Source organism: Sabethes cyaneus, chromosome 3 (assembly GCF_943734655.1).
Source record: "Sabethes cyaneus chromosome 3, idSabCyanKW18_F2, whole genome shotgun sequence".
In the NCBI taxonomy this organism is placed as follows: Eukaryota; Metazoa; Arthropoda; class Insecta; order Diptera; family Culicidae; genus Sabethes; species Sabethes cyaneus.
Genome location: NC_071355.1, coordinates 28,934,969 through 29,223,326, shown reverse-complemented (window position 1 = coordinate 29,223,326; position 288,358 = coordinate 28,934,969). Strand labels below are relative to the sequence as shown.

General features: G+C 38.8%; 5 protein-coding genes across 8 annotated transcripts; 4 read left to right on the top strand and 1 right to left on the bottom strand.

The window, feature by feature from the left end:
• Nucleotides 1-22,807: 22,807 nt before the first annotated feature.
• On the top strand, nucleotides 22,808-23,552 carry LOC128739422 (uncharacterized). Its single transcript, XM_053834909.1, has one exon. The coding sequence runs from the start codon at nucleotides 22,808-22,810 to the stop codon at nucleotides 23,348-23,350; it is 543 nt and encodes a 180-aa protein (XP_053690884.1). The 3' UTR covers nucleotides 23,351-23,552.
• Nucleotides 23,553-30,494: 6,942 nt separating this feature from the next.
• On the top strand, nucleotides 30,495-31,237 carry LOC128743760 (uncharacterized). Its single transcript, XM_053840421.1, has one exon. It carries the CDS (start codon nucleotides 30,496-30,498, stop codon nucleotides 31,033-31,035), a length of 540 nt encoding a protein of 179 aa, XP_053696396.1. The 5' UTR covers nucleotide 30,495; the 3' UTR covers nucleotides 31,036-31,237.
• Nucleotides 31,238-51,909: 20,672 nt separating this feature from the next.
• LOC128739421 (uncharacterized) lies at nucleotides 51,910-52,323 on the top strand. Its single transcript, XM_053834908.1, has one exon. It carries the CDS (start codon nucleotides 51,910-51,912, stop codon nucleotides 52,321-52,323), a length of 414 nt encoding a protein of 137 aa, XP_053690883.1.
• A 170-nt stretch (nucleotides 52,324-52,493) lies between these two features.
• On the bottom strand, nucleotides 52,494-287,896 carry LOC128744544 (actin-histidine N-methyltransferase). 4 transcript variants are annotated; one of them, XM_053841627.1, is made up of 4 exons: nucleotides 287,600-287,896; nucleotides 280,351-281,227; nucleotides 53,351-53,737; nucleotides 52,494-53,288 (listed from the first exon to the last, which is right to left on the bottom strand). In XM_053841627.1, exons 2-4 carry the CDS (start codon nucleotides 281,064-281,066, stop codon nucleotides 52,787-52,789), a joined length of 1,605 nt encoding a protein of 534 aa, XP_053697602.1. In that variant the 5' UTR covers nucleotides 281,067-281,227; nucleotides 287,600-287,896; the 3' UTR covers nucleotides 52,494-52,786. The 4 variants fall into 4 exon arrangements, with proteins under 4 accessions (XP_053697602.1, XP_053697600.1, XP_053697601.1 ...); XM_053841625.1 differs by having other exon boundaries at nucleotides 280,351-281,251; nucleotides 287,654-287,896; XM_053841626.1 differs by having other exon boundaries at nucleotides 280,351-281,244; nucleotides 287,654-287,896.
• LOC128744543 (uncharacterized) lies at nucleotides 175,220-279,432 on the top strand. Its single transcript, XM_053841623.1, has 3 exons — nucleotides 175,220-176,266; nucleotides 262,647-265,616; nucleotides 278,334-279,432. The coding sequence occupies exons 1-2, from the start codon at nucleotides 176,045-176,047 to the stop codon at nucleotides 265,521-265,523; spliced, it is 3,099 nt and encodes a 1,032-aa protein (XP_053697598.1). The 5' UTR covers nucleotides 175,220-176,044; the 3' UTR covers nucleotides 265,524-265,616; nucleotides 278,334-279,432.
• Nucleotides 287,897-288,358: the final 462 nt, after the last annotated feature.

Genomic DNA, 288,358 nt, shown 5'->3' with positions numbered 1-288,358 from the left:
AAGAATAAGAATAAGAATAAGAATAAGAATAAGAATAAGAATAAGAATAAGAATAAGAATAAGAATAAGAATAAGAATAAGAATAAGAATAAGAATAAGAATAAGAATAAGAATAAGAATAAGAATAAGAATAAGAATAAGAATAAGAATAAGAATAAGAATAAGAATAAGAATAAGAATAAGAATAAGAATAAGAATAAGAATAAGAATAAGAATAAGAATAAGAATAAGAATAAGAATAAGAATAAGAATAAGAATAAGAATAAGAATAAGAATAAGAATAAGAATAATCGGAAGTCTTTTTTAAATGCAAATGCAATTTATGTCCAATCGTACTTCAACAATTTCAAACTTAATTTCAAATCCATTTCCAAGTCTTATTCATTTGTCTAATTCCCAATAAAGCTTCCACTCAAAATTACTCCAAATTTAAGTCCAAATTCAAAACCAATTTCCAGTTCAATATGAATCCCAAAACCGTTCAAGTTCAAGTCTAATTCAATCATTAAGTGGTAGCTGCGAGAGAAAAAAAAAGAATAACGAAAAATCGTGACACAATGCGAGGGAAGGCGGGACGGCAAAAGAATAAAAAGTAAAAATGAAAAAGGAAGTAAATCTCATGTAATGTTAATTCGCCGAAAACGGTGACTTTTTGATGCAATCCAATATGGCGACCAAACCCAAGATAGCCGCCAAAGTTCTTCTTATCTTATTTGAAAGTCCAGTTCCTCTTAGGAGAACTATGCCATTGGTTAGTTGTTTCATTGCGAATTTAGAAAATATCACATGATATAGAACTCAAAGTTTGCTAAAAAAAATCCACATTTTTTAAACTGTCGGACCCTTGGCGAGGTGAGGTGGTAAAAGTATAATTATCATTTTTTAACCATTTCAATCAATCAAGTACAAAAATTCCAATAATTGAAGACCTTGCGTCAGTAGTGGCCCCGTTTCAACGAGAACTACCCAAGGGAAAACAAGGAAAAATAAGAGTAGACTAGACAGAAAAACAGGGAGAATGGAAAAAAGAGAGAAATGATGGAAAAACGAGAAAACGAGAGAGAAAAAATCAGAGACGGAAAAGGAGATAAAACGGGAGCAGGAAAATGGAGAAATGAGAACACGAAAATTGAAAAACGGAAGACAAACGGGATAAAACGAAAAGCAAAAGTAACAGGAAAGGAGGAAATGCAAGACATGATAAGAGGAACGAAAAACGAAACGACTTAAAAATGGAAGAAGACGAACAATAAAGTGAAAAATCGGGACTGAAAAGGGCGAAAAATGGCACAGAAAAGGAAGAAAACAGTGGGCAGAAAAACGAGATAAAAGTTGGGGCGAGACAAATAGAGCGAAAACGGAACAGAAGAGAGAAAAAACAAAACTGAAAACGTGCGAAACAAAGAAAGAAAAGAGGGGAAACGAGACAAGAAAAGGAACATGGAACAGAAATCAAGAGAAACCAAAAGGGAAGAGAAGAATAGAGCGAGAGAGAGAGAGAGAGAGAGAGAGAGAGAGAGAGAGAGAAATCGATAAAAGAAACGAGAAAAATAGAACAAAAGACGGAAAATACACGGCATGAAACGGAATCTAAAAAGAGAAAGGTGGGACAATGGAACAGAAAATGAGGGAAAGGAACAGGAAAACGAACCAATGAAAACTAGCAAAACTGAGGCAAAACTAGCACAAATAGGGCATGTAAAAAGAAACAAACGCAATAGACGAAGACGCAAAATGTGAAGGATAAGAGTTAGTAGAAGGCGAGAACTGCAAACGAAAAAGGAAAAAGAGAAGAGAAAAAAGAGAAAAGAAAACAAGCAAAAAATTACGAAAATGAGTGAAAAACAAAAGTAAAAACAGGACTGAAAAGGGGAAAATGGGACAAGAAAAACGGAACAATAAAACTTAGAATACGAGACAAAAAAAACGAGGAAAAAGGAGGAAAAACGGAAGGAAAATGAAGAACGAAAACCAAGAAGCGGTAGGGCTAAGAAAAGAAAAAACCGAACAAAAAAGGAAAAACGCTACTGGAAAAAAAGGAATAAAAAGTATATGCATACAACGAACGAGTAAGACGAAATAAGTCAATTTTAAGATTTTAAGCCCAACGTCTAGTATAATTTCATGCCAATTTTATGTCAAATTTAAATTTTGATTTCAAGTCTAACTTCAAATAAAATCTTTTTTAAGTCCAATTTCATGTCAAATTCCAAGTAAAACTTCCAGTCCAAATTACTAAAAATTTAAGTCCAATTTCCAGTTAAATATCGAAATAAAGATTGAAGCCCATATTAGTCCAAATTCTAGTCTAATTTAATACCCTTTGAATACAATTTCACTCGAAAGTCCGGACTCCGGAGTTTTTAACCCAATCAGCCGGCATTTTTATAATCAACAATATTAGATTCGCCATCCTACGATTACTCGACTGTACCGGCCAAAATATTCTTCTGAAAGGTTAGGTGCCGCACCTTTCCAAAACTTTATTGTATGCGCGAGGCAAGAATAGGAATTCGTTTAATTCTATTGTTACAACTTCTTTAATTTGAATCAAGTTAGACTCGAAAGAATCCGTTGTTTTAAAACTTGCCAAAACGTGGGACGGAAAATAACTACGATCAAGCGGTGACAAATCTTATCGAATCATTTCGAAATCGATCCGTGCTGCTTCATGAAGCAGCAGGCAATCAGATTTATGGCATACAGTTCATAAAATCGCCGAAATGTTGAACTTGAAAAAATATTGTTAGAACTGTTTCGAGCAGCACTGATCCTGGTCATGCACAACAATCTCCGAGGAGTAAGTTAGCTTTAAAGATGACAGGAACTTGTGAGTTACTGATCATTTTGTCATTTCTCTTATTATAGCTGCTTTAGTTTGGATGCGTTACTTTGATCAATTTTTCATAATAGCTTCATTACAATAGGTTGAGTTAAACACAAGAAAACCAATAGCGATTCTAGACGATTTTCCTAACCTGCTTCGGGAACGAGACAGTCACTCAGTACGGTCGCTTTTGATGATGTTTGGCAGTTGGGTGCCGCATATAGGAAAGAATACAGTTCGTGTACCAAAGCAGATCGTTATTTTGACGTAACCATGTCGTTGATTACAACTGATAAGTTAAACAGAATACTGACCGAGTGCGGGTTCAGTGCAGTTGAACCCAATGTGTCAGACATAGTTGTTGTACAGATCAACAGTATGGCAACACCAGCAGGTCGCAGGATGGCATCTATAGCAAACCGTTCGGTGACGACTACAGCAGATATAAAGCAGACAACTATAGCAGATCACAGGGAGGCAGCGATGTTTCTCGCTCAATTGATTTATGAGAGTGATGGTTTCCAGCGCCGGGAAGACCCCGATGCTGTTCAAGGACTATACTATTATAGTTACCATGGCCGAGGATATATTCAGCTAAAGGGAAGAGAAAAATATCGAGACGCATCGTACGAGTTGTTCAATAACGACATCCTGGTCAGAACTCCGGACATAGCATCGGCCGCCCCGTGGATGGCCATGCGTGTGTCGGTGTGGTTCTGGAAGACGTTTGTACGCCCGGAAGCTGGTTCCTTTGACGATTTCTATGCCACAACTAAAGTTCTGAACGGTGAAGTGGAAACGAGTCCCGACCATCCCGAGGCAAGGAAACGGTATGAGTACTATCTGAAGGCCGCTAATGTCTTGCGTCCTAAGCCTAATCCTGCCTGGATCCTGCCTGAATGAAACTAGCGAAAATGTAGCGAAAAGCTTGATCGAAATCGTTCGTTCGTATAACATTCTTTGAAATACAGTTTAAAGATAATAAGTGTAAAAAAGTATAAGTAAATAATAATAAATGTAAATAAAGTAAATTAATTTGTTTAATATTTTTTGCTTTTCTACGTCCTCGTGGTGTCAATTGCAATGGCAAATTTTAACAAATCAAGAATTCATAAGTGAATTGTAAATTGGATTTAAAATTGGAGTAATTTGGACTGAACTTTTTACTCGAAATTCGACATGAAATCAAACTTAAAAGAAAGTTTGAAGTTTCAAATGAAATTGGACTTGAAATTTTACTTGAAAATGGAATTGAATTAGACTTGAAATTAGATTTGAAGTTACGTTCGAAGTTGAACTTATAATAAATTGATTATAATTGAATTGGATTTAAATTAGATTTGAGATTAAACTTGTTATATTATATTTAAAATTACACTTGAAATCGGAACTCTAGTTTTACTAGAAATTGGGTTTGAAAGCAGTATTTAAATTAGACTTAAACATTCATTTTAAATAAATGACATTGGGCTTAAAACTTAAAAGATATTTCGTCTGACTCTCTCCCAGGTTGTATCTCTTTTCTATTCCTTTTTTTCAGTCTTATTTCTTCCTCTTTTTGTTCGGTTGTTTCTTTTCTTTGCAGTACCGCTTTCTTATTATTTTTCCACTTTTCTACATTTTCCTTCCATTTTTCCTCCTTTTCTTTTTTGTGCCCCGTGCTCTCTGTTTCATTGTTTCGTTTTTCTTCGCTTCCTGTTCCATTTTTTTTCTTATTTTTAATTCCGTTTTTCCTCTGGTTTTTCACTCGATATTTTTTGTTATTTTCTGACCCGTTGCCAGTCTGTTTCCTATATTAATTAATTTTCTCTTTTTTTTGTCACCTCGCGTTTATATTTTTCGCATCGACAGTTGAAATGTTTTGTTTACACCAGGCAGTCACCGTGATGTTTTTGTTTTTCAGTAGCGAACTGCAATGCGTTTCAGTATACAGAGTGCAGGACTAAAACGAAAGAGAAGCAGACGAAAAACGGAAGATAAAAAGCAAAACCAGAGAGGAAAGATAAATAAAAGAATCAAAACTGAATAAACGTGACGAAAGACGAAAAACAGAGGTATCGAGTAGGAAAAACGGAACATCATAGAGATGAAAACGAGAAGGAAAGAAGTAAAAAATACAAAACTTCGTGTCTATTTTCGTGTCCATGGCCGGTTTAAAGTCAAATTCAAGTTGGTATTAGCCCATATTCAAGTCTAATTTAATTTACAAAGTCAAGTTCAATTTCATGTTCAATTGCATGCCCGTTTTTAGGTCCAATGCAAGTCTAATTTAATGTTGATTTAGGTTTAATTATAAGTTTAATTCGGATTCTGATTTCAACTTGATGCCAGTTTTGCGGAAGAAAAAACCGTAGTTTTACCATTTGTATTTTTATTACAGAGGAAAGGGTCATAGGCCGTAAAACTTAATCTAATTTCAAATCAAACTTTAGATTTGATCTTTCACCGACATTTGTTCTTCATTTAGAGTTTTTTTTAGTATAAAGTCTTTCTCAATTTTACTGAAAGGTGATAAAAGTGACATTTTTTATCGTATACAGTATTGTTCTTGATTGAATTTGAAAGAAATTAATACTTTTTTAAATTAAATTAGTTCATGATACATTTCAAATTTTCACTATATTATTCAAGAACGCAGATTCTTGAATTTCGTAATTCGCCTTTTGCCTTTATTTTCCGGATTGCATCTTTCATTTTTCATCGATTTTTGTTTGTTTGTTTTGCCTTCTCCTGTCATCTTCTTGTCTTGTTTTTTTTTTTTGTTTAAATTGGATTATAGTCACTTTAGCAGCTTGGGTCAGTCGTGACTTCCGCAGGGCTGGAATTTGAATCCGAGTCCTCAGCGTGAAAGGTGTCACCGTATCGTTGTCTGTTCGTCATATTATCGCTGTTTTTTCGGAACCTTTTCGTCGTCTTTTTGCCATCTGCTGCCTTTTCTCCGCATTCATTGTCGTATTCATTATTCATAAATGTTGTCTTTTTCTTGTCTTTCCATTCCATTCTTTCATCGTCTTTTCAACGACGTATATTCGCCACCTGTTCGTTGTCTTTTTTGTATTCTTTTTCGCCTGTTTAATAGTTTTTAAATATCTCTTTCCCATTTTTTGTTGTGTTTTATGTCGCAGTTTCGGCAGTCTTTTCGTCGACTTTTTACCGTATTTTTGGCATCTTTTTCTCACTGTTACAGTGGTACAGTACCATTGACTTTGAACCGCATTTTCGTCAACGTTTCTTCGTTGTATTTTCTATGTATTTTAGTCACCTTTTCATCGCTTCCTGAAGACTTAAATGTCCAACAGTTTTTATTTATCGCGTAAAAAGAGCATATTGAACATTAATACATACAACCTGATTCGCTCGATTTTGAAGTTCTTTCGCACTACAGAAATCATATTAAGGAACTGCCAAAATGTTGGAAAAAGTGTAAATGGAAACATTTTGCCATTTTGCCGTACTCAAACCAGCAAAATATCAGTATTACCATCAATGTAAATATAGCTACGATCAGAAAGCGAAAGCAGAGTAGTGAAGAATTTTATGCCATTAACGCATATAATGATGAGAATTTCTATCTGCCGTCAAAGTGAACAATGCTAATTCTTATTGAAAATATGATAGAATTAAAGCAAATCTTTCATTTTCATTACACTTCTCATAAAAGTAAGCTATTCTGTTCGCTTCTTTTTTCTCAGAAGGAATAAAGTTATGCATTTCGGGATATTATTCACTGCACGTAGCGTACTCGTGCTTTTTGTCACTAAATGGAACTTTCAATCTTTTCTGTAAAGTTTATCCGTAGATTTGAGCACTTGAACCGTAGGTCCGTAGAAAATTCCTAAATCCGTAGACCTGGAATCACTATCAAGTCCAACTTCAAGTATAATTTGAATTGAGATTTCAAGTCTAATTTCAAATGTAATTCTATGTTTAATCTCAAGTCTCATTTAAATCCAATTTATGTCCAATTTTAAGTCCAATTTCAAACTTAATTTCAAATCCAATTTTATGCTGTAGTCTAACTTTAATTTCAAATTCAAATAAAAACTTCAAATGTCAAAAACTTCTATCAAAAAACAATTTGCTGCGAATTATTATTTCACTCAAAACTATTCTAAATTTAAGTTCAATTTGAAAACCAATTTTCAGTTCAATATAAAGTAAAAGATCAAACCATACACCATAACCATAACCATAACCATATCAAACCAGATCAAATAGTCCAAAATCAAGTCTAATTCAATCATCAAATGGTAGTCCGTTTGTTCCAGGAGAGAAAAAAAAACGGAAATAAGCACATCGGAAACCGTGACACAAACTGAACAAACGGGAAGACAAACACGTGAGTCAGACAGAAAAATGAAATACGAAAGAAAAATCGTGACACAATGCACAATGGGCAAAAACGAGCTCGTAATCCCAAGAATTAGAAGCCGCTGGTTTGGAATCTTACAAGATAGGGTAAGTTGCTGCTTCGTCGTTATTGCCAATTCCCGTCCTATCCAACACAAATTATTGAAAATATCAGCATTTTTATGACACACAATGCAAAACTAGTTATTCCCTAATATTTTAGTTTGTTGTCTATCATACACGATCAATCAAAGTGAGCTGAGATTTATTTTTTAAATGCTTTTTATCATTAAAGAAGTCCTACCAGCCAAATTTCCTAAGTTTTTTCGTGCGACGAAGAAGAAAATGTCGACTACCTAATCGTTTTAATTTCCGTCGTTCACAAATGAAAATAACTCACGCAAGGCATTGTTGTTATTCTACAGCCAGGAAAACTTGCCTGACCTGCAGAAATTTTGCAGAATAACATTTGTCATGCCGTCCTACACAAATACATGCGCGTTAGCTTCGTAAACATTGTTTTGATTTTTAGTTCGGACGATGAAAAATTTTGATGGACGGATTTTAAAACGGTACGACGAATTTAAGAAATAAAGTCAGTTGCGTAATTTCAATAATATGCTTTAAAAATCGCTTTTCAGTGATTTCAAAGTTCACGGAACGGAAGCTAAGTGTAGTTTAGTCAAATCAGCACAAGAATTTCTGAAGTATTCATTAAATCCATCCAACAAATGATGAAAATTGGAATTACTTTACTTACTACGACAGGAATTAGAAATAAACCCTAACTGTTCCTATATAAAAATGCAGGAAATCGATTGGTGATGGTTTAATCCTGCGCAGACTTCAGGAAGTGGTCTATTTTGCCCTATTTTCTACAAAAATCATTATAAAAGCTAATCAAATAGTATAAAAACTTATTTGCCGCCCGTGAAACGAACCCAAATAGCTTCCAAATGGTGTCAAAACATCAGAAGAAACAAATTCTAACTATTCCATACTGTGCGAAATGCAAGAATAATCCGCAAATAAGTTTTTATACTGTTAATTAGCTCTTAACATGATTTTTGAGGAAAATAGGGTAAAACGGACCACTTCCCGAAGTCTGCGCGGAATGAAACTATCACCATTCGATTTCCTGCATTTTTTACATAGAAATAAATATCCTGTAAGATTCCAAACCAGCGGCTTCTAATTCTTAGGATTACGAACTCCTTTTTGCCCATTGTGCACCGGTGGGGAAAAGTTTTTCTGTTTGGTCTGAAAATTTGGAAAACTCATTATCATTAGTTCATTTAGGACTCTTCGGTATCACACCACTGTGACACCGTTGTCCCACAAAACCTTTCTTCACTGTAGACACCATTGAAACGTATCTAATTATCACTCTGTATCTTAATAGCTCCTTTTTTCAACATCCACTCAGCACAAAGTGACAACTTTTTCCAAAACGAACACATTTTAAGATATAAATACTTTTCTTTCTGAAAAAAACTAGAAAAATTCAGACATGAAAATTTTAAACGTCCCTTCGCGTCCGCAGGTTGCTACGATCTTTCTTTCAAAATTCAAATTCAAATAAAAAACTTCAAATGTCAACACCTTCTGTCTAACCAAACTATTCTAAACTTAATTTTTATTTCAAAACTAATTTTCAGTTCAATATGAGGTAAAGCTTCAAGCCTAAAATAGTCCAAAATCAAGTCTAACTCAATCATCAAATGGTAGTCTGTCTACGTCGGTTCCTGGCAGGGCTGTCCTGCACTCAGTGCACCTATTTTGCATTTTGAGCTGTAGGGTAGATGCTCCATTAATTGCGCAGCTAAGCACATTGTAACTTTTTTTTCTTGTTAATTGAGGTATACGCTTCAATTAATGCTTGTGGGATATAAATTTATTAAACACAAGGTATTTTTTACAAGCAAGACAATTGCATTCGTTGTACGAGAAGCTTTATTAAGAAGAAATGAATTTTGCGATTCAATTATATTGTACCAATAGTTGTGCTAATGTTTCCTTAACCGTTATGTGTTCGGCTGGGTACCCGGGTACCTTTTGAGACTTTATAGCCTCGAAAAACAAGGTTTACGACAACTCAGCCAGCTAAAACTCGTAGAATGCTATTAACTAGTGGGAATAAACCATTTGTCATCAACAGATTGCCTGTAGCAGCAGGGGGGGTTGAAGGGGGGGCCTTCGAATTTTTTTACCCCATAAGTGTTCGGATGGGTACCCGGGTACCCACCGAAATGAAATGCTTCTAACTTTATCAATTCTTGACCGATTTTGGATCTTGAACCGTCAAAAGATTGGAAAATTTGTCTATTTTTTTAGCATGAGACTTACCAAGCCTGGGACCACGTCTGGTTCCCGTAAATCCGGATCTCCGGGACCATGTTCCGGATCCAAAACAAATGTGTACAATTGTCAATAAAACCACACAACATTGGTATCAAAATTCATGAAATCACTCCAGGAGTTGATGTTTATCCATTTTGAGTCCATTCAACTTATAGTCTTCGGAATGGCCACTCCGGAGCAGGTTCCTGTGGGGCCTTACGAGACCGCTAACATATTTGGATAGAAAACCCTAGCAATATGTATATCAAAATTCACGAAATCACTCCAGGTGTTGAGTTTTATCCATTTTAAGTTCATTTGATAAGCTGTCCCTGGAATGGCCATTCCGAAGCAGGTTCCTGTGGGGCTCTATGAGACCAGTAACATGTTTGAATGAAACCCTAGCAATATGTATATCAAAATTCGTGAAATCACTCCAGGAATTGAAATTTATCCTTTTTTGAGTTCAGTTGATGACATGTCCTTGGAATGGCCATTCCGTGGCAGGTTCCTGTGGAGCCAACTGAACTCAAAAAGGATAAATTTCAATTCCTGGAGTGATTCCACGAATTTTGATATACATATTGCTAGGGTTTCTATCCAAACATGTTACTGGTCTCATAGAGCCCCACAGCAAGCTCTAGAGTGGCCATTCCGGGGACAAATCATCAGATGGACTCAAAATGGATAAAACTCAACTCCTAGAGTGATTTCGTGAATTTTGATATACATATTGCTAGGGTTTCAGTCCAAACAGGTTAATGGTCTCATAAGGCCCCACAGGAACCTGCTCCGGAATGGCCATTCCGAAGACAACTCGTTAAATGGACTCAAAATGGATAAACATCAACTCCTGGAGTGATTTCATGAATTTTGATACCAATATTGTGTGGTTTTATTGACAATTGTACACATTTGTTTTGGATCCGGAACATGGTCCTGGAGATCCGGATTTACGGGAACCAGACGTGGTCCCAGGCTTGGTAACTCTCATGCTCTAAAATTAGACAAATTTTCCAATCTTTTGACGGTTCAAGATCTAAAATCGGTCAAGTATTGATAAAGTTAGAAGCATTTCATTTCGGTGGGTACCCGGGTACCCATCCGAACACTTATGGGTGTTAAATTTCCCGTACACATAACGGTTAATTAAGTTTAGTGGTCCTTTAATTGTGTTATTTCGTATACATTAGCAATGTATACGGTTGCTAGGTGAAAAAACATCGTAGCGCAACTAAAGAAATGAGCGCCTTTAGTTGTGCGCTCCAACTGCGCCTTCAGTTGTGTTAGATTATAGAAAATCGGCATTTTAGCAAATAAAGCTTTTATTTTAAATGGTGTAAACTAACAAGCAACACCCCTAAGAATTTGTTTTATATAATGAACGTAATTGTTTCATTTAAAACGCTACGGTGACGAAAATATGCATTAATAGTGAATAGTAGCGCAACTATTGGTACTACCACAACTATTGGATCAACTACCCTAATGCCTCAGCCAAACAAAATTCAAAAATGTTATGTATGGGGCATTTATAGAGCCGATTATTATCCATAAGATTGCTGAACTAAGTACACTGAAGTCGCTTTTTACGTGATTATTTTTACGCGAATTTCGGAATTTACGCGGTTTTTTACGCGAATTTCGCAATTTACGTGGATGAGCTCAAAACGTCTATTTTTTCGCGTAGTGTTGAAATCCACAAAGCTTTTTTTACGCGAAATTTTGGTTTTTTTTTACGCAAATTTGGGAATTTACGGGGTTTTTTTACGCGAATTTCGGAATTTACGGGGTTTTTTACGCGGTTTTAATTTATGCGGAACGTATCCTTTGCGTAAAAAGCGACTTGAGTGTATTGCTCTATCTTAAGTAGGGTAATGCCGTTATCGTCGGGCCACTGTTATGGTCGGGCCACCACGATTTTTTCAGTTTTAGTAACTCGTGATACGTACATACAAGCCATGTAAAACTTCTTACTGTGACAGCTAACTTTTCACAATATTGTGAGTTTCAATCGTGTATTCAAAACACGCGTACTGAATTCACTGATTGAATCAATACAAAAAAAGTTTTGCAGGTGCAGTTAACTTTTCTTCAAGAAGTGATTCATGAAATGCAATTATCGGGATAAATATTGAAAATTTATTAAGTGTGTTGTGCTCTATTCGAATGATATTGAAAAATCCCGTCCAGTTAGGACAGTTAGAAGTTAGGGGGTAAGGGGGTAAATACCACAAAAGCGCTTATTGTAAAGGTCGGGCCATTTGTGTAGTCATGTTTGGGCCACCATAATTTTAAGCACACAAGCGCAATTTTCGCTAGAGAACGTCAGTCGCGGGAAATGTGGTGAAATAAAGCAAAATTAGTATAATAAAAGCCTAGATTGTTGTTGATTTTTCATTGCAGTAGTACACTTCGGGAAACGCGATTGTAATAATATTGATTTTACAAGATCACCAAAAATTTCGCAAAGATGTTATTAAAAATAGGATATTTATACTTATAAGGGCCTTTGCTCACGAAATCCATTCTTTTGGTGTCTCTACATAGAGACCCAACCACGACGACATTCCCCTATTTACGGCGCACTCTCACTTCACACTGGGTGGTGCGCAGAGAGCGCTCTGGGTGCATTGCCCAGTGTGAACTGTGCGTGCGCCGTAAATACTTAAGACAGAGCAATACTTAGTTCAGCAATCTTATAGATAATGATTGACTCTATAAATGCCCAATACATGACATTTTCGAATTTTATTTGGCTGAGGTATTACAGTTAAAAAGCAAAATAGGTGCACTGAGTGCAGGACAGACCTGGTTCCTGGAGTAATAAAAAACGGAAATAAGCACGCGGGAAAACGCGACACAAACTGACCAAACGGGAAGAGGAAAATGCGATAGTGAGAAAAATGAAATACGAAAAACAAACGGAATAGACGAGAAAGAAAACCGGCAAGCAGGAGAGTTGTATGAGACGAGATCTGGAAAAGAAAAAGGAAAAGGGGACGAGAAAAGACGGAAAACGGGGAAAAAATTACAAAAGTCAGTGAAAAACAAGACACAAGACAAGAATCAACGTAAAACGGAAGGATGAAACATAGAATACGGGACAGAAAAAATAGGCAAACGAGGGAAAAGGAGGAAAAATGGAAGGAAAATGAAGAAAAGTGAAAACAAAAACCAGGAAAGCGGTACAGCAAAGAAAAGAAAAAACCAAACAAAAAAAGTCAATGCGAATGAAAAAAAGTAATAAAAAATATATACCACAAACGAGTAAGACGGACTAAGTCCATTTTGGGATTTTAAGCCTTGTGTCAAGCATAATTTAATTCCAATCCAATTTCAAAAACTCTCTTATGTCCGATTTTATGTCAAATTCCGAGCGAAATTTCCAGTTAAATATCGAAATAAAGCTTCAAGCCCAGATTAGTCTGAATTCTAGTCTAATTTAATGCCCTTTAAATCCAGTTTTACCCGAAAGTTCGGAGTTTTTAACCTAATCAGTCGGCCTTTTCATAATCAGTTATCCTAGTTTCCAGGCCAAAACGTTCTTCTGAAAGGTCAGGTGCTCCACCTTTTCAAAACTGTATGTATGGAGAGAAGAATAGGAAATCTGGAAGGTCGAAAAATAATGGATTTTCGTGGTTTATTTTCGGATGTTGGAATTCTAGTTAAGATATTTTGGCGATTGCATGAACTACAACTAAAATGCGAGACAATTCTCTTATTACAACTTCTTTAATTTGAACCACGTGGGACTCGAAAGTTTCCGAATCCGTTGCTTTAAAACTTGCCGCATGTTAAAGGCAAAACGTGGGAAAAAAATAACTACGATCAAGCAGCGACAAATCTTATCGAATCATTTCGAAATCGATTCGTGCTGCTTCATGAGAGCAGCAGACAATCAGATTTATGGCATACAGTTCATAAAATCGCCGGAATGTTGAACTCGAAAAAAAATTGTTAGAACTGTTTCGAGCAGCACTGATCCTGGTCACGCACAACAATCTCCAAGCAGTAAGTTAGCTTTAAGGATGACAGGAACTTGTGGGTTACTGATTATTTTGTCATTTCTATTATTGCAGCTGCTTTAGTTTGAATGCGTTACTTTGGCTATTCTTACATTATAGCATCGTTACAATAGGTTGAGTTGAACAAAGGAAAAGCAATAGCGATCTTAGAAGATTTTCCTAACCTGCTTCGAGAATGAGTCAGTCACTCAGTACAGTCGCTTAAGTTAAGGTTTAGCGGTTGTGCGCCGTATATAGGAAAGAATAGTCCGTGTACCAAAGCAGATAGTTATTTGGGCGCAACCATGGAGGTGCTTACAGCTGAAAAGATGAACAGAGTACTGATCGAGTGCGGATTCAGCAAATCTGCATGGCATGTGTCAAACCAAGTCGTTGATCAGATGAACACGATGACCGACAGTCGCAGGGAGGCAGCGATGTTTCTCGCTCAATTGATCTATGAGAGTGATGGTTTCCAGAACCTGGAAGAACCCAAGAGCAAATATCATCCGGAATACGTGAACTCTTTCCATGGCCGAGGATATATTAAGCTACGAGGGCAACAAAATTATCAGGACGCATCGCTCGAGATATTCAAGGACGATACCCTGCTCAGACATCCGGATAGGGTATCGAGTGCCCCGTGGATGGCCATGCGTGTGTCGGTGTTTTACTGGAAGAAGTTTGTACGACCGGAAGCTGGTTCCTTTGACGATTTCTATGCCACAACTAAAGTTCTAAACGGTGAAGTGGAAACGAGCCCCGACCATCCCGATGCAATGAAACGGCATGAGTTCTACGTGAAGGCCGCTAATGTCTTGGATCCTAGTCCTAATCCACCTGTATGAAAGGAATTATGTAGTGAGAAGATTTATCGTAATCGTTCGTTCGTGTAACATTCTGTGAAATACAGTAAAAAGATTTTAAGTATAAAAAAGTATAAGTAAAGCATAATGTTAAAGTAAGTTAAATTGTTGGATAATTTTTTTGCCTCCTCGTGGTGCGAATTACCATGAAAAACCTTAACAAATCAGGAACTCATCAGCGAATTGCAAATGCAGTTAGGAAAAATTTAAACACATGGTGAAAACGAACAACTTTGTTCAGTTATCAACCGTTAAACAAACCGACAAACTGCATTTCTGATGGAACTTTCTCCGCGGCGTTACACTGTGGATTTTCGACGAACGCTTACAGGTTGTCCTTTTACACGTGCTTAGAAGTTTTTCGCTGAATTTTCAGTTGATTTCTAAATTGGAATAAAATTTTCCAACAATTTGGACTGAGATTCTTGCAGTATTTATGAATTTTCCTTCAACTACTGTGAAACAAAATCATCTTTTTGTGTTACCTGGGAATTTGAAATTAGTTGTAGGTTTGACTAGCATCGGTTAACTCGCCAGTGACATCGAGTTCAATTTCCCGATTATAACGAGAATCTTTCGGGACTGACAATCTTCCCGACTTCTGATCATTACTGCTCATTTGCTTACTACCCAAGCAACATTGACAACATCTTCTATGTTGTTATGAAATCGGCTTTAAATTGCAAAAAACAGTGTTGAAACACAGAACAAAGGAGCAACTTTAGTACTTTTTTGAATTAAACCACCAAGCAATTTGATTGGCTTCTTACCGTTGTGGTCGTCTTTTTAGCTGTTTTGGCACCTTCATTTTGGCATTGTTTTTTGTCATCTTTCCGTTGGTTGCAGTTGTAGTTTCCATCACCTTTTCCGGTCGTCCTGTTTGTTGTCAAGACAACCAAAATTGCCGCAAAAGCAAAAGTCGATCATTAAATCTGTCGCAGTAGCCTATTTACTCAATGCTCTTTTGGAATATAACCCTTTCCGAACGGCACGTTTCCGACGTAGGACGACGCTTTACTTTAAACCCTTTAAAAGGCCGTGGCAATTATTTTGCCCCCAACGAAAAATATTTGTTTTGCGTCTATAATGACATCAATATAATTATAGAAGCAAAATAAAAAAAAATTTTGTTGGTGGCAATATAGTTGCCACTGCCTTATAAAGGGTTAATAGAGTGGCATGGTACTGAGGTATACTGAGGCACATGCCCCACCTTCTGTAAATCCATTTTCATGTGCAATCACATGAGTTAAATTTCATGTCCAATTTAATCTTTAATTTTAATTTCACCTCCGATTTCATGTCCAATTCAAGTGCAATTTGATGTCCGATTTTACAGCCTGAGATCTAATTTTAGTTGCTTTATTATCATTACAATTGAGGTCCAATTTTAATGTCCCGTTTTAAAGCTAATTTCGTGTTAATTTTGCCTCCAAACTCAGGTCCAATTTAATGTCCCATTTTACGTTCAATTTCAAGTTAAATTTAATTCCAATTTCATCTCCGATTCCAGATCCGATTTTGATTTAGGGCCAATTTTAAGTCTAACTCAAAGTTTCTTTTGAGGTTCAATTACAATGTTCCCGATTAAAAGCCAATTTTTAGACTAATTTAATTTAAATGTTACCAGCGATTTCAAATCTAATTTCAAGTCTCAATAAGGTCCAATTTCCTGTTTAATTCCAAGTTTAATTTTAAATCAAACTTCAAGTTCAATTTTAAAGTCCAATTTAGGTCCAATTTCATCTCCCATTAAATGTCCCATTTTAAGTATAATTCCGAATCTAATTCAGTTCCAATTTCTCCACTGATTCAGGTTAAATTTCAGATGCAATTTGAAGTCCGCTTTTAAGGCCAATTGTACTTCCAATTCCAAGTGCGATATGAAATCGCATTGGGGTCTAACTGCAATGTCCCACTTTAATAAAGCCAATTTTTAGTCTACGAAATTTTTTTTATTTCACCACCGATTTCAAGTCCCAATTGGAACTACAATTCACCTCCGATCTCAACTTCAATTTTAGTCGAATTTTAAGCCTATTATAATGTCCCATTCTTGGTCCAATTTCATATCTAATTTAATTCCACTTCTAAAGTGCAATGTTACGGGTAGTTTGAAGTGGAATGTCAAACTATTTGGCAGTTCCAAAGAGATTCAACTTCACGATCGTTTCAAATTTCACGAGTGGGCCTAGTAAAACAGCCCTAATGAATGGTGAAACTCCAAATGATCGGATCCCAGACGGTCAAATATATTTTCAGCAGTGCTTTTGTGGCAGCTAAAACTAAATTTCCATTTTTTAAATCTCAAATTGGGTAGAAAATATCACATCCTTCCTTTATAGTTTCCCTTCCACGCTAATGCTTTTGATCTACATTTCCTCAGCCGTTTTTTTTGCATTCCACTTTACTCCTTCTATTTAATAAACAATATTAATTAGCCGGGCAGCATGCGCCGCCGCACAAAGCAGACAACGTACAAGAATGTACTAGCCGTATTTGAACGAAAGGTGTTGCGGATTATTTTTGGCGGAGTACAAACGGAAAGCGAAGAGTGGCGGAGGCGTATGGATCACGAGCTACAGGCACTGCTTGGAGAGATTCCCACTTGGCGAAAGTTGGGAGACTATGGTGGGCCGGCCACGTCGCAAGGATGCCGGACGACTGTGTGAGAAATCCGTACGCTTCAAGAACCCCACCGGCACCAGGAATAGAGAAGCCTAACGTGCTAAATCGTTAAAGCAGGTTAAAGCCGACTTGCGTGAGTCGAGACGCGCAACGAATTGGCGACGAGTAGCTCAGAACCGAATACAATGGAGAGGAATTCTTGATACGGCAAGAGCCACTCCGGCTCTCGGCTGCTATAGTAAGTAACTAGTAATTAGCCTAGGGATAGCGATTTACATATGAATGGTTTACACGGTAGTAAATAATAAATGCAGGCTTCATCAGTGTCTGTTTTCGAACTCAGACAAGTTACAATGTCAATCTCAATTCCATGTTCAAATGCATGTCCGTTTTAGGCCCAATTGCAAGTCTAATTTAATTCCAATGTTAGGTTCAATTTTAGGTCAAATTTTAAACTTAATTCCAAATCCATTTCCAACTTAAATTCTTTTCCAATTTCAAACAAAAACTTCAAGTTTAGTCCAATTCGCAGTGAAATTTTCACTCCAAAGTACTCTAAATTTAAGTCCAAATTCAAAATCAATTCCAAACCCAATTTTTCGGTTCATTATAAAGAAAAGTTTCAAGTCCAAAATAGTCCAAAACCAAGTCTATAATTTAATCATCAAGTGGCAGTCCGTCTCCTTCTGTTCCTGGAGAAAAGAAAACGAAAAACGTGACTCAAACTGGACACACGGGAAGAGGAAAATGCGAGAGAGTGGGGGAAAAGAAAAACAAAAGCAAATTTGTGTCACAATGGAAGGGAAAACGGGACGTGAAAAGAATAATCAGTAAAGCAAAAAATGGACAAAAAGCGAAACGAGCCAAAATAAGGGAAGTCTCTACAGAAAAAGACGGAGGACGGAAGAAAAAAGAGATAAAAGAAGGAAAACGCTAACGGAAATGAACACAAATTGGACAGAAAAGGAGAAAATACGAACAGGAAAATTGAGAAACGGGAACGTAAAAAATCGAAAACAGAAGACACATAGGATAAAGAGAAAAACAGAACATTACAGAAAAGAAGGAAAGAATAGAAATGAATTTAACGGGACCGAAAATAATGAAACGAAACTGGAAATGAGGAAAAATAGGCTTGAAAGAAGACGGAAGAAGACGAACTGAACGACGATGAACGGAACAGAAACGAAAAAAAAACAAGAGGAAACACAGGTTGAAAAAGGAGAATAACAGGACATAAAAGGAATAGGAAAGTGAAGGAAACAGGAGGAAGAGGAAGTGGGCAGAAAACTGAAAAAGGAGGGACGTGACAGAATATGTGGAAAACCAGGAAAGAAAAAAAGGGTAAACGAGACAAGAAAGGGAATATCGAACTGAAAACAAGAGAAGCCAAATGAGAAAAGAAGGGATGGGAATGGGATGATACAATGGGATAGAAAAAGAGGGAAAATAACAGGAAAAACGACCCAAAGAAAACCGGGACGAAAAACGGAAAATAAAAAAAAAACCAGAAAACCGAAGAGTAAAGGGAAAAAGTAAAACCAAAATCAGAATAAACGCGACTGACAGAAAAATGGGCATCTTAAAGAGAAACAAACGCAATAGACAAAGACGAAAAAGTGAAAAAGGGAAATGGGAACAGAATAGAGAACGAGAAATCGGCTTTAAAGAAATTATATGACAACAAAAGAAAAAACAGAACTGAAAATTAAAAAAAATGGATGGAACAGGAATCGAAAACCAAGAAGACAGTGCAGCAAAGAAAAGAAAAAATCGAACAAAAAGTGGAATCATAGTAAAAAAGTGACACGTTTATTGTCAGGACAAAATTGACGAAAAATTAACAAAAAAAGTGACGAAGAGACTAAAAAACGGCGAAATGACGACAAAAGACAACGAAAAGACGCCAAAACAGCAACAAAAATGTTGATAAGAACGACACAATGCAAAAACAAAACTACGACAGAGAAATCACAAAAAGATGACGAGTACGAACGAAGATAACAGAACAGCGACAAATATAACAAAAAAATACGATAAAAAGACGTTTAAAAGTGTCAAAAAGGCGTTAAAACAAAAAAAGTTTTAAACATATGGGTAAATCCGACGAAAAATTAACAAAAAATGTCAAAAAACTTCAAAGAATGAACGATGAACAGACGACGAAAACATTTGTCAAAGGATCATGAAAAAATGACAGAAATATGGCATATAAATGACAAAAAGACAGCGAAAAGTACCGAAAAGACAACAATAAGATGACGAAAAGACGACGAAGAGGTGACGAAAAGACACCCGCTGTTTTTATTTTCTGTCTTTCGTGTTTATTCTGATTTTGGTTCTATCTTTTCCCTTTGCTCTTTATTTTTCCTTTGTTTATTTTCCGTTGTACGTCTCTTTATCCCCAGTTTTGCCTAATTTTCTTTGATCCCATTGTCCCATTCTGTTCCCATTTTGTCCTATCTTTCTCCTTTTATTTCCCGTTTGACCCGTTTTCCTCGTCTCCTCCAACGATTTTTTTCGCTATTCTTTTCTCATTTTGGTTTCTCTTATTTTCTATTCCATGTTCCCTTTCTTGTCTCGCTTCTCCTTTTTGCCTTTCACGGTTTCTCACGTTTTCTGTCATGCTTTTTCTGTACCGTCTTGGCTCTATTTGTCTCATCCCTCCTTTTCTTTCTCATTCTTTCTATTTTTCTGCCCGCGTTTTCTTCTTTCCTATTCCTTTTCTGTCCTATTTTTCTCTCTGATCTTTCATTTGTTTTTCTTTTTTCGGTTCCGTTCGTCGTCGTTCTATTCGACTTCTTCCGTTTTTCCTCTTCTCCAGATTCGTTCTTTTATTTTCAGCTCCGTTCTATTCTTTTCTATTTTTTGCTCCTTTTCTGTTACGTTCTGTTTTTCGCGTTATCCTGTGTATCTTCCGTTTTCGATTTTTTCTCCGTTTTAGTTTCTCAATTTTCCTACTCCCATATTTTCTTCTTTTCAGTCCAACTTCTTTCTATTTCTTCAGTTTCCGATCGCTGTTCTTCGTTTCCTGCTCACTCTTGTTTGTTTTCAGTCCTGTTTCGCTCTCGAAGTCGTGGTCCTCTTTTTCTTCATTTATTTTTTTAATGTCTTTTCCCGTATTCCGTCTTCTCTCTTCCCTTTTTCCTTTCGGTTTCGTCTTTTTCTGACTCCTCGTTCTTGTTTTTTCTCTACTTCTTTTTTCTTTTTTTTTCTTTCTTTGATGCCCCTGGTTTTCTTATTTTCTGTCCCGTTTTCCCTTTACCCTCCGATTTTCTTTTTTTATCCCCGGTTTTTGTCCTTTTCTCTTCAGTTTTACCTTTTACTTTGGTTCGATTATGTTTTTCTTTTCTTCTTTTTCTGTCCCATTTTCGCATCCCATTCCCATTTTACTTTTACTTCTTTGCCCGCTTATCTCGTTGCCTCCTTTGATTTTGTTTCTCTCTTTCGCTATTCTTCTTTTCCCTTTTGGTTTCTCTTGTTTTTCGTTCCGTTTGCCTCTCTTGTCCCGTTTTCTCGTTTTACTTTCCCATTTTCCCAGCTTTTCTGTTTTCCTCTATTAATTTTGTTTTTTCTTTCTACCTGCTGTTTTCTATGCCTCCTTTTTTCCTGCCCCGTTTATTATCATTTCCTTTTTTTCCTGATCCGGATTTCCTGTTGTTTCTCGTTTTGCTGTTCCATTTTTTGACTTTTCTCCCATTTTTTGACTTTTCCCTTTTACAGTCTCAATTTTTTATTGTTTTCTGTTCTGTCAACTCGTTTTTTATTTTATTTTGTTTTCGTCTGTTCAGCTCTTCTCCTTATTAATTCCTACTTATTTTTCTTTTCAATCACATTTTGCTTTTTGATTTTATCCCGTTTGTCTTTCGTTTTTATTTTTTTTATTTTCTCTCCAATTTCCGCTTTTCCTGTTCAAATTTCTCAATTTTCCTGCATCCCGTATACTCTACTTTTCTTTTCCACCTATTGTTCCAACTCATTTTCCTTTCAAGTCCTTACCAGAAAAAATGGTATTTGAGTAGTTCTGAAAATTATAGCACTTACAAAAAATGATTAGTATAAAAATGTTGAAAAAAAAATAAAACTTATTTGCTACACTGAACAAAAAGCATTTTGAAAACTAAAAATCGATTTCCCAAAAAATGTCATTTCAGAAATTGATAAAAAAATTTCTGGAGAAAAAAGTTTTTGTAGCAAAAGCTTTTTCATATACACACTGAAAAAAAAAGATATAAATACCTAGCTATGAGTTTTTGTTATTAAAACTTTGTTCTCCCCAGTAAACATTTGCATATGCATATCAGAGTAATAAATGAGTTATATGTACCTATATATATCCTGAAAAATCGTATCTGATGCACAAAACTAGCAGATAAGTACTAATTTGGAGGCCATATACGTACTACAAAATATACGTTAACAGTTCAACTTTATAAGTCTTTGTATGTGACAGGATCCGACTCAAAGCGATTAGTTTTATACTGCTATACAATTCTGTACTGAAAGTCGCAGATCAACCACTTGCTATCGTCAAATACGACAGAATATAATTTTGTGTGCATTTCATTAGGCTATATTTACGAACCTGAATTTATTAAAAGTCAATAACGATAATTTTCATACATTGATCATACGAGTTGGTGTTTGCTGGGTCTTAGACATGACCATTTTGCAACGTATAGAAGACTTGCAGGTCACATAATTAACTGGTCAATTTTTAGTTTTTAAAATCCTTTCTTTTTCACTGTAGAAAATAATTTTTTTAACAGAATTTTTCTATGAAAATTTAGAATATTTTCTAAAAGTCACTCAAAGAACAGTTTGTAGGTCCTGCAGTTTTCGAGTTACATTTTTTATTGAAAAAAAGGAAAACATAAACTCTTTCCAAAAGTTAATCTAAACCAATTTTGGAAAAAACACAAAAAGGTTCATTGAATTCTGAGACGGTCGTGCCAACCTTTGGTCGAGTTAGCGTGAATTCCGTCCGAAGGCAAAGCGTGTGAGAAAATAAGACGCATTATGACAATCTTAATTTCAAGTAAAACTTCGTGGCTAATTTCGTGTCCAGGTCCAAATTCAAGGCCAATTGCATGTCTGATTTGCAGCCCAATTTAATTTCAATTTTAAATCAAATCTAAACTCCGATATCAAGTCCAATTTTAAGTCTAATGTTGAGACTAATCTCAAGTCCAATTTGAACCCAATTTTAGGTTCATATTAATAATATAATAATAATTTTAAATCCAAATTCATCTTTATTTATTTATTTATTTGCAGTCAATCGTGTGTAGACCTTTAATGTCAAATCCAATTTTAAGTCCAGTTCCAAGCTTTATCCAATTCTAATTTCTAGTAAAATTTAAAGTTCTAATTTAATGTCCTGTGTAAAGTCCGATTTGTAATCCACAATTACCATTTTGATTTTAAATCCAATTGCACCCGAAAATCCGAAGTTTTTAGCCTAATCGGCCGGTATTTTTTTTTTTGACAAGTAGTAATAGATTCGCCATCGCCATGATTAGGTTCTTGTTTTTTTTTCTTCTACTTAGGCATGCTAGTGTTTGGAACTCACAGTAACTGAAACTAGTACCAAATTTATGCATGCACAAACAGCTTCACATCACATCATGGGATCGCTCACTACCAGTGTCTTGCTCAGATAGCAGCGTCATGCTGTTTCATTTACGCAAATGCTTGGATATTGGCTGCTTGGATATGATCCTGCTTCTAGCATGATTTAGTACAGTTTCTCCTGGCAAAGTGAGCAGACCAGCACCCGTGACTTAACCATGGTAGTGATTACTGAAAGTCAGTTGTTTAACATAGTTAACAACTGCGACAATCTTCCAGCTGATGGTGAAACACAAGAGGCAGTCGTTAACCACATCAACGAGATGACCGAAGATCGCAACGAGGCAGCGATGTTTGTCGCTCATATGATCTATGAGAGTACTGGTTTCAGAGTCATGCGAGATTATAACCGAGGAGCTGGTCAACCATGCGGTAAAATTTACTATAGCCGAGGATACCTCCCGCTGATGTGGGAAAACAATTACCGGGCAGCATCGCAAGCTCTTTTCAACGACAATAGGCTATTTGATAATCCGGATTTGGCAGCGGAGAGCCCGGAGATGTGCATGCGTGTGTCGGTGTGGGTCTGGAAGGAGCGAGTACGCCCGCAAGCTGCTCCGTTTGATAATTTCTACGCCACGACTAAGGCTATAAACGGTGACGAGGAAACGAGTTCCAGCCATCCAGCAGCAAAGGAACGCTATCGGTTTTATGAGACAGCCGCTAGATATTTGGAGGTGACCCCAATACCTGAAGGATAATCAACCATTGTGCCAACCATTGAGAGACCAAATAACAATAGATAATAGCAGGTGAAAAGTTTGCATTCCTTCGTGTGTGTCTTTGTCTCCTCATAATGGTTGGAATACCCTTACAAATCAGGAATTGGCTTTGAATAAAGGAAACTTCAGCGAATTGCAAATACAGTTAGAGAATAAGAATAGCGAGAGCATTTCTAGTGAAACAACCTTCAATACATTATACTTTTGATTTACAACTGCGCTTTTTTTTAGTTTTCCGAAATTTTATCCGATTTTAATAGGTACTAAAATAACGTAGGTTTTTTTGTAGCAAGAACACTCGTTCCGTAATATTGATGGATATTCTTTTGATTACCGTTACCATGGAAAAGAATCATTTTCTATGCTTTCCGATAGATAATGGTGTAAAGTAGTTGAAGACATCTTGCAAAGTGCACTGTTACATATAAATGGAGCAACCTTCTTTGAGCTTGGATTTTAAAAACGATGTAACGACGACGTTGCTAGGCGACGGCGTTGTAATTATAGAAGTTTATTTATTAGTTTACGTTAAGCTTCTAGTAGTTTGAGTTTGCTCGAAAGTACTTATTTTTCACAAAGCCCGAAAAAGTTATAAATTATCTGATAACTGTTTCTTCGATCCGTAGTATTCTATATTTAAACGCTAAAGTGGGAACTATTGATCAGTGAAATAAAGTGAAGTGTAAACTACGTGACAAGATTTGAAAAAAAAACCAACAATCATCGGAGATACACAATTGATTATCGAGAGTAGAAATCAGGCTAAGGAAGAGCTAAAATCTTATACTATAGGTAGTCTTATAGGTAGTCTATAGGAACAGAAACGGGAAAAACAAGAGGAAACACAGGTTGAAAAAGGAGAATAACAGGACATAAAAGGAATAGGAAAGTGAAGGAAACAGGAGGAACAGAAAGTGGGCAGAAAACTGAAAAAGGAGGAACGTGACAGAATACGTGGAAAACCAGGAAAGAAAAAGAGGGTAAACGAGACAAGAAAGGGAACATGGAACTGAAAACAAGAGAAGCCAAATGAGAAAAGAAGGGATGGGAATGGGATGATACAATGGGATAGAAATAGAGGGAAAATAACAGGAAAAACGACCCAAAGAAAACCGGGACGAAAAACGGAAAATAAAAAAAAACCAGAAAACCGAAGAGTAAAGGGAAAAAGTAAAACCAAAATCAGAATAAACGCGACTGACAGAAAAATGGCATCTTAAAGAGAAACAAACGCAATAGACAAAGACGAAAAAGGTGAAGGAGATAGAAAAAGACTGGAACAGGAATCGAAAAAAACAGAAAAAATAATACAATGAAAGAGAATAATAAGAATAAAAGAATAAAGAACAAGAAAATAGTACAGCAAAATAAAAGAAAAAACCGAACAAAAAGTGGAATCATAGTAAAAACGTAACACGTTTGTTGTCAGGACAAAATTGACGAAAAATTGACAAAAAAGTGACGAAGAGACTATAAAAACGGCGAAATGACGACAAAAAACGACGAAAAGACGTCAAAACAGCAACAAAAACGTCGATAAGAACGACACAATTAATATTTTTTGAAACGATGGTTCTACAATTGATGTAGGGGAAAGAAATATATATATGTATGACCGCATTTCAAGGTCAAGAATAAAAAACTTGAGATTAGTCTAACGACACAATGCAAAAACAAAACTACGACAGAGAAATCACAAAAAGATGACGAGTATGAAAGAAGATAACAAAAAAATGACAAAAACACGGCAAAAAGGCGTCGAAAGGAAAACATAAAGAAAACGAAAAGAAGCTAAGACAGCGACAAATATAACAAAAACAAGATAAAAAGACGTTTAAAAGTGTCAAAACGGCGCTAAAACAAAAAAGTTTAAAAAATGGCAAAATCCTTCGAAAAATTAACAAAAAATGTCAAAAGCAGACTTCAAAGAATGAACGATGAACAGACGACGAAAACATTTGTCAAAGGATCATGAAAAAATGACAGAAATATGACATATAAATGACAAAAAGACAGCGAAAAGTACCGAAAAGACAACAATAAGATGACGAAAAGACGACGAATAGGTTGCAAAAAGAAACCCGCTGTTTTTATTTTCTGCCTTTCGCGTTTATTCTGATTTTGGTTCTATCTTTTCCCTTTGCTCTTCAATTTTCCTTTGTTTATTTTCCGTTTTACGTCTCTTTATCCCCAGTTTTGCCTAATTTTCTTTGGTTTCATTGTCCCATTCTGTTCCTATTTAGTCCTATCTTTCTCCTTTTATATCCCGTTTGACCCGTTTGATTTTTTTCACTATTTTTTCCCGTTTTGGTTTCTCTTATTTTCTATTCCATGTTCCCTTTCTTGTCTCGCTTCTCCTTTTTGCCTTTCCCGGTTTCTCACGTTTGCTGTCATGCTTTTTCTGTACCGTCTTGCCCCTATTTGTCTCATCCCTCCTTTTCTTTCTCATTCTTTCTATTTTTCTGCCCGCTTTTTCTTGTTTCCTATTCCTTTTCTGTCCTGTTTTTTCTCCCTGATCTTTCACTTGTTTTTCTTTTTTCGGTTCCGTTCGTCGTCGTTCTATTCGACTTCTTCCGTTTTTCCTCTACTCCAGATTCGTTTTTTATTTTTAGCTCCTTTTCTATTTTTTGCTCCTTTTCGTTTTATCCTGTGTATCTTCCGTTTTCGATTTTTCCTCCGTTTTCCTCTTTTTCCGTTACAGTTTCTCAATTTTCCTACTCCCATATTTTCTTCTTTTCAGTCCAACTTCTTTCTATTTCTTCAGTTTCCGATCGCTGTTCTTCGTTTCCTGCTCACTCTTGTTTGTTTTCAGTCCTGTTTCGCTCTCGAAGTCGTGGTCCTCTTTTTCTTCATTTATTTTTTCTAATGTCTTTTCCCGTATTCCGTCTTCTCTCTTCCCTTTTTCCTTTCGGTTTCGTCTTTTTCTGACTCCTCCTTCTTGTTTTTTCTCTACTTCTTTTTTCTTTTTTTTTCTTTCTTTGATGCCCCTGGTTTTCTTATTTTCTGTCCCGTTTTCCCTTTACCCTCCGATTTTCTTTTTTTATCCCCGGTTTTTGTCCTTTTCTCTTCAGTTTTACCTTTTACTTTGGTTCGATTATGTTTTTCTTTTCTTCTTTTTCTGTCCCATTTTCGCATCCCATTCCCATTCCCATTTTGACCCACCTCACTATTTTGTCTTTTACTGCTTTTTTCGCTTATCTCGTTGCCTCCTTTGATTTTTTGCTCTCTCGCTATTCTTCTTTTTCCTTTTGGTTTCTCTTGTTTATCGTTCCGTTTGCCTCTCTTGTCCCGTTTTCTCGTTTAAATTCTTAAAATCCATGTTTTTTTTTGCTCGATTAAAAAATTCACTTTGTTTTTTGTTTCGCTCCCCCCCCCCCCCTTCAGTGGCCGAACACCGGAAGGACAAAAACTTTATAAAATATTTGTAATTACCTAATTACAAAACAAAATTTTTTATAGACAAAGAATAACCAGTTAATCGATCTTCGTTTTTGTCGTTTATTTCTGGGTATGAACGATGATATTTTTACTCGGTTTTCCTGAGTAGTATTGGCTTAAATCGCAAATTGAGTTCTCATTAACCAAAATGATAAGCCTGCGCTGAAGCGCGAGCAAACAGTTAGTCGCAGATGGACGGCCAATGGATCTAGAGAAGGTCCGTCTGTTACTGCTTCTGGATAAAAAACGCACAGGGGCAATCGTGATAAAAACGCTGACAAACGAAATAGAAAAAGTAGAGAACGCGAGACTGTAAAAGAAGAAAAGCTTTCATGAAACAAGCACAATGAAAGAAAAAAGTGGTAAAGAAAAAAATGGGAAAATACAGGGGTAGACGAAAGAAAAACAACAGGAGACTGGATACAACACAAAGAGAGAACAGAAAAGAAAAGAAGAAAAATGAGACGAGGAAGAAAAACCGATAAAGAAAATGAGAACAAATTGGAAAGTGGTCAGAAATAGAAAAATACGGAGCAAATAAGAAAAAAAACGGAATAGAGAAGGTGGAAAAAAGTAGAGTATACGGGATGCAGGAAAAGTGAGAAATTTGAACAGAAAAAAAGGAAATTGGAGAGAAAAAAAATAAAAACGAAAGACAGACGAAATAAAATTAAAAAGCAAAATGTGATAGAAAAGGAAAACAAGTAGGAATTAATAAGGAGAAGAGCTGAACAGACGAAAACAAAATAAAATAGAAAAAGAGTTGACAGAACAGAAAACAATAAAAAATTGAGACTGTAAAAGCCTCAAACTGTTTTTCGGTCTGAAAAGACGAAAAATGGAACAGCAAAACGAGAAACAACAGGAAAATCAGGATCAGGGAAAATAGGTAATGACAATAAACGGGGCAGGAAAAAAGAGACATAGAGAACAGCAGGCAGAAAGAAAAAACAAAATTTGCTAGAGGAAAACAGAAAAGCTGGGAAAACGGGAAAGTAAAACGAGAAAACGGGACAAGAGAGGTAAACGGAACGAAAAACAAGAGAAACCAAAAGGGAAAAGAAGAATAGCGAGAGAGAGAAAAATCAAAGGAGGCAACGAGATAAGCGGGAAAAGAAGTAAAAGACAATATGGTGAGGTGGGACAAAATGGGAATGGGAATGGGATGCGAAAATGGGACAGAAAAAGAAGAAAAGAAAAACAGGAAATCGGACCAAAGTAAAACTGTAGAGGAAAGGACAAAAACCGGGGATAAAAAAGGAAAATCGAAGGGTAAAGGGAAAACGGGAGCCAAAAATAGAATATACGTGACAGAAAATAAGAAAACCACAGGCATCACAGAGAGAAAAAAGGAAAATGATGAAGAGGAAAAACAAGAAGGAGGAGAAGAGGTCAGAAAGACGAAACCGAAAAAAGGAAAAAGGGAAGAGAGAAGACGGAATACGGAAAAAACATTACAAGAAATTAAATGAAGAAAAAGTGGACCTCGACTTCGACAGAAAAACCAGGACTGAAAACAAACTAAAGTGAGCAGGAAACGAAGAAAAACGATAGGAAACTGAAAAAAACTGAACTGAAGGAAAAAGAAGAAAAGCAAAAACCAAGCAAACAGTATAGAAAAGAAAACGAAGGAAAAACGGAACGAAAAGCGGAAAAATGCACTGAAAAGAGAATAAAAATAGAAAAAAATGAGACGGATTTTACGCCAACTCGTCTATGGAGTTGGCAGCACTCTCTCAAAATTCAATTAAACTTTCTATGTGTAAAGAGTTCATGTGAATAAGCAATGCATACTTAGTTTATTCAAAATTGGTCTAGACTAACTTTTAGAAAAGGCTTAATTTGTTTTACTCGTTTTTTAAATAAAAATTGTAACTATACTATAGGACCTACAAAAAAATGGCCGATATATTCCGAATTTTCATAAAAAAATACAGAAAAATATGAAAATTATTTCTTACACTTAAAAAAAAAACATTTTAAAAACAAAAAATCGATTTCCCAAAAAACGCCATCACAGGAATTGATGAAATTTTTTCTAGAGATAGATAATTCTGTGGCCTACAATTACAACATACAACGGAAAAAAGTTTTTCTAACAAAAACTTTTTCAAGTCCTTACCAGAAAAAATGGTATTTCAGTAGTTCTGAAAATTATAGCACTTATAAAAAATGATTAATATAAAAATGTTGAAAACAAATAAAGATTATTTTCTACACAGAACAAAAAGCATTTTGATAACTAAAAATCGATTTCCCAAAAAATGTCATTTCAGAAATCGATGAAATTTTTTCTGGAGAAACAAGTTTTTGTAACAAAAGCTTTTTCATATACACACTGAAAAAAAAGATATAAATACCTAGCTATGAGTTTTTGTTATTAAAACTTTGTTCTCCCCAGTAAACATTTTCATATGCATATCAGAGTAATAAATGAGTTATATGTACCTATATATATCCTGAAAAATCGTATCTGATGCACAAAACTAGCATAAAGTGCTAATTTGGAGGCCATATACGTACTACAAAATATACGTTAACAGTTCAACTTTATAAGCCTTAGTATGCGACAGGATCCGACTCAAAGCGATTAGTTCTATACTGCTATACAATTCTGTACTGGAAGTCGCAGATCAATCACTTGCTATCGTCAAATACGACAGAATATAATTTTGTGTGCATTTCATTAGGCTATATTTACGAACCTGAATTTATTAAAAGTCAATAACGATAATTTTCATACATTGATCATACGAGTTGGTGTTTGCTGGGTCTTAGACATGACCATTTTGCAACGTATAGAAGACTTGAAGGTCACATAATTAACTGGTCAATTTTTAGTTTTTAAAATCCTTTTTTTTTTCACTGTAGAAAATAATTTTTTTAACAGAATTTTTCTATGAAAATTTAGAATATTTTCTAAAAGTCACTCAAAGAACAGTTTGTAGGTCCTGCAGTTTTCAAGTTACATTTTTTATTAAAAAACATAAACTCTTTCCAAAAGTTAATCTAAACCAATTTTGGAAAAACACAAAAAGGTTTATTGAATTCTGAGACGGTCGTGCCAACCTTTGGTCGAGTTAGCGTGAATTCCGTCCGAAGGCAAAGCGTGTGAGAAAATAAGACGCATTATGACAATTTTAATTTCAAGTAAAACTTCGTGGCTAATTTCGTGTCCAGGTCCAAATTCAAGGCCAATTGCATGTCTGATTTGCAGCCCAATTTAATTTCAATTTTAAATCAAATCTAAACTCCGATATCTAGTCCAATTTTAAGTCTAATGTTGAGACTAATCTCAAGTTCAATTTGAACCAATTTGAAGTTCATATTAATAATATAATAATAATTTTAAATCCAAGTCTTATCCAATTCCAATTTCTCGTAAAATTTAAAGTTCTAATTTAATGTCCTGTGTAAAGTCCGAGTTTTTTTTCTACTTGGGCACGCTAGTGTCTGGAACTCACAGTAACTGAAACTAGTACCAAATTTATGCATGCACAAACAGCTTCACATCACATCATGGGATCGCTCACTACCAGTGTCTTGCTCAGATAGCAGCGTCATGCTGTTTCATTTACGCAAATGCTTGGATATTGGCTGCCAAGCACTGCCTTGATCCTGCCTCTAGCATGATTCAGTACAGTTTCTCCTGGCAAAGTGAGCAGACCAGCATCCGTGACTTAACCATGGTAGTAATTACTGAAAATCAGTTGTTTAGCATAGTTAACCAAGAGCATGTTGAACTTGATGTGGAGATACTAGAGGAAGTCGCTAAGCAGATCAACGAGATGACCGAAGATCCCAACGAGGCAGCGATGTTTATCGCTCATATGCTCTATTGGAGTCCTGGTTTCAGAATAATGAAAGATTATAAACAAGGAGCTGGTCAACCATGCGGTGAAAAATACTATAGCCGGGGATACCTCTCGCTAATGTGGGACTACAATTACCGGGCAGCATCGCAAGCTCTTTTCAACGACAATAGGCTATTTGAAAATCCGGATTTGGCAACGGAGAGCCCGGAGATGTGCATGCGTGTGTCGGTGTGGATCTGGACGGCGCAAGTACGCCCGCAAGCTGCTCCGTTTGATAATTTCTACGCCACGACTAAGGCTATAAACGGTGACGAGGAAACGAGTTCCAGCCATCCAGAAGCAAAGCAACGCTATTTTAAGTATGAGAGGGCCGCTAGATATTTGGGGGTGACCCCAGTACCTGAAGGATAATCAACCATTGTGCCAACCATTGAGAGACCAAATAACAATAGATAATAGCAGGTGAAAAGTTTGCATTCCTTCGTGTGTGTCTTTGTCTCCTCATAATGGTTGGAATACCCTTACAAATCAGGAATTGGCTTTGAATAAAGGAAACTTCAGCGAATTGCAAATACAGTTAGAGAATAAGAATAGCGAGAGCATTTCTAGTGAAACAACCTTCAATACATTATACTTTTGATTTACAACTGCGCTTTTTTTAGTTTTCCGAAATTTTATCCGATTTTAATAGGTACTAAAATAACATAGATTTTTTTGTAGCAAGAACACTCGTTCCGTAATATTGGTGGATATTCTTTTGATCACCGTTACCATGGAAAAGAATTATTTTCTATGATTTGCGATAGATAATGGGGTAAAGTAGTTGAAGACATCTTGCATAATGAAGGCGATTTTCTGTTGATTGAATGCACTATTACCTACATATAAATGGAGCAACCTTCTTTGAGCTTGGATTTTAAAAACGATGTAACGACGACGTTGCTAGGCGACGGCGTTGTAATTATAGAAGTTTATTTATTAGTTTACGTTAAGCTTCTAGTAGTTTGAGTTTGCTCGAAAGTACTTATTTTTCACAAAGCCCGAAAAAGTACTTAATTTGAGAAACTGTTGGGTGCTTCATAAATTATCTGATAACTGTTTCTTCGATCCGTAGTATTCTATATTTATACGCTCAAGTTGGAACTATTGATCAGTGAAATAAAGTGAAGTGTAAACTACGTGACAAGATATAAAAAAAAACCAACAATCATCGGAGATACACAGTTGATTATCGAGAGTAGAAATCAGGCTAAGGAAGAGCTAAAATCTTATAATAGAGGTAGGTAGTCTTTTGTTTTTCATAATGCTGCTTTATAGTAAAATGCCCAAACCAAAAAAAAGGTGAGGCACGATCGGGAAAGGATTTGTGTTTCAGTCTGGGCCCACCCGTAAAATTTCAATTCAGATTACACATTAGATGAGCAATGTGTGAGCTTTTTGGTGGTTTTTACGTTTGGATTAATAAATCTTTTTGACTGGTTACAACCTCTGACAGCCATCCAATTGGCCGTCACCTTTTGTTCTTCCCAGCGTTTTGGTTCCATTTTGATTGTGCATTTTGAAACATCGCAAAAAGGCTCCGGGACCGGTGAATTCCGAATTGGAGCCCGCTTTTGCTAACTCGTTTGATATTTCATTGCCTTCCATGCCACAATGCCCTGGAACCCAGTATAGACTTTTTTCGATGTGCATTTGCAAACACTTAGAGAAAATGCAGATATTTGCCATGTTTGAATCTTCTTCTCAAGCAAACATTCACACATTCAATTATTGCAAGGATCTTCGCCTGAAACATGGTCCCATAGCTACTGATATTTTTGTTCCAGAGCCATAGATTTCAGCAGTAGGTTTTGAATCAATTTTTGAGCCATCAGTGAGAAATATCATTGAGCCCTGACGAACCATAGAAGCTCCCCTCTCCCAGTCAGAGTGTGAAGTTTCACACACCTTATAGGAAGTATCATAGTTATCCTCCGGATTCATCCAATCTCCGTTAATATATATACCGAAATATACGCATATATTCGCATATAAACAAGCACACATATGTGTATGTTTTCATCTATTTACTGCTCCTAATCGTATGACAGTTACAATTTCTATAGTATTTCCATAAAAATGTCTCGGTCACATAAGTAGGTCTGTTTATCACTTTTGAGCATACGCTCTGGCTAACGATGGTTTACGCTTAGCCTTAAGCGACTAGATAATTCAATTTCAAGTTTTGGCATCATTCTCCATAATTTGCTCGACACAATTCCTCTTAATTACTTACGTGCTATGCAGTGGATTAAGCTCCGCAGGTCTCGAAAGTCAGTATGCAGGATAACTGCATCTTTTCGTGAGCGAAAAAATGAAACTCATGAATTGCTACGAAAGGTAAAAGGTGGGTAGGATGTGGTTTCCGTTTCCAGTAAAACCACTGGCCATACTTGTGTTGTGAGAGACTCTAGAAAGGCCAGCACATTGGGCTATTAGGTTAGATTGCATTCTACACATAAAACTAAACTACAAGCGGTTGTTGAAAACTCGACAAATCACCTGCCCATGAGAGGAGTGTTTAAATTTGACTTTAAAGTGCATTTAAAATTGAAATTAAATTATGATTGAAATTGAACATAAACACGAAATTAGATACGAAGTTAAAATTAGGATTGTAATTTTTTGTCTTATTCTCTCACAAGTTTCACCTCTATTCTGTTCTAATTTTTTGGCATTTTCCAGTCCCGCTTTTCCACTTTTTCTTCGGTTTTTTTCTTTCACCTCTTCATTTTCTGTAACATATTTTTATTTGGTTTTTGCCGTCTATTTTCTTCCTTTTTCTGCCGTTTCATGCTTTTGCTGACCCATATTTCCTGTATCATTGTTCCGTTTTTCCTCGTTTCGTGTCCCATTTTTTCTTATTTTCAATCCTGCTTTTGCTCTTTGTTTTCATTCTTATTTTTTGTTATTTAATTTGCTGTTTTCCGTGTTTTCACTTCTCACCTTCCTCTGTTCGTTTCCAGTTTTCATCTCCATCCTAACTCTTTCTATCTCCTTCCTTTCTTGTTTTTTGTCTTCGTCTGTTCCGTTTTGCTCTTTTAGATGTCTCGTCTTTTCCTTCTTTTATGTCACGTTTAATCTGTTTCTGATTCCCTTTTTTTCCCTTTACTCTTTGATTTTCCTTTTTCATCTCCAGTTTTTCGTCTTCCGTTTTAACTTTGTATTTGATTCTTTGGAAAATTACAGTTTTTATTCTTTTTTTCTAGATTTTTGTTTCACCTTTTTTCCTTTCATGTCCATTTTGACGTGTTTTCCCCTGGAAATTAAATAAAAAGAAAACTTATCCAATTCAATTCTACGAACAGACCTCATAGAGGTATGAGGTCTGTTATTCTACTATATATATTTTATTGCAGGCTTGCTCAGTGTCTGTTTTCGTACAAACCCAGTGTTCGTTTAGTTCGAAAACAGACACTGAGGAAGCCTGCAAGGCAAAATACGCGTCTGTCAAGAATAAAATATACATAGTAGAATTAAATTGGATAAGTTTTCTTTTTATTTAATTTCGAGGGTTTCGTATTCTACTAAGACGCTCCAAAAACTTCAGTGTTTTCCCCGTTTTCTTCGTTTCCTGCATCGAGTTTCTTTTTTCTCATTCTTGTCCTGTTTTCCTTCTTTTTCACTCCCCCTTTTCCACCTGTTCTGTCACGTTTTTCACTCGTTTTTCTGTCCGTTGTTTCCTCTTACTTTCTCTTTTTCTATCCAGATTTTTCCCTCGTTTTCCCTCTCTTCTATTTTTTGTTATCCGTTTTTTGTTCATATTTAGACTTGTTTCGTCTTTTTTTTCTTTTCCTATTCCTTTTGTTTTCCATATTCATTATTCTCCCAGTTTTCTTCTTTTCTATTCTCGTTTCTCTTGTTCCTCTCTTTCTTTTCTTTCTTTTCCATCCACTTATCTTCCTTTTTCCCCATTTTCTTTCTTGTTTCCACGTTTTTTTTTATCGTTTTCTTTCTCTTCTCTCATTTTTCTTTTTTCTCTTTGCTTTTTTTGTCCAGTCTTTTCTTTTTTCGCCTAGTTTTCATCTTTTTACTCCTCTACTTTTTTCCGCTTTTTTTATTATCTTGTTTTAACTCCCATTCAGTCACATATTTTCTTTCGTTTTTCTTTTCTTTTTATCCCAGTTTTGCAACCTTTCTCTCTCTCTCTCTCTCGCTTTTTCCTCTATTTTTATCCCTTTTGTCTAGTTTTTGACACGTTTTTCTTCTTGAACTTTTCCGTTTTTTCTCCTTCGGTCTTATTTTTCCTTTCTTGCGTCTTTTTCTTGAGAACAGCAGGAGATGAACAGCTTCTACCCTGAACCCCCGCTAATTCGGACGATTCCTCACGCAAACTATCGGAGATAGTTTTTAATTTAAACAGCTGGCAACCCTAAATGTGTGGAGGGGTTGTAGTAAAAATAGATCGAAAAAATCGGGTTTTTTTCTTATTTGTCACGTTTATATCACGAAATTCTTAGCACCTAGGCTAATGCTTCCTTCCCCAAAAATATACCCGAACACGCACACTTAAAATTTTTTACCGAACAGCCAAATTTTGACGAAATTAGAACTGCTGAACGTTCGGTAAAAATTTCGGTGATGGATATCAACGTTTTCGGACATTTAGTAACGTTTGGCATCACCGAAATTTTTACCAAACATTCAGCAGTTCTAATTTCGTCAAAAAATTGCGTTGCTCGATAAAAAAATTTTAGTTTGCTAGATCTTCAAAGTTAAAATTTTTTAAACTGAATTCAAATTCCTTTTATTTCTACTAGAGACCATAACCACTAGGTATACCAGCATTTTAAATATAGCTATTTATACCAAAACCAGTCAAAATGACAGGTGGATAAGAAACGGTTAGTGAAGGACTGAATAATGTGCAACACAGACCCCATAGTGGCCCTTAGCCTCGTATCCAGCAATTTCTATCTCCACCTTCTCGTGGTAGGGCAACCAACCTGTTTTGGACCTCATCTGCAGCTGTACGTAATTTGAGTGTACCCCATTAGGCATACTGAAGATAGGCATACGGACGCCAGGCATACGGACGATAGGCATAATAGACGTTAGGCATAAATACGTTAGGCATAATGGACGTTAGGCATAATGGACGGTAGGCATAATGGACGATAGGCACAATGTACGATAGGCATAACGGACAATTTTTTTGTTCATAGGATACGAGACCCCTGGACTCTGCACATAGGAAATGGACGTGCGGAAGGCGTAACGGACGTTACGCAATCAGCCGTTTGCTTGTAAGCGGTCTAATCAACTCAGTTTAAAAGTGCATTGCATATTGTATGAGTCAAATTGCATACGAGTGACTGAAACACAAATGGCCGTAACACGAATGGATGAAACTCGACTAAACGGAATAACAAATGATGTATATTTATAGGCAGAATTAAAATGGCCGATAGACGAATGGCCGAGTCACAAATTGCCGAAACACATATGGTCGAGTCACGAAGGGACGAATGTCATCGAAAATATTCGCGGCTCTCGACCTTCTGAAATATTGGGTATAGGGCTTTTGCCTAAGTGCAAGTCTATTAGTGATCTGGATACACAAAGTTACTAAGCCAGGCAAAAATCAATGCAGAATATGCTTGACTAACATTTATTTTGAACTGTGTTCCATTAGTGGTACTCAGAAGCATTTTAGTGATAAGTTTGCATTATAAATAATGTTGTTTGCCTTTATCGTTAAAAAGTTAAGACAGGATTGACTTAATTTATAAATTAAAAAATTGTATGCGACGAATTCAGCAAGCGGACTGCATTTATAATTTAATAACAAAAGAATTGTACATTCTAGTTAAGTCTGCTAATGTTAAGAATCTGGCCTTCATGAAAGGTTAATGCCACATGCAGAAACCTATTTATTAAACTGAAGGAAACTTGTAGGGTGCATCCCAGTTTTGTATTCCCATTTGAATGCTCCTTATTCAAGTGACTTGCACTTCGTCCTGGAATAGGCAGCAATTATCTAAATATATTGTGATATATCAATTGAGCCTTATCTCTTTTAAATAACGGTGGGAAACGCAGCGTGTTCCACACGTCAAAAGCACCATGAAAACCGTAGTTAAACTATATTTTCTGTAGTAACTGCTATTGAATCCCAGCTGATTTGATGCAATGTGTGCCCCCAGAAGACGCGAATGTGTTAGTGCGCAAAGCCCTATATACTGTACTCAACTAAGAGATAACCCCTACTAGTCAGTAAACCTAGGAAAAGCCCCTAAATAGAGGTGATTTCTGCAGGGGGGCTGTCACACCCCCCCCCCCCCCCGTAGTGGCCGGCGCTTCCAACGGCGGGTCGCCGGCGAACACTCGCGGCCTTCGGCCGTCTCGCCCTGAATCATCGAGGAAATGTTTGCTACTGACACGGTAAATAGGTCTCGCGCCTTAACCCATCTCCTCCCAGCGTTGCGAAAACGCTTATAATAGGAGTAACTTTCGATTAAGTCTAAGAAAATATCGATTTATGTTACAAATCTCTATATTTTACACATTTTTTAAAACAGATTTGAATGTCCGTTTTCCTTTTATGGACCTTGTGGTTTACAACAGGATAACGACCGGGTCCATTAAAGGAATTCTAGTGTATTTTGCATGAAGAGGGTCCACTAGTGGCGACATTTCGCATTGTCAACCATAAAACGGACCCTAGCTTGCTGACAATGTCGATTTTAAGGCATTAATCATTAAATTCAGCAGAAATTTTATAAACTGAACTGTGTGGTATGTTTAATACTTTCTGTTTCATGTCATATATCCTCGGAAATAAGAAGCACAAGCTAATAAACGCCGAAACTGTACCCGAGGTCCATTATAGGTAAAGGGTCCAGGTTAACTTACCCTATTATCAATTTCCCACCCTTTCGTACGCGATGAATTATAACCGTCGCCAGAATCGTCGCGGGGGCAAAAATCGTTAATTTTGTCAAGTAAATCAATAGCTTACGTGCTAGACAAGCATAATATAAACTTATAACTTACATACAGCCATGCAGATTCTTTCTGCGATGATTTCAAGCTATCAAAAAAGTGAGCAGCGCGTTTTGTTACCAAAGAAACGGGCAATATTAGGGCTTAATGGGTTAAAATGAGCGTTACTCATTTGCGTCTAAGAGAAAGAAACTGTACTACCAATAATTACCAAAATAAAACATAAGGTACAGAGTGTGTTGGTATTGTTGTTCTTAGACTAAGGTGCCAGTGTTTTACGAAATGCTATTTTTCCTTCATTTGATATTTTTCTAAATAAAAGTTTTCGACGAGATTTAGTCAAGTAGGGGTTTGGCCTTCATGTTCCGACCTTTTATGATTCGGTCAAGTAAGGGTTTGGCCCTTCATAATACGGCCAAATACAATACCTTCGGTGGCAGTTGTTAAAATTCGAACATTTCGATTATTTGTTATTCGACCATTCGATACCAACTCGGTGAGTCGATGCGAGGGGCAGGGCAAACTAATAAAGTCAGTAGATCTAGGAAAGCCAATAACTCTAGACCTAGATTTCTATGGCGGCCGCCTCCGCAGTGGTCGTCACTTTCGATGGTGGCTCGCCGGTAACCTTTGCGGCTTGCGCCCATCTCGTTTGAATCGTATGTGAAGTGAAACATTTTTCACGGAATATCACCAAAACCCGTTATGCTATATGTTTTTCTGCCAAATGGTCCCACGGATTTTTATGGCAAACGACGTAATACCAAGCAGCATTATGCTAATTGACTTTATGTTGAATGGGTGGTTCCGGTTCTTATTATATTGTGACGCACTATTGTGTTATATTGGGATGATTGACTCAAGTGCGTATTCGCAGGAAAGCGATTTTTTTTAAATTATGCTTGTGGTCCATTATGCCTATCATCCATTATGCCTATCATCCATTATGCCTATCGTCCATTATGCCTATCGTCCATTATGCCTATCATCCATTATGCCTATCGTCCATAATGCCTATCATCCATTATGCCTATCGACCATTATGCCTATCGTCCATTATGCCTATCGTCCATTATGCCTATCATCCATTATGCCTATCGACCATTATGCCTATCGTCCTTTATGCCTAACGTCCATTATGCCTAACGTCCATTATGCCTAACGTCCGTATGCCTATCGTACGTATGCCTATCGTCCGTATGCCTAACGTCGCGCACCCACATAATTTGGACACTTTTGATTTTGCTGTAAGTGTCCAAATTATGTACAGCTACAGATGGGGTCCAAGATAGGTTGATTACCCTACCAGCCGGAATACGAGCAATCTTAGCGGAGATGTGGAAACCAACCCTGGTGGTAACTAAGGCCGTTTACCGACAGGCAAGGAGGCACTGTCTTGTCTCGGCGCTATACGATGGCAGCCCCATCATGAGACTCGGCAGCATAGCCCCAGTAAGGCAAGCTTTTTATATCTAAAATATTACGAAAAATCAAGAAAACTCGAAACATTTAGCATGGACAGGCAATAAAACAAGGATTTAGAATGGATGCTTCCTACCTGGAACTGTAAAACCAAATTTCGTGGATGGCGACAGAATGTTGCTCGTTCAGTTAGAACCGCAGAAGTTCGACATTGTGGCACTACAGGAGATCTGTCGCGAAGGCGGGAAGGTGTGGGGGATCCGTGGCGGCAAGGCCCAATTTTACCAGAACGGTGGAGCAACCAACGAGCTGGGAACGGGCTCGTAGTGATGGGCAGAATGCAGGATCGGGAGAGGATTTGTGTATTGAGGATAACAGGCCGCTTCTTCAACTACACCATCATAAACGTGCGCTGGCCACGCGAAGGTAGACCCGACGACGAGAAAAAAGCGTTCTATGTCCAGCTGGAGGCAACATACTATAGCTGCTCGAGTGCTCGCCACGGGATATCATCGTCATTGGGGACATGAACGACCAGATCGACAGGGAAGCAATGTATAGTGATAACGGCCAGCGATGCATCAACTTTGCAGCTTCCCGAGGCCAGGGGAATCAGAAACACATTCTTTCCCCACTTAGATCTACAAAACCACCAGGAGATCACCTGACCAACTAACATTGAACCTAATCGACCATATTCTCATCGAAGGTCGGGTTTTCTCGAACATCACCAACGTCCTAGCAAACATTTTCGTACGTATATCAAAGTAACAAATATGATATATGAACCGATATATATCTAGAAAAATCGCATTCGATGCACGAAACCAGCATATGCGTACTGTTTTGGAGGCGATATACGTACTGCAAATTATATGAAAACAATTCACATTCATAAGTATTTGTATACGATGACACATACGTATTATTTGTATTTGTATAGTATTTGTATACGATCACATACGATCGTATGTGAATCAGTTACTATCATTTTGTACGAATAAATGTAAACTAGAGTGCGCTTTATTAAGCTTTATGTACGATTTCGAGTTTGTTTAGCGATATTTAAGATGATTTTCACACATTATTATACGATTTGGGTTTGCTGGGGTACGCTCCCTTACTTACTTACTTAATTGGCCTAACGTCTTATGACAAGGCCTGCGCAGTACAATTTCTCCATCTGTTTCGGCCCATGGCAACTGATCTCCAGTTCCGCGGGCACCCAGTGCTCGCCAGATCTCGCTCCACCTGGTCTTGCCACCTCGCTCGCTGTGCCCCTCTTCGTCTTGTTTCTACCGGATTTGATGCGAAAACCATTTTTGCAGGATAGTTGTCCGGCATTCTAGCAACATGTCCTGCCCAACGTATCCGTCCAGCTTTAACCACTTTCTGAATACTTGGTTCGCCTCCATACACTGTTCTCTTGCACTCCGCTAAAGATGGTTCTTAGCACCCGCCGTTCGAAAACTCCGAGTGCTCGTAGGTCCTCTTCTAGCAATGTCCACGTTTCGTGCCCGTAGAGGACAACCGGTCTAATTAGCGTTTTGTACAGTGTGCACTTTGTACGGGGGCTCAAATTGTTCGACCGCAAGTGTTTGTGGAGTCCGTAGTAGGCCCGACTTCCGCTGATAATACGTCTTTTAATCTCACGGCTGGTATTGTTGTCCTCTGTTGCCAGCGAGCCAAGGTATACGAACTCGTCGACTACCTCGAACTCATCCCCGTCGATTACCACGGTACTGCCCAAGCGAGCCCTGTCGCGCTCGGTCCCGCCCGCCAGCATATACTTCGTTTTAGACGTATTTATCTGCAATCCAATCTTCTCTGCTTCGCGTTTCAGTCTGGTGTACTGATCTTTTACCGCCTCAAATGTTCTGCCGACAGCATCCACGTCGTCAGCAAAGCAGATAAATTGACTGGATTTATTGAAAATCGTGCCCCGCATTTCGATCGCCGCTCGCCTTATAACACCTTCAAGCGCAATGTTGAATAGCAGGCAGGAAAGACCATCTCCTTGTCGAAGTCCCCTGCGAGATTCGAATGGGCCCGACAATCCACCCGATATTCTCACACAGCACTGGATCCCATCCATCGTAGCCATGATAAGTCTAGTAAGCTTACCCGGAAAGCCGTTTTCGTCCAAAATTTTCCATAGCTCTTGTCGGTTTACGCTATCATATGCGGCTTTGAAATCGATGAACAGGTGGTGCGTGGGGACTCGGAATTCGCGGCACTTCTGGAGGACCTGCCGCAGGGTGAAGATTTGGTCTGTTGTAGACCGACCCTCCATGAAGCCGGCCTGGTAACTTCCCACAAATCTATCGGCTATTGGCGATAGTCGATGAAAGAGGACTTGGGACAGCACTTTGTAGGCGGCATTCAGGATAGTGATGGCTCGGTAGTTCTCACAATCCAGCTTATCACCTTTCTTGTAGATAGGGCAGATAACCCCGTCTTTCCACTCCTCCGGTAGTCGTTCCGTATCCCAAATCTTGACAATCAATTGATGCAGACAGCCGGCCAACTTGTCCGGGCCCATTTTAATAAGTTCCGCTCCAATGCCATCCTTTCCCGCTGCTTTGTTGTTCTTCAGCCGCTGGATGGCTTCTTTAACTTCCCTTATCGATGGGGGTGGCACATCTTCGTCGCTTGCTGCACCAATGTGGTCACTTCCTCCGCTATCATGGTCTTCCGCCTGCACGCCATTCAGGTGTTCATCGTAGTGCTGCTTCCACCTTTCGATCACCGCACGGTCATCAGTCAAGATACCTCCATCTTTATCTCTGCACATTTCGGCCCGCGGCACGAAGCCTTTGCGAGATCCGTTGAGTCTCTGATAGAACTTCCGTATGTCGGGAAAGCGGTACAGCTGTTCGAGTTCTTCGCACTCCTTCTCCTCTTGGTGGCGCTTCTTTTCCTTGAAGAGTCGGGTTTGCTGCCTCCGCTTCTGTTTGTATCGCTCCACATTCTGACGGGTGGCTCTACGCAGCATTTGTACCCGCGCTGCGTTCTTCTCATCCAATATCTGCTGGCATTCCTCGTCAAACCATTCGTTACGTCGATTCGGTGCCACACTGCCTAGGACGTTCTCCGCTACGCTATTAATGGCTGTTTTCACGGCATTCCAACAGTCTTCAAGAGGTGCTTCATCCAGCTCTCCCTCTTCCGGCAGCGCGGTTTCGAGAGATAACGCGTAGCTTTCGGCGACCTCCGGTTGCTTCAGTCGCGCTAGATTATACCGTGGCGGGCGACGGTATCGTATGTTGTTCACAACAGATAGTTTTTGACGTATCCTTACCATCACTAGGTAGTGATCCGAATCAATGTTAGCGCCCGGATAGGTTCTGACGTCGATAATGTCTGAAAAGTGCCGACCATCTATCAGAACGTGGTCGATTTGTGATTCTGTCTGGTTGGGTGATCTCCAGGTGTAGCGATGGTAGAGGTTATGCTGGAAGAAGGTACTACGTATGGCCATGTTCTTGGAGGCGGCGAAGTCGACAAGTGTTGGGGTACGCTCCCTCGGGGTACGGATATCGACTCAGATCAATACCTAGTAGCAGTACACGTGCGCTCAAAATTATCGACGGTATATACCTCACGACAAAGCCACCCTCGGTTAAACAATCGATAATTAGACAACCCAGAATGTGATGAGAACTACGCGCATACTATGCGCCTTCCTCTGTGTACGGAAAGAAATTTGATTCCGATGCCATGAATGAAATCATGAAATCATGAAATGCGAATTCCTGTCAAATCATGACTGAACTGCCATTGAGATTAGGGATGGCAAACATATCGATACTTATCGATAATATCGATATTTCTGAGTCATCGTCGATCATCGATAAAATTTTCGGATTAACGATAATTATCGATATTTTTAAACTCTTGGTTATATGACATACTCCCCCTATTAAACACCCGCATTCACTTCTTCACCATGCGATTCACCCTTAAGGTAGGCTGACCGGACCTCCCGGATTATGCGGACTGTCCCGGATTCGGATGGTACCTCGAATTCCTCATCTGACCAATGTCGCTGGTGACTGTTCTCTTCATCTTCAGCTTTTGCTGTCATCTTCAGTATTGCAGAACTGGACGAACCCGGGGACAATTTGGTGCACTCAGCTCTTTTGAGATGAACTGAAGTCCAGTGTCCATTGTAGCATGCATGCTGAAACTGCGACAGGCTTCATGGGACTTAATGAAGGGCAAAATCCGCCTGGTAAGGTAGGGTAACCAACCTATTTTGGACCCCATCAGCAGCTGTACATAATTTGGACACTTGCATTTGATTTTGCTGTAAGTGTCCAAATTATATACAGCTGCTGAGGGGGTCCAAAATACGTTGGTTACCCTACCTACCCCAGTGTATCAATGTACAGATCCCTTGCCAAGTCATGACCTTTTATCATGAACCCATCCCCAAAACCAATCTCGAATCTGCTAAAAATCCTACCGCGAGCCAGAGCATGAAGAATTTAACCCGTGGGTTTGGCTGAAATCGGCCTTATTCGTCATCGAGTCAGACACATGCATCGCGTTTCGTCATCACTCGGCCGCACAGCTCACGAGACCGGATTTTAGCCTTTGTTTATTGTTTGATGTTTCTGTTATTCTTGCTCGGTAACTCCAACGTCTGGCCTGCGCCTTACCGCCTGCCTTGAGGGTTTACTTGCACCCCTCAATTACTCACACTATAGCTCTTTTAGGATAATCCGTCTGTCCCGCCAACTCCCGACCCGACGCTGGATTCTGCACATGACCGCACACAATGGCTTTCATTTCTTCTCCTGCATGATGAATATCTCGAAACCACGGTACCTTTAAACTGCGAAAAAATATACAGAGCAGAACTGTTTACAAATAACTCAACATTACCAACCGCTTTAGCAAATAAGCCAATCAATATGTCCCGCATTCATCAAAAAAAAAATCCGGTCACTTTACCTTAAGGCCACCATTCGTGTACAAACTTAGAAAATTTTGTCTAGAATGTCGACGAGTTTAGACTTTGCCAACATGTTTAACATGGCTGACAAAAATCAAACAAAAATTCGGCAGAAAAATCTGAGCAAAACCGCGTAAGGCAAAGTTTCTGCTAGAAACGGTTGTTGCCTTGCTGCTTGATTTCACGGGAACAGCGGGAAGATATTTGTCAGAAAGTCTGGAAGAAAAAAGTTTTCGCTGCTAGACATTTGGGTGGATTTCGCATAAGCGGGGTTCAGCGCTCAACTAGAATAACCTAACCAATCAAGCTCAACATATTCATGTTGGTTACTGCCACACACATAGAATATAAGGAACGCTGCCAGTGCCTTGGTTGGCCTCGCCTGTCAATATATGGTTTGTATTGAAAATTATCGATACTTATCGATAATATCGATAAAATGACGGGAAATATCGATTGTTATCGATAACCATTTTTGGCGATAATTGCCATCCCTAATTGAGATTGCTGACGTTTGCCGCACGCACACATCGACGCGCGATTTGTTGTTGCTGTTGTTAGATTTTGCATTGATTTTACACGTTTGTTTTTGTTTTCCCCCAGTTATACCCCGGTAAAAAAACATACGTTTGAGTGATAAACGATAAGTTTTTGTAGCCTTTTGCACTGGTTTTAGCAAGCTCTATATCAGACAGCACAAAATCATGAATAATAGTTCATGATTTTGCGTTGTGTTGTACTGCAAGAAGCTCGTGATATCATGACTATTATTTATGGTGTATTTTCATAAATCATAAGCTAGAAACCTGGAATCATGAGTCATTTTGCTCGTTTTGGAAATCAAATTGCTATCCGTGTGGCCAGGTGCTTCGACCCTCGAAGATAAATGTAGCAGGATACGCTCGGCCATCAGTAAGGCCGCAAAACGCCAGAAGGAAAGCTAGCACCTCTATTTCAGGCTAGTGAGATGCGCAAGTTCTATGAGAAGGTGAACCTATCTCGTAAAGGATACACACTGAGGCCTACCATGTGTAGGAACGAGCAGGGAAACCTGGCCACAAACGAGCTCATAGTGGTTGGTGAGTGGAAGCAGTTCTTTGATAGGGATCTCAATTGCTGATATAGCAAAAGGAAATGGAACAAAAGTCAACGTATGAGAGCCTAAAGGGCGTTTCGACTTCCGATCTCAAAGAGATCCGGCGAGAAATCGGTCAGCTGAAGAATAGAACCGCCGAAAAGGACCGACTCTCGACAAAACTCTACAAAAATGGCCAAGAACCATTAGGAACGGCATTTCACAGAAAAATTTGATGCTTCGGACTCACCGTTCTCCCGAAATGCTACATTTCTTCATAAAATCTTGCACCAGTCATTTTGACTGGTCTAAATGGCAAAAACAAAAATTATATACCCATCTTCTTACAAAAAACGGACGGTGTCATAATGTCTGAGCTCATCAACCTCTTTCGAGCTAGTTTCACTTTAGGATATATCCCGCAGTGCTGGTGGAAAGTAAGGGTGGTGTTCATAGCTAAGGTTGGTAAAAAAGACAAAACCATGTCTAAGGCTTTCAGACCGATAGGTCTGACTGATGGAGAAAATCACAGATAACTATATCCGCGATGAGTTTAAAAAACAACTCTCCGTTGCATATAAATCAACATGCAACACCAACACGGCAAATCTGCGGAAACCGCACGGCACTGCTGAGTGACGTTAATTGAGAAATCGCTCAAGGGACAGCACTTTGTGCTTTTCTTGATATTGAAGGCGCTTTCGATAACACGTCCTTCGCGTCAATTAATACGGATCTCTGTCAAAAGAGAATAGACCAGACTACAATGAGCTCGATTCAAGCAATGCTCTCGAGCAAAGAAATTACAGCATCATTGGGAGATACGTCAGTCACGATTTCGGTGAGCAAAGGATGTCTACAGGAAGGAGTTCTCTCCTCCCTGCTCTGGTACTGGTCATTGGTGGCCGACGCACTCCTTGACAAGCTATCACAGCTTGGTTATGGGACCATTGCTTACGCCGACGACGTTGTACTTATCGTCTTGAGGATTGAAAAAATTCTGCACAAGTACATCGAAAATACCAATCTAGCACGTCGTGCCATAGGTAAAATGTTGGTAATCTCGAATTCTACGGTTTCTTGGGTTATAAAACGGTTCGAAGAACATTTGACTGTCGATCGTAAATTGAGACACGAAGAAAAAAGGTGTCCGCATATGGATAAGGATTACACCCGCGAAGTTGGGGTCTTCGACGGGAAGCCAAACTCCTGCGTTCAAGAGGTAGAAAAAACAACTGAATCTGAGCAAAAGTTTCATGCGGTAAGCCAAAAATAACTATTTCGTGCCGAAAGATCATTACCTCTCAAATACACCTTTGCCGCGACCAAGCGAGTAATACTAGTCTTGTGAAACATCCTAAAGTAGTCAAAACAGTTGATGAAGTGAAGAAAGCATCGGTAAATATGCAAAACATGTCGATTTTGAGGTTGTGCAAAATTTCATGGATGGGGTTAAGGCCAAAGTACGGGTATTCGGATACAGAGGCGAAATTTAATAAAATAAAGACGCTAAAACTAAGTTTAATTGTTTCATTTTATGCCCTGAAAGTTTGATATTAATCGCCGACAATCGGCTAAAAACTCGAATTATGCGAATAGATTTTGTGTGTCAGAATTTGGAGAACGTGGACACCCTTTAAGGGCAAAAATAGTGGTAGATTAAATTACAAACTGCGGACTTTTGCGGATTACTGAATGGGGCGTTCACTGGGCACGCCAGTGAAAATGATTATTAAGACAAACAGGGGTTATTAAGATTTAAACTGATACAATATTTGGTACGGTTTAAAAAAAATGGAAAAATACTGAAAATTTTAAGAAATGAATCTAATTTTACACAAAACCATTTTTGATTTTAAATCGAAACAAAACCAATAGTACACCAAACAGCATTGTGTGAAGCTCGTTCCTAATTGATACAAAATTGTTCGAATTGTCCGACTTCAAATTCAGTTTCAAATTTCAAGTGCAATTTAAAACCAATACCATTACCAATATTCATTCTGAAGTTTAAATCCAATTTTAGATGGTGGAAAACTTCAAAAAAAGTCGGAAAATTAAGTTCTTCCCCATGGAAATTTCTAATCTTTGAATGATAAAATTTTCGTGATAACATTTTAGTCTCACTACAAAAACTATTTTTATGCCAACGTAAGAACCGATAACTCAATATTTAGTGAACGGGACATAACACTAATAGTTCTTACAAACGGATAGTTTACCTTTTAAACCGACCGGTTTCGGGAAATATGTTTCCCATCAACGGGGTGATGTCCAACTGATTATCTTGAAGAGATGGAGCATTTACATCCTTAACTTAGTCAAACTGAAGAGCGGCGATATTATTGGAGCATCGTCCTCATTCATTAGCGGTTACTCAGTTGTAGATATTTGCATAGACTCCCAGGCATTTAAGTGTGACGATTTTCTCACATTTTTTAACATTTTTGCACTGTTCCAGTCTATTTGATGTTGAAGACTAATGGCATGCATCGCCACACTGGAGTCGTTTATGCGTTTGTTCTCTGTTGCATTCCTATGCTCCTTTATCCTGGCTTGGATTTTACGACGAGTTTGGCCGATGTATATTGACGGGCAGTCTTTACAGTTCATTTGGTAGATTCCTGACCTATCTTTGGTATAGGAACCTTATCCTTCGCGTTGCACAGTGAATCACGTATGGTAGTATTACTTTTGTAAACTGCGTGATAGCCATGTCGTTTTAAAATATTTTTTATCGAGTTTGTGATTTTGGGATAAAACGGTATGCTGATTCTTTCGATGTTCTCCCTCTCTGGCTGTAGTGTGGTTACATTTTGTTTATGTTTCTTGCGTTCATGTACCCGGATGATTCTGTCGACAAACTGTTTGTCGTTTCCATTAATTTTGGCAGCTTCATATATATTTTCTTTTTCTGCTATGAAGTCTTCTTCTTTCATAGGGATATGGACAAGACGGTGTGCCATGGAATGGAAGGCCGCTTGTTTTTGGGCGCCAAAATGATTGGAATCAGATGTGATGTATCGATCTGTGGACGTTGGTTTTCTATAAATTCCGAATTTCAGAGTGTTGTCCTGTTTCTTTGTTTATTAACAGGTCCAAGAAAGGTAATTTTCCATCCGCTTCTTTTTCCACTGTAAATTTTATGGTGGGGTATCGAGAATTTAGTTAATCTAGAGTTTGCGGCAGGTGCCTTTCTTTTACGATCGCGAAAACATCATCGACATACCGTTTCCAGACTCTGGGGAAAAGCTTTTCCTTTCCCAATTCGACTTCAAAGTCACTCATGAACGCTTCAGCCAGGAGGGGTGAGAGTTTACTCCCCATACTAAGGCCAAATTCTTGTTTGAAGATTTTTTCCCTAAATGTGAAGAAGTTCTGGCTCATACATTCTTTCACCACCGTTATGTAAGCTTCGATGTGAATGGGGGGAGCCCGATTTCTCTCTAAATGTTCCCGTAAGCTTTTTATAGCAGCGGGGACTGGCACACTCGGAAATAGAGCACTAACATCGAACGAAACCAGAATTTCTCCCCGTCGTACAACTGTATCTTGGATTTGTGCTACTAATAGAGGTTTTCCGTCAAAATTTTTTTTTCCACTAAATGTTCGGTTTTGACTCTTAGAAATTATTCCCATATAAAACTTTCTTTATTAAAACCTCTAACTACTGTAAAAATGAAAAACTAAAATACGTATATTTCAACCCGTCACTTCTCGGATGTATTACATGCCTTTTTGTACCAGTGTCCTCTATTTTCACCACTTCGAAACCATTTATGCCACTCTTTACTCTTGTGGCAAGCAACGCACGAAACGAAAAAGAAGGTAATCATTAGCTTCATTCGTTTTGTCCTTTTCACTCAACCGCTGATACACATATGTCAATATCTGTTGTGCAATGCTGCCAGAAAATCTGAAAATTTTAATAAACAGTGCAGCCGAAACGAATTTTTTAAAACTCAACATTCGTGATTTGGTGAAAAGAAACTCACCATTCTTGCAATTTACATTGTTTGAAAAATCGTAGTAAATTCTAGAGTCAACGAAAAAAATATATTTTTGCACCATTATCACTCGTATTGGGAGTACTTTCGAGAAAAAATAAGAAAAGAAGGGGTATGATCTGACGGAAAACCTCTATTCTAGCGAATTCTTCACACTTGATCCGTGCCTAATGGGATATTTTCTCATCTCGTCTACTAACCAAGCGGCTATTTTTTCAGTAGGTGTGCAGACATTAGACGAGATGGGTCTCATAGCCAATGGGTTTTTTTGTATCTTGGGGAGGCAGTAAAGGGAGGCAACTTTTGGATTCGAAATCAGGAGCCGTTTTTCTAGCTTTATTTCCCCCATGAAGTGAGCAACTTTCTGGCGGGTGTTATTTGCCCCCTCAATCATTCCATTGAGAGGATTTTTTGGTTTGCCGTTTTTGTAGGTACATTCTACGTACGGACCTGAACTAATCATATCAAAAACCCGAGAGTCATAGTCTCCTTTATCCATTATTACATTGGGGGAACATTTTAGTCGCTTCTGCATTTTGAGCGAAAAAAAATTTGTATGATATACGTTATTTTTTTTTATAAAATCAATTGCCTGTAATGGCCCAATATAAAAAGGTTTAATATTAGGAGAGGTAAAATGGTAGGAAAAGAACTGAAAGGGCGAAAAACGGGGCAGGAAAACTAGAGAAAGAGGAAACAGCTGGCAAAAAAGAGGAAAACGAGAGGAGATAATTACCAAATAGAAAAGCTAGGAAAACGAAAAATAAAAAGCTGAGTAAACGAGACAGAAAAGAGCACGTGGAACAGAAAACTAGAGAAAGCCAAAGGGAAAACAGAATAGAGAGAAAGAAAAAGGAAAACCGATAAAGCAAACGATTTCCTCGGGAAGGAAAAAAGAGAAAAAGAGATCAAACAGAATGTAAAAGAATAAAGATTGAAACAAATTGAAATAAAAAAGGGAACAGAAAAAGAAGAAAACAAAACCAGAAAAAAAAACAATCTAAAGAAAAAGGTAAAATTAGAGAGAAAAAGTGGGAGATAAAAAAGGAAAATAGAAGAACAAAATTAAAACCAGGAGCCAAAAACGGAGGAAAAAACGTGACAGAATGAAGAAAATCGAAAGAAAAAAAGGAAAAACGGTAGGAATAAGCAAAAAGTTAGGAGCAAAAACTAACAAACGGAAACAAAAAGTGGTAAACGGGACTGGAAAGAGAAAATTTTATGTCAAATTTAAACACTGATCACAACTCCAATTTCTAGTGAAATTTGAATTCACGTCCAATTTCAAATATGATTTGAAGTTAAATTTCAAGCATAATTTCGAATTAAAATTCATGGGCAATTTTCCAATTCAATTCCTAATACAATTTCAAATCAAATTGTAAATCAAATTTCCAATTCATTTTTTAATAACGTTCCAAGCCTAAAGTAGTCCAAATTCAAGTCTAATTTAATGCCCTATGTCATATGTCAAGTCCGATTTCAACCGTAAATTCTTGTTCAGTTTCAAATCTAATTACTAACCCAATTTTAACTTTGATTTTAAATCGAATTACACCCGAAAGTTTGAAGTTTTCAACCTTATCGGACGGTATATCTGTGATAAGTAATAACAGATCGAATAATGTTAAAAAGTTCCGGAAGAGAAATGCAGCACCAAGGCTTTGCTTTGCTTTCCGAACGAAAACAAAATTATTACAGACTGATAGCTCCTGTTATAAAAGCCATACACAAACTGTTTTGCAGAAATTCTATCTCGTTCTGTTACTTATAACGCGCTTTATTACATTTCGGTAATAAAATACGGCAGAATGCTGATTTTTGTAACTTGTCAGGATAGAAACTAGATCAAATCGTATATGATAATATGATGCATTTGCTTTTGTTACAATTTTCATGATATTAGCAACTAACAAAACGCAACAAAAATTGTCATAAAAAATTTGTTACTCAGAATTCTGTTATTGTGTCTGTTATCAACTTAATATTTTCATTTTTACCGGTTTGTTTTAAAGGTAACTCATACACTCAATCGAGAAAATATTGATTTTTTATTAAAATAATATTGAGATAAATAGCTTAAACAATAAAATATATTGCGATATCATAACGGTTTAGAGAACAGAATCGATAGACACTTGAGAATATGTTTAAATAGATCAGAAATAAACCCAAATTGGAGCTATATTGTATTAATACAATTAGAAACATAGGAATACTGCGTATTGAAATAAGATTCAATGATTTACCATATATTGTATTTATGTTTGACAAGAGCCGTCTAGTGACTAACACATGATTACTGAGCATGATTCAACGGCTTCTACAAACAACACCAAATCTAATGCAAACAAATCTGTTTACTTGATTTTCCAAATATCGAAACCAACAGATTGATACTTGGGTTATGCGTCACAGTCAGAATACCCAAAAAATAATTAGTTTTAAATTTTGGCAGATAAAATTGAGATGTATATCTTTATCCTATCTTCAGATATGTTGTGTTCCTTATTCGGATTCTACGAGCAATTTTACCCAAATGACACCTCTAACATATTGAAGCTGGGCTTTTCTCTTGAATTTGTGCTAAACGAACAGTGATTTCAAAGAAATTTTAGGGACATCCTCTGGTGATAACGTATGGTAACTGAGCTCATCGTATAAAAACAAGCCTTCCGTCGAAATGTACCATTCGCAGTTTAACCATGGCAGTGATTACTATCGAGCAACTAAACGAAATACTGACCAGGTGCGGATACAGTCCAGTCGGGTACGATGTATCATCCGAAGTTGTTGGACAGACCAACGCGTCCATCGTGGATTGCAACGAGGCTGCGATGTTCGTCGCTCATCTAATCCACGAGAGTGGTGGCTTCCAGCACCGGGAGGAAATCGGTCGTGGGCGAGGTCAACCGTACGGTACAACTTTCTATGGCCGTGGATACATTCAGCTTACCTGGGAAGGCAATTACCAGGCGGCGTCGTACGATATTTTCGGGGACAGCAGACTGGTCACCAATCCGGATTGCGTGTCCGCAAGTCCGCGCCTCAGCATGCGTGTGTCAGTGTGGTACTGGGAGGAGCGAGTTCGCCCCCAAGCTGGTTCCTTTAGGAATTTCTATGCCACAACTAAAGCAATCAATGGCGGACTGGAAACATCCCCGTGCCATCCGGCTGCAAAGAAGCGGTATAGTTTCTATCGGAAGGCAGCTGATGTTCTGGGTGTTGCCAATCTAGCATTCGAAGGATAATCGAAAAGGTATCATTTTTTTAAAAACACATATAAATAAAATAAATACTTCTACCTTGTGGGAAAACAATTAAATTATGTAAAAGCACTTTTTCATCAATTGTTTAACTTACTAATAAAATCGTTCAATGAAAGTCTTCGGATTACAGAATAAGGCCATTACTTAGCTAATTGATTGATTGAAATGTATTTTGGCTTGTACGTAACTGAATTCTGTAACTGCTAAGGCAAAAATTAGCAAACTAAAATGCTGAAGCAATAGGGCAAAAACAATACTGTGGTTATAATGAACTGTAGATAGCATGGAAATTGTTTTCACAAGGAATGGGAAGCTTCTACTAATAGGTTAGGAAAGTTTTCAACTAGTTCCGAGCAGCTTTCGGTTGCGGAGAGGGTTGTACACTTGAGGAATAGCAAGCAAATAATAATCTATATAGGTAGCATTAGGGCGCAAAGCGTCTGCTTTAGGTGCACTGTTTCCGCTGGCAGTGCTCGTGCACCTCGGTAAGCACTTTTTTCTCCGCCACTCGATACTGAACCAACATGGTACGGATGTGTCCCAGCTTCGGGGTTCCCTTTTGACCTTGACTGGCCAGCAGAGTTTCGTCCTGCTCGAGGGTAGTTCCGCTCATTCGTAGCATCAGCTGCAACCGTATCGAAAGGAATTTCCAAACTTTTTGTTCCAGTTCCTTTTCGAGGGTAAAATCCAAGTCAAGCAGACGAACGATATCCTCCGCCTTCTGCTCGACCCAGTGGGCGAGCTGATCTTTGGTCATGTTGAAAACACGGGCGAAGCCAAGTAGCTCCGATGAAACGTAACTTGGACCTCGATTGATTGTGAACTCGCCGGTCGTGGGTAACTTCAGTAGTTCGAGCAGTTGCTTGCGCTGCTCGAACAGCTCGTCCGATGTGTTCAAGCTCAACTGCAGCGACACGTTGCTATTAGCGTTGTCCGGATAAACGAAACTGAAAAGAATGGTATTGCTGAATTGACGTTCGACTGATAGACTTTTCGCAGCCACACTTACCCATTGTGCACGAGAAAATCCGCATTAGTCCTGTTGCCATAGTGAATAAATATCTGTTCCCCCTTACGGAAGTCCTTCAGGGCAAGACTTTCTACCTGCTGCAGCAGTTCATTGTAGCCGGTGGTAATTTCGCCATTAACGTGATTAGCCATATCCCAGAATGGAATCAGCATCGGACTCGTACCGAACTCACCGCCGCCGACGTTACCCTCGGTGGTGGTGGTTGTATTTGCAGTGCTTTCCTCCTCCTTAGCAGAGCCGGTAGCGGAATCTGCGGTGCCATTTGTCGCGCTCGTGGCGTTATCTGGTGCAGCGGGTGCGTCGCCATCCGGCCCTAGGTTGACCGGTATCAGATTCTGGCGGGTCATTACTGTCGATGCAGCCCAACTGTGGAAAGAATGGAAAACAAAAATGGACGTTTGTAACTCAGTTTTAAGCAACACTTCAAGAGATTTTTAGAACTTAACCGATCATAAAACTTATAACTCAACAAAACTGCGATAAAACGACCCGAGAACTCTTATAAAATTAAAGGCCTAAAGAAGGTTCTCAAGAATATTTCCGAAAGGTCTCTTAAAAATTAAAATAGATGCTCTTAAAACTTTGTCCTTTTGTTTTCTTTGTTCGGGTTATCCAGCTGGTCACTGCCGGATCCTTTTCTGATATCTTCATCCAACTATCAGGAAAACTTCAAACGCCAGTTCTACCTAACGAGACAGGCAATATCGCCCACTAAAACACAATAAGCCCTAAGCATAGCCGACACGCCTATGACCGCAGCGGTGGCGTTCCGGCCTTGCGCGGACTCCACGAACTGACTCTAAGATCCCTCTGGGAAGAACCGGGATGTCAAATTTTAAATATGATGATGATGATGATGATGATGATGAGAGAAAAAACCATCAGTGGTTAACAAGTTATCAGGGCTCGACCCATGGAATAATCTTAATTTTCCATTCCCCTAGCATTTATGCATTGTCCCAAGATAGGTCTACAGAGTAAATTAAGCGCAACACTGCCTGAGCGTTCGCGGTAGTCGACAGAAGCTTTAAACCATAGAGTCGCACCTGCCTCCCAAAGACCAAAAAGCTAGTACGCAATGCGCAAATCCCAAAAACCGACCAATACCGAGCCCATATGTTCGCAAATGCGTAATATTAACTAAAATTAGGCCTATTAGGCATGACCTAAATAGGAACATCATTAGAATGAAACATTAGAACATCAATTCAATCAGTAAGATTTTTCTTCGATATCCAAGCGGATATCCAGCAATTTTTCTCATTACCCTTAGAAATATTAACCTCCTAGTCGCATTCTCCATATAAAGGATTTTTGGAAGATTTTTATGAGAATTCCGGATATACAAGTGTCCGATTAATTTAGAACTATTAGTTATCACGGATCCACATACTGGCCTTATTCTTATTCAGAATGAAAGCACACACCGAATACAGAATTTCAACGAATGCAGAATTCAACGTGATCGTTGTTAAAAAGCCCTATACCACGTTTAATCGTTTTTTTTTTGTTAAATTATAGTCACTAACCAGCTTTGGGCCATTCATGGCTTCTGTGGGGTTGGGAAACCGCCATCCGAGGTTGCCGCTCTCGTGCGGTACTGCAGAGCCATTAACGTGCCGTTCCTCATCGGCTGTGATGCCAGCGCCCACCACACGATTTGGGGCAGTATCTACTTAAATACTTAACTGCTAACAATGTCAATGTATGCAATGTAGGGAATGTCCCCACTTTTGTTAATGCTATCAGGGATGAGGTCCTAGACCTCACTCAGTGCAGCACTTCTATAGCTGAGAAGGTCAAAATCTGGCATGTCTCTGACGAACCAAGTTTATCAGACCACAGGTATATCGTTTTTGATATTATGGCAAACTCTCTCAGGAGAGAACAATACAGAAATCCGAAGAAAACCAACTGGAGTTCATTCAGAGAACATCTAGGAAGCTCTCGAAATTCCTGTCATATTAATATACGCACACCAGCTGAGCTGGACGCTGCAGCCAATGACCTACAGAGTAGGATTATTGATGCTTATACTGCAAACTGTCCGTTAAAACCCGCGGACAGTCTGCCGTGACGTGCCCTGGTGGAATGAATCGCTCAGCAACCTTCGTCGGAAGGCTAGGCGTTTATTCAACAGGGCTAAGATCACGTCTAATTGGGAGGCCTACAGAGCATCTCTCACCAAATACAACGCAGAGCTTCGCAAGGCCAAAAGAAAGTCCAGAGTCAAGTTTTGTGAAAGCATCCAGACTCTGCCTGAAGAAGATGGCAGTCTCACTGTTACTACTAGGGAAACGTTGGAGATTCATATGAATACGCATTTCCCCGGTTCGACAGTGTCCACTGGAAGCGACGTCGGCGCGCAACAGCAAGTTGAGTCGTCGCGCAATGTGTCAAGCGACTCGGTTCTACTTGCTCGCCGACTGCTTATGGAGGCTTCAATCAATTGGGCACTCAGCCCCTTTGAACCAATGAAGTCTCCGGGTCCGGATGGCATACTTCCCATCTTCTTAAAGCGGACGAGATTATAATGTCCGAGCTCACCAACCTCTTTCGTGCCAGCTTTACGTTGGGACATGTCCCGGCAAACTGGCGGGAGGTCAGGATGGTGTTCATACCTAAGGCAGGCAAAAAAGATAAAACTATGCCAAAAGCTTTCAGACCAATTAGTCTGACATCAACGCTTCTCAAGTTGATGGAAAAATCACGGATAATCACATCCGTAGCGAGTTTCTAAAGAACTCTGCTTTACGTGGCAATCAACATGCTTATCAATGCGGGAAATCTACGGAAACCGCACTTCACTACCTAGTGACGCTAATTGAGAAGTCGCTTCAATACCAAGAAACGGCACTTTGTGCTTTTCTTGACATTGAAGGTACCTTCGATAACACGTGATTCGCCTCAACTAGCACGGCTCTCCTTAATAAAGGAACTGATAAGCCAACAATGAGCTGGATTCAAGCAATGCTGTCAAGCAGGGAAATCACAGCCTCATTGGGAGATACGTCGATCACAATCTCACCGATCAAAGGATGTCCTCAAGGAGGAGTTCTCTCCCCCTTGCTCTGGTCACTGGTGGTCGACGCAATCTTGCACAAGCTATCACAGCATGGCTATGAGGTCATTGCGTACGCCGTGGTATTTATTGTCAGAGGTAAATTTGATGCAGTGCTGTCCAGTCATATGCAAGGAGCTCTAAACTCCACTATTTTATGGTGTCTACGAAAGGGGCTTAATATAAACCCCTCCAAAACAGTCGTGATACCATTTACTAGACGGAGGAGACATACTCTTACTCCCCCTACACTGAATGGAATCAGACTAAGCTTCAGCAATGAAGTTAAACATCTGGGTATTATTCTGGATCATAAACTGAACTGGACCGCTGGTTTTATTAACCATGTAATACCTAATTGGGGCACAGTCTTACAACCTAGCTCAACTCCATCAATGGGTATGAGCAATCCGTAAACTGTGTACAGCAATCGGGGCCAGCTACAAAAGACAATCTTCGTGACTGTCGCAGTGGCATTTTTTAACCCAGTGCCCTTCTGGCATACAAAAAAACCCTTTTACTTATTTTGACCTCCCCGTTTGATAGGAAGCGCCCGCTCCTTTTTAATTCCACCAGTGCTGATTTTCTTATGTCAAGGAACATGTGTTGCAAGTTTGGTGGAGAATGGTCGAGGCGTTCTGGAGTTATGGCGGATACAAACATACGTTCACATATATAGATAAGGCCATTGCAAATTATTTTAAAGCTTTGGTCATTCAACGCACCTCGCCTCACCGCTACCTCTTAATAAGCTTGGGTTCAAAAATCAGGGGGCAAATGAATTAAAATTTTTTATTTAAAATCAATTATCTGTGGACTATATAATCTAAACCACTCGAAAAATGAGTGTACGAAGTATTGACACTTCTAGTACGAAATAAAATTGGAAATTTGAAGAATGCGATGGCAGAAAAGCAGTAAAGAATTTTACTTTCGATTCTGTCTTCCTTTTAGCAGGTTTTTGCGCATACATTTTGAGGCTTTTTAAACAATCTCATTGCTTTTTTAAAATAATGAGCACCACTGGAACCTTCTGATGACCGCTATAAAACTTCCTATCGACCAAGAGGCTCACCCTTCAGAAGGTTTTCATACCCTCAGTCAGGCCATAAGCTCAAGGTAGTTTGTACGCTATGCTGAAAGCAGCATTAAAATCGATTGTGCTTTTCGCTTTGTTCGACAAAGTTATAAAGCATAAAGCTTGCTACGTAAGAAGCCAAATCACCCAAACAGCTTTATTACTCTTGATATATTTTCATATATACAGCCGTGAGCAGAAAAGAGAAAACTTTTCTGTCAGATCATTCTGATTAATTTGATTTACAGCGACCATAATAAAACATCCGAAAGAATATACAATAGATTTTAGAGGTCTCCGTAATTGTGCAGCATACGCGCATTAAATTATATCATGCATATTGGAACGATAAGTGGCTAAATTAACGTGCCATTAAAATGTTGCGTCAAACTTGCGTTTTTGTCTTGACCTTATATGAGATCAGGCATATAATTAAATTTCAATAACGGTAGTTTTTTACAATTAACGTACGGGACGATAGAAGAAAGTAATGCAACAAAGATATTGATAGAGTTCCAAGCAGAACGGGAACAAGGCGTGAAGGGGAAAGAGCGGAAGATGAAAGAAGGGAGGGTCATTGAAGTACACTCAAGTTGCTTTTTACGCGAAGGATACGTCCCGCGGAAATCAAAACCGCGTAAATTCCGAAAACCGCGTAAAAAAACGCGTAAATTTCGAAAACCGCGTAAGAAAACCGCGTAAAAAAACGAGCAAATTCCGAAAACCGCGTAAAAAAGCCGCGCAAGTTCCGAAAACCGCGTAAATTCCAAAATTCGCGTAAAAACAACCAAAATTTCGCGTAAAAAAACTTTGTGGATTTCAAAACTATGCGAAAAAATAGACGTTTTGAGCACATCCGCGTAAATTCCGACAATCGCGTAAAAAACCGCGTAAATTCCGAAAACCGCGTAAAACCGCGGCCCCGCACTACCGGCCAGCAACCATGATAAACTTGCTCTGTCCTTCTAGTATAAACAAAGAAAATGGTAACGAAGTATCGAGTCCATAGGAATATTCGTTGCTGATTTTGTACAACGAAATAAAATGTTGTTTGGTTGGAATTTGTACAGTGGATCCCCGTTCGTTTGAACGATTCCTCATGCAAACTAACGGGGTTACTTCTTTAATTTGAACAACTGGTCACCTGAAATATGTTGAAACCTGTGTGAATCGCCCTGCTCTTTGCTATTGTTTTGATGGTTTGTTTTAGTTGGCAGTTGCAAGTGCGAATATTGCATTTTCCGATCGGATTTCTATCTTAATCGTTAGGAAAACGAAATGTGAAATCGATTAAACACGCTAGGTCAGTACAAACAAATCCTGTTTATGTGCATTGTCTGCATAAACAAATGATGTCATGTTGAGAATGACATTTGAACCATTTTTAATTTGCACGTCATGCAAACCAGCGGGGTTCAAATTAAAAAGTGTTCAGATTAAGAATAGTCAAACGAACGCGGGTCCACGGTACTTGTGATACAGTGCATCATTATCCTCGTACATCTTCGTTGCTTTGAGATTTCACTAACTACTGGGAAGATCGAGCATTGAAAACATTGTACAGATTTTTGCTTAATTTTCGTTTAAAAGGGCGACTTTTTTAGTTTTTCAAAGGTTATGGCTTCCATTTTGACGGATTAATTATTTATGCTACATTATTCTTTCTTAGGAGCATAATTTTCTTTTGAAGAATATTCGATTTTAAGAGAATTTTATGGCAGTTTTGTTGAGATAAATCGTGCAATATCAATCAGCATCAGCCTTGGCTTATAAACGTCTTTAAGATTTGATTCTTTATCGACAGCCAGTCATTAGAGTACAGGACAATTACGGGTTTAGTGCAGCGATGCTACTGACTCTAAACAGTACCGCCCAGCCAAGATTCGAACATACAACGACTGGCGTGTTAGATCAACATCGTTTTTCGATGCTAACTGGGCAGTTGCTTCCCATCAATCTTGCAGAAAAGTGCAATAAAAAAAACTTTGTTGAAACTATTGTACTTTTGAAATTAAATTAAATAAACTGTTATTTTATTTTTTGCACGGCAATCCCTGCAATATGCACTGCCTTAGAATCAGGGAGGCTTTTAGAAATCAAAAATCGATTATTTTTGCGATGATGATGATGATGATTAACCAGTAACCACCCAATTAACGTTGAAGTACGATATTGGTCTAACCAAACCAGTTTTAAACCAGTCGTCGTATGTTCAAATCTCGACTAGGCGGTGCTTACTAGAGTCAATAGGACCATTGCACAGTAGTCCATAAGGGGCGAAAAGTGGAACTTTTTTCCTAGTGTCTTTTGTTTTCATTTTATCATTTATGGTCTTCAACACTTTTGTTCGAATAAATATCCCCCTTAATCTGAAACCGTCGAAAGTTAGTCATCGCGTACTATAATGAAAATAAAAAAAATAACTTTTTTGTATTAAGAAATATAGACATAGTTTCTTCGGATATGTTGTAAATAATGTAAAAACAAGCAACTTTGCTGAAGAAATAAAATTTCTATCTTTATCGAGTGTTGAATTAAAGGGCATATTCTTAAAACTTCTTTAAAAATTGGTTTTTCATGCTTAGCTTTTCTTAGTTGCATTTTACAAGAATATAATGTTCTAGGCAATTATCGAAGCACTCAAAACACACGTTTTTGTAGAAGACCACAAATCTTTTGGACCTTTACTTGCTAAATTATCGCATATCCAAGCTTTAAATTTCCATAGCTTCACGAGCCCATGGTAAAATAGGGCAAGCGGATTTTTTAAATCAACGCTTTATCTTAAAGCTTAAGTCGAGTACTATAAACTTGTATAGGTTCCGCTTGTCCCCAACCACCCAAATGAGAGTACGGCAAGCATACGTTTTATGTGTTTCACGTTAGCTATAGGCTCAATACGCGTTCATTCTTTTGTATTAATAGATAGACACATGGTTTTCTCGGCAAAGTTATAGAAAATATAAAGGCAAACAACTTTGCTAAAGAAATGATATTTCTATCTCTGTCTTGTGCAGAGCTATAGAGCATTTTCTCTAGAAATTCTTTAAAAATAAGTTTTTCATACTTGGCTTATGTCGGTTGCATTTTACAAGAGTATATGGTTCTAGGAGACTATTGAAGAACCCAAAATACATGTTTTTGCAGAAGGTTGCAAATCTCTAGGACCTTTCCTTACAAAGTTATCGCTTATTTAAGCTTTATTTTTCCTTACCTTCACGAGTCAAAAGCGATAACTTTGTAAGAAAAGGTCCTAGAGATTTGCAATCTTCTTAAAAACGTGTATTTTGAGTCCTTCAATAATCGCCTAGAAACATATGTTCTTGTAAAATGCAACCAACATAAGCTAAGTATGAAAAACTAGTTTTTAAAGAATTTCTAAAGAAAATGCTCTATAGCTCTGCACTCGATTGAGATAGAAATGACATTTCTTTAGCAAACTTGTTTGCATTTATATTTTCTACAACTTTGCCGAAGAAACCATGTGTCTATCTACTAACACAAAAAATGGCGTGTATCGAGCCTTTCGCGAACGCGAAACATATAGAACGCATGCTTGCCGTACTTTCATTTGGATTGTTGGGGACAAGCGAAACTCATACGAGTTTATAGTGCTCGACTTAAGCTTTAATATGAAGTACTGATTTCAGAAATCCGCTTGCCCCGTTTTACCCCATGGGCTCGTTAATCTATGGAAATTTAAAGCTTGAATATGCGATAACTCAGCAAGTAAGAGTCCAAGAGATTTGCGGTCTTCTGCGAAAACGTGTATTTCGAGAGCTTCGATAATTGCCTAGAACATTGTATTCTTGTAAAATGCAACTAACAAAAGCTAAGTATGAAAAACCAACTTTTAAATAAGTTTTAAAGAATATGCCCTATAGTTCAGCACTCGGTAAAGATAGAAATTTCATTTCTTCAGCAAAGTTGCTTGTTTTTATATTGTTTATAACTTTGCCAAAGAAGCTATCTCTATATTTCTTAATACAAAAAAGTTATTAAAAAGTTTGTATTTTCATTATAGTCAGCATTGACGAACTTTTGACAGTTTTCACATTGCATTGACGAACTTTTGACAGGGATATTCATACGAACAAAAGTGCTGAAGACTATAAATGATAAAATGAAAGCAAAAGACACTAGGAAAAAAGTTCCGCTTTTCGCCCTTTTGGACCACTGTGCAGTGGTCCAAACAGCGAAATACGTGATCGTGTGATATTGCGCCGAAACGTGAAGTTTTTCACATGTAGTGTCTTTAAGAACATTTCTAGGTATAACAAGCCCCTTCTTATGAGAGAAATCTTTGGGTGATTAATTCCCTTAAGAGTGAGGTACGAAATTTATTTTCTCGTATATTCGAGATACAGGTTTGGTACTTCCGGCAAAGTTGTAGTAAATATCAATACAAACAACTTTGTCAAAGATACCATACTTGTATATTTTCATGGAACTTGTCTATGAAGCGTTATTCGTTGACAAACCATTTCAAACAGTTTTTAAACCCTGACTTATTCTGGTCAACTTTTGCGTGTTCATAGTGTTCTAGAACGTTGTTTATCTTGCTAAAATCAACGTTTTTGTAGAACATTATTATACGTTATTTTCTGAAGTTTCGGAGATTTTGAGCTTTTTTAGTGAAAAACAGTATTTTTTTGAGCTCAACTATTTCCCAAGGTGGCACATGGTGGCAGATCAAACAACTCCTACTTAAAAGTACAACAAAAAACCTGTCAAAGCAAGTATCAGTTGTCTGTATCTGTTTGTATCCTCAAAAGTTAGAGTTGTTTTAAAAATCCATCTCAGTCATTCAACGCCATTTTGTTTACGTTGACAATCTATTTCTAACAAGATAGGTAACCGGCAATTTTTTCGTCAATTTTCGAGTCGAAAATGAATGTAGACTTAATACCTTCGATTGGTGTCTTTTCAAAAAAGATCACACTCATAATGGACTGCCCAAGTAACCAGTAAGCACTAAACACTAGTCCTTGGACAACATTGTATAAGCATACAGAACTATGATTAAAAGCATATTTTTCTATATATACTTCTATAGATCTCACATAATGCTAAATAGGCGAAATAGCGGGTTGTTAAAATGCTACGCCACAAGCATCCAATAAGCATTATCAGTGTTTGTTTGAGGCTTAAACGAAACGTCATTTTGTCTACATTATCGACGTATCGAAAAAGTATCGATGGCATATCGTTTGCTTGTTATGGTAAATAAAAATAGATTCGGTCGGGATTTAAAAAACTAATAAAAGCAAGCGATTTTTTTTTGCTGCATCTCAAGGGGAGCAGGATAAACAGAACCATTTTTTGAAATGCTGAATAATCTTACCACCTAGACAGGGCTCGAACCGGGAGTTAGTCATGCAACCTCATTCGTTTCCTTGCACCTTTGCTATCTAAACCATGGCGGATGTGATTGAGTGAGGTGAAATTAGTCGTATTTAAATCTTGGTGATATTCCCTCTCATATCATAGCTACTTGTTCTGCATTACCAATAGGGTAGAAAAAGACGGCAACCGTCAGATGGAAGAGGGCACAAATAGTGGCCGCAGAATAGCAAAATAAGAAGTCAAGTACAAGCCGTTCATCAACACTTACGGCTCGTTTTAATGCAATTGACTAAATGCATTATATTGTTACGTTATATGCGCATATATTGCTTTCTTTAATGCTGATTTACGTTAATGCTTCTATGCATCAACAATGTTAATATACGTTTTATAAGCATTAAGATTGCTAATATACAAAAGTTTGGCACTTGGGATGCAGAATTATTTCCAATATACGGTTTTAGATTAATGCTTATGGTTACTTGGGTGGAACCGAATGGCCGAAACACACTGTGGCATTGCCGGAGTTAAATTGTTCTTATTGTGTAGAAAGTAATACTTCCTTGGATTTGGGTCTGACGACTATGGCGGGTGATGAAAAAGAACTTCCAATGGTTCGAAAAATATACGACAAAGAATGTTGACTTGTTCATCGCTTTAGTTAACAATTGAATAAGGTTTATTTCAACAGAAACTATCCTGACCGCTTGACATGTTTTTATTGACATCTGAATATGCATAATCTCTTAAGGCGTAACATTCAGCTCGTATTGTTAGTACTCCAACTCGATTTATTAGCGCATCACACGTTAGTGCCAAACCAAACAATCTTGTGTGTGTATCTTCTTAAGGCATACTGAAGAGCCTTTCAGAAGCGTATTGCAACTAAATGGGCAATTGAGCTCGAATTGAACCATCTAGTCTAGTGCCGTCAGAAAATCGGTTCATTGTCATTACACGATGCCGTTCGCGATGAATTAAGTGGCGTACCTGATTTTCAGCCGTTTCACGCTTGATCAAGTGATTTTCCACTGATCTTAGGCAGCAAAACAATGAACACAACAAGTGCGAGCTTTCGACGAGAAGCCCACTCCAGAAGCCACCCAACCCCACGGCTGTTGAACCAGAAAAATATTGTTTTAAGCCGATCGTAGTAGTAATGTTGTACCGTTGATGTTGCGTTTAAGCCAGTCGATAGGTTTCGCTGTTTTGAAGCGATGAAGCGAAAGGAAAATAAAGGTTACCTAATCGATTGGTGGCTCATTGACATCGTAACGGTTTTGTTTACGCTGGAATTGCAAACCGATATTCGCACAACCATCCAGCAGCGCAGAGCTCATCTGCCGCCGCGCCGTGCCACGAGGATGGAAATCGAAAACTTTTTTGTTTTTACTGTACGGAACAGCCGCCGCCACGTGAGAGGAGATGCTGGAGATGGGTGCGGGATGAAAGCGTGAGTGACTCTGCCGCTGCCTCTGCCAATGTGTTCATAATTGGATTCCAACGATAGGAAAATAAATAAAACTGTGTAGCCTCAGCCAGCGCGATGCGGTGCAGAACAACAGTAAACAAAATGTTGCGCTAATCCTTTCCGTTTGTTGAAACTGGTCCCGGTGAAGTGCCATCCCACCATGTGGCTACCCATCACCACCACCGCATCTAATGAGCAAATAAGGGCGACACGAATGCAACTCTGCAATTGAATAACAATTACCCAACGGTTGCTGGAAAATCTTGGTTAGGTTTGCAAATTTTTTCCATCATTCAGAACAAAAACATTAAAACAGTGTTTATTGATAATTCAGTGTGAGCAATTGAACATTCAATAAATCTTTCTATTGAATGGTGTGATTTTCATAGCCAAATAAAATCTAAACTGTCATTTGCCTTTTCATTTGCTAAACGATGTGCGAAGAAACTTTCTTCTGGTTTTTTCAAACGCTGAATTTATTGATCCGGCATTTACTGCCTGCCTAATTGGCAAGCGAATGAAAGTAACCAGTTGGTGCGATGCGCGATGTCTTTATTGGGCCTTCGTTTTGTTAGATGAAATCGATGATCAACGCATCCAGCTGACGGTATCCTCGCTCGCTAGCTACTGGTTGTTGAGGCACTGAAACCGAAACCAGTTCGTATAAAGCAATCGATTGGTATAAATTCAAATGAACGACTTAATTGGCTGCTTGTGTTGCCAACTGCATTCGAACGAAAATCACTGATTTTTGGCTGGTTTTGTTGCACAACCAGCGGTCGAGGGTTTTTAAAATGGAGCGCGAGTTTTCAATCACAGAACCTCATTTAGGCTAGTAAGTGAACAAACAATTTTTATCATTACAAATGCTGTGTTGCAGCAATTAGGAACCATAGTACGCGCCATCCATCCGGATCCGGGGGACACAGATCCGGAACCGGTTCCCATAAAGCTACATTTCCACATCAACATTGTTTTGTTTTCCGTTCCGATTCCTCTCTCTCTCTCTCTCTCTCTCTCTCTCTCTCTCTCTCTCTCTCTCTCTCTCTCTCTCTCTTTCCGACTTTTATCGGTCCCAGTTTTCAAACTTTTTCGCGTTTATGTCTCGTTTGATCTCTTTTTTCTGGTTTCTCTCGTTTTCTCTCAAGGTTTTTTTTTCTCACGCTATTGTTCTTTTTTCTTTTGGTTTCTCTTGTTTTCTGTTCCATATCTCCTCTTTTTCCCTCTCGTTTTTATTTTTTCTGCGCGCTGTCCTCTCATTTTATGTTTTTCCCTTGCTTTTTCTGTCCCATTTTAAGTCCTTTTCCTGAATTTTCACTACTTTTTTCTTCCTCCGTTTTTCCCGTTTTCAGCCTCGTTTATCCTCTTTACCTGTCTCGTTTTTTGCCATTTTCGGTCCCGTTTCGACTCTTATCTTTCATTTTGTCTCTCCTTTATATTTTCTTGTCTGTCCCGTTCCTTCTTTTTCTGTTATTGTTCCCCCATCTTCATACTCCCGTATTTTCTCCTCTTCTTTTCCTCCTTTTCTATCCCACTTCCGTCTCATGTTCCATGTTTTCTCTATGTTTGTCCAGTTTACCTTCATTTTTTCTTATTTTCTTTAAAGTTCTTACTTCTTTTCTCCCATATTTCTTCTTTTCTCTTCCGTTTTTCAACTTTTTCTATCAAATATCTTCGGTTTTTGCCACAATTTCTCCCTTTTCTCTTCAATTTTCTTCTTTTATACCTTTTGACTACGTCTTTAAGGAAGGTAGCTGGTATAGTGGAAGATTTTGAGCGCTAATAGCTCAGCGGTTTCCAAATCAATTTTCAATATTTTTGCGTCGATCTTCTACGCATCAATCACGCTTCGTGATTGGTTGAAAAAGACGCCATCATAGTTTTAACGTGTTTTTAGAAACAAAGTAACAAAATCTCCCCATCCCAGCAGGTCGAAGATTCTTTGCAATGGTTGAACGAGACCAATTTGGAATCTATGCTTGGGAAATAAGCCAAAACTAATTACAAAGTGCCGTCTTCTAAGCCGGATTTCTTAGCACCGCGATTAAACCTAGACAAATTTGATGCCTTTGCTTGGGAAGTGCGCCAGAAAGAGTGACAAGGTCTTCTCGTCACAACACAACAGAATTTCTTACGAACGCGATTAAACCTAATCCAATTTAATGTCTGTGTATGGGAAGTGTGCCAGAAATAATGACAAAAGTTCAGCATCAGCATATTTGGCTCGAGCAGCACGTTCCTCACAATAATGTGGAAGATTTGTGCCTAACGTCAGCAACCGTTACATGATAAACAGATACATTCAATTACATTTGCATCAGCGAGAAAGGCGTACGCGAGGAGACACGAAGAGAATCTCCCATTTGCACATTGGGCCTTTTGACACGGTGCTCGAGATTTGTAATAACCAGATTTTATCAGCTCCATGTTGAATTTAGTAAATTAACAAAGCCGGTAAATTCTAACAAAAAAATCAGGAAAATGAATAAAACTTCAAAATTATAATCTTCTACAGCATTACAGGGCACGGCAGCGTATTTTCAGCCAGCCCTTTTAAGCGATTGCATCTATTTTTTCGGCCTACGGCCGAGTTTTAATAGCAAAACAGGTGGTTTTGACGTTCTTTGAATAAAAAATAGTAGATTACTTACAGTCTTGAGAAAATAATTATAACGTAGTAAAATTGCATGTCTGCAAAGTATCCTTATTGGCAAAAGAATAGGCTGTTCGTCCGTTGTGGAAGGCCCTACGTTGTGTTTTCTAATTTTCCTTCCTGGCCTCTGCCAATTGTAGTAAACTGTACCGGGCAATTAAGGCCTGGTGAGTTTGGATCACTGAATCAGGGAATCACGGGTTTCTTTATGTTCGGTTACTGAATAGTACACTGGTTTACTATACGAATTATATTCACTTATATCACCAACAGGGTAACAATTTGGAATACTGGCGGCTGCTGGTAAGCAGGCCGGCAGTGGCACTAAGTCAACTACATTTCGTACTAATCTAGCCACGTAACAGTGGTGGCAACAGAGACAAGTAGCAACTGGGCTACTGCATGTACTGAACAATACTAAGAATGATAATGAGAATGATAGATGTGAATGCTGACCAGCATCTGAGCTGGTTTATATAGATTTTGGTAACAATAACGTGAGGCGCAACAAAGACTTATTCTTATACTGGAAGCGGGAATACATAGCGTGGCTTTCATGTAGGTCACTCACGAGTGACGACAGTGATACCGACCGCAGTACGGGCGGCGTGTCCAAACATAGGCAAATATGCTGAATTTAGAAACATGCTGAAAATACCCTCCCATACCTTACTATCGAAGACTTCTGTTAAAAATGAAATTTATGCGATGAGTAAAGTATTCGTCTCCCAAGTAAAAATTCTAAAACTTGGCTTTACTTATAAGGTTCCGGTTTTCCTGTTACAGGAAGCAAATTGCAAAATTTCAATGGCGCGTAGATTTTATCTACCTATTATAATCCACGATAAAATTTAATGCGCATATGCTGCAAACGAACTAAGATTGCCCAAAGTTTTATTAATGGGTTATTTTGTTATGGTCGCTATAAACCAAATCGATCGTAATGATCTGACAGTAAATCTTTAACTTTTCTGCTCACGGTTGTATTTTCAAGTTGACAAAGCTGGTGAACTGATTTATCTCTTACTAGAGCGAAAAGCGAAAAGCTTTATTAAATAATGGCAGTGGCTGTCAAGCAGCGAAAGGTTAATCGGTTTTGTTGCTGCTTTCAACAGACCGTCATAAGACTTTTTAAGCTTATAACCTGATTCTTATAGACGTTATAAAAATATTCTGAGGAGTGGGCCACTTAGTCAGAAGGCTGCTTTATAGCGGTCATCATACATAAAGTTCTGGTGGAGCGGTTTTATGAAATTGGTCAGGAAGGCCCCTATAGGAACTAGTTTTATTTAAAGGTGGAGGAGCGTCGGGAATGATCGAAACTAGATGTGAAACTATCTAATATAGGTTGCCCGATCAGATGATTCTAACAAAAATATTACACAATTGTAGCTCCAGTTGAGACTTCTATCAAAGTTTATTATAAATGTGATAGAAAAACTTGCGGCGCCCAAAATGTCTTACACATGTTTTATCTCGTTTTGTTACTTATAACATGGTTTGTGTCATTTTGGTTATAAAGCAGGACAAAGTTCTGGTTTTTGTGACACATCTTGATATAAACTAGGTCAAATTATATAATAATTTGATATATATGTGATATGCCTAGAGCGGATTTTGTTTCAATTTTTGTTATTTCAACTACTAACAAGACTAAGTTTATAACAAAACGCGAAAGAGATTTTGTTATAAAAAATTTGATATATTTATAACTCATCCAGTTATAAATTTGTTATTTTCATTTGATTGGGTGTCGTGTGCTGGTAGTTTAACTGTCAAAACACTTGGGCGCCAACCGAGAGAGTGTGGGTTAGAGTCCCGCTCAGCAATTAAAATACGCAATATATTTTTGGCCCCATATCGAAGTTTCGCAGTTTCATCCAGAGTCTAGTGTTCTTCCCACCAAACGCTCCTCCATCTTTAAATAAAAATAGTTTACGTTGGACCGCGGCAGAGTCAGAGGCAAGTAAAACAGGAAAAAACACACTATAGGAATTTTGAAATAGGTAAATGTTCAGGAAAATCGATTAAGGGGGACCCTACTCTGGAAGACCGAAAAATAATATATTTTTTTTGAAACGATGATTCTACAATTGATGAAGGTAAGGGAAAGTAATGAAGGATTTTTTTCCGGGAATGAAGGGAAAGGGTGGAAAGGAAGGGGGGGGGGGTAATAGGTAGCTATGCTTAACAAGTTGTCGTTGTGACTCCTATCTTTTGTCCAATGCTGGAAGGTGCATGGGTCGAACCAAGCTGTAATCAGAGATTATAACCGGATTTGAACCCACAACACCTGCCAGGGCGTGTCGCTCACTGGTACCCGAGTACCTTTGAACCACAGAGGTTCATTACTTCATTACTTTCCCTTACCGTCCCTTCATCAATTGTAGAATCATCGTTTCAAAAAAAATATTAATATATGCCTGACCTCATTTCAAGGTCATGACTAAAGTCACGAGTTTGGTCAATTGTCATAGGAATGGAGCCTTTCTCCAAAGAACCGCGCTGAGAAACGCGGACTAACACGCTTTCGGACGAACAGCGTCACACGCAGTACTTTGCAAGTCGTAAGGGCCTGCATAGTGTCGTCGTCCTGAAAGTAAAAACACGTTAGATTAAAACTTCTCGGTCGGTGGTTTCTACAGTAGGTGGAGGAAGAGGCACAATTTGTGTCTAAAAATAGACCAACCCATGTCGCTATGGTTAATAAGGGAGGTTGTGCAGACTTCTTTTGTCCAGCGCCTCTGTGGTTCAAAGGTACACGGGTACCAGTGAGCGACACGCCCTGGCAGGTGTTGTGGGCACGGTTGCCAGTATGCCAGATAAATCTGGATTTTGCCAGATTTTTGACTGCGCGCCAGACAAACAGACAAAGCTCGAAATCTTCCAGATATTTGGCAATGTGCCAGATTTTTGCCAGATTTCCGATCCACTGTCTTGCAAAAAGGTCATCACTTCTAATTTTGGACGAAATTTTGCATCTACGGTGAGCAAAACGAGCGAGATTTTTTGAGGAAAACGCCTCCCCATCGTACTAATTAACCACCAGATTTTTGCCAGACACTTTTATTCGTGTTCTCCAGATTTTCGGGAAAACCTGTTGGCAACCTTGGTTGTGGGTTCAAATCCGGTTATAATCTCTGATTACAGCTTGGTTCGACCCATGCACCTTCCAGCATTGGACAAAAGATAGGAGTCACAACGACAACTTGTTAAGCATAGCTACCTATTACCCCCCCCCCCCCTTCCTTTCCACCCTTCCCCTTCATTCCCGGAAAAAATCCTTCTTCATTACTTTCCCTTACCGTCCCTTCATCAATTGTAGAATCATCGTGTCAAAAAAAATATTAATATATGCCTTTGATTAAGCTTGAGGTTAATACCTAAATTGTTACGTAGCGGTTTTTGAAAATTCAAAAAATTATCAAAATGGCGGCAATTTTTCCAAAAGAAAGGTGTTTTTTCATCAAAAATCGCCAATTAAAAGCACATAAAAATTGAAAAATTGAGATATCAAAAAACGGTTACGTAACAATTTAGATAATTCATTTTTATATGCTGAAAACAAATTTCAGCCGAATCGGTCCACTAGATTCTGAGATACACGTACCGCCAGCTAAAGAAACATGGTTTTGGGGTGACTCGCTTGAGGTGACTCCACAATATTTGCCGTAAGTTTTCAACGAGATCAGATATTAAAAAATCCTTTTGGCATGACATTTCGGAAGGTGTAAGCATCTCGAAAATGCAAAAAAAAAATAAAATTCGACTTTTTCGACTTTCCAGAGTAGGCTCCCCCCTCAATTCGTCATAACTCAGGAATAACAAAAACGCTATTAAGAATTTTTTGCATAAAGTAGAACATGGATGTAAATCTGTTTTGTCGACTGTTAAATTTAATATTTTCGATTTATTGACTGTCAGTATATTAAAATTCGAACAGATTTTATAATTTTTCTAACGTCTCGACTCTATGGTTTTAATCTTCTTGTGGGATTGAATTCTGTCTATACTTTGTCGAATATCTGTGTCTCGGAAACAAAGAGCAGACAGTATTCCATCCTTCAAGAAGACTAAAATTGTAGAGTCGAAACGTTTCTATTCTAATAAACTGACAGCCAATACAACAAAAATATCTTATTAGGATAATTAAGATCGCTTATTTTTATTCCAGTGTTCGTTAATTAGGCATTGAAAATTGGACGACTAAATATCCCATTCAATTGCGCATAGTAAGAAAATACAAGTTTAATAAATTAGTTGCTCTCGTTCCTGCCATGATCTCAGTTGATGACAGAACAGCAGACCGACCTACCACAGCCTAAACCGCCAATCATCAAAGGCTAAAATGTGATCTATTTTAGTGCACAAGGAATTAAATTACATAATTGATAGCGTCAGCACGTCCCCAAGTTAGACTGGTAGACTGGCGGTCTGGTGAGGCGTGCATCGAGCGAGATAGCAAAATCAATAACTGGAATGAGCCAGAATCGGATCACTCGAGAGTAGCGAATATCTGCTGGTTCAGTGATGCACTTCAATCGGATCTTCCGCCCATATCACACCCAACGGCGCGCCGCGCCGCAGTGCAATTTAAATCTCATTTTGTAATTGCCGTTCACTTTGGCTTAATTATTTCTTTCCAACTGATTGAGTTAAGTGGCGCTAACTTTTTCTCCGCTCGACTCCTACTCTACCTCTCCCACCTCCCAGGGTTTGTGCCACAAGCCGGGCAACCTTCGCAATCAGCCAACCAACCAAGCAAACTATAGCAAATTATAGCTAGGTACAAGCCTGTTTGAGACCATCAATGGAACTCCGGCCGTACGGTCGGATAAACGAGAGAGAATAAGAAAATTGTTTGCTGAAGAAAAACTGGTTGGTAGGTGGTATATTCATGGAGGCCGGTTTCTCGGTATCAACGCGCGGCTCGGAAGCTGCGTGAACCGGTCGCCCCGGCCGAAAGGAAGCACATTGAAATGCGCTCTCTTTGTGACTATCGTTTTCTTTGAACGAAACTTTCGGATAGTGTTTTTTCTTCTCGTTTTTTTTGTTTCCAGCATTTTTTTTTTTCATTGCTTGCACCGTTGTTGTTGTTGTTGTTGCCGTGGTGGGTCGAGACGTTTCCGGCCTTGGGGCTCCCCACACTCCACACTCGTCGGCCGACCGGGAGGGGGGATTGCTTTTGTTGTATTAACGAGAAATTAGCCCTCATCATGTATTCATGACTACCCTGATTGCTTTGAGTGTGTTGGTAAATAGGTCTTAATGACTCTTTAGTTGCAATTTTTTAAATGTAGTACAGTAGATTCGCTAGGATAAATGTTTATTTGTCTCACATTATCGATAATCTTTAATATGCAACTCAGTTCCATCGACAAAAATGCTTTTCTGATTAAAAAACTGCTTATGAGCACATGCCCTTCAACATCATCTCAGCATAAAACATAAAGCATAAAACACACACACAACACTAGCCTCATCGCGTATCGCATTTTCCTTGCATATTTTAAACAAAACCGGTTCTTCACTTCACTTGAAAAGCAGTAGTTGGAAACATTTAATTGTAGCACATCAATATCTGGCTCACTTTCTGTCAATATATCTCCGCAGCTGGCAAAAATTTACAAAATATAAAAGCACACGAGCAGCTAATCTACATTTGCGCATGCAAAAGACACTCTGCATGCACTATGAAAAATATGTGTGTACAACTGGCGTAAAAACTTGCGCAGTTTTCATCCACCGAACTTTTCACCAAAAATTTGCATTTTAACGACTTTTACTCATATAAGCCATTCCATATAAAAATCTGGCAGGTTTTATTTACTTTATTCTTAAACATAAGACGAAATGCATGCCGACTGCAAACCAGATGATTCCAAAATCATTCCGGTAAATGAGCGTATCGATTTTTCAGCGTGCATCTATTTCATGCGGCAGGGGGATTCTTGTATTCTTTCTTTTGTCTCTTGCTCGTAGTAACACAGTGGTGCCATACAAAATACTAAGATTGTGGCTTTTTCGACATGTAGTAAAGAAATCTAACGGAAGATATGGCAACATTACGTTGGGTAAAGAATACAGGCGAATTTTGTGTTAAGCTCTCGCGTGACTTTAGCTGAAATGTTCATCATATGTTATACAATACTCCCGTTTTTTAATAACATTTCTCATCAAACTGCATGTACACACACAATGCGTTTGGTTATTTGTCGCTTACAGTTTCTATTCTATTCGCAAAACAATACAAATATAAAATGATGATATCTTAATGATCACTAATTTCACCTTAAGTAATTTCTTTCCGGAGAAATTAGATTTGTTGTGCGAAAGAGAATGTTTATTGTTTTAATTGGTGGTCCGGAAATTTGATCATCGCTGCAGGAGGGGCATGGCCGAAATCTGACCGGATGAGGGCTCGGTGATGTCCCATGAGGCGATTATTATGCTTTCGATTATCTAATATATTGAGCGTGAAACAAGATTGCGGAGCATAGAGATAGGTGTGTAACGGATTATATTTTAGTGAATGGATTGGAAGTATGAAAGAAACAATCGATTCGTTTTACATAATGTTCAGCTATTGTAACTTCACAATTTGGATAAAAATTTACATACCTGTCATTGAGACTATAAAAATATAATGATGATGACGACTTAATTTCAAAAATATTTCCAACATAAGTAATCCAAAAGTTGTTTTTGGGAAAAAAAAGCTATAAGCTTTTATTTTTTATAAGCTTTTTAAAGAAATTAAAATAAAAACGGTAAAGATCAGTATCCAATAAATTGAGATGAAGCACCAGATGAAAAAACAAAGGTCCTAATGGAAGCTTCAATTTTATCTAAATGGTTTGACAATTTTGTAATATTCTAGATTTAGTCTTGTTTTACGTATTTGGTTGTGATATTTTATTACAACTTTCCATGATTGACTTTATTTATTTTCTCTAAATTTACTCATTTCAACTCAGTTTTTGTTTTTTTTTTTGTATTTTGTTTAGATTATAGCCACTTTAACCAGATTTGGGTCATTCGTGACTTCTGCGGGGTTGGGATTTGAGCCCGGTTCCCCGGCGTGAGAGGCGTGAATGCTAACAACCACTACGCCGGGACTGACCCGAACTCAGTATTGTTTGTTGCACGTTAGCATATTTCCGATTGCTACCTTATATCTCATCAGTCTAATTTCAGTGTAAAGCTTTTCTCAGTTAATTTTAGTCATATTGTGAGTCATAACTTTGAATAAATTTAATACAACGTGCTTAGGGAGTTAATCATTATCTACAATATTGTTGAAGAAAGTATAGTTTTATCTTTTGTATTTACGGCTCTGAGGCTGCTATCCTGTTGGTAGCAAAAAGAGCGCTCATTTGGCTACCAACGGGGTAGCAGCTTCATAGCGCCGTAAATATTTACAAAAGATAAAACTATACTTTCTTCAAAAATATTGTAGATAATTATCAACTCTACAATTGCCCTTTACACTACTTTTTCGAATTTTGTTTCGCTGAGGCGTGTAGTCAAATAGTAGAGTATCTACTGAGCAAAAAAACCTTAAATGAAGCCTGATTTTAAGTCCAATTAGGGTACGGGAGGGTATTTTCAGCCCATTAAGCGGTAGCCTGAACAATATTCAGGAATTATGTTGAAACTATATTTTTCCGAGACAAGATTTTTATACCAGTTGATAGAATATTATTTACTGAATATCGGTGTGTATTTTGGTCTTAATGAAACGCTACTGAATTTGAGTTATAGTCGCGAGAAATGAAGAAGTCGCTGCGGCTAAATTGGGCTCATTTTCTATAGTGGTGTCTGTGTTTTTTCAGTCCGACCGGCTGAAATAGCCTGCACAGGGATTAGATGCTTTGCAAAAATAGATCAAAAGAGAGACCGATAGATAACGTGTCGCTATTGCCTACATTCCGGGCTCATTAAAGATAATTAGTTTTGCAGTGACAACAGCTTGCTGCTGGCGCTAGTGTATCATTGAATCATTTATATACATTAGCACCAGAAGCAAATGGTTGTCACTCAAATACTAGCTATGTCAACACAATAGAAGCGTTTCAGGCTTCACATATTGGTAGTAGTGTAAATAACGCATCATATGCTGGAATTAAAAACAAAATACTGCTAATGGCTAGTGAATGAAAATTAATTTATATTTTCATATCAGAGGGGAATTTTTGTGTTCTTCCGTGATAAAAAGAAGTAGAATTGTTCTGTGACATCATATTCACAGCTGTTTAGTTGCTAGAATAAGTAAACGTGATCATAATTGTGTGTTTTCCAAATCATCATCAAGAGCGGATTGGCGTAAGCGATTGCTGCTGGTTTTTTTTTCAGCCTGGTTACGTGCTAGTGGAAAAACAGTGGCTTTGATGTTTATTGAATAAAATTTAGCAAATTACTTACATTTTATGAAAATAGTTATAATACATTAAAGCCTATGAGTGCTACATTCGTTTCAGTATTGTTATATAGCGGCAAAGTTTTTATTTGGGAAAGTGTAGCCAAAAAAGGTAATGTATGCCGAAATTAGTAGCGTGCTGGGAATACCCTCCCGTACCCTACAAGATCAATTTCATGTCCCATTCCTAGTCTCATTCTAAGCTCTATTTTATGTCCCGTGTTGTTTGAACTTCAATTTTAGTTTCAATTTCGTGACCCCATTCAAATCAAACTACAACGTGCTCGAGTGTGTAGGTAGCAGAATATCTGCACACAGTACCGGCGACTGTTTGTTGTACGCTTGCATCAATGGTATAAGCGTAGTCTCCCAACTTTCGCCAGGCGTACGAATGGAATCTCTACAACTAGTGCCTGCAGCTCGTGGTTCATTCGCCTACGCCACTCTCCGCCATTCGCGTGTACTCCGCTAGAAATAGTCCGAAACACCTTTTGCTCAAATAAGGCAAGTGCACGTATGTCTTCCGTAAGCAAAGTTACAATCGCAAGTCTGTAGAGGACTACTGTTCTAATTAGCGTTCTGCACATCGTCAAATTTATGCGGCGGCGTATGTTACTTTGTCGAAGCAGAGGGAAAAGTAGGCCCAACTTCCAGCTTGAATGCGTCGTTAAATCTCTTTACTCATATTATTGTCGGTGGAGACCAGAGATCCCAAATATAGGAACTCATCAACCACTTACAATTCACCGCCGTCTATAGTCGCTGTCCATGGAAGGCAAGCGTTATATTCTGTGGAACCTCTTATTACCATATATTTGGCTTTCAATGAATTGATTTGATTTGTAACGCAAGCCTCCTAACCTCTGTTTTTAGTCCGGTGTAGATTGCCTCCGTCGCCCCAAAGTTTTTAGTAATGATTTCAAAGCCATTATTTGCGAAGGTTAGCAGTTGGCTACTTTTGTCGAAGAACGTTCCGCTCGTTTCAATGCCCGCTCGTCAGATCAAACCTTCGATAACGTTGTTGAAGAACTTACAGGACAGTCCACCCACTTGCTGCAACCCTCTGCGTGATTCGAAGGGACACGAGTGCCCCTGAAACATGTACATAGCGATAACATATCATACGCTCCAGGGTAGCTTAGATCCGCCGCGTTGATTTGTCTGGAAAGGCGTTCGCGTGCATTATTTGCCATAGCTGCTTGCGCTCGACTGTATCGTTTACTGCCTTGAAATCCATCCAATAAACCTTCAACTTTCCCTCTGTAACTGTTTTACTGTTGTTACACTCCTCTTACTTACTTTACTTTAGTGGCAACGGTCCGTCACCGATCCTGCGCCGAACGAATTATGATCCTCCAGTACCGTCGGGGGCTGCCGTTCTCCAATCCCCACGAACACCAGCTGAACGAGCTTCGACTTCGATAGCACACACCCGCCGGGTGCGGGGTCTGCCTCGGAGTCTACGACCTCTTCCTGGTTCTCTGCCGAAAATAGTTTTGGCTACTCTTTCGTCGGGCATTCTGGCCACGTGTCCAGCCCACCGTAGCCTGCCACATTGCACTACCTTCACTATATCAGCATATTTGTATACTTGGTACAGCTCGTGATTCATGCGTCTGCGCCACACTTCATTTTCCATTTTGTCGTCAAGTACAGATCGTAGAATTTTACGCTCAAAAACCCCAAGCACACGCCGATCAGCTTCCTTTAGCGTTCATGATTCATGTCCGTAAATGGCCACCGGGTGGATTAGTGTTCTGTAGAGCGCCAGTTTTGTGCGAATTTGCAAACTACGGGACTTCAGCTGGCTACGTAATCCGTAGAAAGCCCGATTCGCAGTTGCAACTCGTCGTTTCACTTCGCGGCTTACATCGTTGTCACATGTCACGAGTATACCAAGGTATATAAATTCCTCTACTACTTCATATCGTTCCCCATCTAACTCCACCTCGGAACCAACACCACTTGGGCTCCCACGTTCCCTACCTGCAACCATGTACTTCGTTTTGGCGGTGTTAATGGTCCCAATCTCGCCGCTTCCCTTTTAAAAAGCCTGAAGGTTTCTTGCAATACTCTACGGTTGATTCCGATGACGTCGATATCCGCAAAACCAAGAAGCATGTGAGATTTCGTGATAATAGTTCCATTCCTTTCCACGTTTGCCCTTCGTAATACACCTTCCAAGGCAATGTTGAATAGCAGGTTGGAGAGTGCATCCCCTTGCTTCAGTCCATCCAACGTCACGAAAGCAGCTGAGGTCTCACCCGCTATTCTAACGCATGATTTGGATCCGTCCAGCGTCGGATGAATCAGCGGAACTAATTTCGTCGGAAAACCATGTTCTTTCATTATCAGCCACAGCTCATTTCGTTTAACTGAATCGTACGCCGCTTTAAAGTCCACAAACAGATGGTGTGTCTGCAAGTTGTACCCCCGCAACTTGCACTACTCTATTTTTCCCAATTCTCTATCTATCTCACTTATTTAAAACTCCTCGCCCGGTATACTGGTGGAGCGAGACCATCGCTCTCCTTCGTTACAGATGCCACAGTACGAGAAGGCTAGTGCAGAAGGCTCGAACCTAGGCAGATGTCAAAGCGCGTGGGGTTGAGCTTAGAGCGGCCAGGTTGGCGCTCAACAAAGAGGTTAGGAGTAGCAAAAAAGTTCTGTTTTTCAGGAGTTTTGCCGCGATGCGGATTCGAACCCCTGATATGTTTAGAGAGACGCTTCAGAACTGCCTGTACCCTAGAAGTAGGCGAATTTCCAGACAACTGGAAAATTCAGAGATTGGTACTGCCACCAAAGCCGGAGAAACCACCAGGGGGTCCTTCGTCGTACAGGCCAATTTGCCTATTGGACTGTTAGACAGATTATTAGAGCGGGTAATCCTAAACAGGCTGACGCCTGTGGTGGAGGGTAATGTCGAGCTGGCAAGGACGCAGTTGGGTTTCCGTAAGGGGAAGTCCACTGTAGACGAAATCAAGTCCGCCATAAAGAGGGCCGAGAAGCCTATTAGACAGAAGAGACGTGGCGACAGGTATTGTGTCATAGCCACGATCGATGTCAAAAATGCCGTTAACAGCGCTAGCTGGGGTGCAACTGCGCTAGCGCTGCATAGGCTGAGAGTAGCAAACCATCTATGCAAGTTGTTTGAAAGTTACTTTGAGAACCGGGCGCTAGTGTACGACACGGCTGATGGGGCGAAGAAGTACAAAGTGATAGCGGGCTCAATTCTCGGTCCCACGCTCTGATATGCCATGTGCGATGCCATGTACTTGGGTCGAGTTCACAGGCTTCGCCAATGATATCATCCTAACAGTGGTAGGCGAGTTTCTAGAACAGGTGGAAATGCTGGCATCAGACGCTACAAGCATAATATTTTGAAACAAAACGGAGAGTACCATCATAAATAAAGGTAACTCTCCGCTTTCGTCCAAAATTTAGCGGTTTTCGAGTGTCGCGGCGCCTCTGTAATCTATAGTCTCTGTAGCTGAACTTTATCAGTCACTTGGATTATGCTTAGTAAAGCATAAAGGATTATGCTGGTAAAGCGTCAACAGCGGTTACTGCGCTGTCCAAGATTATGCCGAACGGCTATGGACCTAACAGCAGAAAGAGATGCCTGATGGCCAGCGTTGCCATGTCGATGCTGAGGTACGGTACACCGGCATGAGCCCCGGTTTTGGGTAGTAAACGCAATCAGGCATGTCTGAACAAAGTCTGAACAAAGCGGCTATCGTACCATTTCGTTGAATGCGACCGGGGTCATTGCAGCCATGATTCTATGCATACTTCTAGGTGAGGACAGTGAGTGCCATATGCAGAGGAACGTAAGAGGCGCTCGAGACAGAGTTAGGTTGAACTCTATTAGGCGGTGGTAGGCGGAATGAGACCATGCTGAACACGGCAGGTGGACCCATAGGCTGATCCAGAACATCTCGTCCTGGATCGGTAGAAGACATGGTGAGGCAAAGCATGTGGTGTTTCATTGCCCGCGTTTCGAGGTCACTCGGCGTGTGATGCTTGCGGTCGTTGGAGAAAACACCAACGGCGACAACATCATGCAGAGAATGTGCGCGCGCATAGAGCGCCGTCGATAGGGTTGGTGATGGACGTTATAGCGGAGTTGCAACGGTTAGAACCTTTGCAACCACAGGGCCTGACATAGCTAATCTATAGGGTCAGTAAAGGGCTAAGTGAGCAGCCTGCGCCCTAGGTGGCCCTAGGGGGTAGTGGCGATACGATGCGACAAGGGGTGTTGTTTGAACCTACATCAAGCAACGGATACGACGGAGTGCATATGCACGTCCTCCCTCTTGAAGTAAAACCTAACGGTAGTTCTACGAGGGGATCAGAAAAGTTTTAAGCAGGTAGGCGCAAGTTGGCACCTTGCGAAACCTATTCGGCACCGTGGAGGTGTTGTCTATGAAGATTTTCTCAAACCTGCATAAAAATATAAAAAAATGGTAGCTTAGATCAGCCGCTTTGATTTGTCCGGAAAAGCGTTCACGTGCATCATTTTCCATAGCTGTTTGCGCATGAATATTGTTTTTGTTTTATTCGTCAAGCATTTGTAGACTACATACAATAATATTATTACAATGTTTACTTATATACTATACATTATTCCTATGGCTAAGTCGTAGTTTAATTTGGATTCTGGACATAGTGATGTCAATTCTTTCGCAATTTTGATTATAAAGGCGCATCATGTTATTGACTGGTCCATTTTTCGCATAATTGGTTTTATATGATTTTTCCATAAATATTTTTCTAGTTCTAAGGTTACGACTCGGCGCATAAAAGTTTAATTGAGCAAGCAAATCTGCGGACTGGATGCGTTGAGAAATAATGTCATTGATAAAGTAAAGCATTGCTTGTTCGCGACGTTCTTTAAGTGTTTGTATATGGATAAGCATGCAGCGCGCTTCATAAGATGGTAATGGAAATACTGTCCAGTTAAGTTTTCGAAGCGCGTATAGTAGAAATTGTTTCTGAACAGATTCAATGCGTCCTTCGTGTAACGCAGTCTGTGGGTGCCATACAATATTGCAATATTCCAGAATAGGTCTTACATATGTAATGTATAAAAGTTTTATTGTGTATGGGTCTTTGAAATTATGACTGAAGCGTTTGATAAAGCCCAGCATTCTATTTGCTTTGTTAATAATGGTATTGTAATGTTCTGTAAATGTTAGTTTTGAGTCTAAGATTACTCCTAGATCCCTTACAATTTTACATTTTGGTACAATATTGTTTCCTAAGTATATGTCAATAGAGGGAGTTTGAATTTTCCTGCTAAATGCTATTGAGTTACATTTTTTTACATTGAGGTTTAGTAAAGATTTGTTGCACCAAGTGTTGAATACATTGACTTCATTCTGAAATACTGCGACGTCATGGGCATTTTTTATTTCCATATATATTTTCATGTCGTCTGCATATACAAGTACTTTTGAGTGGTTAAGTATGTAGGAAATGTCATTTACGTGCAAAATGAAAAGAAGTGGCCCTAAGTGGGAACCTTGGGGAACCCCAGAGGTGACTTGAATAGGGTCCGAGAGGGCATTTTGAAAGCGAACAATTTGTTTACGTTCCGTTAAATATGATTGAAGCCATTTCAAGAGCTTCGGTTCTATTCCAATTTTGCCTAATTTGAAGATTAATAATGGTATGTCTATTCTGTCAAATGCCTTACTAAAGTCCGTGTAAATAGCTTCTACGTGGTTGCCACTGTCCATTGCATTAAGAGTAAAAGCTACAAATTCCAGAAGATTTGAGGCAGTAGAGCGGCCTTTAAAAAAGCCGTGTTGCTGACTTGTAATTTTGTGTTTTACTTGTTGAAAAATTTTTTCATTTATAATTGATTCAAATAGTTTAGGAATCCAAGAGATAATGGCAATTCCACGGTAGTTTCGGATGTCTGATTTTGTTCCTGATTTGAAGATAGGGACTAAATACGAAGATTTCCATATTTTCGGGAATTTTCCATTTTTCAGAGACATGTTAAATAGGCGTTGTAATGGTGTAGCAAGTTCTTCGGCCAGGTTTTTGAGAAATATAGGTGCTATTCCGTCAGGCCCCGGCCCTTTTGACGCATTCAAGCCTTTGAGTGCTTCAAATACGTCAATTTCTGATAGTTGAGAGACAGATATGTCGCTAGAAAATTCGGGGATAAATGAGAAATATTCTTGGTCGCGGTCTTCTTCAGTAAATGTTGTATATACTTCTTGAAAGAAATTTGCGAAAAGGTTGCAGATTTCATTAGTATTATTTCCAATAAGCCCGTCAAGTTTCATTTGGGATGGGAAATTACTGCTTTTCAATTTAGTATCTACATAGTTAAAGAAATTTTTTGGGCATGATTTGACTTCATTTTCGACTTTACTATTATATTCTTCATACGCGATTTTAGTGGCCGAGTTGAGTTCTTCGCTAATATTGAGATAATTATTCAAGTTAATGGTATTGTTTTCATTTTTGAATTTTTTGTGTGCTTTTTGTTTTCTATTTTTAAGATTTTTTAGATGTGGGTTGAACCACACAGGCCATTTACTATGTTTACTTCGTCTTCTTCTTTTCATTGGTACAGTTTCGTGTAAAAGGCACTTCAAGAAAAGGATGAATTTTTCTGTTTCATAGTCGACATTTCCTTCAGTACAAAACACATGTTGCCATTCTGTTGTACATAGTCTACGCTTAATTTCTATAAAATTTGCTTTGTTATATTCCGGCACTTCTTCATATTCCAAGTCAGTAGGGTAAGAGCTATTGTGTGTGAAAATTGAATATTCGATTGCTGTGTGAAATGCTTCATTCTTCCATAAGGGAGACAGTGAAGCATTTACAGCAAAGTCGTCTGTGCAGTTTGTAAAAAGTAAGTCCAAATAAACATTTTGACTATTTTTGACTGAATTTATTTGATGCAAGCCAAATTGTGAAATTTTGTCAAAAATGTAATGCAATGTTTCATTTTCGCCTACTACTGGAAGCAAAATGGATTCATTGTCAATGTCTACAATGAAGTCCACATTGCGCTGATTGAAGTCGCCGTAAATATGTAGTTTTACTTCGGGTTCCATATTTGAAATAATGTCTTCTACTGCTTCGAAAAAGAGTTCATAAGACTGTTTATTAGCATGTTCGGGAGGAAAGTACACGGCTGAAAAAATGTGTACTTCGCCGTATATGGTTGCTTTGGCCCATATATTTTCAAATTCGATGTGCTTTCTAGTAATTATTTCTTCCGAAGTAAAGTCAGAGTTTATAGCTATGAGGACACCTCCTCCAGATTTTTTCTGACTTAAAGACAAATTACGGTCGTGCCGGAATACGTTAAATAGATTTCCAAAAATTTCTTCGCTTTTGACGCTTTCGTCCCAGCTACTTTCGGTTCCAAGAATGACTTTGAAAGAAGATGATATTACATTTTGATGAATTTCCTTCATTTTGGCTGGACTTTTCATGCGGTTGAAATTCTGGCAATACACAAGAATTTCAGCCGCATTCTGTTTTAGTGCAGAAGAAGTTTTTGGAAAATTATTACTACTTACATTTACGTTTACTAGCTCCAAAGAGCGCGTCGATAAAATTTCTTCTTCATTAGACTGGGCGTCGTCGTTTGGTGATTCAAATTCTTCCGTGTTGTGCGTCAATGGTAGAGAAAATTCGCGTTGTAAGATTTACGTGACGGTACAACGCTTGTCGAAAATTTATTGCTACTTTCGCGCAATTGCTGAAGGCGGTGAGTTCGTTCGCTTACTAAAAATTGTCTGTACGACTGCAAGTCAGCTTCTGCTTCCGGCGGTAAAAGTCCATATTCCTGGTAGACTTCTAGAAAGATGCGCTTTAGATGTTCGGGAGACGTCGGGAGTCCTTCGGATGCCAAAAGCATTCGAATGCTGGTTGATGTTAGTCCTTCTATACAGACTGACGGCTGCTGGTCTTTCATATATGCCAAGTACAGGCGGACGATTTTCATTATTTTTGGGTCGCGCAGTCTAGCTTTCAGAAAGCGTCCGTCGCCGTTTGTTGACTGCTGAGTGAGCCGGACTATAGGTGGACGCATTGGGTCGCATTCAAATAGACTGTCTTGAGGAGGTGCTGGAGCTGGGTGTGAGGTATTGTTATTGCTGGCGTTGTTATTTCCGTTTTCGTTCAGGGTGGTGTTGGTCTGGTTTTCGGTTCTATATGGATTAATTGTTTCGCCTTTTTGGAAATTTATGAATTTGGATGTTATGTCCGTTGTTGGTGGTCCAGAAAATTGAAGTTTTGCAGCTGCCAGCAGGTCCTTGTCCAGAAGTAATGCATAATTTTTTGGAAGCATTGGCTGATTGCTTTCGACAGTTCTATGGATATTGTTGTTGGTGTTGTCATAGTCGTTGCTGCTGTAGATATTATTACTGACCTTGCGGTGTTCGCTATTGTACTGAGTATAGTCGTTATTATTGTGATGATTGTGACGTGTGTTATTATTGATGTTGTCCGAATTTTTACGCTGTCGTCTACGTTGTTGTCTGCGTCTTCGCGCTGCAATTTCTGCCTGTTTTTCTTGAAAGCGGCGGGTTCGTTGCCTGGAGTCAAAAGAACTCCAGTCAGCTTTCCAGATTTTTTTGCTGCCTACTATACGCCAGCCGGAATTTTGTGAAGGGTCATTTTTCGCGTCATTTACAGGTGCGGACGGATGCAGTGATCGTTCCATCTCTTCAGAAAGATTAAGGTGATTGACGGACACTGATGTTGTATGCATTTTGGAGGTTTCAGCAGAAAGTACTTTTAGTTCGTCTAGTACTTCTTTTGCTGCAATACTACAATTGAGCTTACTAATTGACGAGGCTTCAATTGATGATTCAATTGCGTCAATTTTTGATTCAAGTGTAGCGAAAGCGTTTCCAAAATGCTTTTCCAAGAGTTTATTTGTGTGTCTTTGGATTTCTGCTACAATTGTGTCATTCACGTTTTCTGATATTTTTTCTTCGATACGATGGAATGATTCTGCCATTTTCGCGTTAAGCGGCTTAAAAAATTCGCTGTTAGCATTTCGTACGACGACCGAGAGGTGGTCGCTTACGTTTGCTGACAAAGAATGTTTTGATATACTGGCTAATGTGGTGGCTATTTGCTTATTTCCCACATGCCAATGTTGTTCAATGGCAGCCATTCGTTTTTCGATTTGTTCCACGGCGTCCTGCATATGCGTGATATTCTGCAATTGTGTGATGATTCGATGTTGGCTTTCTGTCTGCTTGCTGATTATTTGCTTCAGCGAGTATTTTTCCGTGAAGTCTGGTGTGCATTCTGTACATAGTGGCAGGACGAAATTCCGTAAATCGTCCTCCCACTCACGTTTAGCACCAATACAAGCAGCATGAAAGCTGCGTCCGCATGTTCCATGACACTTTCAAAGATGACGTAGACTTGTCATTCCACATTCAGGAGCGTTGCACTTCATTACGGCTGGAGTTCACTGCGCGGCGGACAAGATAAATTATTTACACACGGTTACGCGACGGTTAAAAATTGTTTATAAATACTAGTTACTCGCGGTTGCGCGACGGTCAAAATTGTTTATAAATATTCGCGAGGCTTTCGCAAGTCGGTAAAAAAAAAAAAAATTATTGTACTTATGTTACTGCGCAGTAAAAATGCGCGTCCAAACTCTTCGACGGTCAGCGGACGAAAAAAAAAATATATCGTATGCTGCCTTGAAATCCATCCAATAAACCTTCAACTTTCCTCTGCAACTGTTTTTATTTTTCTACGCTTCTCTATTTTCCCACTTCTCTATATCTCTCACTTATTTACAATTCTCCCCTCGTTCTCTCATTTCTCTTTCGCATCCTACATCTCACTTTGTCACATTATCTATCGTTTCTGCGCATTCATCATCTCTCTTTCGTGCTCTCCATCTCTCTTTCACATTCTCTATTCCTCACTCGCATTCATTATCTGTCTTCTGCATTCCCTATCTCTATTTCATATATCCAATTCTCCATCACATTTTCTATTTCGCACCTTCGCGTTTTCTATCTTTCATTTTTACATTTCCTATCTCTCTCCGATTGCATTTTACTCTCTTCCTCGTATTGAAATGTCTCACTCTCTTTCTCTCTAGCATTTTCTACCTTTTTCTCTCGCATGTTCTATCAGTCTTCATTGTCTCTCTCTCTTGTGTTTTCCAACTCTTTCTTACATTTTCTACCTCGTTCTCCGGTATTTTCTATTTCTATCGCTTTTCAATATATCTCATCTCTCAACTTTCTCGATCCTTCTCCATAGCTGTTTCCTTTTCGCTCCCCGTTTCTCTCCCTATCTCGTTCTTACTATACCATACCTTACTGAGACCTGATACCTCGTTCTTACCAGTTTTCTAGCTCTCTGCTTCTTTCCCCTCTCTCTCTCTCTCTCTCTCTCTCTCTTCTCTGTTTTTCAGTTTTAGTGATTTTTTTCTTTCCCTTTTTTCCTTTTTTTCTCTTTGTTGCTTGCAACCATTTGAAAAATCGGAAGCGTTATGGTCCAAGCAAAATTGCACGATTGACGTAGAACTACAGCAGATTTTTTCCTCAAAAATTTTGAAATTACCTCTTTTTAATAATATGGTGGCCTTGAAAAGAACAGCTTGACCTAAATTTAGTCGTGTTTTTGGGTTGAATTTTGTACACAGAAGAGGTTTCTCTTCTATTAATTCCTAATCGATTAGCTCTGTGGAAAGGAGGATTACGAGAAAATTTCTATTTTCATAACCAAATATTAGATGCAGTAAAAAAAATTAGTTGGATTCTTCACAAATCTAGGGCATTCTTTCAAATATGCGTTTCTGCAAAAATAGAAATTTGCTCACGTTTACAGATACTCCGGATTGGGAAATGTACCGGGAAACTGTTCGTGAAGTTTTGCGGTTCAGGTGGTGGGGTTTCCACCCGCTTGTCTGCTGCTACTATATGAAGAATTGAAATCAGCCAATTGTTCGTTGAACAGAATGATTGCAATTACCGTCCGTTGAACATACCCGAGAAAATTTTAAATTTCAAAATAATTTACTAGTGGCAATGCTAAAGCCCGTTACTTGATTTGCTATTGCTGGTTGCTGGACGCTACCCGTTAGAGCAAACGTCAGTTTAATGAATCGATTGCAAGCTGCAAGGGCTCTTTTATAGATTCGTTGGTGATGATATGCCATTAGCCATACATACGTTTGCCACACAGATGACTGCCATAAGTACGAATACTATAAAAAAGAATGCCATAATGAACGGTAGCCATAATGTACGATCTCAAGATATGTTTCATGACCTCTATTGTTCAAAACACCTTAGTGGTCCCACGTGGTTCCCATTTAGGGTCTGTTCTTTCTATTATCCATTTGAACGTCAGCAGCTTTATACTTATAGAAATAGCTTTAACACTACAGTGTTCCAGAATGAATTCGATCATTCAACACAAGTTATAGCAAATCTGCTATTAAGAATGTAGAAAGTATTATGACCAGAAACCCAATTATATTGCCACCTACTCATAGGAATAATGTATAGAATTAAATGAATGCTATCCTGCATGCTCTGATTGCATTTAATCATTGCTAAAACTTTTAAATTTTATACTTTGGCCCATACTTTGGTTCCTTTATCCATTTGAAAAAGAATTCAATATGCCTGTTCTTCGTATTGCCACTCCTTAAAGATAGTTTTAAAAGACTGAAAATCTCAAATTGAATAAGTTTTCCGAGTGGTAATCAACAAGATCCCAGTTCTACCGAATCACAAAAAACCGTATCAGATCGATTCCGGCATTCACGTGGAATGTCATGAAATGAAAATAATCAACCGCTTGCAAACTATCAATAGCTAAGTGGTAAAAAAAATAAAAAAATACTGCTCTATTGTGGATGCGTATATCCAACTCAATTTAAGTTGCTCCACGAAGCGCATTCAGTTTGGGTTTGGGTTAGAATTTTCCTCTGAATGTTGGCTAAGCCTGCAGAATCGCTTGAGCTTGCACAGTATCGTTTATTCATCGTGCGGTTATTGGCGTGGCGTCATGGCGAAAAACAACAAGTCGAAAGTGTCAACTGGATTGTTATATGCCATTCAGTGTCGAAGCCAGACAGGATGAAATGGAAAAACTCCTCCTACGTTGCCGTTGGTTTGGTAGTTACCGGCTGTTGACACTTGTGGCTCTTTCTCTTGTGGCGCTGATGTTTATTGCCCCGAGAGTAACTTTCGCTATCGATCACTTGTTCCCGATAAGTGCATCGGAGCACGGCAGGGCACGTTTGGCTTTTGCTGCTGCTGCTGCTGCAGCAACAGCAGCTGAGTATGATTAAGCCGAAAGAGGAATGGTTGGAAAATGTGTCGCAAATAACCGGCTTGGATGTGTCAAGGCGTTGTATCGTACAGAAAGGTATTGATGTGTGTCTGGCGACTTGTTTTTCCATTCAAGCGAGCGATTGACTTGGACGAAAAAAAAAGCAGAAGAAAATTTTTCGACTTGCGTCAATCATTGCTTCGGGATGCTTTCTCGTTTCCTTGGTGTTGGTGTCCCCCTGAAAGCCCCCGAAGTCATTGAAAAAAATTTCCTACAATTCTCATCCAGCAACACTCTAATCACTCCGCGGGCCGTACAGTCAAGTTCGAAGCCAGATACGCTTCAGCTCGGCCATGACTACCTTAGACTAGGGAACCATCTGAATATCTTTTAAACTTCACATTAGTAGTAGTGTATAATCACTGCCCGTTCCCGCCAGTAAGCACGTGAGGAAGCTAATAATGGTTGGCTATCGGCAATCAATCGAAGGCGAGTGATCGGATGGTTGCACAAAGAAAGTTGGTTGCATAATGATTAAAAATGAATCTTCGATTCGAAAATCGAAAAAATGTTTTAGGGCTACAAGAAACAATCAACCCCCAGTTAAACACGCTGATTCATCCCAATTATCCTCGATTTGATTCGCCAACGTCGCCGGGAGGTGGGAAAATTCTCACCCAAACCTCGAAGTTCATATCTGCCATTGCAATCAACCGTAATTGTCATGGCGGTTATGTGCCCGGTTGCATGCCCGGGCCAATTGAGGCTAGCGAACGATTTCGCTTAATTTGGTGAACCAATTTACAAACCAACCATCGTACAGGCCTAGGCCTGTAGTAGGTCCGAGGTCCGACAGCCCCAACGCATCGCCGAGTGCGTTCCAACATGGGTTTGGTGCGCGCGAAATTTGGCAAACCGCACTGCGTGTCATGTTATTGTACGCAAAACGATGCTGTCGGGTGCGTGTTTTGCGTGTTTACACGCGGTACCTGCGGGGATCGATTGCAATTATAATTATGATAGTCAATTATTTTATGATACATCGTTTCATTTCCACGGAAAGGTAACGCATTTATCGTTGATTCTCAATCTATTTCCACCCAATTTACAATATTCAATGTCCATCCAAATTATTGATATTGATCTGAATGCTACGAAAAAATTAACGCACATATTTTTTTCATTTCATTACTCGAACATACTAACGATCACCTTAGGATTTCACCCGCTACGTTGCAGAGCGAAGCTTAACGATGTCTTAAATCTTAATTTGTCAATAAACCTTTTACAACACAGCATAGTAGGTACTACGAGGAAAGCAAGTGTAGCGAACAACTGGCCCAGGCTTCGGAATTAACTCCCCCATCGCTTCCCAGCAGGCGGCGGCGCGGTACTGCATGGGGACTTTGCATCGACTTTAGCCGGTTCCTCCGATTATCGTAAACCAGTTGAAAGCGAAAGTCGTTCGCCGCCTGCCAGCCAGTAAACCTGCTAGCCACTAACGGTGTAAGTTGTAAATTGGCGATCTCTCCTTATACAATGTTTATTTACTTGGGAACTTCTTTGCCTCGTGCAATCGCAGCAAGAAAAAAAAACGAAACAAAATGAGCCCCCAGGGGTACTTGCCCTGGGGCTGTAATGAACAGTGCGCTGTAGGATGATCACGAAATGATGATCGGTAAATAATTTTTAAATAACCTAATGTGTTGTTAAATATTAAACGAAACCCCATTCGGGACCCAATTGAAGAGCTTTGGTAACTTCAGCCAAAGAATATTATTTAACATAGATAGATCACCCTAATGTGGGAGTCTAACAAAATCCGAGATTAGCTGGGAACCAACAGCATCACCACATCGATGGGCTTTGTTTTGACTGGCCGGGTACTTAATTGTTATCGCTGTTTTTCTTTTAACGCTCTATCACTTACTGCTAGTTATTTATTTGCTTTCTTGGTTTTACAATTTTTTTTCGATGACTAATGGCTAACAGGTAAGGAAGTAAACGCGCTGATTATCGACGCACATATCTTTACTTCGTTTCACTTTAGCCGGGGGCTTGCATTTGCATTTACGTTTGCCAATTCAATTGTTCGATTTGTATGCATTCGAATTAAACTTCCAGCAGGATAAACCTGTTTGTAAATGCACATGTTTAAGAGGAACTAATGAGCTCGTTTAAATTGCATTTGTAATAATATTTACCCACTACAATGTACAGTTGCAGCGTTACAGAGAGCAAACTTTCGAACAAAAAAATATTGTCGTAACCATTGTGAATGATATAAAAAGTTGTCTTGCTTGGGAAAGGTCTCCATTTTCAGTTGATGAAGATTGGTTACAATTCATTCGTTTTTAATAAAAACTTGTGACAGAAGCTGAAAGGAGAAAGTTACCTTTGGACACCCACGTTGAAAATCCAACATGGTCAGGTTTTGAAGAGTGGCGAAATCATTAGATTTGGCCAAATCTACCGTGCGCAATGTTCTCAAATATCCGTGAAAGGAAAACTATCGTTCGGATGAATCACAGTAAAAGTTGTAGTGCAACTTTCTAAATTCCAAAATGCTAAATTCCGTAAAAAACTGCGTAAATCGCAAAGATAGCGTAAAAAACAAACCGCGTAAAAAGCGACTCTAGTGTACCAGCTGATTGCCCGATCTTGCTCGAGGCCTCTTAGTCTCTCAGCCACTTGTACTGTTATTGTAGCGAAAATTCTTATAATGCAAGAAACAAAACTCTTTTTCTTCATTTGAATATGTCTACTTCCTTGGTCAGCTCCCCCTCTGTTGTCTCACATCCACTTGTAAATTTATATTCTTTTCGCTAATCCCTACAGGACGAGACAAAGGTTATTTTACGTCTTTGAAGATCCCCCTTGTCAATGGCCACTCTCTCGCCCCCTTTCAAAAACCTTCTCTTGTCATCCACTTCTCTTGTCATGTCACTGGTATAACTGATGTTGGTCCAAATGCAAGATAAACACACCGCTTTACCCATTTAAACTTTCCTCCTTCCTTGGCAGAACATAGATTCAAACTCACATTCCTCGTTCCCTCTATGTTAACTCCCCCCAGTCAGCACCACCATCTGTCACGTAGCCAAGTATGAATCAATTTGCTTTCGGAAAATGCCTATAACGGAAGAAAAACAAAGCCTTTTTCCCATATATATCCCTCCTTGGTGGACCCTCCACAATTTACATAATCTCCATAACTCTGGTACTTATTTGGACCTCCAACCCCTTATTAGGGACCACCCCCCTTTAGTTACCCCCCAGCGCATATTTCCTTATTTCAAAGAATATGAGTGTCAAGTTTGGTGGAAAACAGTCGAAGCGTTCTGGAGTTTTGCCGGAATATACAAACATACTCACGCTCACTTTTATATATAAAAATAGACAGTATAGAGCTATACCTAGTAACCTCGAGTTGAATTTGGACTTGAAATCGGATGTGACAGAGGACATCAAATTAGACTTGAATCAGGACTAATTTGAGCTTGAAGCTTTGCTTTAAATTAGACTGGAAATTGGAACTAACGTTGGATTTGAAATTGGACTTAAATTTGGACTGGAAACTTTACTTTGAATTAGTTTCATGTCAGAACTAAACAGAATTTAAAGTTTTTATTTTAAATTGGACTTGAAAACGATTAGGAATTGAATATTAAATTGGATTTGAAACTAATCTTGAAAATGAACTTAACATTAAATTTGAGATTAGACTTGAAAATGGACCTGAAATTGGAATTCAATTTGTACCAGCAATTAATTGTACTTTAAATCGGAGTTTAATTTGGATTTAAAATTGAATTCAAAATTAAATTAAAATTAAATTAGACTTGAAATTGGCCATGGACGCGAGTAAGAAATGGGGAAGGTAACTGAGAAGAAGTGTCAAACATAGCTCTAGCCATCCTATCTAAGTCCCTACCTATCGCCTCCATGTGGTCATACCCGGTAATGCTCGAAACTGAGCAGCTAAGCTAGGAGGTGCGATGCCAAGGTAAGTGATTCCGGAAGCTATAAATATAAAGTATTAAGATTTTAATCTAAATTCACTATACATATATCTTTTATCTCATGGCTAATTATATACGGGTCGACTCCTTTGGTAAGAACATGTCAAATGGGTTGAAAGTCCGAAAGTAAAAGTAAAATCCATATGATTCTAGTGTTACTTTTTGGCGGGACTTTCTGACAGGAAAATGATCCCGGGATGCGCTGCAAGTACTCAGTCACTCTTACTTAATGAGTCTTTGGACTGTCAGTTTTTTTTTGTTCATAATATCACTACGAGACAGTGGGAGATAGATAGGGTCTACACACACGTTTCCGGTTTTCGTCTTTTCTAACTCTTTTTGTCTTCTTTTTCCAATTTCGTTTCCAGTTTTCGTCTTTTTCTAACTCTTTTTTTCTTCTTTTTTCTCGTTTTTCGGCATCGCCTGTTACGCTTTTCCTTTTTTTAGACGCCCCGTTTTTCCTCTTTTCTGTCACGTTCTATCACTGCCCTCTTTTCTCATTTTCTTCGTTTCCTCTATCGGGTTTTCTCTCACTATTGCTTTCTTTGATTTGACTTGCTTTTTGTTTCGTTTTACCTTTCTTATCTCATTTTCTATTTTATTCTCTTCCGTTCGCCCATTTTTTCTGTCATGTTTTTTTCTTTTTCTGTACCGTCTTTCCTCTATTTATCTGATTTTCCCTAAACTTTCACTTGTTTTTCTTTTTTTCTGCCAGAATCAAAGTATAAATTTGGCTTAAAATTGAATTTAAAATTGGAATTAAATTAGACTTGAAACCAATTTAGATACGAAGTTTATATTAGGATTATGATTCTTCATCTTATTCTCTCACACCTCACGCCTTTTATGTTCCATTTTTTCTCTTTTCCAGTCGCGTTTTTTTACTGTTTCTTCCGTTTTTTTCCTTTTCTGTATCGTATTTAGTTGGTTCTTCCCTTCACTTTTCTCTCTATTCCTTCCGTATTTCCACTTTTTCAATCGTTTATTCTTTTGCTCCTTCACATTTCCTGTTTCCTTCGTTTTTTTCGTTTTGTCCCATTTTTTTTAAGTCGTTCCTGTTTTTCACACTTTTTTATTTTCTTTCCGTCTTTTCATTTTCTTTTCCCCTTTTTTCGTTTCCAATTTTCATCTTCTTTTCTCGTTTTTCGTCCTCATCTGTTGCGTTTTTTTATTTTTTCAGATTTCTTTTTTGTCACATTTATTCTGTTTTTGGCTCCCTTTTTCCCTTTGCTCTTTGGTTTTTCTTTTTTATCTCCTGGTTTCCGTCTTTTTCTCTTCCGTTTTACCATTTTCTTTGTTCGTTGGAGAAGTACAATTTTTTTCTACTTATATCTCGTTTGACCACTGCTTGTTTCTCTCTTGGTTTCACTTGTTATGTTTCGTTAGCTCTTTCTTATCTTGTTTTCCAATTTTCCCTCTTGTTTCACTCGTTCCTTTTCTGCCAACTATTATCGCCGCCTCCTCTTCTCCCGATTTTTCTCTCGTTCTCCTCTTCTCCTTTTCGGTTAATTTTTTTTATTATTTTCGTTTTCGTCTGTTCTGTTCTACCTCTTATTAGGCCGTATGAATAAAAGAGTTGGAACACCCATAAAATTTATACGGTAAAAGCAAAGCAAATTGTTTTATTCATACGGTCTATTATGTCCTCCTTTTTGCCATTTTTTGTTTTTCTTTTCTAATTTCTTTTGACCTCCGTTTTGCTTCCTTTTATATTCTCGTCCCTCCTGCTCCGCATTTTTTCTTTTTCTTTCGTCCTTTTCTATACCATTTTTTCTCATTTAAACATTTCTTTTTCCGTTGTTACGTCTAGTTTCTTCTTCTTCTCCTTCTTTCCTTCTTTTTCTTCTATTTTTTCTACTTTTTCATTAAACGTTTTAGCTGCCAAATTAGATTTTAATTTAGACTAATTTGTGCTTGAAGCTTTACTTCAAATTAGACTAGAAATAGTGACTACAACTGGATTTGAAATTGGACTAGAAATTAAAATTAAATTAGATTTTGAATTGAAAATGAAACTTTTCTGCTTTGGCTTTAATTTCAGTCTCTTTTTTAGTTATTTTCCTTCCTGTTTTCCGTCTTTTCACTTCCCTTTTTTGTTTCCAGTTTTCAGCTTTTCTAATTCGGTTGGAGAAGAATAAAAGTTTAATGCGAAAAATGTAGGTTCCGGCAAACTGAAAATTCTTGATATTAGGCCAAAAATATAGACTTAGCGAAGGTGAGAGTCGAACTCACAGCTCTCAGCCTCTAGTCGAGTGTGTGGTTTAACCAATTACACCACTAAACTATCTTTTCTAATTCAATTCTTCAATTCAATTTTTTCTCGTCTTCCCCTATTCCGTTTTTCCTGTCACTTTTATTCTGTATTTGGCCCACTTTTTCCCTTAGCTCTTTTCCGTTTTATCTTTTTCTTATATTTCTTTGGAAAACTACAGTTTTGCTACTTTTTCTGTTCCATTTCTCCGGTTTGTGTCCCAACTTTTTCCATTTATAACCCGTTTAACCTCTTTCTCCCATTTTCATTGTTTCTTCTGTTGGGTTTTTTCTCTCGCTATTAATAAATAGCCTCCCATTTGGTTTCACTTGTTTCTCTTTCGTCTTTCCTTTCTTGTCTCGTTTTCCTTCTTTTTCACACCCGTTTTCCCACCTTTTCTGTCACATTTTTTCTTTCTCTGTAATGTCATAGCTCTATTTGTCTGTTTTCTCTCTTTTAACTAGTTTTTGGTTTTTTCTACTCGTTATTTCCTCTTTTTTCTACCTCGATTTTCTCCTCGTTTTCAATAAATACATCGTTTTTCGGTTTGTTTTTGGTCATTTTCAGTCTTGTTTCGTTGTGGGTATGAAATGGGGAAGGCAAATGAGGAGCGTCCAATATAGCTCTAGCCATCCCAAGCCCCTACCTAGCGCCTCCACGTGGCCATACCCGGTAATGCTCTATTGAGTAGCCAAGCTAGGAGGTGCGATACCGTGTGGTTCCCGGCTGCCTGATCTCATAATCGAGGTTTTGGGCAGACGGTGGAGCCACACGACCTTGTTAAGTTATTTAATTATTATTATTAAGTTATTTTAATTATTTTTTTCGTTTTAGCTTATGTAGCAGCTCTTGCTATATAGTGAAAACTTTGGCCTATACGACTGTTAATATTGCACATGGATATTGGATACCAGAAGAAAAAATTAAATTAATTATCAGAAGCACTTATGAAAACCAAAAGGCCGCAACTCTATTCCATTCCAAGGACTGCTGGTGAGATTGTTCTATTTTTACTCATATATACCACATTTCATAAATAAACTAGAATCGGGAAGAGGGAGGGACCATCAGAGCACTTGTTTGAAGCGGTGGGCCTAGGGAGAGTGAAACAGTCAACTTTCTAGGGTTAATCTTGGCCCGATTAACAACACATCGTGGATAATGAGCAGGCTCTTCTCCCCACCTGCTGGAGTCATTCTGCATTAAGACGGTTTATTCAACGATTGACTCAGGCGACTTAGCCCCTGGAAGGAGATTCTCTAAATCCCTGGTACGTGTAAGTGATGTTGCTTATCGACCAATTCCCTTTTGGCCCTTCATACAAGAGTTGGGAAGCATGACCAATCGTTGAATATGTTCAACTCTTTTTGACATGATAGGCTCATTGCTATGAACGGATGTTCTGCTAAGGCAGGTGGTAGAACCATATATTCATATTCATATTCATTTTCAGTCTTGTTTCGTTGTTTTTCCCTTTTTCACTCCTTTTCTATTTTTTCGTTTTCGTCCGTTCCATTCTACCTCTTATTATGTCCTCATTTTTTGCCATTGTTTTCCTTTTTTTTATTTATTGACTTTTTATTTGTTGACCCTTTTAAATTACTACAACCCGATTTGGAAATAACGTTAAACTAACTAAACTACATATTCAATTTTAGACTAACTCCAAATTTGATTTAATTTCCTTTTTCTATTTCTATTATTTTCTGTTTCCAGTTTTCTCTCAATTTTCCGTTCTTGTTTCTCCTGCTCCGCAATTGCTCTTTTTGTTTCCTTCTTTTCCATCCAATTTTCGCCCAGTGTTTCTGTCCATTTTATTTCTAGTTTCCGTCTTTTTTATCGTTGTTCAATCTTTTCTCTCATTTTCCTTCCCTTTTTTCTGTCCAGCATCTTCGTTTTGTCTCTTTTTTTCTCCCATTTACTTTTTTCTACATTTTTTTAAATATCGTTTCAACTCCCATTCTGGTACGTTTTTACTTTCTTTTTTCTTTCCTTTTTACTCAAGTTCCTCTCTCTCTCGTACGAGCGCGCGTTTCTTCTTTTTATATTCCGTTTCACCAGTATTTTCGTTTCGATAACAAATTTCAATTCCAATTCAAGTCGGGTTTCATTTCTGATGTCAAATTAAAATTAAAAATTTAAATTTTTTCCAAGTCCTTTTTCAAATCCAACTTTATATCTAATTTTAAGTTCAATTTAATTCCAATTAAAAGTTTGAAAATTCAAATCCAATTTAAAGCATAATTATATATTTTTGGAGGGCTCCGTAGTCTACCGTAGGATACCGAGTCTGCTTTGACAAGCGAGTGGTCATAAGTTCGAATCTTAGTAAGATCAGACCACTCCATGTCAAGTGACTTTAGCATGGGTTTATTCTCAGGCCCCTCATTACCCTTCCTTCATGCTAAATTCTATATGACCCCCATAAAATCACTCTTGACAGTGCAAAAAGTTACTTTTATAATTAAATGTACTGGTAAGCCTCGCCAGGGATGTCAGTAATTGGAGACAGCACTGGCAATTGGCATTGAGAAGCAAGGTGGGAAAAGTAGATCTAGCATTGAAGGAAGGGTAAACCCCACTACACGCAAGAACGCATAAAATTTAATAAGCATATCGCTCATTCAATAGCGATTATAACAAAAAATGCAGTGCATGTTATACAGCAAACATCCGGGCGACATGACAATAAATCAACGATACTGGTCGCAGTGATGAGTCCATACAGGAAAAAAGTATAATCTATACCTGTAAAGAAGGATTTCTGTCTGTCTGTCTGTCCGTATGTTCCTTATAGAATCGAAAACTACTGAACCAATCGGCATGAAAATATGCATGTAGAGGTTTTTTGGGGCCAGGAAAGGTTTTAGTGATGGTTAGAAACCCCTCCCCCCACTAAGAGGGGGGGCTCCCATACAAATGAAACACAAATTTCTGCATAACTCGAAAACTAATCAAGCAAATAGAACAAAATTTGGCATCTGGGTGTTTTCGGTGACAAGAATTTATTCTATGGTAAATTGAGACCCCTCCCCTCTTTATAAGGGGAATTATAACTCCTCTCCTCTTTAAAAGGGGGGGCTTCCATACAAATTTCCTCATAACTCGAGAACTAATCAAGCAAATGGAACAAAGCTGGGCATGTGAGAGTTTTCGAGGGCAAGAATATTTTCTATGGTAAATAAAGACCCCTCCCCACTTTAAGAGGGGGGGCTCCTATACAAACGAAATACAAATTTTCTCATAACTCGAGAACTAATCAAGCAAATGGAACAAAATTTGGCACGTGGGTGTTTTTGGAGACAAAATTTTTTTCTATGATGAATTGGGACCCCTCCCCACTTTGGGAAGGGGGGATCCTATACACATGAAATACAAATTTCCTCATAACTGAAGAACTAATCAAGCAAATGGAACAAAATTGGGCATGTGAGAGTTTTCGAGGGCAAGAATATTTTCTATGGTAAATAAAGACCCCTCCCCACTTTAAGAGGGGGGGCTCCTATACAAACGAAATACAAATTTCCTCATAACTCGAGAACTAATCAAGCAAATGGAACAAAATTTGGCACGTGGGTGTTTTTGGAGACAAAATTTTTTTCTATGATGAATTGGGACCCCTCCCCACTTTAGGAAGGGGGGATCCTATACACATGAAATACAAATTTGCTCATAACTGAAGAACTAATCAAGCAAATGGAACAAAATTGGGCATGTGAGAGTTTTCGAGGGCAAGAATATTTTCTATGGTAAATAAAGACCCCTCCCCACTTTAAGAGGGGGGGCTCCTATACAAACGAAATACAAATTTCCTCATAACTCGAGAGCTAATCAAGCAAATGGAACCAAATTTGACACGTGGGTGTTTTTGTAGACAAAAATTTTTTCTATGATGAACTGGGAGCCCTCCTCACTTTAGGAGGGGGGTTCCTATACAAATGAAATGCAAATTTCCTCATAACTCGTTGTTTCGTTTCGTTGTTTCGTTGTTTCGATGAGTTGAGTAAACGGTTTTGATTTTTCGCTGCATAATTTTGTCGCTTTTCAAAGTGATATAGTCAGTTAAATCGTTTTCTTTCCGCGCAACCAGTTAATCGTATTAGTCTCACGGACGATCGTAGTGAAGTTTAATCGAATTACTTGTTTTTACCTGCACACGGACGATTTGGATTTTGTGACTCTTCAGTTGTGTTTTGCTGCTAGCTATTGTTGACGATTATTTATCTTTCGTTAAGTTCAACTGCCACTCGCGCGCGCGCCAATTGTTGGAACAAAACAAAATGGATAAAGAACAGTGCGGAGAATGTAAACAAACCGTCAACGATCTAGAGCCGATCCGTTGCGGATTTTGTGAAACTAGCTTCCACATCAATCAACAATGCTGTGGTTTTAACAGCCGAGTGTGCAAAGATCTGCTCACACAAGGCAAAATGATGTTCTTTTGCCCAAAGTGTAGGGAAATGCTAAATGGTCGTTCCATTTCCTCGTACGTAGCAGATTTGCAATTGAACAATACAACACAACCGCCACCGCTCGCCGAACTACCTGCCCAGGTTCAAAAATTATTCGAGGTGGTCGATGGTTTGAGCAAAAAAATTGAAAATTTGCCCTACAAGCCGATGAATATTGATCCAGCAACTCCAGTGAACACAAATGCCACTCCTGTCTGGCCAAGCAAAAGCTTGAAACGTCGTCGAACTGAGCGGGTTCCAATACCAATTCAATCTGATCGTGGCGAAAGTAATATCGACCTTAGTGACTTATCCGTTCCAACTGTCGCTGCTGCCGTAACACAAAAGCGCTTCTGGCTGTACTTGTCCGGGCTGAACCCACAAGTAAATGATACCGATGTACAAAAAATAGTCTCTCGCTGCCTAAATTCTGCTGAGCCTGCTGTTGCTATCCGGCTTGTTAAAAAAGGAACCGACACATCCAACCTCTCGTATGTATCCTACAAACTCGGGTTGGACCCGGAACTAAAAAATGCTGCTTTGGATCCTGCTTCGTGGCCGTCTGGTCTGCTGTTCCGCGAATTTATGGATTTACCAAAAAACTAATTCATAACGTCGAGCCTGCTATCAACAGTGATCACGAGCCAACTACTAATGTATCTTTGCGACTTATTGTGGACGGTGGGGGCCTACGGGCTTCTGCCAGAGGCGAGTATTCTGTGAATTCTTCGGCGCAACCCGTACTGTGTGATCATGCATTTCAGCACACCGCAGGGAGCCCAAATTGTGTCTGGTACTACTATCAGAACGTCCGCGGATTACGTACCAAAATCGACGAGTTCTATCTAGCGACAATTGACTGCAATCTCGACGTGATCCTGCTGACGGAGACCGGACTGGACGATCGTATCAATTCGCAACAACTGTTTGGCGACTCATTCAACGTTTTCCGATGTGACCGTAGCTCTCTTAACAGTGACAAAAAATCTTTTGGTGGCGTATTGATCGCCGTCTCGAAACAATATCCATGTGCTCTACTGCAAACCTCACACGGCATCCATCTCGAACAGGTATGCGTGAGTACCGTCATTCACGGTTTGAGAATTCTGCTTTGTGCTCTGTACGTTCCTCCAAATTTGAGTTCCGACGTGGCTGTTATCGATAGGCATATTGCTTCCATTGCGGAGCTGTGTGACAAAAAGTCAGCAGGTGATATTGTTCTAGTTTGCGGCGACTTCAACCAACCACGTATTATATGGGCAAACGGTAGACCATTGTACACATGTTCATTACAACTGCCCGCTGCTAGTGCTGCTCTGATAGACGGCTTCGATTTTTTGAATTTGCTGCAAGTGAATAACCAATCTAATCATCTCGATCGAATGCTTGACTTAATTTTTTGTTCTGCTGAGCAAAACTGTGTGGTCGATCTGTGCGCTGCTCCTCTCGTTCCTGTTGATACGCATCACCCCCCGCTTGTCTTTTCGATGTTGGTTGAATGTAGAAGTAACATTGCTAACGTTTTGCCTGCAAATAGTGCGGGTGCTTTGAATTATCGCAAAATTGATTTCATTGCATTCACCGAGTTTGTACGTGGTATCGAATGGGATGCTCTATTTGCAGTTAATGATGTCGACGATCTCGCTAGTTTATTTAGTGAGACACTGCACCAGTGGTTAAGAGCAAACCTACCGCTTGTAAAGAAGCCCGCTTCTCCTCCGTGGACTACCCCTCGCCTACAGGCATTAAAACGAGTACGTAATGTCTGGCAGCGTAAGCACCGAAATTTGCGTACAGACGAGACAAAATGCAATTTCAAACGAACGGCTACTGACTATCGACGGCTAAATGCTAGTTTGTACAAAAATTATGTTATGCGGGTGCAAACTGACCTCCGGCGAAACCCCAAGCTATTTTGGAACTTCGTGAATTCTAAGCGCAAAAACTCTACTATTCCATCGAATGTTTGCCTCGATGGCATTGAAGCAACGTCTACATTAGATTCGTGTGAATTGTTTGCAAAGTTTTTTGCTTCGGTTTTCGCCAATAGCACTGCTACTGAATTAGACGCCGAGGCAGCTACCGAGTCGGTACCGCTTGATCTGATTGATTTGAGCACCTTTGAAATTACTCCCGAAATGATTATGCAGGCCGCTAAAAAACTGAAAGCTTCTTTTTCTGCGGGTCCGGATGGGATTCCTGCCATTGTTTATACCCGCTGTGCGAACGTTCTGGCTGAACCTTTATGCCGTGTTTTTAACCGGTCGTTTGAGCAAAGAAAATTTCCGGCAATTTGGAAGCAGTCCTACATGTTTCCGGTTTTCAAAAGCGGCGATCGACATAATATAAGGAATTACCGTGGGATAACTAGTCTATCAGCGTCATGCAAGCTATTCGAAATAATTGTAAGCTCTGTTATTCTCTCTCATACGAAAAGTTATATCTCGGTCGATCAACATGGATTTATGCCAGGACGATCCGTTTGCACTAACCTTATGGATTTTACGTCGACTTGTATCTCGCACATGGAACAGAAGGCCCAAGTCGATGTAGTGTACACCGATTTAAAGGCAGCTTTTGACCGTATTGACCATCGAATACTTTTACGAAAACTTTCTCGACTTGGTGCATCACAAAACTTTACTGAGTGGTTAAGTTCCTACTTATGCGGACGAACTCTACGTGTACAGCTCAATTCCTGTTTATCCACCCCATTTTCAAATAAATCGGGCGTACCACAAGGCAGCTATATGGGCCCATTGCTTTTCTCGCTGTACTTTAATGACATCGCTTTGCTTCTGGGTGACGGTTGTAAGTTAGTGTACGCAGACGATCTGAAATTGTATCTTGTTGTACGGTCAATTGAAGATTGTCGTAATTTGCAAAAGCTGCTGGATATTTTCGTGAATTGGTGTTGCAAGAACTGGCTGATCGTTAGTATTTCAAAATGTCAGGTTATGACCTTCCATCGCATTGCCAACCCTGTTATTTTCGAATACAACATTGATGGTCAAGCACTTGAAAGGGTTGAACATGTCAATGATCTTGGCGTTATTCTCGATGCCAAGCTTAATTTTAACCTAAATCGCTCGGCTATTATCTCCAAAGCAACTCGGCAGCTCGGCTTTATTTCGAAAATTGGACGAGATTTTAAGGAACCATACTGCTTGAAGGCTTTGTACTGTTCCCTGGTGCGACCTCTATTGGAAAACGCGTGTCCTATATGGACTCCATATCAACTAACCTGGAATTTACGAATTGAACGAGTGCAGAAGAGGTTCATTCGTCTTGCATTACGTAATCTTTCCTGGCGAGATCCCGTGAACCTGCCTCCGTATCCTGATCGCTGTCGCCTTATTGGGCTTGACACCTTAGAACGCCGTAGGAAAATTCAGCAAGCTTTGTTTATTGCCAAAATATTGAATGGAGAAATTGATTCAACGAACATTCTTTCAACGTTGAACTTCCGTGCTCCTCAGCGTTCTCTCCGCTCTGCTGGACTGCTACAACCTCTATCGCACCGTACAACTTTCGGATTCAATGAACCTATGTCAGCGTGTATTCGAACGTTTTCTTTTGTGGAGCACATGTATGAATTCGGAGAACCATCGCACAAATTCTTCCAAAAGATTTCTAATTCTAGTATTTTATAAGTGACCATGATTTTTTGTATTTAGTTTAAGTTAGTTACTCACTTGACAATTAATGTTTATTTATTATGTAGTATGTGATGTGAATTGTAATTATGTATTTTTGTGAAGATGATGGGGTTTTTATGCCTACGTGAGGATGGCCTCAGCTTGGCTTTTCCCCATCCAACCATTGCTCCATGTAGACCTATTAGGTCGGATGGATAGAAAATTAATAAATAAATAAATAAATTAATAAATAACTCAAGAGCTAATCAAGCAAATGAAACCAAATTTGGCATGTGAAAGTTTTCGAGGGCAAGAATATTTTCTATGGTGAATTAGGACCCCTCCCATCTTTAAGAGGGGGGGCTCCTATACAAACGAAATACAAATTTCCTCATAACTCGAGAACTAATCAAGCAAATGGAACCAAATTTGGCACGTGGGTGTTTTTGGAGACAATTTTTTTTTCTATGATGAATTGGGACCCCTACCCACTTTAGGAGGGGGGGCTCCTATCAAATGAAATTCAAATTTCCTCATAATTCGAGAACTAATCAAGCAAATGGAACCATATTTGGCATGTGGGTGTTTTTGGAGGCTACCAATTTTTTCTATGATGAATTAGGACCCCTTACCTTTTTAAGAGGGGGGCTCTCATACAAACGAAATACAAATTTCCTCATAACTCTAGAACTAATCAAGCAAATGGAACTAAATTTATCATGTGGGTGTTTTTGTAGGCAAGAATATTTTCTATGGTATATTTTCTATGGATTTCCCCACTTTAAAAAGGGGGGGGGGCTCCTATACAAATGAAATGCAAATTTCCTCTTATCTCGAGAACTAATCAATCAAATGGAACCAAATTTGGCATGTGGGAGTTTTAGATGGCAGAAATTTTTTCTATGGTGAATTACTACCCCTTCCCCTTTTAAGAGGGGAGCTCCCATACAAATGAAATTCAAATTTCCTTATAACTTGAGAACTAATCAAGCAAATGGAACGAAATTTGGCATGTGGGAGATTTTGGAGTCTTGAATTTATTTTACGATAGTTAAAGACCTCTCACCCCTGTGGTAGGGGGATATGGACTCTCATACAAATAAAACAGAAATTTTTGCGAAACTCAAAAACTAATCGAACTCGAGAAATTCGAGACTCTTCCATAAAACATTAGTCAATACAAGACCACAAAAACTATCTATAGTAACACTAGATCATCCAGGACGAGACGGTCGCGAGTGTTGCCGGTGACCCGCCGTCGGAAGCGCCGCCCACTGGGGGGCTTGCAAAACTCGAGATTGTGACAAAGATCATCCGAGAGTCATGATTTATGTACAACACAGGTTAATTTGTGTCAATACGAAGTTTGTCGGGTCAGCTAGTTTAAAATAAGATAAAAAAAATAAGATAAAAAGTATAATAAGTCTAGTTTTAAGCGAAATTTAAGCGAAACCCAACTAGAAGTCTCAGTTCAAATCCAGTTTCTATTTTAATTTTAAGTTCAATTTCAATTTCAATTTATAGCCCAACTTAAACTAGAAGCTGTTAAAGCTTCTAGTGTGAGTTAGTCCCAACTTAAATCCAATTTCAAATCAATTTCAATTTGAGTCCAATATTAAGTCAAACTTTAAATTACATTTTTAATAAAATTTTGTATCTAATTTCGCATCAGCGCAGCTTCGATTTTAAAATTATCTTTAATTGCAAGTTCAAATCTAATTTCAAGTGTCACTTGAAGTCTTATTTCATGTTTAACTTCAATTCGATTTGCAAGTCTTAATCCAGGTCCAATTTCGAGTTCAATTTCCAATTTAATTTGAGGTCAGGCTTCTCGTCTAAATTCTAGTCAAATTTCAGATCAATTTTAATCCGAAATTCTAGTTCTATTTTGAGTTCAATGTCAATTTTAGGTGGGGCACGTGTCCCGGCTTCTCTACGAAATTTAATTTAAAATTCCTCATGGAGCAAACTGGAATTGCGGAGTTTTTCACTCAATTTTTTCTATTAAATTTTAAAGATAAGGTGGGAGTGGGATACGTCTTCCAGCGAGAATTTTTTCCGCTGAATTCTGACGATAAATAAAAATAATAAAAACAATATTATTAATAAGAATTTGTCAATTTAGTTAGACGTAGGTATCTGGCATCCACGAGTAAAGTATTTTATTTCAAATTAACGAAACGAGAAAAAAAATCCACTGGAAAAGCACCATTTCCGCCGATTAAACGAGTTTACTTCAAAACTGGTGCAATCGTGTCGTCTCCCGCTGCTGTCGGAAAAACCTCATAAGACCGATTGCAGTTTTTCCTCTCGGACGGAAATGGGAAAAGGCACGACAAAAAAAACACAATTCCCGTCAATTATGGTGATGATGATAACGATGTCTGTGAATAATACCACCGCTAATGATGAAGAGCGCCATTATTTGCAGTAGCAGAACAAACGAATAAACGGATCACGCTCGAGCTCGGGCTCGGGCTCGGGCCGGGAAAACCGTGTGAATGTTCGCCCATAAAGGGCAGGGCTGCTGCGGAAAATAAATGTTAATTCGATAACGGTGGAATATGGAGAAAAAAAATTTAAATACTCGCGACTGTGATGCTGATTCACGCTTCTACAGTGACGTTTAAAACTTTAATATTTACAAACCGGAGCACGTTTCGGCGATGCCCTGGTATTGGTCTGCGCTGCCAGACGCACGGAATGTCACGTGTGAGAGTCTGTGAATTGAAACTGCTGATTTGAGCGGCAAATTATCGAATGATAACATACGAACGTAGGGAACGTGATCTTTGTTCGAATTGGCTCGAATAGAATGTTTCGCATTGCGTATTTTAATTCGCGGAAAAATATTTTTACCAGAATGGAAATTATCTTATTATTTCTTTCATAACTCCGAAATGCCATACGAGCCGACTCAGTCGGCTATTCACAGCATAATTTACGGTACTAGTAAATTCTCTGCTTTGCTAAATCTCTACTAATTGGCAAAAAGTCAGCTGACAGCGGTGCTGAATTCATGCAAAAATTAATCACATCTAGCCGGCCGAAGATTACCGGCTAAGGAAGTAGCAGTTTGATAATAATTGCGATGACGTAATTTTAATTTGTTCATTCGTTTTTTTTTCGCAACCGTCTTGAACGTCATTTCCAAACAAACCGTTAAATTACATAGCAGTTTTTCGGACGTCCGGTGTCGGTTACATCACGAAACACGATACACTAGCAGCCGTCAAACAGATGACAAGTTAGGAACAATTTTCCCAACTGCCATCCGTTTTGTGTGAAACCAAACTAGGGGCATTCCGATCTCAGTTGGTAGGTATCGGACGATGTGGTGTGGTTTACCCCGCTTCAGCCCCACAGTTGCTGCTCCGCACACGTCGAGGAAAGTGATAAATCAATTATTCAAATTTAAGCGCCATTAAATTCGGTATCCGACCTCGTCAAGTCGTTGTTTGTATACTGTTTCAATTTTTTTTTGCTATCCGGTCAGGTAGCAAAGCCACATTTATTTCGGATTCAACAGCATGTTAGATTATTTACAAGTAAATTGAGTTGAGACGACTTGAGCAATTTTCAAGTAGGTAGTCGAGAGATAATGTGGAACGTGGAAAGCCACCGGATGAAAAAATCGATATGCTAATCAAGTTAGCAGTAAGTTTTAATGGAAATTTATGGGGCACGAAATGAAGCCGTTTACATTTTGGATGCTGTTGATTTGACGTCGTAGGGGAGGACGGATAAATATATCATTTTATTCCAGCTTCGGTATATTTGAAAAACTAAATGGTTGGTACAACTGTAATTGGCAGATTGTATGATTTGTTCCAGAAAAACACCGTTTCATTATTGGAAAAGTTGGTCTTTTCTGGAAAATAACTTCTTCAGCCTCCGCATGACTATGGCCCAATATTTCCCGATTGGGTAAAGCCCTAGAAAATTGGGAGGGTTCTTGTCTTTGACCGTAACCTGCGTGGCTTTGTTGGCGGCATACCGTACTCCGTGGATTTTGCTCCGTTTGCAGTATCAAATTCAGCTCTAGAGCAGCACGGAACGATCGTGTTACTTCAGAAATAGGATAGTAGACGTTTTTCCAGTCAGTTCTCGCAAATTTCCTGGTTAATAGTCCCAGTTGCAATGAAAATGTCGCTTCTCAAGCCACAGACACATATAGCCTGTTAAACCAGATATTTACTACCTCAATTTGACTTTTTCATATGGTTGAAAATGTCTGCCACTGTTCCCCTTCCGGTTTCCGAATAAAAGTCCAGCCGACAAAGCTCCTTAAAGCCTGCCTTGATATAGGTTTCGTCATCTATCACCACACAATCGAACTTCGACAGTGCATGTGTCCCAGTTTCGCCTTCACCGGACGAGGAAAATCACATCTAAATCGTCAAAATTATTTAGAAAGTTGATTTACAAAAGAAGCTTTGACCGAATGTTAACTCCTGTTAACCGAATGAAACTTCTCTTGGTTTCGTAGGACTGATAGAAACCAACTATACTCAATAAATGAAAAAGATTGGGTCTTTTAACACAAAATGCCGATAAATTCGTAAGTTCAATAATTGAAACAACGATCGACACTCATTCCAATTTTGTTGCACACCTCCAAACCACTTTATTTCTGCATTGCGAATGTGTTGCTTTTTGTTCATCAACGCAAGCAAGCAGAAGCCGGAGTTTTGCACGTCGCAATTTTTCCCGTTTTTCACCGTTGTTGCGCGGTTTTCAGGTCCATAATGGATGTGAAGGTAATCCAGAAGTGTATGTAAGTGATTTGGTCCACAGACAAATCAACAGATAAAATCAACTTGGCAATTGGAATAATGAGGAAAAAGTTAAACAAAGGCTACGCAACAATTGGGCGTGCGGTGCGTAATAATAAGATTTGTAGATTATTTTGGTGTGCAATAATTGGGTACAGAGTTGGTATACAAAAGGCGTATTATACACGGTTTTCGTAAGGAATTCCATACAGATGGATATGGAAATTAATCGTTTAGACTGCTTAACTCGGCATCAATTAACTCTGCTTGATGGAGACCGCGAACCGAAAACTAATTTTAGAAACCCATTTTGAAGATCGGAAAAACGAGAGCTTGTTGAAATTGGTTAAATTGACCGTGTATAGCAGTCCCCCGGATAAGTCGGTTTCGATTCAAAACGTTTCCAATAAGGACGGTCTCGAATGATTCCATTCCATTTTCGTCACCGTAGCATCTATTTATATAAGAGGCTTATGTCTGTACCGAAAACCAGGTCTCTGACTGCTGCTGCGACTGCTGGACTGCTCGATTGTTCAACTGGTTGACTAGACTGCTCGACTGAACTGTTCGATTCGACTGCTCGACTGCAAGATATAACTGCTTGATTGGACGATCGACTTGACTGCTTGACTGAACAGCTCGATTTAATTGCTCGAGTGGACTACTCGACTTAACTACTCGATTCGACTGTTTGACACATTTGCTTGACTCACTACTCGACCCGACTGCTCGACTTAACTGCACGATTGAACTGCTCGACTGGACTGTTCGATTCGACTGCTCGACTGGACAGCATGATTCATTCGACTACTCGACTGGATTACTCGACTCAACTGCTCGACTCGACTGCTTGAATCAACTACTCGATTGGACTATTCGAATCGGCTGCTCGACTAACGGCTCAACCCGATTGCTCGATTCAACTGCTCGACTAGACTACTCGATTTGATTGATCGACTAGACTGCTCGACTTAGCCACTCAACCCAACTGCTCGACTCAACTGCTTGACCTAACTGTTTGATTCGACAACTCGATTTAACTACTCGATTCAATTGCTCGACTGGGCTACTCGACTGAACTGCTTGACTCAACTATTCGATTAAATTGCTCGACTCAACTGCTTCATTACTGTTTGATTCGACAGCTCAATTTAACTGCTCGGTTTAACTGCTCGACTGGACTACTCCACTCGGCTACTCGACTCAACTACTCGAATAAACTGTTCGACTGGACTACTTAACTCATCTGCTCGAATGAACTGCTCTACTAAACTACTCGACTTAACCACTAGACCCGACTGCTTGACTAAACCATTCGATTCGACTGCTCGACTCAACTGCTCGACTAGACTTCTCGATTCAACTGCTCGACTGGACTGTTTTTATTCAGTGAGGCCATTGCAAATCATCTTTAAAGTTTTTGTCACCCTCCCCTTGGAAATTGGCTTGAAAAATCGGGGGGGCAAAAAAATAATTTGTAGGATATGAGTCAAATTTCTTTTTATAAAATCAATTGTCTGTGGGCTCTAGTCTGAAAAACTCGAAAAATGAGTCTCCGAGTTAAATTAACGCTTCTAGCACGAAACAGAAATGGAAATTCGAGCAATGGAATTTCCAAAAATCGTCCAAAAAAATTTTCCTTCGTTTTTGTCTTTTTTCGTATTTTTTGCATAGAAAATAATAACGTATATATTATAAGCAAGAATAGATTCGGTTTTCACGTTTAAACCTAAAATAAAAATTCCTAAAATCCATGTTTTTTTTTGCTCGATTAAAAAATTCACTTTGCTTTTTTTTTGTCCCCCCCCCCCTTCAGTGGCCGAACTCCGGAAGGACAAAAACTTTATAAAATATTTGTAATGGCCTTAAATAAAATCCAATACGACCATAAAAAAATGGTTTCAGTTTCCGGCTATAACTCTTATGTACAATATTTTAGAGCTATATTATGCAATATAAGAACTCAAAGAACTAATACCAGTGGCGACTCGTGGGGGTTTAGCTTACCTGTTCAACCAGTGAAAAATACAAATTAATACGCAGCTTTTTTTATTATCGCATTTCTATATTTTCATCATAAAACAAACATTACGGGTTTTCACCGTTCACTGGACTACTCGACTGAGCTGCTCGATTCAACTGTTCGACTTAATTGCTCGACGGAACCGCTTGACCCGACTGCTTGACTAAACTGTTCGATTCGAGTGCTCGACTCAACTGCTTGACTAGACTACTAGATTCAACTGCTCGACTGGACTACTCGACTTAACTGCTCGATTGAACTGTTTGACTCGACTGCTCGGTTCAACTGCCCAACTCGACTAGACTGCTCAATTTGACTGCTCGACTCAACTGCTTGACTTCTGTTTGATCGACAGCTCGACTTAACTGCTCGATTCAACTACTCGACTGAACTACTCGACTCGACTGCTCGACTCAGCTGCTCAACAGGACTACTCGACTCAACTGCTCGAATAAACTGTTAGACTTGACTACTCGACTCAATTGCTCGACTCGACTACTCGTATGAACTGCTCGACTTAACTGTTCGACTTAACTGCTTGACTAAACCATTCGATTCGACTGCTCGACTGGACTGCTTGACTGAACAGCTTGATTTAACTGCTCGACTAGACTGCTCGATTTGACTGCTCGACTTGACTGCTTGACCCGACCTTTCGACCCAACTACTTGACTCGATTGCTTGATTCGACTGCTCGACTCGCCTGCTCAACTCGATTGCTTGTCGCGATATCATATGGTGGGTGTTAAACCAGACCGGACCAAGTCTCAAAATTTTAAAAATGAGTTAATGATAGCAAACGATCACGAATTTTCTAAGCAACCTTTTACTCTAATCAGACTGCATAAATGTTGCAAACAGCCAGAGTTAGTAGATGATTTCGCCAGTGGCGACTCGTGGGGGTTTAGCTTACCTGTTCAACCAGCGAAAAATACAAATTAATACGCAACTTTTTTTATTATCGCATTTCTATATTTTAATCATGAAACAAACATTAGGGGTTTTCACCGTAGCGCTTGCCATGTTGCGTAAACGGTGTATTTCGTGTATATACTGCCGCAATTCGCATTGCAGTTCCAGTTTCTATGGAGATGGAACTGTTATGCGAGTAGCGGCAGTATAAGTATGCAATACTCCGTATGCGCAACATAGCAAGCGCTACGTGAATATCCCTATTTATTTAAATAGCAACGGAATACGACGGTTTACTTTACCAGCAAACTCGTCTCTGAATTTTAATGACGAACCGAAAACTTTTCGTTCAATTTACCTATTGAACCAAATTCAAGAATTACCACCTTACTGCAATGCGCGCACATCACACGCACCACAAGCAATATGCGTAAGTTGTTCAATGCTAAAAATGAACGAGTTAATGAGAAAATTTTGCGAATAATGCATGCCAAATCGCCAACCGCGCTCTATTTTCAAATCCCCTTCGTACCAACTCATTATTCCTGGTGCTAATCTCTAAAGCAACGTTCAAACGTCGTGTTGAACGTTTTATTCATTAGCTTCCTAACTAAATAAAATATGGAATCAAAGCGCGTGGCATGGGGATATGTGGTAGTAAGTTGTTCAATGCTGAAGATGAACGAGACAATAAAGCGCCCGCGCTTTCGAGTAAAAGCTGTGTCACATTCTCTTTTTATCTCCTTCGTACCAACACATTGTTCATGGTACTAATTCAGTATCAAGAATCAATATCAGGAATAATGCGTTGGTATGCTTGTGCATTGAGATCTCGAAAGAAACGTTCAAATGTCGTGTTGAACGGTTTGCTCATCAGCTTCGTAACTAAACTAAATTCGTATTGCATTGCATATGCGTCGGTGCAAACGAAATTTTGTCGGGCTGAATTTTGTTTGCCTGTCCTATGAACAGGTTGAACATGCGGACAGGTCGCCACTGACTAATACAAAGATTAGAAATTTTCGCAAACACTGGCCAATGGAATGTAGGTATCTGCAGTTTTCTGAATTCTGAACAGGCATTTATATTTTCCGGATCGTAAGATTCGGGCTCAACTAGTTTTAAATAAAACAATTACGTTCATTATAAAAAACAAGTTCTTAGAAGTATTGGTAGTTAGACTACACCATTTAAAATTAAAGCATTATTTGCTAAAATGCCGATTTTCTAAAATCTAACACAACTATAGGCGCTCATTTCTATAGTTGCGCTACAATGTTTTTTCACTTAGGAACCTAGCAATGTATACGGAATAACACAATTAAAGGAACACCAAACTTAGTTAAGGGAACATTAGCGCAACTATTGGTACAATATAATAGAATCGAAAAATTCATTTTTTTTTTCTTTATAAAGCTTCTCGTACAAAGAATGCAATTGTCTTGCCTTGTGACAAATAGGTACCTTGTGTTTGATAAATTAATAGCCCACAATCATTAATTGAAACATATAGGGTAGATGCTCCAGCCAAGCCCGAGTAAATGATTATAACAAACATATAACAAAAAAATATCTCAATTAGATAGAAATAACAGAATTTGTTGTATTTTTGATCAGACAAAATAATTACGCTAGCAGAATTATTACAAGTTTTGTTCTTATATCAAAATTTGTAATAATTTTGTCACAGAGTAATTTCAGCTTGTTTCAGCTTGCAGACGGTTTGTGTCGACCACGGGTGTAGCCAGAAATGTTCCCTAGGGGGAACATAGCCCAACCGTAAGGAATTTATTCAGGAAATAGGGAATTATTTCCAGTTAAAATCTATTTGGGTTGAAATTAAATGTTCCTCATTCAACCAAAATATCAAATTGAAATAATAGAAGACAAGTGTTAAAATGTTGTCTCCCAGTTGGCATCAAGGTAGGTTGTAGGTACGAATCTCGACTGGAAGGGGCAGTTAGAGTCCATAGAATCGAGTCTTTTCGAAAAACAGCCGGGGTGCTGCTGACAACTTATCCAGCATGATTTTCAACATCGCTCTTAAGGTGATCTGACGAGCAGATATCGAAACGACAGGTTTGGTTTTCAGTTTCAATAAAGGTAGAAAACTTCTTGGCTATGCAGGTGACATTGATATTAAAGCCAGAAAATTTGCCACGGCGAAGGTCATCTGCGCGAGACGGAAAGCACAGTCTAGGAGGATTGGGCTTAAAATAAACGCGGCGAAGTCCTAATACATGAATGGCAGAGCCCCAAACGAAACGAACGTGCCTTTTTTGCGGACGGTCATCGTTGACGTGACGGTGACGAACCAAAAGTGGTAAATAAGTTCGTGTATGTGGGATCGCTGGAAGTCACGGACAACAACACAAATAAGGAGCTCCAGCAGCGTATTCAAGCAGGGCACTGAGCTTACTTTGTCCTACGAGAAACGCTGCGATTAAAAGGCATAAGCCGCCGTACGAACCTGACAATGTAAAAAACCTCTATTAGACCGATTGACCATGCTCACGGAGGACACAAGCGCCTTTGCGGATGACATTTGACGGAGTACAAGCAGAAACCGAAGAGTAGCGGAGGTGTATGAATCAAGAACAACAAACACTACTTGGGGAGATTACCAACGTACATTTGGCAAAAGTTGGTGAACTACAGTGAACCGGACACGTCGTAAGGAAAACAGTTCTATACAACAACCCCACCGACACCGACACAGAGGGACTCAACATGCGAGAGGGTTTTCCCAGGTCTAAAGCGACATTTTTTTATTTTTTGAGTAAAAAACTGCGACTTCAGAGACGCCAGGGAAATGGGCGACGAGTAACCCAAGATCGAGTTGAATCACTCCGGCTCTAAGCTGCTAACGACTGCGACGTAAAACCAACCTCGTAAATTTTTCTGTGCTCCAAACAGCTGGTTGTGAAATTTCAGGCTAGAAAGTGCAGAACAAATTTTCCTCTGGGAGGGGTTTGAACCCCCAAATGCACCTTAAGAAACGTACTCGATGCAGTAACAAGCCGCTCCTGTCAAGTCACGCTTGGGGAACCTCATGCAGTTTATTACTAGAAATTAAAGTTATTTTTGAATATCATTGTAGAATTTCATACATGAGAGAACCAATTTTTTTTTTAGTAAATGGCATGTAGTTGGAGGTTTACTCACACTCATATTTTATTGCTAGATGCTTGGAACTGAACATAACTGAGCAAAACAACATATAAAATATGGAGAAAAACGCGTTCAAAGTTTGTTGCTCTGTATGGTTAATACCTATCAATCGTTCGAAATCATCTGATAGCTATGGCTGTTTGCAACATTTATGATAGTCTGATTAAAGTAAAATGCAGCTTAGAAAATTGTTGATCGCTAGCTGTCATTAACTCATTTTTTGAATTTGCGACTTGGTCCAGTCTGATTTAACACCGAACATATTTGATGGCAATTCGTGCAACATTCTTAAAGTGGCGCAACACTGATAAGACGGATTCGATTTCTTCTTCTTCTTGATATCGGCTTTGAATTGAACGCTTACTATCTATTTATAGACATCTCGAAGCAAAAACTGACAACCCCGAATGAGCCATCGGCTAAATCACATAAGCATTTAATCTACCTTCATTCAAGAGTAGTTCTGGCACAGAGGTAAGACTGTTGCATTCTATGCGATGTGTCGTGAGTTCAATCCCGGTCGAGGCCGGAACGATTTTTGAAAATGTATGAAAGTTTTTTTCTGTGCTATTTGTGAATGTTCCTGATAAAATAGTTGTACTATTTTTGGCAATTTAGCCGAAATAAAATGTCGATATAGCAGATGAAGGCAAAGAAGTTTTTGTTATATTTTAACAAAATTATAACAAAACCTGTTACAAATATCATAACCAATTTTGAAATAATTTTGTTTGAAACATAACAAATTTTGTTACATTTTTGCTACTGCTGCTAAGAAGTTCTGACAGAATTTTTGATATTTTAACTACTAACGAGACCAAAATTATAGCAAATCATGTTAGAAATACCGTCATAACAGAATATCATGATTTGTTATAATTTTGTTATGTTTGTCTGATCGGGAGCACAATGTACCTTTTTTTCTTGTTTATTGAGGTATATGCTAATGGAGCGTCTACCCTATCTATATTTATTCGCGACAGATAAATACGTATTTCGCCTGCGATCTGCAGGCTTCGTCACTGTCTGTTTTCGAACTACAGACACTGATGAAGCCTGCAAGTCGTAGGCGAAATACATATCTGTCACAAATAAATATAGACAGTAGAATTTAATTGGAATAGTTTTCTTTTGATTTAATTTCAGGTTTAATATTCTACTAAGACGCTCCAAAAACTTCAGTCAATATGGGATTTGACTGAATTGGTTCCAACATGGAATACCTTGTGATCCTGAACGCATAGAACGTTGCCACTCACTACGTGGCGCTGGTGTAAATGTAATTTCTGTATCTCGCGCTGCTGACTATCTAGCAAGTTGCGGTCTTCGGGAAGGTTATTCATATGATTGCCACCTTCGAGAAGGGATGGAACATAGCGCAGAATTGTCTCACTAAGTGGCGCTATCGCCTATGTAATCTGTTTATGTAGGCTGTATCTACGCTTTAGATTTTTTTCCCTGCTCGCATTAAACTTGCAAGACCTTGCAAGAATATACTGCATTATGAGATAGCTGAATTAAGGCAATTTGCGATAAAAATGCAACAATTTTCTATGATTAGGGCATTTCAATTTTTTTATGAAGTTTTGGGCATCTGAAGTATTGGAGGTGAAAAAAGAACAAGGGTATTTTTTTAATAGAGGAAAAAAATGTATATTAAGCATTTTTACTTAAACTTTCAACTGGCAACCAAATCCGTTCTTGCTTTTTATATATCCGTTATTAAGGCCATTGCAAATTATTTTTAAAGTTGTTGTCTCCCTGCCCTTCAAAATTGGCTCTAAAAATCGGGGGGCCTGTTAAGCCTGAGTAAAAATTGTTTGTATAAAATCAATTATCCGTGGGTTTTACAGCCTAAAGAAGTCGAAAAAAGAGTGTACGAGAGTGTTAACGCTTCTAGCACGAAACAAAACTGGAAGTACAAATAATGTAGCTTCCGAGAACCGGAAAATTTTTTTTCGATGTTGACTTTATTTTGGAAGGTTTTTGCATAGAAAATAACAACGTATACCGTGAACGTACCATATTCTGCGCAGCTCCTAATTCTGCGCATTTTTCTTTATATATGTACTAGCTGACCCGACAAACTTCGTATTGCCACAAATTAACCTGTGTTGTACATAAATCATGAATCTCGGATGATCTTTGTCACAATCTAGAGTTTTGCAAGCCCCCCAGTGGGCGGCGCTTCCGACGGCGGGTCACCGGCAACACTCGCGACCGTCTCGTCCTGAATGATCTAGTGTTACTATAGATAGTTTTTGTGGTCTTGTATTGACTAATGTTTTATGGAAGAGTCTCGAATTTCTCGAGTTCGATTAGTTTTTGAGTTTCGCAAAAATTTCTGTTTTATTTGTATGAGAGTCCATATCCCCCTACCACAGGGGTGAGAGGTCTCTAACTATCGTAAAATAAATTCAAGACTCCAAAATCTCCCTCATGCCAAATTTGGTTCCATTTGCTTGATTAGTTCTCAAGTTATAAGGAAATTTGAATTTCATTTGTATGGAAGCTCCCCTCTTAAAAGGGGAAGGGGTCGTAATTCACCATAGAAAAAATTTCTGCCATCTAAAACTCCCACATACCAAATTTGGTTCCATTCGATTGATTAGTTCTCGAGATAAGAGGAAATTTGCATTTCATTTGTATGGAAGCCCACTCTCTTAAAGGGGAGATGGGCCATAACTCGCTTTCTAAAGAAGAGAGGGGTCTCAATTCACCATAGAAAAAAATCTTGCGTCCAAAACCACTTACATGTCAAATTTGGTTCCATTTGCTTGATTAGTTCTCGAGTTATGAGGAAATTTGTTTTTCATTTGTATAGGAGCCCCCCCCTCTTAAAGTGGGGAAATCCATACAAAATATACCATAGAAAATATTCTTGCCTACAAAAACACTCACATGATAAATTTGGTTCCATTTGCTTGATTAGTTCTAGAGTTATGAGGAAATTTGTATTTCGATTGTATGAGAGCCCCCCCTCTTAAAAAAGGTTAGGGGTCCTAATTCATCATAGATAAAATGGTTGCCTCCGAAAACACCCACGTGCCAAATTTGGTTCCATTTGCTTGATTAGTTCTCGAGTTATGAGGAAATTTGTATTTCGTTTGTATAGGAGCCCCCCCTCTTAAAATTGGGAGGGGTCTTAATTCACCATAGAAAATATTCTTGCCCTCGAAAACTTTTACATGCCAAATTTGGTTTCATTTGCTTGATTAGCTCTCGAGTTATGAGGAAATTTGTATTTCATTTGTATAGGAGCCCCCCCTCCTAAAGTGAGGAGGGGTCCCAGTTCATCATAGAAAAAAAAATTTGTCTCCAAAAACACCCACGTGTCAAATTTGGTTCCATTTGCTTGATTAGTTCTCGAGTTATGAGGAAATTTGTATTTCGTTTGTATAGGAGCCCCCCCTCTTAAAGTGGGAAGGGGTCCTTATTTGCCATAGAAAATATTCTTGCCCTCGAAAACTTTCACATGCCAAATTTTGTTCCATTTGCTTGATTAGTTCTTCAGTTATGAGGAAATTTGTATTTCATGTGTATAGGATCCCCCCATCCTAAAACGGGGAAGGGTTCCAATTCATCATAGAAAAAATTTTTGTCTCCAAAAACACCCACATGCCAAATTTGGTTCCATTTGCTTAATTACTTCTCGAGTTATGAGGAAAATTGTGTTTCTTTGGTACAGGAGCCCCCCCTCTTAAAGTGGGGAGGGGTCCTAATTTACTATAGAAAATAATTTTGCCCTCGAAAACCTTCACATGCCAAATTTGGTTCCATTTGCTTGATTAGTTCTCGAGTTATGAGGAAATTTGTTTGGAAGCCCCCCCTTTTAAAGAGGAGAGGAGTTATAATTCCCCTTATAAAGAGGGGAGGGGTCTCAATTTACCATAGAATAAATTCTTGTCACCGAAAACACCCACATGCCAAATTTTGTTCTATTTGCTTGATTAGTTGTCGAGTTATGCAGAAATTTGTGTTTCATTTGTATGGGAGCCCCCCCTCTTAGTGGGGGGAGGGGTTTCTAACCATCACTAAAACCTTTCCTGGCCCCAAAAAACCTCTACATGCATATTTTCATGTCGATTGGTTCAGTAGTTTTCGATTCTATAAGGAACATACGGACAGACAGACAGACAGACAGACAGACAGACAGACAGAAATCCTTCTTTATAGGTATAGATTTTTCAACATTGTGCATAACTATGGCCATTGTGTTATTTTTTTATAAATCTCTGTTGAATAATACGCCATTACTCACAAAAGGGCCATAATATTTGACAGCGAAATAAATTAAAGTGAAACTGAAAGTATTTTATATGTCAGAAAACAACGTCGTTAGCGCCAACGCTAAAACTGTCCTTCTAGAAAATTAACAAAATTATGATCGAAATTCTTTGCAATGATCAAATTACCCAGCATAATTAGAAAGAATAATTAGTTTTAGTCATGTTTTAGGCAAAAAGAGTGATTGCATGCCTTGTTTTCGTTGGAAAAATGCGATGCAGTAGTGCGCAGATTTAGGCACAGATTTTTTATTCATGTTCCAAATCCTGCGCAGTAATGTATCCTATGAAGAAATCGCGAAAAAATACGCAACTTCTCCCAAATGGCTGAGGTATAGAGGCATAGAAATTCAAGTAGAACCTTTAACTTGCATTGATTGGAATCCTGTGTTACGGCTCGGGGTCCGAACCTACGAACGCCAATTCATGGAACCATGTCTTCTGATTTTTTTTGACAGTCGAACTTCATTGAGCTGTCAGGGAGTGGGGAAGTGGTTTCTATATGAAAACACAATTGTTAATATTAGTCTAAAGTATAATGTTCAGTATAGAGAAAACCCGAATGAACTCGCCCTTCACGTTATCGACAATAAAATATTTAAAATAAGCCAATCCAAATGATAATAATGTTCCTGTGCCACCTGGACAGCACAAGAAGGCCAGATTATGGATTTAATCATGGTAATGGCTAATGTCAGATTTTTGAAGTGCTTTCAGCGTATAAAGACATAAACTACATGGTATGCATGTTTATTGTTACTTTTTAGGTGCGCAGAATTAGGAACAAACATGCGCAGAATTAGGAACATGGGCAAGAGAGTGCGCAGAATTAGGCACCGTGAATAAGTTTACAAAACGAAAGATATACTCAATTGTTGGTCGACTTTTAATTCCCATGTTTTTTACCATATATTATAGACCGTAGCACTACATGTTGCTGCTATCAACGTTATCAATTTAACTCTAGAATACTTATAATAGCGGAGGAACCATAAAAATGTCTTAACTGCGCAGAATATGGTACGTTCACGGTATATCAAAAGCAATAATAATTTCGGGTTTCACGATTAAACTTCAAGCAAAAATTCCTAAAAATTTTAATTTTTTTTGTGTGATTAAAAAAATCTGTTTGTTCAACAAAAAGCCATTGATATTCTGAACAACTTTGTCGAAGACACGGTCAGGATCACGAGTTATTCCATGTTGAAACCAATTACGTCAATTCTCATATGCTACGTAGACTCCATTAAGAGGGTTTCCACTAAGACGGTCCCTATTAGCGTTCTTTTTGGGAGGTACTATCAATCAGGAGATTCATAGCAAACTTCGTAGTAGAACTAAGTGGATTTAATTTTGGCAGAGCTGTCGGATCATACCAGCCAAAACGTCGTCAGAAGGATCTACCTTTCTAGCCCCTTGATGAACATGGGGTCCACTGTTTCGGGGTATTGATAGTGTAATTCTCGTTTTTTACCCAGTTTCAACCATACAAGTACAAAAATTTCAATATTTGCAGACCTCGTGTCAGAGAATTATTCCATATGTTCTGCCGTTTTTCTGTTTGTGATTTATTATAATCACTTTAACAGCTTAGGTCATTTGGGACTGCTGCGTGATTGGGATTTGAGCTCGGGTCCTGACTGATGTGACGATTGACCACATATTGCTTACTGTACTTTCATTTCTCATCTCTGTTCAGGTACTCTCGACAGGGACCAAAATTATCAACTGAAAGTCCAAAAGATTCGTTTGAAGACGATAGTCTTATCCCGTGGAGACTTGAGCACCAGAACCTACCGACATTTTGTTTGCTTTGTTCATGCTGTGAAGATAGTGAGAATAGTCACTGAATAACGTTATCGGTAAACAAATTGTATTCTTCTATCTTGTAAGCAAATTCTTCTATCAAAAATAGATGGCAAAACGGCTGATTCTGAGTCATGAATGTGAATCACAGGTCGAAAATAAGAAACTGACACTTTGAAGTACTAGCAGATTAATGGTACATTAGCCTGTACAATACAAATACAACAACAATCGCAGCAAACATTGACTTACGTCACAAAGTTTGTTTCGTCCTTATTCTCCGGTTGTTTGCATCAGATCCGACCACGGAATGTGGTTACTATGACTACCGTGACCGCTGCTAATTCTGCGCATTGTTCTTTATATAAGTATTTTTTAACATTGTGCATAACTATGATCATTCCGGTATTTTTTTTATAAATGTCTGTTGAATATTACGCCATTATTCACAAACGGACCATAATATTTGAGAGCGAAATAATTTAACGTGAAACTGAAAGTATTTTATATGGAAGAAAACATCGTCGTTAGTACCAACGCTAAGATTGTACTTCTAGAAAATTGACAAATTTATAATCGAAACTCTTTGCAATGATCAAATTACCCAGCATAATCAGAAAGAATAATTAGTTTTAGTCATGCTTTAGATAAAAAGAGTGATTGCATGCATTGCTTTCCTTAGAAAAATGCGATGCAATAATGCGCAGATTTAGGCACAGATTTTTTATTCATGTTCCAAATTCTGCGCAGTAATGTATCCTACGAAGAAATCGCGGAAGAATACGCAACCTCACTCAAATGGCTGAGGTATAAAGGCATGAAAATTCAAGTAGAACCTTTAACTTGCATTTATTGGAAATTTACGCTGTGTCTCGGGGTCCAAACCTACGAGCCCCAATTCATGAAACCATGTGTTCTATTTTTTTGTTAATGTCCAACCTCATGGGGCTGTCAGAGAGTGGGGAAATGGTTTCTATATGAAAACACAATTTTTAGTATTAGTCTAAAGTGTAATGTTCAGTATGCAGAAAACCCGAATCAATTCGCCCTTCACGTTATCGAGATTAAAATATTTAAAATGAGGCAATCAAAAAGATAACAATATTCCTTTGCCACCCGGACAGCACAAGAAGGCCGGATCATAGATTTAATTATGGTAATGGCTAATGCCGAATTTTTTGGTGTGCTTTCAGCGTATAAACATAAACAGCATGGCAGGAGTATTTATTTTCACTTTTTGAGTGCGCAGAATTAGGAGAAAACATGCGTAGAATTAGAAACATGAGCAAGAAAGTGTGCAGAGTTAGGCACCGTGAGTAAGTTTACAAAACGAATAATATACTCAATTGTTGGTCGACTTATAATTCCCATATTTTTTACCAGATATTATAGACCGTAGCACTACACGTTGCTGCTATCCACGTTGTTACTTTAAATCTAGAATACTTAGAATAGCGGAAGAATCATGAAATGTCTGCGCAGAATATGGTACGTTCACGGTACATAGAATGCTTATACAACACTCGTTCGCTAATTGCACGAATCAGGCAATGCGATTAGCGAATTTCGTTTTTTAATTGCACGATGGTTGCCAATATTTATTGTAAAACGTGATGCGTTATCACTGTAAAGAACTCTTCACATACATTCACACGTACGCTAAATTTTGAGAAAAACATTGAAATTTTTACAAACGAACCAAAAGCTTGATGAATATGTGTTCAATTAGCCAAAGTTTAGCAAAATTTGCATGAATTTGTTTATAAGGTATCTACGTATTGCAGAGATAGAGAGTTTGCATTCGGCAACGCTGTATTTTTGTTTATAGCAACCACCTGAGAAACCACGTGTAGTTCGACAGATAACTGCTTTTTAATTGCACGATCGTGCAACTAGCAGACGGGCAATTAAAAGACGGTGCGACTAGAGGACGTGCAATTAGCGCACGAGTGCTGTACACTGTTTTCGTTACTGATACAACCAAAATTTTCTTTCTTCGTGCATTAACCAACCAGTTAATCCCCTATTCTCCTTCCTTAAAGTGTCTAAAACTATATTACTGCTACATACGAGAGGTAAAAATGAAACAACATACATTATCAAATGCTGAATTTATTACGCTAAAATAAAAACACATTTCTGAACTTTTTACCATCAAAACAAGAAAAAATTATAATAATTTGTTTTTGAAAAAAGAGCCATCGGCTCGACTGCTGCAACTAACGCGGCATAACGCTGCTAAACGCCGTTTACAAGGTACCTTCACTCCCAGATCCTGTTGCGCCGGTTGTCACCGACCGCACAAGGTTTCGTAGGAAATTACCAGGCGGGTTCCATGGGGACTCGCGCAGCTGCGGACCAAATTTCTACCATCCGACAGATCTTGCAGAAATGCCCACATTTTTGTTGATTTCAAAGCAGCATACGATACAATCGATCGCGTCCAGCTATGGCAGATAAGGCACGAACACGGTTATCCGGAAAAACTCTTGAGGAGGTGATCCGACGAGCGGGTACCGAAACGAGAGGCACCATTTTCACCAAGGATTGCCAACACCTAGGCTTTGCACCAAGATAACTTCGATACCATAGCCAAGAACTTTGCGATGGCGGAGGCGATCTACGATCCAGACTGAAAGCTGAGTTAGGAGGATTTGGCTAAACATAAATTCATCGAATACCAAATACTAAAAGCGCATGAACCATGAATCTGGTGAAAGTCGGTAGACTTTGGTGATGTTTAGAGTAAGATGCCTCAACTGTTTACATTCCTTTGAAAATTTCCGAATTTTCTCATTCTGCAGCTAGTCACAACCTGCAGCAAGTTCCCCTACAGTGTACATTATACACATATTTTAAGTATGCCCACTATTGAAAATCAGAGAGGTTGTGTACAAGACACGACCGCATAGGTGACGTAGGACTACGCAAGTCGTTTGGTAGCGATAGTAGCATGTATCCATGCATGTAATAATACGATTGTTCATGGAAATATACTCGCTGTGTTCAGATTGGCAAGAAAAATGCAGTGAATACATTTTTCTAAACAGAACCTGGCTTTTGGGCTCAAAAACTGCTTCCGAAAACGGGCTCTCCGACGAAAAGTTAATGACTGCTAGTCTCAAAGTCTAGTCAAAGGCAAGTCAATCAAAGAGAAAGAGTAAAATCCCATTTAATTCTCTTGTAACTTTGTTACAGTAGAATTAATTGGAATTTTCCTTCAATTTTCTCTTTGATTCCTGAAATGTACCAAGAATTGTTCGAAAATAATAAGAAATTATTCCAATCAATCGCGAAGCGAGCGATAGTGCAACCTCAAAAATTAATATTTTTCTTCATATGGTCGGTCGTTCAAAACCGGACCACTTTTCGCGAAAGATTTTTTGGAATGATACCCTATCACAAACCTTGCCGTAAGACGTAATTCTATGTCAAAAAGGCTATTCTCTTGATCGTTGGGATATATATATAAACGCAAAGGTGGTCCGTTCACCTTAATTTTAGCTGACTTTATTATTGTTCCGTCATAAATAACCGTAATTTTTACAACTGTAGTTTTGATTTTTGCTGTAATTTGCAATATTTCTAACCATGTTTAATAATCGATTCTCTTAGCTTGCAAATTATGCGGCCTCTTCGATTTCTAGGACTAGGAGGCGGGTCTCTAAACCGACCAATATCATAATCGTCATCATCTTCAACCCAAAACGTATTACTTAAACCAAAATCCAATCGATTAGGAGAACAAGATCTCAGGCGAACTTCCTGGATACGCGCTTGTGCGTTACTACTACAGATTGAACAATCGCTATTATTAGGATTTCTCTTGCAACGTTTACAAAAAAAAATTCTTCTACTATCTCTAGCTGTATCAAAACCTGCAGGCATCGCACGATTCGCATGCTCGGAACAAACGTTCAGCAGGATATCTAATTTTTCCTGCTCAGTCAAAAGATTAGTGCCCGAAAGCACGGGGGTAATTTCAGATGGCTGCAGAGTCAGCCAACGAATGCGTTTAACAGCATCGCGAATCGTAGGTAACCTTCGGTCAGGTGTCGTATCAACATCCTCCGTCGATTTCTCAGTGTCAACAGTTTCAGATCCAACCTTTATTTCAGCACCTGAAATATTCTCTTCGCACTTATAGTTTGCAGCATATCTTTCCATAGCTCGAACAAGATCTAATTCCGAATCAATAGCCAAACGCTTTTGATCGAAGAGTGCAATCACCGAGTTTAGGTCGCTGTTAACGAACGATTCAGCTTGAAGACAATCCTTGGTATGAGATATCATTAAATTCATGCATAAAGTCTTTAGCGAAGTTTTGTCGCAAAACTTGGCGAAATCATATGCCTTTAAAGCATCTGCCGGAGTGACAACGGAAGTTACGAATTTGATACATCGCTCTGCAAGACTATCTAGCATGTACTTCTTCGCACCGTAAAATACGGAAATTGCTTCATCCAGTGACGTTATAGTACACTCATCGGTGTAAATAAATCTGCAAGACAAAACAGTGTCATTAAATCCTATTAACTGTCCTCAGTTGTCGTGATAATCTTACATACCTTAGAAGTTTTTCGAATTCCGGCATGGTTATATCTGGTATAGGAATCAAAGCATCGTTACTCTCGATAAAATTGCCGTTAAACATGGTCTCAAAAACCGGAGATGATGCGCACAGAATTAATTTGTGTGCTCCAATTTTGCCTGCATTCGGTTTCTGTCCAACAAAAAATTCGACGTCCGTCCATAGTTTTGCCTCGTACAAATACGCCACGCGAGCTTTGATATCAGGGCAGATTTTTTGCCAGTCTGCCGGCAATGCCATTCTGCTTTGAATGTTGATTATTACTTCGTTGAAAAAGTAGTTTTCTCTCAATCGTTGCCTGCTCCTTTAGGTAAACGGTGGGTTTTAATGACGAACTAAAAATATTAGGGGAATGCCGTCCAGGCTGGGTCACATTTTGGCGATTTGGCCGTATCTTCCGATTTAAAACGATTTTTTTGCGGATTTTGCGCAAGAACAAAACAAGGAAACAAACTAAATATGAATAATGAAAAAAATCTAGTTTACTCCTATAGTCCCATCTGATTTTTCTAAAACGACTCAAATATCTAATTTTAAGTTAATTTTCTTTTGAATCTTAACGACATTCACTACACTTTTCGTAATTATTTTGATTCATTTCGCCATGTTTAACGTGACTGACGATCTTTATTGAATATTTTACTTCTGCGCTCAAAATTATGGTGGCCCGACCTTTACTACACAAGTGCCCAACCTGTACGGCAAACGCTTTTGTAGAATATTATCTTACCCTATCCTAACAGATTAAAGGATGAAACCTTTCGTTGGTTTTCTTAACAAGCACAACGCACTAAGCCCATTTCCAAAGTTTTGATAATTACGACTTTCAAGTCGCTGCTTGAAAAAAAATTCACTATGTCTAGTATAGTGTTTTGTATAGACGATCGAAACTCACAAAGCTCTAAAAAGTTGGCTACACAGAACGAAGTTCTATCAGTTACTAACAGTCTCGACCTGTACGACATTCCCTTACTCATTTAGTTTTAACAAAACTTTGACTTAGTAAAAATGCTTCTTAGCATATAGTTAAAATACCAATACATGTATTTTCTTATCTCCAATCTAGTGCGTTACATTCTACAAATCCTTACCATAGGTCAGTCTGACAGAGATAAACATAAATTAACAACGACGAATTATTATTCAGTCTAACGTATGTTTAGGTCTCACTTACGATTCTTATCAGCATTTGTCAACGAGAAATCTTTCACGGGGCCCCAGTGTAGGTAAAAAAGAAGTAACAATTGTGGTTGTGTGCAGAATAATAGATGCATTTCGACCTGCTTGTGGGCGTAACCGACCAATACCGAAAAGTTTTTTCTTCGTGCTTTTCATTTCATTTTCGCTCTTATGGGACCTCCATTTAGCCTATATTTCATCTACTGCAATCCCGAAAAAAAATTTACACTAAACTTTGTAGTAGAAACAATGCGCCTACAACAGTTTTTATCGTGAACATTGAAACTTATGGTAAAGTGTCTGAAATTCAAATTTTATTCATATTTTTGTTTCTTATTTTAAGCAATAGAATTGGCCATGTTTCATCACAAATTAACTGCTTTTTTTAATTATATTTGGTTTTTTCGCTCAAAACCAAATTAAAACCATTAAAGGACGATAACTTTCACTGTAAATGAACATTTTTGTTCGCGAAAAAAAATAGATTTTTTTATAGATTAGATTTTTAAAAACCCATCCTTTTTATGGTAGAATCTCTAAAAACCATGAAAGTCATGGTGGATTACAATAAGTTTGATGGTTTGGTTATTTTTTCTAACGATAAGTTTTATTATTTTACTATATTTTTTATCCTACTGTTACAATAATTTTTATCTTCGTGCTATGGTTATTTTTTTCCGGGATACTTTAACCCTTTCAAATTTTATTTCAGCTTAAAAAAATAAATTGCTTCTTTCTTTTGTGATTCCATACATGTATATTGCTAATAACAAGCTACTGTTGAGGCATTCCATGATATTCTATGACGAAAAAAAAATTCTTTTGTTTTGTCATTTCCAATTTAACTGAAAGTTTTCATAGATGTTTTCTTAAAAAAAATCTGTTTAAAAAATGACATAATAAATAAAAATCCATTTTCAATTTGAAGTGCAGTGCTAAACTTTAGCCCAAGCCCAAGTTCTAGTCCAAATCCAATTTCAATCTGTTCGCGACAGCCCGTATGAAACACGTGCTTTCGAAGATTCGAGAAGCATCTCCAAGTTGCCTGCATCTGTTCTTTACTTTAGCAACGTTCTTTACTATACCAACAATACATTTCGTCGAACCTTCCCGAAGTTGCTTGAGACGACCAGAATGCTGCGCCATGTAGTGTAAGTACAGGCGTTTAACGAAATGAAGAATGAGAAGTAAATCGACCGTCTTAGAGTCAGTATCGATTTAACCACCGATATAGTAACAACTAGTGACAAGAACTAAGTGAAAGTGCCACATTGTGAAAAATATAGTTGAATAAAACTAGTGTTAAGTAAAAGTGATTTTTTCCCGAAATCTGAAAGAATTCCAGTTTGGCGTCGTCCCCAATCGGTAAACCGTTCCAGATAGGATTCAATGTTTTTCGTGACCCTTCCACTCTCTCCGTCGTCGCATCTGGCCTCTAGATCAAAGTCCAAATTCAAGTCCAAATCCAAGTCCAAGCTCAAGTTCAGGTCCAAGTCCAAGTTCAAGTCCGAGAATCCTAAACCAAATCCAAGTTCAAGTTTTAGTGTGGGTCCAAATGAAAATTAAAGTCCTAATGCAAGTCCAAGTCTTAGTCTAAGTTCAAGTTCAAGTCTTAGTGGTGGTACAAATCCAAGTCCAAATTTAAGTCCTAGTCCATGTCCAAGTCCAAAACCTAGTTCAAGTCCTAGTCCAGATACAAGTCAAAGTTTAAGTTCAGATCCAAGTCCAAATTCAAGTCCAAGTCCTAATCCAAGCCCTAGTTCCAAGCCTAAGTCATAATCCAAGTCCAAGAGTTCTAGACCAAATCCAAGTCCAAGTTCAAATATAGATCCAAGTCCAAATTTAAATCCTAATGCAAGTCCCAGTTTTAATCCAAGTCCTAGTCCTAGTTCAAGACCAAGTCATAGTCCGAGTCCAAGTTCAAGTCCTAATCCACGCCTAAATTCAAGTCCGAGTGGTGGTCCAAATCCAAGTCCAAATTCAAGTCCTACACACTTAAGAAACTCGGGGAATTTTGCCGAGATTTGGACAGCCGAGCACTCGGTAAAAATTTCCATGGTGCATATCGACGTTTAAGGATCTTTACTAACGTTTGGTATCATAACAAATTTTGCCGTAAACTCGGTTGTCCAAATCTCGTCAAAATTTTGCCGACTTCAGTGCTTTTATTTGAGTGTGTAGTCCAAGTCCAAGTCCTAGTCCAAATACAAGTCAAAGTTCAAGTTAAGGTACAAGTCCAAATTCAAGTTCAAGTCTAAGCCGTAATCCAAGTTCAACTCCATGTTCAAGTCCAACTTCAAGTCCAAGTCTTAAATAAATCGTCCAAATCGTCATAAAATCACTTGAATGTACATAACCGAATACTTCTACAAGCAATTTGTTCATAAGTCACTTAAAATTTGTTCCAAAACTTGCGTTTATTTGTGCTTGAATAAGCTAGAATAAATGCATATCAGTCACAGCATGCCTTGATCCTTGCGTTGTCGGTGACTCGGCAGTATTTTCAAAACCACATGTCGTTGTTGTTTTAATAATTCACGTGCTCGTTTAATTCAACTGTTCAAAATGTCCAATTTGGACTCAAATCTCATCCTGGCGTTTTCTTCTTTTCGTTGCAATACGTTATCTCGAGTTTATAGTGAGGTCGCATGATGGGGATTGTTTGGCTCAGAAGCTGGTCACTTTCCTGTCTGTCCGGAACACACCCAGAACGTGTTCGAGTATGACCAATGTGACCCTGGACAGTATATATGACAACAAATGAACTATTTCAAACTAGTTTTGCAATTTCGAGTACCGACTTAGAGATGTCTCATGTTGTATTTTAGTTAAATTCAAAAACTGATCCCCGTAGAGGTATACGGAACATTCACGGACATGTCTAGATGTGGCCAATGACGTCTTAAACACTTTATACGACTACCAATAGTCTAGATTTGCAAATCCGTGTACTTATAGGTGTCACATGATGGATTTGTCGTGATTCAAGGTGCTTCTATGTTCAAGTCCATATATTCCAGAACTTGTTCCCACTGTAACTTCGGAACCGTACATTCGATCCAAATTCTACTCAATAGTGTTTTTTTTTTTTTTTTTTTCCTGTATGGACTCATCACTGCGACCAGTAAGTTAGATCTATTGTGATATCGCCCGGGTGTTTGTTGTATAACCCGCACTGCATTTATTTTAGCTATAGTCGCTATTGAGTGAGCGATATGCTTATTGAATTTCTTTTTTTTTTTATGCGTGCTTGTGTGTAATTGGGTACCCTTCTTTCAATGCTTTACTCTACTTTATCCACCTCGTTCCACATGACAGCGCACAGTCCCCAATTATAGTCATCCCTGGCGTAGCAAACCAGTGCATTTTTACTACAAGGGTCTCATTTTTGCACTGTCAATAGGCCATATCGGGATAATATAGAACTCAGCATGAAGGAAGGGCGATGAGGGGCCTGAGAATAAACCCATGCTAAAGTCACTTTGACATCGAATGGCCTGATTCTACTAAGATTCGAACCCATGACCATTCGCTTGTCAAAGCAGACTCGGTAACCTTGCGGCTACAGAGCCCCCCTACTCAATAGTGTTCTTCTAGGTCATAAAATCTTCCGTTGGGTAGTTGTTGCAGTCGAATCGGTCCAGGCATTTCCAAAAAACAGATGCTTTTTGATAGATTTTTACTACTGTGACTGTTACGCGTTTATTTGTAATATGGGACTGACATAGTTTCATATATTTTTTCAACATTTTGGGAACAAACATAACAGTTTTGTTTGAAATATTGAAAGAATAGTTAATTTAAAGATGATTTCCAGGTTTATTTTAAAATTGGTGAAAAGTCAGATGGGACTGTTTTATGCGTTTATGGGCAGTATAGATCCAAGTCCAAATTTAAATCCTAATGCAAGTCCAAGTCTTAGTCCAAATCCTAGTGCAAGTACAAGTCCTAGTCCAAGTCCAAATTCAAGGCCTAGTTCCGGTCCAAATCCAAGTCTAAATTCAAATCCTAGTTCTAAGTCCAAGCCCAAGTCTGAGCCCAAGCCCAAGTCCTAGTCCAAATCCAAGTCCAAGCTCAAGTTCAGGTCCAAGTCCAAGTTCAAATCCGAGAATCCTAGACCAAATCCAGATTCAAGTTTAAGTGTGGGTCCAAATGCAAATTTAAGTCCTAATGCAAGTCCAAGTCTTAGTCCAAGTCCTAGCCCTAGTCCAAGACCAAGTCATAGTCCAAGTTCAAGTTTAAGTCTTAGTGGTGGTACAAATCCAAGTCCAAATTTAAGTCCTAGTCCATATCCAGGTCCAAAACCTAGTCCAAGTCCTAGTCCAGATGCAAGTCAAAGTTTAAGCTCAGGTCCAAATCCAAATTCAAGTTCAAATTCAAGTCCAAGTCCACGTTCAAGTTGAAGTCCACGTTCAAGTTGAAGTCCAAGCCCAAGTTAACCCCCCATAAGTATATTTTCTGGCTACGCTCCTGACATATTATAACCTAATTCAACCCGTAACGAACTACGAACCTGTTAGTGCATCTCCACCCGCGGTTCTCCCACCATCGGTTTCTAAATCAGTTTCTACTTTTCGACCACTGAACGCTAACGCTTCGTTTTCTTTCCGTTTTTTGACGGTTTTGAACAGATCCCATGTCGATAAATCTTTTTACTGTATAGGATACAAATCCTCTTTTTATGTCGAAATGTGTGCAAAGTTATTGACTGAACTTATTTGGAGCGCCTTGCGCAGTCTGTCTTCGAAAACAGACACTAATGAATCCTGCAAGTCGTTTGTATCACCCTAATAGATTAATACACGGACACTCTAATAGCGTAGAAAGATGCGCCATATTTTAATAATAAACTTCTCCGAAGATACCATCCTTGAAAAATTACGTATTTTTTACCCAATTGCTATTATCCGCGAAAAATGGAGCACAGAAATGGCGAAGACTGGGTCTAGGGGTCGAAAACTGGTGCCTCAACATGTATCACCAATTTTTCATTTACAACGATTTTTAAAATAATTGTTGTTAATTTTTATGCTGAAAACCTAGCATAAATATTTCTGATTAATGAAGGCTAAACAATGCTGCAATGATATGGAACTGTATGGCAATGAATCTCGGTTTTTTTATTTGCTGTTTGAAAAAGTGGCAATTTCTGGTGTCGCTACCCTACTATTGGTTCGAAAAGTCCTATCATGCACAAAGGAGAAGCAAATAAGTTATAACGGTTTCTAAATTCAGCCTATTTGCATTTTCTTTCGCCAATAAATATACTTTGCCGACATACAATTTTAATATATTATAACTATTTTCTCAAGACTGTAAGTAATCTACTATTTTTTATTCAAAGAACGTCAAAACCACCTGATCTTCCACTAGAACTAGGCCATAGGCCGAAAAAATAAATGCCATCGCTTAATGGGCTGGAAATACCCTCCCGTATCCCATCTGCAAATGAGAGATTCTCGACGTGTCTCCTCTCTTCCGCTTTTTACGGCGATACTAATGCATTGAAAAAAAATTTTCAAAACATTTTGCTAGCTAGTGCCTCCGCCAACCGATTCATGCAAAGCTGTTTCTTCAAAATGCCTTAGTTTCGCCGTAAACGTCGAAATGAAAAAGTACCCGAGAATTAAATTGCATTAGTTTTCTTTTTATTTAATTCCAGGTTTCGTTTTCTACTAAGACGCTCCAAAAACTTCAGTAATTTTTTTGTTAGATGCGCATTACAATACTGTACAACATATTTTTGGGAAATGAGGAATGTTTGATACCAAAAATGATTAATTGCGTAAACTGGAAAATTTCGATATAGACTAAAAATATATCGGGTTGTGCGATGCCAGGTGGCGTTTGAACCAACGCTCTTTCGGTTGGTACTCGACTTTTTTACTAACTAAACTACCGGCGCCCGTTGTAACCGTTAGTCTAATCCCTAATTTGGTTACTATTCTCTCAATTCTATCATCCCGCATACGCACCGCACATTTCTCTGCGACGGTATTATTTTTGTATGACTGCTCTTTGTTTTTGCCACCGAGAACATAAACTGCTATCTACTCTTTTAGTACGATAGAAACTGTCAGTGCTGTTGCCGACGTCGCCCGGAAAGTCCAGTGTTTAACCACCACGGGGTGTTTTTATTTGTTACTAGCCGTCCCGGCAAACTTTGAATTGCCACAAATTAAACTGTGCTGAACATAAATCGTAAATGTCGGATGACCTTGGTCACGATATCGAGTTGTAAGAGTTGCAACGATGCAAGTTTCTGAGGAGTTCAACCTTAGACGAGTCATTTTGGCAATTACGTAACTATGATACCACAGACTAACAGACGTAGCACTTCGAACAAATTTTCTAACAAAACATCGTTTCAATTACACCCCTAAAACATGGAAAAAATACTAGCTTCACCTGGTGCATTCTTCGCGCTACGCCAAAGTAGGTTGCTACAAATTTAGCAATGCTATAAATTTACCTATATATTATCTGACAACAACACCAGCGCAGGCGAGCGGCGTTCTCGTGCAGCGACTGTTGTTTGAGTCTTGGCTTAAACGAAAAATTGAAATGATCGTTTTTATTGACGATAGAATGAGGCTGTAGTGTTACGTTTGTTAGTCTGTGATGATACCATAGCTAGTATAGGAGCCCCGCCCTCTTAGAGGGGGAGGGGTTTCTAACCGTCATAAGAACCTTCCCTGGCCTCAAAAACCTCTGCATACAAATTTTCACGCTGATCGGTTCAGTAGTTTCCGAGTCTATAAGGAACATACAGACAGGCAGATATAAATTAGATAGATTAGTTCACGAAAAATGCAAGCAAACACATCGGATACCAAAAGTGATTTATTTAATATTAAAAGAACTAGTTTCGATTACATCATACAACATCAAACAAGTCATTACTAACTTTCTTGGAGTACCGCCTAACCACACATTTTCGCGGCAGCTTTTCGGTGGTGGTGCATTTCGCTTTGCCGAATAAATTTAACGACTGCAATTTTGGAACCATTTTGTCCAACTCGTTGGTTACTTTGAGTGCACTATCTATCAATGTTAACCGTTGTAGATTCGGTAGCGGGAGGTCGCTGTCCGATAATAATGATATACGCATAGTCAGGTCACACAGATTGGATAGCCCTTCCAGCACATCAAATAGTTTTGTGCGACATCTGTAGTTGGTAATTTCAAGCGTTCTAAGATGAGGAAAACCATCGTTGACCCTTCCTATTGTTGTCCTCGTATAATAAAGTTTCAAATGGCGAACATTGGGAAAGATACGCTGCATCGAAATATTGAAATGCCAAAACTTCGAGGAATTTAGTTCGACTATTTCAACGTTAGGCAAACGAACGTCTCCAGATAACCAGTAAAACTCGTGTAAAGAAAGAACCTGTTAAAGAAAGAATTGTTATGAAAAATTCTAAATAGCAGCTATCGATGGTCTTACCCTAAGATTCGTTAGACCAGCCAAGCATTGCAGTGATGCAGCTGGAGTGACACATATCCTTAGTTTGGTCAACAAGGGACAAAATTTACACAGTTGTTTAAGGCTGTTTTGATCAATACAGCTCGCGAGCAGTTCCACAGTTGTAAGCTTAGTTACGTTTGTACAGTGTTGGAATACATCAAAGCTTCCGTTATAAAAATGTACTCGTAAATGCTCCAGTGGCAATTTCTGTATTGCGATTTGTAGATCATGAAGTTCACTCGATGCCTCAAGTCTACGTAGATTTGGAGCTAGGCGAATTATGTCTATATGTCTTTCTATATATCTGATTTTTAACTCCTCCAAACTATGTAAAATCGGTAATTGGTCATCCGGCATACACACGCCAGAGTGAAATTGAATCTTTCGAACTCTCGGACATATGGAGAGAAGTTTTAGCATCAAGAAACCTTCTCGTGGAGAGCAACTTAGAAAACAACATTCGAACTCCTCCAGTGTCGAGAGAGGTTCAAACCATGTCAGTAATTTTTGGATTGCACTTCTGTTCAAATTAACATTGAACGAGCACACCGGCATAACGTGACGGTAGAGTCGTGAAGTTTTCTTCGGTTTATTCTGAACGCCGATCATCACTTTCAGTTTAACATGGGCCAAATAGCTGTAGTCAAAAGCGAGAGGACCCCATCGTCGACATACCAAAGAAAGCGCTTTTCGGTCCTTCAGACGTGGTAGAAAACCGAAGATACACTGCAGCATTTCGTTTGGCAGGTCGTTGATATGCACCCCGCGAGAGTTCTTGGTTTCGTCGATCTGTTGCTGCAATCTCTTAATTACAACGTTGTAAAAGTTTAGCATTTTTCGATATTAAATTGATGAAATTGTTGCAAAAAAAATTCACTTATCACTTTCACAGTTTATTACTTTTGTGTTGTGTCTTCTTACTTGTCTGATTCCAAATGAACCAAGGATTTTCTATCGCTTTTAGGTGAGAAGCTGTTACCTACCGTAACTGTGTACCTCCATTTCAGGTAAGCAAATGGAAGAGCAACTGAGAATGGGCACTTTAATTGTCATTTAAAGCCCCTATCATAATTTTAGGTAGCTGTGTGGTTCCGCCAGGTACTAGCGCAGGAAGTATATCAATCACACATCTTACGTCGCTGGAGATCCAGCAGGAAAAGAGCCCAATTCTATAAAGGAATTTCCGACCATGCTTCGTTAGAAAGGAATTTCCGAACAAACCTCGCTGAGGAATATTTTCACCGAAGATCAATATCGAATGAATCGAAATTTATTAAAATTTTAGTTTAAATAAAAGTTTAACAAGTATTTGTGTTTCATTTGTAGATTGGCTAGTATTGTTTGTTAATTTTGCTGAAAAATTAATTTCGTCTGTTTTTAACACTGATGAATTCAGCTTCATTCCGCCCAAATGTTTGATCACTCTTTATCACATTCGGTTTATAGGTTGTCCTTTATTGTATTTGTAGAGAATTAGTTCTTTTTTGCATTAAACGATTTCATGTACATTTAAGATTCGACTTAAATCAATTAAGGACGCTTACTCTCAACTTTTGTTATTATCTTTCTTCATTCTCCTTTCAACTATGTTTTTCCGTCTTTCATCTTTTATTTGTCTTCGTGTGATTTTTCGATTATAGAATCGGGAAACCATAGGGTTTGGTCTTTTATTTTCATCAGCTTTTCGCTTACTTGTCATCACTCTTTCGTCATGCTTTTCACTGTCTTTTTGCCGCCTCTCCACCATCGTTTCAGCGTCTTTTTCTCATCTCTCTGTCTATACTTTTATCACCTTTTCATTCGTCTTTTCGTCACATTTCTGTCGTCTGTCACCTTTTTTCAACCGTTTTTACCGTTATTGTTGTACCGCTTTTTTGTTGCTGTTTTGGCACCTTCATTTTGGCATCGTCATTTTGTCGCTACCCATCGTTTTTTTTTTGTTGTCTTTTTATCACCTTTTCCCGCTACCCTGTTTGTTTTGTAGACAACCAAAACTGCCGCAAAAGACTACCTTTGAGACTGTCGCACTGTCCTTCTGACGCATAAAAAAGCAACCAAAATGTTTTCTTTACTGTCGGTTCGTCGTTCTTTGTCATCTTTTTGACGCTTTCTACATGATTTTTTGTCTTGTTTTCTGTTTTCGTTCTTTTTTATGGCGTTTTGCCATTTTTGTCGCCGTTTTAGCATCTTTTCGTCGTCTTCACAATATTTTTATGTTATTTCCGTCGTCTGTACACCCGTCGCTTTCTCGTGCTACGTTTTCGGCATTTTTCGTTGATTTTTCGGTGACTTTTTGGCATTTTTGTCGGTATGTTTGTTGTTATTTTAGCATCTTGTTATTGTCTTCTCTTCGTTTTGTCATCTTTTTGTTGTCTCTTGTCATCGTAACGCCGTTTTTTTTTGTTGGTTTTTCGTCTATTTCTGCAATTTAATTGTCATTCTGTTTGCTGGCAAGACATTAAAAAGTTGTCTATTTACTGTCTTTACGTCGTTCTTTCATCATTTTTCTGCCGTATATTCGCCATTTTTTCGTCATCTGTTTCGCGTATTTTGTCACCTTTTTGTACCTTATTAATTGTTTTTGTCATGCTGTGTTTTGCCCCTGTTTTACCGTTTTTATCGTCTCTTTGTCGACTTTTTTACATCTACTTACAGTCATTTCGTCCTTTAATTGTTAACTTTCCGATACTTTCTCAACATCTTTTAGTCATCTTTTTGTTTTCTTCTATTTGTATGCGTTGTCTTTTTATCATCTCTCTGTCATTTCTGTTCGCTTTTGATGGTCTTCGATGTTTTTTCATCGTTTTTCGTAGTCTGCTCTTGTGATTTTCGTCACTTTTTCATCGGATTTTAGTGTTTACATCGTCTTTATTTGAAATTAAATAAAAAGAAAACTTTTCAATAAAATTCTACTATGTATAATTATTCGCGACAGATACGTATTTCGCGTACGACTTGCAGCCCTCATCAGTGTCTGTTTTCGAAAACATATATAAATAGTAGATTAAATTGGAAAGTGTTTTTTATTATTTAATATCAGGTTTCGTATTCTACTAAGACGCTCCAAATATTTCAACAGTGTTTATTATTTTTTACGTTTTTTTCGTGTTTTTTTGGTTGCCTTGTCGTATTTAGTCATGTTTTTTGACGCTGCTTTAGCTTCTTTTCGTCATCGTATTGGTTTTTCGATGCCTTTTCGTCGTCTTGTTGTCATTTTTTGTTGGCTTTTTTTTGTACTAGTCATTTTTTTGTTATCTCTCTGTTGTATTTTTGTTCTTGCTCTCGGCACTTTTTGTCGACTTTTTTGTTGCAGTTTTGGCGTCTTTTAGTCGTTTGTTTGTCGTTTTTTCTTCGTTATTGTCATCTTTTTATCGACTTTTGTCGACGTTTCGCCGTTTTTTTTTGTTTTGTTATTTCTTCATCGCTTTTTTGTCAATTTTTCGTCATTCTGTTGGTTGTCAAGACAACAAAAATATTACCTTTTTATTATCATTTCATCGTTCTTTCATTGTCGTTTTAAGTTTGTTTCGTCGCCCTTTTGACGCTCTTTATACCGCTTTTGGTTATGTTTTTGTTCTTTTTGTCGCTATTAAGCATGTAGGGTGCTATATTTCTACATATTTGCGTTGGTAAGAGGGAATGCTTATCAATTTAGCGACCAATTGCTTCAAAAAATGCTTTATAGGTAAGTTTCACTGTTCCTGGTTTTTGCTGTCAGGTATTGTGAGCCAGTTAGCAACGTGTGATTATCTACGTCTTCATTAAAATCGCCAACAATTTGAAATTGTTTCGCAATGGTCAATGTTCTTAATTTAATTCTAATCATTTACGAAGCAAATTATTATTCTCAGTTTTCGTTAATAGTGCTGAGGTGTTCAGGTTCAGGATTTTATTGCTATGGATCAGTATCACTTGCTTCCGTGTCTCGTTCGTTGCAAAAATTTTGACAACAAAATTTTTCCGTTGCCATGACAATTACGTAGTTTTAAATTCGAGTCAGTAGTTTCGAACAGTAGGGTAGAGGATCCATATTTCGCCAGGAGCCATATTTCGCCAGTTTGATAAATCCAAAGCTTTTTTGCATGTTTTTGGTACACTTAAAAGAAATTATCTGACAAATTGGTAAAATATAGGAACTGTTCTTGCAAAAATCATTAATACCTTTGACTTTTTACTAATTTATCAGGTAGTACTCACAATTTGAAAACACCATCTCGTACTAGGGGTATATTTTTTTACAAAATCAAAACATATATTGATATCGTTATCTTGATTTTGCAAGACGGATGCAATATTATCCGCTCATTAGTTTATGTTTTACTTACAGAGATAAAATGTCCATAGCATAAGAAATGTAATCGCTGACGCGCGCGTTGTTTTGTTGAATCATATCATCTACCAAGATGAACCCTGATCTGTACCTACCCCTACTAACACAAATCCTATCCCGTGATACTTATGGAGATGTACCACTGCATCTGCACTGCACCCGCCGTCTCTAACAACAACAAGTATCGGACTAATATTCCTTCCTTTTCCCATGTAGTACAGCCTTTTGGTAGTGGCCGGCATCGTTATTGGTCAATTTTCAAAGTATTGAATCAGTAGAAGTTGCACAATGAGAATGTCATGCTACTCACAAGCACCATTTAACTGGTTTCTTGTGCAATCTTACTGGTTCGGACAATCACGGAGTGCAACTACGGGCAGTCTACCTAAGCAAAGTTTTTGTTCTTTTTGTCGCTATGCAAAGACGTCAACTTTGCATTGCATTTTCGTGATGTTTCCGTCGTATTTTTGTTGTTTTTCGTTGTCTTTTTGTCAACTTTTCATCGTATTTTTGCCGATTGCCTTATTGTTATGTTTTCTAAAGGTTTAAATATTCAACAGTTTTCGATTGTCGCGTAAAAAGACCGAAGCTAATAGAACAAGAACTTTGCAACTGAAAGAAATTTTATTGAATTTCCTGGTTTATGAAAATCGGTAGATACGGGCAATTGATTCGTAGATCCGTAGAAAATTCCTAAATCCGTAGATCTGGCATCACTGGCTTTGATCCGTCGAGTTAGCAGCGCATGCTGTGATCCGCGCATTGTCGTGTCGGAGTTGCTGTTAAACGATAACCGCGCGTATATAGGGTAAGGAACGAGTTAAGCAGTGTCACCTATTTTAATCAGTTGAACATAAATGAGCCGAAAATGCACTTTTTATTCATATTTTCAAAATTTTTTGATAGGACCATCTTCATAAATCACTTAACCATACATTTAATTCGCACAAACACAATTTACTGGGTTTACGACAAGAAACATGATGAATTAAAAATTGTTGTCCAAAAACGTACATTTTTCAGCTGCTGAAGGCATTCACCACATCGCTACTAACCAATGCATCATATTTTTCAGCACTGATTACAACCACTCTAAAAGTCAAGCACTCGATTGTCACATACCATATTATTCACTATCTTTTTACCTTTGTTATACTATATAGCAAAGGTTTAGAAATTGGTCGAAAAACGCGAAATAGAACCAAGGCCCGGAGGGCCAAGTGTCATATACCAATCGATAGGGTTCGACGAATTGAGCAATGTCTGTATATATATATGTGTGTGTGTGTGTGTGTGTGTGTGTGTGTGTGTGTGTGTGTGTGTGTGTGTGTGTGTGTGTGTGTGTGTGTGTGTGTGTGTGTGTGTGTGTGTGTGTGTGTGTGTGTGTGTGTGTGTGTGTGTGTGTGTGTGTGTGTGTGTGTGTGTGTGTGTGTGTGTGTGTGTGTGTGTGTGTGTGTGTGTGTGTGTGTGTGTGTGTGTGTGTGTGTGTGTGTGTGTGTGTGTGTGTGTGTGTGTGTGTGTGTGTGTGTGTGTGTGTGTGTGTGTGTGTGTGTGTGTGTGTGTGTGTGTGTGTGTGTGTGTGTGTGTGTGTGTGTGTGTGTGTGTGTGTGTGTGTGTGTGTGCAGCTCATTTTCTATCGCCTGTTTCTCAGAGATGGCTGAACCGATTCATCCGCTATTACTTTTGTTTGAAAGGTATTTATGCCTAGTATGTCACCATTGAGTTGTTTCGTGGTACGACGTTTCGTTTAAAAGCTATAGGCAAAAATGTGAAAACTACGTGACACGGTTTTTTCCGGAACTACACAACCAATTTTGATGATCTTAGTACCAAATGAAAGCTCTTGCTATCTCTAAACTTTTTACCAAGTTTCATCGAAAACAAATATGTAGTTTAAAAGTTATGCTTAAAAAAGCAGTTTTGACAATGTCCAAATGATCGCCTGTTTCTCAGAGATGGCCAAACCGATTTATGCGCTATTAGTCTCATTTGAGAGGTAATATAGCCGGATAGATCGCTATTGAATTGTTTTTTGATTGGACGTTTAGTTTGAAAGTTATAAGCAACCGTATACACCACACCAAAATTAACTATAATTTATAATGATTTTAACCAAGTTAATTTGCCTAATTTCAATTATTTTAATGTCAAACGAGAGGTTTTGACACTACGAATATATATGCAAAATTTCACAAGAATTGGTTTTTCCGGTCAAAAGATATTAACCCTCGAACACTCGCGCTAACTTTTGTAACACAGTTACTTGCGCGCACAATAGCCCAAAACCAAAGAAAACGTGCGAGCTAGATTTTTGACTAGGAAAACTTGGTTTTAAGTTTATCAAACCTTTGGAAGAGATTTTTAAAATTGAATGCTCTATCGTCTGGTAGCATTTAAATTTTGACTAATCCCCCTAAAAGTAAAATAAAAAAAATATTTTTCTTCAGTTTCTATATAACACATTGATGTGTTCTGCAAAGTTTTAGAGCATATTATTACAAGAAATTTTGCTGAAGACAGTAACCTTCTATCTCTTCAGCGAAGATAGAGAAATCTCATTTATTGTAAATGCACTTGTAAAATCAGTTTTTCTATTTCGGCTCTTTTTGTAATTGTTGTATGACTTTTTCATGTATTACAAAGTTGTACAAATAGTAAAAATACACAACTTTACTGAATCTAGTATACCTCTATGTCTGCTTGTTTAGGGTCTGTAGAACTTTGGTTATAAAAAACACCCTAATTTTGGCTCCGAATTATTCGACTACCAACAGACGGCTACATTTTAAACATTTTACATTTGCTGATAGTTTTGCTGCATACAGACACCATTTTCTATATCAAGAATCAAGATAAAATGCCAGTTGAGGCCAACTGCGGTACACCTCACATGCTGCTTGCTTCGTTTCTGTGATTTTCTGTCGGTTTATGCTGATCTGTTTTCCTAACAATTTAAAGTATTAATGCATCGAATAATTCTGACATTTTGCTCACAATAAGTTTATTGAAGAATATAAGTTAGTTGAACAATGATTTGTAACTATATAACAATATGGCATTCAAAAACCTACACATGTTGTACAAAATACAGCAGCGTGAGTAACCGAAGGTTCCCGTGTAGGAGCGAATAGCAAAATAATATCAAAATGTGTTATTGGAAGTCGAATAACTCATATCAAAATTTGGTCTTGTTTTGGCTGACATAGTTGGTAAAATAACAAAAAATAATATCAAAATTTTACTCCTTTAAGGCCAAAAGAATAACTACTTGTGTTATTTGGATAACAAAGCAATAACATGACTGTATTCAGAGTTTAGAATAACATATTTTAGTATTATTAAGGTATTGAATAACAAATGCAGTAGTATATGAGATATTAAAAAATCCTTTTATAAAATATTTATTATCTAAAATTTCTTTAATCAATAAAAAAATTGTATGAAATATATCGAATGTCATTTTAAGGCCAAAATAAGATATGATAACAAAATCAGTTATTATACTCATCTTACAACCACCGTTTTAAATATCTACTCAATAACAAAATGTGTTATCAATGTATCTCCATATCGATTCAAAAACAAAATATACCATTATAACACAGTTTGATATTGTTTTTGTATTATTTTGCTCTTCGCTCCTGCTCGTGTTAATAAAAATTGATGAAATTTATTGAAGAAAACTTTATTGATGTGAATCAAACAGAATGGCATTACAGGAAATTATGCATAGTTCAAAAACCTATAAACTAGAACTTTGCTACGCAATGTATATGTTAAAGAATAATATTTCTTCTTACAACTTAATTTTACTTGCACTTACCCACAGTAGTAACAACTTACTCAGCAATTTCATGAGAAAAGGAACTATCAAAATTTATAAGTGCTGCCAATAGATGAATTCTTTTCCGAAGACGGGTCGATTTCTATCTCAAATAGCAAGTAAGACCGTATAACAAAGGTTCCTTTCACCATTAGGTGGATTAAATCAGGTTTTTTCTATTATCTAAGGCTTTGTCACTAGCCGAAAGTTTTATCATTTTATAACAAAACTGAAAACAAATTCTGAATTGACGGAACCTGTTCACCAGTAGCAGCAGCTGCAGCATAACCGATGAACTATCGTGTTGCCAAGACACTGTTTCGGTTCTGGTAATAACAATTATAGGTTTGAAATTAACTGAAACCTCTAATGGTGAAAACGTGGTTCAATACCTTCAAGAGAAATGTATGTTCATAATTAATTTTTCTTTATTAAAAACAACAGAAAAGACAGCTTGTTCAATAATTTTCGAAGATTTTCTCAGTTATTTAATGAAGCAACGATGTGTTTCAATGTTATTTGCTTTGACAACACTGTTCTGAGTCGGACCATGTGTACTGCTCTGTTTGCCTCTTTTGTTCTCCCACCATCCTTATGAACAGCGAGTGAGACGTCAAACTCGCAGTTTCCCATAAGAACACTAGAGAATAAAAGAGACGACGAATACCATTTGCCGAACGGTGCAGTGAGTATATGCCCCGATAAACAATTTAGACAGATGGCATTTTACGCATCTACGCCGATACGCCATGCCGATTACGCATCAGATGCCGATTAGTAGGTCGCTGATAGGAACGCGAACTTACTGAATAGGGGGAAAAGTTCAAGGGATTTTTTATGTAGACGTAAAAAAATTCAGATTTCAGGATTACTTAAAAAAGCACCTTGAGGGTGAAAATACGTTCAGTCAGATCAAAATTAGTTCCACCGCTCCAACTTTTAAAGCGAAAAATCAAAAGTTTAGCTCAACAATAGTGTCTTCCAATGGTAACAGCTTGAAGAACTAAAGATAGCAAGAAGATTGGTATGCTGATATCCCCCTAGTAGGCACCCCTTTGTTGGCGCATTTATTGTTCGCAGATATTCTTCACCTACCACACACTGAGGATATTCCCCTATTTACGTTTTTTGTTTATTTGTTACCGTCATCCGGGGATACTTGCAACAACGGGGTTATTTGCAACACTTTTGCGCATCGCGCTTTTGACAGCTCTAACGCATTTGTTTGTTAACATAACCATTTGTAGTCAATGGGGTTTTAAAGAAGGGACGTTTACCTATTGTTTAGTTAAATTTAATCGATTATATCATTGATTTGCTTGTTTTTATACGACTGGAAAGTAATTTCATTTTCAGAGTAGGAAAAATGGATGCGCAAAGTTGCGTCAGTGCATTGACATGAAATTATTTTTTATCGTTTGGTTCCTGTACACAATTTGTACATCATATAAGCTAACAAATAGCAACTTTGAGCTTTATTTATATTTTGAACGTGAGGAAGTAACGACGAATTCGTGTTGTTACTTCCAATAAGGCGCGGCTTGCAGCACTTGTAGGATAGATAATTAGAGTAATAGACAGTATGTAAACAGTATGTTTGCATCTGTACGATGTTATTTTGTCTACTTGTTACTACGGCAATTTGAAGTTCACCTACATGCTGCATTTTCACCGAATACCTTTAAAAAAGCGATAGACAAAATTGGGAAACAAAACATGCCTCCAGTATCACTTGTTTTATTAGAAACATACTCAAAATATCTAAAAATGCACATTCGCGGTTTGAAATCAAATTTAAAATCATAAGAAACGCAAAATCAGAAAAGTGTTGCAAGTAACCCCGTTTACTGGGTAACTTGCAACACCCCTATTTTCGGTTCATTCTACAGGCTCATATAGTTGATAATTTTTCTCATAATCATAAATCAAAAGTACTGACCACTATACAAGTTTTGGCTACTTACACTTGGATCTAAACGGTACACTTCGAAAGTTATACCAAGTCAAAGTTCAAAAGTGTTGCAAGTATCCCCGGATGACGGTATGTTATCATTTATTAACATTTTCTCTCAACTATCTTCCCAGTCATATTTAAAATGGAGCTGAATTTTTTTCAACGATTTCGACGAAAACTGAAGTTTTGAAATGACACATTAAAAGCAACTGTCTAATGCCACGCTCCTATTTAGAATGTTTGCTACGCAGGTTATAAACATAAAACCAACTTCTTCGATAGTGCATCGCTACGACAGATCTAAACTATGGCAATCAATGAAGATGAGTGTGAAATCGATTATGACTAATTGTTCGATCACCCAATTAGCGTTCTGGATATTGAATTGTGAATTATTCTCAAACAATTAAAGCCCTCGTAAATCTTACCGCCAACCGATATTCGAACATGTGCTTCATAAACTTCGAGTGCCGCTACGGACAGTTTCGGTGCGATGCGACGCGACGGTAAAGTATGGAACACATTAAACTTGAATTATGGCGACCAATTTGAGGCCACCGTAAATCAGCCCAATTGCTGTCGCTTGCCGCACGACGACCGGTAATAGTTTTTCCAATCAACACTCTGGAATTCTGTGAAAGAAAATAAGCGCAACCGGAGCAAAAAGCAGCGCACCTTTCTGCCAGTGACTAGTTTCTATAGAAATAAATTTTACCAGTTCCGCACGCTGTCATCGTTTAATTTTTACTATTCTTTTCGGCAACACGTTTTAATAATAAAAAAAAAGAAACTGAATTCTTGAAGTCATAATTTCCCAGCTAATCTCCCGGGCACGACGTGACATAATGGGAAGCTTTCGTCCGGATGGCTAAAACAACATGATAAAGTTTTTCGCCGTCGCAACGCAACGCAACGCAATGCTCCGAGAACGAATGTGGAAACCCGGAAATGGAAGCGAGCGTTCAGAGTTAAATTTGCACACCTCATCCGATTAACCCCCGCCCGCCCTGGCTGGAAAATGCAGGTATGCAGGCGGGGCTGCTACCAACATGAGCGCATCTTTGTGCACACTTTCGTCGTCGTCGTCGTCGTCGTTTCGCTACCGCACGAGAGTGTGAAGCTCATTTATGTTTGATGGTAAAGTTAGCTTGTATTCAAATTTTTTATCGCTCCGTGTACTCGACTACGGACGGATGCTTTCGGGATCACACGACCAGGGGCAAGCCTCGCAGCAAAGGGAATATTGAAACAAAATGCGCATTATTTGCTGTTACTCAAGAGGATACGACGATTTCCGGGATGGTTCTGAGAACAAAACGGATGTGATTGCAGAATTATTGTATGATTTATGATGATGATTTTGTAGGAAATTGTGTGACGATGTACAGAAAAAATGTTAATACTTTGTCACAAGAGCGCATATTAGCCCCAGAGAACAGCGGACAGGATCTCTACAGTCCCGAAGCAGGTGTTTACTGGGTTTAGACCGCTGATGCCAAACATCACAAGTTATTCCACACCGCAGCGAAGCTTTTTGCCGCTTTGTTGCAGAGCACCATGGTTGTGGGAAGCTTTTTAGTCTAAAATATCTTGTGGGTTAGTTGCAAAACCCTCCTTCCTTTTTCTATGTGTTCAGGTAACACTTGGTTTATAAACAAAACCTGAATGGTTTGTGGAATGTATATTGCACCACTCTCAGAAAAGGGCTCAACCGAAATTAAGTACAGCAACAATAGATTTGGAGAAGCCAAAAAATTTTTTGGTAAGTCTGTCCCAAACTTAGTCTACGTTCCGTGTCGTAACAAATGCTCCGCTCGACTTTGCCACTTACTTGAGCTCACGTGCGCTGGTGGTCGCATATCAACTACCGACCACCAGCACCAGCGGGTGGTGGGCGGTGGATGAAAATAGTGCACCACAGCCACACTGTGACGGCAGGGTACATATACTAAAATGCAATTTGTCCGTGATTCAAAAGTGAACGGCAACAGCAGCACGTAGCAGCAGCATCCGGCTCAAGGAAGAAGCCGGGAAAACTTTTCAACAACCATCAACAACAACAAAAAAATAACGCCTCATAGCTTATTATAGGCAAAACGTAACTCAGCTTACAATTCTGGCTGCTAATCCAGGCGTGGCGAAATCTTTGATTTATGGTGCGGAAATCCGAGATGCCGTATAAAGTGGCCGCAAGTAGCTTGCACACAATTTGTTCATGTTGCCCTGCCCTGCCGGTCGGAGCCTGTTGTTTTCGGACTGCCTGGCTGGCTGTTCCTGAGTGACGGAGCAGAAGCGTTCTTTCTCCTTGCGTGCTGCTGCTGCTGGCGTTGTTTTACTTGGCTTCTGGGGGTAGCTTCTATAGCGGGGCATCCTGGGCTTTTCAAAGGAAATTAGCAAAATGTTGTTTTCGGTCGATGGCATCGTAATATGCGGGAAAATAATTTGACCGAAAGATGTGCGAGCAAGCGGGTTTGATCATGGCATAGTCAGTGTTCAGAATGTTAGTTGCAAAGTATTATTCAATTACGTAAAAATTTAATCAAAGCGTTGAGAAATTTGATGCAGAATCGACCGAAAAATTGCTGGTTCTATTTTCATTAGTCAGTTAGTTTTTCGATAAAAATCCTATTCTTATCCGATGCTTATGCTCAAACATTAGTGGGGAGGATCAGTGTCACCCCAGTGCCCTACCTTCTCTGAAAAATTTAAAGTAAAACAAAATAATTTCGGTAACCATCTGTGGTTTTTTAATTCAATCGACCACTAGTTATGTGAAAAGTAAATGCTGCATATAGCTCATTCAATAGCGATTATAGCAAAAAAAATGCAGTGCATGTTATACAGCTAACACCCGGGCGGTATCACAATAGATCAACAATATTGGTCGCAGTGATAAGTCCATACAGAAAAAAAAGATAGTCTCACATCCAGTTTCCGTCCCCCCGGTCTTACCATTCGTATGCAAACACATATCTCATATAGGATGTCATGTGGTGATAGTTTAATTGTCAAAACACTCGGGCACCAAACGAGAGAGTGTGGGTCATTAGAGTCCCACTTGCCGATTGAACTACGCAATATATTTTTGGCCTCATATCGAAGTTTCGCAGCTTCATCCAGTCTACCATTCTTCTTACCAAACGTTCCGCCACTTTAATAAAAATCGTTTACGTTGGACCACGACAGAGTCAGAGACAAGTAAAACAGAAAAAAAAAATCAATTGCGCAAAAATAGTGCCAGTTTGAGGTTGAATTTCAATTCCAGTTTTAAATCTAATTTAAAGTTTTGTTACAAGCCTATTTTAATCTCAGTTTCAAGTTCAATTCTTATTTCATACCCCTTATTTCAACATCGCTTTTTTGTCTCATTTCAAGTCCAATTTAAAACCAATTCGTTTTCCATCTTTAAGTCCAATTGTAGGTTAAGTATAGGTGGAAAACTCCTAAGAAGGTCGGGAAATCATGTTCTGTCACCCGGATTTTTTTTGAAATATGTGCACTCCAGACAAAGAAACAAAAGAGGAAAAATGAGACAGAAGGTAAACAAATGGAAAAGAGCACTCAGGAAATGTGACAAAAACTGCACAAACAGGACAATGAAAAAGGAAAAATGCACAAGAGAATAGAATAAAAATGTATGAAAAGCAGACAAACGAAAAAAAAAAACGTGCCAGAATGGGAGGGTAAATGGGACATGGAAAGGGAAAAAAGTGATAACAAGAAAACGGGAGAGAACAAGAGGGAAACAGAAAAAGAGAAAAAATTGGACAAGAAAGACAAAAAGGAGAAAAAACGGCACAGAAAAGGAGAAAATAAGGGAGCAGAAAAATAGAGAACCGATAACAGATTAAATAAAACACAACAGAGGCGGGAACGAGACAGAAAAAGAAGAAAATGAAGAGCAAAAAAAGAAAACAATACAAAAGAAATAAAATGGACAAGAAAAACAGAATGTGACAGAAAACAGAGGAAGAACAGGAGGAAAAGCGAAAACGAAAAAAGAGATGAAAGTAAAAAAAGAAGACAACCCGGACCGAAAAGAAAAATGAATTGAAATAAAAACGGGAAAGAAAATGACAAAAATGAGACAGAAAAAACGGGCCTGAAGACGAGGAAAAACTAAAGAAAGAATACGACAAACTGCATTGAAAAATAAGAGGAAAGAGGAAAATTAGAGGAGACGACTGCAAAGGGGAAAGAACGGAACGGGAAGAACGGAACAGAGAAAGAGGAAACAACCAAGGTAACCAATAAGCATTTCTAATGCAATTTAAAAGCAAGCCAATAAGCATTTAAGTTGCCTTAAATGCTACTTGAATTTTGGCAAAATATGCGGCTACTTTACTGCTAGCCCTCTTATAGTGCTGACAATGCTTATTTGCAGCTAGTTACTAACAAGAAGAATTTAAACAGAATTGTGGATGCCAATTTACAACAGTTATGCAGTCAAAAAGCTGATAAACAACAATCTGCAGTATAAAACGCCAGGCACGCTAATAAACGACTGATTTACTGCTTATTTTAATGCTTATTGGTTACCTGGGAATACGCAGAAAAAGAAAAAACGAGAGAGAAAATGTTATACAAACTAGACACATAGAGACTAGACTGGACTAGAGCAGACAGAAAAAGAATAAAAATGTGACAAAGAAGGCGGAGAAACGATAGAGAATGAGAGGGAAAACGAGAGGGAAAACGAGACAAGACAAGCCCACAATCAACAGCGGAAATTAAGGAAAACGGGTTAAAAAGGTCCAACTAGATATAAAAGGAGAAAGATGGGACATGAAACGGGAAAATGGGATAAGAATAGAAAAACTGGGAAAGTGGACCAAAGAAAAAGGTAAGAAAAAGAAACGGAAGAGAAAATAATCCCTAACACAGACATCAAATTGCTCTAGCCACTGGGACACGTGTAAAATTTTATGTAAAACAAAATAATTTTTGAAACTGAAGTTATTCGCCAAACAATTTCATTGTCTATAGAGTTTCCTGTATAAATGGGACTGTTAGGCGTGTAGCGGCAATAAATTAACTGCCCAAAAATAGCACCAGTTTCGAGTCCAATCTCAAGTCAGAGTGTCGATTTCCTGGAAAAACCTGGAAAATCAGGGAATATCAGGGAATTCATTTTTGGATCAGGGAAATCAGGGAATATCAGGGAATTTAGAAATTCAATCAGGGAAATTTTGTTTACCCGGCAATACTTTGGAATCAAATCAATTTTCGTGTAAAATATACGCAGATTGATCGGTTGAATTAAAAATTATTACATATCTAGTAGCGATTGGATTATCTTTCAGTTTGCCGTAAATTTTTTCTTGTTTTGCGCCATACAATTGTCAGACTTCACTCGCTGTAGCGCTCGAAATCGGCAATGGCAGGCCTCACGCACTTCACGGTGCAGACATGAAGAGCACAAAGCGGGATACAGACTGTTATTTACACGCGATCTACAACGTTTTCACCAACTGCAGAATTTTACACTCAGAAGCCCCAAGCATTGATCATCTTCCTTCAGTGTCCATGATTCATGTCCGTTAAGGGTTACCGGGAGCATTAACGTTCTGTAGAATTAGCGTTTATGCGAGGTGGCAACCTTCGGGACTGGTTCAGCTGGTTACGTAATACGCAGAAAGCTTACATTTTTCTCTGTTCTGACGTGATCCGCAGTGAGCATGCGACTCTTGACCTGGTTCTTCTCATCTGTCATTTTCTGGCATTCGACATCAAACAAGCTGTTACACTCACCCTTAGTCTGCGAGGCGAGTGACGTAACTAATTTGGAGTCATCGCGAATGAGGTGACAATTGTCAATTGTCACTCGCTTTGTCACCTAGGTGACACGGTTTGTCACTTAGGTGACACGGTTGTCACCTAGGTGACAGCACTCAATTCGACTCGCCGTGGCGAGTCACGGCGAGTGACATTTGTCGTATTGAGTCACGTAACTCAGGTGAATAAGGGTGATTGTCTTCCACACGTCGTGCCTATCACTTCCCTCGTAGTTGTCGGCGCCATGGCGGATCCTCCACGGCCTACTTACGTCTTATTCCCTTTCTTCCTGCTGTTCTGCGATTCGTTGATCAAGCTTTCTGGTGTACTCCACTGCAACGTCATATGTCGTAAACCGCTAGATGTTGAAATGCAACAACCTCTCAGTGCGAGTCTTCGCCGATTTCGATAACCTTGCGTGCATCTTACGACGAGATAGCGGTCAAAGTCGCTAAGAAAAGACTGTATATTGATGACTTTCAAAAAGTATTGACCGTTAAACAGGATCGATCTGGGAGCTAGAGTCTTGAATTTTCAAGTCGGGCGCACCCCATAAATCCTTTCGAACCTGTCATAGAATTCGTCCCTAGCAAAGTAAAGTCTTGAGCATTAACTGTCACTAGACATTATCCTTCTTTATCGACAGACTTCGCAGCCGGCTGTTAGAGTACAGGAAAATTACGGGGTTAGTGCAACGATCCTACTGATTCTATCTAACAAAAACCGGCTAGCCGAGATTCGAACACAACTGGCTTGTTAGATCAGCATCGTACCTCGAAGCTAACTGGGCGGTTCAATACGTCCCTAGTATCATCGAATTTATGATTTGTTGGTGACTATACGTTGATTAAGCTGTAGTTGAAGAATTTGCCTTAATTCTCAACAAACATATACGGTCATCGGACCGAACGGCCGGCCACCGAACTACCTTCGAGTCAATGTTGCTTTCAAGTCTCGATAGTTGCAATCCGAAATCATGACACACAGCTTTAGTCTTAACTTCGCATACTATCCACCATTGCATTGACGGGTAAAATATTTGCCATTTGGACATTTTCTAACAATATATCTAGCTAAAATTTTGCCTTACCTCGAAGCCAGCAAAACGCACATTTTTGTACCAAAAATCTTTGGGGAATCATCTCCTTAACCCCATACTTTTTGCAGCAAAGATAACAATCTGAAACTTCCAGGAAAGTTTTGTTTTAGTTTAACCACTGACGAACTGACATGACACTTAGAAGAAAATCCTTTAAAAACCATCGTCCTGCACATTTTGCTTGCACACTAGCACCCTCTGTTTTGCATGTTGCGGAGTAGCTTGCATTTGCAGGGTTTTATGCTGTAAGGTTTTGTACATTTGAATGGTTTTATACTGAAAACTCAAAGCAACACTCGCGCGCCGCGGTGTGGCCATGTTGCGAAACATACTTTTTTGAAAAATGAGTAGTTTTTGATTGGACGATGGAATTATCGCGAGTGTTTCGTCTGTTTGTCTGTGTGGTGTGTGTGGTTTAACTGAAAAACCGCAGACATGTGTCCGCCTTCCAGCGGCAAAGTTACTAGTTTGAGCTGACTGAAAATTAGCAAGATTTGTTATGTTTACACGGCTGTAATTTTGTTGTATGTAACATCTAAGCTTTGTGCAAAAACAGGTCGATTAGATTATTTCTCAATCTTTGTTTGTTTGGATTCAAGTTGATACCTCAAACATAACTGTCCCTAGGCTCGATAGAAGAGGGCTTTTTCGAAACGCTGGTAAGAAACAGGTAAGAATCTTTGATATGTGTTCTTAAAACATGAAGAAATCTAGCTTTAGTTTTCAGCAGCTCGCATAAGCCATGCTAAAGGGTAAAAAACTTAAGCCAGAAATCGCCCAAATAAGCTTGATATTCGAGTTTTGAGGGTCAGGGAAAAATATTTGAAGCATCAGGGAAAATCAGGGAAAGTCAGGGAATTTTATTTTTGGATTTGAGTCGACACCCTGTACAAGTCTAATTTCATTCCTAAATTCATTTTTTTTATTCTCAAGCGCAATTTAAAACCAATTCATTCTCATTTTAAGTCGAATTTAAGTGTGGAAAACTCCGAAGAAAAGACGGAAAATTATGTTCTGTCACTGTCTTTTATTTTTTTTTAATTTTTTTTCTACTAAATAAAAATTACTCAATTCAAAAATTCACGTTTCATAAACCAAAAGCCGTAGGGCAAAAACCGCTTCTTTTTGAAAATGGCAGTAAAGTTTAGCTGAATTACTAATGTATCTAGACGTAATCCGTCTCCAGCTGCTCTCCAGAAAAAGGCTAAAAAGAAATAATGGGACAGAAGGAGATAAAACCGAAAGAGACACGAGCACGGAAAACGTGACAGCAACTGGACAAACGGGATAGCAAAAGAAGAAAAACGTGTGTGTGTGAGAGAGAGAGAAAGACAGAAAGGAAGGAAAAACGGGACATAAAAAGAGAAAAAATAGCAAAAAACGGGAAAACGAGGTATAAAGCAAAGAGACTGAAAAGGAACAGAAAACAAGGAAAATTATAGAAAAGAAAGAAAAACCATTAAGAAAACAAAGAAAAGCAGAACTAACGGGACCAAGAGCAGGAAAGACCTGAATCGAAAAGGAGGAAAAGGAAATTTTTCTACGGCGAAACGGGAACAGAAAAAGAAGAATAACAGGACAGAAAAAGAAACAAAATGGAGAGAAAAACTGGAAACGTAAGTACAAGGGAATAAAACGGAAAAGGAAAACAAAACGCGACGGGAATTGAAGAAAAGCAAGACATAATAAGAACGGAACAGACGATAACAAAACAGACGAAAAATGGAAAGGTGTTAAAAAGCGAAAAAAAACGAAAATTGGAACCGACAAAAAGACCGAAACAGAAAGGGGCAAAAAACGAAAGGAGGAAAAACATGCAAAAAATAGGACAGGAAAAGAAAAGAAACAAAATTTGAAAAAGAAGAGGAAGAAAATAAAGCAAAAACTGGCGTGAATAAAAGAAAAACGAATGAAAAAACATGACACAAAGGGACAAATGGGAATTAAGATAACAAATGAGAAGAGAAAAAAATGAGGGGAAAATTAAACAAGAAAGGATATACGGCACGAAAAACGAGAGAAATCAAAAAAGAAAAGAAAAATAACCAGAAGAAATTTGATAAAATAAACGATGAAAACGGCAAAAAAGAGGTCAAACTAGATATAATGGAGAAAGGTGGGACGAAACACCGGAAATAATAGGGAAAAGAGGTAGTCAAAAACAGAATAAAGAGATTGAAAAGACGGAAAACAAAATAGAGAAACGGACCAGATGAACACAGAATACGAGAAGGAAAGGTGATAAAGAGTTAGAAGAAGACGAAAACTGGAAACGAATAAAGGAGAAAGGGGAAGAGAAAACACAGAAAACGAGAAAGAAAATAAAAAACGAGTGAAAAAATGGGAAAAACATGGCTGAAAATAAGTAAAAACGGGACAGCAAATGAAAAAAAAGATCAATGAAACACGGGACACAAAAAAGGAAAACGACAGCAAAAGTGGAAAAAATGGAAAAAGTAAGAGCAAAAATAAAAAAACGGTACAGGAAAGGTGAAAAACGAAGCAAAATGTGCAAACTCTTTTTTGCAACCGACTGGGAACTCTTTTTTGCAACCAACGACACTGGTGCCTTATAGCTTCATAAATACAAAAGATAAAACTATACTTTCTTCAACAATATTGTGTATGATAATTAACTCTACAATGACTCTAAATACCACCTTTTTGAATTTCTTCACTGAAGCACTGTAATCAAAGTGACATTTTACTGAGCAAAAACAGACAAATGCGGCCTGCCTGCCAATAATAATTAGAAATACCAATTCAAGAAATTATCAAATTTGTTTGGTATAGAAAATTTTGCTCGTGGAATTAGATATAAATTGTTGTGCTTGTTTTTGGAGTAATCTACCAGTTTCACGATGTGTCACTGTTTTAAACAGATTTGTGTTCGAATAGATCGAATCGAGAATCTCCACCAGTCTGAAGTGTAAAGCTTAGAAAATAAGGGGTAAGCTGTTTTACGATGGCGTGCACTTTTTGCTTTTAATTATATGGTAGATCTATAAATTACAACGTTCATTGAAGTATGGATTGCATACACACTCATTTGGTTTTTAACATGATATAGATATACAAGCTGAAATTCACTTATTAAAAATGCAAAAAATAAAGCTGAGTAAAAATCGAACACAATTTGCTTACTGCTTGTGCTTTTAAACTTGCCACTGATCGTTACACTGCCGTTCAGGATGACTAGCGATCGATAATAGTGTAATGCAGCAGCTGGGCGGTCGCTGTGAACCATTTGATTACAACATTTTTCTCATGAAATCCGCGGCAGATAGAGACCATGCAGCAAAACATCGATTAAAGGTGCACATGCATAAGCGAACAACATAAAATCGACTGTTCAATGGAAAATGTTACAGCCCGTAGCCTACAGTTACAGTTTTGGCTGAGACTCTCAAACCGTTAAGTGCAATGCAACTTCGATCGTTGATGTAAGGCGCAGTATCTTCGAGCTCGCAGCAATCCGAAGGAAAGGTAATCAACATTTCGTGCAACTGAATCTTACGTATAATGGGACGAACCACTCACTACCATTGGTGATCTTTGCACGAAAGACAACATACATTTCGATGCAATTTTTCCCACGCCCTTGCGCACGAAACGTGATGCATTTTCTTGCTGGCAACAAAATAAACAAGGATGCAGCAGCAGCAAGGATCCTCTCCCATCGAAATTAGACTCACAAAAGAGGCGAAGCGTGCAAGCACTTAACATCGCGGGGTAGCATTTTAATTGCTACCCCCCAACCGACGATGCTCATTCCGAATACTACTGTTGAATTACCGAAGAATATATCCCGCCAAGAGAGGCGAGTATGTTGCACTGCACTGCAGTGCATGTTTGTATACTTCCGATGTTAAAAAATGCATCAGAAGTACTACGGTTTTCCATTTTCGCTAAAAGAGATTGCAATGGTATTATTATCTAGCGCGAAATGGCATCATTAACCGGTGCATATATTTCTAATAGTGACCTGAATTATGCACAGTAATGACCCTTTTTTCACGAATTCCCGAAGCTGAATTAATTTCGACTTGACACGGGGGATCCATTTGTTGTGATATAATTAGCAATATTCAGTTTTAATTCGCCCACATGCATTTGTGAGTTGCCATTCGATGTTCGTGAAAAAAAACAAAAACTTTAACAGGCTTTAAAGGCAATCTTTAACGGCACTCGACATGACAAACACTGCAAGGTTAGAAGGCTATCGGACAAGTTCTTGCGTATTTGTGTACTATGCGACAATCCGTCGCACAAACAATATCCTATTAACCCACTGTGCAGTGCGGTGTGAAGCATAGGAAGTTTCATCGACAGGAAAAGTTAAGCAAAGTCAACTTCTTCGGCAACAGTTTATGATACTGGTTATCGTCAGACAACCAGACAACAACGTAAAGTTCGAAGCCGTTCCGCAGTGAGGCGTAAAAGAAAATAAATTGGCCACAAAACATTCCCTTTATCGCTCAAGCATACAGTGTACAGTACAGTAGAGTACAGTACAGCGTCAACTACTGCCGACGATGAACGGGAAAAAGGATGAACATCATCATGATATCCCCCAGTAGAAGCAGAAAGGAAGGCAGTTTTATTCTACAATGCAAGTATGCAAATGTATGATGCTTACGGAGAAGTAAGTCGGAACTAATGGGGTTACAAGTCTAGGATGTAATTTATATTGCTTACCGTCAAATGGGAAACCATGAGTGGCAGAGGAACTCACCTGAAAGGAAAAAGATAGCAACGAAATGGTTGGTTATTATACATGTGATTTCAGTGGATGTATATAAAGATTGGCATTAATACAGAGTTAAAATACAGAAGGTAAAACTAATAACTAAAAAAACTAAGAACTGAAGCCTAAAACGGAATAAAATGATCTAAAACCAAAAACCAAATGTCATTGTTGGCAATTCATCTCAAAGAATTATGTTCTGAATACAGTCAGTCCACAATCATGGGTCACCCACAATTATGGGTCATTTTAACTTTAACTACCAATTAATGCATGATTGTTATACTAATTGTTTGACAAAATTGTTACTCACAAATAGCACTAATAATTTCATCAATTATTAGGTGATATTTAAGCGGAAATTAGCAACTAGAGCTAAAATGGCCCACAATTGTGTGTGACCCATGATTGTGGACTGACTGTAAATATGATGCAAAAAAAATTCATCATATTTTTTAATATTATTTGTGACACAAATTTGAATACACACAACAATTGCGTTTCTCGTCGCTGGGTAATTATGGTCGAGAGGAACCTGTGGCTCAGAATCACACCAAGACGACAATCGTTGCTTTTAATCACATGGTTAATTTGAGATAGATTATGTAAGTTGAAACCAACCATCCAGCAATTTGGAACTGATGGCTCTGAAGACATGCCTCTACCGCTCCGATAGTAAATGTCTCACTTTTAGCTTATTTCCTGTGTTCACCACACCGAAAGCTCCGGAATGGTATGAACTTCGATTACCCTCCTATTTTTTGCCATCAGGCATTACCTCGTTTGCTACGGCTGGGCTGACTAGGGAACTCAGTGAGCTGCAGTTGGAAACTTGACACTACGTCTCGACAGAAGATGGCCTACTGCTTTTTTGTTCGACAAACTTCCCAGCCAACTATAAGTGTACATGACAACTGCGGAGCTACTGTTTCGATTTTATTGATTCTAACAGTCTCTCCCAGTTGGAATTCTTGTATCTCATTCTCGTATCTAGTATCGTATCTCGAAGCCCTCTGCGGTCCATTTCTGTAATAACATATGTTGCATTCCTATGGATTCTGTTGAAGCTTGTGGAAGAAATATTAGACAAAATCAGGGATGGGATCGATAACTTTGACTCAATTTTGATTCATTCGACAGTGTCATCTCAGCCGAGCAAAATTTGACAAAGTTATGTATGGGACATTTGCAGAAACAGTTATTATCTACAATTTTGCTGCATAATGATTTGCTGAATGTTTTGTATTTACGGTACTACGGCTCATAAGTAACTCAATGAACGTTCAAAGAACAATATAACGCTTTCAGACAATGCGTCTTTGTTTACTATACTGGTACTGGGTAGCACTTTGTGAAAACGAAAATAGAAGTGTAACGTTTGAATGAAACCCGATCAGACAAACATAGCAAAATTATAACAAATCATGATATTTTGATATGACAGTATTTCTAACATGATTTGCTATAATTTTGGTCTCGTTAGTAGTTAAAATATCAAAAATTCTATCAGAACTTCTTAGCAGCAGTAGCAAAAATGTAACAAAATTTGTTATGTTTTGAACAAAATTATATCAAAATTTGTTATGATATTTGTAACAGGTTTTGTTATAATTTTGTTAAAATATAACAAAAACTTCTTTGCCTTCATCTGCTATATCGACATTTTATTTTGGCTGAATTGCCAAAAATAGTACAACTATTATTAGGAACATTCACAAATAGCACAGAAAAAAACTTTCATACATTTACAAAAATCGTTCCGGCCTCAACCGGGATTGAACTCACGACACATCGCACAGAACGCAACACTCTTGACCTCTGTGCCAGAACTACTCTTGAATGAAGGAAGATTAAATGCTTATATGATTTAGCCGATAGCTCATTCGGGGTTGTCAGTTTTTGCTTCGAGCTGTCTATAAATAGAAAATAAGCATTCAATCCAAAGCCGATACAGTTCCCCCACAATTATGGACCATTTAAGCAGAAGTATGATTTTAAAACAATCAATTGTAGCGCATACTATTATTTAAAAGCAGTTTATAAATGTTTTTAGTTACAGAAATATGTAATCTTTCAGTTGATTCAGTTCTTAAACCCATTTAGTGCAAGTTTTCCACGGAAATTAAGCTTATATTATGACTGATCAAAAACACAATTATGGATCACTTTTGGAAGCGGTCACAATTATGAAACAATTTTCGCCATATTATGGATCAAAATAAAAATACACTTTTTGCAGCAAATTCTCTCAATGAACTTTATTCAAATCATGTAATAACATAAAAATAACATGTTTCAAATCGTATGAAAGACCTTGTGTGGCTTTTGGTCTGTCTTTAGAATCCTGCCGTCCTTCTTCGAAGACACCTACCGATCAGCCGTTGGGAATGCTTTTCGCGATTTCACGACTGATTTTTTGTCCTGAAAAAAAGTCTTAGGCTCACCAGCTGCGTTGGCTCCGAAAAGACTAGTACAAGTTTTTTTCCGAATTGTTATTACCGATGTACACACTTAAAAGACTCAGCAAAATTTGCTGAGATTTGGACAGCCGAGCGTTCGGTAAAAATTTCAGTTTTGCAAATCGACGTTTACGGATCTTTACTAACGTTTGGCATTATTAAAAAATTTTACCGAACGCTCGGCTGTCCAAATCTCGGCAAAATTTTGCTGACTTCGGCACTTTCTTTTAAGTGTATAGGTACAGTGGATCTCAGAAAAGTTAATCGATGCAAGAGTTTAATTTCATCTCTGCTATGATGCGATGTATGAAACAGTGGAAAGGCGACAATAAACCGAAAAAATGAAATATAAATATAGAAGGAAATTTTTGACCGAAAGCTCGAAGAACCAGTAAATTCAAACTCTTAAAAAAGTTAAGGAAAAAATTAAAGTTTTAGATTGTTGCATGAGAGCTAACATTCGCTTAACTTTTACGATGAACCGTTGCATATGTACCATCATAGCGTTTTACTGCCTTACGTAACTTCCTGTCCTGCGTAATTCAGAAACAGCATTTTCCAAAAACTCAGCTCTGTGCAACTTTCGATTCTGCTTTAAAAATGTTTGTAATAGGTGCTAAACTGACTGAATTTGTGAAAATTACATTGGAATCAAAGTGATCCATAATTGTGAAAAATTACCTTGTTTTGGTCACTATTATGGATCACTTTGAAAATTACTTATTTTTACAGGAAAATCATTGGCAACCACCAATATTTCGCTGAATCGTAAAGAACTTAGCTTGATCTTTATGTACGAGTCATTTTTTGCTCGAAAATTGGTGATTATGCCACATAGCAACCTTAAGAATGAGGAACGTACTGCTTATGCTGATTTAAAAAACGACAGACATTTTGATAGATTCTCGATAACAACTTTTTTACACTCATTGAAAAAGCATCAATGTCGGGATTTAAAGGATGTTTTATGTGTTAAAAGCTAGTTAATAGGGTATATTTTGTTGCAAAAATGCTTCATTCCTTCAAACAGTTTGTTTAACTGAGTTATTTAACTTGAAATACAAAAGTGATCCATAATTGTGGGTGATCCATAATTGTGGAGGGAGTGTATCAAGAAGACGAAGAAATCGAATCCGTTTTATCAGTGTTGCGCCACTTTAAAAATGCTGCACGAATTGCTATCAAATATGGTCGGTATTAAATCAGACTGGACCAAATCGCAAATTCAAAAAAATGAGTTAATGACAGCTAGCGATCAACAATTTTCTAAGCTGCTTTTTACTTTAATCAGACTATCATAAATGTTGCAAACAGCCATAGTTATCAGATGATTTCGAACGATTGATAGGTATTAACTTAAATAGGTTTGACTTAAAAACGACCATATATGATAAATGTCTGACTCAACAGGCAGAACCAACTGACAAAACTCCGATTTCGAGAAAAACGCGTTCAAATTTTGCTGCTGGTATGTAGTTTAAAGCTATCAATCATTCGAAATAATTTAATATCTTTGGCTATTTGCCACATTTATGTAATCTGATTAGAGTAATTCTCATGTAGAATGCGACATGTTGCTAGTTGTTGCTCGCATTAACCGTGGGGAGGACCAACCAGCACCAAATTTAGGATTTTTACTTTCTGACCTAAAACAAACAATCTGACAAAATTTGGTTCAAATCCGTGAAGGTCGATTAGATTTCAGACACTTCGCGTAGAATTACCCTAATACGTAATTTTTAGATTTTAAATTTGCAATTGAGAACGACCTAAGAAAAAAGTTTATATGACATAATTTGTTCAATTTTATGCGTAGAATTTGATTTTATTTTAGTTTTATAAAAAAAATTTCAAATATTATAAAAAATCCGAGCTCTTTACCAGAGTTTAGAGCATTATTTGCGCTTAAAAGACATGTTTTGAGATAATTCTCAATTGATGATTTTTATCACGTATTTGCAAAGCTTTTTCTTTCAGCGTAATTGTTTACTGAAAATACACTTAATTTACTACAATTTTTCCTTTGACGTCATTTTCATAAAATAAATACCTAGTTTTAGACACAGTATTTTTTGAAAAAAAATTTCATTTCTAAATACGCTCTTTTTAAAAGTTACTCTTGACGAAAACATATATTTCATGGAAAATGATTCGGTGCGTGATTGTAATGTGTTAGCAATCAAAAATAGTCAAGACAAACCGTTTGCAAGCTGGAACAAGCTGAGATTGCTCTGTAACAAAATTATAACAAATTTTGATATAAGAACAAAACTTGTAATAATTCTGTTAGCCTCATTATTTTGTCTGATCAAAAATATAACAAATTCTGTTATTTCTATCTAATTGAGATACTTTTTTGTTACATGTTTGTTATAATCATTTACTCGGGAAGATTTCAAATGCTAATAACTACTAAACTACTGTACGAAACTGAACAATTTATATGTCGTTGGATAGATAAAATGATCAGCAATTTTATGGGGGGCCAGAGAGCAATTTTAAGGAGGGCGTAAGAGGGGGGGGGGGCTCCTATACAAATGAAAGACAAATTTCCTTAAAACTCGTGAACTAATCAAGCAAATTGAACCAAATTTGGCATGTGGAGGTTTCAGAAGGCAGGATTTTTTTCTATAGTGTACTGAGACCGTTTTCCTTTCTAAGAGGGTTTCCCATGCAAATGAAATACAAATTTCCTCATAACTCTAGAACTAATCGAGCAAATGGAACCAAATTTGGCATGTGGTGATTTCAGAAGGCAAGAATTTTTTCTATGGTGAATTAAGACCCCTCCCCTCTTTAAGAGGGGGGCTCCCATAGAAATTATATACAAATTTCCTCATAACTCGAGAATTAATCAAGCAAAAGGAACCAAATTTGACATGTGACAGGTTTTTGGAGGTAAGGCTTTTTTCTGTGGTGTATTGAGACCCCTTCTTCTTCTAAGAGTGGGGGCTCCCATACAAATAAAACACAAATTTCCTCATAAATCGAGAACTAATCAAGCAAATGGAACCAAATTTGGCATTGGGGGGGTTATTGTAGACATGAATTTATTTTTTGATGTTTTGAAGATAAGGACTCTCATACAAATAAAACAGAAATTTTTGCATCTGAGCCATATTTTCTGCTATGTAACAAGCGGTAAGCTGTGAAAGTAAACTAGTAAAATTTTCTCGGAGCAAAAGACAGTGAATCGACGTCCTTAACTTACGTGCCTGTTGCCATTCATGTCAAAAGAGAAGGCCATTCGAATGACACGTCATATTTGCGATGAACGTGCTTTGGCTTTAATGTTATTTGTAACCAATGACCCTTTTAAAGGCCACAAGGAAATTAAAGTAAGATTATTGAAACATGCCAAGCTACGCATATCATATACAATCAAATAATCTATAGGCTGGTCATTCATTGCTATTCCAACCTTATGATGCACACAAGTGATTTTTAAAAGAAATCTTCCATGTCTCATTGGTTGCAGGCCTTGTACTTACGAACCCCTGTCCACGTATTTTCAAAGCGACCATGGCATTCAATAAAGAATTGAATTTGAATATTTCGCTCTACTCTTTTAAAAATGCAATTAAACAATGGTACTAACAGATTCTTATAAACATACATGTGCCAGAAATGCAGTTTACATTAGTCCTTGATCTAATGATCTGATATAGTCCTACGTCACCCTTTCGTACAACCCTTAGGGCTGTATACCTTGTAGTTTTTAACATTGTGCATAACTATGATCATTGTTAATATTTATTTTGAAACGATGATTCTACAATTGATGAAGGGACGGTAAGGGAAAGTAATGAAGAAGGATTTTTTTTTTTTTTTTTTTTTTTTTTTTCGGGAATGAAGGGGAAGGGTGGAAAGGAAGGGGGGGGGGGGGGTAATAGGTAGCTATGGTTAACAAGTTGTCGTTGTGACTCCTATCTTTTGTCTTGAGTCACAACGACAACTTGTTAACCATAGCTACCTATTACCCCCCCCCCCTTCCTTTCCACCCTTCCCCTTCATTCCCGAAAAAAAAAAAAAAAAAAAAAAAAAAAAAATCCTTCTTCATTACTTTCCCTTACCGTCCCTTCATCAATTGTAGAATCATCGTTTCAAAATAAATATTAATATATGCCTGACCGCATTTCAAGGTCATGACTAAAGTCACGAGTTTGGTCAATTATGATCATTGTGTTATTTTTTTATAAATTTCTGTTGAATATTACGCCATTATTCGCAAATGGGTCATAATATTTGACAGCGAAATAATTTCAAGTGAAACTGAAAGTATTTTATATGTCAGAAAACACCGTCGTTAGCACCAACGCTAAGACTGTCCTTATAGAAAATTAACAAATTTGCATTGATTGGCATCTTGCTCGGCATCGGCGTCTTGGGGTTCAAACCCACGAGCACCAATTCACGAAACCATGTCTTCTGATTTTTTTAATCTCCGACCTCATGGAGCTGACAGGGAGTGGCCAAGTGGTTTGTATATGAAAACACAATTGTTATTGTTAGTCTAAAGTATGATGTTCAGTATGTAGAAAACCCGAATCTATTCGCCCTTCATGTTAACGAGAAGAAAATATTTAAAATGAGCCACTCAAAATGTGAACTATATTCCTGTGCAACCTTGGACAGCACAAGAAGGCCGGATCATAAATTTAATTATGGTAATGGTTAATGCCAGATTTTTGGTATGCTTTTTGGGTGTGTAGAATTGGGAACAAGCATGAGCAGAATTAGGAACATGGGCAAGAAAGTGCGCTGAATTCCCTAACAAGCGAGTAAGGTTCAAATACACTCCCTCCACAATTATGGATCACCCACAATTATGGATCACTTTTGTATTTCAAGTTAAATAACTCAGTTAAACAAACTGTTTGAAGGAATGAAGCATTTTTGCAACAAAATATACCCTATTAACTAGCTTTTAACACATAAAACATCCTTTAAATCCCGACATTGATGCTTTTTCAATGAGTGTAAAAAAGTTGTTATCGAGAATCTATCAAAATGTCTGTCGTTTTTTAAATCAGCATAAGCAGTACGTTCCTCATTCTTAAGGTTGCTATGTGGCATAATCACCAATTTTCGAGCAAAAAATGACTCGTACATAAAGATCAAGCTAAGTTCTTTACGATTCAGCGAAATATTGGTGGTTGCCAATGATTTTCCTGTAAAAATAAGTAATTTTCAAAGTGATCCATAATAGTGACCAAAACAAGGTAATTTTTCACAATTATGGATCACTTTGATTCCAATGTAATTTTCACAAATTCAGTCAGTTTAGCACCTATTACAAACATTTTTAAAGCAGAATCGAAAGTTGCACAGAGCTGAGTTTTTGGAAAATGCTGTTTCTGAATTACGCAGGACAGGAAGTTACGTAAGGCAGTAAAACGCTATGATGGTACATATGCAACGGTTCATCGTAAAAGTTAAGCGAATGTTAGCTCTCATGCAACAATCTAAAACTTTAATTTTTTCCTTAACTTTTTTAAGAGTTTGAATTTACTGGTTCTTCGAGCTTTCGGTCAAAAATTTCCTTCTATATTTATATTTCATTTTTTCGGTTTATTGTCGCCTTTCCACTGTTTCATACATCGCATCATAGCAGAGATGAAATTAAACTCTTGCATCGATTAACTTTTCTGAGATCCACTGTACCTATACACTTAAAAGAAAGTGCCGAAGTCAGCAAAATTTTGCCGAGATTTGGACAGCCGAGCGTTCGGTAAAATTTTTTAATAATGCCAAACGTTAGTAAAGATCCGTAAACGTCGATTTGCAAAACTGAAATTTTTACCGAACGCTCGGCTGTCCAAATCTCAGCAAATTTTGCTGAGTCTTTTAAGTGTGTACATCGGTAATAACAATTCGGAAAAAAACTTGTACTAGTCTTTTCGGAGCCAACGCAGCTGGTGAGCCTAAGACTTTTTTTCAGGACAAAAAATCAGTCGTGAAATCGCGAAAAGCATTCCCAACGGCTGATCGGTAGGTGTCTTCGAAGAAGGACGGCAGGATTCTAAAGACAGACCAAAAGCCACACAAGGTCTTTCATACGATTTGAAACATGTTATTTTTATGTTATTACATGATTTGAATAAAGTTCATTGAGAGAATTTGCTGCAAAAAGTGTATTTTTATTTTGATCCATAATATGGCGAAAATTGTTTCATAATTGTGACCGCTTCCAAAAGTGATCCATAATTGTGTTTTTGATCAGTCATAATATAAGCTTAATTTCCGTGGAAAACTTGCACTAAATGGGTTTAAGAACTGAATCAACTGAAAGATTACATATTTCTGTAACTAAAAACATTTATAAACTGCTTTTAAATAATAGTATGCGCTACAATTGATTGTTTTAAAATCATACTTCTGCTTAAATGGTCCATAATTGTGGGGGAACTGTAAGTTAATAGCGATGCGTTTCTCACGCATTTGGGTCGGTAACAGTTTATTTATTTATTATAATTTATCTTACAATTTTGTCTTAATGCATAGTGCTGGGAATATACTGCGATTAAACTCCATGGTACATGCACTGGTGTCCATATTACGGAAGCGTTTTCAAGGGTCCATCTAACTACAATATAACAATGCGAAAGTGCTTGGCAATTTTGAAGATGAAACCAAGCTGTCGTTTTGCCTTGGATATAATCGACATGCAAAGCGCATGAAAGGTAAGCATAGGACCCAGTTGAATACCAAAATCTGTTGCTTGGTCAACTCGGTTAACCATAGTACCATGGATATTGTAATCAAACAAAATCGGACTACTGTTACTATCATTGCATGTATCTTCCAATGGAAATCGCTATCTTTTGTCTACAAAATACGAAAGCTTTTATTTCATTCAGCGGAGCGTCGGAAAAAGGCGATGCTGCCGAAACTGCTGCTTCTGATTGCCGACGGGATCATGTCATAAAATGATGGAGATGTTTTCATCAATAAGACCATAAAACAGGTCAGTGTCAGCATTTGAGTCAGCCAGCGAAATCAACAGTAGAACAGCATAACAGCTACAAAAGTTAGTCAGAGTACCGTGAACCAGATGTTTTTTTTTTATTGACAGCTCCCACCACAAGACGATTTATGTGACAATTGGTTGGATTGAAAATTGGCGTGATTGATATAGTGACTTCTCTCTTAATGGATTGAAAACAGATGATTGAGTTGCAGTGCACTTAATGCTTTTACTGTGCCCTGTCAATCACAATTTGGAAACAGGTACTGTGTGCCCAAAACAGTGGAGATATTATGCATAAGTGGAAGATGAAATTTAGAAAAGCAATAATGTTTTAGCTAATTAGCTAATTAACTTTTGAAATATAATTTTAAAACTTGAAAGAAAACTGAAACGTTAGTATCATGCATCGAGGAATTTTTATTGAATTTCCTGTCCATAAAACAGAACATTTTGGACCTTAGACGTTACAGCTCAGGTCAATAATTGCTCCAATAAAACGGACCACTCAACACATGCGAAACTCTCTATCGCAGCCAAACTGCATCGCACGTTTCGACATGAAGCGTTCGCTAGCAAAACTTTTGTTAAGCCACGACCACTTTCACGTTCGTCTACATGTCCAACAATGGCCATTTTCTAATTTCTCGACAGTTCACAATGATGCAATCAAGAATGCAGCCACCGTTCAGAAATAAGTTGCATCGTTTGGTTGATCCCTCCAACACCAGCATCACCAGAAACAGGAAATTTTCTCTGACGTTACCCATTAAGCTCCACCGTCGAAAAAAAAGAAGAAGTTAGCACTTGCTTTCTTCTACCGTAACACCCCTCCCCAGTCCCCAATTGACCACCGCGTGCAGTGCAGCAGCGGTGTTCTCTCTCACTTTGTCTCGTCGCATCGCCCCGGCAGTCGGGCGGGAAGCTCGTCTCAACTTTTCACCAAATTTCCCACATACTTACCGGAGCTGTAGCCAAAGAAAACCCATTAAGCGTCACGTTTCTCCACTTTCCGTTTCCTACGGCTCTGCAACATTCTGCCATCCGGCTCTGGCTATGGCTCTGGCGGCGGCACTGGCAGCGGACTGTGCTCGGATGTAAAAGCTTCCACGGAACAAACACAAACCTCTAGCTCTCCGCTGATTTTCCTCCCGCCACACCATTATTTCGACGACTTAAAATGCATTCTCTTCGTATATGCAAAAAGGGGATTACCTCGTAGAAAACGGAAAATAAAGAAAGGAAAATCCGACGAGCTTGGAATGCTTCTTTCTGTTTCTGAAATTTTCTTTTCCCTCTCGCGTCCGGTTGTTTGGTCACAGAAGCGACCAACCGAAGGCTATACATTATTGTATGCGAATGCGAAGTACGCGAAACCCATTGGACCGTGCAGCGACATCGTGATAGTGCTACCGTCGTGCCGCGCCCGTGAAGTTGGCACGGATGAGTAGCGAGCGCGGAGGAAAGGTGTCGACTAGTCACGGACTAGTGTTACTTTTATTGCATTATTTTCTTCGTTTCGCGCTTCGATACCATTTCTTCCCAATGATGATGATGATGATGATGATCGCTTCGCTCGGATGATCGACTTTGAAGCGAAGCGTGTCGCTATGCTTGCCAGGCTCAGCTACCTTTAGGCTTAGTATGTATGGTACCTAGTGTATATGCAGTTTGATATGCTGTACTTTGATAGTGAACGCGATTAGAAAAGGCTGAACGAGAGGCAATAAAAATAACGAAAACGTGAGCTCTGGTAAAAACCATCCTTTAGCTGACAGGTGAAACATGCTTTTGCCTAGGAAACAATCTCCAGGGGTTGGAAAAGGATACGGAGGCAGGGAGCCGGGAGGGAGAAAAAAGTGCATAAACACCATTTGGTAGCAGCTTCCGAACAGAACCGAACCGGCCATTGATGTGTTTATTTGGTGTTGGAAGGATTGGTATGATGAAAGTACATACATAGGTATATGCCAAACATACCCTTTGCCGACGGCCATACGAACAACGGCGGGAAACTGTGTAGCGCGAGGGTTATGCGCAAATTGTTTTATGTCCAGTTTGGCAGTTTTCTGTTTTGATTCTCGCTTTGCTGGACATGGCGATATCCCCGGGAAGCGGACAAACTGAAACTGCTATAACCCAAAACGGGCGAGTTTAATTAAGGAAAACATTCCTCCGGCATGCTGGTTGTTTTCAACGGATAAATTGCATATTTTGACAAAACTTTTTTGTCGATTATTACTTTTAACCATGAGCTGATTAGCCATAGAACATTTGCATATGTAAAACGCTAAGGAAGCACTTTGAAGGTTAGCCTTACTACTTAGTGTTTTTTATATACACTAAACATAAAAAACATTTCGAGATCCAAGAAAAATTCGGCATTCATATTGATTAGTTTCCGAGAAAAAGGTACATGAAATTTGAAAATTGTTTTTTTTTTACAGGAGTGGCATTTTATTGCGTGGCGTTTGTTCCGCGTGGCACTAGAATTGGTGCGTTGGCTCTTGCGATGCACAAATTTGTCAGTCGTTTTGTACAATCTGACTGGTAATCTGTTAAATCTACGCAACGCAAACGTACCAATACTGCCCGGGCCTTTAGTTCTATTACAGACTGTGAACCATTTTGACGTAGTACTACGTCTTACGGCAAATTTTGAGATAGGATGTCATTCGAAAAAATCGAAAAATGCGAGCGTCACGAAAAATGATAGGTTTTGAGCGCTAATAGCTCAGCGGTTTTCCGATCGATTTTCAATATTCTTACACCAATCGATTGGGAAAGCCTCTAAGAATTGGCCCATTGAAGAAAAGTATAGATTCTTGATCTATTTTGCGATAATTCAATGTATTATTTTCGGTCAATGTACATTGCCGGACCGAAATAGGATTGATATTGCAATCCGCAAACAAAGCAATGTTTAAAGGAGGATGATGAGGATCGACGGGCGAAACCAGCGGAGCGACGCAAACGTCTGTCGCACATCGTAGATCGGCAGAACAAAAAACCAAGTCCAATATACGGCCAAGACGATTGTGTTGATTATTTGCCTGACGGAGATTTAAAAAGTTCACACCATCGACAAGCGCCGCGGCAGCAGCAGATAGATGCGATGAATTGGTGTACTGCAAACCATCGTTGCTATTGCTCCAAACAATGCGTGGCTGGTTGTAGTCACCGCAAATCAGCAAATTTTCTTCTCTTGTCAACCCGTTGCTCCACAATTCCGAAATCGAAGCAATGTGGCTATCAGCAACACCAACTTGTGAGCGCCTATCTGGTGGAACATATATGCCACAAATTAACAGTTTTGTTCCACGCACTGTAGCACGGACACACACTTGCTCCAAACAACGACCATTCACAGTTTCAACAGCGATGCTGCTATGTTCGTCCGCAACAGCAATTAAAACACCCCCAAAGCTCGTCTTGTGACTGTTATGTCGATTGCGATCACAACGAAAAACATTGTATGCTGATCCGAAAAGCTGCTGGGAATTTATACGATCATCAAGTCCGGTCTCAGTTAATATGATAACATCATAGCTGCATTCACACGTTGTCAAGAATAAATCGTCGATTTTCGTTCTTAGGCCCCTTGCATTTTGATAGTAGCAGGAAATTTCATTCACATTGTCGTTACGGTTACAAGTATTCAAAGTATCAAACACGGGAGCACTAAAATTTTGCCCATTTGGCACGTAACGTACTGCGCTCACTCCATTCTCTCGAGCGGGGGAGCCACGGTTAAACGATTTAAGTTTTTTGGACGATCAAAAAATTCACGGAACAGCATTCCGACCGGCCACGACGAAGGGTTCAGTGCCTGAGGTTTCATATCAGGGTCCAATCCGATTTTGTATGATATAAAAGACATATCGGCAACGTCTTTCCCTTTAGGGACAAGCCGTACTAGATCAACCGGATCGCTAACGTTCAAACAGCGAGACACAATTTTCTGTACATCACTATCGGTCAACACTGGATTTAATCGTGAAAGATACAGCCAAAATTTGTTTGCCTTAGGTGCAATAGAGGGAACCGGAAGGTCACTTAGGTCAATAATGTTTGTTCCAACATCAGAAGGGGCATCAACGATCGTTTTTTCATCGGTGCGCCGGCGTTTAACCGAACGATTGGCCCAAGCCGGTGTTTTAGGAGTAGGCACGGGCCAGTCGAGTTGCTGTTGAGTGGGTAAAGACAAATTGTCTATTTTTTTGCTCAGCGCATCCACGACGTCAGCAAGTTGTTGAACTTTGACCGGCAGTTCAGGCGAGTAAGGCACATTTGGAGATCCATGTTGAATGTCCGCTATATATAAACGAATGCTGCGACCATTTAATTCGTTTATGCAGGCAGTACACAACAGTATGAGCTTCCCCTGGGCAAACGATTCCTTTAACCCGCGTGAGTTAATGCCACAGCAGGTTTGGCTAATATGCATAAAGCCATCACAAAATCCGCAGCGAAGCGGTTCAATATCGTTGATATCGTTCTTGCATTCCAAGCATTGTTTTTTCTCCATTGCGCTTCACACTTGATTTGTCGCACACGGGTGACGAACACAGGCAAGGCAGAAAACTTAACGAAGATGATGATGGAAGAATGCTTATTGTTCGAAGCGGCCGGCACTGGACAATAATCGTAGGCGAAATATCACAAATCAAAACTCGATAGACGCTTAATTCACTCTAAGTAGCTAAATAGACGATTGCGAAAAGCGGAGCACCAACTTTCGGTTTAAACTAACGCTTTTACAACGCAAATTTCGCGACGATTTAGGAGCGATTAAAACGGTGTATACACGATCCGATTTAACGAACGAACAAATTTGTCATTTGTTGGAAATGACGTCATCAAAGTGTAAATGCGTTTTCACGCATCGACTTATAATTTAGTCTATTTTTAATAGATTTCCAAGATATTTACACCAATTGATCGGAAAATCGATTTGGAAAATATTGAAAATATAGAAAACTAGTGATTTTCAATGCGCGTCATTGGAAAATTGAATTATTTTCATTTTTTTGCCTTCTCACATCAGTGCGTCCCTAGCACGGATGACAGAAATATATACGATAAAAGCTATGGGTTAAGCTTCCTTATGATTGTATTTAATTTACGCTCTATAGACTTCGATCGAAAATTGTTGAGCTTCAGCTGTTGCTGCTTCCCCGGATAAGGCAACGAAGGCATCCACATTCACCAAGCGAGACGCCAACAAACCGAAGAATCCATCGACTCATCCGCAGGTGAACGATATGGTTTTGGCTGCTATGCCTTTTACTGCGCATCGTCAGTCGGTCAGCGGCTTTCGTTGGCGACACATCAGACAGGCAGCTTTCGAGTCACATCCGTGGCATAATTTTGAAGGTTGTATTTGAAACATTGTATGCCTTACGGTGCACATCGTCGTCAGTTGGTCGTGTTCATCGGCTGCTGAGGAAAGGAAAATATACTGAACGTGTTGGAGCTGGAGCACTCGTCTCGCTGCCGTGATGGAATATCTGGCTGCTGAAGTTCTGGAATTGGCAGGAAATATGCTGCACGCGACAACAAAACGACCACAAGCATCCCACGTCACTTGCAGCTGGCCACTTGGAGTGGTATTTCATCGTGACTCAAGAACATACACGAACGGCTTAGTCGATCGCATAGCTGCTGAGGCTTTCCGGTTGGTCCGTTGCAACAAGCTGTGCCTGGTTTGCGGTTATCGCTACTCCAATTTACCGAAAAGAGAGTTACGTTAAGTGCGTTAGTGCAAGTTTATTGCAAACTGGAGTTATGACAATCAAACAATCGGTCCTTTTAAGGGCCACACAACGATTGAAGAGTTTATTATATTTTCTTGCTCAGTTAATACCATAATAACAGGCAACGAGGGAAAAGCTTTATTTTTCGCCGTTGCGGACGACGAACAAATGACGGAAATAAGTTTTCTGCTCACTGGCGATATTTTCTGCGGCTTCCAAAACGTCTGCAGTTTGTAAATCAGTGTTCTTCTTTTGCAAGCCGCAGAATAGTTTTGCGTGAAATTTTTAGCTTTTTGAAAATTAGCGCCTACCGTGTACCGATTACCAGAGGAAAAGCACTATTCAACGTAGAAAGAGATCATGAAAATTGATTTACTGTTTGGTTTAATGTGACTGATTCGTCTTTATTAAAACTATTAAAACTTTATTAGATTCAATCAATTCATAGAAATAACTCCAAAATCTGTTGAGGATTGTACGTAAAATGTTCCTACTTTGATAAACGTTACGTACAACGTATGTAGCATGTATACATGAAGAATCGTATTATTACATACATGGATACATCCTACTATCGCTACAAAGAGACTTACGTATTCCTACGTCACCTATGCGGTCGTGGCTTGTGCACAACACCTCTGATTTTTAATGTTTGAAAGTTAATTCAAATTCATAGGATGTTTCCATGCACCATTTCCAGAACATTTCTAGAAAATTTCTAGTTTGAATAATAGACTTATTTAACAAATACGTGGATAGTACAAACATCTGCCGCGCACTTGTGTGTGATAACCAAAGTTGTAAACCGAGCGAGAAGCAAATGATGCCGACCCATACGTGAGCGGGTGTGCGAAGCAAAGCATCCAACGCTTACTTCTCTAACGCAAGCGTATGGCAAACAACCGTGAGCACACAGCCTCGTAACGTCGTTCTGCGCAGCCTGCTCACGAAACCAACAACTCGTGCGCTGTCAACGGCCCGCGTGCGTGAGTAGGATGTATGAATGCAGATTATGCTTTACTTCTTCTTTTCTACTTCATCTTACACTCCCGCTTCGCACGCGGGGAAAAGCACGGACCCTCGTGAGCGTTCGATATCAACTGCATGGGTTGCAATGACGAGTAAGAGCGATGGCCGTGGCTGATAGCTAAATACACACTCACAAAAACTCGTCGCACGACATGAAAAAATAAGAATGGGAGTCCGAGTGTGACGCAAGCTACTAAAATTATGTTTTGCATTTGGTAGAGTACTACCGTGAAGATTCTACTGCTTCTCATCGGTCAAAAACAACTCAAGATTTCCACGTTTCATATCATCACAAGAATGATCTACTTCATCAACAGATTTCAATCCCGTGGATTATATCGTATCGAAATACAGTACGGAATGCGTCTCAAAATAGTTTTAGCAGCATAGAACCGGGGTGGCTCTTCACGTATCAAGAATCCCTCTCCACTGTACTCGGTCCTGGGCTGCTTATCGCCAATTCTTCAAGCGTCTTGGCACACGCAAGTCGGTTTCAACCTGGTCGATCCATCTTGCACGTTGGGCCCTTCGTTGGGCCGCCTCCTGGTGCCGATGAGGTAATTGAGGAGAAAGGACTTCACAGCAAAGTCGTCCGGCATTCTTATGTCGTGGCCGGTCCATCGTAGTCGCCCAACTTTGGTCAAGTGTACGATGGGAACCTCTCCAAGTGGTGCCTGCAGCTCATACGTCTACGCCACTCTCCGCTTTCCGTTCGTACTCCCCCAAAAATAATCCGCAACACCCTTTGCTCAAATACGGCAAGTGCACGTATGTTAGTGTATCAAGTCCTAGAGAACTACCCGTCTGATTAGCGTTTTGTACGTCGACAGCTTTGTGCGGTGTCATATATATGAAAAATTAACGTCATTATTTTGTTTGTTCAGGGAAATATCAGAGAGAAAAAAGTTTCCGTTCGACCACACCAATAAGCATTTCTGTTGGTAGTACGATAAGGCTTACCTTGTAATGCATACGCGTCATTTTGAAATATTTCAAACATGTTATATTGATCCATTTCTTGCGCTTTTTCAATCGTAAACAGGTTGTAAATGAGAGTGGTGAACAAAAGCTCAGCAATTAGATTTGTTTTAAATCTGTTGTCAATTCTTATTTTTAATTAAGAATTGTCTTACTTGGGTTACTTTGGTCTATCATCTACTTCGTCTATTGTAAAGATTTAATAAAAAATTATTCAAATGTCTGATGTTCATTATACTAAGTCAACATAAAAATACGAGGTTGAGTCTGGACCAGAATGATTCAACGGAGAAAGCTGTGCTGCGACGGCACGACGATGGCGAAGGACTTTGCCGACCGCTGAAAAAACGTAACAAGATACAGCGAGCAAAGTTGCGCTTTTTCAGTCGTAAACAGGTTGTAAATGAGCTTACTGACATTCACCAGTACAAGCGGGTTGTCCAGCGGTTTCATGTGTCGAGAGTTATGGCGCAACGCGAAACTTTCGAAACTTTTCATCAAAACAGATACAAAAACTAACTCCAGTATAGAATATGCTTTGAAGAGTTTTCTCTAATTCATGCTACAAAATTATCCAGTTGTAAATGACTACCTTCAACCAGACTCTGTTACTTTTCATCAGTCCAAAACAACACAGAAGTGGTGTTGTGAGAATTTACCACATTTCATATTTTCACAAGAATGTCCTATCGGCTCTCATATCGGATTTCAAGTTCGTAGATTATTTCGCATAGAGATGCATACTATGGTAAATTGGAAGCGCAAACGGTCATACTATAAAATTATTCAAGTAATTTCTGGTTAATATTTATTACGGTATGCTTCAAGAACTAATTCTCACCTATTTTTTGAATAGGTTCTAACTGCAAATAAGAGATTCTCTTTATGAAATATGAAAACATTTCAATGCAATTTTTCTTAACGATTAGGTAGCATATGATGCCAGCAACCATATCGTGCGAAAAAAAACGTCGTCAAGTGTATTTACAGCGTCGTGGTGGACGTAAGAGAGGAGACACAAAAAGAATCTCTCATTTGCAGTTAGGACCTATTCAAAAATCAGGCCAGAATTATTCTTCAACGGATCAGATGTTTACCCTGCGTCAGTAACTAGACAAGTTCCGGGAGTACAAACTGCAGACTCATCATCTGTTTGTGGACTTTAAGGCGGCGTACGATTCAGTCAAACCAAATGATCCGAGGCAAATAATGCTAGAACATGTTTCTCCGACGGAACTAATAACGCTGATTCGTGCGACGCTGGTTGAATGGGGCAACATCATGCGTCAGAAAAGCGGATGAAACCTCAGCCGCTTTCGTGATGTTGGATGGACGTTGGAAGCAAATGGATGCACTTTCTGACCTGCTATTCAACATCGCCTCTGAACGTGCAATACGAAGAGCAAATGTGGAAAGGTTAATTTTGCGGATGACGTGAATATCATCGGAATCAAACGTAGAGCAGTGGAAGCAGTGAGATTGGGACTTACCATTACCATTAAGTAGTGGAGAAATTCATATACCTTGGTACGCTCGTAACATGTGACAACAGAACACTACAAAACACTAATTTTGTCGGTGGCCCTTTACGGACAGGAATCATGGACGCTAGAGGAGGCTGACCGACGAGTAATCGGGGCTTTTGAGCGCAAAATGGAAAATGGAGGGTGGTGCAGACGAATGAACCACGCGCTGCATCAAATATACAAATATGCTGATACGGTGAGGGTAGTACAATGTGCCAAGCTGCGGTAGACAGGACTATTTTCAGCAGAGAACCAGCTAGAAGCCGTAGACTTCGGGGCAGATCACGCACTGGGTGGATCTGCGCTGTCGAGGACGACACATGAACAGCTGGTGTTCGCGGGGATTAGAGAACGGCAGCCCAGGACCGACAGTACCAGGGATACCTCGATATAAGACAATTTATAATTTCAAAAAGTTGTCTTATATCGAAATTGTCTTATATCGAAACATGATTTAAAAAAAATGCACAGCCACAGATAATAACAGGTTTTAATAACAGGAGGGGGGGAGGGGCGAAAAAAACAGATTTTTTTAATCGAGCAAAAAAAATATTGATTTCAGGCATTTTTACTTAAAGTTTAAACATGAAAACTAAATCTGTTCTTGCTTTTAATAAATACGTTATTATTTTCCATGCAAAAATCTACGAAAAAAGACAAAAACGAAAGAAAATTTTTTTGGCCGAAATTCCGTTGTTCGAATTTTCATTTCTGTTTCGTGCTAGACGCGTTAGCTCAACTGGTACACTCATTTTTCGAGGTTTTCAGGCTGTAGAGCCCACAGACAATTGATTTTATAAGAAAAAATAGCTCATATCCTGCAAATTATTTTTTTGCCCCCCGATTTTTCAAGCCAATTTCCAAGGCGGGGGTGACAAAAACTTTTGAAATTATTTGCAACGGCCTTATTGTGTGAAAAATTTAAATTACACTGTTAGGTGGATTTAAAGACACAGTGTTTAGAAAAAGCATATAATTTCACTCATTTAAGTTAAAGGACACTAAGAACATTAATACTCATCAAAGTAATACAAGTGTTCGATGTCTGAGACTGAAATTTTGCGAACTTTGAATGTCGACCATGAAAGTGTTCGAAGTTTGAATCAAAACCGAACTGTAACTTTTTAGTGTTTTTAATGTAAAATGACATTTTATCCTCATTTTTAAAATTTTCCCACGAAAATAAATAAATTAGCTAATGTCGAAGTTTGAATCAGAACGGTATTATGGTTTTATAACTATGCTATAAAATTGTTTTGATTCGTATCATCTTGATATTGCGTAATACCATAATAAAACCATAAGTAATGATTAATTCTGCAATGAAACCTTTATATAAATCAAATAAAACCAAGTGGCTTTAGAATCGCTACTTGGGTTTAGCATTACCAGCTAAAAATAATTCATAGAAGAAGACAACTCAAGCGCTTGAGGGTCTACTACTGGTTAATGTACCCTAATTTTTAGCCAAAACCATTTCATGTTTTGCTTTTGCTGGTCTGATTGTTTAGTCCATCACTATATGCACCAATGATTGCTTCATATTGTAGCCTTCTTCTGGCAGTTTAGCAGAACCTGCGGTCCTTTTTATGAGGACGAAACCATACCGAGAGCGTTGATATCGTTGTTTAGTCTTCGCTGGGACAATTATGAACCTACGAAACACCAATCACAATCATTTTTCGACACTTCCAGCAGAGAACAAAGCCGGATCAGTAGTGTTAACATGTGTCCTACCGCACCTGTTTTGGGCAAAGGTACGCTGTGCACTTCCCGGAACTGATGTAATTCGGCAATACAAACAGTAGGATAATCCGCTTCGAAGCCCATTCCAATCCCGACACAAAAACACAACACATACTTTTGCCGTCTGCAGTTTTCACCCCCAGCCCCAACCAAGCGAACCCTTACCCGTTCGCCCACCCACCCTCAAAAATTTCAGTGAATTTGAAAAGCATGAAAGCGACAGTATTTTCCTCGCCTGACCGGTCGGACTTGCCCGCTGTGCAACGCGCCAAGTAACGAAAAAGCAAAACAAACATGCTTCGTGTACAGCATCTTTGCATGCATGCTTCAGTCAGTCGAGCTTCGGTCCGAACATGTGCGCGGTGAGCGCGAGAAGCTTTCTCCCGCTCCGTGTCGAGTCGATGTTTCGGCTCGAACGTATTATGGTGCTTATTTTTCCGGCCAGTGTAGCCAGCACCAATTCCATTGGACAGCGTTGCTTTCTGTTTTATTTTTTCTATTTTACATTTCTAAAAGGGATTTTTTTAAACTTTAAAACGTAAATATAAACATTAAAACTGGCACCACTGGCTCCCAAGCTCCGGTTGGTATCTCTGGCTGTAGCCAGGATCGGCATCATATACGAACATGATGCAAACAAACGCGTCACTGAGCCACTATGCCACCAGCTGTAGAGCTGTAGTCCATCCGCAGCATCCACCTGTGGGCATCCCCCACGAATCTCCGCTGTACGTACATAGGATAGGTACGCTGGCTGGTTCGAGCGTCGCTGCCTGACGCCTTTGGCGGGCGATGAATGGAGCCACCGTAACCAGTCTTTCGGTAGGCTTTGGACCATCAACAGCGGATCAGCGGATAGGCGCGGACTTTCGAGGCATGTGTTGAAAACGGATTCAGAATCGTTTTTCTCAGTGATGACGAAACACTACTGTTTTATTTGACACCAGTTTTAGAAAGTCAGATTCGGGGATCGTTATCTTTACCAGTCAGTAAAACAGTTGGAAAATTCGCGTGTTATTGATTTAGCGGTAACAAGAACCGGCACCGGGGTGGTTAATTTTAACCCGCACAAAGGCGGAAAAGTTGATTAGAAAAATTGGCGCACCATTTGAAGCTGTCGGTTTTGCATGCGGCGTGAATACGGTTATGCTTGACAAAGAACAATGCCGAAGGAAAGTGAATATGGCATCATGTTACACTGGCAGCAGCTATTAATTATTACAGCAACTGGACTGTGAGTGGTTTTTAACACCGTGTGGAATAAGTGTTAATAAAAAAAGAAGTGAATACTAGCACAAACAGTTTTGCGAGGCAGCTTTGTGAGCAATCGACGACGGTGTCTTGCTGTGCACGTGAGCATAGAAGAAAATCACCAAAAAAACCGCGTCGAGCTATGCTGGGAATGCAATTTCTCCACAGCCTTGTGTGAACGACGACGGAGTGGAAAAGGATCCGTTCAGTGTTTGTTATTGTATTCTTTTTTTATCATATTCGGTCAGAGCTGTTGAGTGGTGAAATTCTACCTTTTTTTTTTGTTTCATCCCAAAACGACAACGAGTCGGTAGTTTGCACAAACCAAAATGAAGATGCGAGTGTTTAACAGGATGAAACTGGTACCGCTGCTGGCGGTGCTGCTGTGCTCCGTGATGAATAAATGTTCTTTTGCCGAACCGGAACTGACGGCTTCGTCGGTGGTGTCAACGGCCGATTCGACATCGTTACCGCAGGCACAGCTGGAAGCTGACGAGCAGGATGAGGATTCGACGGATATTGCTACGGCGGAAAGCGCTCACCAACCGCAGGTAAGGCAAGCAACGTCGGAAGAAACCGTGTGTTCGGAAGGTTTTCTGACGATTTATTTCGAGTGGTGTGCTAAATAAACTCGGTCGAATGCATTCGTTCTGTTTGCCCGTATTTTTGGAACATCTGATACGGAATGGGAATGTTTTCGAGCGAAATTATTCAACATTGTTTTACGATTTGAATTTTAATGAATTGTTTGCTAATGAGCGCGGTTCATGCTGTCTGCCTTTGTTTGGTGTTATCTTGATACAGCGTGCCGCTGAGAAAGATCTTCTATCGGATAGCTTGCACCAGCAAGAGATGAAATGAAAATTTTCGCATGCCGAAATAAATTTCATCACTCGAATTTTATTTTCATAGCATTCCGCGCTGAAACAAAGTTTCGTGCCTCGTTTCGCGTTTCATTGGTTGCGTTCTGTTCTGTTCTGCTGCTGCTAAACAGCTGCTGGCGATTAAAGAAATATTGATTTTAAATTTAATACTGCTCGACTGTTTTTGTGCAATGAAGATTACCATGAGCTGACACATTAAAAAGAGATTGAAATACCTCGTTTCGATTGCTTGACTAGGAAAGATATAAATTGAATTGTCTATTGTTTGCTATTTTATGTCCTACAGTGGTAAGAATTAGTTATTGCAATACAGAACAACCAGACCCCTAGAAAATTTAAACACAGTTTTAACCATCACAACCAAAATGTAACTCATTGTCTACATTTATTCTATACTAGCTGACCCGACAAACTTCGTATTGCCACAAATTAACCTGTGTTGTACATAAATCATGAATCTCGGATGATCTTTGTCACAATTTCGAGTTTTGCAAGCCCCCCAGTGGGCGGCGCTTCCGACGGCGGGTCACCGGCAACACTCGCAACCGTCTCGTCCTGAATGATCTAATGTTACTATAGATAGTTTTTGTGGTCTTGTATTGACTAATGTTTTATGGAAGAGTCTCGAATTTCTCGAGTTCGATTAGTTTTTGAGTTTCGCAAAAATTTCTGTTTTATGATATGATACATCTGTATGATATGATATATCATACATCTGTTCTGTATGAGAGTCCATATCCCCCTACCACAGGGGTGAGAGGTCTCTAACTATCGTAAAATAAATTCAAGACTCCAAAATCTCCCACATGCCAAATTTAGTTCCATTTGCTTGATTAGTTCTCAAGTTATAAGGAAATTTGAATTTCATTTGTATGGGAGCTCCCCTCTTAAAAGGGGAAGGGGTCGTAATTCACCATAGAAAAAATTTCTGCCATCTAAAACTCCCACATGCTAAATTTGGTTCCATTTGCTTGATTAGTTCTAGAGTTATGAGGAAATTTGAATTTCGTTTGTATGACAGCCCCCCCTCTTAAAAAGGTAAGGGGTCCTAATTCATCATAGAAAAAATGGTTGCCTCCAAAAACACCCACATGCCAAATATGGTTCCATTTGTTTGATTAGTTCTCGAATTATGAGGAAATTAGTATTTCATTTGTGTAGAAGCACCCCCTCTTAAAGTTGGGAGGGGTCCCAATTCATCATAGAAAATATTTTTGCCTCCAGAAACCTCCACATGCCAAGTTTGGTTCTATTTGCTTGATTAGTTCTCGAGTTATGAGGAAATTTGAATTTCATGTGTATGGGAGCCCCCCCTCCTAAAGTGGGTAGGGGTCCCAATTCATCATAGAAAAAAATTTTGTCTCCAAAAACACCCACGTGCCAAATTTGGTTCCATTTGCTTGATTAGTTCTCGAGTTACGAGGCAATTTGTATTTCGTTTGTATAGGAGCCCCCCCTCTTAAAGTTGGGAGGGGTCCTAATTCACCATAGAAAATATTGCCCTCGAAAACTTTCACATGCCAAATTTGGTTTCATTTGCTTGATTAGCTCTCGAGTTATGAGGAAATTTGTATTTCATTTGTATAGGAGCCCCCCCCTCCTAAAGTGAGGAGGGATCCCAATTCATCATAGAAAAAAATTTTGTCTCCAAAAACACCCACGTGCCAAATTTTGTTCCATTTGCTTGATTAGTTCTCGAGTTTTGAGGAAATTTGTATTTCGTTTGTATAGGAGCCCCCCCTCTTAAAGTGGGAAGGGGTCCTTATTCACCATAGAAAATATTCTTGCCCTCGAAAACTTTCACATGCCAAATTTTGTTCCATTTGCTTGATTAGTTCTTCAGTTATGAGGAAATCTGTATTTCATGTGTATAGGATCCCCGCCTCCTAAAACGGGGAGGGGTCCCAATTCATCATAGAAAAAATTTTTGTCTCCAAAAACAACCACATGCCAAATTTGGTTCCATTTGCTTAATTACTTCTTGAGTTATGAGGAAAATTGTGTTTCTTTGGTACAGGAGCCCCCCCTCTTAAAGTGGGGAGGGGTCCTAATTTACTATAGAAAATATTCTTGCCCTCGAAAACCTTCACTTGCCAAATTTGGTTCCATTTGCTTGATTAGTTCTCGAGTTATGAGGAAATTTGTATGGAAGCCCCCCCTTTTAAAGAGGAGAGGAGTTGTAATTCCCCTTAAAAAAAAGGGGAGGGGTCTCAATTTACCATAGAATAAATTCTTGTCACCGAAAACACCCACATGCCAAATTTTGTTCTATTTGCTTGATTAGTTGTCGAGTTATGCAGAAATTTGTGTTTCATTTGTATGGGAGCCCCCGCTCTTAGTGGGGGGAGGGGTTTCTAACCATCACTTAAACCTTTCCTGGCCCCAAAAACCCTCTACATGCATATTTTCATACCGATTGGTTCAGTAGTTTTCGATTCTATAAGGAACATACAGACAGACAGACAGACAGAAATCCTTCTTTATAGGTATAGATTACTCGGCTGATTAACGTGATCTTAAAACTTGTAGGAATTTCACATAAGTGCTTACTGGAGATTATCCGAACTGCATAACTACCGCCAAAAAAAGAACTTATAAAAATGTGTGTGTTTTTTTAAATAATTTCTACTAAGACGCTCGAAATTATTTCAAACTATTTCCTTACTTACCAAAGATTCACTCAAAGATATACGCGAATATTCCCTGTGACTAGTAAATGCGCATTTTTGCATCACACGTTATTTCTGATGCTTAGGCCACTGTAAATTATTTTCAAAGTTTATGTCACTTATTCTCCCCCACACTCTTAAAAATTTGCTTCAAAAATGCGGGGGGAGGGTGGTGCAAAAAAAATTGTTGAACAAAAGTAAAAATCTTTTGTATAAAATGAATTTCCTGTTAGCTCTATCGCCTTAAGAAATCCGAAAAACGGTAAAAACGGTGAATGATTTAATGAAACTAACACACACTTATGTTAGGTAGTCTAATATTAGGTAGTCAATTATGAATGAATTTTCATAGTTTAGAGACTCATAATAGATGTAGCAAATATGTGATTTCTATTATAACTTTCTTTTACAATCACGGATGAGTGAAAATTAACGGATAGCTTCAAGGTCAAATATCCCCATACATTTTCTTCGTGTTCGTCTTGCTTCCCAGGCAGGGACGTCAATTAAACACACCATCTGTTTATTGTGATATCGATTATTTTATTTTTGTAAAAAATAGCGACGAAGCCCCCTCGTCCCAACAAGTCGGAGATTTTTTACGGTTCAGACTTATATGAATCAATACCTGTGCTTGGGAAGTACGCCAGAAAAATTGTTAAAGGCGTCTCAACCTAACAAAATTTATTAGGACCCCTACAAACCTAGACCAATTTGATGTCTGTGTTAGGGAAGGGCGCCAGAAAAAGTTATAAGTCTTTTCATCTCAACAAAATATCTTACGACCGCGATAAACCTAGTCCAATTCGATGTCCTGAAAGTGAACAATTATAAAAAAGTGAGCAACCAACCCTATCCATGCATACGACGTGATGCAATTTTGGGCGTTTAATTTGTTGCTTTACAATTAGTTGCATGCAATTGTTTACATACTTTCGATTGTATTGCTGTCAAGGGTGAAGCAACTGATAAACAGAGTGTCAAAAAGAACTATTCATGTACGGAGGACGTTAGATAATTGATGACATTTTAACTGTCATAATTTTAACTTACATACGATAGTTGAAAGGTAATATTTCAAATCAACATGTCACAATAAGTGGTACTATATATCAACTATTTGCAAGGAAATTGACGAACGTGAATGAGTGGTAAATGACAGCCCAGTTTATATATTTATTTTTTCCGTCGGGGAAGAATAAATACTGAATGCGAAAAATATAGATTCAGGCAAACTGAATATATAAATATAAACTTAGCGAAGGTGAGAGTCGAACTCACAGCTCTCAATCTCTAGTCGAGTGTGTTGTCTAACCAATTACACCACTAAGCTGTCTATACTCTGTGGTCTAATATCAAGATTTTGTTGACGCTTGCCTGATTCTATCATTCATATTCATATTTTTTGGCCTAATATCAAGAACTTTTCAGTTTGCCTGAATGTACATTTTTCGCATTAAGCATTTATTCTTCCCCAACAGAAAAAGTAAGCCTTTATTTTTTCCGTTCAACCATGAGTCCAGTGACAAATATTTTATGTTTTAGGCAAGATCCTCAAACCAGTTAACATTCGTTTCAAGCCCGTTACCTAAAGTTGAGTTTGCTATAAAAAATTTGCGACAAAAAAATGCAATATCGCCGCCAAGTGCCAATCACCAGAAGAAGTATGATTGTGGCCTGCTGAAACTCTTAGTGGAACAACAAACTCGAACAAATGGATTGCCTTTTGTTTCTGCCGTCGAGAAGATAAACTGTTATCTACTGGATCAGTGCGGTGAAAAAAGGCAGTCTTGTTACCAACGTTACACCGGCAAGTCTAGTGGTAATCACTAATTTTACATTGTGGTAAGCACTGTAATTTTACACAGTTTGTCATAAAAATCGAGGATATTTTTAATAAATTATATTGGATAGAACGGGAAAAGGCAATTACTACGACGCAGCACCAGACCGTAATCATTCATAGATAATTTTTTTGTAGATCCTATAGTTTTCAAGTAATTTTTTTATTACAAAAAGAGAAAAAAATTGAGCCCGTTTCAAAAGTTAGTCTAGACCAATTTTGGAAAAACTAAGTATGTGAAGTTGCTTATTTACATGAACTCTTTACACAAACACACAAAGTTTCATTGAATTCTGAGAGGGTCATGCTCTCTGGTCAAGTTGGCGTGAAATCCATCTGGGGGTAATCAGATTAACGTGGAGTGACGGTACTAGAAGGATGAATTTACGGGTTTCTCGCAAAAAACTTAGTTACCTTAACTAAATTCAAATAAGTTTTATTCCAGCGCAAATTGTCTTCTTCAGGTATAGATTTATCGCGCTCTTAGGAAAATCTTCTTTGACTTGTGCAAGAAATATTAGCTTGGTTAGCGCTTTATGGTGGATTACGATAAAACCATTGAAAAAATGTCAAACAGCTGATTTGACTGCTTTCAAAATGGTAGCCAATTATATGCATATTATTTTCTGTATAGACATTATCAATACGACCGGTATTTTTGATCTTTTGTGATACCGTCCATGTGTTTTTTGTACGTGTTTGCAGTATCGCTAAAGAGTAAGCGAACTGCTTATTATCCCTGCTCAAATGTTGGTGTTTTTACTAGTATTCGACATCGGAACGAAAATTGAAGTCCGGGTTCCGGTCCGGTCCGGTTAAAAGTCGGCACGAACTTTGTTATTCCGACAATAAAGACTAATAATCCGGTCCGATTTGGCTCTGTTCAGGTTCCGAAATCGGAACCTAGTTTTCACCCCCTTTTTACCTTTTCTAATACTTTTCAACCAATTTCGTTCTCTAGAACCAAGAAATGCGGAGACTAGTGATAATTTGCTTCCTGATCGTAGCGTTTTACGAAGGGCAAAGTAGGCCCGATTTCCCGCTTGGATACGCCGCCGCACGAAGCTAACAATGTACAAAACCATTATTAGACCGGTAGTTCTTTATGGACTTGAAGCCGTGACGCTGCTTACGGAGGACATACGCGCCCTTGCCGTGTTTGAGCGGAAAGTGCTGCGGACGATATTTGGCGGAGTACAAACTGAAAGCGGAGAGTGGCGGAGGCGTATGAATCACGAGCTACAGGCACTGCTTGGGGAGACTCCCATCGTACATCTAGCGAAAGTTAGCAGGCTACGGTGGGCCGGACACGTCGTAAGGATGCCGGACGACAGTGCGACGAAAACGGTCCTCTTCAACAACCTCACCGGCACCAGGAACAGGGGGGCCCAACGTGCACGATGGCTCGACCAGGTCGAAAGCGATTTGCGACTTCTGAGACGACTAGGAAATTGGCGACGAGTGGCCCAAGACCGAGTTGAATGGAGACGAGTGCTTGAAACAGCACGAGCCACCCCAGCTCTATGCTGCTGAAGAAGAAGAAGAAGTGATAATTTGCCCTTGGTCAAGAGGCTTCATACGCACCTCGAGCAAATACCATCCTTATAACCCGGCTACAGACTTCAGCACAAAGTGAGGATGTTGTCAAGGCAGATCTTGCGGCTACAGGGCCTCCATAGGGGCGTTTACAAATAAGATGATTTCCAATATCATCACTTTATTCTTGTCTCTGGTCGTATTCTGCATTCGTACGAATAGCTGGTTTCGAACGAATCGGGAAACACTATTCTCATATTCGAATGAACAAAAGGAAGGGGCGTTCGAACGTTCGAATTGATTCGAACGAAAACAAGAATACGAATCGGCTTAACTTTCGAACGAAAACAAGAAACAGGAAACTAACCGTTTTTAATAAATGTTTAAACATAGTAAAGGCTTCTTATTACAATTTGCTTAAAATTTGTTAACTATCAGCTTCTTCCTAAAATTATAGAATTTTTTTTATTAATTAAATTATTTAACAATCCAGCAAAAATAACCCGCATGTTGACATGTTTCTAACTTTTATGTCACAAAACATCGACAAATTTAGCGTGGCATGAAAAGTTACTCATTTACTTAGACCTGAATGACCAAATATGGTTAAAAGGTCTCAAACATAAACAAACTCATTTATGTTGTTGCACAGTGGATGCTTTTATAACCATTTTTATTAATTTTTCTTTATATTCATTTTAGAATAGCACCATCTGCAGATCCTTTTTCTCGTATGGTTTTGCAACTGCGCGTGTTCTTTAACATTCAAACACGCCTCATTAATTTTTGGGATTTCAAAAGCAGTTTTTATGCTCATAATGAACGATATGTTCCCGAAAATTTGTGATTTTGTTCCGACAGACGCAAAGAATTAAGTAAGAATAGTTTGACGAATATAAACGGGAAACGCCAAATAATTATTTAGAATTGTTTCTGTCATCGAGCCAAGATTCGACTAGCATGATGACGTCATTATCCTGATCGGTACACGCTAGCTAAAACTAATCGATTTTAGTGTTCAATCCTCTGACACTCTGAACATAAAACTGCAGGTGCATATGAACCATTTAATCCCGGATGAGTGATGAAATCTTCCTGGAGTTTCTAAGCAAGGTTGAGCATCAATTATAGTGTGCAACGAACGTGTGGATATGTAGAGAGTGTTCGTATCACTATCAGTTTCCTACGGATGTAACGGAGTCCAACTTGAGAACCTGTAGAAGGAAACTGGGAGTCTCGATCATAAGACCGGAACGACTCGATTGGTGACATACAATTTCTATCATACATTCATGAAAGTGGAACATTCCTGTATGATACACGATATTAAATCTCACTAGTGAGTCTGCGAAAACGAAAACAAAATGGTATAAAAAACCCTAATAAGGTTAATTTCTATTCAAACTGATGGCAGAAGCACGCGTTACATAACGGCAGCAGCACAATGAAGGCACGAAGAAGAAGATTCATCACTAGCGATAAGAAAAATCCAACAGAAAAGTAATTGCGAAAGGGTTTAGTAAGAAGAAGAAAAACAATGACGTCCGTCGGTACCAGCATAACTAAAACCATCCTTTTTAGGCCCACAAGATATAACTCAAATGGCCCTTTTCAGAGCCATCGCCGTTTATTTGAAACCAATTTTTATACCTAAAAACCTAATGAGATCTGATCATCTATTTGATATGATTAAGACAAATGAATCGTTTGTTTGAGAAACCCCACAAGTCCACTCGACACTATTGTTGGAAAACAACACAAAACTGATTTTCTCAAAATTTTGAACCAATCCTTATATTTTTTGGTATGAGGTTCTATGATAGTATCTAAAATACATTACGTAAACTTATCTTTTTATCAAAATAATGATTCTAGCTAAAATTACAAGGCTTTAAAGTTGATGGATATTTGGGGTTTCTCAAACTAACGAGAAATTGACGGTGTACTTAAGTAGTTTTAGGCCGTTTTTATTCAAAATTGTGATCTATCCATGTTCATAGTATGCAATTTGCTACCATATATCACTGGAGATGTTAATTTAGTACGTACCGCTAAGAAGAAGAAGAAGAGGAGAGGGGCGCTAAATATTATTTATTAAAAATTTTGAAGTAGAATAATACAAGTTTCAGAAAAAGTTTTGTACTTTTTAAATCGAAATTTTTATCATAGTTTGCATTTACCTATTAAAAAATAAAAGGTAAATGGAATAACGGCGGTTTTCGAATTTCATAAATGGACCAGAGTAACACGAATTCACATCGAATAGAATACCTTGATACTTTGCTAGAAGTAATGAAAGATATTATAACCAGAGAATCTGAGAATAAGGGTATGTTCTCAAATTACGTTATACCAAAAAGAAATGGAGATACGTAAACAACACCTTAAATATTTCGAACGGATAAACTATTGATTTTACAGTAGGGGTGCTCGATGTTTTACTCACATTAGGAAAAGCAACGAGTTAACAAAAAAGATGATTAGAATATTTCCGAAACGAGATTGCTACAGTTTTTACTGTATCTAAATTACAAGAATAGTTTATTTACGTTTATCTTGTTTATCTTGTCGACCAACTAATCCAAGCTTATTTACATATGCAATCAGCTCTCACTTTTTTAGCTGAAACATCCTTTTCTTTTCGACTTTATACGCCGTTCTTTTACTTTTAATAATGCCTTGTATTCTGTGGTCCGCCGAACACTATGTTTCTTCTCTTTGACTGTGTCCAAGTCGTAATTTTTCAATTTTGAAGACATTTTTATACTATTGAATTGTGTTGCGAATACTGGTTACAACACAGCACGTAAATATTGAATGATAATTTTGTACCTATCGCAGCGCCGCTCTAGGTGATTATCGGAAACATAGATATTTGGGGTTTCTCAAACAAACGGATATTTGCAACCCCAATTAAAAGGGGTTCGTGGAACTAACTTTGTCTGAAATTTTGAGGAAAGGTGTAGATACCCTCAAAGATTCGAAAACTGTTAAAAAGTCAATTTTCGTAAAAACGATTCAAATATATACTAAGGCCGCACGCAGTTTTTGACGCGAATTTCGAAATTTACGCGAGTTTTGAAATTTACATGGGTTTTTACGCGAATTTCGGAATTTACACGGTTTTTTACGCAAATTTTAGAATTTACGTGGTTTGTACCCTTCGCGTAAAAAGCGACTTGAGTGTACATGGCTCCCATGCGTCATTGCAAATAAACTCAAGTAGGACTACGTCTTACTTTAATAGGGTGCCATGCTAGAAAAACAAAGATGACCGTGACACGAAAAAGTGATAGATTTTGAACGCTTATAGCTCAGCCAATTCTGAATATATTTTTATGGTTCGTATACCATTCGAATCACAAAATATGTGCCTTTAGTATAGTTTTTATTAAAAGATTGTATTTTGCAAGCAACTTCTGGAATTTCCACGTAAAGTTGAACTATTTTTCCAAATTCACTACAGTATTCGTTCAGTTGTCGCCATAGTTACCATATGAAATTGTTATTAATAACATACACACTTGAAAAATTCGGCAAAATTTCCCGACATTTGAACAGCCGAGGGACATTTGAACAGCCGAATTACCGCGTTTTTAAACGCTTTTCTTTTACGCACCACGTATCCCCCGTATAAATACTAGAGTGCACTAACTTTCCTAAGGCACAGACATTTGTACTTTATTATCTCAACTATCAATGTTCCCAAAAGCCTGTACAATATTGGTTGTACAAAATTCTGCGAAGCTGATATTAAACCCGGCCTTTCAAAGCTGAAATCATCATACAATGTGGTCCCAGATGAAATACCATCTATGATTTTTAAAAAAATGTGCTGGTGCCTTATATAAACCTTTACTGAAAATTAGCACCTGGAGTCCTGGAAACGGCCTTATTTTTCGCAGTGTTTGAATCATCTTTTTAAAATGCCGCGTCGAAAATTATTGTGTAATAACATCTTTATGTGCTGGCTGAAAGTTGTTGGAGATCCTCGTAAGTAAGCTACTGCTTAGTAAAGTTAAATCATATATCTCGATGGAGCAACATGACTTATTTCCGAAGCATTCTGTAAGTACTAACCTATCACAGTTTACTTCCTTCTGTCTTAACGTTATGGAGAGCGCTGCTCAGATTGACACAGTGCACACTGACCAGCTTAAAGTTGCTTTCGATCGAATTGATCACCGAATTCTGCTGAGGAAACTTTACCGACTGAGAGCTTCTGAATACTGTAACCTCTCAGCAAAACTGGACGCTACCGAGTGCTTCCATTTCTGCAATAAGACTGGTGTTCCACAGAGAAGTAATTTACGACCGTTACTAGTCCTCATTTATTTCAATGACGTGCGCTTTGATAATGCCAACGGGACGCTAACTGTTATATGTGGATGACTTTAAAATTTTCCTAGCCGTGAGATCCACAGAGGACTGCAAGCTGCCACAAAATTACGTTGATCGATTTGCTATCATACGACACGTATGAAAAATATCTCTCTAAGTGTCTTTAAATGCTCTGTCATCACGGTTACTAGAAACAAAACTTCAATCGTATACGAATATACAGTCATAGGGTTACTTGTTTTTTCACAATAAAACATAATTTTGTTCAAAACATAACAAATTTAGTTACATTATTCTAATAAAATTAGTAAACTGCATTTCTGATATTCTAACTATTGACAAGACCTAACAAATGTTGTTAGCAAAACTTACACACATACACCCATAAGAGCAAACATATTTTAACATCTCTTAACGATTAGACCTGAGCTAAGAATATTCTGAACGAGACATGAATGGCAATATAGTGAAATTTGTTGAGTAATCCGATAACTTCATCACAAAGCAACTTGAGCCACAAGGCAAACATTTGTGCTGGAATGCTGTTGCTTTATCTCGCTACGATAGGCACTACGTTGCAACAGATCCGTCCCATATTATTTTTGTTACACGATAAAACTATATCGCATGAGGCTTCGGCTCGGATGCTGACAGAATGCAGTGCATCCTGAATCCCGCTGCACTACTGGTATCCTTGCACACCGCCCAACGAACGGGCAAACAAAAACATGTTGAAAACTTCTGTTGGATGGCCGTCGATGATGGTGACCAGTCAGTGTACGGGCAGCAGCGCCGGTGAAGCAAATAAATCAACTTTCAATACATTTTTCCCAAAATTTTCGCTCACTGTAACCAGCAGATTTTTATTCCGTTCGCTTTTGCTTTTGGTTTATCACAGGATTAGAGGCTCCGTAACCAGGCCTTGTGCAAACCAAACACACAATGTGGCAGATCAATGCTAACAACGTTTATTTTTACTTTTCCGCGAGTACTCTCGCTCACTCGGGCTCATGGAACACAACACAGTGTCAGCGAATATCGAATGACATCCACGCCGATTGCCACCACTTTTCCCAGTGGTTGGCCGTTGTGTGGCTTTCAAATAAAATATTTATAGTCGTTCCTGTTGTGGTTGGATATTTTGGGTTGTATAATAAAGTATCCTTTTTTTTTGGCTGCTTTCTGAATATTTTTCACATTTGTTTGGTGAAACAAGTGTGTAGTTTGCATGTAGCGAATTTCATTCAACATTAGCATTCGTTTGGTTTTGTTTTGTTTTGTTCATAATTCTACTGGGATGTAATATATATTCGGTATTTTACAACGATTCATTCAAGTAAGTCCCAAATTAGGCAAATTTATTGATAAAAATTTCTATCTGCGAAGCAGATAACGTTATTTTGCTAGCACCAAATTCGTTTCACATACCACGCAGTATTAGCATCCCGATATGAGCTAATAATTGCGATTAAAATCTTTTGTGCTGCTCCAGGAAATGCATTCCCATCGCAATAAATTCATATCGCTTCCGTCGTCGGGTCGGGTGGTCGGGGGCCACCAACCATTCACTCGTAAACGAGTGTCCTGCGGATGGGGATTCTAACCGGCGCAGACACAAACAGCTTTTATCGGCACTTGCTCAGCCGGCGTTCGTCGCCCGTCGAGATTTATGGTCTTGAGCAGAAAAGCTAGTCCGACCCCCACCATAAATTCGGTACGAGCGGATACGCGTATTCGGACGGGATCGCTTTTGGCCAAGTTTTCGTGCCTAACAATGCCATGCCATGCCATGCATGAATGGGGCGATGTTTCTGAACCTTGCGGTGCTGGCTGCTGGTGTGTCCATATTGCGCGTGCCGGATATTGGTTATGTGAAGTTCGTGTTCACGTGACCACACCGGTGTGTGGCGCCGCACCGGTCGCCGCCGTTGCTGAAACGGGCGCTGCCATGGTTTGAAATATTTGCTGCAGTTTGCTGCACTTTGTGCTACGCATTCAATGGAGTGTGCCTTGGCAGTGGGGATTGCATTGTTTTCCAGGACAAATACAATCTGGCGAAATACGCAGATTATTGACTAAAAACATAAAAAAATCAGGTCCAAGGAAGATTCCGATAAAGCTGTGTACAATTATTTACACGAACGCGGGTTTGGCGTAGGGCTACGAAAGTAGGTCATTTTAACGTGATTTTTGTATTAATTCCGTATCATTTTTGTATTTTACGGCGGGGTCATGCAGAGTTAAGTTATTTTTGCTTTATTTCGTGTCAGTTTTTTATACCTATTTTTGTATCATTTTTGTATTTCTTTTATATATTTTGCTATTTTCTGTATTCTTTTTTGTTTTTTACTTTTGTGCTATTTTTTTCATGTTGGATATTTTTATCACTGCGACCATTTGTTTGATCTATTGTGATATATTCCCCGTTTTATTATAGCTATGTAGTCAAGACGACGCACCACTATCAGAAGTGATTGCCATTGTTTGACTAATGGCATTTGTCCAGCCCGGGGATGCACTTCGGATGAAATGCACTACTGCGCTGGGAGTTGTTCTCCAAATATCAGAGGGTTCTAACAGCCTTCTTTCGAAGAACCTTAATCTTTTATTGGGAATTGCCGGACATCGGCATAATAGGTGTTCCGAGTCTTCTTTTTGTATGCCACAAAAGCGACATATATCATCATGAAGCTTTCCCATTAGCTTCAGATGAAAGCGGCTCGGACAATGTTCTGTTATTTGTTTATTTATTTGTTTACTAGCGGACCCGACAAACTTCGTATTGCCACAAATTAACCTGTGTTGTACATAAATCATGTAACTCGGATGATCTTTGTCACTTCTCGAGTTTTGCAAGCCCCCCAGTGGGCGGCGCTTCCGACGGCGGGTCACCGGCAACACTCGCGACCGGCTCGTCCTGAATGATCTAGTGTTACTATAGATAGTTTTTGTGGTCTTGTTATTGATTAATGTTTTATGGAAGAGTCTCGAATTTCTCGAGTTGGATTAGTTTTTGAGTTTCGCAAAAATTTCTGTTTTATTTGTATGAGAGTCCATATCCCCCTACCACAGGGGTGAGAGGTCTCTAACTATCATAAAATAAATTCAAGACTCAAAAATCTCCTACATGCTAAATTTGGTTCCATTTGCTTGATTAGTACTCAAATTATAAGGAAATTTGTATTTCATTTGTATGGGAGCCCACCCTCTTAAAAGGGAAAGGGGTCGTAATACACCACAGAAAAAAAATTCTGCCATCTAAAACTCTCACATGCCAAATTTGGTTCCATTTGCTTGATTAGTTCTAAAGTTATGAGCAAATTTGTATTTCGTTTGAATGGGAGCCCCCCCCCTCCTAAAAAGGTAAGAAGTCCTAATTCATCATGGGAAAAATGGTTGCCTCCAAAAACACCCACATGCCAAATATGGTTCCATTTGCTTGATTAGTTCTCGAATTATGAGGAAATTTGTATTTCATTTGTGTAGAAGCCCCCCCTCTTGAAGTGTGGAAGGATCCTAATTCACCGTAGAAAATATTTTTGCCTCCAAAAACCTCCACATGCCGAATTTGGTTCTATTTGCTTGATTAGTTCTCGAGTTATGGGGAAATTTGTATTTCATTTGTATTGGAGCCCCCCCTCCTAATGTGGGAAGAGGTCCTAATTCATCACAGAAAAAATTCTTGCCTCCAAAAACACCTACACGCCAAATTTGGTTCCATTTGCTGGATTAGTTCTCGAGTTATGAGGAAATTTGTATTTCGTTTGTATAGGACCCCCCCTCCTAAAGTGGGGAGGGGTCCCAATTCATCATTGAAAAAAAAATTGTCTCCAAAAACACACACATGCCAAATTTGGTTCAATTCGCTTGATTAGTTCTCGAGTTATGAGGAAATTTGTATTTCATTTGTACAGGAGCCCCTCCTCTTAAAGTTGGGAGGGGTCCTAATTCACCATAGAAAATTTTCTTGCTCTCGAAAACCTTCACATGCCAAATTTGGTTGCATTTGCTTGATTAGTTCTCGAGTTATGAGGAAATTTGTATGGAAGTCCCCCCTCTTAAAGGGGAGAGGAGTTATAATTCCTCTTATAAAGAGGGGAGGGGTCTCAATTCACCATAGAATAAATTCTTGTCACCAAAAAAAACACCCACATGCCAAATGTTGTTCTATTTGCTTGATTAGTTCTCGAGTTAGGAGGAAATTTGTATTTCATTTGTACAGGAGCCCCCCCTCTTAGAGTGGGGAGGGGTCCTAATTCACCGTAGAAAATTTTCTTGCCCTCGAAAACCTTCACATGCCAAAGTTGGTTCCATTTGCTTGATTAGTTCTCGAGTTATGAGGAAATTTGTATGGAAGCCCCCCCTCTTAAAGGGGAGAGGAGTTACAATTCCCCTTATAAAGAGGGAGGGGTCTCAATTTACCATAAAATAAATTCTTATCACCGAAAACACCCACATGCCAAATTTGGTTCTATTTGCTTGATTAGTTCTCGAGTTATGAGGAAATTTGTATTTCATTTGTATAGGAGCCCCCCCTCCTAAAGTGGGGAGAGGTTCTTATTCATCATAGAAAACATTCTTGCCTCCAAAAACACCTACATGCCAAATTTGGTTCCATTTGCTGGATTAGCCCTCGAGTTATAAGGAAATTTGTATTTCGTTTGTATAGGAGCCCCCCCCCTCTTAAAGTGGAGAGGGGTCCCAATTCATCATAGAAAAAAATTTTGTCTTCAAAAACACACACATGCTAAATTTGGTTCCATTTGCTTGATTAGTTCTCGAGTTATGAGGAAATTGGTATTTTATTTGTACAGGAGCCCCCCCTCTTAAAGTGAGGAGGGGTTCTAATTCAACATAGAAAATTTTCTTGCCCTCGAAAACCTTCACATGCCAAATTTGGTTCCATTTGCTTGATTAGTTCTCGAGTTATGAGGAAATTTGTATGGAAACCCCCCCTCTTAAAGGGGAGAGGAGTTATAATTCCCCTTATAAAGAGGGGAGGGGTCTCAAATTACCCTAGAATAAATTATTGTCACCGAAAACACCCACATGCCAAATTTGGTTCTATTTGCTTGATTAGTTCTCGAGTTATGCAGAAATTTGTGTTTCATTTGTATGGGAGCCCCTCCTCTTAGTGGGGGGAGGGGTCTCTAACCATCACTAAAACCTTTCCTGGCCCCAAAAACCTCTACATGCAAATTTTCACGCCGATTGGTTCAGTAGTTTTTGATTCTATAAGGAACACAGGACAGACAGACAGACAGACAGACAGACAGACAGACAGAAATCCTTCTTTATAGGTATAGATTTATTTATAATCCATCTGACAATTTGTCTTAATGAAGTGTATGATGGGATTATATATTATTTAATCTTTTCACTCGGTTAACAAATTGGGATGCAGACATTCCAAACTCGAACACAGATTCCACCGAAGTAAACAGGCGCACCATTGCAGCGATAGGCTGGTTGTAACCATAGCGTGTTCGATAAAATCCTGGCTGCATTAATGATCGCTGTCGCAAGGTTCTTCCTGATGCCCGGAAATCAAGCAGGGATAAAAGATGTGGACAATCGATGTCGCCAGCGAGCAGTTTAACAACGAAAGCGGCTTGCTGGATTTTTCGTCTCCGAGCGAGCGTTTCGAGACTAAGCAGTTGACATCTATCTGGATACGCTGGAAGGTTCCAGGGATAACGCCACGGAAGATTCCTGAGAGCGAGCCGTATGAATCTTTTTGGACTCGCTCGATCCTTAAGTTCCACGTTACGTCGTTCGGTGTCCATATAATGGAAGTGTTTTCGGCCTAACAAGAGAACAATATAATGCCTTTAAGCAATGCGGATCCGTAAAGTCCTTGGCAATTTTGGAGATGAAGCCAAGCTGTCGGTTTGCCTTGGAAATGATCAACTTGTAGTGCGCATGAAAGGTAAGCTTAGGATCCAGTAGAATACCAAGGTCCGTTACATGGTTCACTCGATTCAAAATAATACCGTCGATATGGTAATCAAACATAATCGGATCTGAAGAACGATGAAAGGTCATGACGTTGCATTTTGCGATACTGATAACAAGTTTGTTCAGCTGACACCAATTGACGAACACGTTTGGCAACATTTGCAGATGGAGGCAGTCTTCTGCCTTCAACGAGAATGCAACATCGTTGAACAAAAGTGGTCCTAAATTGCTCCCTTGCGGAACTCCAGATTTATTAACAAACGGTAACGAGATGCTTAGACCGTGTTTGACATGAAGCGTTCTATCAATCAGATAGGATGAAAGCCACGATACCAATCTGCTCGAGGCTCCCATTCGCAACAATTTACGCAGTAACACTTTGTGGTCAATTTTATCGAAAGCCGCTTTCAGATCCGTATAGATGACATCTACTTGCGCTCTGCCTTCCATAGCCGTCGAACAAGTGGTAACGAAGTCTAACAAGTTTGTAGTTACTGATCTGCCGGGAATGAAACCATGTTGGTCAGAGGAGATGTAAGACTTCGTTGCTTGTAGAATTCGGTCGCTGACGATAATCTCGAACAGCTTCGAGGCGGCGCACTATGGGCCAGAAATTAAAATTTCGGGACAAAAATATTTGCGGTTAAACAGCATGTCTCAGCTCAATGTGGTCTTCGGCAACTTTTTGAATAAAAAATTGATGCATATTTTGAAGGGGTCGTCCAAAATTTAAGCGTTATTTAAACAACAATTTAAGTAATAACTTTTTGAGTAAACTTTTTTTTACCTTTTTCGCTTCAAAATATTAAAGATAAACCAATTTCAAGTAATTTTTGTGAAGATATGAAACTTCTACCTTTTACCCATTTTCAGCAATAGACCTTTGTTTATAAACGACCCCTCAAAACACATTTCTTCTTGTAACATGTTTATTTTAACAGACAGCTCAATGTGATGTTCTAGAAAATATTTTGCACATAAAAGAGGAATATTTTTGTTGAGGACTGTTTTGCTTTATATGCATTAATTAATAAGATATAACTAATTTTAGGTTAAAAACCGTCTGATGAAAAATCCGAATATCTTAACCATCTGCAAGTATCTGCAATTAGTTTGCATACCAGTTTGTAGGGAATTATTAATGCTATCTAACCAAATGTGTATTTCAGAGAATACCTGAGAATACCATGGCTGGGAATACCTGGGAATAGTGCGGATTTCTTTTTCATACATTTTATAACTTAATAAATATGCGTCCTAGCATCAAACAGTCTTCACAGAAAATATATATTTCAACATACTAAATAACTTTGTAGAACATTTTAAAGCAATAAAATAATCGTGTGCAAAGTTATTGAGTGTAATTGATTTTAAATGCTCTTTTTTAACACATCATTATATTTCGTAACCGGTAAGAGATAGATAGTTACTTTATTCAGCAAAGTTGCTTATTTTAGTGTTTTCTGCAACTTTTGGAGAAAACACCTTTTTTTTAAATTATTTATGAAAACAAAAAATTTGTATCACCCTAATAAGTGAATTCATGGTCACCCTAATAGTGCAGGAAGATACGCTATATTTTATTATTTTACTTCTCCGAAGACACCACCCTTGAAAAAAATACACATTTTTTATCAAACGGTTTTTAGCCTAAAAACAGTTATATCGTATTAATTAATGCAGAAAAAGCAAAACGGTCTCTAGCAAAAATATTCCTCTTTTATGTGCAAAATGTTGTCTAGAACATCACATTGAGCTGTCTGTTGAAATAAACATGTTTCAAGAAGAAATGTGATTTGAGGGGTCGTTTATAAACAAAGGTCTATTGCTAAAAATGTGTAAAAGGTAGAAGTTTGATATCTTCAGAAAAAATACTTGAAATTGGTTTATCTTTAATATTCTGAAACCAAAAAGGTGAAAAAAAATTTACTCAAAAAGTTATTACTTAAATTGTTGTTAAAGTAACACGGAAATATTGGACGACCCCTTCAAAAGATGCATCATTTTTTCATTCAAAAAGTTGCTGAAGACTACATTGAGCTGAGACACGCCGTTTAACCGCAAATATATTTGTCCCGAAATTTCAATTTCTGGCCCATAGTGCGGCGAAAAGGCTAGTAATCCCACGGTAATTTCTGACGTCACGACGATCACCACATTTATACACGGGAAACATGTATGACAGCTTCCAGCTCGCAGGAAATTCTCCCCCGACGAATGATCGGTTAAAAATGGCGGCTAACGGCTCAGCAAAAGAACTAGCACAGCGACAGAAAACAACAGCCGGGATTCCATCCGGTCCAGGAACGAGCTTTTTAACTTTTTTGAGGCAGCAACAATCATGGTGGGCGAAATTTCAAACGTATCCAGGTCTACAGAATCCAGTGAGACATTAGACGCGGCAAGATCGGCGTCTGCATCGGACGATTGGCTTGAAAGACTGAGGCAAAATGTATCGCAAAGAAATCACATGCTTCGGCTTCACTCGTAGATTCTCTGCCATCGTAAACCATGTTAGATGGGATTGACTGATTTTTCCTCTTCGTATTCACAAAACTCCAAAAGGATTTTGGATTCCGTCGCAAACCAAACTGCACCCTTAGAACGTATGACTTATAAAGTGCAGCATTTAACTTTTTGTAGATGTCACTCGCAATCTTGAAATTGTTCTTTAACACTACTGATCTATTAGTCCTCAAACGACGCAGCCAACGATTGCGGTCCCTTTTCGCTTTACGAAGAAGTGGAGTACTCCATGGAGGTGAAATTGGTTTTCTTTTCACTGGAATGTTTGAGTTTAGCCATTGACGGATAACATCGCCAAACAGGGAAGCCATACCATGAACATCCACGCAATTGTGGATACAGTGCCAATCTACAGCTGATAGGTAAGCAGAAAGTCTGTCGAAGTCGATTTTCCGGAAGTTAAGTTCTCTCCTGCGTTCATCAGTTGTTGGTAGCGACCCCGAAAGTTCGCTACAAACATTAATGCGAATATCCAGTGGAGGATGATGAAGATCTACTGGTAGTAGGGGATCCTCTGAAGTGGTAACCACAGTACGGCTGGCCTCAGACACGAAAACTAAATCTAGAGAGCGGCCGTTGTTATTCAGTTGTAGATTTACTTGATTCATGGTCAAGAAGTCCATGCCATCGACCAATGCTATATTCGTTGGAGTTAAATATGATAAGTTAGGAAGAGTACCGCTCTCGTCTTTGCGCCATGCAAGGCGGGGTTGATTATAATCGCCGCACACAATGACAGTGTCACCTTGAGAGGCCTTGTTGCAGAGTTCACGGACGGTGCTAATGTGCTCTTCAATTAAATTAACTGATCAGCTTTTGTCGGGAGGAATGTAAATATTGCACATCAGTAAATGATGACCCCGTATCGTAGCAGAGACACACACTTGCTCCAGCCTATCGCCGTTACATGTGTTAATGCGGGAACAACCATGCCACTCGGCAAGAGCAATTAACACACCGCCAAAACTATGCTTGTCGCTGTTAATACTGGATCGGTCGCAACGGAAAACATTGAATGAGGTACCGAAAATCTGCAGTGAATTCATGCTGTTATTTAACCCAGTCTCCGTTAGCATAATTACGTCGTAGCTACAATCGAAAGATGCCAGAAAGATGTCGTCAAGTTTGGTCCTCAATCCTCTTACATTCTGATAATAAAACCAGAGGGCATCATCGGTAGCGGTAAGAGCAAGCTTCGGGTTCTTATCGTCTAAATTAACACGCGCGAAGTCACTATTTATTGGTGCATCATTTCCGGTGAAGTATCGAGCGGATTATCGAGCGTTGGCGCCAAGTTCACAGCTGGGGATCTCCGAAATTTTTTGGCAGAATAATCCTCAAACTCGCGGAACACAATACTTTCCGGCCAAGTCGAAGGGTCAAGTGCATCCGACTTTAGAGCAGGATCCAGACCGACTTTGAAGGAAATGAACGTCATACTACTAATGTCCGCCGCTTTTCCCACCAGCCTTACAACTTCAGGTTCTTGAGATATCTCGAAATTTGCTCGTACCATAGCATAGACTGGTTCATTTGTCACATCCGGGCGAATGCGCGATAAGTAGAGCCAAAATTTGTTTGCCGAATTGTCAACTACGGGAACGGACACAACGTTTTTCCCTGCTTGCATAGAACCGGATTGGCATTCGGATACTTTATAAGCCAGGTCAGGTACACGGGGACGTTTTGCAGCACGAACGGGTTCATCTGACGGCCAACGTTTGACCACTGACGACAAAACTGAAGGAACCGTTTTTGAAGACATCTGCTTAATTTCCGACTGAAGATTGTTGATTGCAGCCGAAAGCCGTAAGTTATAAGACCAGTATAAATGCCTAGATCTTTCTTCGAAAGCTACAGGATTTTGCGAGTCATTGAAACGTTTGGAGAGATAAAACGTTTCGACTGCCTAGCATTGAAAGTGTTATTCCAATTTAATTCCACTTTCGTACATTCCCCTGCTTTTAGCTCCATTTTTAAAGCAGAAGCAGATAAGCAACAGACGGGCTCAGGTCCTACAAATTGATGAGATGATCCGAGTCTTGCTAGTGCATCAGCTCTTTCATTTCCATCAATTCCACAGTGACCTGGGACGCAGTACAAGTTGACTTGGTTACGACAAGACAATTTTTGGAGTGATTGAATACATTCCCAGACAAGTTTTGATGTGCATGCCGCCGACTTTAGAGCGTTTAGAACTGCTTGGCTGTCGGACATGATGCATATATTTGAATGTCTATAGTTCCTGCGCAAGCACACAGTCGTACATTCTAGAATTGCTTGTATTTTAGCTTGGAATATAGTTGACCATCTGCCCATAGAAATTGACAGTCTATGAAAGTTTTAAAAGTGTTCCTTTCAATTTTATGTTATTTAATGTAAATTTTTTCCTTCTCGTAAATGGTATGATAGCAGTTTTATTGGCATTTATGCTGAGGCCCTGCCTATCACACCATGTGACCATCAGAGCACTTGTTTGAAGCGGTGGGCCTAGGGAAACAGTCAACTTTCTAGGGTTAATCTTGGCCCGATTAACAACACATAGTGGATAATGAGCGGGCTCTTCTCCCCACCTACTGGAGTCATTCTGCATTAAGACGGTTTATTCAACGATTGACTCAGGTGACTTAGCCCTTGGAAGGAGATTCTCTAAATCCCTGGTATGTGTAAGTGATGTTGCTTATCGACCAATTCCCTTTTGGCCCTTCATACAAGAGTTGGGAAGCATGACCAATCGTTGAATATGTTCAACTCTTTTTGACATGATAGGCTCATTGCTATGAACGGATGTTCTGCTAAGGCAGGTGGTAGTACCATATATTCATATTCATAGGCTCTGCCTATCACACCATGATGAAATCAAATTTAAAGCCATTTGCATTCGGTCATCGATAATAGAATCAAATTTTCCTCGAACAATTATGACTATATCATCTGCGAAGCCAATTATTTCGAAGCCTAGCGCCGTCAACTTTTGAAGAAGATCATCAACTATTAAAGACCACAATAGAGGTGATATTACGCCTCCTTGTGGGCAACCTTTTACTACTGTAATGCTTATAGGTGAGCTTCCAAGGCTTGCTGATAACTCTCTTTTTGATAACATTTCACTAATCCAGTCGATAATGGATATATCGAAACCACGTTTCGTCATAGCCGTAATCATTGAATTGTGAAATGAATTATCAAATGCGCCTTCTATGTCAAGGAAGGCACCTAGTGAAATTTCTTTCGCTTTAAAAGACTTTTCTAGTTGTTTTACAACAGTTTGTACTGCTGTTATTGAAGATTTGCCTTCTTGATATGCCAATTGATATTCGCTTAAAGGATCTTTGGCTAAATATGATGTCTTTATATGCTCATCAGTTATTTTTTCCATTGTTTTTAACACAACGGACGATAAGCTTATCGGCTTGAAGGATTTTGGTGAAGTCTTATCCTTCTTATTAGCCTTCGGAATGAACGTGACCCGTACTTGTCGCCATACTGCTGGTATAGGACCTAGTATCAGGCTTGATTGAAAAAGGTTTGTTAGAATATGTGTTAAAAACGCCTTGCCCTTCTGTAGTAGTACAGGAAAAATTCCATCCCTTCCCGATGATTTGAAGGGTTCAAGTGTCAATCGCCCATTCAACCTTGCTTCTTGTAAAAAATTTTTTGGCCAAAGTACAAGCATCATTCCGGTTTCTATCTAACCCAGTCATTTCACTCGCTATTTCGTGAATGTCTGTCCTGGTTTCAAGATTTATAGTTCTCAATGCCTGTGCACTTTGGTCTCCGCATGTATTAATGATTGAACAAGGAAAATGTGTTCTCATCATTAACTCTAATGTTTCCTTAGTAGAGTTAGTAAAAGAGCCATCCTCTTTTTTCAAAGTACCTAACCCATTAGAATGATCTTTAGCGCGGATTTTCTGCAATCTAGCAGTTGCTGGAGTATTTGCGATGTTTTCACATGTGTGTCTCCAGTGAATCCTCTATTAGGTAGGCTATTACGTAACTGTTTGCTCTCTGAAAATCCCTATAACGGAATAAAGCCTACATGTTTCTTGACATAAGTGAATCAGCACAGGGAGTCGACAAAAGAGGGGTGGTCGCTAAAACGAGGAGCAGGTCCAAATAAATAACAGTGGCTGCGATTATCTTGCATTTAGACCGACAGAAGTTTTACAATTGGCTGGGAGATAAGAGGAAGAGGGTGTAAATGATGAGAGGGTCACAATTACGGGGGCAGCACAATATAAGGAATTGAGGCTTTGTTTCCCTTTCATTATAAGGATCTTCGGAGAGCAATTAGACGTATAAGTAGCTGTGGACCAAAGGGGTACTGTCCGAGGACAACTAATCAAGGGCAGGAATAGATACGTCCAAATGAGAAAAAAAACTTCGGTTTTTGAATTATAAGAATTTCCAAACTGAAAATCGTCGTGAGTCCGCCTTGGTGTGGTCCAATTTTTTCCACGCACAATTTCGTTCAGATCCTTTTCCTATTTTCCCATGCACTGCGACAAGTTTTTGCCAGTATTCAAATTTAATTGTATTTAATAATTGGATTTAGTTGTGCCATTTAGTTATGTCATTGCAAGCTAGCAGTTGATACCTATCATCGCTCGCAAAGGTCCGCACTTTTACCCTCGGGTGGAAGTGAGGGCGTAATATAGAGAAGAAAAGAAGTAAAACAAAATCTGTATCCATGCATCCTAGTATGCCACTCGCGCTCACGACCTGGGGACAGCTCATGACCTTTGACTTCGTGGGCAGGTTGTGCAGAAAGATGCTATGAAGCTGTACACTCGCGAGTGTGTAGGTAGCAGAATGTATGCACTGCACACAGTACCAGCAGTAGTTTGTCGTAGGCTTGCGTCAGTGGAGTAAGCGTTGGATGCTATTATGCTTCTCACACTCGCTCGCGTAAGGTTTTCAACCTTCTCGAAAACAGCTGTACAAGAGGCTGAAAGACAAAAGGATGGTGGTTTCTAATAAAAGGGGAGGTCCGAATCGCGGCAATCCTCGTCGCGTGTAGAAACTACTCAATGACTTAACAACAACACTTCGTTTTGTTGCGAGTGTCGCTGAAACGGTCACTGTTACTGATGCTGAAGTTACTGAAACCGTTAATAAAATGAAACAGAGTCATTGCCCCGGGTTAGATGACATCATTCTGCTGTGCTATTAAAGCATTGCTGTGAAATTTGAAAATCGCCAAGCGCATCGCGACAAATGAAATGTAGAACACTACCGAGGGATTACTACTATCTGTTTAACAGGAAACCAGCACTACATATCTTCGACACAATATGGTTTTTTCCTGGAAGATCCATTTCATCTAATCTGCTGGAGTTTACTTTCCATTTGCTTGCGAGCAATGGACCAGCGAAATCAGGTTGATACAGTCTACACTGACCAAAAGCAGCATTTGATCGCGTGGAGCATGCAATTCTGCTTGCTAAACTTGATAAAATGACTGTGTCCGCTGGTTTATTAAAAGCCTGGCTTGATTCCTCTCTACGAGACCGCAGGATGGCTGTAAAACTTGGTGCGTCCCTATCTTGTTGATTGCAAAATAATTCGAGAGTACCTCAGGGTAGTACGTTAAGACCACTACTGTTTGCTTATCCCGACTATTAGCATCCGACACAGGATTACTTTATGCGGATGATGCTAAGATCCAAATGATCGTTCGCAATTCCGAAGATTGTCTGAGACTTCAAGAACTGACTGATCGGTTTTCTGAATGGTGTACTTGCAACTGTATGACTATAAGCAATCCCAAAATGTACCATCATCAGTTTCTCCCGAAAAAAACACACCCCACTGTATAACTACCGCATCAATGATCAAATTTTGCAACGTAGTGATAGGGTTACTGATCCCGGAGTTGTATTGGAAGAGCAAATAACATTTAGACAACATCATGAATTGATCACCAATAAAGCAACTCGACAACTGAAGATCGGTAAAGAATTTCGAGCCCCGGAATATTGCGCACTTTGTACTGCTTGCTAGTTCGTTTAAGGAACAAACTGCGTCGTCTGGGGCGCCCACTGTGACTACTGGTGTCTTCGAATTGAAAGAATTCAGAAACGCTTCGTCCGGAACAATTTGCTATATGCTACGATGAATGAATCCCGAAAATCTACCATCAAATGAAGACCTGTGTTCTCTATAGGGTGAGTAGTAATAACTGCCAGTAAAGTAAATGGTCACAAAAATAAGACTCTTACATGATTTTATTTTTTAGTGTATTTCATGTAAAGTCTCATTCAGTGACATTTGTCTTCACTGAATCCAATTCCAATCTTTCTCCCTATGCTTTAATTACTAATCGCCATCCATTTTGTTGTTGAAAAGCATTAGAGCTGGCACGCACGATATCCTGAGGCACTTCTTCTCAAATCTTCTCCGAACGTTGCCGAAACGGCCAAACTAAGTGATTGCTCTTAAAATAAATAAAATTTAATAATGTGTTAGAGTTAAAAAGATTAAGGTTGATATTCTAAATTAAAATTATGAAGCACTAAAAATTACCTTATAGAAAATACGGTACTTGGAAACTGCCTCTTATAATTATATCGCATTAAAATTATCCTATTATAACCTAATTATAACCTAAACTAACAGTTTAGTCTACAGTTGAAACCACGTTATCGCGAAGAGACAATTTGATTAAAGCTGCACAATAACCACAGCCAACAAGATTAAAACTTACTACCTAGGGAACTAAACGTAAGTGATTTGTATATCATGCTAAATATCTGATATGTGTAACAGAAACGTAGTATATAAGCTAAGATTTACTTCTTAATATTAATTCATTTGTACATTTATTTACCCTAGGAAAATTATATTCTCTCACGCATTTGGCGCTATTTCCCCTACGACTTGGGATCCTCATAAACAGCGTTTTATTTGTTGAGAATATCGTTTCGGAAACCTTTCCCCCGTTGACTAAAGTCAACAATGTAGGCCACTCTTGCGTGGAAATAAAATCCGAATAATTGTCCACACACCAAGCCTGTGTAGCTTTTGCCTGGTGAGACGGTGCAGAATCTTCTTGGAAGCAGCATGATGCATTCTTGTAGTGTTTTTGGCGATAGGAAGCAAATGGTACTTTAAAACAGTATCGGTATTGTGCAGAGACTAAATTACAGCCACAAAGAATCGCCCACGTCTTTATTGTTTAGTCAACTGAATACGACTAGCTGTGCTTACCAGCCAGGTCTTTGAACGCGGTCGGAATCTAGACGACTCCGATGATTGCCGACACGACGATTTGCCATTTATTATATTTATTTGGAGATAAAAGGCGACTTGTCATGCATTCAACTGGTCCCAAGGAAACGAAATTCTGAAATTAACTCTTTTCAATGAAATTGTAAGTGAGTTTGTGGCAGAGGGTAATTTCTGTATTTGATCATTGAAAAGGTGCAACAGTTCGGCATCACTACCACCACTTGTATTATTCAAATACTTCGCAATTCAACAATCAACACCATTAAGAACACTATTTACTGGTATCTGGTTAAGTTACCTGGTGAGAACAGATAGATATCCTAGCACATCCCCCTCCATATCATTGACTTTTCTCTGAGAGGAAACACAAGTTTCCGATTCTTTCAGCATTGAAGATGATTCGACTCGTAGGGTAAGTCTAGCAGCAACTTTGCCTTCACGTAATTGCTGTTTTTGTCTTTTCAGAAATGTGAAAAACTACCCTCCCTTTTCTAATCTGTCAAGTAAATTTTTCATCACCCGCTTTGTTGTGTCCTTCTGGACTCGTAGAATTCTCAGCCTCGTAATTTTTTTCGAGACGATACTATCGAGTTTTCCAGCCGAAGTACCTCTACTTCTTGTTCATTTCACTTAACTTTCATAACATATCATGAGACTATTTTTCTGAGTCGCTCTTTTTAACAAACAGTTTCCATTGACCTCATGGGATCAACCATTTTAGCTGCCAAAAATCCAAATAAATCAATAGCTCAAACCTGTATAACAACTTACGCATATAATCTGGTACTTGATTCATACTAAGTAAAGCCATCTTTTCGACAATGATCATTTAAAACTATTTTATTTGTCTCTTGTCGTATCAAGCAGTTTGATCCGTCTATGGTCTTACCGGTGCATATCTCTTTCTTTTACTTCTTTTACTTCTCATATCTTTTTCAACAATGATCGTACCAAATCATTTAGTTCATTTATGGTCGTACCGAACCTTATGCATCATTCAACAATGATCGTACCAAATCGTTTAGTTCATTTATGGTCGTACCGAACCATATACATCATCCAAAATGATCGTACCAAATCATTTAACACATCTATGGTCGTACCGAACCATATACATCCTTCAACAATGATCGTACCATTTCATTTAGTTCATTTATGGTCGTACCGAACCATATACATCATTCAACTATGATCGTACCAAATCATTTAGTTCATTTACGGTCGTACCGAACCATATACATCATTCAAAAATAATCGTACCAAATCATTTAACACATCTATGGTCGTACCGAACCATATACATCATGCAACAATGATCGTACCATTTCATTTAGTTCATTTATGGTCGTACCGAATCATAAATTTCATTCAACAATAATCGTATCGAATTATTTCACTTATTGATGATTGTACCGAACCATGTACTTCACACAACAATGATCGTACTGAATCATTTTCTAAAACTTGTTCTGAACCCTAATTTTTTTGTATTAGCCGCCGAACCACTTCATAAAACGGCTGTACTAAGCCGTTTGAAATCAATATTGTCTCCAGGTAATTTGTTCAACGGTCCTACCGAGCCGTTCCATAGAAATGGTCATACCGAGCCATTTTCCAACAATTCATTATCGAATTCATCAACGATCTTGTTCACCAAATCATTTTATTTACTAGTAGTACCAAGCAGTTTTGATAAAATGGGTAAACCAGACAATTGGATTTTATACTCATTTTCTCCCAATACTATTAACGCTATTATTAACAAAAACTGAAACAGATAATACTCTGTTCATACACCCTGGTTTCATCGAACAAGTGTTTTAATGCATGAAGTAACTTCATTGTATCAAACTGCTCTATGATGAAATAAAAGAAAAATATTCTAAAACTAAAAATGGGAAAATCATTCGATAAATCTCACAGCGGTGAGAAAGAAATAGGCTAAAATACACTTTATATTACCCTGATGGCGAACAGCGGAGAGAGAAAAAAATTAAGCTGCCAAAATAATCTGTGTTTTTTACTTATGCATGAAACATCACCATGCATAAGATATTGCTTACGAACTTCTATAACACAATGTCAAAACTGCATTGAGCTATTTGGTTAGCATATTCCACCACAGAAGAAACACCACGAGTAGAAACAAAATGTATTTGTTAGAAATTTTGAGTAACCAATCGAGTGCTGAATCATGCTCCTTTGTATAACATATGTGCCTAAAACAAATAGAAATAGGGCCGGCAGAACGCCAACAGATTTATGCTATCAACATTGGCCAGCTCTGACTGCCACCGCTGTTGTTATCGTCCAACACAGCCAGTGAGAATTCACGAAATTCACTCGTGTTCCGAACAATTTCCCATTTGAGTAAGTTATCGTCGTTGGGAACGTGACAGCACAGCGGCCTTGATATTGTGTAAATCTCTACAACTCCTGCCAAAAGACACTGTTTTTTTAAATCAAAAATATAGTACTAAATGGCGTAACCACACCGCGAAACGCAAAATAGCATTATTCATATATATTCATGTGTATTCAAATCATTTTACCTTGTTCAGGAAAAAAGTTAAATTCTAAAAAGCTTACCTTACAAGTCCAGCCGTACTACCTAAGTAACATTTTTGTTGTATAATAGCTTATCAAGCACTTGTTCCACGGGCATTAACTGTACAATACTTGAATAAGCTATTCTTAAACAAAATGTTTTTTGGGTATGCAGCAATGTGATGACCAGTGCAACACAACCCCTCTCCATTACAGGGAACAGCGCGGCACAATCACACAAACACAAGAAAGAAAAAAAATGCTCTGACCTGCTTCTGTTCACTGTCTGAATTGTACGCGCATCTAACTTAATTGTAAGCTTAAAAAAGCAAAAGAAAAACCACCGACAGAAGTAAAATGAAATATCCATCATATCTTTTTTGCTTTTAGCGTTTCACAATCACTAGTCGATTTATCCAAGAAAAGAATTCATAAACTGTATTTCACACGGTTATCGAAATTACTTTATTCGGTTATCTTAGGCGATTCTGCACTGGAACACGAACCGAAAAAAAAACTAGCATGGCATAATTGTTCGATTAGAACAACCTGCACGGTCGCCATTGTGCAGAGTCTAAATTACAGCCACAAAGAATCGCCCACGTCTATATTGTTTAGTCAACTGAATACGACTGGCTGTGCTTATCAACCAGGTCTTTGAACGCGGTCGGAATCTAGACGACTCCGATGATTGCCGACACGACGATGCACCGAACTGCTCGTCGCATCGGTGGCACATTCTAGCGCTGCCGAGATGGTATACAGCGCGATGCATGTTCTGATGCTGGGATAAGCGATATTCTGTACCAAGGGTATTCAACCCCCACAGGTATAATATTTAGTGTTGATTTTAACAACAGATTCAATGAACCTCAATGGAACCTTCAAATTTTGGAGAAACATCCCCATACCATCACTCTGAAAACATTCAGAAACCAACCAAGTTCCCTTTTTGCGTCCGTGATTACCACGCTCTCTGTTAGTACTCCGCCAAAAATGTTCTACAACAGCCTTTGTACAAATACGGCAAATGCACGTATGTCTTCTAGATAATGAAAATTGAAGGACCTTCTTCTTGACTTATAAAGGCTACTGGAATGACACGAAAAGAAAAGCAGAGTCATTATCGTCAGTTGATCAGATCAGGCTCAAGATCAGCTCTTCGGCCTAGTGCGTAGTTTATTTTACAGTTACAAAGAATCTCCCAAGCCTTGCTTGTTAACCAACTGCATATGACTGGCTGTGATCAGCAGTCAGATCATTGAACGCGGCCGAAATCTAGACGATACCGATGATTGCCGATACGATGATGCACCGAACTGTTCATACCGTTCATTGCGTGTATTGCGTGAAACATGTCCTGATGCTGGGATAAGCGATATTCTGTATTAGGGGTATTTATCCTCCACAAGTCTTAGCTTGGACCCTACCAGTGGTAATCCGACATAGATATCGTCGTTTGGAAATTTATTATACAACGTACTAAACGTACAACGTACTACGTACTAAACAATTGACGTGTGGAAAAACATAATTTCTTTTACCTAAAACATGTTGAAAGTGTTTTTCAAATCAAAGAAGGTCAAATTGAACCGTTTACTCAAAAATATGTCTCCCACTTGAGAGAAAAACAGTGAGATTCAAACAAGATTTTGTTCCTTAATTTACTATTTTTAAATAATCTTGACCATAGCTATATTTTCTTTCGTTAGACAGAACTACTCGAAAAGCATCACCGTACTTGTCGTTTTGATGTCTGTAATCATTAGTTTGCTGCAGCACTAGCTCCCTTCACTATGAACTTTCCCAACTACAACAGCAGCACAAGTACCTTTCAAGTACGTCAAACTACTAAGGCCTCTGGGAGAGTTGATATTTTCCAGAACTTTGCTCCAGCGAAAAAACTAAAAGTCGAACAATTCTACTTCAAACTGACATAAGTCTAATTTAAGCTGCAATAAAATGCATAGTTCGATCAAGTTCCACCGTTCTTCTGCTAACCACCGGTCGCGTTGCACCAAGCTGCAGCTGCTGTCCGGAAAGGAAGCCACCCAGCATGAAAGAAAATTTCCATAATTATGTGACTCAATGATTACAATTTGTGCGAGGAGATAATTCACCCGGCTTCTCGCGAACGCGTCCGCGTCCACGGCGGCACGTGAATTCCACTGGAATTGTTCCCCACGGCCTCTCTTCAGGCTTCAGGTCGCTCTGCCACTGCGTGCGATTGCAACGGCAGCGGTAATAAACGGATCACGGCGGAAAAGCAAAAATAAAAGGTGAATGGAAAGGCCAAAAGGTGAGATAAAAACAAAACGAAAAACTAGTAATACACTACCAGGCGGCTCAGGCGGGCGGGCGCTTTGTGGAAGTGAGCTTGCTCAGATAGAGGTAAAAATGTTAAGACCTGGGAAAATTGTGATGAATATTATGACATTTTCATTGCGCGTGGCTCCGCGAACAAACCGAATCGCGTGGAATCGTGAGAGATCCGGAAGCTTTACAGCTGGATCGTCGTTGTGTGTGTCTTTTGTTGGTTTTGTTTGTTTTTGCAAGTAAATCGTGAGAAATAAAACAGAGAAACGGGTCGAATGTCACCGAGCGGGGCAGGCGAAGTTTATCAGTAGTTTTAATTGATGGAAACTGCTGAATCGTGAAAAATTGCATCCGCGGAGAAGCAATGGTAATCTAACAAATTGGAAGAGTTTGGCTAGCCCAAGAGAATCGAGAAGCCGTAGAACTTCCGCGTAGGTTGAATTTATAACTGAAAGAATGCAATCAATGTTGCCAACTTCCAGAAAGATCAGTCCATTTCACCTCCCAAACATTAATTTATTGAACATATGTACGTGGGATCTTCAGTCTTCAACCTTTGATAATTTTGTAGGCCTCGCTAGAAAATGAATATTTGAAACCTGCCAACAATTTCATTGATCCTACAAATGTAACGAACATCGACTTTCAAGCTTCTTTTGTTTGTACTACTTCAAAAACTATCTCAACCTGCTACTCACGGAAACTGGAGCGAACCGTAACAAATCACCGTTCTCACGAAAACCCAAACTACTGACAGGGGAAATCACCGAGCCGATTTTCTATCAAAGACAAATGAGCTGTATAGATACGGAGGCATACCTACCGGTCTCGGCTGTCGGGCGGAAAACCGTTCCCCTAAGGGAAACCGTCAAACTTCCCTCCCGTCGTCACCGTTGGCCGGGTGGGCTGATGGAGCACTCTGACTGAGGCACCGTGCATGGTGTATAATATAATATTTGACGGATGATTGGTGGAACGAAAGGACCATTCTACTACATTCACTCACCGACTCGAGTGTGTCATATTTCAAACCGAAGAGGCATACTGCTGCTACATACCTGTCGTCAAGATGGAATTCCTTTCACACTAAATTGAAGTGTGCAGATTCACGGACGTCGGTTTGGAAGCCAGCCGGCAGGTTCTTTGGTTGGGTAGAATAGCAGTATCTACCAGTTGTGCAGTTGCCTCGTAAATCAGTTGCAATTTATTTATTTTTTTAAAGTTCCATCAAGATATATCAAAAAATAAAAAAAATGGATGTCACACTAACTACCTTCCTACTAAGAGATGTCGACAGGTGGTTTTGATTGCTGAAATGAACTTCGCACGCTCAAAAAACTCTTTTTTGTAGTTTTTTCTACGGTGGTATTTTACCTGTGATCCACAGAACCTGGACGGCGAAGTGGGTTCGAATCCGGTTATAATTGGCACCGATTATGGCTTGATTTGATCCACGGATCCCCAGCTTGGACAAAAAGAAGCAGTACATAACTTGTTAAGTGTTGCTTCAATGACCTCCCTTTACCTAATTTAATGCTCTTTACTCTTCACGCCAGATCCCATTCTGTTTGAATCCTATCAATATCTTTGTTTCACTACTTTCTTCTGCCGGTCCCTCCGTTGCACTCCGTGGAACTTTTTGTTGTCGCTGTTTATAAGGGATAGAAACTGACTTTTCTAATGTGAAAAATCACGAGAACGATGGTCTCAACACGCGAAAACCGCGAGAAGTTGCTCGTTTTGCACCCTTAACCCCTATTAGGGAGGAGACATTTACAAACGCTCTCGTTTACTCAAAACTAGCTGATTATCCGATTTTACTCGGAAACTTTGCCTCTCAGCCACTTATACATCTGTTATTGTAACGAAAATTCTCATAATCCAAAAAACAAAACCCTTTTTTCATTGTGTCTACTCTCTTTGTCAGTTTTCCTCATGTTGTCCCCCAGCCACTTGTAAATCGGACTTCTTTACGGTAATCCCTATAAATGGACAAAAACCCGTTTTGGAACCTTCCCTTTGTTAGTGGCCACCCTATCCGCCCTTTCAGAACTCCAGCAACTGCTATCGTTCCAATTGCAAAAGAAATGCACCCCTTTACCCATTTGAACCTTTCTTTTCCCTTGTAAGAGACCGTCTCCCTCTTTCGTCAACCCCCCTGCGCTGATTCTTTTATGCCAAAATACATGTGTTTGACAAACGACGTTTAATAAAGAACAGTCCAGAAGTTCCGGAGCTATGGCGAAACATACATTCATCCTCACGTTTATCGTCCCCTTACTTGTCGATTCTGTCCCAGTCAGCTTCCTCTTCTGTTACTAAACAAAGGTCTTTTTTACCATATACTCCTCTTCGGTGGAACCCCCTCTTTTCTCAAAGTTATTTGCACAACTGCAATCGGTTTAAATGCAAGAGAAATGCATCTCCTTTTACCTAACCCCTTGTTAGGGTCTCCCCTTTTGGCAACCTCCCAGTGCTGATTCCCTTAGGTCAAGTGTGCCAAGTTTGATGAAGAACCATCCAGGCGTTTCGGAGTTAGGGCCTCCCCCACTGTTATGAACCTCCTTCCCCCCTTTTGTCAACCCCTTCAATTCTGATTCCTTTATGTCAAGGAACAAGTGTGCCAAGTTTGATAAAGAACCGCTCAGGCGTTTCGGAGTAAGGGCCTCCCCCACTGTTATGAACCCCCCCCCCCTTATGTGAACCCCCTAAGTTCTGAGTCCTTTATGTCACCCCCAGTTACGACCGCCCCCCCCGCCTTCCCCATGTTGTCAACCCCTTCAATTCTGATTTCCTTATATCAAAGAATATGTGTGCCAAGTTTGGTGAAGATCGGTCAAGGCGTTCTGGAGTTATGGTGGAACATACGAACATACAAACAAACTCACGCTCACTTTTATATATATAAATTCTGTAGTAAGAAAAGTAAAAGAATGTTAGAAAAACCTGGTTTAATCCACCTAGTGGTGAAAGGAACCTTTGTTATACGATCTTACTTGCTATTTGAGATAGAAATCGACACGTTTGGCTTACATGAAATTTTTGGAAATTGAATAAGTTTCCAAGATTTGAACTAAATAGAAGCACTTATAAATTTTGATAGTTCCTTTTCTCAGGGTAAGTCCAAGTAAAAGTAAGTTGTAAGATGAAATATTATTCTTTAACATATGCATTGCGTAGTACAGGTCTAGTTTATAAGTTTTTGAACTATGCATAATTTCCTGTAATGCCATTCTATTTGATTCACAACAATAAAGTTTTCTTGAATAAATTTCATCAATTTTTATTAACTTTCGGTTACTCACGCTGTTGTATTTTGTACAACATGTGTAGGTTTTTGAATGCCATATTGTTATAAAGTTACAAATCGTATATTACGTATATACTAACGTATATTCTTCAGTAAACTTGTTATGAGCAAAATGTCAGAATTATTCAATGCATTAATACTTTAAATTGTTAGAAAACAAGATTAGCATAAACCGACATCACAGAACGAAGCAAGTAGCATGTGAGGTGTACCGCAATTGACCCCAACTGGAATTTTCTCTCGTTTCTTCATATGGAAAAATGCTGTTTGTATGCAGCAAAACTACCAGCAAATGTAAAATGTTTAAGATGTATCCGTCTGTTGGTAATCGAGTAATTCGGGGTCAAAATCAGATTGTAAATTATTTTTTACAATTAAAGTTCTACAGTTCCTAAACAAGCAATCATAGAGGTACACTAAATTCAACAAAGTTGTGTATTTTTATTATTTGTACAACTTTGATCGTTTGATATTAAAATTATTGAAATTAGGTAAATTATCTTAGTTAAAATCATTATAAATTATTGTTAATTTTGGTGTGGTGTATTCAATATGTGGTGTTATTAAAATGTCTTCTGCAATGTTAATAACAATAAAATTCTCTAGCCTGCCTAGCTGTATCAAAGCCCGCAGGCATCGCTCATAACTTTCAAATTAAACGTCCAATCAGAAAACCATTCAATAGTGATCTATCCGGCTATATTACCTGCCAAATGAAACTAATAGCGTGTAAATTGGTTTGGCCATCTCTGAGAAACAGGCGTTCATTTGTACCTAGTCAAAACAAGTTTTTCAAGGCTAACTTTTAAACTGCTTGTCCGTTTTCAATAAAACTTAGCAAAATGTTTAGTAATAGTAAGAGCTTTCGTTTGGTACTAATATCGTTAAAATTGGTTGCGTGGTTCCGGAGAAAACCGTGTCACGTAGTTTTCACATTTTTGCTTATAACTTTCAAACGAAAAGTCAGGCCACGAAACCATTTAATAGTGATATACTAGGCAATAATACCTTTCAAACAAACGTAATAGCGGTCGAATCGGTTCAGCCATCTCCGAGTAACAGGCGATAGAAAATTCGGAGCGAACACACATACACACAGACATTGCGCAGTTCGTCGAACCCTATCGATTGGTACATGTGACTCGGCCCTCCGGGCCTTGGATCAATTTCGTGTTTTTCGACCAATTTCTAAACCTTTGTTATATAGTATAACAAAGGTAAAAAGGAATATGAAAAATTCAATTCCAATACAATGTAATCTAGGGGTCTGATTGGCCCCGGTTTAGTCAAGATTTTTGTTAGACAGTCAAAATGCCAATTTGCCAAAGATTTTTAGGAAAGCATGTCAGTTCTTCAGGTGAAATGGTCAGTAGATCGAATAACGAACTAATTATTATAGGAAAACATGACGATTTTTATGACCACCTTCATTCAGAAAGGAGCACCCTAAACGCAAAAGAAAACAGTATGAGTCTAAAATGTTTCGAAAAGAAGCAAATACTCGAAATTTGAATAACATTAGAGCACTTTTAAAGAACTTGTTTCTGAGATTTCCATACAAGTTGTAAGGTAAAACAAGGCAATACATTCCACAATGGCCAAAAACTAGCTGGCCATCATTACAAACCATTTCGCCGAATACCATTTTGTGGAACACCAATTCTCGGTTGACCATCACGCGGAATATAGAGTTTTGCAGAATACCATTTCGCGAAAAACCTTTCGCGGGATGTACGATTTTACGGAAAATCTTCTCATAGAAACTACTATTCCGCAGGGGTGACCCAACTGAAGGAAAGTAATAGAGGTCAGTAGATCTAGGAAAATAAAAAAAACCTAGATAAAGGTGATCTCTACGGGGGGCTGCCCCCCGCAGTGGCCGGTACTTCCAACGGCAGGTCGCTGGCAACACTCGCGGCCTGTGGCCGTCTCGCACTGAATTATCTAATGTTACTATTGATAGTTTTTGGTGGTCTTGTTATTGACTAATGTTTTATGAAAGAGTTTAAAATTTCTCGAGTTCGATTAGTTTTTGAGTTACGCAAAAATTTCTGTTTTATTTGTATGAGCCCTTATTCCCCTACCACAAGGGTGAGAGGTCTCAAACCATCATTTAAAAAAATTCCTGCCTCCAAAACCCCCCACATGCCAAATTTGGTTCCATTTGCTTGATTAGTTCTCGAGTTATGAGGAAATTTGTATTTTATTTGTATGGTAGCCCCCCCTCTTAGTGGGGGGAGGGGTCTCTAACCACCATAAGAACCTTCCCTGACCCCAAAAACTCCTATATGCAAATTTTCACGCCGATCGGTTCAGTAGTTTTCGGTTCTATAAGGAACATACGGGCAGACAGACAGAATCCATTTTTATAGGTATAGATTTGTTATGGGAGCCCTCCTCTTAGTGGGGGGAGGGATCTCTAACCATCATAAAAACCTTCCCTTGCACCAAAAATCCCTACATGCAAATTTTCACTCCGATCGGTTCAGTAGTTTTCGATTCTATAAGGAACATAGGGCAGACCGAAATTCATTTTTATAGGCATAGATTTGTATGGGAGCCCCCCTCTTAGTGAGGGGAGGGGTCTTTTGCCATCGAGAGAACCTTCCCTGACCACAAAAACCCCTATATGCAAATTTTCACGCCGATCGGTTCAGTAGTTTTCGATTCTATAAGGAACATAGGGCAGACAGAAATCCCTTTTTTAGGCATAGGTTTGTATGGGAGCCCTCCCTCTTAGTGGGGGGAGCGGTCTTTTGCCATCTAGAGAACCTTTCCTGGCCCCAAAAAGCCCTACATGCAAATTTTTGCGCCGATCGGTTCAGTAGTTTTCGGTTCTATAAGGAACATACGGACAGACAGACAGAAATCCATTTTTAAAGGTATAGATTAAATATGCGTCCTAGCAACAAACAGTCTTCAGTGAAAATGTGTATTTTAGCATACTGAATAACTTTGTAGAACACTCGAAATCAGTAAAAAAAAATCGTGTGCAAAGTTATTGAGCATAATTGATTTTTAGGCGCACCTTTTTTACATATCATTATATTTCGCAACCGGTTAGAGACAGATAGTTACTATATTCACAGCAAACCATTGCTTGTTTTAGTATGTTCTGCAACTTTTTGAAGAAAAATAATTTTTTTTTTGATTATAGGTGAATTCACGGTCACCCTAATGGGGCAGAAAGATGCCCTATATTTTATTATTAAACTTCTCCGAAGACACCACTCTTGAGAAATCACGCATTTTTTACCCAATTGCTAATGTCCGCGTTTTTACAAAATTCAAAACCACTGATGCCCGTGTGCTGTTACTCCGTTATTGACCAGGATCCCTGCATGCTGATCAATACCGCCGCCGGCTACGTACGAATGCACGTCCTGATGGGATGGGAAGGAATGTTAGTCCAATACTTGTTGCTACTAAAGACCAGGGAATCCTCTGCAGCTCCACAAGTATTGTTGTTAGTAGATGGAGAGAGCTACATGGATAATGTCAGTGTGTATGTGGTAATGGTACTCACAAACAACCATAATTTGTTAATTTATATCGAAAAATACTATGTACATGCGAGATTTACGACTCGAAAACCGTATGACAACTTGAACCTGAAAACAAAAATCAGGCATAATGAAACGAGCCAATATAGTCCCTAAGTTGATAAGGATTTTCTCTTACCAACGCTAAAATACCCTACACGCTTAGTTTCTTAATTCTTAAAAATTATCGAAAAAGTGTTATCGATGTTGTTTGAAAGTAGGTAAATGCAAATGGTATTTGTTAATCTTTTTTGCGCTATATACCTTAGATTATGAAGTTTGCTTCATTTAGAATTGGAGCAAACTTTTGCTCATATTGTGGCACTCTTGGTGGATGGATTTGGAAGTTCTTGGCGCCCACGTGTCGGAAATTTTGTTAGCTTCAATCTCTTTGGTGTTCCTCTCTTCTGATTATTGCGGCAAAGTCGTTCAAGAATGGTATGCAGAGAAAGGGGTCCAGTTTGTTCCGAACGACCTTAACCCACCCAATTGCCCCCAGTTTCGCCCTATTGAGAAATTCTAGGCAATCATGAAGAGGAGACTCAAGGGAAAAGTTGTCAAAGACATTAATCAGATGAAGATCTGGTGGAATAAGATAGCCAAAACGAACGAAGAAAGTGTGCGCCGCCTAATGAGCCATATTGCAGGAAAAGTTCGAGAATTCCTTCGAAACCGTAACGAATAATTTTATCCGTATTTTTTCTCAAAAGTTTGAAGCAAATGCTACATTTGTGCAAGAAAAGATCTTGATTTCAATAATGAATAACTAAAATACACGCAATGGTTTTTGTTCCAATACTATCTGAAGCAAGCTTTATTAAGGCAAATAGGTTTATCATAACGTAGACTTAGTACTCATACGAAACGTACGTACCATAGTTTATACAATATGTGGTGTTATTAAAATGTCTTCTGCAATGTTAATAACAATAAAATTCTCTAGCCTGCCTAGCTGTATCAAAGCCCGCAGGCATCGCGCGTTTCACATCTATTGAACAAACATTTAGTAAAATGTCTAATTTTTCCTGTCTTTGTCTCCGATAATAAGGGAGCAATTTCATCTGGCTCGAAAGTCAACCAACGAATGCGTTTGACAGCATCACGAATCGTAGGTAATTTCTGGTTAGTCGTATTGGCAGCCTTTGCCGATTTCGCAGTGCAAGCAGCATTGGCATCGTCGATGCCCACGGGTCCATTTCCAATCTTTGGTCCAGCGCATTGAACTTCATTTTTATTATTTGCAGCATATTTTTCTATAGCTTGAACCAGATCTAATTCCGAACCAATATTCAAATCCGTTCGGCTAAAGAGAGCTATCACCGAGTTTAAATCGCTATTTACAAATGATTCTGCTTGGATACCTGCATACCTGTAGGTATAAAATACACCCCACAGTCTAGCAACTTCTATCCCCACTGCGGAGGGCGGCCAGCCAACCTCGGTGGAAACTAAGATTCCATACCGAATGGGAAGCAGGCATGCGAATGTTGAATGAAGTAACGGGGACGTGTTCCCCGTGACTCTGTTCCTATTAGGGATCAGGCTTGACGATTCCTCAACCAAGTGAGCAATTGTACTCCAGGCAAGGAGCGGCTTACAACAGTGTTTGATTCGGAGCGGGTGGTTGAATTAAGAAATGTGTTGCCTCGCCACTAAAGTAGCGTTGCTCTTGAAGGCAACTTACTTGAGCCTACTTTACTAAGAAACAATCAAGAAAATTCGACTCGGAACATTCGCGATGGAGAAAGGCACCGAAATGAGGACACAGAATGGAACAGCTAGAACCCCGAAAAGTCGGCATCGTGGCAGGAGATCGGTCACAAAGGCGAGAAAGTGTAGAGGATCCGTGACGGCAAGGCCCACGGACACGGATTTTGTAGTGACGATTGGAATGCAGGATCGTGTGATGAACCGGAAGGCGTTCAACGAGATATTGTGTCTGTTAAGCACAGAAGACCGGTTTTTTTTTTCAACTAAAGCATCATAAACGTGCACTATATCCACACGAAGGTATTATACCAGATGACGAAAAGTCAGCTTGAGGGATCGCATGACATCAAGGTCGTCATCGGGGATATGGACGCCCAGGTCGGTAGTGAAGAAATGTATAAACCGGTGCCAGAGCCTCATAGTGTGCACATCGATACGAACGATAACGGCCAACGATGTATAAACTTCGCAGCTTCCCGAGGCCTGGTGATCCGAAGCACTTTTTTCCCGCGCAAGGATATTCACAAAGCCACTTAGAGAACACCTGACCAATGTACATTTAAGATTTAACCAAATCGACCAAACTTATCCAATTTAATTCTACTATGTATATTTTATTCTTGACAGATACGTATTTCGCCTACGACTTGCAGGCTTCCTCAGTGTCTGTTTTCGAACTGAGACAATTAGTACTCAGACTCAGACTCAGCATAACATTAATGTTATACCAGTAAAAAATCGCTTAAAAAATTCAACCAGCATGTTTACCCAACCCACCATATTCATCAGACTTTGCACTATCGAATTATAACTAACTCTGATCGATGCTGAACGCTGAAATACAGTTCACATAATTGCATGAAATTCGGACATCCTTTTGCCCTAAACTGTATGACAATTTTGAAAAATGCCGTTACATTTCTTGAAAACTCCTAAACTCAGAAGCAAACAGCATTCGGTAAGAATCAATTCCCGTTTGTATAAACGTGGCCTTTCATTGCCACAACAATCTGATCAACAGAAGTGCCCTCCCGATTATAGCCCGCGTCACGTATAAGCAGCTCGTTAGCGTTATAATGAACACTCGGCTTCATACCCACATACACTCACAAGTTCCACACCCGCACCCGCATTTTCCAGCTGGGCGAAAGTGACGCAAACAGTATGATGTGGCATAACGCGATTAGCATTCACGTAACCCAACGCATTTCGCCATGAGGCGCTGCTCCTATCCTGGGATGCTGCCAAAGCAAAAAAAAATCAAAAGATGATTCTCAGCACTCAGCGGCACACTCCCAAAAGGCCCAAGTGGAACGGGTCTGCCTCTTCGGTACCAACATCGGGAGGGAAGCACAATTTCTGCCCACCCGATGATCAGATCGCGTGGAAATTCGATAGCTCGACCATGCTGCTGTCGGAATAAAAACACGAAGCACTTGCACGGCACCGCGGCCGGCAGTGCAAAACCACTTTCACCCGTGTTCGGTGTCTGGTCAAGTCTGGCAGTTACATCGGAAAAGGATTTTCTTGGGATTTTAAGACATGTTTAAAGATTAACGTTTTAAAAAAAGAGTCACGAAGGACACCAGGTTAGAAGCAAAGGACAAATTTTCAAAATTATCGTACATATTTTGGCTGTTGGGTCTCAGAATGACATAAAATTTTGTATAAAAGCGAAGTTTATTGACTTATTAATAACCACAAAATTTAAGAAATTCCCATTTTCCAAGAACTGTCATCTCGTATCTAGAGCAGAAAGCTAGAATTGATGTAATTTACACCGATTTAAAAGCAACGTTTGATCGAATAGACCATCTGTTACGATGACTTTCTCGAGTTGGTGAATCATAATATTTTATAGAATGCCTGAGTTCCTATTTAAGCGACCGAACACTTCGTGTACAGTTCAATGTATGCCTTTCCGCGCCATTCTAAAACAAATTGGGTGTACCACTAGGCAGCAATATAGGCCCATTGCTTTTGTCGCTGTATTTTAACCACGCCGCATTACTTGAGGGTGATTGATGTAAATAAGAGGATGTAGGCGGACGATCTGAAATTATTCCTGGCTGTATGGTCCATTGCAGACTGTCGCAATCTGCAAAAGCTAGTGGATATTTTTGTTAACTGGTGACACAAAAACTGGCTTATCGCTAGCACTGCAAAATGTCACATTATGACCCAATACTGTTTGAATACAAACAATAAACTTTGTAAGAAAAGGTCCTAGAGAATTGCAACCTTCTGCAAAAACATGTATTTTGAGTCCTTCAGTAATCGCCTACAGCCATATACTCTTGTAAAATGCAACCAACATAAGCTATAAGTATGAAAAACTAATTTTTAAAGATTTTCTAAAGAAAATGCTCTATAGCTCTGCACTCGTTAGAGATAGAAACGTCATTTCTTTAGCAAAGCTGTTTGCCTTTATATTCTCTATAACTTTGCCGAAGAAACCATGAGTCTATCTACTAACGAACAAGAATGAACGTGTATCGAGCCTATAGCGAACGCGAAACACATGAAACGTATGCTTGCCGTACTCTCATTCGGGTGGTTGGGGACACGCGGAACCCACATAAGTTTATAGTATTCGACTTAAGCTTTAAGATGAAGCGCTGATTTCGTAAATCCGCTTGCCCCATTTTACCCCACGGGCTCGTGGAGCTATGGAAGGTTAAAGCTTAAATATGCGATAACTTAGCAAGTAAAGGGCCAAGAGATTTGCGGTTTTCCGCAAAAACGTGTATTTTGAGTGCATCGATAATTGCCTAGAACATTGTATTCTTGTAAAATGCAACTAAGAAAAGCTAAGTATGAAAAACCAATTTTTAAAGTAATTTTAAAGAATATGCCCTATAATTCAACACTCGATAAAGATAGAAATTTTATTTCTTCAGCAAAGTTGCTTGTTTTTAAATTATTTACAACTTTGCCGAAGAAACTAAGTCTACATCTCCTAATACAAAAAAGTTACTTTTTATTTTCATTATAGTAAGCTACGACTAACTTTTGACAGTTTTAGATTAAGGGAGATACATATTCATAAAAACGAAAATGCTGAAGACCATAAATGATAAAATGAAAACAAAACACACTAGGAAAAAAGTTCAATTTTTCGCCCTTTTGGAATCCACAGTAGATTGGGGTCAATTTAACCCTAAAGTTCAAACTACTATATCTCAGCGAAAACGAAAGCGAAATATAGATGTTTGAGAAAGATTATTTTATGGAATTGATGATAAAATTATGAATGGCGTCTTGGCGGGACAGACAAGAAGGGATTTCAGTAAAAATAAATCGAAAAAACCGGATTATTTCATAGTTGTGACGTCTATATCACAAAATCCTCACCACCTAGAATGGTGCTTCTTTCTACAGAAATATAAGCGAACACGAGAACTCTTTGCCATAGGTTTTATCGGTTACAAGACCATGTTCACTGCGGATCTTGTTTATTGAACAGACTTTTCCGTGAGTAAGAACGATTTACACAAGGAGATTTCATAAATTTAAGACAAAAAAAAGTAACTAGTCCTCGCATTAACACCACCTAGCGAGCAAACCCTGTAAAATGCCACAAGTAACTTTGAAGATCTCATGTTCGTGTATATTTTTGTAACAGGAAGCATAGTTTTAGGTGGTACGGATTTTGTGATATATAAGACACAAGTCTGAAAAAATACGATATTTCCGATCTATTTTTATTACAGCCCCACCCTGTAAAATGTTCCCAATCTATACCTATAAATAAGGATTTCTGTCTGTCTGTCTGTCTGTCTGTCCGTATGTTCCTTATAGAATCGAAAACTACTGAACCAAGCGGCATGAAAATATGCATGTAGAGGTTTTTTGGGGCCAGGAAAGGTTTTAGTGATGGTTAGAAACCCCTCCCCCCATTAAGAGGGGGGGCTCCCATACAAATGAAACACAAATTTCTGCATAACTCGACAACTAATCAAGCAAATAGAACAAAATTTGGCATGTGGGTGTTTTCGGTGAAAAGAATTTATTCTATGGTAAATTGAGACCCCTCCCCTCTTTATAAGGGGAATTATAACTCCTCTCCTCTTTAAAAGGGGGGGCTTCCATACAAATTTCCTCATAACTCGAGAATTAATCACGCAAATGGAACCAAATTTGGCATGTGAAGGTTTTCGAGGGCAAGAATATTTTCTATAGTAAATTAGGACCCCTCCCCACTTTAAGAGGGGGGGCTCCTGTACCAAAGAACCACAATTTTCCTCATAACTCGAGAAGTAATTAAGCAAATGGAACTAAATTTGGCATGTGGGTGTTTTTGGAGACAAAAATTTTTTCTATGATGAATTGGGACCCCTACCCGTTTTAGGAGGGGGGGATCCTATACACATGAAATACAAATTTCCTCATAACTGAAGAACTAATCAAGCAAATGGAACAAAATTTGGCAAATGAGAGTTTTCGAGGGCAAGAATATTTTCTATGGTGAATTAGGACCCCTCCCAACTTTAAGAGGGGGGGCTCCTATACAAACGAAATACAAATTTCCTCATAACTCGAGAACTAATCAAGCAAATGGAACAAAATTTGGCACGTGGGTGTTTTTGGAGACAAAATTTTTTTCTATGATGAATTGGGACCCCTCCCCACTTTGGGAAGGGGGGCTCCTATACAAATGAAATGCAAATTTCCTCATAACTCGAGAATTAATCAAGCAAATGGAAACAAATTTGGCATGTGAAAATTTTCTAGGGCATGAATATACTCTATGTTGAATTAGAACCCCTCCCCACTTTAAGAGGGGGGGGGGCTCCTATACAAACGAAATACAAATTTCCTCATAACTCGAGAACTAATCAAGCAAATGGAACCAAATTTGGCATGTGGAAGTTTTCGAGGGCAAGAATATTTTCTATAGTAAATTAGGACCCCTCCCAACTATAAGAGGGGAGGCTCCTATACAAATGAAATTCAAATTTCCTCATAACTCGAGAACTAATCAAGCAAATAGAACCAAATTTGGCATTTGGAGGTTTTTGGAGGCAAAAATATTTTCTATGGTGAATTAGGACCCCTCCCAACTTTAAGAGGGGGTGCTTCTACACAAATGAAACACAAATTTCCTCATAATTCGAGAACTAATCAAGCAAATGGAACCATATTTGGCATGTGGGTGTTTTTGGAGGCAACCATTTTTTCTATGATGAATTAGGACCCCTTACCTTTTTAAGAGGGGGGGCTCTCATACAAACGAAATACAAATTTCCTCATAACTCTAGAACTAATCAAGCAAATGGAACCAAATTTATCATGTGGGTGTTTTTGTAGGCAAGAATATTTTCTATGGATTTCCCCACTTTAAGAGGGGGGGGGGGCTCCTACACAAATGAAAAACAAATTTCCTCATAACTCGACAACTTATCAAGCAAATGGAACCAAATTTGACATGTAAGTGGTTTTGGACGCAAGATTTTTTTCTATGGTGAATTGAGACCCCTCTCTTCTTTAGAAAGCGAGTTATGGCCCATCTCCCCTTTAAGAGGGTGGGCTTCCATACAAATGAAATGCAAATTTCCTCTTATCTCGAGAACTAATCAATCAAATGGAACCAAATTTAGCATGTGGGGGGTTTTGAAGGCAGGAATTTTTTTATGGTGGTTTTAGTCGCCTTTGGTAAGGGGATAAGGACTCTCATACAAATAAAACAGAAATTTTTGCGTAACTTAAAACTAATCGAACTCGAGAAATTTTAGACTCTTCCATAAAACATTAGTCAACAACAAGATTACGAAAAACTATGAATTAGGTTTATTTATTTTCCTAGGTCTACTGACCTCTATTACTTTCTTTCAGTTGGGTCCGAACGAGCGACAGCGAGTAAGAAGAGAATAACTGCGAAATGGTACTTTCCACGAAAACATTTTCCATGAAATGGTACATCCCGCGTAAGGTTTTTTGCGTAATAGTATTCCGCGAAACTCTATATTCCGCGTTATGAACAACCGAGAAGTGGTGTTCCGCAAAACGGTATGCGGCAAAATGTTATATAATCATGGCGAATATTTTAATGCTAGCCGCTTTATTTTATCAGGCTAAGCAATGGGGGGAGATGTTTTCTACTTTACTGTGAGGAAAATTTGTATATAAAACCACCTATGAACTCCTCAGAAACTTGCAAAACTCTTCTGATATATAAAAATGGATTTCTTTCTGTCTGTCGGTATGTTCCTTATAGAATCGAAAACTACTGAACCGATCGGCGTGAAAATTTGCATGCAGGGGTTTTTGGGGCCAGGGAAGGTTCTTATGATGGTTAGAGAGCCCTCCCTTCACTAAGAGAGGGGGCTCCCATACAAATGAAACACAAATTTCTGCATAACTCGAGAACTAATCAAGCAAATGGAACCAAATTTGGCATGTGAAGGTTTATGAAGGCAAGAATTTTTTTTATGGTGAATTAGGACCCCTCCCCACTTTAGAAGGGGGTGGGCTCATATACACATGAAAAACAAATTTCCTCATAACTACAGAACTAATCAAGCAAACGGAACCAAATTGAGCATGTGGGTGTTTTTGTAGGCAAATTTCTTTTTCTATGGTGAATTGAGACCCCTCCCCCTTTAATAGTGGGTTTCCGGAGACCCGCCGTCGGGTCACATTTGTGGCAATACAAGGTTTGTCGGGTCAGCTGGTTAAGTATAAATGTTAAAACAATTGGAATTTTCAATCATACCCAACAATAATGTATGCTTTATAATCACAATAAACAGCAAGACGTCGAAACTATTCTTTATTACCAAAAAAATGTGGTTTAAATTGATTTTAAATAGGTGTCTCAGTACGCAATTCTCGTTATCTCACTATTGGTTAACAGTGAGATAAACTTACACCTTCACATTTGTGATAATTTAGCTTATAACCAAAACAACTGGAACTTTTTTTCAGACAACTAGAAGGATATACCTTTCAAATAGATTGAAGAACTCGTTGGTAGTTATTATCAAAAGTTTTGACGTAGAACTACGTCTTACCGCAGGGTGTCAATCCAAAATTTGGATTCAACCCCGCGTCACGAAAGAATGAAAGATTTTGAACGCTAATAGCTCTGCCAATTATGAATGGATTTTCATGGTTTAGATACCGATCGACTCATAAAAGATGTAGCAATTATGTGATTTCTATAGTAACATTATTTTTCAATCACTAATTAGTAAAAATTACCGAACAGTTTCAAGGTCAAATCATCCCATACATTTTCTTTGTGATCACCTTGCTCCACAGGCAGGGACGACAGTTAAATACACCATCTGTTTACTGTGATTTCGATTACTTTACGTTCAGAAAAAAAACAACAAAACCCCCTCGTCCCAAAAGGTCGGAGATTCTTTACGACGTTTTGACTTATACAAATTTGATATCTGTGCTTGGGAAGTATGCCAGGAAGAGCGATAAAGTCCTCCCGTCCCAACAAGATTTCTTAGGACTGCGACAAACCTAGTCCAGTTTGATGTCCTGAAAGTAAACAATTTTGTTAAAGCATAAAACCACCCCTTCCTTTCAACCTGGTTCATTTTTAAACATTGAATCTAGTTCAAATTGATGTCCTGAAGGTAAAACGTCACAGAAAAGTGAGCAGCAATCCTTTCCTTTTGCCAGATTGTATCCACATTCGCGACTGCAAAGTTGCTAATATTTGTTTGGTTTTTGCGTGAGAGAAAAGTGAAGGAAGTATTTTGGCTTTGGTTTTCACGCAAGTTTTGATAATGGGTTTTCGTGTAAGTGCGAACAGGATGAAAAATCTCTAGCTTTCGCAGTCGGGAATAGGTACTGCAAAAAATTTTTCGGAACTGTTGCCTTACAAGGAAACACGGCTGAAGGGATATTTGTGCAAGTGAAGTAACGCAGCAATTCTCAAAGTGAGGAAAATCAGCGACTCTTTTATCCGAGAGTAGTTTTGAGTGCTTCATTTGCTGCTTTGCGTCAGTTAGTTGCCTGCAATTCTTTACTATTCAATAGTCAAGCATTAATTTCTTTCAAAAATGATGGACAAGACAAGGCAGAAGGGATCCGTGGTGGTGGCAATGTTTATTTGACCGTCAACTCAGTATAAGGCAGTAAGGTACAAAACATTTTGCAGACAACTTTAACTTATTTAGTAGCCTTCAATCATTAAAATGAATAAAACGACCTGAAAAATTATCGACTTGCAAAAATTTGGATTTCTCAACCTGTAGCACAGTCAAGCCATTTTAACATAACAATTTTTTGATATCATCAAAATACATATATATGTGAATAGTGTTTGATATTAACGAGAGAATTTTGTTAATAGTGTGACCCAATTAGACACATTCCAGCGTTACGGGACATTATCCCTACTATGCAGATCGGTTCCTGTTTTATCAAATCCCTGGTATTTTAGTAGAAGATAAAGTACTCTTTAAACAACTACTTTACAAGGTATTTGCCAAAAAATCGGTGAAACAGAAGGCGATTACAATGGTAACAATGGGTGCTGATTGTGTCCCGTAAGGCTGGAATGTGTCATTAACGGATTCAGGCTGCAAAATATTTGTTTTTGGCATCACAAATTACACAAAATACAGACCAAAAATACGATACAATTATTTAGCACTATTATTTACTTAACACTATTTTACACCACACATATGTCAATATGGTGTGAAAGACAAGTCAAGGTTTCTTCGCAAAAACCCGCTTAACGTAGTTCTACGCCAAATACGCGGTTGTGTCTGGAATACAACCTTTCTGATTTTTTAACATTTTTCATGTTAATGTTCTTGCTGAGATATAGCAGTATGAACTTTGGGGTCGAATTGACCACAAACTAGAGACAACGTAAGTATTTTTTGTACAGACAGGTTAAAAGGTTAAAAATTGCGATCGACAGAAATGACGTGACACACCCTATCGAACTTTTCGTTGATTGAATGATTTGTTATGCCAATATCGGAAAAGAAATTACCTCGAGAAAGGACAACAAGATGAGAACTATAGATGACTCCACTGCAAAAAACTTTCTCAATAAGACACGTGCAAAGACAATTACTTTTTAATATTTCTTTATTAATTGCATAGAAAGCAAATTATGTTCAAAACAAGGCTGGATTTTTTCCAGCCGGTTATTTTCAACAAGTTTTTAATGTGCAAGGGTATGACAAAAAATAAACGAAGCTGGTTGCATTCTAACTAAAGATTGAAATAACAAGTAGTTCGTGTATTCACTGAATTCGATTTCAGTATTATTTATAGAAAAATAAAACATTAAAAATTATCAAAAAGGGTTATTGATGTTATTGTTTGAATATAAAAGCAAATGTTATCTGTTTACTTTACTCTACTTTACGTTGCATATAAGGTTATATTAAGGCAAATTGGTTTATCATAACGCAATGAATGGCTACATAGTACCCATACGAAATGTGCGAACCGGGCATTCTATGCCGGACCAACTAACTATAGTTACTAGTTACAGGATACTATTGAATGTACCGACCACACCTTGAACAATATGTAGTGTTGGTAAGATTCCTCTTGCAATAATAACAATAAATTAGTATCCTAGTCTTCCTAGTTGTATCAAAGCCCGCTGGCATCGCGCGTTTCACATCTATTGAGCAAACATTTAGTAAAATGTCTAATTTTTCCTGCTCAGTCAAGAGGTTTGTCTCCGACAGTAAGGGAGCAATTTCAGATGGCTGGAAAGTTAACCAACGAATGCGTTTAACAGCACCGCGAATCGTTGGTAATTTCTCAGTGCCAACTGCATCGGCAGCATCGATGCCCACGGGTCCGTTGCCAATCTTTAGTCCAGCGCATAGAACTTCATTTTTGTCATTTGCAGCATATTTTTCCAAAGCTTGAACAAGATCTAATTCCGAACTAATAGCCAAACGCGTTTGGCTAAAGAGAGCTATGACCGAGTGTAAATCGCTATTTACGAACGATTCTGCTTGAATACAATCCGTTGTTTGAGTTGTCATTAAATTTATGCACGCATCAATCAGTGCAGTTTTTTCATAAAACGTAGCGAATTCATGTGCCTTCAGAACATTTTCTGGACTGAGAATTGAAGTTACAAATTCAACGCACCGCTCTGCAAGACTATCTAGCAAGTACTTCTTCGCACCATAAAACACGAGAATTACTTCATCCACCGTTTTCATGTTATGCTCGTCCGTGTAAATAAATCTGCAAAACAAGACAGTAACATTCAATCCTAATCTAACAACTGTCGCCAGTTGTATTACAGAATCTTATCGTACCTTAGAATTTTTTCGAACTCCTGCGGGTTCAGATCCGGTATACGAATCAAGGCGTCATTACTCTCCGTGTACCCGCCGTTGAACATGGCCTCGAAAACCGGAGACGATGCGGAAAGCACAAACTTGTGCGCGGTAATCTTCGCGGCATTCGGCTCCACTCCAACCAGGAATTCGACGTCTGTCCATATTTTCGTTTCATACAAATGCGCCATACGTGCTCGAATATCGGGACAGGATATTTGCCAATCAACCTGTGATGCCATTCTAGCTCGAGTGTTGATTGATGAGCGCTAGATTAAAATGGTTGCTCCTCGCACGTTGCCTGTTTCCGTGTAAAATAAACCATTTGTCAATTATGTAGGTTTGTAAACACTACCCACCCATCAATAAATATTTAGTGATTTATTTTATCGAAAAATTTTTAATTGAGTCAGTTAGACAAAATTGATAAGATCATGAACAATAAAAGCTGGGATGTGATTTTTCAAATTTTTATTTGAAATGAAATGGAATATTTAAATGAGCATTTTACAAGTGAACAGTTTAGACACAATATAGAATTTTAGCATTTCATGAATCAACTGTAGGTATAAAATACACCCTACAGTTGCCCTTAGCCTCTTATCTAGCTACTTCAAACCCCACCGCGGAGAGCGGGCAACCAACCCCGGTGGAAACTAAGATTGTATACCGACAGGGAAGCAGACATTCTTGCAAATGATGAGTGTAGTAACGAGGAAAAGCTTCTGTTTCCATATCAGGGACGGCAACCCAAGGCTTGGTGATCCCTCAACCAAGTGAGCGATTGTACTACAGATTAAGAGCGGATCACGACAGCGTTTGACCCGGAGTGGGTGGTGAAATTCATAAAAGTGTTGCCTCGGCTCTAAAGTACCATCACGAGATTCGGCAGTATGGCCCTTGTAAGGCAACGCATTTATTTATTTATGTATTTATTTACTTTTTAATGGGGCTTTCAAGGTTCCGGTGGTTGGCTCGCCCCAAAAAGGCAACGTACTCAAACCTACTTTACTATGAATGGCATGGACAAAGGCGACGAAATAAGGACATGCAATGGATGGTTGACAATTCATTGGAGGCGACTGGGTGCTGCTCGAACAGCTAAAACCCCGAAAGTTCGCTATCGTAGCAGGAAATCCCTCATAAAGGCGAGAAAGTGAGGAGTACCCGTGTCGGTAAGACCCAATTTTGCGGTGGAGCGACCAACAAGCTGGCGACGGACTTTGTAGTGATGATTGGAATGCAGGATCGTGTGATGAACCGGAAGGCGATCAACAAGCATTCAAGCGGGAAATCGGACTTTCTTTGTATTTTTTATTTTTTTATGTATTTTCAATGTTGTTCAATGTGTCAATGTTGTTTTGAAAAATGATTTCCTGAGGCATTTCATCCCAAATCTTCACCAAACATATCCGCCGTCAATCCTTTCGGGCTCCCTGGCAGGGATGGTTCGATCACTTTGACTCAATTTAGATTCATTTGACACTACCGTCTCAGCCGAGCAAAATTTGACAAAGTTATGCATGAGACATTTGTAAAGCTCGTTATTATTTACAATTTTGCAGAATAAAGTGTTGCTGTAACTTTGGTAGTTACGGCGCTGCAATGCTAGTACCTCTTTAGTAACTAAACGAACGTTCGAACGAACGTTAGCACCGTAACTACAGAAGATACAGCAACACTTTATTCAGCAAAATTGTAGATCTAGTTATTATCTACAAATGTCCCATACATCAATTTGTCAGATTTTGCTCGGTTAGGACGCTACTGTCAAATGAATCAAAATTGAGTCAAAGTGATCGAACCATCCCTGCTCCCTGGTTTGCCTAGCATGTAACCCCATGCATAGAAGTCGAGAGGATCAGGCAAAGATGCAGGCCACTCTATCGAAGAATAAAATCCGGAAAATTGTCCTCACCTCAAGCCTGTGATAGCTTTCGCCTGATGAGACGGTGCAGAATCTTGTTGGAAACAGTATGGTGCATTCTTATAAACAGTGTATAAATAGTGGGAATCAAACGGTTCTTCAATACATTATCGATGTAATATTTAGTGTTGATTTTAACACCAGGTTCAATGAATAGCAGTGGAAGCTTTGAATTTTTGGAGAAACATCATCATACCATCACCCAGGAAACATTCTGGAACCTTTTACCAGCTAGCTTGTCTCGAAGAATATCAGAAAAATGCGCTGCATATACTTATCCGATCATTTTATGTTGGCTCTGGTGCTCCTGTAGCAGAAACATCACCGTCCTGCTTGAACAACCGCCGACATCTTTCGACTCTTGCACCCTTCTGCTTTTCAGAATACAATTTTCCAAGCACCGGTATCCTTGTATCGCTTGATGGTACAACAGTTATAATTATAACAGTTATAGTTATAAGTTTTTTATAATTAGGGTTTGACAGTAAAAAGAAATAATATAAAAACAACTTATTTACCACTAACTTTATTTAATGTTGTAAGTTTAAATCTATACCTATAAAAGAGGATTTCTGTCTGTCTAACTGTCTGTCTGTCTGGCTGTCTGTCCGTATATTCCTTATAGAATCGAAAACTACTGAACCGATCGGCGTGAAAATTTGCATGTAGAGGTTTTTGGGGCTAGGGAAGGTTCTTATGATGGTTAGAGACCCCTCCCCCCACTAAGAGGGGGGCTCCCATACAAATGAAACACAAATTTCTGCATAACTCGAGAACTAATCAAGCAAATAGAACAAAATTTGGCATGTGGGTGTTTTTGGAAGAATTTATTCTATGGTAGGGGTCTCAATTACCCCTCCCCTCTTTAGGAGGGGAATAATGACCTCTCTCCTTTTTAAGAGGGGGGGGGCATCTATACAAATGAAATACAAATTTCCTCATAACTGGAAAACTAATCCAGCAAATGGAACCAAATTTGGCATGTGGGGGGCTTTGGAGGCAGGAATTTTTTTAATGATAGTTTGAGACCCCTCACCCCTGTGGTAGAGGGATAAGGACTCTCATACAAATAAAACAGAAAGTTTTGCGTAACTCAAAAACTAATCAAACTCGAGAGATTTTAGACTCATAAAACATTAATCAATAACAAGACCCCCAAAAACTATCAATAGTAACATTAGATAATTCAGCACGAGTCGGCCATAGACCGCGAGTGTTGCCGGCGACCTGCCGTCGCAAGCGCCGGCCACCGCAGGGAGCAGCCCCCCGTAGAGATCACCTCGATCTTGATTTATTTATTTTCCTAGATCCTCTGACCTCTATTACTTTCCTTCAGTTGGGTCACCCTGCGAAATGGTACTTTCTACGAAAAGATTTTCCGTGAAATGGTACATCCCGCGTAAGGTTTTTCGCGAAATGGTATTCTGCGAAACTCTATATTCCGCGTTATGGTCAACCGAGAATTGGTGTTCCGAAAAATAAAATTCGGCGAAATTTTATATAATCATGGTGAATATTTAAATGCTTTCCGCTTTGTTTTATCAGGCTAAGCAATGGGGGGGGGAGTTGTTTTCTACTTTACTGTGAGGAACATTTGTGAGGAAACACCCATGAACTCCTCAGAAACTTGCAAAACTCGAGATTGTGATAAAGGTCATCCGAGATTCAGGATTTATGTACAACACAGTTTAATTTGTGGCAATACGAAGTTTGTCGGGTCAGCTAGTATTATATAAAAATGAATTTCTGTCTGTATGTTCCTTATAGACTCGGAAACAACTGGACCGATCGGCGTGAAAATTTGTATGCAGGGGCTTTTCGGGCCAAAAAATGTTTTAATGATGGTTCGAGACCCCTCCCACTCTAGAGTATGAGAAGCATAACATTCAACGCTTTACGCCGCACACGCTGCTGTGTGCAGACATTTTGCTACCTACACACTCGCGCACGCACATCCTCATATCGGCTCCCTGCATAGCTCATTCCCGAGTCAAATAACTCCTGGAGTCCGGGGCAATCCGCTGCCCGTGAGGCATAGAGGCGCACTGGGATACAGGTTTGTTTTGCATTACTTTTTCGATTCTTCTTCATCTTCGCTTCCGATTCTACTCACGGGCGGGAATGCAAGCGCCCGCGAGTAATCGGCTTCACCAGCTCGGGCAGCAACGTAGAACAAGAGCGACGATCATAGCGTTACCGTTCTAGTTACGAATTCTGTATTAGTATTGATACAAACACGAACATTATGTTACACTAAAAATCTTAATAGTTTTCCATACTTTAGTGACAGAGCAGCAAACCATTTAAAACTGGCCTGAACATTTTCATGAAATGAAATCGTAATGAACAGGTCTAATAGTTTCTGCTTTTAAAAACAAACTAGTAAATTATTAAAAAAGTACATACCACCAAGTGAATATTGATGTTTAGGGCAACGGATGTTTAATTCTCGGTAGAATTGGCCTTTGCTGTAGTACTTTAGATATCGGAATGCAGTCAACATAAATAACAAAACATGAAAGAAAATCATACAGTTGAATTAAAACAAAATTTTAAAGCACACTGTGTCAACAAATAAGTACACGGTAACGTTTCAACAAGGGACAAACCACGCAAGTTAGGATCATCGTTCATGCTTTAACGTAGCGAAAAATAACCTATTCTGGTCGAATTCCGCTAAACAAGTCGACATATCCCGTAGTGCCCCCAAAAGCCCCAAAAAAAATCGACGATTCTCTCATATCGAACCAAATTGATTTGGCACCGATAAATGATGCGCTGGATGTTTTACCTCAGAGCCCACAATTTGCGTTTATATAAGCTCGGCAATTTGTTTAACCGCATCACAGACTGGTCACTTTCGACACCGTATGCCAGAAAGAACAACATCCCTCCACTATGGGCCAGAAATTAAAATTTCGGGACAAAAATATTTGCGGTTAAATAGCATGTCTCAGCTCAATGTGGTCTTCGGCAACTTTTTGAATAAAAAATTGATGCATATTTTGAAGGAGTAGTCCAATATTTAAGCGTTACTTAAACAACAATTTAAGTAATAACTTTTTGAGTAAACTTTTTTTTACCTTTTTGGTTTCAAAATATTAAAGATAAACCAATTTCAAGTAATTTTTTTGAAGATATCAAACTTCTACCTTTTACCAATTTTTAGCAATAGACCTTTGTTTATAAACGACCCCTCAAATCACATTTCTTCTTGTAACATATTCATTTCAACAGGCAGCTCAATGCGATGTTCTAGAAAATATTTTGCACATAAAAGAGGAATATTTTTGCTGAAGTCTGTTTTGCTTTATATGCATTAATTAATAAGATATAACTGATTTTAGGTTAAAAACCGTCTGATGAAAAATCCGAATATCTTAGCCATCTGCAAGTATCTGCAATTAGTTTGCATACCAATTTGTAGGGAATTATTAAATCTATCGGCCCAAATGTGTATTTCAGAGAATATCTGGGAATACCATGGCTGGGAATAGTGCGGATTTTTTTCATATATTTTATAACTTAATAAATATGCGTCCTAGCGTCAAACATTCTTCACAGAAAATATGTATTTCAACATACTAAATAATTTTGTAGAACATTTGTAAGCAATAAAATAATCGTGTGCAAAATTATTGAGTGTAATTGATTTTTAAATGCTCTGTTTTAACACATCATTATATTTCGTAACCGGTAAGAGATAAATAGTTACTTTATTCAGCAAAGTTGCTTATTTTAGTATTTTCGGCAACTTTTGGAGAAAAAGACTTTTTTTTTAATTTTATTTAAGAAAACAAAAGTTTGTATCATCCTAATAGGTGAATTCATGGTCACCCTAATAGTGCAGGAAGATGCGCTATATTTTATTACTTTACTTCTCCGAAGACACCACCCTTGAAAAAATACACATTTTTTATCAAACGGTTTTTAGCCTAAAAACAGTTATATCTTATTCATTAATGCAGAAAAAGCGAAACAGTCTCCAGCAAAAATATTCCTCTTTAATGTGCAAAATGTTGTCTAGAACATCATATTGAGCTGTCTGTTGAAATAAACATGTTACAAGAAGAAATGTGATTTGAGGGGTCGTTTATAAACAAAGGTCTATTGCTGGAAATGGCTAAAAGGTAGAAGTTTGATATCTTCAGAAAAAATACTTGAAATTGGTTTATCTTTGACATTCCTGAAACCAAAAAGGTGAAAAAAAATTTACTCACAAAGTTATTACTTCAATTGTTGTTAAAGTAACACGTAAATATTGACGACCCCTTCAAAAGATGCCTCATTTTTTCATTCAAAAAGCTGCCGAAGACTATATTGAGCTGAGACACGCCGTTTAACCGCAAATATATTTGTCCCGAAATCTCAATTTCTGGCCCATAGTGGCCCTGGCCGCTGGTGCTAGAGATAGTCCGACAACGGATAAAACGCTTCCACACCGGGGAGGATATGCCACCGTTCGTTCGTTCACTGGCCTGATGCTCGACGAGTTGGCAAGATTAATTGGATAAACAGTATTAGCTTTTAACCTGTTGGCGCTTTTTATTGCCATACCAGAGAAACCGAGAAGTGTTGAAAACCGAACACAACCCGCGCTGCGGTGCGGTGTTGCGATGTTGCGTGAAATTGAAATGCCCACCGGGCTGCAATAAAATAAGCACTCGTTGGTGCCCGGTACTAGCTACTAGAGTATGATGATACGTGTACGAACGATCAAGCCAAATAGCAAATGTTGTTTTTTTTGTCGTTTCGTTGGAAAGTCACCCAAACTCGATTTTATTACGGAAAGTCCCTAGAGCGTTTTAGTTGCCACCGAAAAAATTGTCATATGATAGCAAACGACGAACTGTGAAAATCTAGTTTTCAAATGATATCCATCGGATTCGGAACAGTCTAATGTGTTTCTTTGTTTTACGATCAAACCCCAAGTGACAAAGCAACATGGAATTCCACCAACATCCTGTGGCATGCAATTCAGACCTAACAGTGGCCATGCATAAGCTACATTATCTCCTTCAAACAATAAGTAACTTTCCCATTCGACAGGCAGGCAAGCGTACGTACATGCACCCTCACAAAGTACATAGAGGGAAAACCACCAGAAATTTATTTATTATTGTTGTCTTCGGAGTTATCGGGCTCTTTACAGAAGCCGACAGCTGCCCATGGTGGCAAGCCTAGACAATCTGCTATTTGTCTGCACTCCTACAACTTTCCCATCCAGCATCCTTTGGCCACACGAAAGCAAACCCCACTAACACACCCCAACGAACGACGGATGGGACGCATCCGGTTGGGTGCTTCGCTGCTGCTCTTGCAGTTTGCGGCGCCGGACACAACCGACACACGAAAAATACCGGCGGCTAACAGAAACGAAAGTTAGCAATAAAACATTGTGCCTCCGGTAGTGATAAAAGAACTGGAAAATAAACCCAAACCGCAGCCTGTTTGTGGGCTGCAAGCGAGTTGTAGAACAAAAACCCAATGGGACGGAATCACTAGACTACACAGACTTTGCCGCTGCATCCGGTTCCGACAAACCCGAAAAGGCTGAAAAAGTTTCACTACTGGGCTGTTGGGTAAAATGATCTTAAAAGCAGCCGATTCATAAAATCGATGCCAATTGAATAATGGTTGAACTTTATTTCGAGCCCGATTAAATTGTAGGACAGGTTGAAGATGTTCAACCACACTCACGTAAAACACGGACACTTTTATGAAAATTAACTCTGAAGAATCGATACGTTGTTCGTTTTTAGGTGAAAATTTACATTTAACTATACCGATTAACATGTACGGAGATAGATATGGTTAATGTGGGTGTAAACGAATAAAAAATCAAGTGAATGTATAAAAACCAACGCAAAATTTTTTTTGTAACTCCTTATTTTAATATAGGATTACGTCATGGGAAAGCGTGGATTGAAAACCAAAAACTAAAAAGGCGTTCGTCATGAAAAGTAATCTAGTTTTGAACGCTAATAATTCGGCAATTTCCCAATCAATTCGAAAGGTATTTAGAGTAAACGCTCCATTAGTCGCGCCGCTAAGCACAATGTAATTTCCTTTTTCTTATTCATTGAGATATATGCTTCAGTTGATGCTTGTGGGATATTAATTTATCAAACACAAGGTATTTGTCACAAGACCAAATAATTGCATTCGTTGCATTTAATTTAATTACGTTATTCCGCATACATTGCTAGGTTGCTGAAAAAACATTGTAGCGCAACTATACAAACGAGCGTCTTCCAGCTGCGCCTATAATTGTGTTAGATTTTAGCAAATCGATATTTTAGCAAATAATGCTTTGGTTTTAAATGGTGTAGTCTAACTACCAATACTCCGACTCCCAAGAAGTCCACACATGAAAAAAAACATGTACTTCGTTTTGGCAATGTTTATGATCAATCCGATTCTCGCAGATTTTCTTTTGAAAGGCACAAATGCGTCTACAATAGCTCTACGATCAGCACCAACAATGTCGATGTCATCCGCAAAGTCTAGGAGCATGAGTGATTTAGTGATGATGGTTCCATTCCTTTGCACGCCTGCTCTTCGTATCGCCCCTTCAAGTGCTTATTAAAAAAACAGTAGGTTAGGGAGTGCATCGCCTTGTTTCAATCCGTCTAACGTCCCGAATGCATCTGATATTTCACCAGCTATTCGGACGCTTGTGTTACGACACAGTTTTATTAGCTTGGTCGGAATGCCGTGTTCGAGCATTATCTGCCATCATTCATTTCTTTTCACTGAATCGTACGCTGCCTTAAAATCCACAAACAGATGGTGAGTCCGCAAGTTAAATTTCCAAAATTTGTCAAGGATTTGATGCATGGTGAGCATTACGACTACGGATCAGTCGACCTTCCTTCTCGAAAACCGCACTGGCAATCGCCGACAAAGGTTTCTGATAACGATTTCAATCTGTTGAACAGCATACGGGAGAGTACCTTATAGGCAGAATTTAGAAGTTTTATGCCCCGATAGTTACTACAACCGAGTCGGTGTCCCCTCTTGTATATCGGGGAAATGAAACCATCAAGCCAGTCTGAAGGCATTTCTTCTTGCAACCAGATTTTTTCGATCGCGGCATGCTGCTACGGCTGAGACATGTGTAATGCTAGGTTTCCTAAGAAGCAAATGTAGTGCAAATTTGGGCACCCTATCAAGCTGTTCACGTCAACAAACTTGATGCACCTCAGCCGAACCAAATTTGAAAAAGTGGTGTATGGGGCATTTGTAGAGTTAGTTATTACCTGCAATATTGCTGAAGAAAGTCATGTTTTATTTTTTATATTAACGGTGCTATAAGTAACATGTCTGTGAGATGATTTATTATATCGAAGATTAATACACAAATTAAAAATCACATAACATAATTTTTGATGAATTAATGAAGAAGAAGAAAGGTTAAAAAATCTTTCAACAATTAGAACATAGTCTAAATTAGTACATAGTTCTAAATAGTGACCATCACAATAGAAAATGTGGAACACTTTTAACCAGATAATATTTACTCTGCGATGCTTGGTTGCTGGGATATAAATTCTAAATATAAATATAAATTCTAAAAATATTCTTGAAAATCGAGTTGGTTTATCCGACTTTCACTAATTTTTCATGAGTGCGTGACGTTAGGCATAATAGACGTTAAGCATAGTTTAAAAATCTCATAAGGCCATTACAAATATTTTACACAGTTTTTGTCCTTCCAGTGTTGGGTCACTGAAAGGGGGGAGGGGGAGGAGGAGGCGAAAAAAGGGAATTTTTTAATCGAACAAAAAATATGGATTTTGGCATTTTTACTTAAAATTTGAACGTGAAAACCAGCTCTATTTTTGCTTTTATATATACGTTATTATTGTTCATGCAAATATCTACAAAAAAGAAGACAAAAACGAAAGAAAATTTTTTTGGCTGCTTTTCGGAAATTCCACTGTTTGAACTTCCATTTCTAACTCGTGCTAGAAGCGTTAACTCAACTCGTACACTCATTTTTCGAGTTTTTCAGGCTGTAGAGTCCACAGACTATTGATTTTATAAAAAAAAATAACTCATATCGTACAAATACTTTTTTTGTCCCGAGTTTCCAAGCCAATTTCCAAGAGGGGGGGGGGGGAGTGACAAAAACTTTAAAAATAATTTGCAATAGCCTAACTTTCATATAAATACGCACTTGAGCCAATCATCGCTGCGTCACTATACAATAAGAACAGAGACCGTTCAGTTAACGTAAAGTCATTTGGCATAACTTCGTTTTGCATAAAAACACTGGCTGATTGACCAATGGTATAAAGGCATTTGTTTATTTGTTTATTTATTTACTTATCCTCAACTGACTGATTGTCTTATTGAGGCGAATGGGAAAAGTCAATTTGAGTTGAGAGCATTATAACCATTCTCAAATTGGCAACCCATCATCTTTTACACTTAGAATTTTACATACATAATAGTCATACAACATAATTAAAAGCATTACAATACATTTACACATTTACAATTTCATAGTTTAACCTAAAATATCACAATTATAAATTCTTTGTTTGAACTGGTCAATTGAAAGCGTGAAATCAAAGAGATGGTACACACGGTTAAAAACGCGGCACATGGCCTGGATCGGTTCGTTGCTATCATACATAGTACGGTGAAATACAAGTCGGAAAAAGTCACGGGTTCGGAGATTTCTTGGCGCTATATTGATGTTCAGCTGGGATAGAATTTCTGGAGCGTCGATTTCTCCTTTCAGTAGCTTGGCAGCGAAGATAGCTCGAGAAATCTCTCTTCTTTTGAACAAGGTATTGATGTTGAACAGTTTGCATCGGTCCTCATACGGTGGAATATTTGAAGGATCATTCCAGGGGAGGCATCTTAATGCATGCCTGATGAATCTCCGTTACACGGCTTCGATTCTCGTTATCCAGAGCTGTGTATATGGACTCCACACTATAGAAGCTGCGTCAAGGATTGAGTGTACTAGTGAAAAGTAAAGGGACCGCAGACAGTACGGATCACGAAACTCCTTAGCCAAGCGCATAATAAATCCCAAGTTGCGATTTGCTTTTGAGATAATGTTGGAATAATGGTTGTGAAAGGTCAGCTTCGAATCCAGTTCCACTCCCAAATCTTTAACACTAGCAACTCGTTCAAGAGAAGTCCCTTGGATCCTGTATCGGTATATGATTGGATTTTTGCTTCTGGAGAACGTGATAACTGAACACTTGGCAACGCTTATAGTCAGATTGTTCAGACTGCACCAATCAGCAAATCGGTTAACTAAAACTTGTAGTTCTTTGCAATCCTCAACTGATCTTACAGCAAGGAAGATGAGGAATAGCAATGGGCCCAAATTACTTCCTTGTGGAACGCCGGATTGGTTGCAAAAACTAAACGACTCGGCCGTGCCCAGCCGTACCGAGAGGCTACGATTTGTTAAATATGTTTGTAGCCAGCAGACAAATTCGTTAGAAGCTCCAAGTCGATTCAGCTTATGTAGCATAATTTGATGGTCTATGCGATCGAAAGCAGCCTTAAGATCAGTATACACTGCATCAATTTGAGCACTGTTCTCCATATGGCGGAAAGAGAACGAGCAGAACTGTAATAAATTTGTACCAATAGAGCGCTTCGGATAAAAACCGTGTTGTTCTGTTGAAATATATGATTTCACTATACTGAACAAAATATTACAGACAATAATCTCCAGCAATTTTGAGCATGCGCCTAAAGATGTCATTCCACGGTAATCTTCTATATTGCCTTTATCTCCTTTCTTAAACACCGGGAACACGTAAGACCTTTTCCAGGCCTCAGGGAACTTATGCTGTTGAAGAGACATTGCATATATACAGCAACGGCTTACAGAGCGCACCGGCACATTTTTTTAAAACTACGAACGGTATACCATCTGGGCCGACAGTAGATGACATTTTTAACTTCGTAAGGCCGGCAATGATATCAGCTTCGCAGAAGTGCCATTTACTGGCACGTTACGCATGGCATCATTAATTTGCGAAGGAGAGGCAGTGGTTGGTATAATGCGCATTTGATATAATTCCTTAAAAGTTATTCTATGATATTTCATAGGTGATTCAGAACGAGGCAGCTGCAGGCCGCGAGTGTTGCCAGCGACACCACAAGAATTACATCTGTCTAGTTTCTAGTATAACAGCAAAACTGCTTTCTGCTTTTTTAAACTGAGCCGATTGGGCCACTTGCAAACTAACGACCAGGGCTTGAAAAGGGATCGCAAGTTGAATGTGACTGCCGTGAATGCGAACTTTCCGCATTCAAACTCCGCTTTTTGAACGATCATTTGACTGTTTTTTGAATCCAGTCAATCTGCCGCTTGCGCTGCTGCCGTCTTACAATTCATGCGGCATCTCAGCAAAAGCAAACAGTCGATCTCCTGTTTTGCTTTGCGCTTTGAAAATGTGACTGCCAGTCATTTGACTGGTTTGCAGTCATTCGCTGCTCCAAACGGTAAAGGCAACTTGATCGAAACGAAAATGTTAAAAAGCTTTAGAACGCGTTCGTTCTACTGCGTGCAATCGGCGTTTGACTGAGCAAACTGCCAGTTGTGTTATGCATAGCGTTCGTATTCCACCACTAAACGGACGGTGTGAACTTGAATGCGCGTTGGTGTGACTGCGGTAGAAAAAAAGGATGGTTCGAAGCCCTGCTAACGACAGATAATTGGTACGAAACATGCCTAATGTCCGTTACGCCAACCACACATTATGCTTCCGCACATTATTCCTATTGTCCATTATGCCTAGGTTGATGATAATTGACTGGATAATGCGTAACATAGGTGCTTCCCGTACTTGCAGATCCTTAGCCTCCTTAGCTCCTTAGCCTTTTATCCAGCAACTTCTATCTCTGGCTCCTCGTGGTACCAACCGGAATTCGAGCACGGAATACAAGCGGAGATCGGGTAACCAACTCCGATGGAAACTAAGCTCGCATACCGACGGGAAAGGAGTGTACTCATGCGAACGTTGAGTGTGGCAACGAAGAATAAACTTGTCAGCGTTGAGCGACTGTTCCCATTTCAGGGGCGGCTCATAATGGCTCGACGAAGAACGACAAACGGAAACTCGGTACTTGGAACTACAGGTCGCCGAATTTCTCGGGTAGCAACCGAGGACTGTTCGAACAGCTTGAACCCCGCAAAATTAGTATCATAGCTCTGCTGGAAATCTGTAGCAAAGAAGAGTTTGGAAGATCTGCGGTGGAAAGGCTGAATTTTACCAGAGCGAGTGCACCACCAACGAAATGGGAACCGGCCTTGTAGTGTTGGGCAGATTGCGAGATTACGTGATGGATTAAAAAGCGGTCAACACCAGGATGTGTCTATTAAGTATAAAGGGTCATTTCTTTAATTATAGTACCATCAACGGTGCATTGCCCGCATGAAGTGAGACCCGATGATGAGAAGGAAGCATTCTAGATTTGACGCGCTGCTGGAAGCAAGGTACGACAGCTGTTCGTCACGGGACATCAAGATCGTCCTCGGAGATATGAACGCACAGGTCGGTAGGGAAGAAATGTATAGACCGCACACCGAAACGAACGATAACGGCCAACGGCGTATAAACTTCGCAGCTTCCCGGGGCCTGGTGATCCGAAGTACATTATTTTCCCACGCAAAGATATCTACAATGCCACTTGAATATCACCTGATCAACGTACAATGTACATGATTGACCACGTTTTCATAGATGGTCGATTCTTTTGTAATATCACGAACATACGTTCCCTACGTTCCCTGCGGATATTGAATCTGACCATCGCCGAAGATAGTTGGGGCAGAATACGCTCGGCCATCGGGGACACCGCGAGTGCGACACTAGGTGAAGAACCCCCCAGAGTATACGAAATGATTGGTTTGATGGGAAATGCCAACAAGCGATAGAATTATCTGACCGCACGGAGTGCGCCACTTCATTCAGTACTTTTCCACACGTTGATCTGAAAAACTTAAAGAGAAAAGCCAATATATGGAATAGTATTAGTTTTAAACTAGTACTTTCTGCACGTCCTCTGAAGACGTCCTTGGATGTAGCTGATATGTGTACAGTCCAACCCACTGGCTTAGTGTTACAGGCTTGCGAACCAAATCGTCCTTTTAAGGGCAAAAAGTCTTCTATTTATCTCTTTGCTGTTATCCACCAGTCGGACTCGATTATTCTGGCGGATTTTTTTAATATATATACATTTAAAACGTGTTTAACACTACTACTACTACTACTTCAACAATGCATTGCATTGCTTTTTTCTAAAATAAAACGTGATTCAAAAGGACGCACCAATTGTTTTAAACAACATAATTGGTCACCGTTATGTATTCGAGTAAATGTCCAGCCAAATCGGAAAAGTCAATTTTGAAGTTTATTTTTCGATGGAACGAGCCTCAGCCTGATTTGGTCCGACTGAGTTAAACATTTGCAATTGGGAAAGTACTAGCTACTGCATTTAAATCAAATGTTGTGACAAAAACAGAAGACGGTAAAGAAAGTATCTTCCGGTGGTTGCGTTATTCGATCAACTTTGAGCAGTAACCCTAGATATTTTTTTTGTGTAAAACATATTTACTTCTCTGACTACTGGTTTGTCGTTCGGCACAAGTTTTCAACTTCGGAACAGTTGGTGAGGTGTTGACAGCTTACCTGTAAATGAAGGAAAAAAAAATATTTATTATATTGCGAGAAAATGCATTAATTTAATTGGTACTTAAAATTTTGCAAAAGAACCACAAAACAAACCGTATTAGTATCAATTCTATACAAAATTAAACTGTCAAATAATAGAGAATATCTATTTGGCAATCAAAAAATTATCAAACTCACAAACAAAATTCAAACCTGCAAACCAAACAACAGATGCATGCTGAGTCAGTCGGAAGACTATTGCGGCTCAAGCTTATTGGAGCATAGATTATTACGACCTGCGAAAGTCCCATTCAAGCAGAATGCCTATGACCCAAGTGAAACATTAATGAACGGTGAGTGCGAAAAGCTGCATCGGAGAAGGCTGCCGATGCGATGCTGGCATGCCACACGTTCGAGGGAATTCGAACCGTTATCGTCACACAGGAGCAATAGATAGTACAAGTACAAGTGCTTCAAACCGCAAGTCCAAGCCAGCAATCATCGTAAATCCGGAAACACCCGTAAACAAACACGCAGGTCAAAGCAATTACCGTCAAGGCGTCCCTGAGCAAATCCCTTACGCAGGCAACCAGTCCGACCAGTTCGGTCGGTTCCGTCCTGGTCTTGCCGCAGAACGAACCAAGTCTATCCGGTGTCCCCGGCACGGCACACGGTGGCAACAGGAACCCATCCATTTGCATACAAGCATCGCCAATGGGTTGTATGCAGTCATAATCCGGTATGGGTTTACCGAGATTGCTCGTTTGTGGCCAAGATTGACTCGCACTGGTAGGGATTTCATTTCGAACGGGAGATGTGCCACACGTTTGGAAACCGAAAATTGCTTCACTTCACTCCGTAAGCATCCCGAACCGTGCGAGGATAGCTTTGAGGATTGAGTAAATTTTCTGTGTGGTCGTCCACCATGTACCAGGCCATTGCGTCTACATTATCACCTTCTTGTGTGTTTAATCGATCTCGTATAGTGTGAGTAAACTATAAAGTTCGTTCAATGTGTACGAACAATGAAAAAATCAATGTGAAAACATTGCTATATTTTTCGGCAGATAAGGTTGTCCGTCTATGCCCTTCCGAAGTGCATAATTCATTACAAAATTTTAACCGAATGCTCTCGTCCTTCTTTCAACACTTGACTATTCACTGTTGTAGGTTGAAAATCGGACAAACTATCCAGTGAAACCCTGAGTGCCTGAGCTGCACGAACTGAAGCGACAGGTCATGAATATTCAATGACGGAAATCGATCCAGAAAACAGAAGATATTTTGCCTAAACTTGAGTCATTTCTCCTGCCTCGCTACCTGACGTTGAATCAGCCAGTAGCAAGGCAGCAAGCAAACAAGCCAGGGTCGTTTTTATTTTCAACAAAATATGACGCTTATAAATTTTTCGACATCCCACAAATCTGTGCGATTTATCCGGAGCCGGTCCCCGCCAAGATTGAGTGTATGTACTCTTCCTTATCGGGAGTAAACCCTTCCCGCATAAACCATCCCGAAAAACCACCTCCCAACAAGCCATTCTTACTTTTAAAGCGCATAAAATTGTTCGTTCTGTGGTTCGTATCCGAATATGGAAAACAAGTCCGGCAGACGAAGGATACCGCCACCGTCGTCATCATCATCACCACCATCATCATCATCATCATCGTCATTATCAAAATCATCGTCATGGATGCAGTGTGTTCGGCATGCAGCAGCAGAAAAACTCCGCTGTGCGCCGGCCGAGATTACGTTTATTGGCATTAAAGGTAATCTGTTTTCATCCACTGTATGAAACGATATCACTATCAAGTATGCGCAACCAGCGACATGCCGCACATGCCGAAGCGGAGCGGGCAACAACGGATGAAAATGCAAAAATGCGCACGTGTTTCTGGCTGTGGCATATCGTGCCAAAGTTATATAGGCTAGCTGCCGGCATCATCATCATCATAATCATCATCCACACAGAGCGATGAGCTGAGCACTGGCCTACAGCGCGCAAGGATATTTATGGGAAAGAAACAAAGCATAGAAGATGCATTTTTGTTTTTCTTAAACAATGCGATTTGCCGCTTTTTCATCGGCACCGGAAGAGGTTTAATGAAATATAAAAATATATTTTATAATGGGATGATATATATATATAGCGTACTTTGAAACATTTTCACTTTGTATAGAACGTACCGGTATTTTCCAGTATGCCGACGATCCAACAATGGGTAGTGTTTCATGAATAGCCACGATTATAAACGATAACCACCGCGGCGAGTAAACCAATTTTCCTTCAGGCAAAATTATTACAGACTTTAAATCAGCCTTTACTTTGGATAGCACTTTTCGACTCTTAAATTTTATTTCTTTTCTAGAATAGTAAATTTTTGACCAAAATTGTAGAATTGGAAGATAACTTGACTCAAAAAATTGAAGCTGAAAATCTGGTTTGAACTGGTTCTTAGATCCTAAAAAGGCTTTCGACGCTCTGAATCATGTCATATTACTAATAAAATTAGAGTGCCATGAAATCAGAGGAGTAACGAATAATTCAATTAAGTTATTTGACTGATACAAAACAATTTGTTACTATTAACGGTGTCAATAGTTCGTCTCGTTTAGTTGGAAATGATGTCCCTCAGGGCAGCAATATAGGGCCATTCCTATTTCTGGTATATGTTAACGATATCGCAAATCTTCGATTAAAGGGAGTTGCTAGACTTTTTGCTGATAACACAGCCATTTTTTACCCCAGTGAAAATCCTGTCACTGCAGTTTATGAAATGGAATACGATCTGAAAATTCTAAATGAATACTTTTCAATCAGTTTCATCTCCAGCAGTCCAAAACTAGCATAGCATAGAAGCCGCAGAATTTAAATATATAGGCATGGTGCTCAATGGTACTTTATCACATAAAGTTTTAGGAAACGCAAACCGCCGTTCTTCGTGGATCCATGCATGGCTTAGTCCATTTGTAAATCGAAAAAAACTATTAACTTACTATAACGAAATTTTTCAAAAACCTTGTTTATCAAATGTCAGATGATCAAAATGTCTTCTAAAGTTATAACTAAAATTAACTGCCGGTACCCGCATCTCAGACCCATAACGAAAATTGCTATGTTCAGCAAAAGACGATTGAAATTATTACAATTTATGGTTAATTATTTCGAATTATAATTGTAATTATACTTGCCACTTTCCCGAGCAGGAGCGAAGAGCAAAATAATATCAAAATGTGTTATTGGAAATCGAATAACTCATATCAAAATTTGATCTTGTTTTGGCTGACATAGTTGGTAAAATAGCAAAAAATAATATTAAAATTTTACTCCTTTAAGGCCAAAAGAATAACTACTTGTGTTATTTGAATAACGAAGCAATAACATGACTATATTCAGGGTTTAGAATAACATATTTTAGTATTATTAAGGTATCGAATAACAAAAGCAGTAGTATATGAGATATTAAAAAATCATTTTATTAAATAGTTATAATCTAAAATCTCTTTAATCAATTTAAAAAAATTGTATGAAATATATCGAATGTCATTTTAAGGCCAAAAAAAGATATGATAACACAATCAGTTATTAAACTCATCTTACAACCACTGTTTTAAATAACTACTCAATAACAAAATATGTTATCAATGTATCTCCATATCTATTCAATAACAAAATATACCATTATAACACACTTTGATATTGTTTTTATATTATTTTGCTATTCGCTCCTGCTCGGGTTTGTGTAAAGTATTGTATTGGCTTTCTGTCATGACTTAATCGTTGCAAGTGGCAACTAACGTGTTTTTTCGAGGGTCCTGATGGAATCCCGTCAGTGCACTATGGTCGAAAAAGCAAAAACTCGAGACAAAAATCAATATCTCGAAAACTATTTGCTCTACAGATTTCATGTATTCAGAAGATTTTGTTTACAAAAAGAGACCTATCTTTCGGTATAATTAGTCACTAGGGTGGTTAACTTTTACGTTTTAAAAATTTTAACTTTTTATTCTTGTGATATGGAGCTATATTTCCTACTACAAAGTTGTAGATAATTTATTTTGCAGAAACTTTGCTGCAGAAACAAAAATTGTAGCTCGTCTGTGTATCGCTTTGCACACGCTACAGGATTTTGAATAGATTGGGTCAGGGTGGGTCTTAAAAAATCAGCTTTTTGCTCTAAGATTTCGTGAAAAACTGTAATATTTTGAAACAAAAACTTCTATAACTTTCTTCAGACATTAGATAGCAACTACCTAATAGCTTCAAATAACGCACCATTTTACGTTCTAAAAGTAATCCTAGCACAGCTTCTAAATTGATCTTCAAATAAAAAGGTTAGAGCAAAAAAACGTATTCAAACGATCAAAAACGTTCAAACGTACGATACGTAAATTTTGCCAATTAGCTCCGAAAATCTATGGAGAAAGTCGTGCAAGGCTCGTAAAACATCACCAAGGGTGATAAGAAAAATCGGTGTAAGAAGACGCAATTTATTAATTTTCATATTCTATCCTAAAACTAGATTTCATTTTCAGTCGATTGGTCGAAAAAGAACGGATATCCGACGAGAAACAATCGAGATATGGCCATTTTAGTGAAATCAGTTCTGGAAATGTTGCCATTTATGACCATTTTAAAACATGACTAAAACCATTCCCATATAGATTTCAAACTTCAAAAATTTACGAGGGTTGAAAATCCTGATGTTTGACACCCTTATTGACATGATTTCAATATTCCCTGAAACGACCACATCCGCCCTAGCCTAGAACCTACTACAGGGTTGCCATGGCATGCTGTGGAACTGTTAATGCTTCCAGTGTCAATGGCTCATAAAATCTTAACGTTTGATGCTCATATTGACATGGTTTGCGTCATGTGCTTAACTGGCCAGAGCAATAGATGTTACTAGTACTGATTTTACGAAAATGGCCGTAACTCGGTTGTTTCTCGTCGGATTTCCGTTCTTTTTTCACCAATTGGCTGGAAATGAAATCTTGTTTTGGGATAAAATAGGAATATGAATAAATTTCCATGACAGAAAAAGACACAAGCGATGAAAAAATCAGTTTTTGACATACCCCCAGATAACCCGGAATATCTCCGGTGTCCACTGACTATTGCGAATCTTGAAATATTTTAAAAAACAAGAAAGATTTTCCCGTCGAATGCAATTAGCTTCATTTAAAAATGTCCAATTTTGAGGAAGTTGCGGCTATTTGAATTTCATCAAAATTTTGCCTGTCCTGATCATTTTGTCTAACCCCTGTACAAACATAAATCGGCAGTTAAAATGACCCACAATTGGGTGTGGCCCGTTATTGTGTACTGACTATAAAACAAATTCAGTAAAACATTTTATTATATAGAAATATCTCTTCAAGTGAAAATTAGTTATATCAATCTAAATTAATTTTGGAGGTGCTGAAGTCCTTACCTAAAATACAAAGACAATTTTTTAACGATTGATGTAAATATTTCTACCTAACATATGTTGAAAACATATTACTAATACGCTCAAAAAACCAATGTTTAATTTGATTACTAAGGTCTTTTAGAAAATGGCTGAGCTATGAACGTATAAAACGTGTCAAATTTTCGTTATGTACATTTATCTGACATTTTGTCATTTATTTTTCGTACCATAAAGTGCACCCCAAAAAAGTAGTAAAATTATATTCATAAATAACGTATCAATAAACTAGATTGAATCAAAAAAAAACTGCTTTACACACCCAAGTAGCACACGTTGTCACAATTGAGTCGCAGCGGCTGATATGCGACAAATTTAAATGTAAAACTTCGGTTACAGTAACCTAAAATATAACAGTTGTGTAACCGAAATAGCGCAACTTATGTAACTAAATATGGTTACATTAACAGTTACTCAATAACCAATATGTAACATGTAGGGGAGAGTAGTCAACAGTGAGACAACAGGAACAGTGAGACATCGGGAATAGCTTCGCCATAAAACATACAAGATCCATGATATTTTCCTGCAAAGTAAAGTTTGTGAATCTATATCACATAATACAGTTTGAGAAAAATTTGTTAATTTTTTAGTATATTTTGCAATAAAAGTCGTTTTTGGGGGGGTCAAAGTAAATTTTATTGCGATCATTTTCAGGTGATTTTTAACGGCAAATCGCATAACTAATCCAAATTAAATTTACTACATGGCATCTCATAGGAATGACCGATAAAAATAAAACATATAAGACCATCGAATTGTTTGCTAACACCACTATTTCACTATTTCTTATAAAACATTCCTATTGGGAACAGTGAGACAAACAGATGAGGGTAATTTTCAAAAAAAAAATTTTTTTTGTTGAATTGTAAATCAATCCATATAAATTGATTGTAAATGAGTTCTGAAGTGTAAGTTGAAGGTCAGATAACCAGGATTGGACCTTTATATGAATATAAATGTAGAAGTGAGAAAAATCGGAATTTTCAATAATACACAACAATAATGTATCCTTCATGCACAAAATAAACAGTACGACCTCTAGACTATTTTTTGTAACCAAAAAATAAGGTTTAAGTTTAATTCTAATATGTATCTCAGTATTCAATACTCGTTGTCTCACTCTTCCCACCTGCTGGGGAACAGTGAGCCAAAAAGACACCTTCACATTTGCGTTTGTAACTATTTTATCTTTTAACCAAACAGGCTGAAACTTTTTTTCAGACAACTAGAAGGATATACCTCTCAGACGGATTGAAGACCTCGTTGGTAACTATCAACAAAAATTTTTTAAAATTTTTGGAAAAAAAGTGTCTCACTGTAGACGTCTCTCCCCTATAGTTACAAAATGGTTACTATTGAAGTTACACATAAACTGTAAATTGACTTTCAATTGGTGGCAAATTAGTTATCTTGGAACTTTTATTGCGTAGCGAAAACAATGCAGCAGGTTTATTATTTCAATCTATGGCTGTCAACGTTAAGCAGTAAATTTAACTGTTGAATATAGAATAGTGTATAAATTTCGCTTGTTATTTCAACACAAATTTTAAAGCAGTTTCAAATTTATGGTGAAATGCATGATTCTAGCTTTGGAAAATTCACGCGCTCTTATTTAATCTAGCTTTTCGTTACTTACTTCTTTGAAAAATTGATTTTTTGTAAAACAAATATGTACAAATATAAAGAAAATTTTAATTTTCTGATTTTTTAATTTTATTCTTAGCAATAATGAATTAGTGAAACATTCACCTAGAAATCATTAAAAAACAAATTGTTCTCGCTATCACTAAGTAAAATTCATAGCCATATTGCCTTTGGTTTTAACTACTACACCATCGTCCTTGAAGTTTTGTATCGTTTTCGGCATATTGCATGAAATGATATGAAGCAGACATTGCTCATAGATATCGGGAAAATGTGTTTTTAGTGATTGTTGTGAAAAGAAAGTGTTAATTTAATATCAAAGAATAGTTTCAGTTTGAATAATACAGTTTACCAGCAGTGTTAATCATAGAAGGTTACATTTCAGTTACATTCTAGTTACACGTAACCTTAGCCTTCGACCTGGTTACGCTATCGGTTACGGTAACCAATATTGAATCTGTTGTGGTCACTTATTTCTTATGTCATCATTTCTAAGTTACACTGTAACCTATTTTCATTGCCGGTTTCGTTTCGATGTAACTTGATCGTTTTGACGTTTGAGAATAATCAAAATTTGTTTACTTAATACCAATGTCTGTGCGGAGAAGATTCCAAGTACCATCAATTAAGTAAATGAACGCATTTACAAGAGCATTTTACAACCCAATTGTTTATCTTTACCATTAATAAAATTCTCTAAATGAGATCTAGTTTTTGCTTAATTCGTTGTGTTTACAAGGAACAGTGAACAAGTTGTTGCGAAAATGTTACTAGCCGATTTTTTTTGACTTCGTAACTGCTCGTAACGGAAAATTAACTGTTTTGCGACCAGCAAGTTGATGACAGTTTGGAAAAAGGTTTCATTTGTGTCACTTGATAACTATTTGGTAACTCGTAACTGAAAGGTGACTGTTTTGCGACGACCAAGTTGTTGACAGTTCGAAATTAAGGTTTCAATTTGGTCATTTGGTAACTACCTGGTAACTTTTTGAGATTTTTGTCACTAGAAAACTAAAAAGTAACTATTTTTAATTTTATATAACCTAACTCGTTACAGGTATCCTAAATGTAACTGCTGTGCAACCTTTTTGTATTTTTTACCTTTGTTATACTATAACAAAGGTTTAAAAATTGGTCGAAAAACACGAAATCGATCCGAGGCCCGGAGGGCCGAGCCACATATACCAGTCGACAGGGTTCGACGAACTGAGCAATGTCTGTGTGTGTGTGTGTATGTGTGTATGTGTGTGTGTGTGTATGTGCGCGACGCAACTTTTCTATCGCCTGTTTCTCGGAGATGGCTGAACCGATTTGTTCGCTATTACTTTTGTTTGAAAGGTATTATTGCCTAGTATATCACTATTGATCACTATTCGAGGTCCGACATTTCGTTTAAAAGTTATAAGTAAAAACGTGAAAATTACGTGACACGATTTTCTCCGGAACCAAGTGACCGATTTCAACGATCTTGGTATCGAATGAAAGCTCTTGTTAACGCTAAATTTTTCGGGTAAATTTTATTGGAAACAAACAAGTAGTTTAAAAGTTATCCTAAAAAAACCTGTTTTGACAAGGTAATAATTATCGCCTGTTTCTTAGAGATGGCTAAACCGACTTAGGCGCTATTAGTCTCATTTGAAAGGTAACATAGCCTAATAGATCACTATTGATTTGTTTTTTGATTGGACGTTCAATTTGAAAGTTACGAGCAATTGAATACAACACATTAAAATTTATAATAATTTATAACCATTTCATCTAAGATGATTTATCTAGTTTGAATTATTTTGACATCAAATTAGAGATTTTAATGCTGCAAATATATCTGCAAAATTTCAGTAGAATTGGTTTTGCCGATCAAAAGATATTAACCCTCCAACACTCGCGCCAACTTTTGTAATACGGGTTATTCGCGCGCACAATGGCCCAAAGCCAAAAAGACATGCGCACTAGAATTTTGACTGGGAAAACTTGGCTTAAGGTTTATGAAACCTTCGGAAGAGTTTCTTGAAATTGAAAGCTCTATCGTCTGGTGGAATTTAAATTTTGATTAATCCCCCTAAAAGTGGAATAAAAAAATTATTTTTCTTCAGTTTCAATATAACACATTGATGTATTCTGCAAAGTTTTAGAGTATATTATTACAAGAAATTTTGCTGAAGACAGTAACCCCCTATCTCTTCAGCGAAGCTAGAAAAATATTATTTATTGTATATGAATTAGTGAAATCAGTTTTTTATTTAAGCTCTTTTCGTAATTGTTGTATGACTTTTTCATGTATTACAAAGTTGTACAAATAGTAAAAATACACAACTTTGCTGAATATAGTATACCTCTATGTTTGCTTGTTAAGGAACTGTAGAACTATGATTATAAAAATACCCTAATTTTGACCCCGAATTACTCGACTACCAACAGACGGATACATTTTAAACATTTTACATTATTGCTGATTGTTTTGATGCATACAGACACCATTTTTCCATATGAAGAAACGAGAGAAAATTCCAGGCCAATTCCGGTACATCTCATATGCTGATTGCTTAATTTCTGTGATGTCAGTTTATGCTGATCAATTTTCCCAACAATTTAAAGTATTAATGCATTGAATAATTATGACATTTTGCTCATAACAAGTTTATTGAAGAATATACGTTAGTTACACAACGATTTGTAACTTTATAACAATATGGCGTTCAAAAACCTACACGTGTTATACAAAATACAGCAGCGTGAGTAACCGAAGGTTAATAAAAATTGATGAAATTTATTCTAGAAAACTTTATTGGTGTAAATCAAATAGGCATTACAGGAAATTATGCATAGTTCAAAAATCTATAAACTAGACCTTTACTACGCAATGTATATGTTAAAGAATAATATTTGCTCTTACAACCTACTTTTACTTGCACTTACTCAAATTATTAACAACTTACTTATCCTTATTCAGCAATTTCATGAAAAAGGGATCTATCAAAATTTATAAGTGGTCATATTTTGTTCAAATTTTGTAAACGTATTCAATTTTCAAAAATTTTATGTAAACCAACGCACTACGCAACGTTAACCAATAGATGGATTATACTCCGCAGACGTGTCGGTTTTTATCTCAAATAGCAAGTAAGACCGTATAACAAAGGTTCCTTTCACCACTAGGTGGATTAAATCGGGTTTTTATTTTTATGATTAGTTACAAGTGCTACTTGGGCAGCGAATATATTTTCATGAACAGAATTTTTGTTTCAAACAAACAAAAACTGCTTTTGAAATGTACAAAATTAATGACGACTCATTTTACCTTAACATCACGTGGCACGATGCGGGAATCTAAAAACCTCACACGGGCACCTGATCTAACCTCTTTCCCACCCGAACAGGCGTTTAGCATTACTTCGGGAGGAGGCTGTGTTTTCACACTGCTTCGTATAACTGTCGAGACGTGTACCGATCTGGAGACTTCGGTCTCCTCATGACCACCCTCGCAAGACATCTTTTGTATAGCCGCTCTTAGTTACTCTTCTTGTTACAGCACATTATTAGGACATCACTATCGACGCTGCTGTCTGATCCTCCAACAGTACACATCTCTCGTCGTTCTGTTATGATGCGAATCGGGGACAGTCCAAGATAACGTGTTCCAGCGTTTCTTCAGTGTCCTGGCACACCATGCAGAAGGGCAACGCTGCGTGACCAAATCGGTGAAGGTACTTCCTGCAACAACCGTGACCAGACAAAAACTGTATCAGGTGGAAATTGACATCACCATGCTTTCTGTTGACCCAGGTTGAGATATTCGGTACTCTGTAGGCCCATCTGACCTTTTCCGCATTGTCCCATTCCGGCTGCCATCGAAGCAATTCTGGATCCCTTACGTATTTCCCTGACACCTTTTTGCTTGTAGCACTCACTGTCTTCAGCCACTGTAGTGCCGATATAGGTCATTCCGGAAATCACTCTAACTACCTCCAAGGATATAGTTCTGCAGGCACTGCTCACTCGCATAGCCATAAGCAGGAACGTTCTGTTAATTAGTGTTAAATTCCGTTTCGTTTTCAGCGCTTCTATCCAGGCGGGACCTCTCACCGGTGGTTAGAGCTTAATTGTTAGCCATGATTCTGGAAAATACAGTAATCGTCTTCGCAGCCTTCTCGCAGATATAGCCAACGTGACTATTGAAATTAAGTCTGTCGTCGATAATGACTCCGCTTCACTTCGCGTTACAAGAGTATACTGTAACCTCCGACGGTAACGTGTGCTGGCTGCATCGCTTTACAGTTACTGATAAGTGCCATCTCGGTTTTTTGGCTTCATCTCGCACATCCAAGTGCCCACGAGCCTTGCCGCCTCTGAAGCCAACATTTCGATCTCCCTACTTTACTCGAATTCCACTACTAGTACAGATATAGTCTGCAAAGCCGCTCTTTCAGCGCTCCATGCGCTCCGCTCTTTCAGCGACCAGGCGGGTTGCATCCACGGTCTTTCTTCCCGACCTGAATCCAAACAGTAATTTGGATAATCCTCTACCACCCTCTGTGAATTTGTTCTGTCTGTTAAGGATCACTTTCTCAGACACTTTTTCTAGATTGTCCAGCAGGTATATTGGTCTGTGAGAAACTGGAAGGTTTTCGTCGGGTAGGCATTTCTCAAGTCTCGTCCTAAAGATATCCGGATTGGTGGGATTGCTGTCTTTAGAGCCACGGTAGGAATCCCGTCGAGTCCGGGAGCCTTATTCGTTTTTAAATCCTTAGCCATTTTTTATAATTCCCCGTTGGATATGTCAACCGGTTCCTGGTTTTCAACTGCTCTATCATACGGGATAGAAGGCCAATTCATGGGTTCGTTACCGGTCTGCAACCTCTGGGCGGGTTGCAGGAGGAGTAGAGGGCGCTCTCATCTTGCTCATGGCGATTCTGTAGGCATCGGCCTACGGATTTTCATTAGCGCCGTAGCACAACTTCTCGAAACAGTGCCAGTGCTTCTTGCTTTGTCGGATTCCGCTCTTGAGCGCAGCCTTAGCGTCCCGTAGTTCGTACCTACGAACTTCTTTGTCAGCTTCGGTCATTGTTCAACACAGCAGACCTTCCTTTCTGGGCCTTTCTGGGCTCAGATTTGGAAGGTTGGCACTCCAACTGAGTGCTTCAATGCAAAGATTCTTGTCGAAATCTTTTATTTTCCTTGCGCGTTCTCCGGTGTCTCTTCTGCACGTTTCCGCGGGTGTGATTCCCGGTGCTAAAACCCAACGCTCGCACACCACACTTTGCAGTTCATGTTCGCTGCGAGCGCTGGGTTACAGAAAGTCACGTGTGTAATGGACTCTCGGTTAAACACACTTCTATTTAGCTTCACAAGGGCTTCCAGCAAGCAATAACCCTCTTGCGTTAATACATCTACTACCCCACTCGACCACCCAGGTATTGAGGTCCCTATATCGTCATGGTTGAGATTAATTTAGATTACCCCCATTAAGGGGAATTTTTTTGGAGAAATCACAATTTTTTATTTCAGATTTAGATTCAGATCCCATCGAGATTGTTCCGCACTGGAATGCTTATGTGTATGATCGTTTTTCATCCACTTCCCGTGATCGGATCATTACAAAATCAGTATCAAAATAAGCGGAGAAGTCTGTAGAATCAAAATCTGAAATAAAAAAAACTGTGCTTTCTCCAAAAAAATCAGAGAGGTTGTGTACAAGACACGACCGCATATATAGGTGACGCAGGACTACGTAAGTCTCTTTGTAGTGATAGTAGCATGTATTCATGCTTGTAATCATTTGATTCTTCATGTATACATGCTATATGCAACATATAGGGCCCTATTCTGTAAGTCACGTCGAGTGTCACTTTTCTCGACTAGTCGACTTTTGGTATTATCTAAGTCACATGCGACCCGATTTTGTCGAGTAACTCGACTGAGTCCACCGCCAAAAAGCTAGTGACTAAACGGTTAGCAAGTGACGCTTGAGCTAGCTTTGTTTTGGTCCTGCATTGAGTCGCTATGCTGCCCGTTCTTCTTGCACTCGACACTCGACAGTGACTGAGTCGAGCCGAGTTGCTCGACGTGACTTACAGAATAGGGCCCATATACATGCTACATGCGTTGTATGTAACGTTTATCAAAGTAGTAACATTGTATACGTTCAATTCTCAAAAGATTGTGAATTTGAAAACAATTTAACAAAATTACTTTCCTGCTACCTTACTGAAATTAAAGATTGTTTTTATTATCCATGGTTTCCCACGTTGAAGGGATTTTACCAATTCAATCCTATTTTATCAACAGCACATCTTTCCACTACACTTCTAATGAAACGGCAAGCATGCGTATTCATAAAAGCCTGGGTGCTAATTCCGTTATCGAAATTTGACCTTCTGTTTTTTATACGACAGACTACAGTATTCATACAGAGTCGTATTATAACCGAACACTACAGCTGTAGCTATAGATGCCATTTTCACAGATTTTTTCACACGCATAAATTTGGGACCCTATCATTTTCTCCGCGATATTTAATTTTTCTAGTGTATTTTTTTCTGTTATATACATAGTTTATGAAGCACTTTAATTATCAGACACATTGGTAGAACCAAAACTCACAGGAACTGACATAATTGGTGGGTCCCAAATTTATGCGTGTGAAAAAATCTGTGATTCTGGCATTGTAGCACATTTTTCCAACACAGATATCAAATTCGTCGAGGTTTAATCGTCTCGCAGTAAAGAATTTGCGGATCTGTTGGGACAACGAACTTGTGTCATTTTTTCTGGCACACTTCCCTAACACAGACATCAGATTGGACTAGGTTTAATCGCGTTCGTAAGACATCCGTTGGCTCGAGAGGGCTTTGTCACTCTCTTTGGCGTACTTCCCAAGCAAGGACATCAAAATGGTCTAGGTTGAACCGCGGTGTTAAGAAATCTTGTTGAAATGAGGAAACTTGGTCACTTGTTTTGGCTTACTTCCCAAGCACAGATATCAAATTGGTATAGGTTTAGATCATCGTAAAGAATCTTCCAACCAATCACGAAGCGAGAATTCTGGTAAAACATAGGTTTATTATTTTCAATTTTTCAATAGTTCAACATCAAGAATCCATGCTTTTCTTCATTTGGGTCAATTCTTGGAAGATTTTCCGATCGATTGGTGTAAGAATATTGAAAATCGATTGAAAAACCGCTGAGCTATTAGCGCTCAAAACCTTTCATTTTTCGTGACGCTCGCATTTTTCGATTTTTTGGAATGACACCCTATCTCAAAACTTTCCGTAAGACGTAGTCCTACGTCAAAAATTGTCATTTATGTCCCCTTAACATTGGCAGATCATCGCACAGTGGTTTGAATGTTCGAAATTGTGAACTTTTTTAATAACTATTTTAATAGTGATTTTATTAATATTATATTTGGAAGAATTTTTTTACATCAATAGACACAACGGTTGATCATTAGTTTTAGTTCGGAACTCAACCGCAAGTGACGCTGCAAAATCAAACTCCTCAAAAATCAATTTTATCAGTATACTAGCTGACCCGACAAACTTCGTATTGCCACAAATTAACCTGTGTTGTACATAAATCATGAATCTCGGATGATCTTTGTCACAATCTCGAGTCTTGCAAGTTTCTGAGGAGTTCAACCTTAGATGATTCATTTTGGCAGTTACGTAACTATGAAAGCATCCCAGGTAACCAATAAGCATCACCAATGCTATTCAAATGTAGGCCAATAAGCATTTAAGTCGCCTTAAATGCTACTTAAATGCTATTTTGGCAAAATATACAGCTACTTTACTGATAACCTTCTTATAGTGCTGACAATGCTAATTTACAGCTAATTACCGACACGATGAATTTGAATACAATTTTGGATGCAGTCAAAAAGCTAATATACAACAACGTGCATTATAAAATACCAGATACGCTGATTTGCTGCTTATGTTAATGCTTATTAGTTACCAGGAATGGGTGGTTTAATAAACAAATTTGCAATTTTTCCTCACAATAAAGTAGAAAACAACTCCCCTGTCCCCTCATTGCAATGATTGTACAACATTTCGCCGAATATCATTTTGCGAAAAACCTTAAGCGGAATGTACCATTTCACGGAAAAATTTTGTGTGGAAAGTACCATTTCGCTATCCTCTCCTTACTCGCTGTTGCTCGTTCCAGGAAACCCAGGTAGACATAGGAAAACAAATAAACCCAGACAGTAGAGATTTCTGCGGGGAGTTGCCTCCCACCAGTGGGCGGCGCTTCCGACGGCGGGTCACCGGCAACACTCACGGCCGTCTCGTCCTGAATGATCTAGTGTTACTATAGATAGTTTTTGTGGTCTTGTTATTGACTAATGTTTTATGGAAGAGTCTCGAATTTCTCGAGTTCGATTAGTTTTTGAGTTTCGCATAGATTTCTGTTTTATTTGTACCCCCCTACCATAGGGGTGAGAGGTCTCTAACTATCATAAAATAAAGTCAAGACTCCAAAATCTCCCACATGCCAAATTTGGTTCCATTTGCTTGATTAGTTCTCGAGTTATGAAGAAATTTGTATTTCATCCGTATAGGAGCCCCCCCTCCTAAAGTGGGGAGGGGTCCCAATTCATCATAGAAATATTTTTTGTCTCCAAAAACACCCACTTGCCAAATTTGGTTCCATTTGCTTGATTAGTTTTCGAGTTATGAGGAAATTTGTATTTCATTTGTATGGAAGCCCCCCCTCCTTAAAAGGGAGAGGAGTCATATTTCCCCTTCTAAAGAGGGAAGGAGTCTCAATTTGCCATAGAATAAATTCTTGTCACCAAAAACACTCACATGCCAAATTTTGTTCTATTTGCTTTACTAGTTCTCGAGTTATGCAGAAATTTGTGTTTCATTTGTATGGGAGCCCCTCCTCTTAGTGGTGGGAGTATATTTTGCATGGACAGAATCCACTAATGGCGAGATTTTTGCATTGTTAACCGTATAATAAACCCTCACTTCTTGAAAATATCGATTTTAAGGCACTATAATAATGAAATGCAGCTCAAATTCAATAAACTCAAATGAGTGTCTTGTTTAATACTTTCTGTTTCATGCCATGTATCTTCAGAAATAAGAAATGCAAGCTAATAAACACAGAAATTATACCCGAGGATCCTTTATAGGTACAGAGTCCACTATAGGTTATTTGCACTATACTGAAATATTCATTAATACATATTTCTTATATGTCTATCTATTTTTTTACGATTTTATGATATTAGTAACGTTCGTTTTAAAATGCAAATTAATCCATGAAGATACTAAAAGAGACAAATGTCTCAACATATAGTAAGATCTGTTTTAAATGTACTTTCAGTTCGTATATATTTCAGCTTCACATTTTGCAGCTTTTCAGCCTATATGAGTACAAAATAAGTCATTTTTTACACTAAACCTGTCCATAATTCGGTCTGAGTAGAAGATACAGGCTCGCGGTATTTTTATAATATTCACATATCTGTAGAACATTATTGTTGTCTAAATTGTATAGTTTTAAATATATACTGATAAAATTGATTTCTGGGGATTTGTCATGAATGTCGCCTAATATCTCAAAACCTGTGATACTTAGAAAAATGGTTTCTTCAGCAAATATTTTTCGATTTCAAGCATTCAAACCACTGTGCAATGCACAGTGTTCATCGCCTTCCTGTATTTGTTGTATTCGTTGAGTTTTATCTGAAAACCCTAAATGTGCCCGGGAATACAGGACTTTATTCCAAATATATTTTTCATGCTAATTTTTCGCTCACGGCATCGTTCATGCAATCAAAAACCCGATTTAATCCACCTAGTGGTGAAAGGAACCTTTGTTATATGGTCTTACTTGCTATTTGAGATAGAAATCGACACGTCTTCGGAACATAATTCATCTACTGGTTATCATTGCGTAGTGCGTTGGTTTACATAAAATTTTTGAAAATTGAATAAGTTTACAAAATTTGAACAAAATAGGAACACTTTTAAATTTTGATAGATCCTTTTTTCATGAAATTGCTGAGTAAGGATAAGTAAGTTGTTATTAATCTGAGTAAGTGCAAATAAAAGTAAGTTGTAAGAGAAAATATTATTCTTTAACATATATATTGTCTAATAAAGATCTAGTTTATATGTTTTTGAACTATGCATAGTTTCCTGTAATGCATTCTATTTGAATCACATCAATAGAGTTTTCATGAATAATTTTCATCAATTTTCATTAACCTTCGGTTACTCACGCTATTGTATTTTATAAAACACGTGTTGGTTTTTCAACGCTATATTGTTATAAAGTAACAAATCGTTGTTTAACTAACGTATATTCTTCAACTAACTTATTGTGAGCAAAATGTCATAATTATTCAATGCATTAATAATTTAAATTGTTGGGAAAACGTATGCAGCAAAACTAACAGCCAATGTAAGATGTTTAAAATGTATCCGTCTGCTGGTCGATTGATTCGGAGTCAAAATTAGGGTATTCTTTATAATCAAAGTTCTACAGTTCCTAAACAAGCAAACATTCAGGTATACTATTTTCTGCAAAGTTGTGTATTTTTACTATTTGTACAATTTTGTAGTACATGAAAAAGTCATGCAACAATAACAAAAAGAGCAAAAATAAAAAAACTGATTTTACAAATTCATCTATACCTATAAAGAAGGATTTCTGTCTGTCTGTCTGTCTGTATGTTCCTTATAGAATCGAAAACTACTGAACCAATCGGCATGAAAATATGCATGTAGAGGTTTTTTGGGGCCAGGAAAGGTTTTAGTGATGGTTAGAAACCCCTCCCCCCACTAAGAGGGGGGGCTCCCATACAAATGAAACACAAATTTCTGCATAACTCGACAACTAATCAAGCAAATAGAACCAAATTTGGCATGTGGGTGTTTTCGGTGACAAGAATTTATTCTATGGTAAATTGAGACCCCTCCCCTCTTTATAAGGGGAATTATAACTCCACTCCTCTTTAAAAGGGGGGACTTCCATACAAATTTCCTCATAACTCGAGAACTAATCAAGCAAATGGAACCAAATTTGGCATGTGAAGGTTTTCGAGGGCAAGAATATTTTCTATAGTAAATTAGGACCCCTCCCCACTTTAAGAGAGGGGCTCCTGTACCAAAGAAACACAATTTTCCTCATAACTCGAGAAGTAATTAAGCAAATGGAACCAAATTTGGCATGTGGGTGTTTTTGGAGACAAAAATTTTTTCTATGATGAATTGGAACCCCTCCCCGTTTTAGGAGGGGGGATCCTATACACATGAAATACAAATTTCCTCATAACTGAAGAACTAATCAAGCAAATGGAACAAAATTTGGCATGTGAAAGTTTTCGAGGGCAAGAATATTTTCTATGGTGAATTAGAACTCCTCCCCACTTTAAGAGGGGGGGGCTCCTATACAAACGAAATACAAATTTCCTCATAACTCGAGAACTAATCAAGCAAATGGAACCAAATTTGACACGTGGGTGTTTTTGGAGACAAAAATTTTTTCTATGATGAACTGGGACCCCTCCTCACTTTAGGAGGGGGGGCTCCTATACAAATGAAATACAAATTTCCTCATAACTCGAGAGCTAATCAAGCAAATGAAACCAAATTTGGCATGTGAAAGTTTTCGAGGGCAAGAATATTTTCTATGGTGAATTAGGACCCCTCCCAACTTTAAGAGGGGGGGCTCCTATACAAACGAAATACAAATTTCCTCATAACGCGAGAACTAATCAAGCAAATGGAACCAAATTTGGCATGTGGGAGATTTTGGAGTCTTGAATTTATTTTACGATAGAGACCTCTCACCCCTGTGGTAGGGGGATATGGACTCTCATACAAATAAAACAGAAATTTTTGCGAAACTCAAAAACTAATCAAACTCGAGAAATTCGAGACTCTTCCATAAAACATTAGTCAATACAAGACCACAAAAACTATCTATAGTAACACTAGATCATTCAGGACGAGACGGTCGCGAGTGTTGCCGGTGACCCGCCGTCGGAAGCGCCGCCCACTGGGGGGCTTGCCAAACTCGAGATTGTGACAAAGAACATCCGAGATTCATGATTTTTGTACAACACAGGTTAATTTGTGGCAATACGAAGTTTGTCGGGTCAGCTAGTATACAATAAATAAGATTTTTCTATCTTCGCTGCAGAGATAGAAGGTTACTGTCTTTAGCAAAATTTCTAGTAATAATATACTCTATAACTTTGCAGAACACATCAATGTGTTATATTGACACTGAAATAAAATATTTTTTTATTTCACTTTTAGGGGGATTAATCAAAATTTAAATCCCACCAGACTTCTAGAAACTCTTCCAAAGGTTCGATAAACCTAAAACCAAGTTTTCCTAGTCAAAACTCTAGTGCACACGTTTTCTTCGGTTTGGGGCTATTTTGCGCGCGAGTAACTGTATTACGAAAGTTGGCGCGAGTGTTCGAGGGTTAATATCTTTTGACCGGTACACCCAATTCTTATGAAATTTTGCACCTCTCGTTTGATATTAAAATAATTGAAATTAGGTAAATTATCTTGGTTAAAATCATTATAACTTATTGCTAATTTTGGTATGGTGTATACGGTTGCTAATAACTTTCAAATTAAACGTCCAATCAAAAAATCATTCAATAGTGATCTATTAGGATATATTATCTTTCAAATGAGACTAATAGCGCATAAATCGGTTTGGCCATCTCTAAGAAACAACAGGCGATAATTATTACCTTGTCAAAACAGGTTTTTTAAGCATAACTTTTAAACTACTTGTTTGTTTTCAATTAAAAATTCTTGAACAATTTAGCTTTAATAAGGGCTTTCATTTGGTGCTAAGATCGTTGAAATCGGTCATGTAGTTCCGGAGAAACCCGTGTCACGTATTTTTCACATTTTTGCTTATAACTTTTAAACGAAACGACGTCTCACGAAACAACTCAATAGTGATCTACTAGACAATAACACCTTTCAAACAAAAGTAATAGCGAACGATTCGGTTCAGCCATCTCTGAGAAACAGGCGATAGAAAAAATCATTACATACATACACACACACACAGACATTGCTCAAATCGTCGAACTCTATCGATTGGTATATGTGACTTGGCCCTCCGGGCCTCGGATCAATTTCGTGTTTTTCGACCAATTTTTAAACCTTTGTTATAGTATAACAAAGGTAAAAACATTATTTGTGGTTTCCTTAATTTCTGGTTTTCTACATACATTCATTCTGCACTGCAGTAAGGAAAATACAATAATTACTCGCAATAAATTCTTGGAAATTTGTTTGGTAAATAAACATATTGATAAAATTAAAGTTTTAAAATATAGTTAACTCAATTATAGATATCCATATACAAAGGAATAAAAAAAATTGATTCGATAGAAAGGCAAGGTCACACGGCAAGGTTGGTTAATCTAGATTTTTTGAGAAAAAAAACTTATTCTAAGTATGTGGTCTTTTGGTATGTCGCCTATACAATAACTTTTCAATAAAACGATTTTAAAAAATAATCAATAATTATTTTTGAGCGCCATTTTAGCATTCTCGAATCAACGAGAAAGTTAAAAGAAAATTCTATTTAATTCTCGGTAATGCACTAAGTGTACCGGACTTAACAGATGTGCCTATTTCGATTACTACTTGTTATCTTCTTTCGTATGGACAGTAACAGACTACAGTATAACCGATAGCATCAACCGATAATTTTAATGAGCACCGAGACAGACGGTTGGGCAAAAAAATATCTAACTTCGAGATTCAAAATATATTTCGCATGAAGTTTTATGCCGTGGAAAATATTTTGTTGTTGATCAATTTATAAAATCACCATATACTTTTGACCTGGCAAACTGGAACGTGAAACCCAGTCGAAGCCACACTATCAAACAAATTGACAAAACAAAATAGAACCTACTCGCGAACAGAGGAACAAAAACACAAACCATCCCATCACAGCCGGCATCCGATGCGTTTCATTCGGCCAAGTGGAAGTAAAAATCCATCATAGAACCACCAGCCAAGATCCGCCTGGGAAATCCAGCCCAGCCCGTTGAAGGTGTATCATTTTCACTCTCATTCACACTCTTTTCATTCGGCGAATCGGAGAAAAGCTCCATTCATCAAATATCTGCATCACTACTGTTTCCTTTCGCTTTTCAGCTGGATGCACCGCGTGAAAAACACCAGCTAAATGATTGAATGGCAGCGGAACGGGTTTCAATAGCTATCTACGATGCCGTTGCCGTTGCTGTTGCAGTTGGTTGGTTGGTAGCGAGTGTAGATGCAAATTATCTGAAGTGAAAATTTACCCCTCAACGGTCTGAGCAGTCTGAAGTCTATCGATTATGCAAATGAAGCGGAATGCATCCGATCCGCTAGCTGATGCGCTGCCAGTTTGCTCAATTAGTGATAGTTCTGATTGATCAACGGTGGAAATACTACCCCACTTTTCAAGCGAACTGTCTATTTTGTTAGGTCACGAGCTAACGATGTGTCTATCATTTCTTTTCCCTTCCAGACCTACTTCTTAACGACGATCCCCGTGCAGCCGCTGGATTACGAAATGGTATCGATAACACCGTTTGATGGGCTTGACGGCCGGAGACGACGCCGGCTAGGTAGGAAGCGCAAGCGGAGGCCACTGCCGGACGACTATTGGCAAGGTAGTCCACGAGAGGTTGAACCGGAAATGATCTACCGAGGGACTGACACGGTAGGAACCTTTACCCAAACCGATAGAAAGCGAACTTATCCCCGGTGGGAAGCAAATGGCAGTGGAACCAGTGTTCGTCCCCGACCCGATCGGTGGGCCAATCCATATAGCGATGCAATTGATCCGAGTAATCCACCGCCACGCCCGAGACCATACGAAACATTCAACAGAGGCAGAGAGAATTTTCCTCCTATTGAAGGCAATAGGCAAAGAAGACTCCCCAGGCCAGAAGAACAACAGCCAACCAGTACCTCCGGGTATAAAGCTTATCGAAAACCGTATTCTCAAGCGAAACGAGTGGAAGAGGACGGCAGTTCGTCCGTTGAAAACGGTAAGAATGCGACAGCCGACTTGAAGGCACTACTCAAGCAATCCGACGGACTCAGTCTCAGCGAAATTCTTCAGCAGCGCAACATCTCTCTGCAGGATCTCATTAAAGGGAAGCAAATGGCTTTAGCCGCCTTAACTCAAAGCCCGTTGGATGTTGCCACAGTAACGGAGGCTGAAAACGAAATAACATCTGCCGAGCCGACACTTTCCGGTGTGAGATTAAAAGTGGTGCAGAATGACACAAAGCCGGACTATCATGATATAAAAACCATTAAAAGAATCCCTGTGTTCTCACCGTCTGCAGCGCCAGTCATGGCTAGTGAAAGCACAGCAATTGGATCAACAACCACAGCAACACCAACTCAGCTTCCACCTTCCGCTCAGGCTCAAGACGAAACTAATTCCGTCGAAGACATCATCACATTAGAGAACGTCGGAAGCAGTAACGATAACGTCGCAATATTCCCCACAGTAGAGATCAAGCAACTCGCCCTCAACCCTGTACTGCCCACGGTCAAAGACGAACGCTTGCGACCAATCAAAGGTGTTGCATCGCGAATACGGCCCGATCTGAGCAATTCCAACATCCGAACGGAAGAAGTATTCTCGGCCACAAGAAAACGCTACGAAAACGCAAAATCGTACGCAACAGCCGAACCGTGGCGTTCATCAACCACCAGCCCGCCGAGCTCAACCGCCCGGGAACGATGGACCCCCTCACCAGGACTGTACGAAAAACGCGAACAGTTTTTGCAAAAACTCAATCAAAACAAAGTACGCAATCGTGTACCGTTCACGCTTTCCACCGAAAGCAACAACGAACCGCCTCCCGAAGAGCACACGGATGCCATTCTGCTCAACACCGAACCATTCGTGCAAACATCGTCCGAGCGCACGTTGATGCGACTTCCGGTGGTCAGAAACCGGCTGTCGATAAAACCAAAACTCCGCAGTCCACCACCTTCTCCGCCGTCTTCGTCAACAACGCAATCGCAATTGCAATCGCAGTCTGCGGAAAGTGCCATCAGCCTTGCCGATGTGGAGTTCCACGACGAGCCGGAGAATGTCACCAAACTACTGGAAACCGAGCAACCTGAACTGAACATCATCGAAAAGTTCACCTCATTTGAAGACACCAAAGCTAGCAGCGAACCGGAACCTGTCCTGGATTCGTTCGAACCAACCACAACAAAGGACGACGACCAGCTCAGCGAGGATGACATAATAGAACGCATCAACCAGAATACACAGCGATCGTTCACGGACAGTTTGGAGGAATACATCCGCGATGTAACCGAAAGTAATCCTTCGTTGTTCAATGACCTTGGACCGCTCACTCTTTCGGATGATCGACGAGAAATCCTAGAGCTAATGGAGGACCGACGGATCGGGGCACGGCTGGCAAAAGTATTGTCTCAGCGAAACATGACTCTGGACGAACTTCTGGAGCACCGAAAACGTGGCTCCAGTCAGCTACATTTGTCCGAAATCATCAACAACAAGGTAAAACCGATCGAGGAAAAGATGGATATCGTCACGGCCTTCGAGCATTTCCCACGATTCAACATAGGAAACCTACGAAGCATACGGCCGGATGACATCAAACAAGATTCGCAAGGTTTCAGCTACTTCACGTCGATCATCAGCATCCGGCCAACGGATGAGATATACAAAGAGGGTCGCTCGATGCAGGACAACCATCAGCGAGAGCACAAATTTATCGACTGGAAGCTCGCGCACACGCATACCGGCGGCAATCACAAAATGGAGGGCGGTCATTTTTTAGGTAACGGCGGACTGAAGGGCAGTGGGCTGATCTCCCCTTCGCGTATGTCCGCCGATGCAGAGTTCGACAGCGGCGACGATCGGCCACCGAGCAGCGATTTGCTAGATCTGGAACTGACCGGGCACGGGTTCAACCATCGGCACACGGTCACGATCGAGAGCGCCTCGATGCCGCTGGGTGTCCGGTCGGCCATAGTGGCCAGTGCCTGCATCGTTGGTGTTTCGTTGGCGGTGTTTGCGCTCATCTTTGTGGTCTGCCGCTGGCGACAGAGACGAAGGAACAAGCTCAACTACACGGAAAACTTTCACATGGCCAAAGGCAAACTGCCGATGATGCACACGGAAGTACTGAAAACACCTCTCAACGATTATCACCAACAGCAACAGCAGCAGCCGTCGCAGCAGCAGCAGCAGCACCAGCAACACCAGCAACAACAGATGGTTTACAGCACAGGCCAGCACAGTCTACAGCTACAGCGGAGCGACAGCAAAGTCAACACGATGAATCCCAACTCGGTCGAAGTGCAGGACTATCTGTGGGATACGATGCGAAAACCGTTCCAGTAGGCGGCGCGGTATTGGAAGATGCCGGGGGAGTTTTGCGGTTACCCTAGGGAATCGCAATTGAAGCAAGCCATACGTACCGGAGGAGGAATAGAGGTAAGTGTTAATCTTGATGGGAACAATAATAGGTTTCACAGAAGGCTTATAACGGTTGTAATGAATTGAATTGGTTACACTATAATGACCAGTTTCACGTGAAATAGATAATAGATCCTACGTGTTGGATAGGAGGAAACTTCTCAAGTAACAATTCTAAGTTTTAATACGTTCCTCTAGTGGTTATCATGACCAATTTCCTAAAACTGCTAAAAAAATATGAGCTCCAGCAGAACTTTCTGATGACCGCTATAAAACCACCTTCCGACCAAGGGGCTCACTCTTCAGAAGGTTTTTATAACCTCTTCAAGAATACACAGGTTAAAAACTTAAGTTGTTTTATTACACTCTGCAGAAAGCAGCAATAAAACCGGTTATGCTTTTCGATGATTGACAGCTATAAATTCAATGAAGTTTTTCGTTCCAAACCTATAAAGCATACGGCTTGCTTTGCTAAAAACCTAAATCAGACCGCCAACCTTGTTAACTTGAAAATACATCGGTGAGCAGAAAAGTTAAAGTTTTACTGTCAGATCATCCTGATCGATTTGGTTTATAGCGACCATAATAAAACATCCCATAGAATAATTTATGAATTTTCAGCAGTCTCCGTTGATTTGCAGCAAATGCGCATTAAATTTTATCGCACATGGTGATATGATACGTGGATAAAATCGAAATTTTGTAGTTTTCGAAAACTGGTTGTTTTAACATAATAAATATATTCAAATAGTCATTCTCAATTGTTAGCAAAACCATTTTTGTTGCTTCCTGTGACAGGAAAACCAATTGATAATAACTTTTTTTTCTACAAAACACTTTGCTTTGATGTATTTTTGTTTGCGAACGAAAACAAAATACTAGAATATGGCAATATGGCCTCGCATAAAAAATGTTTTTGGTGTTGAACTCATATTATTCTTCATAATAACAGTACAAAATCTGATTGGTCAGGGTGTTATCGTTTTAAAAGCTCTATAAAACTAACACATTTTTTTCCGATTTGAGCAACCGTAATAAGATCAATTTTGATTGACGAGCCATATTGTATTGCTACGGCATACGTATTGTAAGTTTATAGGAGGCGTGCTGCAGTCAACTAGTTTTGTTTGCAACCACAATAAATTTGCTTTTTTAGAAGTTTTATTATAGCTAGCTAAAAGTGTGGTTTGACCTGTTTCCTCTTGGTATTGCGTCATACCACAATAAAACCAGAGACAATGATTAATACCACAATAAAACCTTTATAAAATACAAGTAAAACAAACTGGCTTTAGAACTGTTACTTGAAATACAACTTACACAAATTTTGCCAGACATATTTCTAAAAAGGGCCTATTTATCTTCATGGAATTTGTTTTTGAAAAATCGTATTTCGAAAACTATCGATTGCTCAAAAATTATGTCTAAGGAAGAGTTGTGGGAAATTGATTTCTAAACATGGAAAAAATTAAAACTAAAAAAAATTACGTTTTTTAGAAAATTTAAAAAAAACTTAAAATTGAGATACCAAAAACATGCCATTTTTGATTTTCAACTTCAAGTCCGATTTCAAATCCAGTTTCAAGTCAAATTTAAAACCAATTTAAATTCATTTCCAGTTTAAAGTTAAGTGATGGTGGAAAACTCCAAAGCAAATTTTTAGGCATCATTTTCGGATTTACACCGCCTCAGCAAAAGAGATTTCGAAAAAGTAATGTATAGGTCAATTGTAGAGTTAATTATTATCTATAATATTGTTGAAGAAAGTATAGTTTTATCTTTCTATTTACAGCACTATGGGCCTGCTACCCCGTTGGTAGCTAAATGGCCGCTTTTTTTCGGACGCAAAAAGAGAAAAAAGTGGAAAAGAAGAAAATGGGAAAAAAGAAAAAATGAGACAAAAAAGAGGAGATTGGACAGAAAACAAGAGAAGGAAAAAAAGGAAAATTATAGAAAACAAAGAAGAAGAAACGGTAAATAAAACGAGAAAAGCGAGAAAGAAAATAACGACAAAGCGGACAAAAGAGGCAAAAAACGAAGCAAAAAAACGAGATCAGGGATGGAAGGTCAGTGATTTTGATAAAATCTGTGAGTTATCGCCACACGCACAGATCACGATCCGTACAGATCATGACAAACAGTGAATCTTTAGCGTTGATCACAAGATTTTGTTCTCTAAACAGTCTCAGCAGTCGATCATAGTGTTACATTTTACTTAGCTGCGAGAAAAAAGGTTACACACTTTGCTTGTATTGCGATTCATACGATGTACACAACCAATCGTCTGTATCTGTTATATTTCTCAACGCAATCATGCAATGAGCATGATCTGACATGAGGTTAGTCATAATCTGTACGGATCGCGACAAAATGTTTGTCGCTTACGAGTAGTGATGTCTATGAATCTGAATCTGATCGCTCCTATGATCTTGATCACTAGAAGCGATTTTTTTCTATCCCTGAACGAGATAGAAAAGAAGAAAATACGAAAGTAGGAAAATTGAAAAACGAGAACAAAACACGAGAAAATGGAAATGGAAAACAAATGGGATAAAACGAAAAAGAAAATAGAACGTGACAGAAAAGAATTAATTGCAGGACATAATAAGAGGGAGGACGGATCAGACGAAAAAAAAAATAAAAAAAGAAGTTAAGAAACGACAGAACCCGACAGAAAAATGGGCCTGAAAATGAAAACAACAAAGTAGAGAAGAGAAAAACAAGAGGAAAATTAAGACTGAAAAGTGCAGAAAACGGGATAGGAAAAAAGTGAAAGTGAAAATAGGGACAGAAAAACAGAAAAAAGAGCAGAGGAGGAAAACGAAATAGAGGGAAGACGGAATAGAAAAAACGAAAAACAAGAAACAAAAATAAGGAAAACGTGATAGAAAACAAGAGAAATCAAAAGGAAAAAGAACACTAGCGAGTGAGATAGAAATAAGAAAAACGATAAAGGAAACGCGGAAAACAGCATATGAAAGAGGAAAGATTCTGTTCTGTTTCTGTTTGCAGCACAAGGTGGGGCAGTTAGAGCCAAGTCTGTCCAGGGCTGAGATAAGGTGGTTGTGATAATGTTAAAAGAATCCGTGCGGATTACGCTAGCTCCATAATGTGTTGGTGATTATGGATTAATGGGCAGAAGAAGAGTGACAGAACTTGGCTTGATATAATTGTGTGCTTGGTCAATATAGCATAAGATGGCTTGTACTTATCTTGTTTTCTCCTCCCTTTGTTTGTTTCCTCGTCTTGCTCGAACCTTTCTTACAACTTGTTCATTCATGGCATCACGGCGTCCTCATCCATCGTTGTCACCAGTGTGGTCATCTGTGGCTGGTCTCTTGCCCCCCCCTCACGACAACATTGTTGTTGACGTGAGAAAAAGCGATAGAGATCAGGCAGAAAAGGGAGAAAAGAAAAGAAAAGAAAAGAGAGTTTTTAGTCGCATGCTAATTGTAATTTTCAAGTTAGTAATATCACGAGAATTCTATGTCTGTCCATCACCTATGCTACTACCGACTAACTACTCGCTAGGCTGGACGCTACTCATCTCCCAAATACCCATGTCATCACGATTGACCCAGCGCTGTTCAACAACCTATGCTCGTTAAAAACCACAGCCGCCTCTTTATCTACCATCTTTGCAGTATTGTAGCTGATGGCGTAAATTTTCGAATATTTTGTGCGGAATATTATTCAAGAGCAATATTATCGTTCAGAACTATCGAAAAACTACTTGAACTTCCGAAAAATAGAGCAGATGCGATATAATGAGGACTGGTACTCGCTCGTATTATTCCCGGTGGCATTAATTGCATATTTGTAGCGGTAGTCAACCGATTTGTCGGTATGCTCTTCAGACCGTGGTCAATTGAAATGATTCTGTAACTAAGAAGAGATGAGGTGGATCAAAAAGAACTTCACTTGGAGATATGTATATATGCCGTGTTAGGTCTTAAGTGCAAGCTGTCACTTAAGCAAGACTTAATAAGATGTTAACGACGTTGATAATTCTGTGAGGATGGTATTGAATCGAAAAAAAATCCTCATACCACGGCCATATATTATGTACTATGACCCCATTTTAGGAAGTGGAAATGATTGAGGACAGCCCTTCGCTATCGCTTGAATCAGCCATAGAATCGAATACCTGTTTTTACTTGAAGAAGTTTTAACTCTAAAAAGATTTAGTTAGAAATGGAATTTCAGTTGAAGTCTGCCAGCATTGGGCAATGGACAGAACAAAATATATATCGAGGCTATAAAGCTTTTCGAGAGATCCACTAAGTCCGACCGCGACGACAACCGCAAGAATGGAGAGGAGCAGGCCGCCGGTGAGTTACCACCGTTCGACTTGATGGACTCTCCGACAGAGGCTCATCAGCATTAGGAGGGCCCTTGGGAGACAAACAGCGTCATTCATGATCATTTTATGTTGTTAGTTGAATACCGTTAACGCGGTTAGTCACAAGACATGCAAATCATTCTAATAAAGGAGGGAAATAAGAGAAAAAAAAAAAAAAAAAAAAACTTATAATTACATCCAAAACAATACAATAGAGGTGACAGTAACAGCAACGATAGCAATATTAGTAATAATAGTAATAGCATAGGAAACTGACACAGGAAACACAGCTACTGACTATAACTTCCTGCCCATTAATAATTGTAATTTGGCAGCATAGGTATAAGAAGAATTTCCGACTCATCATAGAACACTCAAACATATATTCATTCGTACCTATGCACCCATGCACACTCATACATGCATACACATGTATACATGTACGTGTGTGTATATTTTTCAGTGCTGTGCTGTCCATAATCGTATAACAGCCACAAATTCTATGGCAATCTCATAGAAAATGTCTCAATTACGCAAATAAAGATATCACATCATTTTTGAACACTCGTTCGTTCTAACTAGCGATAAATTTTAATTTTCATGAGTAAGTCAAAATCTCATGAATGGTGGGTAGGATTTGGTTTCAGTTTTCTAGAGAAATTTCTGTGCATACCAGCAATTCATCTAGGGAACTGAGTAAGCCCTCCCGGTGCTTCGGCCCAAACGGATTGAATTTAAAATCAAATCCGTTCGATTTCGCTCCATTCCGCTTTACGAGACACATGCTACACATAAAGCTAAATTATGCAATACTACATACTACACATATATCGAACTTAAACTATAAACATTCTACATGCGGAACTAAGAATTTTTAGGTCGTTTAGCCGAAGTACGCGTCAAACCACCTACCCATGGGAGGGGAAAACAGCATATGAAAGAGGAAAGATGCGACAAAATGGGACGGTAAAATAGGACAGAAGAAGAAAAGAGAAGTTTGAAGAATGGATCAAAGAAAAAGGTAAAACGACAGAGAAAAAGACGGGGAAACAGAAGATAAAAAAGCAAAACCGGAGAGAAAAGAGAAAACGAGAGCTTGAAACAGAAAAACGTGACAGAAAAGAAAAAACGGAACAAGCGAGAACAAAAATTGAGAAGGAAGAGATAAAAAAGGCTTTGAAATAGACGAAGACTGGAAAATGAAAAACGGAAAAGACGGAAACAACTGAAAACACAGGAGGAAATACTGTCTGAAAAAATGGGACAGTAAACCAAAAAAATGGAACAATGGAACAGAAAAAAATAATAACAGAGAAAAACAGGATAAACGGAGGGAAAAAGAAGAAAAGTCAGAACAACCAAGAAAACGGTACGGAAAAAAAATTGGAACAAAAAATAGAAAACAGCGCTGTAAGAGAAAAAGAAACACTGTAAAGAGGTATAACGTGTGAATCGTGTGAATAAGCCAAAAAATGTCAATCCTGAATTCAATTAAAAATTCGTATCTAATTTCGTGTCCATATTCAAGTTCAAGTTCAATTTAATTCAAAATCTTAGATTCAATTTTAAGTCAAATTCAAACTTTAAACTGCTCTTTTGTCCCATTTCTAGTACAATTTGAATTGTAATTTCAAGTGTAATTAAAAGTCTAACCCCAAGTTTAAGCTCAATTTCGAGCTCACTTTTGAATCAAACTTCAAATGCAATTCCAAGTCTAATTCAATTCTAATTTCAAGATTAATTTTTAAACCCATTTTCAAATAAAAACTTCAAACTCTTTTTTAAGTTTAATTTCACGCCTAAATCGAAGTAAAACATTCAGTCCAAATTACTCCAAACTTAAGTCTAGCTTCAAACCCAATTTTAAATCCAATTTTCAGTTTAATACAAAATAAAGTTTCCAGCCCTTATTATAGTTCAATACAATTATAGTTCTACTGTAATTTTTAGTTCAAGTATAACTTTGATTTTAACTCTAATTGCACCTCAAAGTCCGGAGTTTTCAACCAAATCAGCAATTTTTGTGATAGATAATAATAGATTCGTCAAGTTCAAGTGCCCCACCTTTTGTTTATATTTGGGCACGCTAGTGAAAACAAGCAATGTCCGAAAAAGTCAGAAAATATATTACAAGCGCTCAGCGTAAAATGGCGTCGAAAGAAGACCAGGTGCGAAAAGCTATTGTGTGCGGTCGCAGTGAAAATCCGGATCTCTCGTTAAAAAAAACTTGCCAAAAAGCTTGGATTTCCTCCACGCACTGTTCACAGGGTTTTAAAATCGTTCGAAACTCACTTGACAACAGCTAGGCAGAAGGAAAGTGGAACAAAAACGGATCTGAGGAACCACCACAAGGATGCGAAGGTAAAACAAATATTACGGAGGAGACCAGATCTTTCTGTACGTACCATTGCTCGTAAAATAAAAATGTCGCCAACATTCATGCACACTTCTAAACAACGACAAGGCATGAAGTCTTTCAAGGTGAGGACTGTGCCAAACCGTAATTATAAGCAAAATACGACAGCCAAAACACGCGCTCGAAAGCTTTATCGCGAATATTTAACGAAGTTTCAAATATCTATTTAAAACATATATGAACTAACCTAGCACAAAATTTTTTAAAAGAATGCTTATTGTTTTCACGAGACACATTAAAATCAAACACTTCATAGCAGCTATTAAAAACCCGGCACATACTAAGCACTGGTTCGTGTAACCCATAGTTAGTTCTTGAATGTCGATTGGCAAGAAAGGCGTGCGAACGAAGATTACGTCTTCTAGTTCAGCATAGGACGAACTAGCGAGCAATATATATTTTAAGCAATATACATCCTTGAAGCTTTTTGCAAAGCGGAACTAGTTGCGAGGAAGCCCTGGATATAACGAAAGAAATGTGGTTCCTGAACGTTAGTTTCGAGTCAAGCAAGACTCCCAAGTCTTTAACAGTCGTTTCGCGCTTTAGGGTCGTCTCATGAAGGGCGTAATCGTGCAGGCACATGTTACGTTTGCGACCGAAGGAGATAACTGAGCACTTGGACACATTTAGTGACATCTTGTTAATTTGGCACCATTCGCCAAAGTTCTCCAAATCCTGTTGCAAGAGATGGACGTCATTAGGGCTTTTTACTGTACAGTACATTTTCAAATCGTCAGCATAAGATAATCTCGAACATTTGAGGGTAATGTTCATGTCATTCATGTACAGCAGAAACAAGAACGGTCCCAAATGACTGCCTTAGGGAACGCCGGAAGTTGCTATGAAGGGTGACGATACGTAACCGCCGATTTTGACTGACTTAGTTCTGCCGATGAGATAGGAGCGAAGCCAAGTCAGCAGATTGTCGTGAATGCCCAATTCGTGGTATTTAGAGATGGCTATTCTCATGGTTTATACGGTCGAAAGCTGCAGAAAGGTCCGTATATATGGCGTCAACTTGATTCCCTTCTTGCATTGCACGGATGATGAACGATGTAAAGGCGATTAAATTGGTTGTCGTTGAGCGCTTTGGCATAAATCCATGCTGGTCAGCAGAGATACAGTGTGAGCAATCTTGCTTCAACTTTTCCAGAACGATTAGCTCAAATAGCTTAGAGACAGCACTTAAGGCAGCAATACCACGGTAATTAGCAAAGGTTCTTTTGAATCCCTTTTTGTGCATAGGGAAAACAAAGGAATCCTTCCAGCACTCGGGTAAAACTCCCATCGTCAATGATATATCGAAAACCTTAGCTAAGCGCAATGCAAGAGTATTTAGACAGCGTTTTAAGTAGGGCTGTCGGTATTGGGCGCTTTTGGTGAAAACCGGTATTTCGGTATTGGCGTAGAAAATACCGGTAATACCGGTATTGGCAGATTATTCGAAATCAATAGAAATATTGCTGTTTTTCAGTAAATCTTTTTATTTTGAAACATTAGCTTCAGTATTGTTGCTTATCAAAATAGAATTGAAGCAGATATAATACACTTAGCAATTTAATTCCCTTGCTATAGAATGAATTTTATTGCCAACACTTCCAACAATTGAAAAAACTTCCGCTTTCATCGATGTCTAGCGAACGGCTCTAAGCACATCACGAACTTTCCATTCATTTCTTCAAATTTATAGTAGGGAGACCCGCCTTTAATTATTTACAAAATATCTTGTATTGTTGCTTCCAGCATAATTAATGCCCGGGTCTCCTACAGCCTCTCAACAATTTTTTCTCCATCCCCAAACCGGAACTCCTGAATAACGTCATCCTCTTCTTCATTCATCACATATATCTTCTCTTCTCTGTTATCAATCCCACTATTCCAAGATAGTGGGATGCAGATTTAATCTCCTTGTGTGCAAATTCTTTCCTGGCAGATCCTTTGTTGGCAAGAATGCTCAAAACGCGCAAAGATCCCCGTATTCTGATCAGAGCCCGGCATCGTCGAAACAAATAAATGAAGCCAACTTTCCCTTACATTCGCTTCATATATGAATATGAAACGACTTGTTTCATTTGTTGAACAGAACGTTTCGAGCAAGCTTCAGCTGAAGCTACTGACTGTATCAAATGATGACGATTGACAGTCATGCACGATTTGTCGATGTTGAGTAGATTAATGTAGGAAATGTTACTCAAAATCAATTCAATTGCATTCAAAGTCTAGGCTAACCTTTTTCTGAATATTTGAAAGAGAAATACAAATGAAACTTTAAAACCGGTCGTCATGATGAAGTGAAAATCGTTTCAATGACGCTGATTGAAGTCAGCTTTGAACCGAAGCGGCGCTGCTTCTGTTAAAACTGAAGCTTCATTACTTCATTGTTGAATAACAATTTACTAGTGTTGGATACCGCTAATTCGCTAACCGAGCAATCGCGAAACGCTAATTAGGCTCCATATTTTATACTCAGACTAGCCGAATTGTTGCTGATCCGTAATTCCAAATGAAGTGCCGCTGTTAATTTTGAAATAATAAACTGTAGAGCATTTTATCCATTATTATAGGTTTTGATCTTAGCTTTATTAAGAAAGTAATAATTTGTACAGTGATAGATTACAATGCAAGTATACTATAAATAAACTGTGACTGTTAATTTGCAGTTTGCGATTAGTGATTAACGAAATTTCCTCGATTATCGAGCAAATTGAATTGGTTAGCGAATTAGCGGTGCCCAACACTGCAATTTAGTGACGTTTCTGGGCCCTGATCTTGTTTCTTAATTTCGTTATTTGATAGCTTCGAATAATTTGGTGGCTTTTGAATATCAAGTTGCTCAAAAATAAATTGAAACGCGACGTCTGGCTTATACAATGAAACATTTTTACACCAAAGTTACTCTACTGTGCCTTACACGGGTTCAAGAGCTAAAATAATTTGACCCACAATTGCACTCTCTTCATTGTTAGTAGTCGAAGAATCTCGTCGGCATTAACACCAAGTTGTTTTTCTAAGTTTTATAATCTTTTGTAAAATTTAGTTCTTATTCGAATAAGGAGTTGGAAAAAACAAGCAGATTAGAAAATACCGGAAATACCGGTTTTTTGTCTTTTCAAAACCGGTATTTCGGTATTCAAAAATTGGCCGGTATTACCGGTTTCGGTACTACCGGTACTACCGGTTAGACAGCCCTAGTTTTAAGACTATGGAAGGAATGCCATCTGGGCCGCATCCAGTTGAGGATTTCAAATGTTTCCCAGCAGAGATCACCACATCGCTAGTTACGTTGAACGGGAAACTGGAAACGGTTAAGCGAGTAATGTTCCTGGTGGATGCCACAATTTCATGAGCATGGGCGATCTCAGAAAAAACGCTACTGAATTGCGTGCGAAACAAGTCGGCAATATCTGCGACTGAATCCGCTTCTTCAACGCCGTCAGTCATATTGGGAGGTAGTCCAGATTCTTTCCGTTGTTCGTTTACAAAGGTCCAAAACTTCTTGGGATTTGCTCTAAGAGAGCTCTGCAGATGCGAATTATGGGCAATAAACAAACTGTTATTTAGGCGCTTGTAGTTGGAGTTAGCATGTGCATAGTCAACTTTGGTACGGTCCGAGCGATATTTGCAGTATTTCCTAAGGGCAGTTTTTTTCAGTCGTTTCAGACGTTTGTTCAGACGGCTGTTGAATATGTATCAAGCAAGGACAGTGAAGCTGGACGAAACGAGGAATGAATAAAGTCAGGAAAGCGGAAATTATTCGTATCGCTGAGCCATGAAACTGTGCTGAGGTTGAAATCGCCTACAATAATAATGCTATTATTAGTTTCCATTTGAGAGACAACCCTTTCGAGAGAGAGTGCATGTTTGTTGATTATGCTGCTGCCATTGATGCGGTCAGGTGGAAAATATACGACACAAATAAAAACCGTTCCAGATAGAGTCGATATCGCTACCCACAGATGCTCGACCGTCATTATTTCGAGAGGTTTCAATTGTCAGGATTTGATGCAAGAGCACACGGCCAAAAGAACTCCGCCGCCAGATAAACCGAGTACGTGTCGTCAAACAGTTGCTTCGATAGTGTGCTATTCTTCAGCCAAGTTTCCGTGAAAGCGTAGATATCTTAGTATGCGTCACTGCAAGCTAGCTGGTGCTCAGCAAGAGAACTATTAATACCACCAATATTCTGGAAGTATAGAAAAGCCTGCGATGTGGTGGCTGATAGAACTATTGACGTCGAGCTGGAAGTGGAGGCGATATCAGGTCGAACAATGTCACGAACGATGAAACGTATGTCCTAGAAGACTTTAAACAGCTTCCTGGTATATCTTTTTACGCTGCCATGAAACGGAATAGCGTTGCAGAGAATTTTAGGACAAAGAAGAAAGCCAAGTTCCCCAAAAAATATTTAGTATGGCAGGCCATATGCAGCTGTGGTTGAGCAAACAAAAGTTACATCACTACGGGAACGGTTAACAAGGAAATATACCGTGAAGAATGCCTGCAGAAACGATTGTTACCGTTCCTACACAGCCATGATGTACCCTCGCTGTTTTGGCCTGATTTGGCATCCTGTCACTACGCCAAAGATGTTTTGGAATGGTATGATGCTAATGGAGTCCATATTGTACCGAAGGAGGCGAATCCACCTAACTGTCCAGAGTTACGCCCCATCGAGCTGTATTGGGCTTTGGTGAAGAGAGAGCTGTCCCAGCACAAACAACAAGCAACAACTATAGATAAATTTCGAAAATCTTGAACAAACGCAGCTAAATTGGTTGCCAGCAAGTCTGCACTAACCCTCATGGCAAGGGTAAACTCCAAAGTTCGCCAATTTTTCATGCAGACTAAATAAGTAATGTTAATTTGCTTTATAATTATTAACGATACACACATAAATGATATAAAATTGTTTCATGGATTAAACTTCTAGCAAATTTGTTTTATTGCAAAATTGAGGTGTCCAGATTTTGTCGCTTTTGATATATCAAAAGCAAGAATAAATTCGGGTTTCACGATTTAACTTCAAGTAAAAATTCCTTAAAGACTTAATTTTTTTGCGGGATTAAAAAAAATCTCTTTGTTTTTTTTCGCCCCCACCCCTCGCCTTCAGTTGTCCAGCATCGAAAGGACAAAAACTTTAAAGCATATTTGTAATGGCCTTATTAAGCCTATCATAACCTGGGATTAGCCTCAAAAGCTCTATTTTCGGCTATACTACCTTAGAAAGAAGAGAAAAAGATTGAGCTCTTTCCAAAAGTGTCCCAATTTTGGAAAAATTGAAAGGGTCATGCCGACAACGCGAAATTCTCCAGTACCAAAAAATTATTGCAAAAAAAAGTCCTTTATGCTTCAGAACGCTTTATTATTGTTTAGTGTGCTGCCCATACTCGAAACCAGTTCCTTCGAATAGTGTCCATTTCAGAGCATCTGAAATGCAACCGTGCAACGTAGGTTTGAGCGTTTGAGTCTAAGATTTCTGCATTGTCGTTTAGTTCAAACAATTCGATGCGAAAACCGGGCTTGTCGGAAAAGTTTCACTCGGTGAAACGGACTTGAAGAAGCAACACATCAACATTCGACAGACATTTGAACCGAGTGATAATACAATATGAATATTTTTGGAGCAGAAATGACTTGATGCAGCAGGAATGACTGATCTGTGGCCAAAAATCAACGTCCATTATCCAAGAATACAATATAGAGCATTCAGTAGGGTATTTAAGCTATTCCAAATGGCTCTCGGATGCATCTTGAATGTACGTATTTAAGCATTAACATACTACATGATGTGTAAAAAATCTACAACATCTTATCAAACATGTTCGCACATCTAATCCGAAATCTGCTTCCCTTCCCCCTGTGTGTTAAAACCAACCAAGCAAACGCAGTCGACTGCAAAATCTCGCCTACATCAAGCTACCCTCACTTTCTTACACTGTAGTTATTTTTTGCTTATCTTTTTTTTCTTTCTCTGCAGAACCCGAGTCCAGTGGACCGTAAAACATCTCTTTGAATTTTCTACACATGCCAAAGCCGAGCCTGAGGCAGCCGTTTTCCACAACAAAAAGGAAAGGAAAACTCCTTCCAACCTACACCCACCATAGTTTGCCCTCCAGCATCAACTATTGTTTCGGTTACTCTGTGTGCGGTTGGCTAATTGATAAAAATCTTCATATCGAGAAGCTGCCGTAGTAAAATCTCCTGAATAAAATTATGAACAAAAGCGAAACACAAACTTCCGTCTTAACGAGGCGGACTAAGCCGACCAGGGCGAGCGAGAGAGAGAGGTAAAACACCAGTACATGACAGATGATTGATGGTGCAGTCAATGTGATAGGTATACAGATTTGCCTATAATGCTGCTGTTGTTAAGTCGATTTGCCTTCCATTTTCGCCCCGCAGTATGAACTGAATGTTTTATCGATGGAAAAGTGTTGGAAAAATGAAAGATACGATTAGCTCAGCACTAGAGAATGCAACAAAAAAAAAACAAAGAAAAACACAAAACCAATTGTTAAGATACTAGCAAAGTAAGTTTCAATTGTGCAATACAACACTACGATACGATAGAAATAGTTAATGAATACAAATCTGCATGGCAACATCGTAGATGTGTACCATGATGTCTAGTAACCAGAAAGCAAATGCAAAGAAAAAAAACAATACATTTTAATTTAGCACTAGCGATAATTTATAATTAACAAGTAGCGTTAATAGCCATTCATGTAAGCTAATTAGCGGTAACATATCTTAAGGATTACTTAAACAGGTGCAAACGAGAAGCGCAGTCATTACTCCAAACTTTTTTCGAATGCTAGAAAACGATATCGTGTGTAAGATATAATGATAGAAACGGGCGCGCAAAAAAAACAGGCACTGCTAGAGTTCAGCAATTGAATTTTCGTAAATTATTCAGTTCACCACGACGTCAGTCAGCATTACGAAAAAAAAACCTTTTCTCCGCATTATTTCATATAATATTTAATTAAATTAAGCCAGAACGAGATCAATTGTATTTAAATGCAACAATACACAAGCCGGTTGAAAAATGAGCCGTAGAAATCCCCTCGGGAGTAGAGGACAAATAAAAATTCTGAAAAATATAAATGGAGTTTTTTTTCTCTGTTTCCGTTGTCACTAATTGGATCCATTATCTTGCTTGGCTGGTGGTGCCTGCGTCTTGTCCCCAAACGGATTCACTCACTTGTTCACTCACTGAAACTATCGACGTCAGCTTTCGTGTCAACGGAAAACTTTCGCGCTTCGAAAACTATTTGCGCTAACAATGACGAACAGGTGCCACAGAAATGGACTTTTCCTGAACAGTTAAAGTTGTTTCTGAATTTTCTAATCACTTCAAGTGCAAGTGACAAACTGCAGATAAATTGATGAAAAACCAATGTTTAAACAGCTAGCACAAATAGTTATTGATTGTTTCCACTTAGTTAACCAGACAGTGCTTCACCGCACCGCAAAAAAAGTGCATGTGCAGATATAAAAAAAACACTTTAAATGAAACAGTGCGGTTTGTTTGCTTGGTGAATAATAAAGTGATTTCATGGTGTGCCATCTACCTAATCAAATCCGAATAAATGTATGATTCTTGCATATTTTATATGTTAGGTGACACTCATAATCAATCTGAATTAGATTTCAATACTTTTAAAATTAGAAAACCAAAACCAATGGCACTGCCGTTTACTAATCACACAAGAAAAATTAAAAATACATAACAACACAAAAGAAAGGGTTCAAGTTAACCTCGTTTAGAAAGATGAAACTTTTTTTCAAATTCTACTATTTATTCATTATTCTGATAGATCAGAAATCAGAACAATAATTAAATAATGGAATCTAAGGACAAAGCTTTTTCTTTCGTGAGTTTGAAAATAACATAAAAATGTGTACGAACAACATCAATGCAAAGTAAAATAGCAATCAGCGGCATCAGAGAAGCGCAGGCAGCAAACACGGTCACAGGATTCTCTACTCACCAGTACAAATCATACGTAAAGTTATCCTTCAGCAGCGCCGTCTTGTTTTGGATGAACTTTTTAATGAACCCATACTGGCGAGCGATGTTCTTGCACTGGCTCAGGGCCGCACCGAAGGCGCTCGTTCCCTTCAGTTCGGCCATGTCGGCCGGGCTGAAGTACAGCACCGTCGAGTACCGATCCGGCAGCACGTCCAGGTACGGCTTCCAGACACTGTTCGGCTGGAAACGTTCGACGATCAGCAGCAGGGCCAACATCAGGTTCGACAGGTTCTGCACCATCATCACCGGAATGTCCTTCATGATGTCCGGAATTTTACTATCGGCCGTAACGGAAAAGATAAGCTTCCTCGGTACGGCAACGAACGGCTCACCGGCGACAAAATCCCGCGTAGCTTCCAGCCCCAGCTCGAACCCGGAGAATTCCGAAATTTTAACACCGTCGAATTGGCATCCATGCTCGCTGGCCCACCGGCAGAAGGCCTCGATGTTGGCATGCCTAGGTTTTCCGTTGTTGGTTTTGAGCTTCAGTTCCGATTCCAACTTTCGGATGCGCTCCAGCACCGAATACATATCCTGGAACTGCTTAAACTGCTCATTTGCATTAGCAGTTTTTTGAAAACTATGCTTTATCAGCGAATCTACCAACGTGTTCAGCTCGTTCTGTTTGCTCATCGATAACTTTTTGCCTGCGCTGGTCATCGTGGGTCCAGTCATACTCCGAGAGCTTTGCGAAAAATAAACGGATGATTCTGCAGTCGAGATTGCACGCTGCTATTTTATTATATTCGCAAAAGCTTCACTGGCGCTAGAGTTTGATTTATGACTTCAAATTCGAACGGGTTTCCACCAATTTTTTTTCGTTTGCTTTCTAAATTCTATAGAAAATCGAAAACTGAAACCTTGTAAACGAAAATTTCCTAATAAGCACTCGTAAGTAACTTAATGATTGCCACACAGGTTGATCCGCATCACGCTGCTCGCTATCGAAAGTGGGGACGTATGCACCATTGCAGCAAAATCTAGTTTCTAATGTTTCAGTTTTTTTCTCTATAATTGGGTTTTCAAAATTGGCTCATATAATTTATGATCGAAAAGATGATTTTGTGTTTGATAGCTTCTGGGAATTTATGACGCTAGCTTTTCGCAACACTCGAGGAAGAAGGGACGGTAGAAGAAAGTAATGAAACAAAGATGTTGATAGGATCCAGACAGAATGGGAACCGGCGTGAAAGGGAAAGACCGGAAAAATGAGATAAGAGAGGATCAGTGGTCACCCAGTAAATTAAGATAAATTTGTTCTATCCATCATGTCTCCAAGCTCAAAACTGGATCAACAAAACTAGTGATGCAAATGAATGTAGAAAATAAGCATATGATTTTTTAATTTAAATATCGACCATTTTGTGACTTTTCAGAACATGGCAGCAGTATACCTGACTTTGTATTGTCTTCTTTTAACCTGTTTTAGACACCGGAACTGTGTTATGTTGTTAATTCGGTACCCGAAATGTCCGAAACCTCCTTAAATCGGTACAATCCGAATGGCAAATGAAGACTGCCGATACTCAGGAAGCAGGGTGGCCAAATTCCGTAAGAAGGGAGTTCTGTACCTATTGCAGGCACAGATCGGAACGAATACTTGTGAAGTTTGGGTGTTCAAAAAGTATTTGCATCTTAATGCAATGGACATTGAAAGCGTACGCGCTGACTTATAGGAAACATTGAATGGCACAATATTTTTGTCACAGAATCAATATTCAGAAGTAATGTTGAAGGATATATAAGCCAAGCGTGTGTAATGTTTGATTTTCTTCGCTCAGTTGGTATTTTCGATATCGAAATCGGCAATACTGCCAATGTGGATACTTCTGTGGATTACAATACCGTGCAGTTTTATAACGTGTTATTTAGTATTTTCTCTCGCCATGCTCCAATGGTTACCAAAAAGCAAAAATCTCGCCGTATCTATCCTGAATGGTTTTCTGGTGCACTAATTAATTTAATGAAATCCAAACGAGCGGCTCTAAGAAAAATGCGTCGTGAAAGGTCAGATGAAAATGTGGAAAAAATTAATGGAACTTCTCGCGAGTTTGTTCAATGCGTTTCTCACTTTCGGCAACTTTCCCTCGATTTGGAAGGTGTCTCGAATTAGTCCAATTCATAAAAAAGGATCCCGTTCAGAAGTGGAGAACTACCGCGGAATAACTATTGAATCGGCTATACGGATTATACGTATGAAAAAGTTGCGGAACGCATTTCCTCTAGGCAACACGGGTTTTTGAAGAGAAAATCGGTTACTACAAACATCTGTGAATTTACGTCTCTAGTGAATGACTACATATCGAAAGGATGTCAAGTAGATTGTATATACACAGACATGAGTAAAGCGTTTGATGCCGTTAAGACCGAAAGTATTATGCAGGCGGCTGCAGGCTGCAGAAAAATTGAGTTTCAATACTCTTACAACGGAATTGTCCTACCCCGCAGAGAAATTGTTCGCGACCTAGGAATTGTTTTTGACAGCTCACTTTCTTTTACAAATCATATAGACAATGTTATTAAGGACTACCTTAAATTATTCTCTCTCGTGAAGCGATTCGGGCAAGACCTAAAGGACCCACATGCAATATTGGCTATATACGTTGGACTTGTACGGAGTAAGCTTAATTTTGTGAGCATTGTGTGGCGCCCTCAATACGTAACTTATATACAACGAATTGAGAGCATTTAAAAAAAAGTTTGTACGTTTTGCCTTGCGGAATTTGAGATGGAATGGAGACCAACTGCCGCCATATCAAGATCTCTGTTCTCTAGTCAACATTGACACGATTCACTGCAAGCATAGAATAGCTGATATAGTGTTCTTCGCAAACATTTTATCTGGACGAACCGATAATCAAACACTTGCCGCACGGTTGCACTTTAATCAAAGTCAGGCCGTGCTCCGTAACAGGCGTGTTTTCAACCCGCCTCATAGAAATAGGAATTATTCTCTTCATGAACCAACGTGCCGTTTTATGAGAACTTTCAATGATCTACAGCATGTAGTGGAAATTACTATACCACCATTAAAAATAGGCTTAGTTTATATTTGAGGGGATAACTGCATTCCTTTTAATCATTGTACTCATTTGTATTCATTGTGTTAATATTAAGTTTTTTTGGCAACGGGCTTGTAGCCTATACCTTAATGACCAATAATACTTCTGGCCGATCATTAGAAAAGGTAGCCTTCATTCGAGGACCAGTGATAACGGTCTACCAAAGCCATGGGTTTATACCGCCTTTCGGAAGAAGAAGAAGCATAAGTCGCCAGTTTCGCTAGAAACGAACAGGATGCCCTTTCTGCGAAAAGGAAATCGGCAAATCCTTGTTAAGTTCCCGAAGTACAACTTTGAAACTCATCATCAGTTTGTAGGGTTCAAGACGACGAACGATATAATCAAACGAAATAAGCTGTACCTATGACAAATAATACTTCAGCATGGTTTTCCGACGTAACTGATGAAGCTTTACATAAGGTATTCAGGAGCAGTGGTTGAGGCTCTTAGAACTTTTAAATTGGGAGCAGTGAGATTCGGACTGCTCATCAACATAGTCAAAAACAAAGTACCTGGTAGCTGGCAGAGAACTGGACAGTCCGAATGGTATTCGTGCCAAGGTAGAGTTACGAATAACGTGGCGTAATTTACAAATTCGCCCCGAAAAAGCGTTCCCCAAACTTTAATATTTGCGGTAGTCCTTAAATGGGGATTTGAGTGTAAAATTCAATACTTCAATAGCAGTAGGTAACAGAAAATGAAGTGTGGCGACGATTTATGAGTCGATTTAGCTAGATATTGTTGATTATTGTTTGCTTACTAGAGGCGTAGCCGCACTGCTATTTACAAGAGATGAATCCATGCGAAGATTATAAAAAATAACCCGTAGTCAGCAGGTACGTAACCAGAAGGGGATCTGCGGCCGTCTTACCCTGAATCATCAAGAAAAACAACCATTTGGCCATAAAATGATGTTTGAGCAATTTGCCAAATGCCAAAAAAGCAGCCAAAACTATCTCTTGCTGAGAACCAAGAAGAAGCGTCGATTACTGGGCAGTCGATTGGGGGACGACTTCGTACCATTTCGCAGGGGTGATCCTCTCCTTACTCACTGTCACTCGTTTGGACCCAATTGAAACTGAAAGAAAGTAGACCTAAGAATACAAATAAACCTAGGCAGAGATGATTTCTGCGGGAGTGGCCGACGCTTCCGACGGCGAGTTTCCGGCAACACTCGCGGCCTGCGGCCGTCTAGTCCTGCATCATCTAGTGTTACTATTACTATTTGTATGAGTCCTTATCCCCCTACCACAGAGGTGAGGGGTCTTAAACCATCATAAAATAAATTCCTGTTTTCAAATCCCCCACATGCAAAATTTGGTTCCATTTGCTTGTTTAGTTTTCGAGCTATGAGAAAATTAATATTTGATTTGCATGGGAGCCCCGCCTCCTAAAGAGTGGGGGGGTCCTAATCCCCCCTCCCTCCCAGACACGCCAAATTTGGTTCCATTTGCTTGATTAGTTCTCGAGATATGAGGAAATTTGTATATCATTTGTGGAGGAGCCCTCCCCCTCTTAAAGGGCGGAGGGATTATAATTCACCATAGAAAAATTCCTGCCTGAACCCACATGACAAATTTGGTTCCATTTGCTTGATAAGTTCTCCAGTTATGAGGAAATTTGTATTTTATTCGTATGGAAGCCCCCTCCTAAAGAGGGGAGGGGTCTCAATTTACATTTTGGTTCCATTTGCCTGATTAGTTCTCGATGAAACACGTAAAAACGCATTTCGGACAAATACCCGGCGACAAGTTTTTCCTTGCCAAGCGTAAAGGGGGCGTTGCGGGTAAATTCAAATTTGTTTACTCAGATAAATTTGCCCGTAAGTTGATGATTTTTGGCGACTTATGATTTGTAGTTGTGGAGAGAAGACAAAGGTCACCGTATTTTAAACCCAATATTGTTTGACCATCATGTGGACGGACTGAAGCTAAAGAGAGTCGACTTTGTAACTGATCTCGGTGTTGTTCTTGATTCTAAGCTCACTTTTCACTTAAACCATGCCACTCTGATATCGAAAGCTGCACGTCAACTTGGTTTTATCTCGAAAATTTCCCGTGACTTTAGGGATCCACACTGCCTGAAAGCTCTTTATAGCTCTTTGGTTCGTCCAATTCTGGAAAACTGCAATTTGGTTTGGTTCCCCCACCAGTTGGTCTGGAATTTGCGGATTGAACGTATCCAGAAAAGCTTTGTCCGACTACGTGAGCTTCCTTGGCGCGATTCTGTTAACCTACCACCGTATCCAGACCGTTGCCGTCTACTGGATATCGATACGCTCGAGCGCCGTCGGAAACTGCATCAGGCTATTTTTATTGCGAAACTGTTGACTGGTGACATTGACTCACCGACGCTTTTGTCTCGCATAAATTTCCGTGCTTTACAACGTGCCCTTCGCTCTACTGGCCTGTTACAAACCAATTATCATCGTACGTTGTTTGGTTATCAAGAACCCATTACCGCCTGCATTAGGACTTTTGAATTGACTGACGAAACTTTCGATTTTATTGAAACTACACAGCAATTTGTGACGAAACTTAAGAGATCTAATATTATATGAATTTGACGCTAATCCATTTATTAAGAACATTGTTCATTGTTGCTTGACGTTATTTCTATGCTGAGAAATGTGCTTCATGCGAACAAATTCTAACTGAAATATGCTTAAAAAGGTTTATGTGAAAGTACACGTATTTAAAAAAAGGTATTTTTTCAATGCCTCCCCTCTGTACCCCTTCTTACATGGCAAACACATTTACAATGTATTGGTAAGTACGGGATAATTTTTATTAAAATATGAATTTGCCCACTCATAAAATTGCTGCGTCATATCTCAAAAAAAAAAAAATATTTTTTCGAATGGTTGTTTTCGAGCCAACTACGACTTTAAATTTGATTTTGGTAGCCATCTGCAAATACCTTCTGGATATCCAATATCTTTATCTTGTAACACATTCAAAATCGATTCGAATTTTGCTTATTTTCAAATAAAATAAAACATTTTTCGTAGAAGTTACACACTTGATTACTTCAGCAAAAGTATGCGTCTTTACCGTATGCATCTTGAAAAGAGATCGAAAGTTGATTGCGACTGCGTGAATGCGTACGCTCTCTGCATTCAACTTCCACTTTAAAAAACGATCATTTGACTGTTTTTTGAATGCAGTTAATCTGCCGGTTGCGCAGATTGCCGCCTACAATCCATGTGCTCTCTCAAGAGAAGAGTTTCTCTTATCTCCAAATCGGGTATCCAGAGTAAAAGTTTGTCGCCCGGCGTCGGTCCAACGCAAGCCAAATATTCGTTTGTGTCGGACGGCGTCCGACCGACTTCTTTCATGGCTTGTAGTGGTTGTTTTTTGCAGTATTGAATCATGCGATCGCGCGGTTACTTTTCGTAAGTGTGGTGACTGCCAGTCAATTGACTGTTTTGCAGTCATTCCCTGCTCAACAGTAAAGGAAACTTGATCAAAATGAAAATGTAAAAAAAGATCAGAACATATTCGTTCTGCTGCACAATCGGAGGTATGACTGCGCGAACTGCTGGTTGTATTATGCATAGCGTTCGTATTCCACCACTGAATCTGAATTTACGGTTATGTGACTGCGATAGAAAAAAGGATCGGTTGAAGCCTTGGCTTTTAAGATTGAAGGTCCTTTGAAGGTTTTTTTAAGACAACTTTTAATTAAATCCAAGCGTAGTTACCTACACTAAGTTATGCATTAAAACGTTTTGCAGCAAAGAAAGTGTTCGAAATAGTTTTCCTGTTTTTAAAAAAATTGATATTTTTTTCTGTATACATATAAGTAAGCCGCAGGTTAAGCGTGTATGTTTACAATTCCAAAATGTATAGAAATAAAAATTACTGAATGTAGAATTTCGCGACAGGTGAATACGTCCCATATCGAAATGCGTAAAAATAGAACACTATCAAAATAGAGCACAAAACGATACGCGCACGAATACTGATGGAAGAAATCAGGAACCACACAGACTCCTCCTCAATCCATATTATCACTAACAACAATCGTTTTTGCATTCGAAAACGAACGAATTCTTCGAATCGCTATCACGTTTCGCGATCACGAGAAAGGCAATTAATTATGCCCGACACATTCGCAACCGGGAAGAATTTCAAACAAACTCACGCTTAGCCTGCTTGTTTCAACAAGGCAAGATTGATATCACTGGTTATAACTTACGATGGGGATTACACTTGCCGTTCTTCGTCACAATCACCAGCAGAAATCTCTTTCCGAACCGAGAGACAAATAGCTTCGCACTATTTCTGACTCAAATAGTTTCAAAAACTGCAAAATGAAAACTAAACTGTGCTTATATAGAATTATTAGGAAAGAATGAAGAATTTCTTCGATTCCACGAGAACGCGATACACCAGCGACCGGATGGAACAGATACCGCTACAGACAGATCAAAGAATATTCGAATGTATTTTACTCCTACGTTTTCGAGAACGGATAGTGCCGAACGCCGAACGAAATAATTGAGCAAAACGAAAACTGTCAAAATGCCGGTGTCGCGCAATGAGTGTTTGTGAATGAAGCGGAAAATGAAACGTTTTAAGAGTTTCGGAAGTTTACAAAGAAAGTTAACAAAGGTAACCTTTTATTCAGGTTGTGTGAACCATTTTCAGCATTTTCACGAAATTTTTAACTTCTCAAGTCAAAAATTTTACAATTCGACAGTTATTTCTCGGCAAATGGTAAAAATTATTTCAGATGGCAAACCATTTTATTGCTAATTTCCCACCCTTTCATACGCAATGAGTAAAAAACGTCGCCAGAATCGCCGCAAGAGCAAATATCGTTTATTTTGTGAAGTAAATCAATCCAGCTTTTTACGAGCCACATTGGCGGACATGTTCGTAATATTTGAACAGCATTTTT

Excerpts from the sequence above, each read along its gene's own strand:
- LOC128739422 (XM_053834909.1), top strand. The coding sequence starts at position 22,808 with ATGGTAGTGATTACTGAAAGTCAGTTGTTTAACATAGTTAACAACTGC.
- LOC128743760 (XM_053840421.1), top strand. The coding sequence starts at position 30,496 with ATGGTAGTAATTACTGAAAATCAGTTGTTTAGCATAGTTAACCAAGAG.
- LOC128739421 (XM_053834908.1), top strand. The coding sequence starts at position 51,910 with ATGTTCGTCGCTCATCTAATCCACGAGAGTGGTGGCTTCCAGCACCGG.
- LOC128744543 (XM_053841623.1), top strand. The coding sequence starts at position 176,045 with ATGAAGATGCGAGTGTTTAACAGGATGAAACTGGTACCGCTGCTGGCG. Across the intron at positions 176,267-262,646 it reads AAAGCGCTCACCAACCGCAG|ACCTACTTCTTAACGACGAT; the intron begins GTAAGGCAAGCA and ends TTTCCCTTCCAG.
- LOC128744544 (XM_053841627.1), bottom strand. The coding sequence starts at position 281,066 with ATGACTGGACCCACGATGACCAGCGCAGGCAAAAAGTTATCGATGAGC. Across the intron at positions 53,738-280,350 it reads TTTACGTATGATTTGTACTG|TTGGGCTGCATCGACAGTAA; the intron begins GTGAGTAGAGAA and ends TTCTTTCCACAG. Across the intron at positions 53,289-53,350 it reads GATTTTCTCGTGCACAATGG|TTTCGTTTATCCGGACAACG; the intron begins GTAAGTGTGGCT and ends CATTCTTTTCAG.